At 45.1% G+C, this 288,358-nt stretch overlaps 1 protein-coding gene across 2 annotated transcripts; it reads right to left on the reverse strand.

Moving 5' to 3' along the window:
- Positions 1–59,811: 59,811 nt before the first annotated feature.
- Positions 59,812–216,815, reverse strand: STX11 (syntaxin 11). Of its 2 annotated transcripts, none has more exons than XM_086927285.1 (2): positions 216,344–216,815; positions 59,812–63,590 (listed from the first exon to the last, which is right to left on the reverse strand). In XM_086927285.1, exon 2 carries the CDS (start codon positions 63,583–63,585, stop codon positions 62,728–62,730), a length of 858 nt encoding a protein of 285 aa, XP_086783411.1. In that variant the 5' UTR covers positions 63,586–63,590; positions 216,344–216,815; the 3' UTR covers positions 59,812–62,727. The 2 variants fall into 2 exon arrangements, with proteins under 2 accessions (XP_086783411.1, XP_086783412.1); XM_086927286.1 differs by having other exon boundaries at positions 216,373–216,784.
- Between the last annotated feature and the right edge of the window lie 71,543 nt (positions 216,816–288,358).

Genomic DNA, 288,358 nt, shown 5'->3' on the forward strand with positions numbered 1-288,358 from the left:
TTCTCAAATCCTCTTCTATTTCATTAAAAAAATTCTGACATGCAGACTGAAACATGCACTTTGAATACCAGCAGCAGATGTCCCTGGTGAGCAGTAGCTTTACTACAGTGATCTAATGTGCAACTAGAGTGCTAACATTCAGAATTCATGGCAAATGTGTGACACATCTGAATGCCTTCTTGATGGAACCAAAGTAAACAAGCATTGAAAATGCAATAGATCTCGCCCTCGTTTAAGTTAAAGCCATTCTGTTTGTAATGAGCTGGCTTTTTAGCTTTGCTTTTATTAGTGTTTTTTCAACTTTCATGTAAATAACATGCATCTGTATGCATATAAGTATATGTATGCATGCATTTATGTTTGTATTTATATAGATATACAGATGATATATGTTTATATATGTATGTATATATATATATATTCACTGAAAAAACCATAGGCTATAGACCATATATAGTTAGGAATTAGCATTTACAAAACCTTGAAAATTCACTGAAAAAACCATAGGTTATAGACCATATATAGTTAGGAATTAGCATTTACAAAACCTTGAAAATTCGCTGAAAAAACCATAGGTTATAGACCATATATAGTTAGGAATTCGCATTTACAAAACCTTATTTTACTCACACAAAACCATTGAAATTCCATATATAGTTAGTTGCACTAACTATATATCGCGCACCCGCAATCCACTGCTGATGATGTCACATATTACATCATTCATGACATGGTCAGTGACATCACTGATGACATCACTGATGATATCTCAAATGACATCACTGATGACATCACTGATGAAAACATCCAGTGACTGTATGTTTCTGTAAAGTTAAAATATGTCTTACATATTGAAGAATGAGTGGATGTATAAGTGTCTGGATGAAGGATTTAGTAGGTGCATGACTGACTGTATGAGTGAGTGATTAAATGTGTCTCACTGAGTGCATGGGTTAGTGACTAAACTGTCTTAATTTGTGCATCATTATGTCTGTTGTTCTGTAAACTGTTGCATGTGTTGATAAGTAGCTATATGAGTAACTATATGGGTTATTGATTGGTTGCCCAAGTATTTGTATGGGAGACTGAGTGTGTGTGTGGGTGGCTGGGAGGTGTATGACTCTGTGCATAGATGTGTGAGCAGTTGATTCACTAGATGTATGGTTTCAAAAGTGCATGTGGAAACAGCTGTATGGGCGGTTGACTGTGTGCATGAGTGTATTGGTGAGTGAATGGATATCTCAGTGCTACATGTCAAAGTAAGTACATATGTAAAACACAGTACATGTGAGAGTTGACATATATAAATAACTGTGCATAAGAGCCAGTGAATGTGTGAGTGGCTGTATGGATCATTGTGAACTTGTATCAGGGATTGTATAAGAGAGTAAATATGTGTTAGTATATGTTTGAATAAGTAAAGTTTGTATAACTGTATAGTTGAGGAAATGGAGGTGTGATTGATTCTTTGCATGACTGACTAGGTGTGTGAGTAACTCCATGGATGAGTGACAGTCTGTGAGTGTCTGTTTACACTGATTGTATCTAAGGTTATATTAGAGTCTGAAGAGGTTCATCGTATTATCACATGAATGATATCATCAGTGATGTGATCAGTAATGTCAAATGAGATGTCATCGGTGATGTCATCAGTGATGTCATTTGAGATGTCATCAGCGATGTCATTTGAGATGTCATCAGTGATGTCATCAGTGATGTCACTGACCATGTCATGAATGATGTAATATGTGACATCATCAGCAGTGGATTGCGGGTGCGCGATATATAGTTAGTGCAACTAACTATATATGGAATTTCAATGGTTTTGTGTGAGTAAAATAAGGTTTTGTAAATGCGAATTCCTAACTATATATGGTCTATAACCTATGGTTTTTTCAGTGATATATATATATTTAGGAGATTGATAAAGGCTGCTGTGACAGCTGAAACACTTCTCTCTTGTCTGCTGGGTCGGAGGAGGTGAAATGAAATAAAAAAGCCTCAGACCAAGTTGCCCTTGTGTACGTGCTCTTTTCCAAATGGAGCAGAAGTTTAGTTGTATATATATATATATATATATATATTCCACCAAAGTGATCCTCTGTGCTTGAAAAGCGCTCCACAGCGGGTGCTCTGCCAAGGGGTCGGATCCTGGCCCAAACAGTGTATTTTACCACAAATGAGGCGGCACTCCCGGATGGTTTATAAGCTTTTTAATTCAGCGTTTCACCCCACCAACGAGTTTCAGCCACTCTAGGCTTTTGTCACGGTCGGTAAGTCCTTCTTTAATTTCTACATTTATACCTTCCCATATGTGCCTTTAAGTGGCATTATGGGATATGTCGTTTTTTACATTTTTTTAACATTTTATACACATAACAGAAAGACAATGGCACTTAATGTCATTATTATGCATTATTATGTAAATGTAAATGTAAAATGTAAATGTAGGTGTACTTATATAGCGCAACCTGTCACCCAAAGGGCATCCTGGCGCTTGCTTAGGGAACCCGTCCTGGTATTCCCCTGTGAGAGGCCCCGGCAGGGTGTCCACAGGGTGAGACCAAGGCATCCCGCCGCGAGGGGCCGTAGTGGAGATTAAGCAAGCTATTGCCCAGAGTTGCAGAGTGAGACCCCGTGAGTCGAGTAGGCACCGGAGCGAGAATTGTCGAGGCCGTGGAATTTTGAGCCCGAGACCCGCAGAGGCGGGGAATCGAACCCTGGTCCACGGTCGATCCCAGTTCCGGGTCTGCCGCCTCTGACCACTGAGCCACACTGAGCCACTTATCTCTTGGCTTGCTTTGTTATCCGCCATGGGGTATTACTTTGAGGGTTCAATTTAAGGCACATTTTTAGGGTGTAGTACCCCCAACAGTTCCTTACTAATTGTCTCTAGTCAGTGGATTGCTTTCAATGTCCTTGGGTTTTGTACCCATTACATACAGTCTCATATGTTTTTTCTTTTCCTTCTTGCAGCAGTTGTACTCACACAGTTCTTAATCTAGATGTACATAAAGTTCTTCGTCGTTATTTATGCCTCTTGGGCTCTTTGTCCGGAGTCTTATGATAAGACGCGATTTCATTTGGCGTAGTTTTCTTACACGATCTCCCCCTCAATTCATTGGAGGCAACATCTTAATCCCAAAGAAACTCATTGATCGCCAGTCACCTTTTTGGCACGTATGCAAATGCTTTGCAGTGGCATACGTTATGTTCGCATTTTTGACTGCACGTATGTGCTCCAAAATTCTTTTTTTTAACATACAGGTTGTGCTTCCTATATATTTCAAGCCGCATTTGCATTCTATCATATATATTACGAACTTTGAAGTGCATGTAATATATTGATGAATTTGCATGATTTTGCCATTTGGTTCCACAATCTTCCTTTTGCTTTGGCCGATTTTGCACGCTTTGCAAGAGTTACATGGCTAAAAGCCTTTACGTTGCTCAGTTAGTCAGTTTTTTTTTTGTTTTGTTTTAAAGTGACTTTTTACCAAAAGATCCTTGAGAGAGATGTTTTTTCTGTACGTGATCTTTGGTGTTTTTCCTACAATATCACCTATATCAGGGTCTCCTGATTTCAGGTGCCAGTACTTTCTCATGAGAAAATCAATTCAAATGCTTTTTAAAGGGAACGCTTCTTATTTAGTAAAATATACTCCTAATTATGTCCGACCATAACAAAATTAATCACATATATCATATATGAGCATTTTGTGATGTTGTCAGGGATTGTTACACACAAAAGTTCAACTCTAATTGTGGCCTACTACCACAATGTCAAAAAGTAGCAACATGTAAATTATTTGCAAAAATCATTAGAATAACATTTTTCCATCAATAAAAGATCTTTATAATATTAGGCACTTATACTGTAAGTTTCAGTCAGCTACCATATGGCATGCATGAATTGAACCACTGCCGAGTTTGTTGTGGCTTTTTTCTCAGTTTCAATGTTGTTTTTCTAGAGATGTGCAAAGTGCATATCTGTGATTTTGTTGTAAAGATTGGTTTATGTGTGGTGTAAAGCAAAGCATGTTTAGCTTTTACACTGCAGCAAGAGCTTGTTCGACTTTGCAACAGCTTTAGTTCTTTAAATCAACAAAGCCCATCAGAATGTTTTCATCCATAGATCTTTTTGCCAAAGTGCCAACTGCAATTCACTCCAAGTGAGATTGGGAATGTGACATAAAACACCAATCACAGATTTCCTGTTTTTCAACTTCAGAAGACCGGGATAGCTGAAATTGGGTTTGCAAGCACCCTATCTATGGAACTCTGGTTAGACAAAGAATAATATATAAATGAGGTATGCTAACACACAAATCTACATTGAAAATCTATTTAAAACACTAGTTACTAACAATATTATTGAAATTTAAGTATGGAAATGCTCTTACAACGATTCCACAATATCATCTACCAACATTTCCTCAAGATAAGTAGATATGGAGTTAAGGGTAGTAAATCTGGGCTTCCCTATATATATTTTCCTCAATGATACATTAGTAGTTCATATTGTTGAGTTGTTAAATATCCTGGTCGATATTCTTGACATTGCTATAGGGACATGCAACCAATGATACATTTAAGGTATTTAAAAACGTACTTCTTCTCCTCCGAATAAACAACTTTTCATCAGGCATGCAAGATCCCACTACCCTAAATATGAACTGCAATGTAAATGCGTTTATTAATTGCACATTTTGTTACTCTTGTTATTTTTTGTGTTGCACCATCTGTGTCTCACTACTTGAAGAACATTCCACTATGCCACATCTGTATTAAACTGAACCATCAAATGTTTTTTTCTAAATATTTTAGAAAGTCAATACATATCTAAACAATGCGCCAGTAGAGTGCAAAAAGCCACATCCATTTGAACCTATAATATCTTTCAGTGTGGATGCCTTGAAGCATAGTACTTCCATGTGATGTGATCCCAATCGCTTAACCGTATTTCTGTGTACCCGGACATCAAACATATTTCAACCTCGGATCTCATGACAACTGACCTCACTGTCACAACTGTCAACCGAACACAGTAGCACGATATTGATCAGCTCTCAACTGTTTTCCAGAAGATGAACTTTCAGTGAAGTTATTCCATTTCTGAGCTGTACACAAGCCAGAAAATCTACCCAAAAGTGGAGCGAAAGTGAACATAACATCAGATACATAATACCGTTTCCAATAACTAAATTGGGAGGTTCAGGGCCTGATACTGTATTTGACCATTGGAAAATCTGTTACAATGTCCAGAGTGTGTTCCACCTCTGGTACTGCAGAAGTGGAAAATTCAGACAATTTAGAGATTTAGGGGTAAACCTCAACAGTAAAACTGGCTGACCTTATGGGCAGCTTAGCAAAGACTTTGGAAATATACCTCCAATTGAAAGGTACATTGTGAGTACACCCAGTCCACATTTCACACTCCTGCGTACATTTCCAGAGGTAAATACTCCACAATTAGGAGAGATATTCCGCTTTAGATGTGGCATTATCTTACCCAATTTGCTTTATCTCTGCTGCATAGTGCAAAGCACGCACATGAGACAGAATTAGCACATTGGTAATCCAGGGTAACATGGCCTAAAATGAAGATGGAAAATCACATGAAACAAAAGGTGTTTACGGCACTACGCTCCTCAAGCACAGCATTTGCGCTGCCTATTTTCACCAAATAAATTTCACCTAGTTTTTGCTTGTGAAATCTATCAGTGGAAGACTGAGGGTTGTGATAACTATTGCACCACTTCAAATTCTTATCCCTGCAAATTCCTGTATGCCCAGGCATTGGATTTCACTTCTTACTTCAGAATTGCAGCCATATGGTGCACGAACAGCACAAGCTAAATATGCCAGCAACCAGCGCTTAATATAAGCTGGTGGTTGCACGTGGGGCCCACCTGCACTCATTTGGGGACTTGCACTTATTTTTCCTTATCGAACTTTGACCCATAGCAAGAGAGAGAACAAACCAAAAAAAGGGAAAGAAAGAAGCACAAACAGTGACAGAGGGCGAAAGCAGGGCTGGAAAAAACCTGCAAGGGTGAGATAAAGAGGCAGGAACTATCAGGTGGTGGAAGAAAGAGGCATGAGGTGGAATCAAGACAATGCAGCCTTGGTATTCGGCAACCTCAACTTTTGATAGCACCAACCAAAGGCTTCCAAGTAAACCCTTTGGACCAGGCAATTACTCTTTTACAAATTAAGCACTGCCAGCAAAACATTTAATTGACTGAGGAAAGCACTTAGATACAAACAACCCACAGATTGATTTATTTGAATTGAATAAACTCTGAACATTTTAGAGTATTACATTGTTGATTTTCCTTGTAAAACAGAAAAACAAATGAGAACACACATTTGCCAACTGGCTATTACCTAAAAATAACACATTGATAAAGTACTTGTGAAAATACAAACAAAGCAGATAACGCACAGGCTTGCATGCCCATTATACACACCGTTAACACCTTAGCTGCTGTGGGTTTTCCCGCTGGGTGCTAAAATATCAAGATCCCCATTATTCATGACAAAGCCAGCTCGTCATAAGCGCAGGGCAGGTAACACCCATGACGAGCTGGCTTTGTCATTAGCGTCGAAGGGGTTAAGGCAATTTATTGTTCTCAGGCCAGCTGTTCAAATCTCAAAACAATAAACAGAGAATATTTGCTCACTACACACTGCACCAGGGCTGGCAACTAGCCACAGCTTCATGTCATAGACATGCATCTCTTCAGTTCAAACATACTTAAGGCAGGACTAGCGCCCACAACATTATTGCATTACAATATCTATATAGTGCTAGCTGCCCTTTGTATGGCCTGATATTGGTGCAGACAAGGGAAGATTGCTGCACTGTGTAGTGTGTGTGGCTGGAATGGTATGGTCTTGGTTTTGATTCTATAGTGAAAATGTTTCAGTGTTGTGCATGCGAACCACCGATGTGCAGTTATCATGTTCTGGGTAGCAGAGCTTGGTAGTGTGACCGATATAGAAGTGTGAGAGACAAACACACAGTTTATTCAATAGGCTGGCAGCTGTCCCTTTATTTCTTATCTTAGTCCACTTAGCTGATAACTGCACTGGGTTGTCCATTCTGATATATTTAGTTTAAAGTTTATGATCTTGAGCAGGCACAGGTTGGAAGGAGAAACTATGGAGATATCTACTAGGAAGGACTTTGTTGCTAATGGTGACACTGTTTTAATGAAAGTGCATATTTGTATTAAGATGGAGTGATCAACATAAGGAAGTGTAGGCCTCGATTTCAAAATGGTTGTTGCAGTCAGCAGTGTTCTTTCATCTTCATGCAGTAATTGTTCTGTCCTTTTCATCACCCATGCACTCAGTATAGAAAAGTTATGGCCTGATGTACAAACATTAGGAAGACCAATTTCCTAAAGTATGATTCTCATTAAGTTTCCTTTAGGGATTCATTGTGGGTCGCAAATCGACCTACCTCATGAATAGTAATGAGATAGGTCACAGTGACCCATTAGGGATCACAGCCATCACAGGGATGGTGGCTGAGGTTAGCAGACCACCATGTATGTGATTGCTTTTTAATGAGCAAGTGTTTGTTTTTTAAATGCATGCTGTTTTCTTTAAAGGAAAACGGGATGCGTTTAAAAAGAAAAAAATTAATCCTTGAAGTTTAATTTTTTAAGGATAGGCAGTGGTCCATGGGACCACTGCCTGCTCTTAAAAATATTTTTGTTTATATTGTCAAAGGGGAAGGGGTCCCTCAGGGACCTCTTCCCCTTTGCGAATGGGTTGCCACCAGTTTCCACCAGTTTTAAACAGGTGGTAAAGTATTACTGTTTTGCAACTGGATTTCTGTCATGAAACACTAATACATACCATTCTGATTTCACCGCATTTCATTTCATGGAAAGGCTATGTTGTATCTGATAGATCTTGGGAACCTGCTTCTTTTGTAAATGCTCCCCAAATTGTGAAACCCTTTCATGATAGGATATCCAATAAACAGGCATCTGGTGGAAGGAGCACTGTCAGGAGCTTGGGGCGAAAGATTGTAAGGGGGCAAGTGAGGAAAAGGACATAGTTTGACCGAGTAAGCAAGAAGGAAAAATACCACAATGACAGTCATTTAGTGAATGGCAGTGGTGAAGACAAGGAATTTGGAGACTGGGTATCCAAAACAGGAGGAGTGGCTGCCAGGTCAGACAGGGCTAGAACACCAATAGGAGGATAGATAGAACTGGGTTTTCTCTTCTGAAATAGCTTAAGTATTGTCAGCTAAGCTGAAGAAGTTGCCTTACAATTTCTTTCTTCGTGGGACTTCCCGCTGCCATCAATTCATTCACCGTTTGTTGTGTCCCCGGTGTAATGATTATCTGCTACTGTTGGTGTCTACACATGGGTTGGTTCCTGGTCTGAGGAGAGTGTCTGGAACTCTGTTGAGTCGTGAGTTGAAATTCACCATTGCATCAGGTAAACAGGTAAATGCACTCGGGTTTTCAGTACCACTACAGACAGACATACATGATGTGAATAAATTCATTAACATCTATGTCCATTTATGTTCCTAAAGAGTTACATACTTGCTAAGCCTGTGACTCATGTAGGCCAGAAAACGGAACTCAAGGATCACTAAGGGCCTAATTGCGAGTTTGGCGAACGGGTTACTCCATCACAAACGTGACGGATATCCCGTCCGCCGTATTACAAATTCCATTATATTCAATGGAACATAATAGAACTCATAATACAGCGGACAGGATATCCATTACATTTGTGATGGAGTAACCTGTCCGCTAAACTCGTAATCAGGACCTTAGTGTTTCTATCTCTCTCTCCTCCTACCCCCATTTTCCCCTGGGGTGAGTAGCTGCAACAGTATACTTTCTTCTGCATCCTGTTTCCCTCCAGACTGGAGAGTGGTGTATTATTGCTGGTAACATGGGCCTTAACTGTGGCTTTCGAATCTGTTTAGTACAACCACATAAACCACCACAGTAAAGACCACACAACTAATATGCAGAAATATTCTAGCTAGACATTACTACCCCACAAGTCTGCTTTTCTAAAAGCTGTGTGTGTCAAGCTCTGCCATATTTACCACCAATAATTAGTAATCGCACCTGCAAAAAAAAAGTTTCAAGATCTGCCCACTGGATTTGAGAAACAAGCTTTAGGTGCAAAAGATTTTGGTGAATGAATAGATTGTGTAGTAATAAAATTCACTCTATTTAAACTTTCGGTTCTATCAAGAATAGTTTATGAAGTTAAGTAGAAGTGGTGGCGCAAAGGAATTAATAAAAATTCCCTCTGATACCACATCAGTTAATTCCTTATGATGGTTCAGTTATCAAATGGTCTCCAAAACATGTGATGGCTTTACTTTATGGGATTCTCCACTGACAGCAACTAGACAGAAGTCGGATGTACATGTCTTACGTCACTGACAAAGATCCTAATGCAGAAACTTTAAGAGGAACCACAAGAAAGAGCAAAGCATCCATTGTGATCCAGGGGCAGCTGCTGACTCAACTGGTAGAGACCCAGAAGAAGCGGAACCAAAGACTGCTGACGGGATGTAAGGAAATGCAGACAACACCACAAAGAACTTTCAAGTGGAGGTCCCAACACCTTCTGAAGTTCAGAAGAGGTTATCACAGCTACTTCAATGCAATATCTTGCACCAGGACCCAACTACTGGGAAGAGATGGGCACTGTGTTCCTTTGCGTTAGGATCCGGAGGTCAGGACGCGGTATCAAGCAAATATCTCAAGGCGGTGGGAGAGGAGCACTTGAAAGGCTGCTCTCTAAAGTCACACTACAAATAATGTATTGCTAATCATCTAATTATGATGAAGAGATGGCTCCCTGGGCATTAAGAATCCCTTCAAAGACACTTCTGAGTACTCCTACTTCTTACATTAGCACCAACCATAACATGTGTTTTCTTTAATGTTTCAATGTGACAGCAGTAAATCACCACTCCAGAGAATGAGATAGAGGGGGGTGAGCTTAAGATTGAATATGAGGTGTTCCATAAAGGAATAAGAGTCAGTGAGTGATGGTGCACTCAATATGAGAATGATACACAATAGCTATGCTGCCGCCTGCCCTCAAGAGGTGGTCACAGAGCAAAGTCTCTGTGAGAAACAAATAAGTCAATTAAAAAAAGGATAGGATCAGCAATTTGCAGAGAATGCCAAGGAAGTGATCTTATATTTCTTCAAAATATGGAACATATTTCACGGGTTCCTGAAAAATGTTTTTTATGTACTCATATATTCACTCAGAAACCTTTGTTATATGCGAGTTATACTTACTTTTGTTCACACTAGAGTTTGTTTATTAAAAAACATCCTAATAAAACATGTTTAAAGTTACAAAGCAAAATATAAAAATCTCTGAAATATAAATATACTAAACTGCAGAAATATTACCTTACTACTGTACCAGGAAACCATAAGTTGCCCTCCAATTGCACTGCTCATGACTGCAAAATATTTATGCAAATGAACAACAGAACTTAAAAATGCAACTTTTTAAGTAACAACACATATCCAAACAAATCATACAGTATCCACAGACTCTATCTGGAGTCATCAAGCTCCCAGATAAAACAGACTTTTTAAAATGTATCACCCTCAGCATCACTTTGGGTCCCACCACACACTGTTGGGGATATGAACCAATAAAAGACAGAGACCTTGATTGTGATTGCCTATGAAACCAGAAGAATTCCAAGGTTCTGGCCTTTATTTTTAGCTATCTGCCCTACTCAGATTCTTGTAATAAATCCCCTCCATTTATGTACTGAATAGAGGGCATTTGGGTCTCCCGAATACCTCCTACTATACCTACAGGGATTACAGAACACAGTACTCATTTGCTGTTCTACTTGAGCTCCACACTACACCAGCAAGGCAGGAACAAATGACTACTTGAGAAGTACAGCATTACGGCTCTGGTTTAGTAAACAACTTTCGCACAATGCAGTGCAGCAGGGGAACTTGCTGTGCTGCATTGCTTGAAAGGGAGAGAGAAAAAATGCCCTACATTTACTAAAATATGGCACACTTCTGCTCTCTCATTGCGTTGGCGCACTTGTGGCAGGGTAACTCCAATGTAGGCACTCTTGTGCTACAGTGCAAGGGTGCCTGTGTTGTGGTCAATATAGTTTTTGTACAGGAGAGGATACTGTTTGGCACAAAAATTATCCTTAGAGGTATATTCCTCTTTGTATACGTGCTGCAGAATGCAATTATTGGTATTTTTCCATGCCATGCTAAGGTCGGGTAGGCACACCATTTTGGCACAAGCCCACCTTTACTGAGTTTAGGAGTTTGGCATCAAAATACATGGGTGGATACACGGGGAGGCCAATGCTAAACATATAATGCTGCCTCAGCGCATGGTAACACAAGGCGCTGTATTGCGTTGCTTTGTGGGTGAAAAATGACCCAATGTCACACAATTATCGACTTACAAATGCAACGCAATTCAAAAGCTTTATTTGGTATGTAAGCGAACCATAAAAGCTACAAACAACAATAATACAATTTGCACCTAAATAAAATATAAAATGGCCATGCCAGGTATACATGATTAAAATTTCATGATAAAACCTGTTGCCGTAGTTCTGTAAAACATATAGTTTAAGGCAAGGAATTCATAATAGCTTCAGATAAAAACAGTGGTTTTGCGTATATTGATTGCTTTTATAATAAAAAAAAATACAACATGAAGACAAACCCTGATATCGTTTAGCTCAAGCAGAAATTTCAAAGCAACAATATTCAATCTAATATTTTGTGCAAGAAAAAATGGTCTTAAATAGGAATGCCTAAAATTTGAATAAAAATCACAAAAGTAGCATAAAGTGCAATGTACTTGCTTGCTCTGACCATGACATGGGCAGGGGATCATATCTAATGGGCATGATTTCAATGTGGGAAATGCAACTAAATGATGGACAATCCCGAATCTAAATCTTGTTACTACAAAGCAGTGCATTGGATTAGTAACCCAGGTTAAATAACTTTGATAGCCCTCCTCTAGCTCTAAAGAATGGTAAAATGAAACAGTAGACTCCCCCTCCCCCCCCCCTCAGTTCTCACATGGGCTTCCTTTCTATGAGTCATAACATTATCTTTAATACACTGTTTGGTGAGTGTTATGACCATTGGGGGGGTTAAGGTGTATTGGCATCTTAAACAGACGACTATAAATAGAATTAATATAACAACCAGGGGATACTCAATGCTTTGTTCATGGTCAGCAATCTAAAATGATTGACTTGGTGAAACTAGTCTCTTTTACCCAAAAAGAGCTCCTGAGCAGCAAAGGGCGAAGTAAAATTAAATCAGCTAGGTACTGTAACCCTGTCTCTCTGTGAGTTATCTCTGTGGAGGCAGAAGCCTGCGGAACGAGATCTCAACACCTCCTGAAACCTCCAAGATGTGATCCCACCTACCTCAATGGAATATTTTGCACCAGGACCCGGATACTGGAAAGAGTTGGTCTCTTTGTCCCTTTGTGCTAGGATCGGAGGTCAGATTGCATTATCAGGCAACAATGTATGTATGTATGTATGTATGTATGTGTGTTCTTATATAGCGCTCGACTTACCCTAGGACATCTCGGTGCTTGCATTGGGAACCCGTCCTGGCCTTTCCCTGTGAGATAACCCGTACTGGGCATCCCCAAGGTGTAAGCCAGGCATCCCGCCGCGGGGGGCCATTGTGGAGATTAAGCAAGCTTATTGCCCAGAGCTGCATAGTGTGAACTCGTGCTTAGAGTGGGCACCGAAGCGAGAATTATCGAGTCCGTGGACAATTGGGCTCAGGACCCTGCCGCGTCGGGAATCGAACCCTGGTCCCAGGTCTGACCTCTGCTTCAGGGTATGCCTCCTCTAACCAGTGAGCCACACTTCTCCACAATGGGATGGCCCTGTAGAGCACCTGTGTTAGGGAAAGGTCACCTAGGTATTATTGTGAGGAGTGTCTGTAGCACCCTGTGCTTGGCGTCCAGGGCTGGCACTACGCATGGGCAGCGTGCCAGATCGCAGCTGTGCGGCCTCGCACCTTTACAGACTCCAGACTATTGAGGCCCAGGGGGCCCCCTAAGTTTTCATAGTATTTCTTAGTTTGAACAATCTCCCCTGCAGGCCTGTTTCTGTGGGCCTAATGGCTGCATCCACACGTTGATGACTGCAATTAGACAGTTTATTGAAGTGCCCTTGCCTGTGAAGGTTGCCCTGCCCCTGTATCAATGAAAAGCAGAATATCCTGATGGGTGCAGAACAAAAGATAGAACGGGACATCACAATGGAAACTGCTCACCTAGGAGAAGTGGAAAGAGAGCAGTTAGGAGGATTAAAGGGTTAAGACACACTGAATAGAGTGCAGGGAGGGGGGAGCAGATAGGTGTGTGTAGGGCAGTGAGACAAGAGGTGCACGCAGGGGAGCAGAATCAGCATGTACAAGTGGATGCAGCAGGGTTTAAAGTCTGCTGGGTCACTCAAGTCTCAGACCCAGTAGTGAATTAAAATGGACATTCAAAAGGGGCCCTATATTCATGTCCTTATGTTCGCCTGAAAAAATATTGATCCAGTGTCTGCACAATGAATAAAAGTTCTGAAAAGCAGGTGATGAGAGGGGCCCGCTCTCTATTTTTACTCTCAACCCTCAGAGTAAAAAAACAAATCTCAACTCTGCAGCAGTGCCACCTTCCGCTACCTTCAATGAAACTTCAAAGAGACTCGTTATAGTTCTTTCTCACTCTCATCATGTCAGAACAGTGGCATTTTCAATATTATATACAAGGAAGCCGTAGAAGTTGCTTATTCATCTTATGCAACTAATAACCACTGACAAAGCCAATAAACCTGGCTTGTTGTAGGTGTAATTTTACTTGTTGCAATATTTATCTGGAGGCAATGACAGAGGCAGCAAAATACCTTTCAGGCGGGGCACTATGCTAAGCACAGATTTATATAGCTTATACGTTTTTAAGCCACACCCTTATTTACATCAGCAATGCCCCTTTGAAAGACACACCCAGTTTATTTTCATCCCACTTAAAGCCCTGCTGTCAGGTCAGTTTGTTGGCCATTTTTTTGGCTGGTTCTTGACCTGCTTTATGGTCAGGTGAGCCGGTTTTTACTATTGATTTTTATGATATTAAAGCAAACATTGCCTGCACCAAACTCAAATCAGTGCAGGCTTCCATACCTTACAAAAAAGGTACAAAGCATATCTTTACAAGTTTAAAAGTGTCCTAGTTTGCAAACATGGGACACTTTTCTAGCTAACTGACTCACTAATGGGGACACCTTTTATTTTGGTACTGGGCCTATTTTCTTTCCCAGTCTGATGCTGCATGTTTGGTCGAGCTACTGGAATTATGCGATTGTGAGGCAGCGGCGACTTCTGCAAAATTATGCATTTGACGCATCTGCCACATAATCAATCATCTGCTGCATATACTACAGATTTTAACAACAAGATTGCTTTCTATCACAACTTGTTCAAAAGTTACTAAAAATGTAGCACCATGTCTTGCTGCATATGGGAAGGCCCTTTGAAAAGCTGGAATAGTCAACTTTGTGTTTCACACTGCTAAATTTGGGTGTTAAATTGATACTAATGGGGTGCAACCAGTGCCCAAACAGTGTTACCAATTTTAACAAGCATTAGCATAGCCAATAGGTCTCGCCTTTGGGACCTTATAAGTGTTTTGTTAACCAGCACACTATCCTTGGTGCAACAACATCAACTGTTGCATGGCTAAACATTTACAAGGTCCCAAAGGTGAGACCTATTGGCTATGTCAATGTTTGTTTAAAGTAGGGGTTTGGGTTTTAGGCCTGAGGGCAGAGGAAGTGTTTGGGCTAGTTTTAGGGACACCGCAAGGGGTGGAGGGGGTCGGGGTATGTAGTGTTTGTTAAGGGTTAGGGACAGCATGGGGGTTGGGAGGCTCTGGTATTAGGACCTCATGGCAGGGCGGGCAGGTAGAGAGTTTGTAGCTTAGGGCGGGGGCGGGGGCCGCTAGCCTAGCCACACATACCCCTTTACCACAAAAGAATGTGATTAAGACGTGTCGGTTGCGTGGTAGAGGCACACGTGGTTTAGTCATGTGTGCCTCTATCATACAAACAGTAGATGGTCAGAGAGGGAGGGAGGAAAAGGAAACACAAGATGGTCCTTGAGACAGACAAAAAATGAGAGGTTTTGGAGAGGGCTGAAAGAGATGGTTGAAGATGAAGTAAAGTGCATGAGGTGGCCTCGAAGAGAGAAATATAAGGCAAGACGTAGGAAAGGGATGCAAGAGATGGGAGGAAAGGGAATAAGTTGGGAGGGAAACATAAGATGACCTAGGAGAAAGTGAGAGAGGAAAGGGATGAAAGAGATGGGAGGAGAGGAAAGTAGAAAAGGGATACATGAAAAGGCCTAAAGAGAGAAAGGGTGTGAAGTGCATGTGGGAAAAAACAGATGTAAGGAGGGAGAGCGATACAAGATAAGAAGACAGAGAGGCAAGTGAGGAGGATTAGGAGAGATGTGTAAGAGAGGCAGGCGGGAGGGTTAGGAGAAATGGGAAAGAGAGGCAGGCGGGAGGGTTAGGAGAAATGTCTAAGAGAGGCAGAAGGGGAGGATTGGGAGAGATGTGTATGAGAGGCAGGCGGGGGAGGGTTAGGAGAGATGGTGTAAGAGAGGCAGACGGGGAGGGTTAGGAGAGATGGACTAAGAGGTAAGCGGGGAGGGTTAGGAGAGAAGGTCTAAGATAGGCAGGCGGGGAGGGCTTGGAGTGATATGTAAGAGAGGCAGACGGTGAGGGTTAGGAGACATGTGTAAGAGAGGCAGGCGGAGGTGGCAAGGAGAGATGGGTAAGAGAGGCAGGCGGAGGAGGGTTAGGAGATATGTTTTAGAGTGGTAGGCAAGGGAGGGTTAGGAGAGATGTGTAAGAGGCAGGCGGGGAGGGTTAGGAGAGGTGTGTAAGAGAGATAGGCAGAGGTGGCTAGGAGAGCTGGTGTAGGAGAGGCAGGCGGAGGTGGCTAGGAGAGATGGTGTAAGAGAGGCAGGCGGGGGAGGGTTAGGACAGATGTTTTAGAGTGGTAGGCGGGGAGGGTTAGGAGAGATGTGTAAGAGAGGCAGGCGGGGATCGTTAGGAGAGGTGTGTAAGAGAGGCAGGCGGAGGTGGCTAGGAGAGATGGTGTAAGAGAGGCAGGTGGGGGAGGTTTAAGAGAGATGGTGAAAGAGAGGCAGGCGGGGAGGGTTAGGAGAGGTGTGTAAGAGAGGCAGGCGGAGGTGGCTAGGAGAGATGGTGTAAGAGAGGCAGGCGTGGGAGTGTTAGGAGAGATGGTATAAGAGAGGCAGATCGGGATTATTAGGAGAGGTGTGTCAGAGAGAGGCAGGCAGAGGTGGCTAGGAGAGATGGTGTAAGAGAGGCAGGCGGGGGAGAGTTGGGGGAGAGTTAGGAGAGATGTTTTGGAGAGGTAGGTGGGGGAAGGTTAGGAGAGATGTGTAAGAGAAGCAGGCAGGGAGGGTTAGGAGAGGTGTGTAAGAGAGGCAGGTGGGAGGGTTAGGAGGGGTGGCTTAAGAGAGGCAGGTGGCGTAGGCCATATTAGAGGATCTAAGAGAGAGAATAAAAAGAATGGCAGGCATACAAGGGATGGTCTGGGGAGGGGCAGGTGTGCGAGAGAGATTGGTTTGAAATAAGGATACACAGTGCTGTGAGAGAATACATTGCCTAGGAGATTAAGATTGAGAAAGACATATTGAGTGGCTGAAAGTTTAAGGGGGAGATTAAAGAGATGGTCTGAGGGATGGAGAGAGGGAAACGGTGATGGGGGACGGGATGAACTGAGAAATAAAGAGATGATGGTGGCAGAGAGAAACACGAGATGTCCAGAGACAGAAAAAAAAGAACAGGAAGAGATAAAGAGGTTCTGAATAACTGAAAGATTAAAGGGGAGATTAAAGAGAAGGTCTGAGGGAGGGAGAGAAGAAGTCAGGGCGGTGGGGGGGACTGACAGAGAGAAGGGCTGCACAGGGATACACAAGATGTCCAGAGATAGAGACGGTGGAGCAGGTGGTACAAGTGAAGAATACATTTCTTTGGGAATGGTCCTTCCTTTGGGGATGGTCCAGCCCTCGGGGCGAGTTGCTGCGCTATACCAAGTACCTATTAACATAGCCTGAATGGGTTTTTAAATCCGCTGACGCCATCTTTTAAGTGTCAATGAGAGGCCTGGGGTCCCCACAAGCACAGTATCTGGTGGGAAGAGGGAGAAAGGGAGAGTGTGGGTGCCTTTAAAGGGTGCAGTACCCCAGCCATGGTGATGTGAAGTTAACTGTTTCCCATACAGAATCTTAGTAGAAGGCTCCTGGCACTCAAAAGGTACCACCTTGTCTCACCTGAGTGGTGAAGCAGAGGGTGCAACTTGTAAATCCTAAGCAGACCATCAAGTCCTCTCATTCAGACTGTCCAATACTGGTAACATGTAATACTACAGCAAGGTGTAGATACAGATGGACAGAATAAGGGGTCAGACTCTCTCTCTGACCATCAGAGGGAGAGTTAAATCCACCGAGCTACATACGCTAGGAGCAGGAAATGGGTCCTTTGATTGTAAAGAGTTGATTGCAAGTCTTAATTCCGCAAAAAAAATACTAAATTCCCAAATCGTATGTAATGCGAAATTCACATCATTTGTTCAAAATATCGAATTATGCATTTCCGCACCTCACGTATTGTTCAGGAGTTATCAGCGGGAGACTGCTCTGTTCAGAAATTCCTGGACGAGAGACATTTTCTGTTCGATCCCAGTATCCTGCCAGGATATAGTGAGACTTCTTTAAGGGAGCTGCAGTCACTTAAAATAAGTAATACGAGATATCAGCAAACCACATTTCCTTCAGAAAGAATGGTTTTGCAAAACGGTCATAGAATTGTGCAAACAAATTGGGCTTGAGTTCTTATCTCTGCCTCCCAATTCGATCACGTTATGTTATCCTAGACAAATCAATTCATTTCTGTGTATCGCAGGTCACTTATTTGTCGCAATAGGGAGAACCTAAAACATCTTGAGGGCAGTAATTTCTCTTTATAAAAACTTTTAAAACACTTTCTGTATGGGGTGTATACCTCCTCTGGCAGTACCCTTCTTCTGAGCTGAGAAATGGGGTACCCTTCGCTGTCTAGGAACACACAGGGCTGCCCACAGAGCTGTAGAACCGATGCCGAAGCACGAAGAACGAAGGAAAAGAAAATGCCCCTTTGTTCCCTAGCCATCCAGAGTACAGCGTGGAATAGACTCTAAGCAGTTGCAGCAGGCTGCCTGATGAGGGCAGCAGAGATCTAGCAAGGCGCATTCATAAACCTCCTTAATGGATGTGTAGAGCTAAAGGCGGCCCCACACAAGTCCTTTAACAGGTAAGGAGGGAGGGGGGCAGGTGTTTACCTTGCGGGAGCGAGCAGCGGCAGGTGAAATAATTACAAACAGATGGCGCCGCTGCTCGCTCCTGCAAAGGAAACGCCAAACGTGCACGCGTTGCAATACAAAGCAATGCAAAACGTGCACACGTTTAGGCAACAGTGGTGATCGATTCCAAAAGGTCCCCTCCTATGTAGCGCTTGCGCGTTGCGTGGGTGAGACCTAAAAATGACAAAAAAATGAAGGAATACTATTTCAAAATGTGCCAGATTATGGCGCATAATTTGCCTTTTCTTGCCACATAATTTATTCACCCTGCCACATAATTTAGCCCTCTCCTGTCGCATAATTCCAGTGGTCCTGATGTTAGGGTAATCCATGGCAGTAGTTTTGTTCCTGTTCATATTTCACATGCTTTACTTAATCTTGCATTCCCCAAGTGTGCTAGCTATTTCCAGCATGTGTGTTTCTGTATTTCATTTCACAGCATACTACTCTTGGATGATATGCCCTTTGCACTGAGTGGCCTCCAGGTGATTATAACAGGCTACAGTTGAGCACTTTAGAGTTGAGGATGCAGGCAGTACACATTTCACACTGTGCCTGTCTGTAGGTCAAAAAGGTGTTCAGATTACATGATCATTCAAAATATGGCCTCTCTGCAGAGCACAAAGAGCAATGGTCCTATATTCCAGCTGTGATCCTATGCAAATGTGTGTGAAGGAGCTACTTATTGGTCATAACAACATGGTGAAAGGAAAAAAATGTATTGTTGTTACACATTTATCTTATACAGCTAACAACCATTGACGAAACCCAGTCGCGCCCAGCATGAGTCGCGGGTGTGGTGGTCGCGGGGTTTGTTTTAATTTTAATCATAAAAAAATTTAAAAAACTTTCCTAAGCCGCCTGATCCAATCCCACGTCGTCTCTGGTTAGGAGCCTCACAAGTTCGTATTCCGCCCGGGGCCCCACATATTCTAGGACCGGCCCTATTGGGGTCAACCTGCACAGACACACTACTGAGTGCACCTTCAATACCTAAATTAGCACCATCAAGTGTTTTCTTTAATGCCTCGAGGAGACAGTGTGAGGCTTCCTGGGTAGATTTCCTTTAAAAAAAACACTCACGATGGCTCAGATGTAAGTCCACCAACATGAGTATAGCATTCAAGAGGCCTGTGGTGTCGGACAAGTCAGTCAGTTAAAGAGGAGAGTTAACTTCCTCAAGAATGATGAAATTGCACACCTTAAGAATTCACAGAGCTCGGGGGGCTGGCGTGGCTTGGTGCCGTTCGAAGATGGATGCACCTGGATGAGTTCCGCTGCAGCTACAGGGTAGAATCAGCCTCACATCGCATAGAGATGGACAATGGCTCCCAGTTCAGTGGGAAGTAGTTCAGGAAGCTAGGCGCATCATGCAGGCTGCTTTACCTGACCGTTGCAGTAGCCTTTTTTCTTCAACCACGGCAGGCACGTTGACTGTCGTGTCCGCCACTTTGAATCCTTTTGACTTTCTTTAAACACCTCAGAAACAGTCTGCATTGGTTTTAACGCTCCATACATAGCCACACATTTATTGGATAACTCCTGCTTTATTTATTTATGTAGTACACATGAACAGTAATATTTTATTTTATTAATTTGAAGCCTTCTCAAACTAGTTTTTCTTCATAACTCTGCGAATATTAAACAAAGTGACAACCTCCATATTACAGCATTATAAACTGTTCCTCAATGTGTATATGTGAGACCTACTGAGTGAAGGTCAGAGTGCAGGTGGTGCTACCCAAAATTGAATGAGTTGGGGAATTCCTCCTTTCAGAACTAGGGTCCTCACACACCCAGCAAGCTAAGTGTCATGCTTCATCATTTGGGCCTGCTCCTCGTCAATACCCGACAGGCACCCAAAGAGGGGCTCTTTGCCGGAGATCTTTTGTTCCTGCCTTATGGGTGCCGTGGGTGTGAGGGGCCTAGTGTGTGTGTAGATGTGATGGATTGTGAAAATTAAAACAAGTCAGGGAATCCCTAAGGTAACTTTAATCTGGATGGATACCTGCTCTATTAAAAATCGTGAGAAGTGGCGACTACCAAGCTATGAAGAGTCAAGAGGCCTGAGTGGTCGACATGTTTCTCACCGATCAGTCACAAGGATCAAGCAGCATTTCTCCAGGACCGTGAAATATAACTATCTACATAAAGTGGTGTGTTATGTTTACCACTAGTGAGGACTATCTAGGGCACGGGTACTCATAGTACGGCCCGCAGGCCAGGGGCGGCCCAGCAAGCCTTCCCTTGCGGCCCGCGGACCTTGCAGACATGTACCCGTGTTTACATTTTTTTTTGTACAGTGTCAGCAAAAACCCCTGCGGCAGCGCGACTAAGACTGCTGCTCTGTGGGGGCCGGGCGATTCCCTTCGCAGTCAGAGTGGGGCTGCAGGGGGGCTAAGAGGTGACAAAGCCTCATTAACAAACGAAGTGTCTTTTGAAGACGTGTGAAGTGCTCCGGTGAGGCTGTGTTTGTGTGCGTGCCTGCCCAGAAGCTGTCTCAACCCGGGCACACATGGGCAAGGTGGAGGGAGGGAGACAGGGAGGGAAAGGGAGGGCGAGAGACAGGGAGGGAGAGGGAGGGAAGGAGAGTGAGGGAGAGTGATGGCAGGAGAGTGATGGCAGGAGAGTGAGGGAGGGAGAGGGAGAGTGAGGGAAGGAGAGCGCGAGGGAAGGAGAGCGAGGGAGAGTGATGGCAGGAGAGTGAGGGAGGGAGGGAGAGGGAGAGTGAGGGAAGGAGAGCGCGAGGGAAGGAGAGCGCGAGGGAAGGAGAGCGCGAGAAGGAGAGCGAGGGAGAGTGATGGCAGGAGAGTGATGGCAGGAGAGTGATGGCAGGAGAGTGATGGCAGGAGAGTGAGGGCGAGGGAGAGGTAGAGCGAGGGAAGGAGAGAGTGAGGACGAGGGAGAGGGAGGACGAGGGAGAGGGAGGGAGAGCGAGGGAAGGAGAGAGTGAGGGAAGGAGAGAGTGAGGGAAGGAGAGTGAGGGAGGGAGAGGGAAGGAGAATGAGGGAAGGAGAGAGCAAGGGAAGGAGAGAGTGAGGGAGAGGAAGGTTGAGGGAGAGGGAGGACGAGGGAGAGGGAGGGAGAGCGAGGGAAGGAGAGAGCGAGGAAGGGAGAGAGGGAGGGAGAGAGCGAGGGAAGGAGAGAGCGAGGGAAGGAGAGAGTGAGGGAGAGGGAGGTCGAGGGAGAGGGAGGACGAGGGAGAGGGAAGACGAGGGAGAGGGAAGGAGAGAGCAAGGGAAGGAGAGAGCGAGGGAAGGAGAGATCGAGGGAAGGAGAGAGCGAGGGAAGGAGAGAGCGAGGGAAGGAGAGAGCGAGGGAAGGAGAGAGCGAGGGAGGGAGAGAGCGAGGGAGGGAGAGAGCGAGGGAGGGAGAGCGAGAGAGTGAGGGGGGGAGGGAGAGGGAAGGAGAGAGGGAGACAGAGGGAAGGAAGGAGAGAGGGAGACAGGGAAGGAGGGAGAGGGAAACAGAGTGAGGGAGAGGGAAACTGAGGGAGAGAGAAACAGAGTGAGGGAGAGGGAAACTGAGGGAGAGGGAAACAGAGTGAGAGAGAGGGAAACTAAGGGAGAGGGAAACAGAGTGTGAGAGAGGGAAACTGAGGGAGAGGTAAACAGAGTGAGGGAGAGGAAAACTGAGGGAGAGGGAAACAGAGTGAGGGAGAGGAAGACAGAGATGGAGAGGTAGACAGAGATGGAGAGGGAGATATAGAGAGTGAGACATTCAGAGTGAGAGAGAGAGAGAGGGAGTGAGCAAGACAGAGGGAGAGAAAGAGTGAGACAGAGGGAGAGAGGGAGCGATACAGTCAGAGTGAGGGAGACAGATGGAGACAGAGAGACAGAGGGAGAGAGGGAGGGAGAGAGAGTGAGGGAGAGAAAGAACGAGAGAGAGAGAGAGAGATGTGTGTATGCCGGGTCTGGTGGCTCAGTGGACGAAGGCGTCCGCTGCGGGGACCTGTGATCAACCTCATGGTCACAGTTTTTTTCTTGTTGCTATAGCCCCGCCCCTTCCCCCACTGACCCCGCCCCCACCAGTGCGGCCCTCGGACATAAACCACACTGTACATTTGGCCCCCTAGAGAAAGTTTGTGAGTACCCATGATCTAGGGGGTCTGGTAAAGGTTTATCTGCTACCGTATGTGAGTGCTGGGTAGTACCCGTAGGCACTAGGGCAACCCTGCAAAAAACGAGTGAAATAACACATGATTATTAATGCCCAAAGGTGCCGACTGCATGTTAAAAACATGGGGTGTGTGGCCCCTTTCAAATTCGTTCACAGTAATGTATTAGCGTTCAAGAAGTAAAATAACAACTAACATATTGGCGACAATGAAGGTAGCAGAAATGAAATCTAGTATCAGCATCATATGCATGCACCAAGAATACACAACCCGCGCTGCAAGTTGGGGAGTGGTGGAGATCTGAAACCCAAAAGACTCACCTAAAATTGGTAAAGATTGCACCCCAACCTCTTCAGCACAATCTTGGACATCTTATCTTATTAAAAGTGGAAGAAAATCATGTGAGAAATGTTAAAACCTTGTAGAGGCAGGTTCTGTACAATCTGAAAGACGAGTCCCGCCTCTCAGGGACCGCGTTAGGTTTAGCGTGAGATCAGGTAGTGTGTCGGGATGGCAGCAGATCACTGCCTGGGGCTCCCTCATAATCCCGAGCCGTGGCGAGTGAGGGGCGCGGTTCCCCAGCCCCCACGAGGAAGTGGGAATTGCTTATGATACACATTCAGTCAGGGAGCGAAGAACCACGCCCGCCCGCCACCAGCGGCCAGGAACAAGACCGGTAGTTGAGGGCCACTGGGTAGTTACCCAAGGGGCAGACTTTGTCAGTCAATGACACAGATGCCACTGCCCTCAATACAACTGCTTACCTCCGTTAGTCGCTGTAGAACACTGGGTGTTGACTGGAGCTCAAAAATACTCACCCACTCCTATTAGAGGCCGCACAGCTCACCTACCCCTTCGTGCTGAAGCAGGGATGGTGCAAAGCAGCCCTCGAATGTTGCTTATATACCCCAAACCGCCAGCATTACGAAGGTGGCAGGAAGCCGATCGGTAACAGCTATGGCTTGAGAACAACATATGACCTGGCAAAGTTTAATAGTAGAAGTGGCGAAAACATGTCGGCCATCTTGGAGTGGATAATAGCCCAATATCTGGAAAGACCCCCCAAGGTAGTCAGGAGGGTTTAAGTAACCCGTGATATTGGCCCTTTGATCGATGTAGATAACTGTTCCGCGTTATCACAAAGCTGTTCCGAACAATGGTTCCCCAAAATATGTTTGTCCCAGGGCCCCCAAAATCCTTAAGATGTCCCTGGTTTTAGGACGCGCAGGAGTCACAGTCTTTGAAAAGCTTACTTTATTTAGCTGAGCTGATACCCTTGTTTTGTGGTATGGTTGTGTCTACCCTCTTTTAGGTGATGTGCTGTGCCTCTAATGATAGGTGGTGTATTGTAACAGTTATTTTCAGATCTGTTTATAGGATGCAAGATTTAGTGCTCATTGATTGTTCAGCCTTGGTTTATAGTGTAAATGCCTTTTGTTTAGCAATGCTGGTCTAGAATACATGCATTTATTATTTATACATTTTTTTAAATAGGGCGTAACACCTATTTGCAAAAACTTAATGGACCTGTTTACTTGTCTAAAATGTTCCTCGTTGTTACATGATTCTCTTCCTGTAGCACGAATAATGCAGTTTCAGTCTAGGGCCAAATTCAGACCCACTGGGACTCCGACTTGAGTTAATCATTTCCTCAGATTTTTAATAACTCACAAAATGCATTTCAGGGCTCTTGTTTGAAGGAAAATGGCCGCCTGCATCCTGCATTCCAGGCAATGGCAGGACAGATGCGATTCTTAGTAAAAAGTACTGTAGCAGCCAAATCTATTTAAACCTGTACAACCTATTGATACTAACAAGCAGCCTAGAATTTGCGAAAACAGTGCTCCTCCCTGAACCACCGCTTGTCTACTTTAGGGGCATCTAAACTTCTTGTTTATAGCTTACTGGTATTTGTTTTCTGTCAAGCCCAATTTCTTGAGCAACTGCGGTAAGTAATTGTATTGAGAGTAGTCAATGCAAACCAGACGCATTAATGAATTACAGTAAGTAATATATTTACTAATTCCCAGCACTTCTGCATTATGTCTTACCTCAGATCGATGGCTTTCTTCCGACCAGCCTTCCATGGCCAGGTCTGATGATAAAAAAATTCTTCCTGGACTGACGAGGTAGTATTTTGAGTTACTGAGCATGTTTGAAGAGATCAGTTGTTCATCTCTTGCAACTAATGCACACTAGTGTGTGATAAACAATACCAGGTGGTACTTCCTGATTTGAGATGCTCTCTTTCAGCATGTGCATTGACCATAGCACTGACCTTTAAAGGGGCACAGCGGCTATGACTATGCCCCCTCCTGGGGGATCCCCTGCTTTCTCCAGAAGATTTTTAACAGTTACTGGGTGGAAAAAGAGGCTCTCCGCCAATGTCTATGAACTTAGGGTCCTAGATAATCCACCCATGTGGAAAGTATATTTTTCCCCTGTCTTTCCTACCCCCTTACCCTTCCTAAAAGTATATCCTCTTTCCTTGGTACATCTGTCCTGGGGGGTTTACATTTTTTAAATTTCTCAAGAGCTCTTGTGTGCCAGTGGATAGTCTATAATGTGAACATCTTTTGGAGCAAAAGGGGTCCCTCGTCATTTGTCACTGAAGCAGCGAGTCAAAACCCCTCTGGCCATGCTCAGGCAACAGATTTTCTCAGGTGCATTCCATGTTCTGATGTGGGTAATCCACACCGTAGAATGAGAATCTCCAGAATCCCTCCACAAATGGGATCGCCGTGAAGTAAGGGGGTGGGGGGTCTGAAGCAAATGCCTCTTTAAGGTCATTTTCGTGAGTTTGAATTTATCAAACACTGCTTGATATCTTTCTCCAAGTCACACTCGTGACTGATGAACCCAATTACACACCCTGTTTTAAACAGAAACACTGTTCTCCTGTTCAGACAGAAATAAAAAAATTGGTCCGGCTGATGGAGGAGTCAGTGCTGCCTTAAACGCTCCCTTAAGACATATCGAGGAGAAAGAAGTCAAGAACACATTCCCATATTCCCAAAAAACTGAAAAGCCACCTCTTCAAACACTGCTTGAACTTTGAACCCACCATCTCATAGACACTCGTTTGTAAAAATGCCCTTACATCTCTCGTAACCTTTTTGTTCGTTTCTCAAACACCTCTCCTCCCGATATCTACCATTTATTTATTTATTTATTTATGGATATTTATAGAGCGCAGACATTCGCTCCAAGGGAGCATCTTGGCGCTTGGCTGACATGCAGAGGGTGGTTGCGTAGAAGATGAAACGTGATGAAGAAACTGAGACTAGATGGCTGCCAATACAGAGGTGTCTGGTTGTTGGTACACCCATGTCTTTAGGAGTTTTCTAAAAAGGCTCTCCTTGTCAGTTAGTCTAAGATTGATTGGAAGGTTGTTCCATGCCCTTGCTGCCAGTACGGTGAAGGTTTTCCCACCCCGGGTTTTGTACTTAAATCTTGGAATAATGATAAGATTTGTACCGGAGGATCTCAGGCATCGCGAGGGGTTGTAACGTGTAAAACGCTTTGCAAAATAATGGGGTCCTGTGTTTTTCAGGGTTTTAAAGACAGTGAGGAGAAGTTTAAAAAGAATCCTTTTGTGTTTAGGCAGCCAGTGGAGGGTATTCAGCGCCGCTGAAGCTGATGACCTTCTAGGAAGTCCCAGCACCAGTCTGGCAGCTGCATGTTGTATGCTTTGCAGTTTTTTTAGGGTGGACTTTTTCACTCCTGCCATTAATCCGTTGCAGTAGTCAAGGCGGGAGAGTATTACAGCTACCGTGACTGATTTTCGAGCTGCAAAGGGGAGGAGAGCAAAGAATTTTTTGGGGGATTTTATAAGTGCAAAACAACGTCCAGCAGTGATCCTGACGTGGTCATCGAAAGAAAGAGATGAATCGAATTGCACGCCCAGGTTCCGTGCTGAAGGTACCGCGCTGGGGGGGGCCTCAGATCCTACGGGCCACCACTCTTTCGGGCAGAAAGATAGATCTCTGCTCAGCGGAATGATTTTGGTCTTGGCACTGTTACATTTTAAGTGGTTTTTGTTAAGCCACTGGAAAACATCCGAGAGACAATTTTGGAAACGCAACTCTGCGCCCGCACACTTTTTGTCAATCGTGACAACAAGTTGTGTGTACCATCTACTAACTTCCACGCTGCCTGTAAAAAAATCTTTTCAGATGTGTTTATTTGACTATTGCTCACCCCATTCTCTCCTTTTCCATTGCTCCTCCTTCCCTTCTACCCTTCTAACATTGCTTCTTCTTCCCCTAAGTAGTTAGCCTAATGACTAGGGCGGTCAAATCTGGGGAACTGGGTTCGAGTCTCAGCAATGACGCTGAACATCCTGTGATTCTGGGCAAATCACTTAATCTCCCCGTGCCTAACAAAAATGAATGTGTCCTCATGTAATGCAACTGGCGCTGTGTAAAGTGCTCTGATACCTGTTTCGGGTCAAGTTTGTGCTATATAAAACTGTTAAATATCATAAATAAAATCACAATGGAGTTCTTACTTGAGGAAATCTGAGCTCTTAAACCCTGCAGGGAAGATACCGAAAAATAAACTGCAAATCTTGAAGGATAACTGGTCACTTATGGATGATAGAGTCACTCATGTGGAGCCAAGAGTTAATGACCTCGAAGACACCATGATTTAGAAAATCAGAGTAGAAGGAACAGTTTTTGTATTAATGAACTGTCTGAAGGGTGGAGTGCATTGACCCCATTTCATTCTTCTAAGCCTTTCTCTGTAAGATTTTAAACCTTCCAATTTCCCCAGTGTTCACTTTACAACATGTGCACATACTGGGCCACTCTCCTCAACATCCTTCTTTATCACAAAAGGCTAGTGTAGTCATCCTTTACTTCTTAGAATACATGGAACTTCTTCAAGTTATCAAGGCTGCTAAAGCCAAAGGACAAACTTTCTGGTCGAGACTGCAACTGTTTGTTCCTCAAGACTTTGCCAAAGCTACAGCAAATAGGTTGAAAAGATTTCTAGATATGAGGCCAGCTCTTTGATCATTGAAGGCAAGTTTTGGTCTTTTTTATCTATGTCTGTTTAAAGTAACTTATAAGAATAAAACCACAACATATGAAGATCACTCTGCATTGCAGCATTTTATCATTAATTGCAGAGGAGAAGAGATGGATACTTCAAAAGTTTCATCAACTCGACTTTTATTGCTCAATGCGGTTTCATTTGAGATAAATGTTCTGATAAACTAGTTACACTTTCCCACTTATGTGTTATATTTGTGTCTCTCGTATCCTATTTGTGTAGACTGTTTCTGCTACTTTTTATTTATTCCTTTCATTTCAGGTACTGTTTTGCATACACCTTGAAGATTACGTCATTATTGTTTTATGTGGTCTGATTCTCCTCTTGTCGGTTGCGTCGTGGTTCTGGTCGCGTCATCTCTCTGATGTGGCGTCGCCCTCCTCAACTATTTGTGCGTTTTAGAAGTATGTTTTTTTAATCATTTTGTCTTCTATGTTTTCTATTCTTATCCTATCTCTTTTTTTGTTTTTGATCTCTCTTTTCTTTGTCTCGCTATACTTCCTACATAATGGTTTAATCTTTGCCTTCTATGCTCATTTACCTTATATCAATGCTTACTAATTCCTTTCTTTTTCCATTCCATTAATGCCAAATGAATTACACTCCTTCATATCAAAGGATATATATATATATATATATATTCATTATTACTCAGTGAAAATATTTCATATTCTTTTTTATATTCTCTTATTCTCCACTACCAATTTAATTTTTCTCATTCTCATTTACATAAGTGCGGATTATGTTTATAATGCTCAGTTTGTAGAATTTGTTAAGATTGGTTTCAATTGTTATTTATGACTCTTTGTGTAATCTCTTAGAATGTTAAGGGGTTAGACTCGCCCATCAAGAGACAAAGGGTACCTACTTACTTAGCTAAATTAAATGTGGAAGTTGCTTTATGACAAGAAACTCATGCTGTGGATAAAGAGGTTCAAAATCGTGTTATTAATTGGGTGGGTTATACTTTTTCATCACCAGGGACAGGTAAATGTAATGGCATTATTGTCCTTTGTCAAATACACCTTAGATGTTAAGCTGTTGTCACAAGACCTAGACACAGAAGGTCATTGGCTTTAATTTAGACTAAACATCAATAAAATTCCAGTAACAATTTTTAATGTTTTTACTCCCATGCATTTTAACAAATCCTTGTGGCCCAGCATTACATATAAATTGATGTCTATTACAGATAAATATTTAATTTTCTGGGGGAATTGTAATCTTGTAATGGACTCTTTTTTTAGATCGTTCCTCTAAAACAACATTTGTTCCTTCTTCCATGCATAAACAATTCACCATCAACCAGCGAGCCCTTATAGACACATGGTGACTCAGTAATCAATGCCTACAAGAATATATCTTTTTCTTTCTTGTTCATTTTTCATAATCCAGAATGGACTCTCTTTTTGTCTCTAAATCTCACTCCCAGCACATATTACATGCAGATATTGGAACCATCGTTTTAATTTGTCGGAGTTTTATATAGCGCGACCTTGACCTGAAGGTATCAGAGCGCTTTACATGAGCACCAGGTGCAATATTGACGGACACATTCATTTTGTTAGGCATGGGGAGATTAAGTGATTTTTCAGAATCACAGGATGTTGAGCTTCCCAGTTCCCTAGCTTCAAGGTCTACTGTTCTAGTCGTCAGGCTACATCCTTTCTTAATTTCAGATCATACCCGATTACTTTAGACTTAGAATTCCTTCCTGTCTCTCCCAAAGTAAACTGTTGTTGATTTAATACCTCCTTTTTATTAGATACTAATTTCACTCTACATTTTCAAGCCTCTATCCATTACTTTTTCCTTCTGAATTAATCTCCGGAAATCTCTTTCCTATTTGTTTGGGATTCCTTTAAAGCTGCTTCAAGGGACTTCATTCCTTGTTATGTCTCTAACAAAAAGAAAGCAGTTGCACAAAAGCTTTAGACATCCTGAAATATATTAAATCATGTGAACACTTCTATTTTACATCCAAATCTAAGTCAAGTGTGGATAAATTAATTAAAGCTAAATTTCAATGTACCATATTTCCTTAGAAAATGCTGCTTCTTACCTCCTTAAACCGAGTGCTAAATACTGTGGGGCCAAAATAAAGCAGGCAAACAAAAAATTTCAAGCAATCTTACATGATCTTACATGATGGCACAATTCCAGTATTCAAGAATAATGACATTTTAGTAGCAATTTCTGAATATTACAGAACTCTTTATACTCCAGAAAATCATCCCACTCATATTGATATCGACCTTTGCCTGTCCTCTATTCATAAGGATTTTAACTTAAATATGGACTTCTCTCTTGAAGCTGATATTTCTCTTCAAGACATTCGTATGGCAATGAATTCTATTAAAAAAGTAAAGTCTCCTCCTGGGTCAGATGATTTCTCTAATGAATTATTCACTTTTCTAAAGTACTGATCCCCAATCTGCTTCTGGCACTTTTCAAGAGACTTTTATTGGTCTTAATCTCAAAGAGAATAAGGACCCTAAATTATGTAAAAAATTAGCTGCCAATTTCCCTTGTCAATTCAGACTATAAATCTTTTGCTAAATTCCTTGCCCAAAGTTAAAAATGTTTCCTTCCCAGTTAAATTGGTAAAGACCAATCTGGCTTTGTTAAACTGACATTGCTCACTCCTGAGGCGGAAGCCGGGAGTTTTTAAAACTGTTTAGAATTCTCTTTGTGTCACAAAATACTTTGTTTTAAATCTATCACGCGCTAGCAAAAGCGCCAGGGCACTCACCTTGTGCACTTCGCGGCGAGCAGCGGAACCAGCGCTGTGTCGTCACCGATCCCAGCTAGGACCAAAACGCCAAGCTCGGCGAGGACTAAGGCCACGCCCCCTGAAGGCCACGCCCCCCCCCCTGTCGCAGTACTTAACGCGCTGATCACTAGCGCCACAGTCTGACATTGCTCACTCCTGAGGCGGAAGCCGGGAGTTTTTAAAACTGTTTAGAATTCTCTTTGTGTCACAAAATACTTTGTTTTAAATCTATCACGCGCTAGCAAAAGCGCCAGGGCACTCACCTTGTGCACTTCGCGGCGAGCAGCGGAACCAGCGCTGTGTCGTCACCGATCCCAGCTAGGACCAAAACGCCAAGCTCGGCGAGGACTAAGGCCACGCCCCCTGAAGGCCACACCCCCCTACCCCCTACATCATGTGCTGCCACCGGAAGCGCAGCGGACGAGCGCAGCGGGAGCGCCGTTTGCGCGCCGAAGGCGCGCCTAAGGCAAGCCCGTCTGTGCCCGTCCGTGCCGAGGCCGGGCCCAGGGCCAGTCACGCTGCCCAATCCACGGTACGTACAATCCTTTCACCTACCTATACCAGAGCTGATCTACTTGCTCTAAACCACAACATAAATCATTGTCTGAACACTATCAATGCCGAGACATGGTTGGGACCTGCATGCTGTCACCATTGCAGAAATCTCCTCACCCCGGTAAAACAGTCACCTAACATGAACAATACAACCTCACTACGAGGAGCCTTGATCAACGCAAGGTCCATCTGCAAAAATGGGGAACACATTCTGGACCTCATTACGGAAAACGACATTGACATGCTCTTCATAACCGAAACCTGGCTGAAACCATGGTGCAACCCGATTATTGCCCAAACTGTCCCCCAAGGATACCTCTTTCAGAGGATCGATAGACAGGAACTCAGGGGAGGTGGCCTAGCCATCATCCACCGAGATTCCCTAAAATACACCACTTTCGATCTTACAGACGTAAAAGGGGCAGAAAGTATGGGTTTCTGCTTCCAACTTAACGAGGAAAATACCTTCGCGGGAGCCCTCATCTATCGCCCCCCAGGACCACAAAACGGCTTCTTCGAAAGTTTCGAGGATGCTCTCAGCACGTTAATCTTAAAATACTCCAACTTCACAGTTTTGGGTGACCTAAACTTCCACTTGGACAAACCCAACGACCCCAACACCGTATGGCTCAACGACTTAACCAAAATCCTAGGACTGGAAATACTGACCAAAGTGCCCACGCATAAAGCAGGTCATATACTGGACTGCATTTGTACTAATACCAAAACGCTATCAGTCGAAAACCCGGTGATCCAAACCTGGACCGACCACTGGCTAATCCCTTTCAATCTCACCACCAATAGGAAAATGTCCCATACTGCCAACCAAAAAATCGAAATCCCAAGACAAAAGATTGGAAAAAGTTGGCCAGCTCACCCAACCTCCTGTCCACCGCAGAGAAATCCAAACCACTGCTATCTGGAGACACAGAATCCGACTACAAAATTTTTTGCAATTGGATATCAGAGTGCAGTGGTCCGGCCACCTCAGAGAAAGAGAAAACAAGAAAAATACAGAATAGAAAATCCGCACCCTGGTTCTCCCCCGAGCTTAAAACCAAACGGACTGAGATCAGAACTCTCGAAAAGAAATGGCGTTTAAACTATGATCCGATGGAAGCCCTCACCTATAAAAACGCCAGGAAAATTTATCACTCTATGATAAAAAACGCCAAAAAAGACCATTTTCTTCTCAAAATCAATCGGTCCAATAATAACCAAAAACAGATCTTTAAAATTGTTGACGAGTTTATGAACCCCAGGATCCTCAGGCAAGAAATACCACCTTCACTGGCCCTCTGTAACGACATAGCCAACTATTTCGAACAAAAAATACTTAAACTTACCACAGACTTCCCTGACCCTCCTGAACCCCCTCGCTACGACGAAACGCAACCAACTGACAACAAACCCCAGTTGGAAAACTTTAACTACATTAGCCTCGAAGAATCTCGGAAAGCAATTCTCGCCAGTAAATCAGGCTCCCCGTTTGACCCATGCCCCCCATTACTGCTCCACACTCTAGTGGATACGGTAAATCCAGTCATAAACTCCATCATAAATTCCTCCCTGGCCACTGCATCCATCCCGGCCGAATGGAAGCTCGCGGCAGTTAAACCTCTGCAGAAAAAGACTCTTCCTGACCCCACCACGCTCTCCAACCTTCGTCCCATCTCGTTGCTTCCTCTACTGTTTAAATTGACTGAAGCTGCAGTAAATAAACAGTTGACCAAACACCTAGAGGAAAACAACCTTTTTCATCCTAACCAGGCTGGTTTCAGGGCCAAACACTCCACGGAGTCGGCCCTCCTACATACTATTGAAACCCTGAAGATGGCTCTGGACCGAGGGAAAAAGGCCGTCCTGATCCTGCTCGACCTGTCGGCGGCCTTCGACACGGTCTCACACGCCGTGTTGATAGGCCGCCTGACAGAGTCAGGACTGGCAGGAACCGCCCTCAAATGGCTGAAAAACTTCCTAAGCCATAGAAGGCAAGTCACCGTGCTAGGAAATTATTGCTCGGATGAAAAAACCTTAAAAACCGGGGTACCCCAGGGCTCCAGCCTGAGCCCGGTTTTGTTCAACCTCTATATGACCCCCCTGATTGAACTCATCACATCCTTCAATATCAGTACGATATCCTACGCTGACGACACCCAGCTTATCCTAGTACTGGATAACGACTCCTCTAGAGCGGAGGAAAATCTAAAAAACTGCCTGACGGCAACCTTTGAATGGATGCGAAGGCACCATTTAAAATGTAATTCAGGTAAAACTGAAATCCTCCCTTTTGGCCAAAACAACCTTTTTTCCCCTTCCAATTGGTGGCCCCAAGACGCCGAGATCCCACCAAACACCATCACATCGGCCCGTAACCTTGGGATAAGGTTTGATGAAGCCTTATCCTTTAAACAACAAGCAGGCACAGTGGCAGGGTCCTGCTTCAATATCATAAAAAGTCTTAGACGGTTTTTTGACTTCCTTCCCCTAACAGCCAGAAAGACTGTTGCAGTAGCCCTCATCACATCTCGCTTAGACTACTGCAACAGCATCTATGCAGGCTCAAACAGAGCGGTTCTGCACAAACTGCAGATGGTTCAAAACGCCGCCGCCCGTCTGGTGCTAAGACTACCCTGGAAATCTTCGGCCTCAAAAGCACTCAAAGACCTGCACTGGCTACCTATCCACAAAAGTGTATTATTTAAAATCCTACTCATCACGTTTAGAGCCTACCACCAGTCAGGACCGACCTACCTGTCCCAAAGGTTTGGAAGATACACTCCCTCAAGATCACTCAGATCATCCAACCTAAACCTACTTGCAGTCCCCAAGTTTAGACTAACCACGAAAGGCGGAAAATCCATCGGAGTACTTGGAGCCAAAGCCTGGAACAAACTCCCACATCAAATGCGCTTAATCCACTGCGAAAAACTATTTCGCAAAACGCTTAAAACATGGATCTTTAAAGCTGAAGACTCACTCTGCCTAGCACTAATCTAACCCTCTCTGTATTCATCGACCAGGACCTATTAACATGACCAGCCTTGAGCTGCACCCCCCCCTTCTTTTCAGGACAGTGATGTCTAGTGCCAAGATGCTCCTTGGAGTGTAAGTGCGCTCTATAAAAGCCTATTAACATTAACATTAACAAGGCAGACATTTATCAGATAGCATGAAAATCTTCTTGAACATTTTAAGCAATTCCAAAACCTTTTCATACTCATTTGTGGCTGTATCTCTGGATACCGAGAAGGCTTTTGACCAGGTTCATTAGATTTTTCTTTTTTCTACTCTTTCTTTGTTTGGACAAAAGTTAATTAACCTAATTTTGCTCTTATATTCCTCTCCTAAAGCATTAGTTTTCATCAATGGTATAATTTCTTCTTCCTTTCCACTACATAGAGGAGTCAGGCAGGGTTATACTCTCTACCCGCTTCTTTTCATTCTTGTACTTTAAGCCCTTTGTGTCTCAGATCTGTCAAAATGCAAACATACAAGGCTTTAAATATGACGATGAGTACATCAAGTGTTCAGTTCATGCTGATGATATTCTTTTATATATGTCCTCTCCTCATTCCTCCCTGTAACCTCTCTTAGCCATGGTTTCCGTTTTTACAGCACTTTTGTGCTACAAACTTAACACTGACAAGTGTGAAATCCTTCCACTTAATATGGTGTTTTACACATGATTTTTCATCTTCAGATTTTCTTTGGAGCTCAACAAAAATAAAATATTTAGGTCTCTGTTTTGCGGATTCCATTAAAGATACTGCTTCTAATAATGCCACAACTCTTATTTCAACCCTAAATACCCTTACATCGCGATGGAATCCATTGTTCCTCTCATGGTGGGCTAGACTGGACTCTATTAAAATGATTTTAGTTCCCATAATGCTTTTCTATCTTTCTGCAATTCCAACCAATATCCCATCTTCAATTTAAAAAAATATATATTCTATCTTAATGTTTTCTTATGGAATAATAAAAAACCTTGTATGTCTCTTGCCAAACTTCAAAGCAATAAATGGCAAGGAGGAGTTCATTTCCCAAATTTCCAAACTTGTCATGCAGCTTTCTTTTTTAAGTGCTCAGCCCATTACTACAATGAACACTCCAAACAAAATCACCCCTTATGGGCAGAGCTAGAGTTTTCTTTTATTCAACCTTTTCTTTTTCAGACATGTTGTCTTTTACCCACTGTCCCCCTCCATATTAGGGAGAGGATGTTGTCTGACTGCTAGAGCTGCTGACTTTGGTGCTGGAAACCAAGGTCCGAGCCTCGGGTCGCGTCCACATCCTCTGATTCTGGGCAAATCACTTAATCTCCCCGTGCCTACTAAAAAAACAAAAATGAGTGTGTCCCTGTGTAACGTAACCAGTGCTCATGTAAAGCGCTCCAATACCTTTGGGTCGAGTTCACGCTATATAAATCTGCAAACAAAAAGAAAAAAATATATATATATATATATATCACTTCCTAATCTCAAAAAAGCTTGCTGACTATTACACCCCATTGTTATATCTTATCTTTCTACCCTAGAGTAATTTCTTTAGCCTTATATTTGGTACATTACACTGATTAAAATTAATGATAGACCTATATTTTGGAAATCTTGGTTGGAAAAGGGTATGGACTCATCAATTAATGCATATTCATTCCCCACTTCCTCTTTCTCACGCTCAATCCTTCTTCAAATGTCGTAATTCATATAAACTCAACTATTTTCAAATCCTATAATTCCACTATAAATGCATCTCTCCATCATCCCTGAAAACATTGTTACCAACTTTTCCCTGTGCCTCCAAAATATATAATAAGCCTACTTCTCTACCTGAACCCAGACAGAAGACATCACTGGAGTTACTGTGGGAAACAGACTTGCACACTACTTTTTCTCCTTCCTTATGGAATAAAATATGGACAAAGATTCACAAAACCTCTCGTGCTGCTAATGCCACCCAAACATTATTCTTCATTCACAACTTGCTAATGATTACATCAAGTGCTTTGCATACACTTTATTCCCGTATATTGCCAACATGTTGGGCATGTCATCTCTCTAATTCAACATTAAAACATATGCTATTTGAGTGCCCTAACACATCAATTCTGGATCCAAGTCTGGACACAAACTAATCAAATTTTTCACACACGTCCGGTTCTCTTTTACAACCCTCTTTTTGGTTAGCCTTTAAGAAACTTGGAATGATTGTGATTTCAATGTACAAATTGTAGATTTATTAATTGCTGTTGCATTTCAACAAATAATAAAAAATTGAAAAAACCTTTCAAAATTTCCTTTCAAGCATGGTGGTACGGCATTTTTTTCAGTTATAAATCGGATAGAAACTATGTCACCCCAATATCCCTGGCTAGCAAGAGAGAGATTCTTTGGTCACCACTAACTACTTTTGTGGATTACTCCTCTCTAAGGTCTAATTTAAATCAACACTTAACTGAATATGTAACCCCCTTATCTTCCCTACTTACTTAACTGAGTTTAATTGTAAACATTTGTTTGACTCATTTTATTGTTATATTTATTCTACATTGTTGTGACTTACTCAGTTCATCTTCACTATGTTTTTATTCATCATAAGGAATGTTTTTCCATCTCTACTTCTTTCCCCTACCCTTCCTCTGATTTTCTTCCTTTTTTTCCCTTTTTTTAGACAAAAGTTTCATATTTTATGTTATGTTATGTTATGTTACTGGCATTTATTGTGCGCACAGCTGCTCCAGCAAAGGAGCGTCCCGGCGCCTGACAAGGAAGCCACATAACACAACTAAAAAAATAGACATAAAGAAGAGAAAAGACTACGGGAACAAAAAAGTCTTAACAACCCTGCGAAATGAGAACAGGTCAACGAGGGTCCGAATTTCAAATGGAAGAGCATTCCACAAGGCAGCAGCGCGCACGCGAAAAGAACATCCCCCAGCTCGACTACGTTTAAAACGTGGAACCGCTGCCAATTCGCGGTCTGAGGAACGTAGAGAGCGGCCAGGAATATAGGGACACAGAAGATTCTGAAGAATCTGAGCAGAGGAGCCTTTAAGAATCTTAAAGGACATGCAGAGCACTTTAAAATGGATCCTCTGCCTGATTGGCAGCCAATGAAGAGTACGCAGGGTGTTGGAAACAGAGCAGAACCTAGGGAGGCCTACAACTGCTCTGGCCGCTGCATTTTGCACTCGTTGGAGACGGGTGAGCTCGGCCTGATTTATCCCTATGAAAAGGGAGCTGGCATAATCAAGCCGAGACAACACCGTCGCCTGTACCACGAGTTGTCGGGTCGAGGCATCAAAAAAATTGAGTGCAGGCCTCAGATTGCGCAGGATACCAAAGCAGCAGGCCGCAGTCCGTTTAGTGTGGCATACAAAGCTAACAGTGGGATCCAGTCACACCCCAAGATTTTTTCTCTCCAGTACCGGAGTAGGGGTGGGCCCCAGCTCAGAGGGCCACCATGTATCGCCCCAGAGTTCCGTCTGTTTGCCAAAGACCATGATTTCTGTCTTTTTGGCATTAAGTTGGAGACAGTTGGACGTCATCCAACTGGCCACCGCCCGTAGTCCATCCCGGAATCTTGGGGCCTCCACCCCAGAATCCCCGCTGATCGTGACCGCTAGCTGAGTATCATCAGCGTATGACACCATGGTCATACCGCACTGCTTTACAACCTCAGCCAGCGGCCTCACGTAAAGATTGAACAACGTGTGACTCAGCGAGTATCCCTGCGGGACCCCAAGCGTCAGGGGATGGAATTTGGACTGATAGGGCGGGACAGCCACGCAGAAAGAACGGTCCGCCAGGAACGAGCGGAACCATTGTAATGCAATACCAATCACACCTGCTTCCTCGAGGCGCTGCAGGAGGATCCCATGCGAGACGGTATCGAAGGCGGCGCTCAGATCTAATAAAACAAGCGCCGCCGTTTGACCCGCATCGAGCACCGCCCGCAAGTGCTCTACCATAAATAAGAGGGCTGTCTCCGTGCTGTGGCCAGCTCGAAATCCATTCTGTGTATCATCCAGAACGTTAGTGCGCGTGAGATGGTCTGAGAGGGCGACGTTGACATGCGCCTCTGCGACTTTAGCCGGCCACGGGAGAAGCGATATCGGACGATAGTTCTCCGATTTGCTGGTATCAAGGGATGGCTTCTTCAATATAGGCATTACTACTGCCTGCTTCCACTTCAAAGGCACCTGGCCTGAAGTAAGCGAGATGTTAATCAGATCGCAGACTGGCAGAAGATTAGAGGGTGTCAAATCTCTAAACACTGCTGGCTTAAGCGGATCTGCCTGGGGACCCCGACTTGACTTGAAGGGCTAATGTCTTAAAGATTTCTGGTGAAAGGCAGGGAAAAGAATCTAGGACAACCTGCCTGGGAAGACAATGCAGACCATCACTGGAAGGTATGGCCGTGGGAAAGGCTCTATAGATAGTATGAACCTTCTCCAAAAAGAATTATTTATCGTACAATTTTGCAGAGAACTAAATGTATTTAGCCTACGATTACCTTATCATAGTGTAAAATGTTATCACTACTTTACTTGTTTCATTTATATTTTATTAATGTTTATTTTAACCTTAAAAATAAATAAATACGCAGAGGCAAAAAGCTAGCAAGAGTGAAGGCAAAAATGTGACATGCCCAAGGGGGCAGTAAATCAGCATTCCAGAGAGAGAGAGAGATAGAGGGGGTGAGGTTAAGATTGAATATGAGATGTTCCATAGAGAAATGGGAGTCAGATTCCATTTATGGTGCACCCAAAATGGAAGGGATACATATTGAATATGCTGCTGCCGGCAGGGCCACACTGACCTATAGGTATAGCGCATGGATACCCCGTTGCTGGGGTAGCCATGCGCTATACAAGATTCCATAACATAACATAACATAGGGCACTTAGGCAGTGCCTGATGGGTTGGTCTGACAGACCTTTGAGTGGGACAGCTTTTTAGCAGTTTGTGGGCCGTTTTTTTACTGTTTATTTCCCTGATACTACCACAAACATTGCCTGCACCAAGCACAAATGCATGCAGTGTCCCATACCATGCAAAATACCCATGCAGCGTGTCTTTACAAGTTCAAAACTGGCCTGTTTTACAAAAGTGTGAGACTTTTAGCTATCTGGTTCAATAATGGGGACTGTTCGTAACTGGAATTATTAAGTAACCCGACGCCTGTGGGGAAGATTTTAAAATTTGCGTTCTTTTTCTATTCAGATATGGCTGGTTAATTCGCTAACCTGGATGTTGAAGGTATGTTTGGCATGACTATATCACTGAGATAGGAATAGAATGGATGCATTATCTGTTGCCATTTTAAACGGGAAGCGCATAGTAGTTCAATTACTCTAACTCTGGTAGCTTTGAGATTAGGTTATTGTTAATGAGTAGAGAAAGCGTAGTGGGTTATGCCCCTATAAATTAGATCATGACCCCTATTTAACACTTATACGAGTACAGAGGAACTTCTAGATGTAAGCCGAGCACGCAACAGTGAATAGACAGAAAGGTATAAAAATGTTTTTTTTTCCGGCTCGTCAAAATGATGAAAGCCGACCGTGATAAAGTCGTTTTATTTAATAATGCATCTAGTTGAGATATAAATATGGCTATCATGTGGATGTTTTTTGTCTGCGTTCCTGTGTGGAAACGCCATTGTACAATCAACGGTGAAACCATGCACCTGATATACCTATTCTAATGGGAGTCTAATCGTTTAGTATGTCTTGAGATTGTGGCATTTGAAATGCTATTTTCCCCTGATGTTCCTGTATGGCTTTGTCTAATTAGGTTAAACGTACAGAACCATCGACGAACTAGGAGTGACCTGTAAGGAACTTCGTTGTATTAAACCAACAAGACACATACTGAAAGGTTCGTGTTTTAGACGGTTGATGATAAATAGGGTGTACATGTCTAGAGACCCTAATATTCAAAGATTGATGTAAGATGATTCTGCGCCAAAAACGATCTAGCAGCGCTACCTGCTAAGGGACATCAAAACTGGTGTTATTGTCAGCTGTTTGAAGCTTTTTAATTGAACAATCGTCATTTTTAAAAAATTGTTATTTTCATCCTGTAATGCAGACAGCACACCCCTAGGCCTCCTGCACGCATTTTCGCCAGCATTTCACGGCTCTAGCGGCCGTTTTTGTGCTTTATTGGGCTTTCTTTGGGGATAGTAAAATCTTTACACGGCGGCCATCTTGAGTGTGGCCCAGAGCGGTGAGAGCGCTCTAGTGGACCCCATAAAAGGAAACGGACGCTCTACCGCGCTAGCGGGCGCGTTTGCGTGAGCGCCGTCCCTAGCGCCGGAGTCTCGCCAGAGTCCTGCCCGTCTGCGCCCGTCAGCGTTCCGGCAGCAGACGAGGCAGGACGGCTGGCTGGCACCTTCCTCTGGCTGGTACCTTACTGCTGTCAGTGTTAGCTATGTGTATCTCATATTCGTCAGAGACCCTCTCCAATCTCCGTCAGGTCGCTGCCACTCTGTCTTTCCGGGCCGTCGCATCCTCAGAAAAGGATGCAATGTCTGTGGTTGGCGCGCTCCTATATATAACAAACCAAAACTGACTCATCCTCCGATCATCACCACTTGCCTACTCCTTAATACACGCTCTTTGGGCTGTCATGCGCTAGATATATGGAATTTGCTCGATAATTCCGATATATCCTGCCTTTTTCTCACTGAGACATGGCTTAGTGATACCTCAGCCCCGGATTTAGTCAACACCATTCCACCTAATTATTCCATCATTAGGAGAGATAGAACATCTGGGCGCGGGGGTGGTGTGGCTATTATAGTTAACAACCAGCTGCACTGCACTACCTTCCTGATAGACAATATTCAGGACACCGAGGCACTCGGCTTCACTCTTCACTTGTCTCCCCATCAAGCATGCACCGGTATTCTTGCATATCGTACTCCCGGTCCATTAGGCTCTTTTCTGGATGAACTACAGGTAGCACTTTCAGTCCCATGCCTTAAATCTGAACATTGTCTACTCTTAGGCGACTTAAACATACACATGGACGAGGCTACAAATCCTGATACAATGAAACTCATGGAGGTCACAGCAACATTAGGACTCACACCTTTCATCCATGATTCTACGCACAATAAGGGCCATATTCTAGACCAAGTTTTTTCCACCGTTGCGATCAACGTACTTGCTCCTCAACCGGTATTATGGTCGGATCATTACTTAATCACTTTTAGCCTATCAAGCGCCCCTCCTCTTAGATCTAATCCCACTATCCCTACTAAACGTCTTTCCAGGCCTTTTCATCTGTTATCTAATGAGACGCTACTACAGGCCATGGCACGTTCACCTTGCACTTTGTCAGGTAATGTGGAAATCGATCTAGCTCGCTACACGGAATGGCTCTCAACTATATTGGCGGATCTCGTGCCCGAGAATGCCGCCAAACTCGGAAACAAACGTCCTTCCGCTCCTTGGTTCACATCTCAGCTTAGAGAAGCCCGGCAAAACTGCAAGAGAGCAGAAAGAACCTGGAGGAAAGACTACAATCCTCTTGAGAAAGAAAAGTTTAAAAACCTAACTAAATCCTACCACAAGATGATTTGGAGTGGAAAAAAATCCTATCTTGAACGTCGGATAGACGAATCTGATAATTCCTGTAAGGAAATTTTTGAAATTGTTAAGGACTTCACTTCTCCATCCCTAGGCATCTCGGCTCAGTCTCACTCAGAACTTTGGCTGAATGAACTCGCACATTATTTTGTAGACAAAATAACATCCATCCAAGCCTCTCTTGCTACTTATTCCAAACAGCCTCAGGCGGCTGATCTTGATGCCCCCTCCTCCTTACAACCCACCCTCTGGGAATTTCCACAGCTAAGCCTTGTTGCCTCATTAGACCATCTGACAGGCTTGAAATCGGGCTCTCCTTTAGATCCCTGCCCGGTCTCTTGCCTCAACAAAATAGCCCCTTTGCTAAATGGCCCCATCAATTCCATTCTCAACTCCTCATTGTCTTCTGGCATAGTCCCTCAGGCCTGGAAGAGCGCTCTCATCCTTCCATTAATAAAAAAACCAACTCTGGATCCCATCATACATGCCAACTATAGGCCTATCTCTCTCCTCCCCGCTCTGGCGAAGGTGGCGGAAAGACACGTGCACAGATCTATCTCTGACTTTATCGAGAATAACAACTTGTTGCACACTACTCAATCTGGGTTTCGTGCGAATTACAGCACAGAGACCGCGTTACTTGAAGTCACCACCGCCATTAGAGAGGTTTTAGATACTGGAGGAAAGGCCATGTTGGTCATGTTAGACCTGTCGGCGGCGTTCAACACCGTTCCCCATGATACCCTCCTAACTCGACTCTGGAATTGTGGCCTCAGGGGGACGGTGTGGAACTGGCTTAAATCATTTCTAGCCAGCCGTCGACAAACGATCTGGGCGCCACCTCACTCCGCAGCTATGGCAACCCTGGAAGTGGGGGTCCCTCAGGGGTCTATTCTTAGCCCCCTGCTTTTTAACATCTTTATGGCCCCCCTTGCAGAGGTTGCAGAGTCGTTTGGCGCTCAGATCGTGTCTTACGCTGACGACACCCAGCTCTTGTTTACTTATAACAAGAATGAGGTGTTCGATGGGATCCGTATCAGAGGCTGCTTAGAGGCAGTCTTTGATTGGTTCAAAAGACACGGCTTGAAATGCAACTCCGATAAATCGGAGCTGCTTTTTTTCGGATGTGTCTCTGAACCAAACTGGAAAAGTTGGTGGCCACAAGATCTGTTTCCTCCTGCCAATGCTAGTACCAAGGCTAAAAACCTAGGTATCATTGTTGACAATGAGTTAACCTTTGGGCCTCAAATTGCGTGTCTTTCGGGGAAATGCTTTGGAATCCTGCGGATGCTCAGGAAATTTCTCCCCTTGATTTCGGTGAACCATCGAAGGGTCATAGTCCAAGCACTTGTCGGGTCGCGTTTGGACTATGCAAATGCCCTCTATCTGGGACTCCCAAAATATCTGATAAGGAGACTGCAGGTAGTCCAAAATTCAGCCGCTAGGGCTATTTATGGACTCCCCAGACGAGCTAGTGCCTCTAACTTGTTGAAGGAGCTGCACTGGCTCCCTATAGCCAAGAGGGTTCTCTTCAAAAGCCTGACGCTAACCTATAAGGCTCTTCATGACTCAGGCCCTAGGTATATTAGAAAGCGCCTTGCTTTTTACAAGCCGAGCAGAGCTCTGCGATCTGCCTCCTTGTCTAAAATGGTCGTTCCATCCATCAAGCGAACCAGACAAGGAGGGCGTTCCTTCCACTACCTGGCTCCGCGCGCTTGGAATGAACTTCCTATTGTTCTTAGACAGGCCCCCAGTCTGTTGTCTTTTAGAAAGGCATTAAAAACCTGGCTTTTTACTAGTTAATTTTGCTGTTCCTTTTTTTGCAGTTATGTTCGTTTCCATTAAAGGACTTCTTCGCCAAAGCGCCGGGACACTCCGACTGGAGTAGCCGTTGCGCTATAGAAGAGCCCAATTAACATAACATAACATAACATGTCTCTCTCTTGATATTTAGATAGCCATTATTGTGGTATCACGAGAAATATAACAACTCTGCAGAACCTGAGAATTCTATCTGTCTCTCAAATGAGATAAATTCGTGTTGGCTTATGTATGCCCATTAGGCCTTGGGGGTTAAAGAAACATAGATATATACTATTTAACATTGCCCATATGTGCCAAACATGAAAATGCATAATTCTATGCTAAAGACACTGTATAAAATGAAGGGTTTTTTAATCCGGCGTTACTGTTATTTTGAAAAACTGTTATGAAGTATGGATGTAGAGATAAAGGTTGAAGCATAATGTGTGGAGTATCTAGGATTTGAATTTTTTTATTAAAATAGAATGTGATAGACGGTTTATTTTTAATGTAAAAAATTGTGGTTATGTTTTTCTAAAACCTTCTTTCTTGCATTTTCAGACATTTTAATTGTTATTGTGGGATTGTACTAAAAATATCCTGAAGAAGGTGTTGGCTCCTAAAAACTGTGCCCACCGAAACGCGTCGATGCCTGTGCTGAGCTGGAGTACTTTAAGTATTGGTGACAACAACCCTGACTAAATTACTGGCTGGATATCAGAGTGTGATTACATATAGGCTATTGTACTTGGTTCATGCTAATAGGAATTATCAATTCCTCTAGCTTTATTTCCCACGTATATACAGTCATGAATTTTTAATTAATTATTATTGTGTATAATTTGTGATTGTATTTTTTTTAGTCAAGACTGTGGTCAAATGATGGTCTTTTAATATAATTGAAGAAAAAAAACTGTCTGAATTTTAATTTTGGTTAAATGTTTTCCTTCTTACTCCAGTATGAATGAAATGTTGTGATTGGATGATATAAGAGTTATACCCAAAAGGGAATTCTTTTTTGACATTTGTCTTCAGGCACCCTACCCTTTTGGACGTGGGGGTCCCTCTCTTTTGTTAGAGATACTGTGAACAGTCCTTGTTGACTGGAGAGCCTATAGGGTCCTATCCCTAGATAATTTTGTGAATGGATCACTTTAGGACCTTTGGGGTCAGAGATGATCAACTCAATCGAATAATTAATACAAAAAAATGGGAATGAAATAACTGTGGTTTCAAGAAAAGGAAAGAATTGGGGCAAACTCCTGAATCTAAAAAAGAAACTTATCCGGACAGAGGCCCATGCGGACTTCTTAGTGGAATATATTAAATCCGGGACTATACCCATTGGTCTACAGGTTCGTAATGAACCTGGACTTTTCTTTGAGAATAGAAAATTTGTGGAAATATGGGCAGCTATTTGCAATCGATGCAGCCGTGATTGGATGCTCCTCATCATCGAGACTGCACACAAGCTGATTATCATAGAAAAGGAAGCGATTGAGAAACTAGAGATAGAGTTAAAGAACTGCCTAGCCCTGGAAGAGGCAAAAAAGAAATTAGAAGACATCAATAAAGATGTCGAAGGATATAGCGAGTATCTATCTAACAAAAAAACTAACAAACTGAAGAAGGACATTGAGTGATTTTCTGAGGAAAGGGTATATCGATTTCTAAAAGAAAATTATTACCAACAACGCAATGATCCCAACTGGGAGAGACCACAGAATAGACAAAATTTTAATGGGGGAAGCAGAAAACAGATCACGTTTTCTGAGTCGTCAGGGTCCAGCAGCGAGGAAGAGGGGGTGCTGAGAGAAGAGAGTGATGGTAGGAACCATTTTAGAGACCAGGGGCCGTTTTTAGATTTACGCCCGAGAAGGGGAACACAGGGAGGGGTCAGTCCAACCGGTGCCCTCCGCCCCAGCAAAAATATATGAGAACGAGGAGCAAGCGGTATTGGCGTCCGACCGAATAGCAGTCATAAACTTCTCTGATAGATCTCTCAGCCTGATAGAAAGGAGCATCCTGAGTAGAGGGCTCAGTTTTGTCCCCACTACAGGCATTGACTCTTTTCAACTTGAAAAGGATATAGGCTCATTCTTCAGAAAGGTCAGATTAAAAAGATTTTTTGAGGATAGGGAAGTGAGCGAGCGAACAAATGTATCAGGATTGAAACCCAAATCTACTTTCACGCCTACGCTAGGGATGGTTAACAAGAAGGTTGAGGTGTCTGAAATGACGGTGGAAAGTGGTATCCATAAGATACTGGATGATAATAAAAAGCATAATGTATACAACATCAGTAAGGAAGAGAGAGTAGCCTTGAACTCCCTTAAGCATGATAGGTCTCTTACTATAAAACCTGCAGATAAAGGGGGTGGTGTTGTAGTATTTAACACCACTGATTATGATAAAAGAATGTTGAAACTGTTAAATGTAGAGGAACACTATATACGGACAAAAGAAAGTAGTATTGTTCAAATATCTAAGGAATGTACTGATCTTTTATTGGAGGTGAGAGAACAGGGCTGGATATGTGAGGATGAGTTTAAATACTTAAAACAATGCAGAGTCAAGAATACCGGCTATTTACGGCCTCTCGAAGGTGCATAAACGATATGATGACCCCCCTATGCGCCCCATTGTTAGCAGCATTGACTCACTTCTCGAGCCAATAAGTAAATATGTAGACCATTTTTTGAAACCCCTGGAGTGTAATATGAAGTCTTATGTTAGGGATTCAGCCCATATGATCTCGCTAATAAAGGGTATGGAATGTTGTGGAGAGACACAGTGTCTAGTCACCTTGGACATTGAGTCTCTCTACACCAACATTCCCCAGGAGGATACTGTTGGTGTAATTAGGGATATTTTGGAAACTGATATGACTTTGTCCTTCCTGAGAAATTATCCATGGTGCTGCCCAGGGGCGATCCTAGAGATCCGAGTGACATTCAGACTGTGTCCACCACCAGCTGGGCTTGGGAGAAGCTGAGACGAATCACCGGCATTGCCATGCTGTATTCCACCTCCCTTCCGCTCCCCAATGCCTGTTGGTTACCGATTACTGGGGAAAGGATTGTGCAGCGCACATTAATTAAATGTGATATTATAAAAATGGGAGACCTATACCTCGATAGCCAGGCCTTCTCTGTACAAGACGATGGCCACTTCCCTGACACCATGTTTATGGATAGCTTTGTGCTGAATCAAATACGTTCGGCTCTGCACGCTACGATGCCTGGGTTTCCAATCAAACCCAAATCATTTGCTCCTTTGTCCCTGGTCATAGAACGCTCAATAATAGGGGCCAGTTTTATATTGGTGCTCGGGCCTATTTTTTGTCCCACTTCGACCCTGGCTGCCGGATGTGGAAGAGTAGCCACAGAGGATGAAGCAATATCTGGGACAGGTACCACAGAGCCAAGTCTCCATAAGAAATAACGGCCAAGTTAAAAAGAGCTAACAGGATTAGCAATTTGCAGTCTGTGTCCTGGAAGTGATATCACATTAAGTAGAATGCAATTAAAATGTGAATAGCAGTAGTGGGGGAACGTTCTGGGGAAAAACAGGGATAGCTGGAAATTTGAAGGAGAGGTCAAGGATGCTGCAGGTGGCATTCCCCTCTATCAGAGAATTCGGAACCAAAGGGCAAGGGCTTATCCTGTGAATATTGTAGAGTGCTTTCAAATTGTTAGCTATGTAAGAGGAGCAAGAGGTAATGCAAGAGAGAGGGTTTTGCCCAATGCAGCTACGCCTACACTTGGTATCACCCTGATGCCAGGATCCTGTTCCTCCGTCCGGAATATGACTTTGTCCTTCCTGAGAAATTATCCATGGTGCTGCCCAGGTGCGATCCCAGAGATCCGAGTGACATTCAGACTGTGTCCACCACCAGCTGGGCTTGGGATAAGCGGAGACGAATCACCGGCATTGCCACGCTGTATTCCACCTCCCTTCCGCTCCCCAATGCCTGTTGGTTACCGATTACTGGAGAAAGGATTGTGCAGCTCACATTAACTAAATTTGATATTATAAAAATGGGACACCTATACCCCGATAGCCAGGCCTTCTCTGTACAAGACGATGGCCACTTCCCTGACGCCATGTTTATGGATAGCTTTGTGCTGAATCGAATACGTTCGGCTCTGCGCGCTACGCTGCCTGGGTTTCCAATCGAACCCGAATCATTTGCTCCTTTGTCCCTGGTCATAGAACGCTAACAAGGAGTTCACCTCGTCTCTAAACTATATAAAGCATGATCAGGGATCATCTCGGTGAATGATGACAGGCTCCGTAGGGGCTGGGCAGATGACCTTGGCCGCGCAATCACTGATGATCAATGGGCTAAATGCTGTGAGGTCACGAAGGACATTTCCCTAAACAGTAGACACAAACTACTACATTTCAAATTCTTGCGCAGAATGTACATTACTTCGGCCAATTCCCACAGACTAGATCAGTCCAGGCTCCACACCTGCCGCAAATGCGCAGCCCATCATGCCAATTTTGCACACCTCACATGGACCTGCCCACTGCTACAGCCATATTGGGAGGCAGTGCACAAGACCCTTGGCAAAATGATCAATCTGTCCCTGGTTCCCACCCCTGAGGTGGCACTGCTCCTCTATGTGGGCAATTCTCCCCAAAAGGTGCAAAAATTTGCAGCACTAAGTTTGTTATTAGCCAAAAGAGAGATTGCAATCCATAGGGACCGTAGGTCAGTACCCACATTACAGAGTTGGATGGGTAGTTTGGCATCATGCAACACGAATAGCGAGATATACTCCACCACTTTACCTTCCTCTTCTCGCCCCAGGGAGATTTGGGGTCCATTCAGGACATATATTGAGTCACATAGGCAGCCCTCTACTACACAACTAGAGCAAGGCATAGTCCCGACTGGGATGGGTTGATCGGACAGTTGCTTTTCAACATAATTGATTCATGATACAACAAATGTTTTAGTAACGACGATTTGTATGCAAAGTGTCTGCTTTTATGTTTATGTTACACCAGGTGAGATGGACAATAGTTGGGCAGATGGTGAGATCTCCTGCACTGTGGGGTTGACCATGATTCTGGGACTTTGCTCTTCGCTATCAGCCGTTACTCTTTGGATATCAATATACATGACATGCTTGTACATCCTTGAATACGTGTTGCTCAATGTGTGAACTGTGACATTGGACGATCATGTTTCTATTGTTCATGTATTAAAATCCATAAATAAAGTTTAAAAAAAGTAGAGGGTTTCGGGCACTAGGCTGGGTCCGGGTGCTGTCAGGGACAGACTAGCTTGCTATTCACACGCCCGCTCTACCAATGTACAGATATAGTATAAACATGACTTATTATGGAGGGATGGCCCGGCAAATCCAGGAAGCATGTGGCAGCTTGAGCACTGACTGACCTGTGTACTGGGAAAATAAATAACAGACTGGAGACCAGCGGCTCCTGAATGTGACTGGAAAACTCCCTTCACAGTGATTCTACAGGGAAAGGAAATTAAAATTATAAAAGCAAATAAAACATAATCCACAATCTTTTCCCATGTGAAATCAAAGTGGAAAATATCATTTAGAGGGGTGGACTCAGGTACCTAGCACTGAATAAAAGGACATTTGGCAAGTGACTGAGATTGCACTTGATGAAATTTGTTATGACTTGATATTTAATGAATTTTAGAAGGGGGCCCCGGTTTTTATATTTTGATATTTGATATTTGATATTTATGTGCATTTGTAAAGCGCGGACGTTCGCTCCCAAGGGAGCATCATGGCGCTGGGCAAGCTGCAGAGAAAGGCTGAAGAAGTGGAGTGTGATGAAGAAAAGAAATTAAATGGCAGTCAAAACAGCAGAGTCTGGTTGTTGATAGACCCATGTCTTGAGAAGTTTTCTGAAATTGTTCTAATTTTCTGTAAGTCTAAGGTTTACAGGTAGGTTGTTCCAGGCTTTAGCTGCCAGAACCGTGAAAGATTTCCCACCTTTGGTCTTGTATTTAAATCTGGGGATTGAGACAAGATTAGTCCCAGAGGATCTCAGGCAGCGCGGGGGATTATAGCGCGTGAAGCGATTAGCAAAATAGTGGGGCCCTGTGTTTTGCAATGTTTTGAAAACTGTAAGGAGCAGTTTAAAAAGAATTCTTTTGTGCAACGGGAGCCAGTGCAGCGACTTTAGTGCAGCAGACGCTGATGACCTTCTGGGGAGTTGTAAGACCAATCTGGCTGCAGCATGTTGTATGCTCTGCAGCTTTCGGAGGGTAGATTTATTCACTCCAGCCATGAGGCCATTGCAGTAGTCAAGCCGGGAAAGAATGAGAGCTACCGCGACTGACTTTCTGGCTGCAATTGGGAGGAAATCGAAGAATTTCTTCAAAGATCTTATTTGTCCAAAGCAGCGACCAGCAGTTATCCTGACGTGGTCATCGAAGGAGAGAGATGAATCGAATTGCACGCCTAGGTTCTGGGCTGATGGTACTGCACTAGGAGGGGCTTCCGATCCTAAGGGCCACCAGTCTTTCGGGCAAAAAGACAGATTTTTACCTAGTGGGATGATTTCTGTCTTGGCACTGTTGCACCTTAGATGGTTAGTATTTAGCCACTTGAAAACGTCGGAGAGACAGTTTTGGAACCGGAGATGTACGTCAGTCCACTGTTTGTCGATGGCGACGACCAATTTTTTGCTGAACTAATCAGTGATTCGTCTGTCTTTCAGATAAAGGGGTTCATTCTTTCTTTTTTTTCCAGGTTTTCGTAGCATTACATTTGAAAACACTCAAGCTGCACCCCACCAACTCTCCTAAAAGGAAATCACAACATCACTAGCATTTGCATACATAATATCCTGTTGACAGTTCCACAGAGGTTCACTCTTCTTGACTCCCCTGTAGCCAGAGCAGTTGCGTAGCTAGGCCTAGTGCCAACCAGGGCGACCCCCAAGTTTGCCATCTGGTGCAAATAAGAGCGGGGGGTGGGGGTGTCAGTCAACAGATGAATTGTTCCTGGGGGAAAGGGTGGCGGCCGACTTGTTCTCAAGGGGGTGGGTGATGGTCGTAGTCGACGGGACATCCCCTAGCAATGCCGGGAGCAATACTATGAGACACCCATTCAGTGCTACTCAGACCGCCGCCCCTTCCCGGGTGGAAGCCAGTTCCAGTATTGCAGGTAATGTCTCTCTATCCCATGTCGTCTGCCAGAACAGTGGACCCATATTTTTGTAAATTTGTTTGGGCACACCGTAGCCTTATACATTTGCTGTTCAGCTCTCTTGCAACAGTCCATGTTCGCTTCACACAATTGGCACGGTGGAGTCTTTCCATTATTGGATGTTATGCTGCCTGGCTACCATTAGGGCAAAGTTACAAAACAGGAGTGCATATCAGTCCAATGTTTGTGTCTCCGTAGATGCCCAGCAGAGCCAGTCTTGGATTGAGGCCTAGTGGCTGTTCAAGGGCCTGTGATAACAAGTTTTGGATTCCCTTCCAAATTGGTACAGCTTCGGGCAGTACCACAGTCTGTGCCTCAAAGTAGCCCTCTGGGCGCACCCCTTCCGGCACACATTGAAAGTGGCCTGACCCATTGGAAACAGTTGTGTCCTAGTGTAGTATGCTCTATGTAGGATTTTGAGTTGTACAAGTCTGAATCCTACTCTAATCACGATTTCATCTGGGTACCTACATACCACGTTCTATTTGTCATCTTCCATGACCTCCCCCCAGGCCCTCTCCCACTTATCATGTAGAGCCCTCAGGTAAGGCGAGCGATTTCCCAGCAGTGTGCTATACATTTAGATGTGCCAAAGTTTGTAGCTAGCGCAGGTATCAGTGCATCTGTGAGTTTGTACTGTGTTTGGAAGTATAAGAAGCAGCTGGTCCCACTTCCTACCGCCCTCTATTGCCTGCAGTGGGGCTCAGGCTGCTGCCTCCTACTGGGGTGTTTTTAGCATGAATTTGCTTCACGAGATGGATTTCCTGGTGGCCTCCCTCCACAGCATATCGACCGTCGCTGTGGGGGAGGGGAATAGGTTCAGTCCTCGTCCTGGGCAATTGCCGGACATATCTAAATGACACTGTGGCCTGTCTGTTCACCATAAGCGAGGTGTTGGAAATTTGCCCTTCCTGATGGGTCACCGCAAACGTTTTGCTTTCCTACTCCTCATTTTTTCTGACCTTGCTTTTGTTGATTTTAGGACTGAGCACTTAACGACTTATAACCAGTGCAAAAGTGCATGTGCTCTCTCTTCTAAATATGGTAACATTGGCTCATACCCAATAGGCATATTTAATGTACTCATTAGACTCTAGTAAAGTGCACTACAAGAAACCAGGGCCTGTAAATTAAATGGTACTAGTGGACCTGCAACACTGACTGTGCCACCCACTTAAGCAGCCCCTTAAATATGTCTCAGACTTGCCTATGCGTGCAGTTTACACTGCCATGTCGACTTCACAAAACCCGTTGCCAAGCCTTAAACTCCTCTTTCATTGGATATACTTCACCTCTATGGTAGGCCATGGGTAGCCCATTAGGCAGGGCGCTATGTAATCAAAAAGAAGGATGTATTTTTTTTTTTAATAACCACGTTTTATTAGTTTGAAGAGTTAGTCGCAGCATCCACCAACAATCAAGTACCAACATCACAGCTTGTGTCGGATTATGGAAAAAAGCACAACAGCTGTAAACAACAGCAGCATTACATCGGCAGTCCATGGAATGCCCGCCACCAACCCACTATCTTATTGAGGATTCGTGGTGGGAAGCCCCTCGCCTCATAGATCGGTTTCTACGGCGGCACACACCAGTCAACTCCCTTTCTCATGACTGCCAATGAAGAAGGTTCTGGCAGCCTCCAGTCATGAGCGATATCCTTCTTGGCTACCAAGGAGCCATGCCTATGAAGGCCCTTTCAATCTCAGCCCCGCAGCTTCCTCCAGTAGACCCAGTAAGGCCATCCAATGACCCAGCAGAATATGGCGGCCCAGCACCTCTGAGATCTCCCGCTCCACCCCTCCCCAGAAATTAATCAAAGCCAGGCAAAACTAGGCCATATGAAAAAGGTAAACGACAAGGATGGGCATCTAGCGACAGTGGCCAGGGCAAAAAAGGACCATCCATAGGAGCCGCCGCTGGGGGTTCAGATATGTCGCATGAAGATAGTTGATTTGAACCATCCGAAGTCGGGATGAAATCACCAATTCTCTTTGGGCTAAGCACACCTTCCTCCAGCCATCATCCTCCAATGACATACTTTTAAATTGTGTATGTGCTGGTAGTGAAAAACACCCGCAGCCTATCTCAGATCAGTCTGGGGTGGGTGAGAGCTGGACTTTGTGCATTCCCCCTAGACTGCCACACACAAAGGGCACAGCCTCCCACTTACACATGAATAGGCTGTGTCCTGTCCACAAACAAAGAGCTCCATACTCCAACCCACCCGCCCCCCACCTCACCCCCCTGTAATGATTCTGGAGCCAGGGCACCACTGTGCACTTCAACTGCCCTTCTATGAAGTCTACCCCACTTCAGACGCACCACTGGATGGAGAACTGGACTTCTGACCCTTTCACTTCAGTACACTAGTGGACCTGTGAAGAACTCTGCCAGGAGGAAGGATGGGTGTGCTGCTCCAAGGACTGCCTCTCTACTGGACTGCTGTCAAAGAACTGCTTGTCTGCTCTGCTGCCCAGCTGCCTGCTAACCTCTGTCCTGACTGAGGAAGAACTGGACCCATCTCACTTGAACCCAGAGTGACTCCAAGGGCATGCTGGCTTGCCCCCTGTTCTAAGCCTCAGGGACATTAAGACTTAAACACAAGTCTTGCTCTGCCAAGTGGTACCCATCCAGTCCTGGGCCCTTGGAAGTGGGTATAGAGTGCTGCTACAACCAGAACCCATGCACGGACGCCATTGCATCGGAGCAAAACCGGTGCATCTCCCTCGACCCTGCTGCGAGGACCGTGGCCACCGCACTGCCAACTGGGCGATGCATCAAATCTAGTTTGGCTCCATCGACAATGCATGCAAGGTATTTTTCAGCGGACCAAGGGCGATCTCTGTATCAGACCTGTGCTCCATCACGGATGGCCTGAACCTTTGGAGTTACCCCAGTCTAGTGCGACCAGATATCCCTGTTGGCGCTTTAAGCACTACAATTTAATTTCGCCTTTAAAAATTAATAACTCAGGCTAATCTTGTGTATATTACTCCGGTCATCCCTATTGGATTTTGTTGTTTTGGTTTGGTTTTGTTCATAAATATACAAGCTATTTTTCTAAACTGGTGTGTAGTCACTGTGTTACTGAAGTGTTGCACACATACTTTACAAATTGCCTCTTGAATTAAGCCAGACTGCTCTGTGCCAAGCTACCAGAATGTGAGCTTAGGTTGATTTATGTATCTGACTTACCCTGACTAGGATTGCGGTTCCTGCTTGGACAGGGTGAATACCTCTGCCAACCAGAAACCCAATTTCCAACACAAAGGTTGCCTTTGATCCATGAATAACTATTACTAATTGGGTTGCCCAGTAGTAAAGGCATAGATTCAATAGGGATAATCTTCGATTGAAGATTTCCTAGACAATATTGTCAATGATATTCACAGTGCCCCTACGTTTCACAACACAAGCTTGGTAAAGGAATCGACCATCTCAAAGAAGCGGTCAAGGACCATGGAGAGTTCAGCAGAGTATATAGGAACTTGGGGAGATATAACACTGAGCCCCTGAATACGCTGAGAGTATTAGTGCAATTGCCAATGATATAAACAACAGTGTCTGTCGTTCCTAGCCAGCACGTGTTTCTTCGCTTAAGAAGCAATGAACCTGCGACTTCTTCAGGGCTATTCAGTTATCGTGTGAATCCCTTCATTTCGGTGATGATTCCAATCTGAAAACCCAAAGCTGATCCTTTGCTTGTGTTATAAATAGTAATCACGTTTTGTCAACCAAATACAAGATTCCAAATTTTGTGAAGCTTCCAAGCTTCGTGAAGCTGCAGAGTGATGCCTGATCCGGCACAATTCTTGGTGAAGAGACTGCTCCCACACCTCGCAAGTGTAATATTTTGCATATGTTCATCTGACCACACATTAGGGAACAAGGTGGATTTCCCTACCCTTTTGCACCGAATTTCAAGTGAAACAAGATTTTTATGCGGACTTCCTTGGAACGCCTCTTACCTATATCTTAACACTAATCTTGTAGCAAACTTGGGGAGATATATCATTTTATACAGGGCAGCACAGCCAATTAGGGATATGGGAGCATGTGCCAATGACTGACTTCTCGTTTATATTCCTCTCGTATTCTCCCCCAAATTTTTATCAAAGAACAGTTGTTGGTTCCTAGTGATATAGATCTCAAGGCCCCTAATCTCTCCTCAAGCTCCCTAGATTCTTTGTCCCACTACCTCTTTTTCCTGCACCATGTGCTATTAGGTGGTCCCGTATCACAGCTTTGTATGCTTTCCACAAGCATGCCTTTGAGGTTACTGACTCCTCATTCTCTTGAAAGTAGTGTTGTTACCTCTTGTGCGAACCTCTTGGTTGACCAATTGGTTAGCACTCATGAATCTAGTCTCCAGCCTATGGTGTTGCAAGGGAGTCAGTTGCATCATGCGAATACTGTGAATTTTCAGTGGTGAATGTTCAGAAATCGCCAAGGAAGGTATTTCACCTCTCAGCATCTTCCCAGGAGGCATGCTGGGATCAAGAAATAATCTAGGCATGACAAACTGCATTTCCCTGGCACGTACGAATATTGTCGGACTCCCGGTGGATGGCCTGTCAAGGGATCCCCAGTAGCATGGCCGCTAGGAATGTCTGCAGTCTGGTGTCTTCTCTGGGGGGCATTCCCGTGGTTCACCCGGTCTAGCTCAGTATACAGGGTTAAATTCAGATCCCCTCCCACCACTAGGAGTGCCTCTGGGATTTTCCAGTCAGCCATTGATTCCAGTCCCATTACCTGTAGGCCCGGGAAGAGATACCAAGATGCCACATACAATTCTTCGCTTTGCCAGGTGCCTCCCACCGCTGCCCAGCAACCTTGTAGGTCTACCCAGGTAAGTGTTACTAAATATAGTAGCAATTTCCGTACTAAGATACAGGTACCCAGTGGAGATCCCTGCAGGTGCCAATAGTGGGCATTTGTGGTTCACTGTTGTCACCTAATAAATGGTTTTCTTGTAGCGGGGCAAAGTCTGGGGTACTTTGTGCAAAATATTTCAGCACAGTCCCTATTTTTTAGCTTGTTACCTATTTCATTCACACTCCATTAAAAGGTTCATAACGGATGTCAGAGTGTATCTGGTGCAACAGATATAGCGGGTGTCCCAGTGGGGTGCCTATGAACGTAGCCTCTGGTTCATCCTACGATTACCCTGGTGTTTTTCCCTTCTTCACCTAATCCCCAACTCCCACCCCAACTCTCCCACCCTCTCAGTCATCTTGCGCAGCAACTTTCTAACTACCTGCCTCCCTAATGCCAGAGGAACCTGTCGCCCTCCCTTGAACATTCTGTGCTTAGAACTCAATTGAAAGAATGAAACTATATAAAATGTACGTGGTATGGGCAAGTTCCAGAGGCCTACCAGTTCCCTTATGCCCCACTGCTTTGCCTCAATTGTCATCTACTGCATTTAACGCCCTTAATTCCTGCCTGTCAGATCATTATGTCTGTTGTCATGGGTGCAACCTTTGGAGGTGTGGTGCACTTGGTGAAGGTCCCTTGCTATCCCCAGAGTCTGTTGAGTCTTTGTATAGTGCTGATCATCTGTTAGCCGCTGTCCCTGGGTTGCCTGTTTTCACTTCCTGCACTACCCTTGATGGCTCAAGTGCGCTTGATTTTTGGAAGGGTTCATCTGCTCTTTCCTACTTGTGGCCCAACTTGAGGTGTTCTTTTGCCATTCTGTTGAGCGTTGGCTGTCCGTTGCTGCTGGCGTAAAGAATTCCTTACATTCCAGCTATTGCCAAACCTTCTGTGCAGTGCTGAAAAAGTGGGACTAATAGGGGATTGTGACCCTCAGCTTTGCTGAGAACAGTAGAGCATATTTGAACCTACGCAGTTGCCTCTAAATTTGAAATTTGTTTGCTATTTAGATCAGGGAACTGTGTTTCTCCTGAAGGTATGCAAGAGGTGATACTTAATATAGCCCACAACACACATCCTGGTATTTCATCTATGAAACGGTTAGTTAGAAGTTTTTTTTAGTGGCCAGGCATAGATAGGTTTATAGATCGAGTTGTTAGAGAGTGCAGTGAGTGTGTTTCAAGTGAAAAGATGTTAAAAGTGCATGTTCCACCATTGAAAGTAGTTAAGTGACCTGAAGAGCCATGGCAGAAGGTTGCTTTTGATATTTCAGGCCCATTTTACGATTTACCTGAAAATTCACATTACGCTCTGGTCATGATTGACTATCATTCAAAATGGCCGGAGGTTAAATTTGTTTCCAAGGCTGCAACGAGTTTTGTGATTGCTTTTTTTAAAGAGATTTTCGCACGGGAAGGTTGTCCCTCCATTTTAATTACCGATAATGGTGTTCAATTAACTTCTATGGAAATGGAGGATTTCCTTAAGGAGTGTGGTATCCAACACAAATTTACATCCCTGTACGAACCACTTGAAAATGGACAGGTGGAAAGCTTTAATAGAGTGCTTAGGGGTTTTGAACTGATTCCTTAAAGTCAGGTACCAATTGGATGAATGCTTTAAGAGAACGTTTGTGGGTTTATTGCATTACACCTCATTCCACGACAGAAGTTAGCCCTTTTAAACTTCTCAAAGGTCGAAACCTGGCATCGTCCGCATGCCCATGGTGGTTTAGGAACAAATGTCAAATCAAGTTTTCTGATAAGGAATGTGTGCATGATACGGCCAAAAGAGTTGATACGAAGCAGAACAAAACTACCAAATGGTATAATATCAAATGGAACACTAAAGTAGAAAGATTTCAGGTTGGTGATTGGGTCAGGATTCTTAAACAAGGTTTAATGAATAAAGGATCTAATAAATTTGGTAAGACCATCCAGGTTAAAAAAGTTTTTACCAATAGTGTAATTACCAAGAATGGAAGAGTTTGGAATATAAAAAAAAAATTGCCAAGTGCCCTTATTATGATGTTGCTCAAAATGACTGTCTGGAATACTAGTAACTCAACTACAAATATGGGTGATAAACAAAATAAGGAGACCGTTGCGTCCACAGTAATACTGTCTGATCACATAAGACAATATCTAAAAAGGTTTAATGATTTTATCTAGCCATGCTGATATTTCATGTTTTTCTTGTTTGTTGATAAGGGGTATGTGCTACAGCCTTATTCTTCCTTTCTTGTGTCTTTTATTCTGTATTTTTTCTATCTCTATTACATCTCCTTATTCACTAGCCACCTTGGCATGCGCTCTGGTTTTCTTTCTATCTGCAGTCTACGGGTTGTCATGAGTAATAGATTTCTACTGTTGTCTAGTTGCAGCTGGAGCTTATGACTGGAAGACCTATGTTGCTGTGCTGTTAATAAACCTGCTTCAAATGATATGGATTTGGACTCTTGTTAACAAAGGCCCACATCCAATTCCACTGTCTTGATTTTATACCACAGTGCTGCGTTAGTGTCTCTTATAGCCACTGGAATATTTCTAGTACGGGCCTCCAGTGCGTCCTTTGCCTCAGTCAGGGGTGGTGAATCCAATATGGGCCCCTGTGCTGCAACAGTTAGGTTCATCGTAGAGTGCTTGGGGCACACCATCACTCTCCCGTTTGCAGTAGCTGGGTGATGTGCACTCTGGATGACTCCTCTAGGGCCAGTTGCTTTAGCACAATGGGGACATGTAGTGCCCTGGCAAGTCCCAGGTGCATGTCCTGTGGCTTTCCTCTATCAGGGATGGGGTGTATGTCATGCAGTTTTGGGGTCTAGGGTGGTATAGTTTCTAATGCGTCAGACTGGCCACTGGGCCTTCAGTCGGGTATGGTTGGTCATCCACAGTCTGCCATGAGTGGGGGAGGGGGTATTTTGTTTCTCCCCCTACCTTGGCAAGTGGGCTGCTCTATCCAGAGTCCTGGCGTCCCCCCAGTATCTGGCATGGGGGCCCCAGTTCTTACTGGTCAGACAGTCTTTGGTACATTTCACTGGGGTGGGGTACTCCAGCCCCGACAGCGTTGGTTGCCATACTGTCGGGCCCACTGGGGCTCCAGTAAGTTTTGACCTCCTGTGTGGGGCGGGGGGAGGGGGGGTTGGGGGGGGAGAGGGGTTAGGCTGACAATGAGTAGGCCATGCTCCTTTCTGCGGCCCAATGTCTGGCAAGGTACAGTCCTGGCTGACCGTATTGTGTCTGCTGATCCGGTGCACTGCTGCTCCCATCCACAGCGGGGCTCTCACTGGGAGGTCACCCCCTCTCTTGGGCCGCTATACTCCATCCAAATCTCCCAGTTTGCAATCATGTGGCGGTAGCTGGAAGATTCCCCTCCCTCCCCCCCCCCCCCCCCCCCCCTCGCCCAGTCCGACTCCATCTCTGCTTGGGGCCCCGCCTTCAGCACTGTCCTCTGTGGGCAGAGGTCGCTCTTGTGTGGGTCAGAGGGCCCATTGTCTTTGGCAGGCTGCCAGCTCCCTGTCTCCAGCCTTGCATCGGTATCTGAATATGTGCGCACTGACTGTTGCTGTGGGCGTAGCAGGCCTCTGTCTTTCCTAGAGCTAGGTGCCTGACATGCTACAGTTTCTGCTGGGATCCACTTGCTCAAGTTTCCTCAGATCTGGCACACCCCAGCTCGACAGGGGTGGGGCTCTTTCCAGTAGGACATCCCCTCTCTTGGGCCACTGTATGTTGTACGAGGCCCTGTATGTTGTACGAGTCCAACATCCTCGCTTGTCGTGTGGTGGAAGCTGGCAAGCCTCTCTGCCTGGCAGTGCCATGCTGCCACCGGAGGCCCAGTCTTCAGCTGCTTTAACTGGGGGGGTTTGAAAGGTCCCAGTTGTCCCCTGCAGCACTCGAGGTCTGACAAGCTCGCTCCCCCCCAGACCAAGGAAGTATTTTGTTTCCTGGCTCATACGTTTAGATTTTATTATTTTTGTATTTCTTCTGGATTAAAAAAATTACTGAAGGGCTTTATTGTAGCAGAGTGGGACTTAGATGTGGACTTTTTTATTATGTATGTAGGTATGGAATTTATAAAAAAAACTACTATATATTATAATTGGGGAAGTTGTACTATAAGATGAAGGAATCAATGTGAAAAGCCATCCACTGTTTCAATTTTCGATTCTACAAATTAACGTTATAACCTGCATTTCAGCTGCTCCTGAAATACTCCTAGTACAAACTGAGTTTAGAAATCTGTAATTTGAAAGATAAATATCTGATTGTCTGCAACACAATGCGAATGCTCACATGGCATGGTGACATCTTGAGAACTGAGACTCCACTACAAACCAGAAATACATTTTGATGCCTGAAGACATATTTATTGGTGTACTTGTACAAATATACAAAAGTAGAGTCAAGTTAACAAAAGATCCAATGCTCTAAATCCCTATAAAATATATGCGCACAATAAATGTACATACGTCACATGTATATTTAAAACAGATTGTTCAGAGGCTTAAGTTCAGTGCAGCAGAACTGAGACCTTGGCGAGAAATGCTTTAAAACCAGAGTGCACAGGATATGACTGCTTAAAGATATGTGTGCAAGAAATAGCAGAATAAAATGCATTAGGACAGCGGCTACTCAGTGCGTGGTGTTAGGAGATTGGCACCTGCGTTATCGATAGCTGTGTCAGGTCATGCATTGAAGGCAAGCATCGATACATGCCGACAATTCCTTCCAATGCACAAACAGAAATGTTCTTTGTCCTGCCTGTCGCTGAAAGACCACCAATGTACTTGTACAAATAGGAAACACAAATGTGATGGAAAAAACTAATTTGGTTAATTGAAGGTCCCATATTTATAGAATGATACAAAGAAACGCATATAATTAGGGTCTGAATTCTGTGGTATATATAGCCTTTTCAACAATAAGGGATTCTTATGAAGAAGGCCTCTGTTCACCAGACTCTCTCTCCGGTTTTTCATTGTGAGTTATTTGCCAACAGTACACATTGTCACAGGGGTATGTCGAACACATTGAATGAAATCCATGGATTTAGAGGTGTAGCTAGATGCTACGAGTGGCCAATATGAATTCACATAGGTCTACCAAATGGTGCCTATGGGCAAATAAATCCCAGCCTGTAGCAGCAGGATATAAACAGTGCTTTCTTCGCTTGAAGTAACGTTTCTGAAAGTCAAAACTATTTCAGGACGATCACCCTCCTAAAACTGTAGGAACCTCTAGGGTATTGAGGAGCACTGAAACTAGTGGTTCTTCTCAGGATAATGTAGCAAATGTCTTTCAATCCAGTGTAGATAAGGCTGAGACAAGGGCCAGCATGTTCACAGAAGATGCCCTGGCATTCATGAGCTCACATGAGCTCAGGACTTGTGCTCGAGCGATACTGGAGCTGTGTGTGCATCAGGCTTGTCACCCTAACGAAACCTGAGCAAAGACCTTCTCCGCGATAACAAATGGAAGACTAGCTGACTCAGAATAACAACTTCATGGTTACATTCGTTTTGGCACAAAAAGATCTGCTAAATATTTTGTTCTATTATCAATGGCTAAATGGTTACTATCTCCATTCCTTCATATGACAAGCTATAAATTATAGAAGTATAACTGGAAAACAGAAATCAAAATGTTTGTAAATAAGGGGTTTTGGTAGAAGAATGCAAAGTTTACCACAGGAGCCACCATGGGAAGTTGTGTGGTCCTTTGGTTGACTTGATGGCTTAGATGTTGCCTCCAAACACCAACAATATCATGGCAAGTTTAATCACAAAAATGAGAGGATGGCAGTGACGTCTACAAGGGCTGTGCACGATATTGGCCATTGAGAGGAATAAAAAAATAGATTACTCAACCCCGTTGATTATACATGACCATTCCATGTCACTGCCAGGATCTGACCTCTAGCTGGCAGCAAGTAAGAAGTGGAGCCACCTCCACTGGCATTAAATGTAAACTGATTTCAGAATCGTCTCGCAGAGGGCATCACAAAGATTAGTGTTGACACCTTTGTAAGTTGTTATTTATAAATATACTTGATGTTAATTAAAAAGCATTGTAGCTATGGAGAGCCACCACTGCTTCCTTATCCAAGCGATTTAAACTTATGATGGTTTTAAATCATTTAAATTAGAGATATACAAAGTTGGTCAAAGACGGCCTGATCCATGATAGGTAATGAGGGTTCTGACGCAAGATAAACATATCTACAGTTATTCGGAATGTTAACCCTTTGCTCAGTGAAGCATATTTTAAACAACTGGAATTATTCTGGCCCTGGAAACCTATGGTGCAGACTCCTGATTCAGACTGGAATGTTCGATTTTCAGTACAAGTACTTTACATTGTCATTCACATCTAAAATACAGTGTGGATCTGCATTATACACCTGCAGGCATTATAACCTATATTTTTCCAAGCACACTTTATTCTAAACTCAATTCATGTAAATGTGTACCGGACTATATCTTTCCCAACCAAACCTCTTTTGGAAATATTTCCTTTAAACTTACCTTTGCAGACTGTGCCACCAGTAATGACAAAAAAGGATACTTTGGCACAGTCTTACACACCTCGATAAAGTAAATAAGGCCTGGCACATCCAAGAATACTTAAACCTCCCAAATTGTGGAAGGGCAACGAAACATTCAGATACATTTATTATTTGTTTTATCAATACGTACGATTCACACTTCCTTGTTTTACATGTAATCTGTTAGAGACATCCCTACGCCAAAACCTGGGTTACTACACAATTTTGAATAGAGGCCCACATTTTGGTAAAAATTCCAGTTTCAATTCAAATCCAGCCTATTTTGATTCTGCTGTGTCCCCTTTGGTTTATTATCTCAAGCTGGTGAAATGTAAGTCATGGACACAAGCAAATCTCTTGCAAATCATAACGTAATCCTTTAGTAACTGGAGCAAGGTGTGGCAATTTTGCTAGGTGTCTCCTAGTTAAACCTCCAAGAGAATGGATTTGACACTCTCAAATACTGTAGGCATTAGCGCATCTGAAAAATCCTTATTAGACCGCAATGAAACCAGTATGGAAGTATGGATTGAACCACAACTGTATGGTGTATAAAAAGCTTCTTAAATAAAAAATATTTTTAGTTACTTAAAAAATAAAATCAAACATTCTTGAGGCTAGGAGATTAAGCTCAACATGTTATATTAGAACAAGTTCTGATTACAGCTATTCTTTGAGGTTCTCTCTGTCCAAATCTTTCCAATCCAATGATTTATGCTAATTACAGCATGGAGAACAGCAGCAACACAGCCGTCGGCAGGGATGTTTCTTCTTGTACTCAACTGCTTTCCTCACTTGTATGTTGGCCTGTGCAACGTAGTCCTGGACCCGCTCCACATTCAGTTCAATGATGTTCAGGGTTTCTGCTTGCTCTTCGACCAGCAGTGCCATCTGCAGAAAGAGCTCATGAATTTCCCTAATACGCGACTCTAACTTCAGCAGCTCTTTATGCCGGGACTCTATTTCGTTCATTGCAGATCGAGCTCCCCTGACATCAGCCAGAAGGTTCTCAGAGAAAACGTCCCACTTGCCATTCTCAATCATGTCCTCAATCTGAGCCACAGAGACATCTTTCCCCATGATCTCAAGCTGGCGCTGTATGCGAATCTTACAGTTCTCCTGCAGAATCATCTCAGCCTCATTGTATTCCACCATTGCTTCCTGGAAGTCTAGCGTGAGAGCATTGTATTGGGAGTTAGCTACACGGACGACAGCGGAATTGACGCCATACTTACTTTCAGCTTCCTCGCAAGCGATTTTGAAATTCTGAAGTTTTTTGTGAATCCCATCGGCTCGAGCTTTGATATCTTTGGCAATAGAGTTGGAATCCCGTTTGATGCTGCTGAGGCGGCGCATGGAGGTAAGGAAGCGGGTAGTTTGCTTTCCAAGGCGTCTTACATCGACCTTCATGAGATGGTTCTCTGTCCGAATGACGTTTGCATCTTTGTACATAACCTCCAGAGCATGGTCGGACTCAAACACAAGTAACTCCTGCGCTGGGTCCTCTGTGGTATCCGAAAAACCTTCACTCTGAAGTCTGGCATACTCCAACAACTCATTCAGTCGATCTTTCATGGTTTCTGTGGATAAATAAAACAATACAATAAATTAGCACGTTTGAGTCATTATCTAGAAAACAAAGGTTTTTATTGACTTTAGAGCACTCCCAAAGTATGATTGCATCATGGGAATCTGTATTCCTAAGCTGCAACTAGTTTCCATGCTTGATATAGTAATCATCATGACCCTTCACACTGTGGGGGTTAAAGGTAAAAAATAAGAATGAGCTCACAAACCACTGTGGCTGCAATGGAACGAACTGTATACATGTTATTTAGTTTAATCACATATCCCCCTTGGCATTAACAGCTAAATAATGGATACCTATGGATTAAGGCAGTACTGAGAAAAAAACTAATGCTTAAAGAAGGGAACAGAATGATGGGGCTGCCCTATGCATACTACACTGCATAATGTATCCTGTAAACAAAACTTGGATAACTATCATCACTAGTCATTTTCCTGTCCCGATGAATGCATGCGACCCTTTGAGGGCAGTAGACGATGCAGAAACATGTCGACATTTAGATATCAAGGGTGGAGGTCAAAAGGTTAAAAAAACACCTTTACACAATTTTAGTACAGGGTTTCTTAAGGTGACATTCACTTAGTATAGCCTGGAGCTACTGTCTAAAGTAATAGGGCTATATCTGGGGTAAATTTGTGTCGAAGGGTAACAGTAAGGTTCGTTGGAACATACTATAAAAATACTTACTGTGAAACAACCTTGATAGCCCCATCCCACACTTCACACCCTTCAGGGGATGTCGTTTCCCATGCCAGTGCAAACCCAAAAACGAACCATGGAACATTGTGTGAGAGAGAATTTGATACCTTTTAATTGATGTACACATCAGACAGTCACACAACACACTACATTCAAGGTGGAACATTCTAAATGGCCATAGGTGCAAGTGCAGTCAGAGAAAGTAGCATTCTTTGGTTGGCTAATACATTATACTAAGGGACATGTTTTACATTCTCTTTAAATTATCCTCTCTGTTCTTCACCCAAGAATTGAATGAATGATGGTAAGTCTACCTACAAAGTACACATGTCTAACTTGATTGCCTGGTTCGAAAGATGATGAGGTGCTTCCATGATTCAGCCCTTAACAGTTTCCTCCGGTTCCATCAGGCTGCACTATATAGAGATGGTGGATAACACAGTAAGTTGCAGAAATCTAATTAAGCGGTTATGCCAATGCACAAAGAGCGCATCATGTTTACAGGACTTAAACATGGACAGGATATGCCAGACAAATCTGTAGAGCGAGCAGTTGGACACCCTATTCCTCTGGAGCAGAGCTACACTTTATTCTAGATCGTAAGAGGGGGGAATGCCTGGGGAGCTTTCAGATTAGCCACCGCTTGTTATCATTGAAGTCTAGATCAAGGGGTCCGCCAAATATTACAACCACTTTGTAGACCTACGGCATGTCCTTCACATAGGACAAATCCAATGGAAGCTGAACTCATGAATCCCTGAGTTGTATTTAAAGACAGCTGGTCTGGGCTATGGCTGGCATTTAAATGTAGTAATGCACTTCCTGAGATTTAGCCTATCATTTGTGTGCAGTTTAAATAAAAATATATTTCTACAAAAAACTTTGAAACTCATTACTTAATTAGATTTTTTTTAAAGGGTGTCTATAAGCACAATAGAAGATGCAAATGAAATATTAAAAGGAAGGGACAAGATATTACTAAAAGAGACCAACTTCCAGGATTACCAAGACTTTTGCACTCTTTCACAGACCTCATGCTTAGAGGGACGGACATCACTGATGCTTGTGCTGAAGTCTATAAAGAAAATGGCCATCAGAAAACTGAGATTATAGAAAACCAGACTCTTGCCAGGGTGGTTTGCACATGGATAAGTGTGAGTTGTCAGGATGGATGACTCTCTCTAAAATCCCACTAGAAGTCTTCCATGTGATTACAAAGTTGAAATCAACCTACAAATCCTGCCGTGTCCAAAGTAGAGGGCAACTTTAGGACACCACAAAATGACTGATTGACAAAAGAGTTGTGAATGAACTGCTCATCTGCTCTCATTTAAATATTCGATTTGTATTCCAGCCCTTTGTTACTTCCCTCCTTGCCATGACTGCAGAGCTGCAGAGCATATCTGAGGAGTTCTGATGAACTGGCAGAATGAACAGGAATGAGGTACAACAACACTGTACATGAAAACCGATCATCTACTTTTTTGGTGCCCTTAAAATTACCAAAACGCCCAAATTAATAGATGGACTTCCAGTTTTTCGATTTCCAAGGAATGCGATAGGAAAGGGATCTTTCGTAATATTACTTAGTGTGTGAGGTTTACTACAGAACAAAAGTGTCTCAAGAGCATTAAAGTGCTTTCAAAAAGACTCTAAATAAGTTAGATATATTAAACAGAAATAATACGGTGAACAATGGTTAAAAATATACCACAGAGATTGAACGGAAGCAGAAAGGTTGCCAACAGACAGAAATGACAATTGGAAATATAGGCAAGTATGGGAGCAAAACATTTCAACAAGAACCAAAAATAGTAAAAGGGAGGGCCAAGAATGATTTTTAGAGACAACGAAAGAAGGATGCAGACATTCCGAGGGCAGTGAGGAGGTTGGGATAGCAAAGCAGGGCAGAATCAGATGCGGCCCCTCTGCAAATTAGGCAAAAGGGCTTAGATAATATAATAGTAGAACATTTTCTCAGTCTCACTCAAAATCTCTTAGGAACTGAAGGAATTATTTGCATTACAGGAGTGGTACACTGATATGGTGGAAGCAAATTCTAATTTATTGTGTAATTGTCAGGGAAACTCTGCTTCCTTCGCCTCTCTTGTTTGAATTCAGGAGTCTTAAGGAGCATGAAGTCTGCCTTCCTCAACCCCTGTTGAATACCATATTTTCTTTTTTTCATAACATATTTGTATTGTTGACAGCCAATACAATACAAGGGCACCCAAGGTACATATGCATGGTAAATTATATGAAAGTCAACATTTTCAGCAATAATAAAGGGAAAAAATAGGAACTGAGGAGAAAAAGAGAAAGCAAACAGTGCCACATTACCTCCGTTCAACAAATACCACAATTCTGAAAATAGGGATAATGCTTGCCACCCATAATTACATTGAATAAAAGCACTACTTAATATCAGTTGACTGGTGTGATAGCAGTAGTTCCTCAGAGTCTGTCAGGGGAGGGGGGGAGGCTCCAGATATAGTCCCCGGCAGTCAGCCCACCCTTTCAAAATGTTGTAATGTTTACAGGGGCATCCCCTCGCTGCAAAGAAACGGAGTTCCAGGCCCATACAAAAGTCTAGACCTTTTTTCCATACCCCAAGTGATGGTGGAGCTTTATCTTTCCAGAGACTGGCGACATCTCGTTTTGTTAGTATAAGAGCAAGGAATAAGAGGTGGCGCTTATTTCTAGTCACACCAATATCCTCTGTAATATGCAACATGGCGAGCCTTGTTGAGGATGCAATGTCCCACCCCAAAACCACAGACAAACATGTGAACACCCTCTTCCAGAGCTTTGACAGTGTTGGGCAGGATCAAACAGTATGTAGGAAGGTACCCTCCATGGATTTACAGCGTAAACAATGTGGGGGCGCGATCAGCCCAGCACGCCACAGCCAGTGTCTGGTATAATAGGCTCTGTGTAGGTATTTGAACTGAATAACATGCAGGCGGGCTGCAATTGCTACGCTGCGCGGGGATTCCAAAGCCTCCACCCAGTCATCCTCCTCTAAAGACCCTAAGTCCTGCTGCCATGACTCTCTGGTTTTGTGCAAGGTAGTAGGGGTATTGTTAAGTGTGTAGCATATTTTGGTTATTTTATGATCCCCCAGGTCACCCACAAAAACTTTAGCCTTAATAGGGTTAAATTCAGGAATCCCTGTGAGAGATATACGGGGTAAAGGCGTGTTGGAATTCGAGATAGCGATAAAATGGAGTCAGGCATACCATATTTAGTTATTTATTTATTTATTTAAAACATTTATATAGCGCAGCTATCACATTACAGGTATCCTGGCGCTGAAGATAACTCCTAAAATAGATGCACTGGGAGAAGACAGTAGGATAGTGAGCAGTTAACATTTAGGAAACAGCCAAGTTTTGACCCGTTTCCTAAAAGGGAGAAGTTCACTTGTTTGACGGACATCCAAAGGCAAGCTGTTCCAAAGTTTAGCTGCTGCAACCTTGAAAGATCTTCCTCCTATCCTGACCTTTTTAAATCTTGGTACTTTGACAAGACAGGCCGTAGCAGATCGGAGGGCTCTGGTTGGAATGTACCAGTCAAACATAGATTGCAGGGGCCGGGCCCGACTCCATGCAAAGCTTTAAAAACAAGACAGAGAGATTTAAAAGCAATTCGCTGTTTCATAGGGAGCCAGTGAAGCTCGGCCATTGCCGCAGTGGCCGAAGATCTCCTAGGCCAGCACAGGGCCAGTTTGGCAGCGACTGTTTGAACTCTTTGGAGTCTATCTAGCAGCACGGACGGGGCCTCGACCAACAGCGCATTGCAATAGTCAAGGCGACTAAGAATGGTACACCTGACTATTAAGGCCCGGGCCTGTGAGGGAAGGAGTGGCAGGATCTTGCGAAGAGAACGAATGAGGGCCGAGCAGGTGGACACTGTTTTCGCAACCTGGGCTTCCATGCTGAGTTTGTTGTCCATCATGACACCCAGATTGCGAACCGTGGTGACCGGCTGTGGCTTTTCCGAGGTTTCAGGGGGCCAAAACTCCACCGGGAACGGGCGGGAAATCCGACTTCCGGCGCAGAACAAAACCTCGGTTTTGGAGGCGTTGAACTGTAAGGAATTATTGTGTAGCCAGCCAGCCATGTCTCGCAGACAGACATGAAACGATTCCAAATGAATCGATTCCTCACCCTCCCAAGAGAGGATGAGCTGAGTGTCATCGGCGTAATTAATTACTTTTAGCCTGTGGGATTTTATTAACGTGATCAGTGGTTTTAGGTAGACGTTAAATAAAATCGGGCTGATGGACGAGCCTTGAGGCACCCCATGGATCACCGGGGAGAAGGCCGATTGAATCGGGGGGAGGGACACAGCCTGCTTCCTATCCCGCAGGAAGGAGTGAAACCAATGCAGGGCAATGCCACCCACCCCGTCCTCTCTTAGTCTCTCCAATAGAATCACGTGATTGACCGTATCGAATGCGGCAGACAGTCAAGTCAAGTCAAGTCATAGAATTTATATAGCGCACTACATACCCAGAGGGTTTCAAGGCGCTTAGGAAGGGGAGGAGGATTACTTGTCAAATATCCACGTTTTAAGTTGCTTTCTGAATGCTAGGTGGTTCTGGGTAAGGCGAAGGTAAGCGGGGAGTGAGTTCCAAGTTTTAGCAGCCAGGTATGAGAAGGATCTGCCTCCCATGGTGGTCTTGTTGATGCGAGGTATAGTGGCGAGGGCTTGGCTGGAAGAACGTAGTTGGCGGGAGGGGGTGTAGAAGGACAGTCGTGAGTTGAGGCATTCTGGTCCGATGTCGTAGAGTGATTTGTGTGCGTGGGTAAGCAGTCGGAAAGTGATCCTCTTATTGACGGGTAGCCAGTGGAGGTCTTTAAGGTGACCAGAGATGTGTTCGTTGCGTGGGATGTCTAATATGAGCCTGGCTGAGGCGTTTTGGATTCGTTGGAGTTTCTTCTGGAGTTTTGCGGTAGTGCCTGCGTAGAGGGTGTTTCCGTAGTCCAGTCGGCTCGTGACCAGAGCGTGGGTGACTGTTTTCCTTGTTTCGGAGGGGATCCAGCGAAATGTTTTTCTGAGCATGCGAAGAATGTTGAAGCAGGAAGAGGATACGACGCTGACTTGTCTGTACATTGAGAGTGAGGAATCCAGGATGACGCCTAGGTTCCGTGCGTGGTCTGTCGGGATGGGTGCTTTTCCGAGGGCTTCCGGCCACCAGGAGTCGTCCCATGCAGAGGGGGATGTACCTAAGATGAGGACTTCTGTTTTGTCTGAGTTCAGTTTCAGACGGCTTTGTTTCATCCATTCGGCAACTTCTTTCATTCCTTCGTGTAGGTTAGTTTTGGCGGTGCTGGGGTCATTGGTGAGGGAAAGGATCAGTTGAGTGTCATCCGCGTAGGAGATGATGTTCAGGTTGTGTTGGCGTGCGATGGCTGCGAGGGGGCTCATGTATACGTTGAAGAGGGTGGGACTGAGTGAGGATCCTTGTGGTACGCCGCAGATGACTTCAGAGGCCTCGGACTTGAATGGTGGAAGGCGGACTCTCTGGGTTCTTCCGGAGAGGAACGAGGTGATCCATTCAAGTGCTTTTCCTTGGATTCCGATGTTATTGAGGCGTTGTAAAAGGGTGCTGTGGCAGACTGTGTCGAATGCTGCGGCGAGGTCAAGGAGGATGAGGGCGACTGTGTCTCCATTGTCCAGTAGAGTTCGAATGTCGTCTGTTGCTGCGATGAGGGCGGTCTCAGTGCTGTGTTTTGCTCGGAAGCCAGATTGTGAGGAGTCGAGGGATTTGTTGGCTTCGAGGAAGGCGGCGAGCTGGTTGTTGACAGCTTTCTCGATGACTTTGGCCGGGAAAGGAAGGAGCGAGATGGGGCGGTAGTTTTTGAGTTCGGTGGGGTCCGCTGTGGGTTTTTTCAGAAGGGCGGTGAGTTCAGCGTGTTTCCAGTCTTCCGGGAAGGTGGCGGAGTTGAAGGAGCAGTTGATGACGTCTCGGAGGTGCGGTGCTATGACGGAGTCTGCTTTGTTGAATATGTGGTGAGGACATGGGTCTGTGGGGGATCCTGAGTGGATGGAATTCATCAGGCGGATGGTGTCTTCAGTGGAGATTGGGTTCCAGTCGTTAAGGGTGTTCACGGGGGGAAGATGATCAGCAAATGGTAGGGTGGGTTGGTTTCCGGGTTGGTTGTCAAAGCTGTTGTGGATGTCTGCAATCTTGTTGTGGAAAAATGAGGCTAGGGAGTCGCAGAGGGTTTGAGAGGGGGTGATGTCGTTGGAGTTGGCCGAGGGATTGGAAAATTCCTTGATGATGTTGAAAAGTTCCTTGCTGTTGTGGGCGTTGTTGTCAAGTCGATCCTTAAATGCTGTTTTCTTGGCTTTTTGGATTAGTTGGTGGTGAGTGCGGGTGGCGTTTTTGAAGGCGTCCTTGGTGCTAGTGGTTGGGTCTTTTTTCCAGGCCTTTTCAAGGGAGCGGCAGAGTTTCTTGGACTTCTTGAGATCATCGTTGAACCATGAGGCTTTCTTGCTGCCAGGTTTGTTTTGACGTTTTTTCAGTGGTGCTAAGGTGTCAGCGGTGTTGGATAACCATAGGGTGAGGTTGGCGGCGGCTTCGTTAGCGTTAGAAGAGAGGGCTGGGGTGTTTCGAAGGAGCGATGCGGAGATTTGGTCCGTGGTGATTTTGTTCCAGTTTCTTTGCAGGGTAGGTTGGAGGTGGATGCTGGGTTTTGGTTTGTTGTAGGTGAAGTGAACGCAGCTGTGGTCAGTCCAGAGGAGGTCCGTGGTGTGGCTGAAGGAGACATGTTTTCTGGATGTGAAGATGGGGTCGAGTGTGTGACCTGCGATGTGGGTGGGGGAAGTGACTAGTTGTTTAAGTCCGAGGTTGGCGAGGTTGTCTAAGAGGGTGGCTGTGTTGCGGTCGTTGATCTTTTCAAGGTGAAAGTTGAGGTCTCCCAGAAGGATGTAGTCCTTGGAGGGGAGCGCGTGTGGGGTGATGAAGTCCGTGATGTCTTCACTGAATTTTGCGCGGGGTCCTGGTGGTCTGTAGAGGAGGGTGCCTCTGAGTGTGGTTTTGGGGTCGATGTGGATCTGGAAGTGAAGGTGTTCGGAGTTAGCGAGGTTGGCGTCAGAGCTGGTAGAGATGCGGATTGACAGGTCCAGCAGGATCAAGGCTACTGCCTGGCCCCTGTCTGCACGCATACGAAGGTCCTCCATGGCAGTAAGTAGAGCTGTTTCAGTGCCATGGGCTGGACGAAAGCCGAATTGTATTTCGTCCAGGAAATGATTCTGCTCCAGATGTTTGGAGAGACACGAGCTCACACAGCGCTCGGCAATTTTTGCCAGGAATGGTAGCAGGGAGATGGGTGGATAATTCTGTAGACACTCAGGGTTCAGAGAGGGTTTCTTCAACAGTGGCCTAATGAGAGCCTGCTTCCAGGGAGCAGGAACTAAGACACTGTGCAGGGATTGATTGCAGATCCTGCAGAGAGTGGGAAAGAGTTCCTTTCCGGATGTCTTCCATTTTTTAGGGGGAATGGGGTCGAGAGGAGAGCCCGAGGAAATCCCTTGAGCCAGTTTGTCGAATTCCGCCTCAGTAATGGAGAGAAACTCCCACAAGCAGTCCATAGGCTGGCACCCTTGGCTCGGCACTCCACAATCAAGGATGACGACCTCAGGGCCAGTTGGGCCGACCAGTGTGGGGGAAATGCTCAGGTTTCTAATGATAGTTTAAATTTTTTCTTTGAAAAATAGCGCAAGATTGTCGCAAAGGGGTTGTGTGGGAGGGATTGACTTTTTGGCGCAGTCAGGGTGAGTAAGGCTGTTCAAAATCTGGAAAATACATTTGGAACTGTTGGCGGCTGTACAAATTGTAGAACAAAAGTAAGCAGATTTGGATTTCATAATCTCAGTTTTGTATTCCAAAAGTTTGGTTTTCCAGAGTTGCTTATTAGCATCGAGGTAACCCGGTCTCCATTTTCTTTCAGCCTGCTTACAGGCCAATTTAAGGGCTTTTAACGAATCATCAAACCAAGGAGCTGATACTCTACCCTTGTGCTTGCATTTCTTTTATGGAACTAAGGAGTCAATAGTTGTCGATATCCTAAGACAAATATTCCGTCTGGATATCGAGAAAGGACTTGAGCACGTCCACGTACAACTGCCTCCACTGTATCTATCACAATGGTCTCCCAACCTCGAAAGCCGCACAGCTGCATGAGCTGTGGTTGCTGTCTTATTTCATAGTGGAGTTTCCCTAGTAATTCTCCCCCATCAACCTATCCAACGGAGCCCCGACTTCCAGATCGTAAAGACCGTGATTGTGGTGGGTGGTAATTCTCAGAGTATAGCCCCTGAATGGAGAACCGTATGGAGGGTGGAATACCATATTTTCAATTTCTCAGCGAAATAGGACGCAGTTATCATGCATAGGGCTTTACGAGTGATGCAGGTCATTTGAAATTGCACTTTTGCAGGGAATCCACAAGGATAGGAATAATGTGGTCAAATTTGTTTCATCCAGAAATAAACTGATCAGATGCTCATAGCACAGATCAAAGAGGGGGGAAGGTGCTAAATGAACTTTTGGTAAGCCACCAAAGCAAATTTCCATAATCCACTGTGGAAAGGATAATCACTAGAACAAAGCCTTTAAGTCTTGATCAAAAATGAACTCAGTAAGTTGGTAGCATGTGCTGTCAGCCATAGCAGGGTTTTGTCTTTGTAGGTTTAGTCTGTTGTCGAGGATGAAACAAAGGCGTACAGTGTTATCAAGAATAGTCAGAGTACAACAGACAGTCCACAACTGAACATATAGGTTTTTTTTTCAGGGAGATTAAAATAAACTTGGTTACAGAGGGGTTGAGTATTAGGTGAGGATTAGACATGCTTGAATCCTTTCTGTGGTTGTTTTTTGCCACCTGCTTTATGTTGCTACTAAAGTATGAATAATTTGCTCTTTGCATCGCATGTATTTAACAACTTTACTTTCATTGCCAAAGCCTGGAAACATGTAAGTGAATAAATGCATACAGAAAATTCACTGGAAAGTCAGTTGTGGTTGAACAACAGAAACCTGGTAAACAGAAGTCCTAACCGGACCATGATGCACATACCTTCCAATTAATGTTTTCAGGGAACCATTTCCACCAGCAATTGGCATACATTACCCACAACTTTACCGCACAAGGACAGCATAACAAGTCTAAGGTAACCCATAAAGGCTTTTCACTCATACTATTTTGAAGTAAACTTCACGTACAAGACAGTTGCCACTAATTTCCCATACCAATATTGTTGCGTACCCATACATATGGGAGTTGCCACTAGGCAGAGACAAACTACAAATGAATGACTGCAGTCTAAAACGGACCATGTAGCATAAGTGGTAAGTGTCTATAGACGACCTACCTTTTAGCATCAAAAGACAATAAGTAGTCTAGTGGGGACTATTCTCAGATATATAACTATCATGGTAATTAATAAATAACATCATCCTTCAGTATTTAAGAACACACCAGCAAGCCTCTATTCCTTGAGTTTAACTTAACCTGGGACAGTTGCAGGTTGCATTAACATTTGTATGTTGACTGGTCACAACTACCATTATTGGGCATGTTAATCAATAACCACGCTAATCAAACGATAAATAGGACATGTACAGTGATGCTACTTCTAAAGACGTGTATTAGGGGTAATCACAATCATCTGCACAGTATAATAATATGTTCTCAGAGTGCAATTGTAATTTTAATTTCTTAATTTGAAATTTGTATATACTTTCTTTTACATGATGTGAATGTATTATTTGATTGTAGCCTTGAAGAAGGTCATGGTGATAAAACACGTTGGCTAAAGGCTACAAGCAATCTAGACACTTTGCAACTGATAATATGTTATCAAGAAGAGATCTAGAAAGATTTGAACTGGAGATACAAAAGTTGCACATTTTTGCGTAAGGGATTAGAACACTTTTGCTGTGAGACATGTTCTCAGGGTGCTGAGCAACTGTTAAAATATGGTCTTTGACTGTTCCACTTGGGGTTTGAGGCCTCTTAATTTGCGGATTTACTGAGATACCATGTGACAGATGATATGTGCGATTGTGGATATTGCCCCAGTCATTATTTGTGAATCAAATAATTGTTGTTTAGAAATAGAGATATGTAGATTTGTAAATACGACCTTGCTATGCATGATTAGCCAATGGTAACTGGTGAATAAGTGTAATCTGGCCGGATCCCATCTATCAATGCCTAAGCATGATACAGACTCAATGCAGTCTCTAGCTCTACCCTCGCTTTTGCAGTTAAACATGCTTCACTAAGTCTATCTCACAATTTTTTACATTTTGCTTTGTTTTATTTCTAGATTTATAGTTTTTTATGCAGCCACCTCCCAGCCGGCCTTTAATCTACAGAGCAACGCCCCAAGGAGTACCAGACGCTGTATTGTAATTACTTCATTGTTATAATTATATTACCTAGTCCAATTGTTACTGTTTGTTCAAATGTTTACAGGTCTCAAAAGCTTCTCCTTATGGTTAAACTCAAACACCATTTTGGTCACAGGTCTGTGGACTACTTCTAGTATGATCTGACCCTTGGCATGAATGAATATAATGTAATGAATAGCGTACACTAGCAAGGAACCAGGGTAATTCTTTTTCTCAGGATAAGAGCTCACAATTAGAACTTTGGGACAGCAGCAGGCCAGTCCTCTCTTAATAAAGCGTTCAAGCTTAACAACTTAGAGCAGAGTACATATGTCTGAGTACATTATAATAAATATTCACTAGAAAAAGAAAACAAAATTCAAGCAATCAATTTGGAGAAGCAGGTCATAAGCAACTGTCAATAATCCATAGTAAATACAAATAAAGATTTATGATAGAAGATGAGCAGTGCTCCGCTGATGACACAAGTGAATTAAAGTGTTGCTTCAAACAATTGAAGTGCACATAGAATAGTATAAATGGGAAGGAAGTATGTGAAAGTACAACGTCAATTCCTAAATGACAAAACACAAAGAACTGTAAGCAACCATTTGAGTCTGTAGTTTACCTGGTTTCATCAACCTTTTGAGCCAATGAATGGCATCAGATTTATTTTTGCAGAAATACAAAAACAGCGAGTATGACCCAATGTGGTGGTAAAGACGGTCTGAATGTAAGTATTGCAAGAGTCGCTTCATGTAGATATTGCGTAGAGAGAAATCCATCTGTCCATGTAACAGAGGACATCAGAGGTGAATCAATGTCCCTTCATGGTCAGTGTACTCATACAAAAGTCTGGGTGAGATGAATTTGTGGTCTTTACATATAGTATTCATCTGAGATTAAAGAATCTAAATTCTCTCTTTGGGCTGTCGACTTTAAATGTGGAGAGGCCACGTGAAGCAGTCAACGTCCCGCTTAGTATGGTTCTGTGAAAAAGAGATGACTATTTAGAACAAGACAAAATAACAGCAGATGAGGTGCAACAACAAAGGTGTACTTTGATAACATTGGGCTTCATTTACAGGTGGGGGGGACCACTGTGTTTCAGATGGAGAAATCTCAGACTTCGGAAATACCTCTCTGAGAGCTTCATGGTGTCAGAAGGTGTATCTTACTTAGGGCAGTGAGTCCAATGAGAAAACACCACATATATTGGGCATGTTTCATGTTTTCCAAGCACAAAACCCCGATTTGAAAACTGGCCTTTGTAAAATTGTAAAAATTCCAGCTGGTCTGTCATGCTGGAAGGACTAGTGGGCTGGCCAATTTTGAACAATTTCATCACAAGTGCTCTTGCCACATCAGCAGAAATAGTTTGGGTAAGAAAATTAAGCCTCTACGGCAAAGACCTCTAAACAAAGCAGCTGGGTTACTGCAGGGCCGATGGAAGTGCTACCTCTGTTGCCCCAGGGGCTCTGTTTCTCCAAGTCTTAATGATTGGAATTGCCTACTCTAGTTTTTTTCCTTTACCGTCTCAAACATCTGTCATAGTTGCCCTTCTGACCTCCCCAGACGGCACAGATGCCGCTAGGAAGTACCGACGGAGAGAGCGGTGCTTCACCAGTCCTGAGCCGCAGCCAGGCGAGGTGAGGTGTATACTTCTTACTAATCAGCCCACCGCTGAGTGTATGAAGATATCTGGAACAGACACAACCTGGAGGTTCAGGTGACTTTTCTGTGTCGTTCCTACACTACATTTTATTTATCTGTCACGTTGGGTTTCTTTGTTTGCAGTAGCTGTATTTAATAGGTCCTGAAGAAAGCAAGGCTAGTGGCCAGTTTTGCTGAAACATGTCGACCACGTCACACCACTAGACAGGTTATAAATTCACCCTGTCTTGGCTATTTTTAATATTGGTGCTAGGAGTTATACCTCATTAAATTAGTTTTTGCTCCTTAAAACCAATTTTACTCACCCTCTTTTACTTTTCCTGTTTTTTTCTTGCACTGCACCTTACACCTTTTCCAACCCTATCAGTTACTTTACCAACACATATGGTTTCAACCATAACACTAACACTTACTGACTAACAGGAAGATTTACCCCTTTCTGCTAGAACACCAAGATCTGGTACAGTGTTGGTCCTCGGAGCCCCAAATGATGAAGGGCGGTTCCGAGTGGTGACTGATGGGAGCCAGAGACCAGATACTGATCTTGATCTGGCACATTTTAGAACCCTTGCCCCTTAGTCATATGGCCAGTGGGAGCGCCACACCTGTTCTGTCTTTGACAATTAGCCTGTCTCACTTTTGACCCTCTGATACTCTCTTGTGATTACTGTTAGGTGGGCATGTATTCAGAGCTGGTCATTAAACTGCCCATGGGTCCCCTTTACTGTATGTGTTTTGGATAGTTGCCCTTCTGCCTTGTTGCGGGGAGCCACTATTTGGTCATGTGAGAACGTAAACTCATAAAACCTCTCATGTTTCATTATCCCTCACATCCATTGATTAAACTCATGTTTTCATGCCCTGAATTCATGAATTTGAACATGGCTACATTTAGCTGCAGCTTCCCGACCACTGTGTTACTGCTTTTAAATTATCACACGTTTTCCACTCCCTCTGAGGTGTCATCCCTAGGTCTGAGGTGTGTTGTCTGCAAACATGCATATCATTTCTCTTTCAACCTCAGAAATGCCATTTAGGGCTCTCAGAAAGGCATGAGTCGGACTAGGATGTCTCCAGCTAGGGCATGATACATGGAAGAATTGATTGTCACAGAATGGCCCAGTTAAATTTGATTTTCTATTTAATTTGCACCCCTGCACCTGATGATGCATATAGGCATATATCTTACAAAGATGTATATTTTATAACTAGAGGCTTCCTAAATAATCTAGATTACATCCATCTCTATACTAGTTTATACTTCAAGATTGTAAATTTTGATGTCATCTACAGTGATCACAATTCTCCATTAATCACTTCATACTTATTAAATGCACCTAACTATACATAGCCTATTTTTCTTAAAAGGAAGTCAGTTGTGAGCATTTGGATGAGACTGAAATGGGGAGAAAATTGATTCTTTACCTATTTCTTATTAAGTGGTTAATTCTAGCTAGTGGAGTATTACATTAAGCCTCAATGATCCTGTGCAGGACTTGCAAATGCAAGACTAGTAACAGACGGAACTCTGTAACTAAGCTTGAAGGCCTCTTCCTGTTAATTTGCTGGCATTGTATACTGTCGGGCAATATACCAAAAGGTTATTGAGACAAGAAAAAGGAAAATAACAGAGGCCATGGCTGCTAATGGTGCAACTAAAAATTCAGCCCTGTTCTGAAACTGAGCGAATAAACATCTACTATCATCCGGTAATGATCTTTGCAAACAGACATTTTTAAAATGACAATTTGAAATCAAATACCCGACCACTGTCATGGGTTGAAATGAATACCTATTTTTAACAAGGACAACAAGTCCCCAGATATTGCATTGTCGTCAGGGTTAATTTGATGCTCTCACACCTGGGTAGCTGAGAAGTGTGAGAGGACCAACACAGATTGAGGGCCAGTTAGGGAACCATAGTGCAGTTTAGGAACCATAGTGCTGTCCCTTACAATCTATCTTCTAATCTCAATTTATGGCATTTTATTGCCTAAATAGGACCAAGTAGACAAAAATGCATCCTCACTCGCTTACTCTTGAAGCGATATTATATATATATATTTATATCTATATATTTTCCTGCTCCATGGTTACGCCACTCCCTCTTGCACTCCTTAACGGATGCTTGGTCACGCGAGGGCAGACTCGCGTCTATCTCACCACTCTAAAAAAAGAATCCGCACTCGCCGGGAGTATAATCCTCATACAAATTTATTCGCACTTTTGAACAAACTCATTTCTGCAGTTCGCCTTCTTCAGTGAACACATTACAGATATACAGCCTGAAGCATCCCCAAGAAACGGGGTAAAATGAGATTCCTAAGTTAAAGTTTTTCAACAAGGATGCATTATGAACAGGGATGCAACAGAATTACCAAAGCTTTTATTTAGGGCATATTTGCAACTGTACACAAGTGTGGGGTTTCAGCCATGCTTAGCATGAATGCCATGTTTCAATACTATGAAAACTTGGTCTCATCCATCGTAAGTTATATGCTGGGCATCATTAGAGGTGTACCTTCTCTGTTTTTGAGACAAAGTGCCAATGCAAACTAACATCCTTGCCCTATTTTTTGTTGTATTCTTATCTGTAGAATAGATCTATTGTTCCTTTGTTAAGAGATGTGCAATGTAAACCCGCTTTGTTGTGTCTTTTATTGTTCACAATTCCATTGACCATCTTTGGCATGGAAACCAATTTGTTCTCAACAGTTTAGTATAGGAACTTTCTTTTAGGAGTTGCAGGATCACGTGTCTTTGTCTAAGTGTCAAGCACTAGGAAGTTTATACAGAAGAAGAGGAGATCTCCAGTAAGTGTTCAATTCTATATCACATAGGTTTTGCTGAACCCATCACCTTTTGGATGTATTTTTTGTATGCACTTTATCAGTGTTTGACATATTTGGCTTGTTGTACTTATATGAGAATGAAATGATGTACCTTGTTCCATCTAAATTATATTTGTATGCTGCGGTTAAGGTTTACTGTATAAATCTATATACATTGAATATACATGATCTCATTATTGAGATTCTCCAGCAGCTAATTATGATTTTGCAGTCGAAACACAAAATGTATATTTTATTGTTTCCAAATGACCTCTAACGTTTGAGATTTGCCCATAAAAAAGCATACAACTAACCTTTTCATAAGGCTTTTGCTATTAGGGGAGACATAATTGTTCCTGGATACAAGTGTAGCAATTGCATAACTGATTATGTGGTGCAGTTGAATCTGGGAAAACTTGTTTTCAATCAAGAGAAAAAAATAATGAGGTCATCTGCACCACAATTGTGTAACAGTAATGATAGCCATGTTTGTTTATTTTAAGTAAGCATAATTAAAGTTCGCCTGAGCAGGAATATCTTTGTTGTCATGACACGATATTTAGTCATCTGTCTTTACACGATGGAGCATCTAATGAAATACCTCACCATATTAAGGTCTCAGACCTATAGTTTCATCATCTACTCTACTTGTATCTTTGCTTACCACGAACATCTGTCAGTAGACTATACAGGTCGTAGACTTGATATGCAGTGCAACTGATATGTGACACAACCCAAACAAAGATTCACACGAGTAAACCAGTTTCCCTGTTGGTATACCGGGGTAATTATTGATAACTAGCTTTAGTCACAATTCAAGCCTTCTGAGAAATGAGCAGTTTACATTATAACCAAATAACCATAAACAATACAATTAAAGAGAAAAACGCAAACTTCCCAAAGAATAGCACTAAAAAGATAATAATTAAAGAGGAAACAAAACACAAAAACAGAAAAGGGTTTAGGAATGATTAAGAAAATAAATGTTCCGAAATACACATTAAAAGTTGTTTTGATAAGAATCAACAAGAGACAATTAACATTAAAAAAATGACAAACTATCCGCAAACGTTTTTTCGTAGAAAACAGGCGTCAAATGAGGTAGACCTATGGATTTATATGGCTGGATAGATGGAAAGCTCAGAGCAGAACTGGCACTTTATAGCCTAGACAGGCTGAAGGGTTTATAGAAGTTAGTAAAAGGGTTTGTTTTCCTCAAAAGATGATTTTTTCTTGTAAAGGGTTGTAGTTCTAACTGCAAACTGAGAACGTCAGGTACAAACAGAAATGCCTATTTATTTTATTTCGATAAATTCGGAACTGGTGTGACCAACGACAGTTCATTTTAGAGATAGTTGTAGGGGCCATCTCCACAGGTGAAAATAAAGGGACCCAATTGCCATACCAGTACTACCCTGTCAGCTGAAACATTTCTCGTGGACAGCAGGCTTCCTTTTTCCTGTCATCTGTAAGCACTTTCACGCTACAAAGGTAGGATGCACAAACTATTTTTGGCTTCCACTAGAGACCAAAGGTTTGATGTATACAAGTCTTCGCATTTGCAGACAGTGAAACAACTTTGACAATACCAAGTCTCATTTTCATATTCTATAAAAGAGTGAGTATTCAAATTACCTTTATTGTTTGATTAGTTAAAATCATTACAAAAAGCAGAATTCATAAAATACTCCATTATGTACATTTTGGATAGGAATAAGTCCCTAAAATTATATACATCTTTAGTACAAAACGTGTGTAATAAAATTCATGTGTTTAAGACTTTAAAAGAAAAATAATCACTTAGTTTACAATTTCATACAGTTCCAATTTTTCCCATACTTTTGTTAAAAATGTTGTCAAAGCAGAATTGATGAGTATATCATCTGGACAGATACAACGAATCAATGCCTGTCTGCATGTCCTTATCCCGCTTTCGTTAAATAGTCTTTTTAATATAATTAGTCTTACTTTTTTTAGTTCAGGACAGAGACACAAGAGATGGATAATATTTTCATCACCAAGTTTACAAAGCCTGCACAGTGTGTTGCCTTCGAGTTTCTTCCACGGTGGTGCATGGGATTGGCCCGGCCATACTCCAAATCTTGCTTTAAAGTCTGTTTACTTTTCAAAGACCATGCCGTGTCAAGATATTGCAGAACCATCTCTTTTGAGTAGCCATTTATTATGGACCATGCATGTTTTCTTTTGACTGGGACGGCATTGTCGATAATTAATGATAGGTAATCAGTTGTTTTGTTAACAGCTTTCTTAAATAATTCCTGGGTTATGGTGGAGTCCCAAATCTCCCTAAGCTCAAATTCATCCAGAGCTGTGTCCAGATATTTCCAGGCAGATGATTTGTTATTTCCTTTAATTTCTTTCTACAGTAACTGGGACATTAAATTGTTTTTGTCATTTTTCACTATATTCCAAACTTTGATTGCATGGCTCTTTCGTACGTAGAGCTGATTGTTCAAACCAAATTCAAGCCTAATCTGAGCTTACGATGCATTATTAAGGAGATGAAAAAGAGATCTAAAAGTTTTTGAGATAGCATTGTTGATAACAGCGTCTTTTCCCTTTAGGGCCTCACTGCCATATGTTAGTGAGGGTAACGATTTGGCAGATATCACCTTAAAGAAAGGTCGGTATGTTAGGTCGCTAGTTGATTTTTGGATGGTCCTAAATGCAGCTGTTAAAGCATTTGCTTTACTATTGATATCAAGTTACTGAGGGATAAAATGTCCATTGTCGTTGAATATGACACCGAGATATCTGTAGGTTTCTACTTGTTCCAAGTGTTGCTTTCCCAAAAACCATTTGGAATTGTGTTTCCATCTAAAGTTTTTAGTAATGACCATAACTTTGGATTTTGTTTAATTATTACCATCCTATTTTCTATTGCGTACTCAAATGTGCGCATTAACCATTGTAAGCCCACCTTTGTATCACTTAGGAGAATAACATTGTCTGCATAGAGAAGATTTGATATGTGTTTGTTTGCAATCTTTGGTGGAGAGCATTTGTATCATTCAAGGCCTCCGTCATGTCAGCTAAGAACAGGTTAAATAATAAAGGAGCCAATACACACCCTTGCTTTAGTCCGCTTGTCGTTGGTATTTCATTGGTGAGTGACCGCTCATCCCCGATGCGCACTCTGACCCAGGTGTGTAAATGCAAAAGGCGAATCAGGTGCAATAGTAAGGGTGGAATCCCCTGGGTTCATAGCTTTTCCCATAATAGTTCTCTACCCACACAATCGAAGCCGATTTAAAGTCGACAAAACATAAATACAATGGTTGTTTTTTTTAAATTGCCTTGTCAATTAAGACGGAGAGGGCTAAGATGTTAGTAGCTGTTCCTAGGCCTTTAATAAAACCGGTTTGGTTAGGTGGGAGAATGTTGTTGTCCTTTGCCCAGTCAGATAAGCTCGTCAACAAAATCCCTGCAAACAATTTTGCATCAGTGTCCTGTAGGGTTATTAAACGGTAGTTCTCAGGGAGGGCCCAATCTCCCTTTTTAAAAATGGGGGATATTAGGGACCCTCTCCATAATTCAGGTATAACCCCTAACCGGACTACTTCTTTAAAAACCTTGGTGAGATGTTCTGCCCATATATCTGGATCCTCCTTGTACAGGGCAAAGGGGATACCATTTGGACCTGGAGCCCCGTCTTTTTGCTATTTTTTATTAGCTTAAGTACTTGATCTTGAGTTATTTCAAGTCCATTTTCTTGATCTGGATTAGAACTTTCCTTCCATATATGATTGATTTAATTTGTTATTAACCTGCAATCCGGGTTCAAGTGGTGCACCAGAAAGTTCACCCATTCAGTCTCCGTTAATACTGATGCTACTACAACTTTATCTGATCTTATTGAGTTGTTTATTATCTTCCAGAACTCCCTTGAATTTCCTTGATTACAGGCATAAAAGATTTTGGTCCATAAATCATTCTTAGCTTTGGTTTTTTCCATTCCAGATTAATGTCCTTATGTTTTGATTTAACTCCTTTATGTTGGCTTTTATTTCTTCTTTGTTAGGGAACTTTATCAGCTCTTTCCTCAGTTTATTTCGAGTCCGTTTCATTTTCCGCACAGTGTATGTAAGGTTGATTTTTGTTTCCTTTTTTTCTGTCCGCGATTTGTGTCTCTCCCTAACTTCAGTACGGTTATCCTGTTGTTTAACTAACTTACATATAAAGTTTACCCACTGATCAATTACCGATATAGAGGTTTTTTCCTGGAAGCATTCAATAACCAGTTTTTGTGCTGAAGCACTGATAGGACCTTTATTATTTGGCTTCCAGATTAATTCACGGTAGTTGATGGTTCCAACCTGACCTTGCATTGCTAAGTACAATTGATGTTTTGTGTTGGTAAGTGTTGTACTAATTATTTGTTGCCAATGATCGCTCTCAGGGACCTTCTTTAGGTAATAGGCGCTACAGTTGTTAAAGATGTTCAGCAATGCCACTGTATAATCAATTCGAGATTTCGTATTTTGAGAATAACAGGACCATGCCGGAGGCAAATCAGTTGGAAATCTACCATTGAGTATTCTCAAACCCAAAGCTTCCATATCCCTTACTAGGTTTAGGCCGGTTTTGTTTTGGCTGGGCTTGATTGTTATGTCCATTGCTTGTGCAGGGATAAGCCATTGTTGGTCTTGTGACGGTCTCGTCATCTCGTGTAAAGGATACTAACAGGCTTAGGTTAAAGTCTTCTGAGACTATAAAGTCCGTGAAGGGGTCCTCTACCATTTGATCTAGTAAGTAGCTGGAAAAAGCAGCGCACATAGTCTTCCTTGAGTTAAATGTCGGTGGGATGTATATGTTAACCAGCTTTAGGGATTTTTCTTGTTCATGCCTCTTGTATTGTAACATTACCGTTTGAATGTTACAGTTGTTTGTAACTAATTGCATATGTTCTGCTTTTAAATCAATTGATATAAATATTGCTAAGCCACCAGAGGGGCGTCCGTAGTTGTTTTGCCTAATCGCAGGATCAAAGTATCCTTTGTATCCATGCATGATAAATGGAATAGTTGCCCAAGTCTCTTGAAGTAATATTATCTGATAGGGCTTAAATAATGGAGTTGTATTATCCAGTTTTTTGCCTACTCCATTTATGTTCCATGAACAGATTGTTATTGTTTCCTTGTCGTTAATTACATTTTTAGTAGATATTTAGTTGTTTTTTTGCCATTTGGTGATCATTTCCATGTAAGGCCATCATAATCCATTTCTCGTCTATCCCGTTGTGCTTCTCTATATTTTTGTCGCCCGGTGGATTTGCAACATCTATATCTAGTTTCTGTAATGGATTTTTCAATACAGAGAAGGTTGGTGCCCCCTTTTTTTCTTTTTTATTAGTTAACAATTTTTCTGCTTTTATCAATGGCGTGGGATATTCCTTTGATGCAACTTTGCTAATCACTATTCCCCAACTACGAAAGGTTTCTTGTTCTTTCATAATTTGTTCCACAGCAGATGGGGATGGTATTGTTATTACTGTTAGTGGCAGTAAACCTTCTAGATTTTGTAAGAAGCCAATGCAGTCAATGTCTTTAGTTGAGATATTAGCTAAAGATGGAACAGAGTTGAATAGGCACAAGAGATTGCCTCTATTTAAGATGTCTTGTTGCCCCCTGAACTATACTGGTTTAAAAATTAGTTGTTCCATCCTTTGAATTAACAGGCCTCCTCCAGAGCACTTATTTGGTTCTTGGTGTACTATATTTATACAACGTTTGTTCGTACCACTTCTTACTATAACTAGATGATCCCGTTTTATCGGTCGGATTGTGTCTTTTTTTTGGTCTATTACCTCTGAATGTTTACCTAATTCGTAGTTAGAGGAATCATAATGGGTCGATAGTTGCGTTATGCTCAATTGTGTGTTTAGATCTTTATTAAGATTTTGGAGACTTGCTCGTCGTACCGTGATGCCACTGTTTGAAAGTCCTGCATCCCTTTTATCTACCGTAATTGCTGTTATTTGTGAGCCTAACGAACTCGTTGGTTGGTCGCCCTTTATTTGTGTTCCTCTTAGGGTTCCTTCTTTGCCCTGTTTTCCACAAGCAAGCCGGGCTGAAGACGGCTGGAATGCCAGAAACCGGTCCCCGGAAGCTTGTTTCCGGTCCAGGGAAGGCATGGCTTGGCAGTTCGTGTTGGACTGTTCCCATGATGCACAGGGTCAGAAAGATTTGCATATAGCCATGTCTGAACTGGGGTGGCAGAGTGGACTAAAGAACGGTGATGGATTAAACCCAGATCTTTTGACTGGGTGTGAGTGTTCGATTGGTTCAGATGCTCCGCCCATTATCACACCCTTTTGTACCGCTGTTTTCCACACAGCCAGTTCCAACTTATCATGAAGGGGCTCCTTTGCTATAAAGAATTTCCATACTTCAGAAGGTTCATCAGATATGAGATCTGCAGTATCGTTTAAGGTTACTTTATCTATTTGGATCTTACTTTTCAGACCTTTTTGAAAATTCAATCGATTTCCAGTTTTTGCAAAGATATCAAAATACTGAGTGTTTGTTTTGTTGTGATGGTTGATATTGGCTGGTCGCTACCTATATCTAGTTTTTCTGTTCCAAGTGTTTCTTCCACAAGTAGTTTTCCCTTTAAATTCTTATTTAGTTTTGATCCTTTGAGTGGGTCTGACTCTATTAGATGCTGCGCCTTAGCTTTATTTCTTGCCTTGCACTGTTTTTTCCTATTCCTTTTTGTCATTAAAAATGATGATGTCAAGGCCACTTCTTTATCTACTTGTTCATCCTTTCGTTCTTCTACAGATTGATCTGATGGTTTACGGTCAATTGGTTTTTTGATATCCTGTAGATTGTTTGGGATTGTTGGAGGGCATGATCGATCATTTGCATGTAAATCGCTTTGAGCGGTTAGATCATCCGTCTTAGTGAGCTTGCTTTCAAATGTTAAACATAGGCCTTCTTTATCATTTAGTTTTCTGTTTCCATTCAGTTGGAGACTTTCCTTGACATCTTCCAAAATAGTACTAATAACTTCAGGTATTGTTGTAAGTTTATTAATTATTGGCACACAAGAACATTCTAAATAGGTGGTTGATGGGTCTGTTTGAGCTCTAGTTATCAAACAATTAAGTTAAGCTAGTTTGTGATCTATTCCAGCGACCGCATTTGCCATTGTTCCCAGGATTTCAATTTGCATATCCATTTTATTCGACTGAAGTGTCATTGCTTCAAGAGTAAGGGATGAAGTTTGATAAAAATATCCCAAATAGAGCCCAGGTCCTGATTTTCTATTGTTTTAGTGTTTTTATCCCATTGAGGTTTCTGTTTATTTGTAAGGGAGTCTTTTTGATAGTAGCTGCTTTTACTATCAGATTGTGTTGATGCCGATTCCTTTCTTAAATTATTTCCTGGGAATTGTATTGATTCTTCACCCAGGCTTAATTTTTTGGGTTGCCTAACTTGGTTAATAGACAATCGTTTGGGGATATTCATTTCTCGGTGCGGTCAGATCCAAGCAATGAGTGTCCAAATTTATAACCTCGTCATTATCGGAGTACATAGTTATCTCTGACGAAGAGAGGGCATTTCCTTTTCCCCTAAACTGGCTTTCATGGAAAGAATCATCTAAGTTTGCACTTTTATCTCCTACTATATTCTGGTTATCAGATGCCAGAACCAAGCTTTGAACAGAATTTTTCCTTATTTCAACTTTTACCTCTATAGGTAACCTAGGTGGCGTTATTGCTATTCCGGGTTTCATGTTCATTTCTTCAAGTGGCATCTCACTTTTTGCAGGGTGAACAGTATTTTCTAAGTTTAGATATTTTTGACAGGGTGATGTTTACTTAGTAATTCATGGTCACTAATTTGAGTAGATGTTTGATCTATTGATTTAGCTGGCATATTTGGGTCTATGACCAAATTTTTTGTTTTCTTCTCAAGATATTCATCTTGATTTTGCCCAACTTTTCTGGTCATTTTACTCAGGTCAGTAAACGGTTTAATTGGTGCCTGTAAGTTTCTTACTTCAGTGTCGCTTTGTATTGACATCATGACCCTCGTTGGTCCTTTAGAAAATCAAATTTGTGAGGGACTTTTAAGGATGTTTTGAACATCCTCGCTATTGGAGATATAAGCGTCTAATTCGAATTTTTGGGTTGCGCTTTAGTTTTCTTTAATACACTTGGTACTTGAGATTTTCAGGACCTTTTGTGCCGGGGCGCTGGTTGCCCTTTCTTTTCCTGAGCGCATTTTGTGTGCGTTTACAAGATCAAAATATAGTATCCACTGAGGTTTTTCCGCGGGTCCTAGTAGGTAGCACCCTGCCAGCTCAGAACACTAAAAACTCAAATATGTTTGCCCTACGCAGCTTGTGCCCAGGGGTACTCCTTGAGCACCTTCACTTTGTGTCTTGAGGAATGTGCATGCATTTTTTAAGGGCTTCAAAGTTATCCAAGATTGAACGTGATCCCCAATAGTATCTCCAAATTAACAGGGAACCAAATTACCAAGATTAATCAGGTTTTATCAGAGGGTGTGGCTATATCCTCTCCCACACTTCCCTCACCTCACCTGTAATGGACTCCAAGACTCCTCCACTTGCACTACTCCCTTCCCCTCTCCTCTCTTGCCAAGCAGTCAAAAAGAATTCCTTAGCCCTCAGCCCACAGGGCCTGGCACATTCAGGGTAATATGAAACTACTTTTATTTATTTATCTTTCCCAGCTCCGCCTAGCACATTAGAGATAATATGCAGCTTCTTTTATTTGACTTTTCCAGTTCCGGCTACCGCATTTTAACAAGGGTTTTAGCAGATGTTTGTCAGCCGGATAGCCCAGTCAGCCTCGACTGGTAGACTCTTGCAGTTCCCGAGCGGCACCCTGCTCCGCTGCACAAGGGCAGTCAGCAGCGGCGTCCACCCCCACTCGACCCAGAACCAGCGATGCAGACTCTTCTCTCTCCACACGTTCTGCATCGCCTCCGTCTGGGTGTGCCACCGGAGCTCCGCAGCCTCTCTACCCCTCAGCCTCTCTGCTCGCTTCTTCGAAGCTCGTGACCCCGCCGTAGCCGGTATGGGCCTCCGGACTCCCGGCCGGCCGTGGATCAGCAACGGCAATGGTGGCAGGCGGCAATGACGGCAGGCAGCAGTGCAGGTAATGGCAGGTAACGGGCGCAGTAGAGACGGTAGCGGTGGCAATCATTTCTAATCATGGGAGCACCAAACAAGCACCAAATGATGGCGGCAACTGGAGGCAACAGCAAAGGTACGTGGCTCCTCAAGTGCAAAGTCGGCAACAAAACCACAATGAAAAGTTAGCAAATGTCTGCACTCTGATTCCCTTTGTGAAAAGTGCAACATTAATAGCAATTGCAAAATACTTTGCGAATGGTTACTGAAATGCACAAAAAGTGAATACTTATCTTAAGTGCTTACAATAGAAAACTTTGCACTAGGCCTAACAGAATGCAAACTATAAACGGAATTCCATTTTCAGTTGCATATAGTTTTTTGGGATTTCACGGCGACCAACATCCCCATTTCCATCGTGAAGATGTTATAATCCCTTGCAGCCTAAAGCGACTGTTGGCCAAAAGGCACACATTGCCTCCCTTATTAATAATTTTGAGGTCAGAAATGATTTGCTACACTTTGCAAAAATCTGCAAATGCTGGGCAGAGGGCTGCATGATACAGCACACCTCCATGTCATAATTTGTAATTGCAAGTTTACCGCTAATTAATGTTAAATAGGAGGGGACTTTGTTATTCCTGCAAACTGCTCCTTTGCACTGCAAGTGGTTTCAGTATCTCAAACCGCAACGCAAAATACTAATTACAAGAAATAGGTTTACTGTAGAGGCGTTTTAAGGCATGGGCAAAGCGTGCTCTGGCCCAGGGCCCCACACTTTCAGGGGGCCCCCTTATGGAGCTAGTTCTGTTTTGCAGAGTCTTAACTTGATGGCCCTTGGTAATTCTTAAATTGTCTTAAATGCCGTTATACTTTAATTTATTTTAATGTGGGTGATGTGAGAGAGTATATTAGGGACATTTTGAAGAGAAATGCTGTGTTTAACGTTTATGCAACATCCATCAAAATAGGTTATTTTAGCTCAAAACAGGACCTCACTTATTAGAAATGGGAGGGTGTCAAAGAGATTATTTGTAGTAATATTATTGAGCTGCTGCTGTGTTCATTATTGAAACCACAGTCACTATCCCCAAATATTAGATCTAAACACTTTAACATTTTGGACGAGTGTGTCTGTACACTGTCAGTAACCTGGCCAAAGCGGTCATGAAGAATCTGAAATTGGATCTCAAATTCAAAGTTATTCTGAACAGGGGCCTCAAAATTCGTTTGGCCTTGGGCCCCCAAAATCCTTAAAATGTCCCTGGTTTACTGGCACAAGGGGGTAAAAGCCTTCTCAAGCAGCAACCACAATTCTTCTAAGGGTGAAATTACAAGCAAACCATAAATTAACCTGTGCTCAACCCTCGGGTAGCTTGGCACAGAGCAGTCAGGCCGAACTGAGAGGCAATGTATAAAGTATCTGGGCAACACATCAAACAGTAATACAGTGAAAACACACCACAAAATGAGCCCACAACAGATTCAGTAAAACAAGGTGATCTTTATTAAATAAAATATCACAAAAACAACAAAAATCCAATTAGTTGAACCGGAGATATTTGATGTTAAAAATGTTGGTGAAAAAAGCGCCAAAAAGGTAAAGAGCTAACTGGTAATATCTGGTCGTGCCGACAGGGACAAATTCACAAGTTCAGGCCAACCATGATCCAGCACTGGCTGGGTATTGGGACTCAGGCTCGCTGAACACAGTACCTTAAATCCTGGTTTGCGGATAACTGCTTGGATCTCCGTCAAAGTTGCGCAGCCGAAGGGATGCAGCGGTTCTGAGGTGCAGCAATGCTGTGACATGAGGGCCTTCGCCATCAAGAATACTGTAGACAGAGCTTGAAATACAAAGTCCTGCATCGAGAATGCGTTACACAGACGGGGTGATGCGCTGATTCCCAAGAAGAGCTACAAGGCTGCGATGAGGAGTCCAGCATCGTCATTGAGGCTTCAGTCGATGAGGGATGCCAGGGTCTGCACTGAAGATGCATTGTGTAATCGGGCCATCACTGCGGTCCAGAAGATCTGCAATGTGTTTCGTTTGCGACGGGTCCAATCCACAGCAGCAGTAATGCGTTAGTTCTGCTTGAATTTGCACCACACTGCTGAGGACATCCATAGGTTCCGCTGTAACCACATAGGCTGGCAAGGCACCTTAAGCCCAATTCCAAGAGTCCAGGACTAGGGGGGGGGTCACTTGGCAGGGTAGACTCCTAGATGAAAGATTCTGTGAGGATGCAAGATAAAAGATCTTTGGAAGACTGTTATGTCCATCTTGCTTAAGATCAGGAGGCCAGCCAACTAGCCGTTGGAGTCAATCTAGGTTCTGGGCTCAAGAGATGCAGGTCCAGTCCTTCTCACCCAGGCACGATGGCAGCATGTCAAAATAGCAGGGAAGAAGATCCTTGAGAGCAGTAGTTCAGCAGAGTGGCAACAGTTGTAACAGTGCAGCAGTTTTTCATCCTGCCAGAGTATCTTGTTTGTGCTATATACAACTTTAAAAATAAATAAATCTACAGGTTGAAAAGTCTACTGAAGTGGTGGTGTCTGAGGTCCAGTACGTATACCCAATTGTGCTTTTAAAGTTGGGAAGAAGCTTCTACAGGTTTGCCTTTGAGGTTCCCAAGCATCCTGCCTTCCCTGCCTTGTTCCAGACTAACAGTAGGGGGTATGCAGCCCTTTGTGTGGAGGCAACCCTCTGTCTATTCAGGTGTAAGTGACAAAAGACAGGCTACAGGGAATAAATTGATAAAGCAGGAAAATTATGACTTTCTAAAAGTGGCATTTTCAGAATTGCAATTTGAGATCCAACTTCACAGTGAGTTAGGGTTTAAAATTATGATTTCAGAGACACCTAAGATGAACTGGTCATCTCTTCCTATTTGGAAATTACACTTAAAAATGTAATAAGGCAACTGCAATGTTATCCTATGGGAGAGATAGGCCTTGCAGTAGTGAAAAACGAAGTTTAGAGACTTTCACTAATAGGACATTTTTAAATTAACAGTACACGTCCTACTTTTAAAATACATTGCACCCTTCCCTCTCTGTTGTCCCGGCCTACCCTAGGGGTAGCTTACATGTATTGAAAAGGAAGATTTGGTCCTGGCAAAAGGTTTATTTTGCCTAGTTAAAATGGCAGTTTAAAACTGTACACACAGGCTGCAATGGCAAATTGGAGGCCTTTTTAAATAGCTGTTTAAGTGGGAGGCACAATCAGTGCTGCAGGCCCACTATTATCATTTAATTTACAGGCCCTGTGTTCAAGTAGTATCACTTTAATAGGAACTTATAAATGAATTAAATATGCCAATCTGGCAAAAGCCAAACGTACCACGTTTAGAGGCGAGCACAAGCACTTTAGCACTGGTTAGCCGTGTTAAAGTGTGCAGAGTACTAAGGTCAGCAAAAACGAGATCAGAATTTTTCTTATGAGGAAGGCAAAATGTTGAGGGGAAGACCAACCTGGCTGACAAATGTATCACTAGTTATAGAACAATAAAAAAAAATGCGAACTCCTTTACCCTACAAAGGATTTCAGTTTCTCTCACACTGCAAAGAGGATACTGGTTACAGCGTAATAAAAAAAAGTGCTGCTTCCAGACTTTTTAGAGCACCAGGTATATTTTAGCATGTTATATTTCAATTATAATTTATGCTATCCCTAATTTTCAGGTCCTTACTCCTGAATTCAACACAGGTGACCCTACACATGACTGCATTTTATGGCTAAGGGGGATGCCAATGTGAAGGCAAGAAATTTGAGTAGCTGTATGTTCAGTGTCCTATTATGGATGCCACAAGCTGTATTAAACTTTATTGGGGGACAAAAGTAAATCTTATCCCCTTTCTGCCAAATATCAGTGTGGAATCTCACATTATGGCCTCATATACTCAGGTAGAAAGCCTCTGAAGGTAGAAAATATGAGAGATCTTGGTGTAAATGTTGATGTACCTCATATTGAAAGTACAAGAACAATTTGTAGTGAAGACCTGTTGCAGGCACCGAAATGAATAATTTATTTATTTACCATATACTAAATAATTCATTTATAAATGCATTAATCTCTGCATTGCTAGACACCTGTATTTTTTTTAATCTAGACCTGGCACATTTTGCAATGGAATGCTTTTCAAATTAAGAGAGGAGCTGTTTCTGCTCAATTTTAGAAAACATGTTTTTCCCTGTCCTTTAGCTTTTTCCCATCTTTGTGACGTAGCATGAGACGGGCATGATATCTTTCAGGATTTTGGGTCATGCCTTGTGAGTAACAAAGTCGGCGTTTTCTTTTGTTTACCCTGTGGTGCCCTGAGCGAACTTCCTTTCTACTTCTGGTCCCTGTACCTGCGCTGTGTATCGAGAGCCCCCCCGCCGCCGCTTGCTGTCATCTGCGGCCGCTGAGCGGGGGACTCCATTACCCAGCATCCTTTGCTGGGGCGCCGTCTGACGACCACATCCCCGCGCCCGGAGGACACTTAAAATCCCTGCAGCGCCGGTGGAGCTGGCGGCGTTTTCTTCTGTTTACCCTGTGTTGCCCTGAGCAAACTTCCTTTCTACTCCTGGTCCCTGTGCCTGCGCTGTTTCGAGAGTCCCCCCGCTGCCGCCTGTTGTCATCTGCGGCCGCTGAGCAGGGGAATCCATTACCCAGGAACCTTTGCTGGGGCGCCGTCATCCCCGCGCCCGGAGGACACTTAAAATCCCTGCAGCCCCCGCGTCGCGGGATCGCGCGTGGGTCTGCGCAGGGCTAAGCCCGGGCAAAGGGTGGGCCCTTGGAGGCCAGAGAAGGCTGGGCTGGGCCACCCCCCTAAAACCTCGGACTCTGCCAACATCATTGACCAGGTGATACCGATCCATTTCTGTAATCAATTACTTAATTTTGTACTAACTGACGGACATTGCTGGACGTGGTCTTCATTGATTTTGCCGATTCATGATTTGCCCAAAATAGATCATGGTCCTCACCAACGATAATGGGGGATCTCTCCCACCAAAACCTAGTGGGGTCAGCTTCTCTGGTACACTAGATGGCTACTTTACCAGGGCGGTAGCCATCCTGGAACAAGAAATTGCCCTCACTGAGGAAAGATTATCATCAGAATTTTCCTGTGCTAAAAGATCATCCCTGGGCAGTATCCTGAACAGTGTAACCCCTGAGAGGCGAATTAGTCAACGCCTTACCGACCTTGGTCTACCAGAAACCAGTATCGTCTCGGAAGAGCATAGTATCATTACATTGGGAAATAGCACACAGGATAGCAGAACTGGCAAAGTTGACAAAATTCAGGGTAACACCTCCGCCACAAATATCAAAGTATGCCCCTTAGTAGATACAATGTCCACTCGCAGTAAACAACTAGGGAAAAGAAAACGGTGCGGGGGAGTACAAAGATGTAGACGGGCCAAAATCCCTAAGCTTGTGATCAAGAATACCAATTCCCTGGGAACTAATAGTAAAATTCTAGTTCCTACTAAACATCCTACTGTCTCAGCTCCGCTTAATACCAGGGACCATCTCCCGCCAAAAAGACCATCACCATTTATTCAGGGAGGGGACAGTTTGATCGCACAGATAGAACACCTGGTATGGACATTTACACTCCCACTCCTAGAGAGACTCAGATTGGTTAGTGCAGGACTAGATAAGCTGCAGCAAACCACTACAGATATCAACCATTTGCAGAGTTGGTGGGTAGCAAGAGGTCATTAGGAGAAGTACATCACCTAGGTTTGGGGAATGGTACCAACAAATTATCTAGACCATCTACCAGTCAATTGCCAACAGCACCACCATCCAGAAAACCGGAATCGAGGGACACTAGTTTAGCCGGAAACAAGGGAAGCCCTGTAACCCCCGGAGGCAGCGGCAAAACACCGGAGGGCCCCAGATTACCCCAAGCAGGGGTCCCAAACCTAGCCACACAGCCTCAAGGACCCACACAGCTGACCCGCTTGATTCAATTCGTGGGCAATCGATCAACCCTTGACTTACCACCGCAGAGTACCCCATTAGTTATAGTTCTGGGGAACGTTCCACCCTTGTCACGAGGGGGTGGAGGATTTCCCACAGCTCAAAAACAAAGTTATTCACTGGCTAGCAAACAACACCTATAGCGGCCAAAATATAGGGCACAATATAATTATGGCATGCTGAGTTTCATGGGTGGGTCGTACTAGGAAATGCAGAGATGGTGACTGCATAGTAGTACATTTTAAAAGCATACTACCTGTAGAAAAGATTTTCAAGGAGGCAGAGACATGGACCTCATCGAGGGGACATGGCATAGAAATCCTACCCCTGGGTTTCTTTTATAGACCAGGGGAAGCACGAGTTACCAACAACAGCACTAGGAGGTACCCTACTATCGGTAGTAACGGGACAGATGGATGGAACACAATCCCGGTCAGGTCGTCTAGGGGGAAACATGGGGCGGATCGGATACTCTATCACATCTGGAGGTCACAAACAGATTTAACATCCTCTCAGGTCTTAGTGACTGTGACTGACCAAGTAAGCCCAATGCCCCCCCCGATGGCCTTGACCCACAGTTCATCTGTCCAATAATATCCAGTGACAGTGGGGAGTCACGTGCCGGTATCGCCATGGATGGTGCGGGCCCATATGGTATTTTAGAAATAGATAGGGACTGTGAGGAAACCACCACTAGAACAATATGGCCTGGTACATTTGTTGAAAATACTGGGGTAAACACAGAGGGTAACTTAGAACATAATATCCTCTCTTGCAACATACCGGGGCTAGCAAGTAAGATCTCAGACCCTTCAAGGATCCAGTTTTTTGTAAAACACTTCTCCATTATTTGTCTTCAGGAGACATGGGTAATTGACTGTAACCTCGCTATTGAGGGTTATAAATCATTCTTTGTTCCAGCGACAAGCTCTAGAAGCGGGCGGGCCTCAGGGGGCCTAGTTATCCTTTTTTCCCTGGCATTAAGATGTAGTGTTAAGGTCCTTCCCTCAGACAACAAAAACTTCCAGGCAATCTTACTGTGTGCTCAACTTTTATAATGCTACCTGTCAGGGTGAGGGTTGAAGGACTACCGAACTGCACAATTTTATTACTCAATGCCGGGGACCTGCTAGAAAGAACTTGATGCTAGTCGGGGACTTTAATGTCCACCTATGTGGTGATCCCATGCTATACACTATTAGATATGGGATGTCCCCTGTTACCGGGACTCCATTTTGAACATACCCCAGAGGGTAACACTCGGAACCATTTACTAGATGAGCAAGACCTTCTGTTCTCTATGAACATTACATTACCAACGGTCACCCAAAAAGAACCTACATTTAAAGGAGGGAGCCAGGCACCTTCATCGATTTCATCTTAGTAGATAGAAATCTATTGACACTTTTATTTGGTTTCCGAATAGTCCCTAGCGTCTTTAGTGACCATAATCCAGTCTGTGTCCTGCTAGGTGGAAACCTTATGAAAAAAAATATATATAATAATACACTGAGTGATAACACGTTGCAACCTATTAATGGTGAGAGACGAATAAAATGGAATAAGGTGGTACCGTCCGAATTGCTCGAAAAACTAAAAAAGGCTTGTGAAAAGGAGTTCTATACATGTCTTAATTCCAATTCCGAGAGTAAAGGAGTTTTTATAGCCTTTGAGAATATTGCTCAAAACATAGGAAAGATGTTGGAGACACGGGGGGGGGGGAATCCACAATTGATAAACCCAAGTGGTTCTGTAAAAACTGCTCCAAAGCAGCAAGAGACCTGAAAATAGCCCTCAAAACACTTCCAAGATAAAGTTTTGATCAGCTCGCTTCGGATAACTTATAAAAAGGTGCTAAAAAAAAGAAAGTCCGCGTTGAAAAATTAATTATGGGAGGAACTGCTAAACCCCCTGACCCTTTCTAACAGCTCCAGGTTCTGGAATACAATCAATCAATCACCTCTAGACCCGGCTGGGGCCAGTGTAGTGGGGACAAACATAACGGAGGGCGAATGGGTGGATCACTTGTTGCTATCTTTCAGGACAACAACATACGACCAGTCCCCCCAAATGAGAGACAAGGGCAGGAGGTATTGGCATTTTCAGTTGATGAATTACTGGAGGGAATAAGTAACCTCTCCAATAAAAAGACGCCAGGCCCAGACGGCATTCCCCCAGACCTTTATAAATCAGACCCTACATTCTGGGCCCCAATTCTTACAGCTGTAGGAAATGCTGCCACAGAAAAGGCTTGTCCAGCCTCATGGGGTCTCTCCACAATAGTCCCTGTATTTAAAAAGGGAGACAGAAACTGCACACTAAACTATAGGCCTATCTCCCTGATAGACTCCATTGTCAAAGTTCTAGGGGGCATTATCCTGAAGAGGCTGTCCACTTGGGCTGAAGAGAACAAGATCATCTCCGACATACAATATGGGTTCCATAGAGGGCACTCCACCTTGGCTCAGTGCCTCAACCTCTACCTACTCCTGAGAAAATATACCATTGCATGACCAGGAACAATATACATGGCCTTCATGGACCTTTCCTCGGCTTTCGACTGTGTCAACCGGGGAAAGTTGTGGCAGTCCATGGAGGCCATGGGGGTAGAGCCACACCTCGTGAACTTTTTAATGGACTTACACAGTGACACAAAGGCTAACATCAGATATACCAGTGATCTCAAGGTGACACAAAGTTTTAGCACTAGCCGGGGTAAGGCAAGGGTGCATCCTTGCCCCCTTTCTTTTTAATTTATATATCAATGACCTAGAAGACCACCTGGTTAAGACGGGGGCGGATTACCCGTATGTGGGTCGTCTGGGCCTACCAGTCCTATTATACGCCGCCGACGCCGTCCTGCTAGCCCGTACCCCCAATGGGCTTCAAACACTACTGGACGCCTTTTACGGATTTATGTTAAAACGAGATCTGCACATAAACAATAAAAAATCCTACGTACTGCAGGTAGGGAAGGCAGCTAGAAAACAGCATCTATTTAAGGCCAACGGTACCAGGGTGCCCATATGCACTTCCTTTTCTTACCTAGGGGTACTTTTAGACCAACAATTAAACTGGGTTGCTTGTATGAACAGGAAAAGGGGAGAAGTAGTTAGGGCTAATGCTGCGCTCTTTGATTTCGCAGTTAGAATGGGTAACAGACCGGTGGCAGCTATGTTAAAAGTTTATTGTTCTAAGAGTATAGCTATAGCTACTTATGGGAGTGAACTCTGGGGTTACAGTAATCATGCGTGCCTACAGACTGCCGAAAATACATTTTTTTTTTAACTCTATTGTGTCCCACAGGGAACCCCTAACTTATCAGTACATGAAGAAACTGGCATGCCTTTTTTATGCGACACCTTGTCACTGCGCCCTCTTCTGTTCTGGCTGCAATGTTGGCTCAATAAACATCTAGTGCTAACACATAGCCTGTTAAAAGAAACCCTTAGCCTAGACAATATGTCCAAAATTCCTTGGCTGAGCCATCTTAAAGACGCCTTGCGTAAAGAAGGGCGATTAGATCTTTTTCTAAACCCGGCTGGTATAACCAATAAAGATCCTTTACTCATTAAACAGTCTTTTATTACCCGCAAAAAGCTGGACAGAGAGGGCAGGGAATTATCGAAGCCTAGTGTGTGCCTCCACCTTTTGATAAAAACGTTGCCTGTGGAGGAGCAATATTTACTCTGGCCCATACCAGCATATGATCGTTTTATTTTAATCAGGTTCAGGCCTAACATGTTTCATCTTTTACTGGCAGTCCCCAGGGGCTGCCAGAAGGCAGCGGTTCCCAAACTGTGCGTCGCGGCACCAGGGGCGGCTCTAGGTCATGGTGGCCCTGGGCAGGGATCGTAGGTAGGGGGCCCCGGAAGAGGGGGTCCGGGCGGAGCGCGGAGGCCAGTGAAGAGGGGGGGTCATGGTGTTTGGAAGTTGTATAGAGCCAGAGGCCACCAAATCCCTGCCAGGGGCCCCCACATAAATATGTATCCATCCGCAGAGGAATATTATATTAAGGATATATATTGATTTGGTGGCCCTGTGCAGGTGCACAGCTTGCACATGCCTAAGGCCAGCCCTGGCGGCACCCCAGTGCGCCGCTGGGAGTAGCCAGGGGCGCCGCGCACGATGTGTGAAAGATAGCCTGTGGCTGAACTAAGGAAGCTTCTAATGTAGTTGTGAGAATGCTCGCAAATGACTGGTCTGCTTGAAGGCAGCAAGTGAATCTTATTTAATACCCAGCCGCCTGCGGCGCAGGGGGTGTTACAAATGCCACCTGTGTAATCTGTAATCACTTTGGCCCAAGAGCGCAACAGCGAGTTAACGAGGTGCTTTCAAGTAGCCTCCATTTATGTACAGCAGGCTGTCCAGCATTATTGTTGCCCATGTTTTGCTGCGCCTCTGAGGACCCTGCACAATCTACACAGGTTGTTTGCACATTAGAGTACTACAAAAAAAATAAGGGGGCATGAAAAACTCGTGACCTGCCAACTCCTGTAATTATGCTGGCTGCTGTTCCCACTCTTAGTTCGTGTCCGCGCCAGAATTTAGAAGACAGAAATTCAAGTGGGCAAACTCGCTGCAGCTGTGGAAATCGGCCGCATTGCAGCCTGGATTAGTTTTCCAGCCCCAGTCTGACCCTCAACCAAGGCCAGGCACGAAGCAAGTCATTATTATTATAATCGTAACCCAGTTTCCTTCTCAGCCTCAGTGAAAGCAGTTCCCCCTTCTTCCCTCTGGATATTTCTCCCTGTTAGTGACAAGAGTAAGGTCTCCCAAATAAAATTAGCATTTCAAACGTTATCTACGATCTCACACCGAGGCACTATCAGGAAGAGTATAATTTTGTTGCAACAAATATCTAGATGGGCCGTTATTTAGAAGAAAAAAGAATATATGGGCTGTGCCTTATTTAGAATTCTTTCTTCGAATTATTTTCAGACTTAGAGACTGATGGTACTTTTAATAATGGCTGTCACTTCGGATTTTTAGCTATCAATTTAGCCCTGCATAGCACAAGGAAATGCTAAAGAATTTTGTAAAATTTAAATCATGAGGAACACACTGCTCCTAAAAAGCGCAGAGAAAAACATTTCCTTAATGAGGATCAGAGATTGAGTTTAGATGTTCAATTCAATCAAACTTTTCCTTGAGCAAGGGGATTCCATTGAGTCCCGATTGTGAGCAAAGATGGGGTTAACAGTAGGAGTATGTCTCACACAAAACAGAATATACTAATTTAAGAAAAGATGTAGTAAGTAGCTGTTTGAATTGGAAGGAGCCCTGGCAAGGAGTGATTTTCATTTCACCTGAATACTTTTATCCTTCTGTTACCCAGTATTTTGCAACACAAAAGAAATAAAAAAAAGTACTTTACATAGAACAAGGGAATGCCCTCCAACTTCAGGATAGACTCGAGTCAGAAGCTTTTTAGGAGGCTAATAGAGGGATATGCATCAAAGCCACCTATAAAGCCAGGAAAATATCAATGCGATAAGTTGCAGATTGAAGATGAAAGATGAAATGCAAAATGTTGGTAAAGTAGACAGCTTGAGGTAATTACAAGAGAGGACCTGTTTTTTACACTAGAGACAGAGCAAATGACCAAAGTGCAAGATGAAGGGGGATATACCTGGTAAAAGATACATATCTTCAAAAAATCTTGGTGTTTCCTAAACCTCTTTCCTTATCAAAGCACTCCTACTGTGTGTGTTTAGGTGGCGCTACACTAAACAAGATGGAGAACATTTCATGATCAACTTGTGATACACGTGACAGAGACCAGAGTCTGCAGTCACCTGACTGTTCTAGTTCAGTGACCAGTGTCTGCAGTCACCTGACTGCTCTAGTTCTCTGACCAGAGTCTGCAGTTTCTGACTGCTCTAGTTCTCGATGCACAGAGTCTGCAGTTCCTGACTGCCCTAGTTCTAGATGCACAGTCTGTAGTTCCTGACTGTTCTAGTTCAGTGACCAGTGTCTGCACTCACCTGACTGCTCTAGTTCTGTGACCAGAGTCTGCAGTTTCTGACTGCTCTAGTACTGGATGCACAGAGTGTGCAGTCCCTAACTGTTCTAGTTCAGTGACCAGTGTCTGCAGTCACCTGACTGCTCTAGTTTTGTGACCAGAGTCGGCAATTTCGGACTGCTCCAGTTCTAGAGGCACATAGTCTGCAGTCCCCGACTGCTCTAATTCAGTGAGAGTCTGCAGTCACCTGACTGCTCTAGTTCTATGACCAGAGTCTGCAGTCACCTGACTGCTCTAGTTCTGGATGCACATAGTCTGCAGTCTCTGACTGTTCTAGTTCAGTGACCAGTGTCTGCAGTCACCGGACTGCTCTAGTTCTGTGACCAGAGTCTACACTCACTTGACTGACCCAGCTCTTATGTCTGGACTCTTCATTGTGTGTAGTTAAAAAAAGTTGTCAAGTCATGGAAACATATTTGGCAAATTAATATGGTATCGTTTCTCACTTAACCAATTAAATTTTTATTAAACAACTTATCTTTTTTATTTTGTTACAAATATGATTGTAATATCTTCATCAGCTTCATCCCACTTGATTTCAGGGAGAAAATTGGAAGTATTACCAAGGTCGGGCATGCATCCTACCACCGGTAAAAAAAAAAGTGACATGATGGGGAGCCACGGCCACCTGCCAATTAGGTCAAGGGAGCCACAGGTCGAAAAAGTTTGGGAACGACTGCCATAAGGGGACGGTGTTAGCACTCTGGGGCTGCGGCTCTCAGTCTCCACAGGATCTGCTTCGCTTCATGTTTTTTTGTAAATAATATGAATTTCCAAGGATCTTTTATCTTAAACCCATTTTAAAAAGGATGAACTTTGTACAAACCCGGCATGCACTATTTTATTTACAAATGCTGAACTCAGAAATCATACCCCACGTGCCGGGTTTCTTAAAATGTATCATGAAGTATAGGAAATGCCCGGACATGTAAGAACCAATAAGAGTTAAACTACTTATACTCTGATTCTTTTTTAAAGTGCAACTGCAGAATTACCACTGTCATGAATTGTGGGTTCCCCATATGCTGTATTTCATATTGAATGTTTTTTTAACTGTAGCTTGGAATGCTATTTTTATTGTAATCTGAACTTTTATGGTTTTGTTTTTAAAAAAAAACGAATAAAGTACTTTTGATTTTGAATTTGAGTAACAAAGGTACATTTTGGTTAACCGTCTCCTCGAAAAATACTCAAATGAATTAAGTTAGGTGAAATACTCTACCAGTCCTCATACAGACAGATGAACGATTGTTTGTTCCCAAAAATTATTAGTTTTAACTTTTATCACTAAACTCTCAACCAATGCTGTCTTCCAATTGATTTGGATCTGTGTATTTTTCTTGTAAACACCATAATTCTTCTAATAATTTAGGTGCACTGGCTGAAAATTAGAAACAAAAATGTAATCTGTAGGCTGGATCCAAAATTCGAGAATTGTTTTTTCAATTTAGAAAAAAAAAAATACTTTCAAACTGCAAATCTTTAGTAGTACAAACCTGTAATTACAAAACAGCATATACATATTTATATACACTTATATAAACCTTAAAAGTGGTCTTCTTTCAAACACAACCATTGTGAGGACTTAAAATAGAGGACAGATCTGTGTCTTTCACAAGCATACACGGAACTTGGTGAAAAATAATTACAATATGCATGTTGAAATGTTATGTTATGTAAAGGAATTTATAGAGCGCGCTTACACCTAGCGGTTTCTTGGCGCTAGTCGGCATAGAAGGAACAGAAAGAATAAATGGATAAATGGGCAACGGGGAAAAGAAAGGAGAGCCACAAGGAACAACACTCAATTTTCAATTAACACCCTCGTAGGAAGTACAACAAAGTCAGAACAGTCGTTAACCAATAAATGCTCACTTATCCCATGAACTATCCTGACAGAGCAACAAGTCTTCTTTTCTGTCAATATCTCAGCCACATTTCCAGAAACTGACAGATTGTGCTTAGAAGTATTTGCAATTACACATTTAAGAGGGTCTGGCTTTAGCGTAGAATGACTTTTTAAGGCCTGGAGTTTTTGTGATAAGTACAAAACGTTTGTTCATCTGGATCGCCTTGCATGTAAAGCAAGTGGTCGTACACACTGAGCTGCCGAGGGGATCAGTTGCATCCCCTGCATGAGAGGTGATCTGCCACTGGGATCCGGTGGCCGGATAAGGCCCAGGGCCCCGTTCCCATGACTGTGCCTCCGGGGCCACAGACCACCGGTTCATGCCCTTAATCCTGCTGCCCTGAAGTGAGTGGGGCGCAATGGTGTGATGGCTGCCCGAACCGTTCTGTCGACCCTAGGAAAAGAGGAGCACCCTCAACGCCTGGGGATTGGCCCGTGCCCCAAAACACACAGCGGGGATTTTGTGGGCAAGGATGGGTCCCCCCTCCCTGGGCTGTCTGCCTCTACTTGAGGCATCCTCGCCCTCCTCCAACCGGTGCTGTGATCTCTGCGCTGGCACGGAGGTCAGATCAGGCCTAGGCGCGCACCACGGCTGGGACTGGGAGTGCTCCAAGTCTGCATCTGGACTTTTTTTAGGTTTCGCCTCGTCGAAAGCTGCGCTCTGCACAGCTTTTCGGCGCAGGCGAATCTAATGTTAGAAACAGTGTGGCCTTTGTTCTGCCTCTCTGTTCCATTGGCTAGCTCCATAAATGGAGGCTAGCCATTGGAACAGAGATCTGTCCGTCATTCACTGAGGCGATTGGTGGGCGTTCCGCCGATTCTTTCCCTCTCCGTAACGTCATGAAGACGTGGCCACTGTGGGCGTGTACTTTTTTTTTTCCCGATGTTTGTGTTCATTGTTGTCTTGTTCCCTGTCCCGCTGGCTGTTTCCTGACCCCCCTTCCGCTGTCCGTGTGTCGTTAACCCGGCCCCCTCCCGCTGTCCGTTCCCGTCCCTCCTCTCCCGCTGTCTGTTTAATGCTTGTTTGGAGAGGTTTTCGGCTACAGAAGCACAAAGGGAACTCTGAAAAGAACTGAATCTATTTTTTTTGTGCCAAGTGAATTTGGAAAGCGCTTCGTGATGGACTGTGTCCATTTTTGGAGAGCTAAATTAGCTGCTGCTGGGGCATTGTTTTTGTTGACGCAGTGTATAGGTTGTGAGGCCGTGCAGCTGCCACCGCAGTGGGCGAGCAGAGGAAGGAAGAGTTCAGGCCTCCATTTCCTGGAAGTGCCTCTTAGGTACTTCTGAGAAGGAGAAGAGGTGCGCTCCCATCACGGCTTTCAGACATGCAGCTGTTACTCTTGTTTAGATTAAAGAACACAAGTGCCTCTGTTAATGCCAGACTGAACCGCGCAGGCGTTCTGATTTTCTGCTTCGGATAAAATGGCGGCTTTTTCGGTGTCAGAAATAGTCATCCCTTGGTAAATGCCCAAAACAAACAGGGTCAGCTGACACTTCTACTTCTGGGTCATAATCGCATGCCCATAAGAAAGATGGCGCCCTTGGTCAGAGCGATGGGGGTGGGATTATTGAAAGTCACTTCAGGCTACGGCCGTGCCAGAGATAAAGATGGCGGCCGTGGCGGTGCTGGAAACGGTAGAGAAGCTGCTGGCAAGACTGACCGGTGACGGCGAGCCTAAGAAGGTAAACACCGGGGCGACACGAAGGAGAAACATAACCGGGGGAGGGAAGGAGAAGGATCGGCGCCGAGATCAAGGCGAGGACGGGGCAACCTGAGGAGCGGGTGGTTGACGAACATAAGAAGGAAGGTATTAGGAGTGAAGAGAAGAGCAGTTAAGGTAGTATTGGGAGCAGTAGGAGAAAGATTCGATGGAAGGTTGCAGCAGAGAGACTGTAGAAGAGTGCATAATAGTGAAGAGGGCAGCGAAAGGAGGTCAGTGGGATCATGAGAGGGAGATCTCTGGGTTTTTTGTGGGAAGGGGTTTCCTGGGAAACCAATGAAAGAAGGTTAGGGACATGAATGGACTTAGTAAGGGCTAAGTATGCAGCATAGTTAAGTAGAGATCGGTGGAGGCAGAGAGTAAGGGCAATGACACTGGAAAGTGAAACGGAAATTAGGTTGTGCAGTGAGTTGATGTGGGGGCACTGCAGGGAGGGTTGCCTCTAGGATAAATGCTGGTGGCAGTGATGTGGATCTGTAGGGATGGGTACTGGGTCGGACGAGTAGTTGGGTGATCATGGCGGATCCCTGGGTTAGGCAGAATGGTGATCCTCTGCACTCCGATTATCCCTGAGGTGATCAGGGCACTACTTTTGAAACATTCGTGTTTTTGCTACTAGAAATCGCTTCTGTGTTTTGCTTCTCTGCACAGTCCGTTAAATGAATCATATATCTACGTTTCTTGGAGCGCGTGGAGTGTTAAAAATGCGGAGCTTGGAAAGTTTTCATCCGATGACCTGCAACCATCTTATCACGCTGCTCGTGCCTTCCCACTCATTGATCATTCCATACATGTTCTTGGAGTATTTACCAGTATTTTTATGCTTCAACCGGGTGAGGGGGATCGATTTTACCGTATAGGCTACATTTCTCGCCAAATTAATAGGTGTTGGATGTTATAAGGAAATGTTGATGCAAAGTACTATATCACTTCAATAAATGTGTTGACCAGTTGGCTTGCTTGTCTTCATGGTGTTTTCAGAGCAGGTATTCGGGTGGCTGTCTTTGGATCTCGCTATCTCACTTGTTTTATGTTCAGTTGCCCACTGATGGATTGGTAGTGCCAGATCAATAATTGCCACAAGTTCTCTCAGTAAGATCACAAGCTGGATCCCCCTTCTGTGTTAACTTAGCCCTTTTGTGCAAGTGTGTACTGAAGGCTGTTCTTCTTAATCGTACTCCTCTGAAACTTTAAAATAGTAAATGAGATGAAACTCTTCATAATTGTAGCAGATCACTCTATCTATGAGGATAGTAGTGTGAAGCAACCATTGGAAGGTAACTCAAAAGCTTTTTGCATTCACAGGGGGTTATTTAGCCAGCAAACTGTATTTTTCTGTTATAGTATCTTGCAGCAAGGGACACATTTCCTGATCGGTTGTGCCTTAGGTTGTGTCCCCCGGAGCCTGGTACGCCTCGCGCTTCACTGGGCACCTGTTTGTAGCGTACGCTGGCTCTCCTGAGGCTGGTACGCCTCGTACTGCTGAGTTCAGTGTTCGCGTCGTACGCCGTCTCACACAAGATGCGTGAGTTTTAGCAGGGCACCTACCGCAAAGCAGCACAAAGCGTACTAGAGCGCTACGAAGCGCATAGAGGGACTAAGGAGCACCAAACCGTCAGGGAAGTGGGCAGAAGGCCGTAAATATTGCCATAAAGAACTGTGGCACCCCTTTATAAAGAACTGTGACATTCTAAGCTGTGGTTGCTTCCCTGCCCCTTGGCTGTGCTTGCTTCCCTGCCCCCTGACTGTGCTTGCTTCCCTGTCCCCTGGCTGTGCTTGCTTCCCTGCCCCCTGGCTGTGCTTGCTTCCCTGGCTGTGCTTGCTTGCCCGCCCCCTGGCTGTGCTTGCTCCCCCGCCCCCTGGTTCCCCTCCCCCTGGCGGTGCTTGCTCCCTGCAACCTGGCTGTGCTTGCTTCCCTGCCACCTGGCTGTGCTTGCTTCCCTGCCACCTGGCTGTGCTTGCTTCCCTGACCCCTGGCTGTGCTTCCTTCCCTGCCCCCTCTCTGTGCTTGCTTCCCTGCCCCCTGGCTGTGCTTGCTTCCCTGCCCCCTGGCTGTGCTTGCTTCCCTGCCCCCTGGCTGTGCTTGCTTCCCTGGCTGTGCTTGCTTGCCCGCCCCCTGGCTGTGCTTGCTCCCCCGCCCCCTGGTTCCCCTCCCCCTGGCGGTGCTTGCTCCCTGCAACCTGGCTGTGCTTGCTTCCCTGCCACCTGGCTGTGCTTGCTTCCCTGCCACCTGGCTGTGCTTGCTTCCCTGACCCCTGGCTGTGCTTCCTTCCCTGCCCCCTCTCTGTGCTTGCTTCCCTGCCCCCTGGCTGTGCTTGCTTCCCTGCCCCCTGGCTGTGCTTGCTTCCCTGCCCCCTGGCTGTGCTTGCTTCCCTGCGCCCTGGCTGTGCTTGCTTCCCTGCCCCCTGGCTGTGCTTGCTTCCCTGCCCCCTGGCTGTGCTTGCTTCCCTGCCCCCTGGCTGTGCTTGCTTCCCTGCCCCCTGGCTGTGCTTGCTTCCCTGCCCCCTGGCTGTGCTTGCTTCCCGCCCCCTGGCTGTGCTTGCTCCCCCACCCCCTGGTTCCCCTTCCCCTGGCTGTGCTTGCTCCCTTGCCCCCTGGTTCCCCTGCAACCTGGCTGTGCTTACTTCCCTGCCACCTGGCTGTGCTTGCTTCCCTGCCCCCTTTCTGTGCTAGCTTTCCTGCCCCCTCGCTGTGCTTGCTTCCCTGCCCCCTCGCTGTGCTTGCTTCCCTGCCCCCTTGCTGTGCTTGCTTCCCTGCCCCCTCGCTGTGCTTGCTCTCCTGAGTGTGTGTGTGTGGCTCTGGGTGGGTGTGTGTGGCTCTGGGGGTGGGTGTGTGTGGCTCTGGGTGTGTGTGTGTGTGGCTCTGGGTGTGTGTGTGTGTGGCTCTGGGTGTGTGTGTGTGTGTGTGTGTGTGGCTGGCTGTGTGTGTGTGTGTGTGTGTGGCTCTGGGTGTGTGTGTGTGTGTGGGTGTGTGTGGCTCTGGGTATGTGTGTGGCTCTGGGTGTGTGTGTGGCTCTGGGTGTGTGTGTGTGTGTGGCTCTGGGTGTGTGTGTGGCTCTGGGTGTGTGTGTGGCTCTGGGTGTGTGTGTGGCTCTGGGTGTGTGCGTGTGGCTCTGGGTGTGTGTGTATGTGTGTGTGTGTGTGTGTGTGTGGCTCTGGGTGTGTGTGTCTGGCTCTGGGTGTGTGGGAGTGTGTGTGTGGCTCTGGGTGTGTTTGTGGCTCTGGGTGTGTGTGTGTGGCTCTGGGTGTGTATGTGTGGCTCTGGGTGTGTATGTGTGGCTCTGGGTGTGTGTGTGTGTGTGGATCTGGGTGCGTGTGTGTGTGTGGATCTGGGTGCGTGTGTGTGTGGCTCTGGGTGTGTGTGTGTGTGTGTGTGTGGCTCTGGGTGTGTGTGTGGCTGGCTCTGGGTGTGTGGCTCTGGGTGTGTGTGTGGCGCTCTGGGTGTGTGTGGCTCTGGGTGTGTGTGGCTGGCTCTGGGTGTGTGTGGCTGGCTCTGGGTGTGTGTGGCTGGCTCTGGGTGTGTGTGGCTGGCTCTGGGTGTGTGTGTTAGTAATTGCCGTCTGCCCAGCTAGTCCGTAGGGTACAATAGGTCTCACATTTGCGAGAGATTAAGCTAATGGCAATGTAAATGGCAATGCCATTTATTTATCTGTTTTCAAAACCAACACAAATACAAATTTTGTCATTTACAATGCCAATGGCCCTTACTTTTTCAAAGGCGAAACCATTGCATTGTAAATGCTTGTTTTACTATCCTGGGGACATCTGCCAGATAGTGTGGCATTTATACACAGCCTACAGACGGCACACATTTCTGAGACCTGCTGAAACTTGCTTACCTAGTTTTGACTTGACGCACTGGGGCTGTGTTGCGCCCATTGTGAGCTTGGCTGGGCCTTGAAGCCCAGGAAGACTTTCAATGGCCTCTCTCTCCATTCCAGGAAGTGGTGCTGTTATCCAGGGGCCCAGGAGAAGATCGGACCCAGGTCAACACTTACTAGCAGTTGCTGGCACTTCACCTGGGGAGGAGGGGGGAGGGGGGGAGGGAAGAGAGCACAAACACTAGGACAGACAACATATATGATGGCACTGGTCCTGGGACAACAATTACACAGCCTTTCATGGCAGTGCGGAGCCTGGGGTGTAGAGGGGCCCACTGTGTTCATTGGGTGGCGAAGCTCTCCACACTCGGGGGTTTCTTTCCCCTCTCTTCTCCCTTGTGACGCTTCGTTCTCTGCTCAGGTCTGGGGGTTGGAACGGACCTAGATATGGGCTTTTCCCACCCGAGTACATATTGGCGCTGCCCTGTCTGCTTCCACTGGCTGCAACCTATCACACACTTCGGAGCAGTGTCTGCTACATCTTTATCCGAGAGACAAGCCCTGGAAAGTCACCTCTCCCTTTCTTGACCAAGGCATGATAGTAACCAAGCACCTGATCATGAAAAGGTGGAAGTCATCCGATCCCCCTACTTCCACAGCCTGGAGATGCTCACTGCTAGTATGGGCCAGGACAGAGTGTGGCATTGCACAATGAGGATATCTTAGGCTGCCACAAGAACCCGATAGCTGCAAATTGGAATGCAATCCTACAGGATTTTCAGGGTGAATCACCATTGGATGCGCGTACACCCACTAGCACTTTCCCACCGTGACAAGGTGCAGCAGGCCCCATTCCACCCCTGCATAGATGAAGTGGCCGTGTTACAGCTACAGTGGAGTGCAAGTTCTAACCCACTGTGTCCCATACCAGATACTTGTGGCTGTGAATTGTGTAACCACATCCATGAATACCTCAAACAGTTTACAGTCAACTTCCCAACTGTGCTAAGTTTCACTAATTTATTTTCTGTTTGTCTAACCATCACTTAACCTTTTCCCACAATCAGCAGGTACAGACTTAGCATGTGCATCACGTCTATGACACAAGGATGCTCTCCGTCCGGCCACTGACATCTGCGGACAGTCCCTTCCTTTTCGAACAAGGCAAACTAAGTGTAAATGTGATTTCATATCCCTGCCCACATGGATTACGTAGATATTGAAATGCCGATTTCACTACAATGGACATGTTATGCATGGAAGGATAATTGGGAGATATACGATATTGCTAATAGCATTGGAATATCTGTTGAATGTGATTGTACCGGTTTTCCTCCGACTGTATCACAACAAATGTTAATAAAAATAGATTTGGAAAAAAAAATGATGTACTTTTTCAGTCTGCATGAAACTGATTTGGGGTATTTGATTGCTGTCGATATCTACTCTTCTATTATGTGATTTTCAAAATCTGTTTTATGGAAGGTGTTTTGATGTACCTTGGCAGGTCTGTAAATATTAAACAGATGATTAGTTCATAATCAAAATAACTGACGCTCTGAATGCTTAGATGTGAATTTTAATCAGGCTTTCCCCCTTCTGATTGTATTAGCAAGCTATCCTCGCACAATCGCACACAATAGTTTACTGAATTTAGTTTTGTTGTGTTATATGTAAGCCCGGACGAAATTTATATTACATCACTGTAATTTGTGTAATTTTGGAAATTTCACATTATGCTTTTTACAAGAAATTCCTGAAATTAAGACATGTTGCATAATTGTGTTGTTCCTTTGATTATGTTAATGTAATGTAATCTTAAAGATCCATTTTGCCTGCTCAGCTTACCAGCTTGAACAGCTTGAGCTCAGAAGTAAGGGTTCCACAAGTTTTCATACAGTTCACTTTATTGGATTCACTGTATTGAACAACGATTATGTACATAGGAAATCCTAGTGCTTCATCTATACATTAAATTATTTATTGCCGTATTACATTTACAGCCCACGCATTTTCTTCTGCAAACAAAGTTGAAATCAATCACGTTTGGGTAATAGGCTCGCTGAAAGATTTATTAGTGGAATTTGGCCAATTTTCTTTGGAGTTTTTTTCTTATGTGAAATATAGAGAAGTGTTGCAATACCTTTTAGAAGAGTAACATTTATGGCTACATGGAAGGGCAGGTCTTCATCTGCTAAACTGGTTCTCAGTATAACATTGTGGTTTGCAGTGGTTTCTGGACCTGTGCCAGCAGACGCGATAATTAATGGGTGCAAATCCACAATGGTATTCGTACAGCGTGCCGCATTGTCTACAGTAAATAAAAAGCAAAAGAATTCAGCCCGCTTTATAATGTTCATAAATGTTGAAGATCCATGTTTTTCCCTAGATTAGCACAACCTATATTAAGTATACTTCAATATGTAGGAATGATCCTTCGTGCTGTGCCAGATACTAGAGTACTGGTTTACCCAAGGACTGCCTCTCCTGAGCTGCCTGTGAAAGATATGGCTAGTTACCCAAAATATTTGGAAAGTTGTATGGTACCATCATTTTTTTTGCCAGTTTTTATAAAAAAGATGTCCAGAAGTGAAGGGAGAGAGAAATCTTCTAAAACACATAGAAAATGGAACAGCTCATTCTCTCCCTTCACTCGGTTCAATAAGTGGGCATGCAGGCACTTGGCATAGCTGCCATTAGCTCTCAGTCCTGCCCTGGGCGTAGCCAGCCTCTCAAACTGGAAACCACCTAGATCCAGTGAGATCCTGTGACCAGGCTTTGGGACACCGCCCATGCAAGGGAAATGCCTCTGGCTGGTACGGACTCATTACTGAAGGCAACAGTTACCAGTTACTTGCTTCGAGTCTGAACTTGACGTGGAATTTTTTTATTCAACAGTTTTTCCTAGATTGTGCGAGGACAGAGGTAGGGTATGGTTACGTTGGTATCTTGTAGAACGAATACTCATCAGCGCAGGCGACCAAGCCCGAACTGGACGTTGCGGGCACCCGGCAATCCCCCGGTGCGCCGCAAGGGTGGGGGCCGGTTTTGGGCCCCTGGGGGCCGTTTTTGTTACAAAACGGCCCTGTAACAAATTCGTCCGAAAACCGGCCTGGCAAAGAGTGCGGTCGCACCCCCAACCCCCCCTGGGGGGGGTGGCGGGGCGCCAGGGCCGGTTTTGGTTTCCAGTCCGGCCCTGCAGGCGACACCCTTACTTGAACATCGACCCTGAATCTACTAGACAGCTCTTTCAGACATGTAGACTACATCAATCCTGGACCAAAAATGTAAGCAGGGCCAAGCTGGCCAACTAATGCTGTTAACACATTATCAGAATCATGTTAAAACAATCAGCAGTGTGGATAAATTGCTACAGGAAAAATGGCAAATGAACGCATCAAAAAGTTTCATAATAGAGCCAATGAATAAAGTAAGGGCAAGAGAAATGATGAGAGAGTTTATCAATATTTACTTTGTTATGAGCATGCGGTGCATGGCTGGAAAATGACTGTATGCAAACATTGGATGCCTCCAGTGCCCCCTTCCTACAAAATGCCTTATCTACACTCTCATCATGATCGAAACAACGGTATATGTCTTATTTTCTAACCTACCTGTGAGCTCGTCTTGGATCAAACACTCCCCGTGCTTGTATGCGTGCATTAGCACAAAACAAGACCTTGTTGTGCGAAAACACAGCTATTGTGCCTTCACTTAAGGAGAAGCAAATATTGGCTTTTGAATGACCCAGCCATGGTATGACTGTCAGCGTATGCAAAGCATATAATACACTTTGACTAGGGCGCTCCAACCTTTTTTTTTTATAATAAAAGCTACTTACGATCAATGAAAATCATCCCAAGCTACTAATATTATTAGTGTTGGTACAGTGACCACATGAGACAAGATCACAATAGTAGCCACCCCATTCAAGATTACGACCCATGATCATCTCAGTGCGTCAGGCAAGGTAGCCAGCAGTAATGTAAAACGCACTGGCAAAGCCAATGGGTTTCACATCTATGAAATCTATTGATTTTGTCAATGTTTTTCGGACATGTTACACAGCAGCATGAACTGCTGTGAAGCATGGCTAAAGGGCAAAAAAAGTGCTATGATGCACCCAGGGTTGATCACGTCATAGCGCTTTTTTTAAATTACTTGAAGTCATGCTACACAGCAGCTCTCAATGCAGTGTAAAATGTCTAAAACTAAATACCAAAATCAATAGATTTTGCAAAGATGAAACCTATTGGCATTGCCAATGCTTGTTGTACTAAGGAATTGCTTTTCCTGTCCCTTTCCTGCCTTGCCTTTACCCGGGGCTAGCATGTAGCAATAAAACCGGCAGTAATGGGAGCAGTGCCAGCCCTTTTGTTCGCTCTGTTCAAGGTTTGACAGACGTGTGCTGACAGGTTGGTCGAAGACAGCGTCTAATGCACTTTGTTTTGTTCCAAGATACTGTTCAATAGCTACAGGTGCAGAGCTTAAGAGGAGGGGGCACAAATAGCAGTGGAGTTTCACATTAGTGGCAGGACTTTTTTTGTAAAACAATTTTTATTGAACATTTCGCATATTGTTCCAATGACAGTAAAGTTCACATTGTGTACAGACAGAAATCCAGCATTTTGCAGATATTCATTCTTACGTTTTCCAAAGCACAGACCTACCCGTTCAATCCTATGCACCCTTGGTTTCCAGAAGTACGTGTACCAGAGAACATTCAACAGATTGTGTTCATACACTAGTATCGGACTCAGACTCTTCAGGGGGGGGGTGTTTTACATATATTGCCCCGATAGGCGTTCCAACCTCCCCAGACCTTCCCCAATTTTTTAGGACACCCTTGGTGGATATACACTGACTTTTCCGCCATCATCGCCATGTCCATATCTTTGCACCATTGATTGAGAGTAGGGCTAAGCCTGGATCCCCAGCGTTGAGCAATGTTTCGTTTTGCTACCGTCATTCCTAAAGTTACCCAGTCCTGAGCAACCGTGTTCAAATCTGTACGTTCCCAGATGTTGAGTAGACAGCACCTCGGGTCTGGCAGTATTGTAACATGTGTGACCTGGGAGAGTGTCCGCATCACCGCCATCCAGTAGTGTGCTATCCTTGGGCATAGCCAAATAGTATGGTAGAATGTGCCTGTTTCTCCGCATTGCCTGAGACAGAACAGCGTATCTGAGCGATGTATCCTAGGTAAGAGTGTCCTGGTGTAGTACGTGCGGTGCAAGATTTTTGCACTAACCTAAGTCTTGATGGAATTGCAGCCTCTCTGCGGTCGCAAGTGTCTCCCGCCAGTCAGCTTCATCAATGTCACCCAGCTCTCGCTCCCACGCGGCCTTCAGTGTTACTGTGGGATCAGAGCGATTAATAACTATTTTACGGTAGGTCAGTGAAATTGCCTTTTTGTGAAGGTGGTCTGATAAAAGCCTATCCTCCAGCGGGGAGGATTCTTCGGGTCACGTACCCGATAGTAGGAGGGACTGAAGTGCATGCCTTATCTGCATGTACCGAAATAGTTCTGTCTGAGCTAAGCCGTAGGTGGTCTATAGATGGGCAAAGGTGACCACTCCTCCCTTCTGCCACAAGTCCCCAACTTTTGGTACATCTATTAAATCCCAGCTGTGAAAGCCCTTGGTACTGCCCAGCATCCCAAGTCGCTTTGTATCCCATAAAGGCATTTCTTGCGTGACCACGCCTTCCCAGCCTAATGTTTGTTGCGCCTCAAACCATATGCGTAGCTTGAGTGACGTTGGAACTGGAAGATTGTACAGTTTCTTTTTGTTGTATAGTGCCCCCATGATCCCAGACAGGGCTAGAAGGTGTCTATCCAACCGAAATGCTGGATCCATAGGTTAATAGCCACCAGCTGGGAAGCCCAGTAGTATACCCTGATGTCAGGAAGAGCGATCCCTCCAGCATACCAACTTCTGGTGAGTTTGTGCATTGCTATACAGGGAGTTTTCCTGTCCCAGAGCAGAGTTGTCACTTCCGCGTTGATCGCTGCGAAATATGTAGCGGGGAAAGGTGTGTTCTGTAACGCGTATAGGAACCTGGGAAGCGCCATCATTTTAAAGAGGGCAGCTCTTCCCAGCAGCCTCAAAGGTAGCGTGCGCCAATGCTTGACGTCGGTTTTGAATCTTGTCAGGGGTTGTGTCAAGTAATTTTCGGTAAACTGTGCATGGTCATGCGTTACGAATATCCGTTCGTGGCTATCTGAAGTGCGCACCCACGCGGAAGCGATGGTGGGGATCCATGTAGGACATATAGAAGCGACTTTTCCCAGTTGATGGTGTACCCCGATACACGTCCATAGGCTGCGCAAATATCCAAGAGAAAGTTGATGGATCGAGCTGGGGATGTAAAATATAATAGTATATCATCTGCGTAGAGCAAACTACGGTCCTCCCAGTCACCGGCCCACCGCAGCCCCCGTATCGTCAGGTCCTGCCTGATCCATGCCTCCAGAGGTTCAAGTACTATTGCAATAGAAGTGGCGACAACAGACAGCCTTGTCTTGTCCCTCTACCTAGTGAGAATTCAGCCAATAGATGGCCGTTTACCACTGCCTGTGCCATTGGTCGTGTGTACAATAGTTGAACCCTTGCGCAGAATTTTGGCTCGAATCCCATATGTTAAAGAACTGCGAAAAGGAAGGGCCACTCCACTAAGTAGAACGCCATTCGCGCATCCAGCGAGAATATGACTGCATCCTCCGCTATAGTTGATCTACGCTCCATGACGCTATGCAGTCTTCTGAGATTAAGCGCTGTGTTGGGGTGGGGCATAAATCCGGATTGATCCGGATGGATCACCGTGGATAAGTGTGGTTGTAGTCTAGTTGCTAGTGTCTTGGCAAGTATTTTTGCCTCCGCATTAAGGAGGGAAATCTGTCTGTAGGATGTACACTTTTGTGTCGGCTTGCCAGGTATATGTATTGTAACTATGGTGGCAAGACGCTGGTCCCTTGGCAGGATCCCTTTGTCTAATCTCTCTTCGTACATGACCAAGAGGTGTGGTACGAGTTGAGGAGCTGCTCGTTTATAGAATTCGACCGTTATTCCATTGGGACCTAACGCCTTCCCCCTGTGTAGTGCCCTGATTGCTTGTGTAAGTTCCTCCGGTGTGATGTCCTCATCTAGGGCTGTTATGGCATCTGCACCTAAGGTGGGCATGTGTATGTCATGTAGAAATGTCCTATTACTTACCGGTAATCTTCATTACTCCGGGTCCCGTAGTCCTCGACACCTTCATACTAACAAGTGGAGATAACCATCTCCAGACAGAAAAAACAAACAAGAGGAATGCTGGGACACTAATACTGCCCCTCCCCCCGGGAGTACATAAGCAGCACTTACCCAGCAGACCTCCTGTACTAACAAGCCCAGACAGGAAGGCCGGCCGCCCGGGAGGGGCGCATGAAGGTGTCGAGGACTACGGGACCCGGAGTAATGAAGATTACCGGTAAGTAATAGGACATTACCCCCAGGTCCCTCCGTCCTCGACACCTTCATACTAACAAGTGGAGAATACCAAAGCAGAAAAACCCGGCCTTCCGCACGCACAAGCACACCCAGGAAACCACAACAAAAGCAGCCACCCAAGGGAGCACCGAGAAGGAGGAAAGGAAGACCGCAGGAACAGGCCGGCCCGCAACCCAGAACAGGACAGCAAGGACAAGGACCGGAGCTCCAAAGAAGGAGGCCACCAACCCGAGAAACAGGCAACCGGGACCTGGACCAGGACCAGGACACCAAGACCAGCCAAAACAACCCACCGGAGAAGACCGCCCAGGCCAGAACCAGCAGGAAGGCACACAGGGCCAGGCAGACCCACCAGGAAAACGAGACAACCCGGAAGAAAGCCAAAGAGGGAACGGCCAACAAAGCGCAGGCACAAGCGCCCAGCCCCAAAAGGAAGGAGAAGCACAGGCCAGAAACACGGCCAAACTCCCAAAAGAAAGAAAGAAGGACACAAGCCCAAGAGAACCGAGGAGGAAATCCCACCGCGGAGGGCCAGTAGGCAACAAGCACTCAGGAGCCGAACAGGACCCAGAACCCCACCCAAAAGACAGGGATGGGAAGGAACCCCAGAACCCAGCCGAAAGCCCACCGAACAAGGAGAGGCCACAAGACCGGACACAAGAAAACTCAACCAGGACGGGAACAGAGAAACCAACCACAAGCCCCGAAAAACCCCAACCCCAAAGGGATGGAACACAAGGCAGGAGGGGAGCACAGAGCAACCGGGAAACCCCAGCAGCAGGCCAACGAGGCACAGAGGGCAGCACAAAGAAGGCGCCCAAAAGACACAGGAACCCCACACCCAGGCCAGGCAAGCAGCAAGGGCAGGAGCAGCTGGAAAAAGAAAGCCCAGGGATCACAGCACCCAGACCACAACCACAAGGCCCCAACCCAGCAACGCCGGAGAGGAGCCAAGCAAACCGCAAAAAGAGGCCAACAAACCTCAACAGAAACGGGAAGCCAGGACCAGAGCCAAGCAACCCGACCACGCAGGAGAAACAGCAGGCCCAAGCAAACCCCGAAGGAAAGCAGAGGACCAAGCAGCAGGAAACCACAGACAACCCGCAGCCCGGAGGGAGGGACCCGCAGAGGCACGAGCACCACAGAACAGCACCCCAACCAGAGAGGGAGGGGCAGCGAAACAGACCCACACAGGGAACAAAGCCCGGGAAAGCAAGGGAGGAAGGAGCAAGCCAGGACCACAGAACCAGGAAAGAACCCGGAAAAGGCCGGCAACAAACCCCCAGAGCAGGCCAAAAAGGGTCAGCACAGCCCGAAACCCAGAAGGCACAGCCCGAAGCCAAACACAACCAGCACAAAGCCGGCAGAACCGTAGCCACAGAACCCCACACAGGCCCCCAACACCGGGAAAAAACAAGCCCGGGAAGAGGATCAACAGCATGAGAAGGCCCAGAAGGAACCACCCCGAAGTGGCCCCAATGCAGAACACCCCGCCAGGACCCAAAGGGACACCAGCCAGGAAGCAAAGCCCAAAAAGGAGCCCAACAGGAAGGAGCGACACGCCCCAGCCAAAACCGCAGCCAGGCACCCTCCAAGGGAACCAGGCGAGACCAGAACCACACCGCGAGCAGACAGCAGCCAGCAGACCCAGGAGGCCAGTCAGGCACCAACCCGGCCCAACCAGACACAAACCCCGCGCAGACAGCAGAGCACGGGGACAGCAAACCAACCCGGAGAACAGGAGCCACGACAGGACCCGGCAGCCGCCCGGAGGCCCCAACCAGGAACAAACCAAGGCAGGCACCCTGGCAGAAACAGGAGGGGCGGCCAGGAAACAGCAGAACCAAGCCAAAGGCAAGCAGAGAGCCAGAGCAGAAGCAGCCAGGCCAAGCCCACAGAAAAGGCCCCCGCAAAACACCAGAAGCCCCCGGCCGGAGCAAAGGTGAGACCCAGGCAGGCCCCCCACCAGGCACCACGCCCGAGAACAGGCGCAGGCAGGAAGGAACCCGAACAGAAGAGCCGCCCCCAAGGCAAAACAGCCACCCAAGCGTAGGCAGAGGACAGAACACCCCAGAGAACCACCGGCAGAACACAGGCAAGCACCCACGAGAGGAACCATGCGCAGCCGAAGGCAAGGGAGGAACAGTGCCAGGAACCAGGAGCCCCAAACGTCGACCAACCACAAAGAGGCCAAGAAGGAAAGAACCAGGACCCCAAGGGGAGCAGAGGCCACAACAGCCAGCCCGCAGCGGAGGCAAGGCCACCGAGGAAGAGAGCCCGGCAGGGCAACCGGAAACAGAGGAGGCCACAGGACCCCCCCAATCCCAGCAGCGACACAAGGAGCAGAAGGCAACCCAGCAGGCCGCCGCAGAAGAAAAGAGAAGCGCGGCTGACAAAAGGACAGCAGAGGGCAAGGCGCACGCAAGCAGGCAGGAAAACCCAACAACCCAGGGAAACCCACGAGCAAGCGAAGGCAGAGCCAGCGAAAAAAGAACCAGCCACCACAGAGGCCACCGGAACCCTTGCCAACCAGAGGCAAGCCACAAACAGAAAGGGCGAACACCCACAGAGGCTCCAAGAGCAGGGGCCCCCCCGAAGAAGAGAACCAAAGGGAACAGACCCATGGAACGCCCCACACCGGAGAACAGTAAGAACCGGGGCCTGCCGGAGGCCAGAAATAGGCACACACTAGGCAAGCAGGGCGGAACCAGGAGACAGCAGCAGCAGGAACCCCAAAAAGGGGAGGCAACACAGAGCCCGAGCGCAAGCCCCCTGGCACCACACAATGGAGAAAACAGCCGAAGCGGGGACCAACAACCCAGCAAGGCCGCCACCGCAATAGAGAAAAAAACACATCACAGATGCAGCAAAGGAACAAGGCACATCAGAGCTCCATGCAACACAAGCATGCAAGAAAGGGAAGGCAACCCAGGGACGCAAACCCCCGAATAACCCCCCCCCCCCCCCCCCCCGGCCCAGTGCAGAAAAACCAGGGCACACAGAAAACGCCGCACAGGCCCCCGGAGAACTGACAGAGGGCAAAACGCCAGTCAGCACCGAAAAAAGGCGGAGGCCACCAAGGCGAGGGGCACACCAAGCAGGACGAAAGGCACCCACAACCAGCCGCAGCAGAACAGGGGCAGGTAGAGAAACGGACATACAACATACACAAAGTCCCAAAGAAGGGACAAAGGTAGAGTCCGAAAAACGCACAAAGCAATATTACTGCATCGTATCCCAGAGGGCCATAAGACACAGAAACACAGCAGTAGCAAAAACACACACCACACCACTACACAAACAGCAAGGAGCAGAACAAGCACAACGCGTGCGCCTCCCATGAACGTCACACCGCAAGCACAGTGGTAGGAGAATCCTCACACCCAGCCACATACACAAGCCAAACGTACTGCACACCACCAGCGCCCTCCAGCAACACAACCAGGATCCGGGAGGACTGCGGTACCCGAGGGAACAGTGGCCAGACCTACAGATTCGCACAGTGGGAACCCGTGAATCGAGCAGGCTCAGAATTGTCGAGTCCATGGACATCCTAGGACTCAAGACCCTCTAGCAGCATAGAGACACAGCCCCCGCCGAGCAGGATTCTCAGACACAGGCCCAGGACAGCATGGGACAGAGGAGAGGCACAGCCCAGGCAAGAAACACGCCCCCGCCGAGACAGCAAGCGTCCCCGGAACGGACATTGAAACATCCGACCTGCGAGGCTCGACTGCATCAACGCGGCATGGGCAACATACAGAAGCGGCGCATTCCAGGATCGAACCACAGGGCACCCAGCTCCAAAGTCGGCAGTCCAGCCAGGAGACCACATGCGCACCTGAAATGCGGCACCTGGAGGAGTCAGACACGCAGCTCCTGAAAGGAAGCAAAAGACTCGAGAGCAAGAGCCGACAGCACAAAATTGAAAAAAAGGCATACAAACTCCAAGGCCTGTTCTTCAGCAGCCGCTCCTGGTGATACATGAACACACCACCCCGGCATGGCTCAGAGCAAGCACCGCAGCATAAACACCCCGCGCTAACCCATAGCGCCCAGGAGTGCACTGTACATGATAAAAAACAAGCAAAGCGGGACTCACCCGGAGCGGGGGCCGTAGCAGCCAGAACAAGGCCCCCACTCAGACAGCCGGCTCCGGGAAGAAACATCCAGCGCAGCGCGTCTCCCACCCGGCCCAGCTCGGGGAGACGCGCACAGCGACCCGGAAGCAACCGGGAGGCGGCGCACCAGCCGCAAAGGGCCGGAAAGACTCCGGAACATCGGCCAGAAAGAAGCCATGCCACCCAGCAAGCCCGGCAGGCCGGGAGGCAGGCACACCAGGAACAGCCCCACTGCCCGCGAAGCCAGGCAGCCGGGCAGAGGGAGCAGAGAAGAACCTGCACGTCACCCCAGCCCAGCAGGAGCAGGTGCAGGTGTAGCAACGTCAACAGCATCCATCAGACCATTCTGTCGAAGACAGAAAAAAAGAACAGGAGGTCTGCTGGGTAAGTGCTGCTTATGTACTCCCGGGGGGAGGGGCAGTATTAGTGTCCCAGCATTCCTCTTGTTTGTTTTTTCTGTCTGGAGATGGTTATCTCCACTTGTTAGTATGAAGGTGTCGAGGACGGAGGGACCTGGGGGTAATGCAAGGTTCTCTTCCACCGTTGCAGTGGCAATTGGTGTGTATACGGTCTTGTAATGTTGCACAGGCGCTTCAGTGATGTGCTACGGTGCAGTTATTAAATCTCCCCCCTGTGATCTAATCTGAGTTATCCAGTAATTCGCTCTTTCTTTCTTTCCCAACCAGGTCAATAAATGACCTGCTTTATCTCCCTGCTCGTACATCATATGTTGCGTTTGGTCAGTCTACTACAACTCTCTTCACGCGTGAATGCCCTATACTCCTGCTGTGTCAGGTGTAGTCTGTGTGTCCTCTCTTCAGTAGTGTTGGATGCTTGGGCCTCCTCCACTAATGAGACCTCTAATTCGATCTTGTCAATGTGTTTTTAGCGTTCCCTCTTCTGTCCCACTATTAGGGAGATGGCGTGCCCAGGGAGTACTGTCTTATATGCCTCCAACAGGGTTGTTGGAGAGGGAACGGAGGGCTGATTTTCTTCGAAATAGCATTTTATCGCCTTAATGAGGTCTTTGCTTATTTTACGATTCTTGAGATACCCCGGGCGGATTGGGAACAATCTTTGGTTTTGTGGGGCAAATGGTGCATATGTGACGAGGACTGGGGAGTGGTCCGATATACCTCTGGGCAAATGCCTGATCTCTGTCATGCCTAGCATCCCTGTGGCCAAGGGAAAAATGTAGTCGAGCCTGGAAAGGCTATTATGTACCCCAGACTGAAATGTGTATCGTCTTTCCTGAGGATACCTGGTCCTCCACACATCTAGCACACAAAGTGCGTCCACAAGTTCCTGTAGCCTACGGGTGAGTCCACCTGAGTCTCTAGGGGGCTGTCGGTCTACAGATGCATTCATGGTGGCATTAAAGTCACCACCAATAATTAGTTCTCCACAAGGAAGTGGAGTAGGAATTTCCCAAGGTCTGAAAAGGCGGTCTGATGTAGTGTCGGAGGTATGTATACTGACGCGATACTGTATAGTCTGCCATCCCATTGGCATGCGATTGCCGCAAATCTACCCTGATTGTCTTTGTGTGACCCGGTTACTATCAAAGGGAAGCGCTTCTTTATGAGGATCCCAACCCCTCTGGATCCGGAGGTAAAATCGGACTGGACTACCATCCGAAAGCCCAATCGGTCCAGGGCCTTAACAGTCGTCCCCTGCAGGTGAGACTCCTGAAGAATTGCCACCGCCGGATTTTTCAGTCTAAGGTGAGTGCAGCACTAACCCATGTTTAATTTTGTCCCCCAACCCATTCACGTTCCACGAAATCACTCTCCATGAGGGGCCTTGCTTCTGGGTGGTCTGTGTCTGTTGGACACTGTCTTTATCATCTCGGTTTGTGTCTGTCATGGTTATCTGTAATGGTCAAGCTGTCCTGGACTGCTCCAAATCGGTCTGCCATGTAGTATCCTATATTAATCCATGCTGCAACAACACGAACAAAAAAGGCTCCAGCCTTAACTAAGAAACCTACCATTAACTGATCCCAACCCTCCGCCCCCCTCCCTGCCTCCCTGTCTAGCGGATTTAAAACTACCCACCACCCCAACTGAGCAGAGTGCTTTGGTCCCATGACTGTGTACTTGCGTAAGGGGGGGAGAGACGCTCTGTGACCCCTGCGCACCTCCAAGAGCGTCATTCTAGTCTACGATGTGCGATCTGCACCATGCTTCTTTCCCCTCTGGGGTGTAGCGTTCATACATCGCCTCACAAAGTCTATTGCAGTCTTGCCGAATAGCCTGCAGGTTCAATGACCCCTCTGCCACCTGGCAGCCTGTCTGTAGGTCGTTAGTGGAACCCTGGCATAATGCAATGGTGTACACAAGCGTGGCAACATTGCTCAGGTCACGTCTCGCGGCATTAAGGTACTTCACGCCATAGTGTCATTCAATGTCACTCCCGTTCCCTGCACTAGCATTCATTCCTGTCGAGCCCTCCGTCTCCACAGGCTGGGCAGTTTGCGAGGGTTGTTGTCTTCGTCTAGTCCCCTGTCTGTTGCTTCCTTTGGCTGGGCGCCAGCCCTCCAGCCAGTCCTGCGTCTCTTCCAGTGACGCGAAGAACCAGCTTCTGCCTTCTGCTTCGACTCTCAGCTTTGCCGGAAAGAGCATTGCATATTTGAGTTCTCTACTGCGGAGCTCTCGTTTAACATCTGTGAAATTCTGCCGTTGTTTAGCAACTGCAGCTGTGTAGTACGGGTAGAGGGTTACCTCGCTGTTATCAATCCATATGGGGGTCCGACTCAGGTTGCCTGTAGGATCGCATCTCTATCTCTGAAGTTGAATATTCGTGCCAGAATAGGTCGCAGGGGGGCTGCCGGTTTGGGTCTTCTGCCCGGTACACGGTGGGCTCTTTCCACTGAAAAGATTTTTGAGGGTCCACGAGGTTGCAGTTGTGTTTGGATCAGCTCTTCCACAAAGAGATCAAGTGCTGGCCCCTTGATGCTTTCCGGCACACCTACCAAGCGGACGTTGTTGCGCCCCGAGCGCCCTTCTTGATCGTCCAGTTTCTCCGCCATCTGCTTGGTTATAAGATCTAGGTGGCGTACCTGACGCTGCAGGGTGGCTGTGTCCGTTGAGAGGGCTACCGTGTTGGTTTCGACCTCCGCCATTCTCGTGTTCATTTTGGAAATGTCCGCTCTGAGCAGCGTTATGTCGCAAGATATAGTGCCAATGGAGGTTTGCATTTGCTGAAGAGTGGTCATCACATCATGTAGGGTGACCACTTTTGGTTGTCCTGGCTATTGACTTTTTGTAGCACTCGGTATGTCACCTGGCGCGTCTTGTTGTTCTTTCGCAATAGCATACTTGTCTACCCGGTTGCTTTGCACTCGGTCCTCTGCTACTCATGGCGCTCTGAGTTTGAGGAGGGTGGATCCCGTTCAGGCCGTATAAAGGAGGCAGCGTAGGTCACTTACTGTCTGTGCTGGACCAATATGGGGGGTGAGTGTCCGTTACTTCATGTCGCTGGCATCTGGCTGTACTCCCGAACCAATGGGATATGGCTCTGCATTCATATAGCATAGTGTCCCTCGGCCCAGAGTTTTCTTTTTCCCTGCTGGGGAGCAGCCTGCAAGGGTTAGAGGGGGGTTATTGGTTCTAAGTGGGCTGATGCTGAAGATTTATTTTGCTTGGTATCAAAGTGTCACTGCGGCTTTATCTCTAATTTCTGTCCAGCCAAGCCATTGACCCTCACCAACGGTGATTGCCTTGTGTGGTACTGAGGCGATTTTCGTGTTACCGGGGCGCCCACACCGCACCTCTGCCCTGCTACACTTCCAGGGCTGTTCCGCTTCACCACCTATGTGGAGCCACAGCTGCACGTAACATTAAGTATTTTGCTGTCAATATGGTCCCCACAGGCCGTCTTCCCTGTATATATTGTGGGCCTTTTTTAACTGCCTCCCTCTGCCATGCGTCGCAGTGCGCCACTTAGCGCCAGTATGGTAGGCCCCCCCCGGCACTCACGCGGCTCTTCTGCACCTTTGCTCCCGCCATTGACCTGTGGAGACTTGGGCCCTGGTTTCTGCCTCACCTCTGTTGGTGGTCCGGTCGGCCACGATAGTCTCTGGACCACACGTCCGCACGCCGCCCCAGGCTGACACGCGATCCTCCGTGGGCGGCTGTAGCAGGCACTTTAGGCCCCAGCTGCGCCACAGGGTCCAGGCCTCAGCTCCGTCCAGCAGTCTACAGCAGCTCCGGTAGCGCACTTTTCTCCCAAACTTTGGCAGCTGCCACCGGAGGTGTTGCGGTGTCCCCGACGTCTATTTTTGACGGTGCAGCTATCAGGATCGATGTCAGGATTATCGGGGCACGCTTGGCGGTTTCTGGAGTGCTCTTAGGCTGCGGCCATCTTTGTCGGTTGCAAGCAACGCCCCCGGCAGGACGTTTTTAGAAGGATGGAGGTAGGGTGCACGCTGTGACATAGCGTTTCTTGGGTAGGGGGAAGAACATTTGGATCAAAGAATGGGGGGAGGGGACTATACAATACAACTGGAATTCTGTACTATGTTAATTCTGTTCGAGCTAGAACATATGAAAATCTTAGCTTTTTATAAGGGACTGTGACTGAGGTAGTTTACTTTATGCTGCGCCATTTGTGCCATAAGGCTGTACAAGAAGACACACAGTAAATAAATGAAGCTGCATTTTACTTTTCTTATGCAGCACACTGGGTCTAATCATCTCTAGTTACTTGGATTTGGCCCAACAAGGTCAGCATCACAGATTCTGTAAGTACAGTTGTGTGTAAAAAATGTTTACAGCGCCTTTACCAACTAGCCCCATAAATTCAGCAAACCAAAATCCCCACTTATGCAAATAACACACTACAGAATCATGGCACCAGTATCATATTACAACGCTACCCATTATAAAGCAAAGCAAACATTTAAGAATTTCCAAAAGCTGGGAGGAAAGATAATTGCCTGGGGATGTACTTGCATGGAGTGCTTGTTTGGAAATGAAAAAAGAAGTACCTTCGGAGTGAGTAACCAAGGGAAGGGCCTCGCCAGTATTCCGTGACTGAAAGCTGTACTTGGGCCAAGCTCCACTACATGGCATGGACAGCAAAGCAGAGCAGGTAGTGAAAGCAGATGACGTGCAGACGATGTGCAGGCCAGTCTGAGGCATGTAAATTAGAGAGACGTTGGAATAACAAATGGTAAGTTCAGGTAAGTATTGGGCGGGTTCTACGCCCCTTTTAAGATTTTTTTTCATACAAGGGATTTCGGGAGCACAGCTCAAGCGCTTTGCAGGTAAAACCTAAAATCGGCTTTGTCAGTTTAAAATCCCTTTACATAGGTTACACATCATAGCTACAGCTTGAATGCCCCTAGCATCGAAAGAATACTATTAGTAAGCTTGAAATATGTTTTGGGAATTCAAATATTCTTATCCAAACATCAGCTATGAGTTCTGAAAATGCACACATTTTCGTCTTGAGTACACAATTTCTAATTTTGCTATACATATAATATTTCGGCTAAGCAAAAGCTTTCAATTTGGTAGGCTGGGCTGCGCAGAGGAGAGATACTTACAGGTAGCTGGAGAGCTACAAGTAGCTCACGAGCTACTTATCGGAGAAGCCTGCCTTAGACAAACCTCTGTCACGTTGTGTGGCAACTACTGTCTTCTAACAAGTACAATACATCGCTACTGTAGTCACCTGAGAGCAGGAAAAGCATCTAAACTGAACTTCAACTGCCATTTAATGGAAGAAATACCCATCTTTTTAGCTTCCGTCACCTAAACGCCCTTCTTTGCTAAATTCACAGCCATTTAATGATAAGGGCACATTCATGGTGGTAAATGTATTTTATGCAGTCTTGGGGTGCTATACTTGGCAGCGGGAAGCTACCTGCTTGTTACCACACATTCTAAACCACAATGCATGAAACCTTTTAAAATGTGTTTGTCAAAATTGCAAACCAATGAACTTATTCTCAAAGTACAGATGTCCCATATTTGCAAGACGAGGATGTCTCATAAGTGGGAGCAAGAGAAGGAGAGCTTAAAAGGTTGGTATGTGATAAATGTATAATAAAAAATAAAGTATGCCCTACTGTGTCTAAAAAGTGTATTGCAAACAGTGCTTAATGTGTAAAATAACTTGTTAGCTCTGTAACATTTGAAACAACTTCCATTCAGCCTTAATCCCTTGTAAGGATATGGCACTCATTGGTCACTTGCAATATCCTTATGAAAAATGATAGGAGTATTTTAGAACACATTTAATAATATTACGACATAGAACAATTGATAATAATACTAACATGCAGTGTTCAAAGACGTACAATGGAGTGGGGTTACAATGGGCAATACCATCAACCCATTTTAAGAATTTATAGGATTTCTTGTTGAAAGCCAATCATGGCTCCGCCAAGCTCCAGGGTGCTAGATTTGTGATTACAATATAAGTACACTGTTGTTTAAAATGTCTGACCCCATACCGACCCTTCCTGGCTGATGTTATCATTTTTGTAATTGTCTGCAGATCTAGAGGATAGTACAGCCACTGACATGTTTTGAAGAGAAGTCTATCCCACAATCCCTTGACTTACAATTGTTGTTTGACTTCTCCTGCCTTGCTATTGCATCCCCAAACAGTTGATTAGTTGGCATAATCAACTAATTAAATACCTTAATTTCCACCTTCACCATCTATATTACTTAAAACAAGGAACTAAAAACCCGATTGCTTACACTTTAAACTAACAAATTGTAACACTGTTGGAATATGACATACTGGGGATTTATGGAGATATACCATAAAACAAACTTTCTGAACTTCCACAACTTGCTTGCCAATTCTAAAGTTCCATCTTACAATACCATATCCCGCTGAAAGTCCAGATAACTTGGTGCTTTGTAGGACGTCATGTCCTGATGTGATCCAACTATGAATTTCCCAGTGATATCCAGCTATCAAATTCTGAGTCCCATGAAACCATGGATAATGTGTCATCCAGCCATGAAGAACTAGGAGCACCATCTAGTCACAAAGTTTTCTACTATCTTCCAGGCAAAAAATACCACACTTCCCGACTCTTCAATTCTCCCTTGAAAGTTGATATGACATTCATAAAGGAGTTTTTAGTTGTTAGATTACAGAATCCCAAATCCTGCAAATCTAAGTGGTGGCACATGAATGTGTGCATGCCATTACTCTTCTATTTTTAGGGTGTACCCTAGCAGAGGCAGGGTAGTGGTGGGAGACTGTCTTACCAATCGGATAACCAGAGGCAGATGCATCAAAGTCTCTGCAGGGGGTGGAACGGTGAGAGAATGGGATGCCTTTTCTGTTCCTACAGTTCACTCGTCATATGGCAAGAGAGCTGGAATGGCGTAAGAACATGATTCTAAATTGATTTTTAACTAATCACAAGAATAGCTATTGGAGGGGCATGTGCTGTTGCTACTGACGTGGCTAAATTACAAGATGAAAGGTGAGAGCACAGCTGAGTAAGATGTACCCAAAAATAATTATGAAATGCAGCGGAGTGGCGTCCTAAATCACAAAGTCCTAAAAAATAAGTAATCCAATTCAATATAGTTCCAAGACTGTTCCTCCACGCTTACCTTAGAGGGTTTTGGTGGGTCATTCAGCAGTCTTAAAAATGTAGGTCCATAGGTATAGTGGGGACTTGTTTATCGCTCTTTGTCCCTGAATGGAAGTGCCGACTTATCCGCAAAAGCTGTGACAGTAAGCAACAAATTATTCTCTTCTTAGATGAATAAAGAGAATTGCTTTCTTTCAACATTTTTGAAACGTATTGGGGTCGGAGATGGTATCCAGCCTTCTACACCACTCATAGGGCTTTATGCTGGGTGAAACCCTACAATACGGCCAGTTGAATTATTTGAAATTAGGTGCACATAAGAATTCATATAGGTGAAGTTGTTCCCTCATGTATTTTACCTTTGATTGGCTGTAACGTCTGCTGGAATAAAACATTCCTCATGCTCCTATAACAGTATTTCGCTCATTGTTCAAATGAAACCTCTTAACAGTTTGGCAAGTGGGAGTAGGGATTTGCCAAAAACCTTAATTACTGGCACAGTACAAGCTAACTGTATTATCTAGTTGCGCTTGGGGTAAAAGACCATACAGTAGGATTATTTTGCTCAGCCAAACATATCTCATGTGACGTTTGTGTTCTACAAAAGCCTTTTGCCTGCAGCTGACCCCGCCCTACAATTTAATGTACATCACATCATAAATTCTGGACTGGTAGTAACTGCAAAGGTCCGTTATTCTAAAATCTTTTCAAATTTGGGGTCCAAACTCTGAATTCAGATGTTAATGATTTCATTCGAATAAAATGGTTATGAGATGTACATTGTACATTGTTTAATATTGTATTTAAAATGTGGTGATTGAGAACCTTATGACACCTCTACGCTCACAGAGAGCAATTTAGGGAACATAATTGGGTCAGCCAGTGACCCGTACTCTTCCCCAGCATCAAAAGGTTCCTGTACAATAGAGGAATTAAATGGGAGGGAGGAATTAAATGGGAGGTGATTTCATCAGCAGAAACTAACTCTTCCCTCATTGCTCACATAGCACTAGTTGAGTATTGTATTTCATAAAACCCAGGAGCCATCTTGACTGTTCAGCAGAGATGTGTCTAATTTATATGAGGTGCAGAAAGGTGGGATCATTGTCTAATAGGGGCCTTGATCTGAGAAGGAGGTCACTGCCACCTTGTTTTGACTGAACATAATGATTAAAGCTTTAACAGCCAGAAGACTTGGAGGGCAATTTTGGAAAGGGGGGTGTCACTCAAAAGGACCATCTAGGGATTATTTTAGGAGTTTCTACAATTAACGTCATCACCCATCTGCTTTAAAAATCTTTGTTGGAAACAATGGCACTCCAGTGAAGCCATAAAGCAGTAAAAGATAATAGATTCACTAATTCGCTAGTTGGTGAAAATAAAAATAAATCCGTACTAGTCCCTACTGAATCTCTGCCTAAACGACATGGCCCAAAACAGCTCAATTAATTTTTTTTACAGACCTCTTAAAAGGAGAATAGAACGATAAAAGGCCTGAATCACATCTAGTGATGTAGAACTGAGTCATGCCAATTGAAAGATACCAAATGTGAAAATTGTGTATCTTGAGTCTATGAATCATGTGCAACAGTCTTCAAAGCAGCCTCAGCTGATGCATTCTCTTGATTGCAAATTTGAACAGAATTTTTTCCAGATAAACCTTTCAAGCCCACAGGAAAAACACTTTACTACCATAAGCCACGAATGCAAGCTCAAATTGTGCCCTCCAAAAAAAAAAAAAAAAAAAAAAAAAGAAGTGTGCCCTCCAAGGTTGGCATAACACGATCTCTATCTCTAGTTACCATTAACACTTTCATGGGTCACATTAACATTTTTCAAGAATTCATATTTTACGAAAGCCTTGACAAATTTGTTAATTATTAGTCTATTTTGCTTATTTAAGCCTCGTCTTATTTATTTTATTTTGAAAGTTTTATATAGCGCGGACAAGATCTTCGCAGATATCAGAGCGCTTTACAAAGAGTAGTACATGAGGGAGTATAGTCAGACAGATAAATCAATAGGTCAAACAGTACAACCAGGTGGCTACAAAGCCAATCATGTGAGTATTAAGACAGCTAATACAAATAATCAAAGGGGTCAAACATGTAGTACAAATCGATGCAGAGTATTAACAGTGTTTGAGATAAAAGCTCAAGTGTATTTAGCCATGAGGATAGCTTTTACTTCATTTTTAAAGAGTGTAGTGGAAGAGATAAGCCTGGTTTCGGGCGGGAGTGAGTTCCAGATCCTAGGCGCCATTCCTGAGAAGGAGCGCTTATATGTTTTTTCCTTCCGGAATCTTCGAGGTTTCAGCAGAAGATTGTTTGTGCCTCTAGTGTTTCTAACTCCGCCAGAGATTGTCAGTTTCTGAGCGAGGTATCCGGGTGAGTTTAGGTGTACAGCCTTGTGTGTCATGCAGGCGATTTTCAGATGTATTCTGGCTTCAAAAGGCAGCCAGTTCAGGGATTTCAAGTCAGGGGTAATATGGGAGTGCTTTTTTGACCCAGTGATGAGTCTCACTGCAGCGTTTAGAGAAGCTCTCAGGGGAGCGGTTGTAGTTAGTGGGAGTCCGCAGAGGGCGATGCTGCCGTATTCAATTCGAGGGATGACTAGTGCTTGTACTGCGGTTTGGAAGTCTTTGGCTGGGAGGAAGGGTTTAAGTTTCCTCAGAGTATTGATCTGGAAGTTCGCTCCCTTTGTTGCCTTACTTATATGTTGCTGCATGTTGAGATTGGTGTCGAGTGTTATGCCTAAAGATTTTGCTGAGTCCACGATGGTCGGTTGGACATTGAGTGCGGTTAGGTGTTTAAGCCAAATTTGAGTGGTGGAGATCTTCGCTGGAGGTGAGATCAGAAGGAACTCTGTTTTCAGGGCATTGAGTTTGAGATGATTATCAGCAAGCCAGGATTGGGTGCATCTGATCGTTGAGTTCAGGAGCAAGATGTCTTTGGGGGACTGTAATTTGAGATAAAGTTGGGTGTCATCGGCGTACATGTGAAAGTGTACATTGGATGCTTGTAGCAAGGTGGTGAGCGGTTCCATGACTAGGTTGAACAGAGTTGGGGATAGAGAGGATCCTTGGGGGACGCCTAGCGTTACGGGTATTGGCGAGGACATCAGGTTGTTGCTCTTGAATTTCTGCGACCTGTTGTGAAGAAAGGAAGTGAACCACTTGAGAACAGTTCCAGATAAACCCATTCTGGCGTTTAGTAGTTCTAGTAAGTTCTCATGTTTAACGGTGTTGAATTCTGAAGAGAGATCAAGGAGAATAAGGAGGCAGGTGTCGTTTTGGTCTAGCATTTGAAGTGCGTCGTCAATTATGTGGGTCATAGCAGTTTCTGTACTGTGTCCTGCTCGGAAGCCTGACTGGTGAGGGTTGAGGAGATCAAATTGTTCAATGTGTTTAGTCAATTGTAGTTGTGCACATTTTTCCAGCAGTTTGGCGAGAGTGGGAATATTGGTAATGGGACGGTAATTGTTGAGATCAGAGGGGTCGGCTGTAGGTTTCTTTAAAAGAGGTGTTTTTATTCATTTGGACGTTGTGTTCTTTATTTCTGGACCTTCATTGTTGTTTGATTGGTTTATCTCACATATTTCCAATAAAGGTTCCCTTGCTGCTCATGGCAAGCTTCTAAATGTAAGCTAAAGGTGACCTTAAAGAAACGTGTTTATTCTTGTGAATCTCTTTCTTCATTATTGATAGAAGTTCAGTGACAACTCACACCAAGACTATGAGCTCCCGCCCTTATAGACTCCCAGTTAACTAGGTTTCGGTTGAACCTTTTTCACCTTTTGCTCGCCAGACCCAAAGGTTTTAATAGACGTCAAGAGCTAGCACCCTGCGGCTGCGATGGACAGTCTCCGCAGGATAGGCTGCACTTCCTGTTTTTATGTAAATTATATGAATTTCCTCGCAACAGCTATCTGGTTCCTATTTTAAAAAGAATTAATTTTAGACAGGCTCGTCCAGCACTTGTGTACCTTCAATTATTGAAAGAGGACTGTATATTTTTTAGAGTAGGGTTTTTAAAAGCCACTGTTAAATCCAGGAGTTGTATGGACGTGTAAAGAGTGTTTCCTCAGGCTTTTTTATCTATTTATGTAACTGTAATTGCTGTATTGGTTATCATCTTAACGTATGCACGGTCACTCTAACTGTTTTTATGTTAATGCAACTTTTATGGTTTGAAAGCAAAAACAGGAAAAAGTTTTTCTGACTGACTGACTCACAGTGTAATTCTTTACTATATGTGTATGTCTTATCACAGAGACCTAGTAAGGTTATGGCCAGGAGGGCTCGCTGGAGTCTTCCATGTCATTTTGTTGTGGTGGAATCAACAACCCCAGATTATCAGTGTAACCTATTTCTGGCATAGCCATCATACATGATGTCTATAAAATCTTTCCATCCTCATGAGTTCTTTGTGGTGCAGCAAACCTATGGCCTAAGGACAGGAACAGTGATTACCTTGCTTAGTGAGTTAATGTGCATGAATCAGTGTCCTGGAAACTACATGGTGAGATATACTATTAAAAAAACAGAGAGAGCTGGCAATTGCAGCAGAACTACGTTGCTGTCCGAACTAGGGATTGCAAGCAAATTCAGTATCTATATATATAGTGACATACCATTTTCAATTTCCAAGTCCTTCGATGTTATAGATACCACTTTTAGTCGTCATAGGGTAATGACCAATTGATGTCTTATGCAAGATATACCAATCAAAATCACAATATAAAGTATCCATATAAACAGTACATCAAGATAGCATGTGACCCATTCTATACTCGGCCACTAGGTGGCTCTGTGTGAGTGTCACCAAGACCGAAATTCAAAGTGAAGTGTTGGTTAGGCAATAAACCACACATTTTCACCACTAATGATGGATGTGGTCATCTGCCATTAGGCAATCTGTGAAGGAGCACATCATTCAATTACAACTATGAGCAAAACAGGCAATCTTCCCATCTAGTGCAACTGGCTAGTTTTAACCCCTTTCTTCCTTTGAGATACCTGAAAGTTACATTTCATCATCAGGGAGCAGGCGATTGGGAGATAAGGTAATATTTCCCCTTCCCTGGAGTCTTTAATCTACCCATGTCATTTATTTGTACTGGGAACAAGATGCCCTTTAGATACAATGTTTTAGTATATTTTGTAAAACTCTCACACCTTACAGCCATGATGTGTGGGGTGAAACAATTTCCCATCAAGGGAAACAAGTTACTTACAATCTAGGAAAGCTTCTCATAACCCACAACCTTATTGCATCTCTCACAGAGAAACAACACACAATCCTTTATAATCATGAGGGATACCACAAAACTAACAACCATCAAATTTCAGCACTGTATGCAGGAAACCAACCCTCTTCTTGGACATTTATCCTCTACAAGAGCTCCACTCCCAATTTAATGCTGTTGACTAGTGCACAAGTAGGGGCCAGTATTACCCTCTCTTATGTGATCTGTGTAATGAGCTTTAATTGACATTGCTAAGTGGTACTTAGCAAATGCACTTGTATGTAGGGAGAGAAGTGTGCCATTCTCGAAAACAAGGAACTAAGCTCATTCCAATCCCCGGACCTATCTAATAATTCATATTTCCATAATCGTGCTTCCATGTAACTAACTCTAAGTGGCTATTGAAGCATTAAGATTAGCAACTCAGCAGGACACTTAGCCATGCCTCATCTTCATTACTGGACGCCTGACCAGTTACACTCACATGAACAGTGATTATGGGCTCAGTGAAACACTGTGATCCACCTGAACGTTTTGATGGGTATCGATCGGCCAGCGGTCAGCCTGGATGTTGTGCATCCATGTAATACCCCCAACTATTGGAAGTTAGTCTACAGTCCACCTAACTCTGTCGCAAGCCCTTTTTCACACAAAGATAACTATCGTTTTTGCAGGCTATGTCCTACTTTACACTATACAGTTGATATTGTGTGCAATGGACAACAGGGTGATGGTGAGTGGGCCTGTCCCATATCACAGTGTGCCATAGATGGTTTCTGATGTGTACCATCTTGTTGCAGGCCTTTCATGTTCGCAACTTCTATCGATAAGCCGCCATCTCATTCACTGCTCAATTCCCCAAAACCTGCCCATATTCAAAGTCGCACATTAGCTGGGCTTTATAGTCAATATTCCTAACAATAAACAACAGGACAACCTTTTTTGGACCTAAGCCTCCTTAGAATCTGATCTATTAAGAAATCGGAGGATAATTAAAAACAAATGGTTTTTACATATTTGAATTATTATTTAGGCATCTTCATTTAATGTGTTAGACACTCATTACTGTCTTATTGTACACTCTAGTCCTACCAGGACGTACCATCTGGGGGTCACGTTTCGTTTCGATAACGGTGCCAGCAGCCATATCTTATGCCAATGATAATTTACCACTTATTTTACACTCTCCGGAGTTTTCCTGATAAATACCTATTTCCAGTCACTAAAGGACGAACAGTTCAGTTCATCAACAGCAAAGAGAACAAAGGGAGAGCAGTTACTTTTGGACGCGTTTACATTTTGTGTACATATTTCTATAGGGTCATTAATGCTACTGTATCATTGTTGTTACATACAGTAGTTTTAATGGAGCTGTGTCTTGGCATAAATTCTAAAGGACTTCCACTCTAATAATTACAAGCAGTTTTTTTGATGATTCAGATTGGCATGCCTGCTCGAGCATTCATTCCTAGTGTCGTAATTGGCATGGCCGCGTTAGCGATTAACTGAACCAGACGTTGTCCTCCTTAAATTGGCTATATACGAAAAACGCCATTTTGAATGTTGCGGCGGCCATCTTAGACCATAAGCAGCCTCGTGGCTGACGTGCCCTTTAGTCCGTTGTCCGTTCCATTGACCACTTCAGTCTGCCCAGCAACAGGCTATTTTTAGTACTGGTCAAGCCACACATGCGCAGCTCACACTGACCAGTCGCCCCTCAGGAATGCGCCGCAAACTGACCAGTGGGTTTGAAACCCTCCAATGAGCTGGCAGTATTCCAAAACATGCCCTTATATGTACATAATGTTCTGTAACTTCGTGCCGCGTGTACGTTTTATTACCTGTAAAATCATATAAAAGAAGGGTCACACCGCTGTTCGGGGTGATACCTCTTGCATTACCGAAGGGTGTTGTTTGAGTGTACCACCACCCCATGGGGCCTTAATAAATTTGTTCTTTGACTTTTACAGTTTCCGTGCCAACAGTTCTTGAATGTAAGTGGGTTATCTTCGGAGCATGTAGGCCTTGGGAACCCTGATTACTTCAAATTGGCGACCACGAAGGGACTCATCGGCGACTCGGATGCCCGAAGGAGAGGTCGTGACGAAGGCTTGGAAACTCGCCATGGACGCGCGCTGCCACGAGTGACCCGAGTCTTGGCTGCCACGGTGTTTTTTCCTTTCCTTCCGATATGACCTTCCAGGTGGCGCCGGTCTCCGACTGAGTTTTCGAAGTGTCCGCATCGCTGAGAAAGTGCCGTTTGGCTGATTTGGCTTACAAGACCTTGGCAGTTGGAACCTGGACATTTGAGAATTTGGGTAAGATTTGTGTTCGGTAAGGTAGTCTTCGGACGCTTACTGAAGTCCTATGATTCGTGTTCGGTAAGGTAGTCTTCGGACGCTTACTGAAATTCTGTGATTTGTGATCGGTAAGGTAGTTCTCGGACGCTTGCCGAAGTCCTATGTTTTGATTTGAGTTAGCTAACATTGTGAATTTGTGATCTTTGAACTTATATGTGTAGTGCACTTCACATAGGCAGGCATGTAGAGATGTTTCTCTAACTTTCTTTTTTTCCTCTGAGCGGCACATTTGTGTGAAGTACTGTAAGTGCCATTTTATACGGTATCACGCTTTCGTGATACTTTTTGAACATGCCTGTTTTCAGCACACTCCGAGGGATGTGCTGTCTTGGGGAAGGTACCTCAATTAGGTTAGCGGAAGCACAGCCGGCTCCCCCAGAGGGAACACCAAGTCGAGAGATGTACATCAAACATGGCCTTCCCCCTATTATGTACAGCAAATTGTGGCATAAGTATACAAAGGCCGATTCCGAATTGCAATGGCCTCTACATGGGTCGTTCGATTTACGTAAAGTACAGTTTGTAGAGCAATGTTTGTTTCAGCGCAGGTCTAGACAAAATATGTTTGATTGTGTGCGAATGTGGGAGAAAGCGGTGCGCGAGCGAATGAAGCGTGAGGTTGCCTTGGCGGACAAAGAGCAGCGTAAGGCTGCCCGGGATAAGGCTTTACAGCTTGAGGAAAAAGAGGCTCAAGAGAAGAAAGAAAGGGAGGAACGGGAACGTAAATTGCAGACGACTGGTCAATTTCCTATCCGCCGACCTCTTTATCCTGTCCTTAATAATGAAATTGATGATTTCTCTTTGTAAGATCGGTCACCGCCTCCGTATGTTTCACCGACGGCTCCAGCTGCGGATTCAGAGGACGATGGACAGGATAAGTCGGATCAGAAGGGTATATCCGCTCTCAGGTTTACTGCGGCGAGGTCCGCTCATTTGCGTAGTTGGGCTCGTAAAGTGAATAAGAATTGTATTACTCAGGAGCAGTTGCTAACAGAAAAGAACGCGTGGTCGGATCTTGAATTAATGTATTTTTTGTCCAGTTTGGCGGATGAAGTTGTAGGCGCGTATCGTGACCTTTCAGACACGTTAGAGCCTAAATCGTTGTCAGTATATCGTGAGAATTTGACTAAAGGTGATTTTGATCTTTCAGATGTTGACGACCTATACAAGCAACTGATCAAGCTGCGGGATGAGACAGCCGGATTGCGGGAGGAGCGAAAAAGGAGGCAAAAGGAGTCTGAATCGGGAAATAATGGGCAGATTAAGGAGTGTTCTCTCCGTGGATCAGATAAGAGTTCTGCATTGCATGTTATGCCTATGCGTGAAGCCGCGCCCTTGTACGTTCCACCAAAAGGGGAAGGTACAGATGATGATAAATTGTCGAAGGATGCGAAAGGGTACTTTGTGTATAATTGGGTATATACGCCTTGGAATAGAGCAGATGTTATGGCATTGAAAAATTCTTTACCCGATCTTCGGAAAAACCCGGCGGCATTTTATGAAGGGGTGGAAGGGGCCATTTCGTCTTGTGTGATGACTCTTGTGGATATAGATTTGTTTTTTGGGTTAATTCTGCCACCTGATATGTGGCGGCAAATTCGTAAAAATAATGATGAAACGGTATTGGGGGGTACATGGAAAGAAATTAATGCGGCAGATTTAGACAGGGCACCAGCATGTAAGCCTTGTCAGTTAATTCTAGATCTCCCGGCAGCTATTCTGACTAAATTAAAGACGCGTGTTCCCTCTAAAAAGATTGATTGGACTATGTTGACGTCGTGCAAACAGAAAGTCGATGAAACGGTCTCAGATTTCTTTACACGCTTCGAGGAGGCATTCCATGATTACAGTGGTCAATCTTTGACAGACGATACGGGTCGGCATTTGTTTGTAGATAAGTATGTGGCTAATCTCCTACCGGAGATTGCGAAACGATTGAAGTCGAGTGAAAGTTCCTGGGCCACGGCGACCCCTGCGTCCTTGTTAACTATGGCTCAGTACTATGAGCGGCAGGAGTTGGAGGCTAAAGAAAGTGTAGAGAAAAAGGCGAAGGAATTGAAAACGAAGGTGATGTTGGCGCAGGTTCGGGGAACACAGGGTAGAGGGAACGAGAGAGGTAGACGGGGTGGAGGAAATACGTCGTATGGTCGTACGGACATAGCGGAGGATCAGTGTGCTTATTGTAAGGAGTTTGGGCATTGGGCCGATGATTGTCCGGTACTTCGTGAGCAGCGTAGTCAGCGTGGTCGAGGAGGTGGAAGGTCGAGAGGAGGTTATACGGGAGCGAGAGGAGGCGGAGGTGATCGTGGAAAGGTTGAGGAGAGGGGCCGTGGCCAGGATGAACGAAATACGTTCGATAGGCGGAATCAATATCAGATTTCGGAGGGAGAGAATGTGGAACACCAGGATTATGTGCATGCATAGGATTGCGTAGGATGGGGTAAGGAATCAGTTGAAGTGCCGGTAGATCAGCAGGGTCCATATGTAACAGCGGGTATTCTGGGTTCTACTGATCAATTTCTAGTCGACACAGGAGCTACACGTAGTGCTTTGTCGAAAAACTTGGTTCCGAGGGCTCCCCTGTCTGGCGAAATGATTACATGTGTAGGGTTTGATGGCACACCCTCCCCCAGCCCATTGTCCAAGCCCCTTGCACTATGTCTTGATAAATACTTCAGTTTCGGTCAATTTTTGTTATCACCCCATACCCCAGACAATATCCTGGGTATTGACTTGCTTAAATATTTTCGAGCGACAATACGTTGCGCTCCGGAGGGAGTGCGGGTTATCCTGAATGACAATTATCCTGACCCCGATAGGTTTTATGCCATCTCCGATATTTCAGCTTTGGCCTCTCTCCCGCACACGTTATGGGCGACCTCAGATACGGATGTGGGAGAAATGCGTATTCCACCGATACACATTACTGTTAAGGAGGGGGCCCCTCTACCACGGGTGCCACAATATAAGATTTCGAGAGAAGGTGAAATTGCATTGACACATATTGTTCAGGATTTGATTTCTGCAGGGGTTGTGGAGAAGGTCCCTTATAATGTTTGCAACAGTCCTATTCTCCCGATCCTTAAGAGAGATACTGACGGCAAAATCTATCGATTTATTATTGATTTGCGAGAAATCAATAAAATTGTTGTTCCCCAATATCCGGTGGTGTCCGATATTACGACCTTGCTTACCTTGGTTCCGCCGACGGCCACCACGTTTAGTGTCATTGATTTAAAAAATGCGTTCTTTTCCATCCCTGTTCATCCTGATAGCAGATATCTGTTTGGCTTTACGCTCAATAATAAATCGTGTAGATTTTGTCGTGTTCCCCAGGGATATACTGAAAGCCCTAGTATCTACAGCCAGGCTTTGAAAAGGCAGCTGGATTCCTTTCAATTGCAGTCTGGCGTTGCTCTTATCCAGTACGTGGATGACCTTTTACTTGCTGCGGACTCTTATGCTCAATGTGAACAAAGCACACTTGCGTTGCTTTCCTTTCTGGCACAGAACAATCATAAGGTTTCGAAGAAAAAGCTTCAATACTGTAGACCTCAGGTGACCTACCTCGGTCATCTGTTGTCTAAGGAGGGGCGTGCATTGACATCTGATCGAATTCAAGCAATTTTAGACACACCAGTCCCCCGCACGCAGAGAGATGTGCGTGCCTTCATAGGGTTGACGTCTTTCTGTAGACAGTGGATCATGGGGTTTTCACATATCATAAAACCTTTGCTAGCGTTACTGTCCAAAGCTACACCAATGCCCCTTGAGTGGACAGATGAATGTCAGAAGGCTTTTGAACAGTTGAGACAGGCCCTTTGTTCCGCACCTGTGTTAGGCACACCAGACTATACGAAACTTTTCACATTGTACGTGCACGAGAATGATGGGTGTGCGTTGTCAGTATTAGTGCAATTACACGGGGATAAGCAGAGACCATGTGCATACTTCTCTGCCGTTCTGGATCCTGTAGCACGAGGGTTGCCTGGGTGTTTTCGAGCGGTAGCAGCAACAGCAGTGGCCATACGGCAGAGTGAGGGAATAGTGTTATCACACAAACTGCTGGTGTTAGTTCCTCACGCAGTAGATGCCCTGCTAAACCAAACTAAGACCCAATACCTTACGAGTGCACGGCTAACAGGATATGAGCTGACACTTTTGGCGCCACATATTACACTGAAAAGATGCGCTACTTTGAACCCCGCCACTTTATTGCCCTATCCGGCTGAGGAGGGTCAGGAAGAAAAACATCATGATTGTGTTTTCCTGACCGAGGAACAGACAAAGGGTCGTGTCGACTTACAGGATGTCCCACTTCCAGATGTGGATGGGGAACTGTGGGTTGACGGATCATGTTTAAGGCTGCCAGATGGCACGACTTCCGCAGCCTATGCGATCACGACACTTAAGACAGTGGTAGAAACAGCTAGGATACCACAAAAATCGGCTCAGGCAGCAGAGCTGATAGCCTTAACAAGAGCCTGCGAATTGAGTGCTGGTCTATGTGTGAACATATACACGGACAGCCGGTATGCCTTTGGAGTGGCGCATGACTTTGGGTTACTCTGGAGAGAACGTGGGTTTTTGACATCACATGGAGAGCACATTATGCACGGAGAGCTAGTGCGTGACCTCCTAAATGCGCTGCTTGGCCCAAAGAAAGTAGCGATAGTGAAGTGCAGTGCCCATAAAAAGATTACGGATAAAGTGGGCCAAGGAAATGCCTTTGCAGATAGCATAGCAAGACAAACAGCTATGTCCCGAACTAGCTCCCCCATGTATGTGGTACAATCGCAGGCTGAGCGATGAAGTGATGCTAGAGCAGAAATATTGGACATTCAAAAGTCAGCCACTGAATCTGAACTCGCGGCATGGGCAGTAGATGGGGTACTAGATGACGAGGGTTGTTGGAGAAGCAAAGACATGGAGAAGTGGAAATTGCCGGCAGCTTACTTGCAGGCGATGGTCCAGATGACACATGGACTGGTGCATGTCGGAGCTCTCGCAATCACCCGGCTCTTAACACGAGTTTGGGAACATCCCGAGATTGCCAATACTGCAAAGAGAGTAGTGCAGACCTGCTTGGTATGTTTGCAACACAATCCTGGAAAGGGGACCCATACTCCAAAAGGAGGGTTCGTTCCACCTTCTGCACCATTTGAGGTACTCCAAATGGATTACATCCAACTTGAGCGCTGCAATAACCTGAAGTACGTCCTAGTGGTGGTATGTGCTTTTAGCAAATGGGTTGAGGCCTACCCCACGAAAGACAATACGGCTTTGACAACAGCTAAGGTGTTGCTTAAGGAATTCTTTCCTCGCTTTGGAGTTTGCAAATTTCTGTGGAGTGATAATGGGCCTCATTTTGTTGGGAAGATTGTGGAATATGTACTGAAGGGGTTAGGGATTCAGCAGAAGTTCCACGCTGTATTCCACCCTCAGTCAGCAGGTCTGGTCGAGCGGTACAATGCAACATTGAAGCTTAAGCTGGCCAAAATTGTGGCGTCTACATCGTTGAAGTGGCCAGATGCTTTGCCGCTAGCACTACTCTCTCTTAGATCAGTACCCCACTCACGAACTGGCCTTACGCCTTTATGAGGTGGTGTTTGGGCGCCCCATGAATATCTGGGGGGTGCCCAAGCCGCGACTAATACATGATGTGCCTTGTGTGATGATGAACGACTATCTGGCACGATTAACAAATGATTTACTTTCTATTCATCAACAGGTTCGAGAAGCGCTCCCTGACAACTCTACTGGAGAGGGCCAAGATCTCCGCCCTGGTGACCATGTAATGATTCGCTCGTTTGAAAGAGCAAGTAGTTTGGAGCCCAGGTGGAAGGGTCCCGAACAGGTCCTCCTTGCGACCCGCACCGCTGTACGAGTGACCAACAGGAAGCGGTGGGTGCATTCGACACATTGTCGCCGTGTCTCTCCGGATCTGGTGACTCCTGCTGTGTTGACCGACTACAAAGAGATCTTGGAGAAAGAAAAGAGCCCAGCTGTGACGTCGGCCGAAGTTGAGGGAGCCTTCCCGGACCACGCTGTTGCCGGACGAGAGCGCTACAACTTGCGCCCTCGATAAGAAGATTTTTTTTGTTTTTTTTTATAAACTGGTTGGTTACCGCTCCAGGTTTGTGAAACGGAAACCGGGAATTCCAAGGGGGGGGGGATCAGTTCTGCCAGTGTAGCGACACCCGTCTTGGCCCGGAGAAGAAAACAACGGCTACCTCGGAGTTCAGCACCGCATTTTTCTTTTATAGGTATACACGTACGTGTATCTAAGACTTTGTGAACAATTCGTGTTACTTGAGACTCTGCATGAACATTTTCGACTATGGCATCAACGGTATCACGAGATAAAAGAGTATTGGGTGCCTTTCTTTTTGTCCTGACTATTGTGGTGATAGCTGTTATAGCATGGGTAGTCGAACTTGTGGTGCCTGTACGTGAACATTTGCTGCCGACTACCCCGGCCCCGTCTGAACACTTCCACTTTACATTACCTTTTCATGAAGAACGACATAGGCAAACGTATTTAAATAACAGTTTCATTCAGATTCTTCACCACACACATAACATGACCAATACTACAAATTGCTGGGTGTGTGGGATGCTGCCAGGGCACCAAAAGAGAGGGGGCACCCCACTTATTCCACTCCCTTTTTCACATAATGGATCATGTAACGCCTGGTACACCCTCCTTTTTACTTTGAGATGGCCAACCAAAGGGGGGGTGCTTTTCCGTTTGAATAAAGTATGCATTCATGACAAGGATGGGTTTCCGCGGGCTGAGGGTACTCGATTTGAATGGGAGGAGTACAAGCCCGATAATATGTCTGCCCCACGTGTGTACAGCAATCAGAGGAATGTTAATGTATCAAACGCACATGTCATCAACGTCATTGCTACAAAAGCCGATTTATGTATCAGGAATAAGGGTTCGATTGCAGTGGGGAAAAGCGAATGTAATACTACTCTCACTTTTGATAACCCGAATGGTATTTCATTTGTTGCATCACGGAATACGTATTTTATTTGTGGAACGAAGGGTTACCATCAGCTTCCATTGGGGTGGTTGGGCACGTGCTACGTATCGTTTGTGTTACCTCCTGTATTCATTGCCCCACCAATGTATCACAATGATTATACGTTGTACCATGATTTTGTCTTGAATAGGGTTAAGAGAACTGTTGTTTTGGATGACATTGAGCAAACTGACACTGCTTTGCAACAGTATGTGGACTTTAATTTGAGACTATTCTCCTTTGTGGGGGCTGCACTGAACAGCCGGAAAATAAGACGACTGACACGCATTGTTGAGGCTGTAGCAAACGACACTGCCATTGCCCTGGGAAACATCACTGAGGAATTACAGATCTCTAGGATTGTTACGCTCCAAAACAGGATGGTGTTGGATGTCGTTTTGGCTGATCGTGGGGGGGCATGTAGAATTATCGGAAGCAGCTGTTGTGTATACATTCCGGACAATTCTCCATCTGTTTATGATGCTATATCCAAGCTTCATAAAATTGCAGCTGAGATACACCCTGACAATGGAACGTGGACAGTTTCGGGATGGTTTTGGTCCATTCTTGCTACCTGGGGCTGGAAACTGTTGACAATTCTATGTACGATTGTGGGAGCAATGTTTTTTATATGCCTATGTATTCAATGTGGTCCAGCCTTATGTTCTATGTGCCTATCAGCTTGCATACCATCAAGACGGGCCTTTGCTCATGATAAAATGATGCTTCATAAAGAGGTGACACAAATAATGTTAATAGACATCGAGGACGAGCATCCTGATTATGTTCACTATGAGGTAGATTCAGCTAAACGCTAAAAGGGTCGTCTGTCGTAATTGGCATGGCCGCGTTAGCGATTAACTGAACCTACACGTTGTCCTCCTTAAATTGGCTATATACGAAAAACGCCATTTTGAATGTTGCGGCGGCCATCTTAGACCATAAGCAGCCTCGTGGCTGACGTGCCCTTTAGTCCGTTGTCCGTTCCATTGACCACTTCAGTCTGCCCAGCAACAGGCTATTTTTAGTACTGGTCAAGCCACACATGCGCAGCTCACACTGACCAGTCGCCCCTCAGGAATGCGCCGCAAACTGACCAGTGGGTTTGAAACCCTCCAATGAGCTGGCAGTATTCCAAAACATGCCCTTATATGTACATAATGTTCTGTAACTTCGTGCCGCGTGTACGTTTTATTACCTGTAAAATCATATAAAAGAAGGGTCACACCGCTGTTCGGGGTGATACCTCTTGCATTACCGAAGGGTGTTGTTTGAGTGTACCACCACCCCATGGGGCCTTAATAAATTTGTTCTTTGACTTTTACAGTTTCCGTGCCAACAGTTCTTGAATGTAAGTGGGTTATCTTCGGAGCATGTAGGCCTTGGGAACCCTGATTACTTCACTAGGAAGGCACAAAATTATATTTTAAAATGGTATGTGTCCAATTTAGGGTGGTTATTATACAACACACTGTGACACAAGTGTTGTATTTTATAGTCCCCCAAAGGGCAGTGCAGCTCAGTATATTTTTTGCTGGGAGTCGCCAACAACCTGGGTGAGGCCAGAGGAACTAAAAGAGACCTTTAGCAACCTCAGCTTCCTGCGGCTGTCTAGCGGGACATTGTTCGGCTGCTCGAGCTGGACTCGTCTTACTGGAACATGAACAAGTTTGCTTTGAATATGGCTGCCCTCTGCTCGGAGAGTCACAGTGGGCAAAATACAATGGACTGCAATACCGCCATGAGAAATTATAATAATAATTATAATAATTCCACATTTGTAAAGCCCAAACCTATCACCCCTAAGGGTATCCAAGCGCTGGGGTCTACCAGGGAGATTAAATTAGCTATTGACCAGAGTCACATGATAATAAGCTGCCGCCATGGACCGAACCGTGAGCCCCCGTGCTCCAGAGTCAGCCGCTCTGGCTGCTGCACCACACCTTTTACAAGTAGCTGAGATTAAGTCAAACAACCCACCCCTCGCTTTTTGGTTTGGATAATTGAGAGACTCCAAGTGTGACAGCTATGCCTAGACATAGGTCCCTTGCTCACTTCGCTTCAGGTCTCGAGCTGCACCTCATTCAAACGGCCCAACATGGCCAAAACTGGTCCGTGATTATTTGTGTTTCTGGTGTAGAGGGAAACTGCGTGGCAGCTGAGGTAGGATTGTTACAAATGGAGGATTAGGTCTGATTTTCATAGGCCTGGAGCAGTATAGTGAGCAAAACAAAAAGGGAATGGATTGTGGCCATGGGAAATAACCAGTGGATGAGATTAAATCAGGCATGCCACCCATCCCATTTTTGTTTTTCCATCTTTCGTCCCCAAAACATTTTTCAAACTTTTTGGGACAGCATGTCCCGCATGGTGATCTAAAGTCTAATTAAAGATGATGAGCATGGATATCACGTTACTGTATATAAAAATGGTTTGGGTGACATATTGTCTGACAATGAACAGTTGAGACAAAATAGATGCTCATATATATCCAGTGTTCTAAACAAAATAACATGTACTACATCATAATCCATAATCTGTAAACTGCCTTCCGTTCATCTCCTAGATTATCAGACTCTAGACCAACTTGAAAAATATTTTGTATAACATTGTTAATATGTGATTCATACATGTGTGCATATTACTTGTGCACAGTCCCAATGTTCTGAGTACCCAGACAACACTCCCACCCCCCACCCCCACGGACTATGAGCAGAAATCTACACAAATTGCAGATTTTCATGCAAAATGCTCCTTCTCTGCAGCAATGACTGCAGAAGATGTGAGAATTTGCACAGTAAGCCTCTTTTTTCTCCATTGTGAAAATGTTTTCCCATGTGTAGATGCCCCTTCTTTTCTGCATACATAGAATCTGAGTCTGTTCTTTTTAGGTCAAGCCTAGGGCAGCGCGCATGCACTGCACTAGGAGATAACCTTTTGGAATCGGTCTGCACTTTTCTGACACTCGAGAGTGTGGCGGCATCAACCTTGCGGGTGCGACAGCAGTGCGCAGGGCGCCATGTAGCGTTGCGGCTTTCATTTTAGCCGGTGCGCGTTCATGTTTTTTTAGCAATGGCTTAGCAGGTAGGCAGCATGCGACAAATTCAACACAGCTCCACAGTTGGCATTTTTTTTTCTATTTCGCACCCACAGCTCGATACTGGCTCAAAGCACACATGCCAGCCCAAGTAATTGTTTGCGGTGGGACAGCAAACAGCAGCAGGTCAAATTACCGTCCCTGGGCCTCCACCATTCCTTCTTAAATACATTTCTGTTATTAACAACATTAGTGTGTGGATGACTTGCCTCGCCACTAAGACGCCGATTTCAGAAGTCACTTCTTCGTCAAAGTAAGCAGTAAGGCCACTCATACATTGAAGGGCAGATTTATGAGTCACTGCGTTAACATTTTCGGCTCTTTGCCATGATCCCTTCCCAGGTCTTAATTGGTGGCAATTATTTGAGCATGGTTTACTCGTGGTTCCTGATCCATTTTCAAATGCACGATTGCTTCTTTGCGGATAAAGGCTTGACAAAGTGCGGGTAACTAGCCCCATGTTTTCTCTGCTGTGGAATCCCCTTGGATCGGCTTATTAGTTTAATTTCTATCTTGCGTGCATTTTGTAAATGTGAGACTATCATCATCACCAGCTGTAGCTCACTGCAGGTGCTTTTTAAAATAAACCACTTGCCGGATTCATGGCATCGCCCACAGATGCACCAAGCATCATAAGAATGAGTGTTTCAAACCTGTTTTCTGTGTGTGCGAAGTTACAAAGTGGTCACGATTTTCCCAAATTTCACTTTAGGGATCTCCATACGTCAAAGAGACGCTGACATCTTAAAGTGGCTGTGTTGTGTTCTAAAGACTTCTGCTTTCTGTGTACGATTGGTAACCGTGGGATGAGGGTTTGCTCGTCTTTGACACGGTCCCAACTTCTTGTCCGAGAGCTCATGTACAGTAACTACAAGAGGAAGCCTTCAAATTCTTAACAGTAATGCAGATAAAGTATTAGCTCATCTTCTCCGTTCGCAGTACACTATTCCAACTTCAGTAACAGAAATAGCCACTACAAATGGCACTCTCTTCCATTATACTACTCGTTGAAGCAGTTAAGAACATTTACTGCGGGGAAGGAGATGTTTGAAAGTTAAAAATACCCTGTAGTATTTTTGTGTCCAATAAGCTACCTTTTATTTATGTCTTAAAAAAAATATAAAGCAGTGTATCCTTGTTCTGCTCTCAGATTTATATGTGCCTAGTATAAGTTGAGTTGTCCATATGATCAAGTAGAATGTTCCCATTGTGAACAGGACCTGGATAGTTAGTAATTTAGGTGTTATGTGTATGTACATTCACACATACTCTAGTGTCCACACGTGTCTGGGTGTTTCTCTGGCAGGACAGATTTTTTATTTCATCGATTTTGTAGTCGCTGAAATTGTATTTGTAATGAACTTGAATGGCCAATTTATTTGATTTCTTCAGATTTTCCCTTTTAGGTGTGCCAAGTATAGAGGGCAGTGTTTCTCATGAAGTATATTGCATGGTAGTAAAGGTAGCTACTGCACAAGCTTACCCCTACATTGTATGGTATGAATATAGTTTGTATTCTTAATTCCAATTATAGGCACATCCCAAGGTAAGTGTGGGTGGAGTTAGGATTGGTAAATATGTACTTAATTTACAATGTAGTAGTAGGTCGATGTAGTGTATGCAATATTATTATAGGTTGATAATAACAATTTTCAGATAGTTTCCTCTGAGTAAATGGCTGAATGACACTAACAGCCACTGTTTTGAAGCAATCTCTTCATTCTCTCCTTTTGTGTAATCCTGGGTGTGCACAATACTTCTTATTTCATTTCGAAATCGACTTCAGCCATCCGATCCAGAGACCCATCTCAGCTGGTCTTTAATTTCTCAACTACCGGTGCCATGTGACTAGGGCACGAGCCACACTGCTTTTTAGTCACCATTCGGTGCTCTTTACTTGGCTTGCTTGTCTGGAAAGGCCACTAGAAAGAGGCTTTCCATCAGAAAGGTGCCATCATGTCACAGTAATCAAGGATTACAAGTCCACATAAACAGTCTTCTGATATTATTTAAAGAAAATAAATATACACTTGATTAAGCGTTGCTTAGTTGACACATAAAAAAGTGCTATTACCTTTGTGGCAGTGTGAAAGCTTCTGAAAGTGTTTTGTGGATTTGAATACTTTACTTTGGCTATCCTTTCTGTCAGTGATGTCACTTAGTTATTTCACCAAATACAGCCTTAAGAGATGGGTTTATGGGCATAGGAGCTGATGAGTATCACCTCAGCTCTATACTAAAGAGTTTTATATTCAATAACACTATTGGAATTAATTTGAACACTGTATTTTTGTTCAATTTAAGTGTGCACATCATGCCCCCCTTAACCCCGCTCCTTTCTATACACCAAAAAACAGGCTACTTCGCCAGCTCATCAAACTCTGCACAAACCATACCGTCCTCTCAATCCGAGCATCAGCATGTCTCCACATTCCAGGCATCTTCACATGTGAAGAGCACTCCGCACATTCAACTAGGTTCCCCAAGTCCAAGGCTGACTTCGAGAGTAGAGATATCTAAATATGTTTTTTTATTTTATTTTATTTTTTTTAGAATATTTGCATTTTTTCAGTGTCCTTCCTCCTGTGTTTTCACTTGCTGCATGGCTAAACACTTAAAAGGTCCCAAAGGCGAGACCTATTCACTATGCCAATGCTTGTTTATTTCCTCTCCAAGAGCTACATTACTCCTGTTTTAGCAGAACTCGTTTAACAGGGGCGGCCTTAGGCATGTGCAAGCTGTGCACCTGCACAGGGCCACCAAAACCCAGGGGCCACCACGCCAATATATCCTTAATATAATAATCTGTTCTGAGGATGGATACATATTTGCGTGGCGGACCCTGGCAGGGATTTGGCGGCTTCCGGCTCTGTTCCACTTCCAAACACCCACACCCCCCCCCTTCACTGGCCTCCACGCTCCGCCCCCGCCCGGACCCTCTCTTCCGGGGCCACCTACCTATGCTCCCTGCCCAGGGCCGCCATGAGCCTAGAGCCGCCCCTGCGTTTACACATGTTTCATGGTGATAAATGTTAAGCAATATGTTTCTGAATAACCACAAACATGATTATGTGAGTGTTGCATGCATTATTCATGCTTTTTCTCCCCAACATTAACCACTTTCCTGCTCTACTTCGGAAACTCAGCATGAATATGGATTTTCTACAAGATTCTGGATACTTGGAAACTCTATGAGGGCGAATTTATGTTCTATAAATGCAGAACACGAGTTTACGCTCGTAAGAATCAGACTCAGGGACAGGTAGACTCTGTTGTATTTACGACATTTGTAACAGGAGGACACAGGACAAATAGGGCAGAAAGCCAAAACGCCTCGTCGAAGGTTAAAGAAGCCTTCCGATAGGACGGTAGCTTTTCTGATATTGACAACCCAATCATTCCTAAAATGGCGACAGATGCCATTAAATATCACTGGCACCAGCTTATAGTACACATATATTAAGGGAAGGTTCTCACTGAAGCTACTAGCCCAGGTTTATATAATGTGATTAGGACTGAATTCAAACAAATTAAACTTGAATAGAAAGTGTGGTTAGAGATTAGTTTACAAAAGTGGAACAGAAACCCAGGATCAAAATGATCAGTATTTTTTCCCAAACCACAATTAACCACGGGACATTTAATGTCTTCGGCTTAAATTCCTAATATATCTGGGGTAAAATTACTGCATTCAGGGTTAAGCATTTTTTTGCTAGGGTGTCATCTGTCCCTTTCACCGTTGAAGGGGGGTAGCCTAGGTTTGTTTTTCAGATTTTGTTCTCTAAACTAACTGGAATAAACTATGGGTGCGATAAGGTTACCTTTACATAAAATGTCTTTATTGTGCGCTATAAAAAGCCTCCTGGAAACTTCAGAGGTATGCCTAGCTAGACGGACCCGCCCAAAAAGATGAATGGAAACACAGGTGGTATAAGTATGACAATGCTTTAAAATATATAGCACTAAATACGATTTTCCATCCAGTGCATTCATTAGTGGTCAGGGGCGTAGCTTGGTCAGTAAAACTGTTTTTTTTTTTATCGGTCCGATTATCTGACAATCAGGCTGGCTTATAATGTTTAAATTCTTTATAAGGCAAGCAGGGAAAGGCAATGGAAAGGGGGGGGTGCGGATTGGTGGGAGTACAAAGAGAAAAAACGATATTTTGTTAAATAGCTAATATTTTGAGGACTTTCAAAACGGAGAGGTGTGCTTGCGTTTGTGTCAGTGTGTATGTAAACATCACTGGGGACATCGTATTGGCATCTCACAATACCCGACCGAAAACACCTGCACCCAACAATTTATCGTAAAATATATTTATTGGGAGGTCTAAAGTGGTAAAAATAGAAAAAACTAAAAGAAAGTGGAGTATCCACAGGAAATGAATACTCAGGTGGTGCAGTCAAAGAATAGCTGCCAAAAACGCAAGGTCTCAAATTGCCACACACAACGTGGGTCAGGTACCCCCCCTTAAACAAATATACAGCAAAGTGCACTGGTGCCAATAATGTGGGGGCCAATTATATTCATTGGTGTTATGTAAACATTTTAAAATAGATTGGGTCGCTGGTTATTGAACCTGAAATAATGTTTCTATTGGCACAAAGGTGGCCCGGCTGTCCCTCATTAAAAACGTATGAAGCGGGGTCACTGAAGAAGATAATGGGAACACATGGGTCATATACATAATATTCTTCAAATTCAAGTTCAGTCAGGTGCGCAAAAAAGTATCCTTTGTGGGCATATATGAAAAAAATCATCGTTATCTGAATAACGATTTGCAAAAATGTACACCCCGCAGATGAAAATCTATGGTTGAGGAATATCCACTTGTATGGCGGATTTTTGCATTTAGAAGTTTATATTTTGGAATTGGACCATGGATGTTTCCAGGGTAAGGGCAGATCGGAGCCATTGAGAATATTGGGAAAACCACACAGTCATTGCATAGAGGGTATTTGTTAACATTCCCTGTAATTTTCACCACTTTTTTTTTTTTTTACTAAGCACAGATTTAGTGCCTAAAACGGAGTAGTTAGTGTGCAAACTAGGTGTGAAAAATACCTAAAAATAACCATATTTACTGGGGGAGCTGGGAAAGGATTTCTGGGAAGGGAAAATATTAAGGCGTTTATTTACTTATTTGCAAAGTTTTATATAGCGTTGGCTAGACCCGGAGGTATCAGAGAGCTTTACATGAGGATCAGCGAGTTACCGGTTACATCGCCAAGTATAGACATAAAAGAAAAAAACATGAGATAACACAATAATGTAAGTTATTAGTTTTTGGTTTGATGAAAAGATTTTGCCATTCCTGGGCATCAGGAAATTATGAATCTAAAGACTGAGCATTTGTTTCATTTATGCTGGTAATTCGAGCTATACAGTTCATACAAACAGATTTGGAAAAGAAATTGAAATCCTCCCACTTCTGTTACATAAAAAAGAACTGAAACTCACTAGATTTTATCAGTTTCAGGAATGTTATACTGCACTCTAAACTGGCACATTTAGCATTGGTTAAAAATTCAGTTTTAAGATTAAGAGTATGAACTGAAATCTCAGATTTTTAAAGGTTTATGTGCACAGAATTAGGGAATACTGTCAATTTCATGAAGTAGCAATTTAACGAAAATCATATGCATTTGGCCTATTGTTTGTATATTTGCTACATTTTTTTATCATAAAAAGTCCCAATTGTGAAAGATACTCAACATTAATGGTTTGTGGAAGCTTCCCAAATCACGGGGAAGAACTAGGGATATCCCTGGAGAAAGCTTCAATTAAGACCACCAAGAGAGCTTAGAAATAGCTAGTTATCCTCCCCGTGGCATTTTGAAGAAGCTATTGAAAAGACACCTACAATCAGTGCTTTAAATGGGCCGGTACTCACCTCTACGGAGTACTGGCACTTCTTAGAATTATCACTCTGAGTACCAGCACTTCTCTACTGCCCTGGAGAGTATCGGTACTCATGAAAAGGTAGGCTCCTTGGCTGTGCTTATGAGCAGGAGTGGAACATGTCTCTGGCAGCCAAGGTGCCGCTTCTGTAGCCCCGATCAGAGCCCCAGCTGAGCTATTCGGCAGGGCTCCTTTGAATATTGTCCGTGTGCTCGCCATCACACTGTGATGTGTTCGATGGACCAGGGTCCGTTCAGGCCCTGTGTTGTCAATCACATTGCAAAGAAAAGGGTTGTGATCACACTCCTTTAAGTATAAACAAGCTTAATGCATGAAGTTGCTCCTGTCCTTAGGTTTAGGGTGCCAGTGGGTATTCCTTGCCTGAATTCGTCACACAGTACACGTCTTACTGACATGGTTTCCATTCACAGTTATTGTACATTGGAGACAGTGTCTCACATTTACATTTTCTATTTTTTGTTTCCTTTCAATTCTTCGTTACGTTACACCTTCTTATTTTCCGTGTAATTGACACCACGTCCCGGCATTGCGACGTCTTCTCTTTTAGGTGTAGAGGAGTTCACTTTATTAACTTCCGGGTTGCAACGGGTTCTCATTCACTTGGATTCTGATCTATGTCACGAGCACTTATTTAAGTTCGGTATCACAACTAAGCAGGCACGCTTTCTTTCTTACGGGGCACATTCTTGTGCCAGACACCAGTTATTTTTCTACAGTCACCCTTTTGGCTGCTGAGCCACTCGGATTATGAATGTCATTTCACGTGGTCAGGAACTTGAAAGCATGATTGTGACATTACGGCACAATTGTTTAACAGTAACTAGGTGTTACTGGAGCGGTACATCGTTGTTATTTGTTTTTTTGAATGAGTTTATACACACATTGGTATCAATCGCTTGGATTTTTACAAAGAGTGATCTTCTTGATTTTGGAATCGGGTTTTATGCTAAAGCAATGTGAAGATGTATGTGAAGTACAATGTGAAGTCAACATTAGGGCTGCGTAACCACAAGTTGATTTAAATGAAATTTGGAATAGAATTAAATAAAAATTGGCCAAAACTGTGATTTAAAGAATTATTATTAAAAAAGCAACAGCGGAGTGCCAGGTAGAACGTCGTCTTTACACTGTCAATCACATTCACACTATCCTGTGCATTTGTGCAAACAAAGGAATAATGGCAGTGGCAATCAGGCTATGGCTAGTCCAGCCCTGGTGGCAATGCAAAAAGCCATTGTAGGTGAAGAGTATAACATGGCTTTTATCATACCGAGACTTTAGTGTGTCTGCTTTTGTGTGTTTTCCTGCATTTGTATGCCTGTTTTTGTAAGAGAAAAGTGAAAGAAACAGAGAGAGAATCAAGACACTCTCATGAGGTATTTTAAAGAAAACGTGTGGCACTTTGTACATGTCTGACCGGTGACAAAGATTCATAAATAACGTAAAAGGGGGGGTTGATGGGTGAATGAGTGGATGGATCAGTGGGCAAGGGTGGATGTATATAAGGATGGATAGATAAATAGATGGATATATGATTGAAAGCATGCATGGGTGAAAGAGGGTGGATGATGAGATAAAAGGGTGGATAAGTGAAAAATTAGATGGATGAATGAAAGGTAGGGAGGATGGATGAAAGGATGGAGGGTGGATGAGTGAAAGGAGGGATTGAGTGAAAGGGTGGATGGAATAAAAGAGTGAAAGGAGTAAAAGTTGATTGATGGATGAGGAAAAGGGTGGATAAAAAGATGGATGAGTGAAAGGATAATGGATAGGTTTGGAGATGGAGGGATGGATAGGTTTAGATATGAAGGGTGGATAGACGGAATGGTGAAAAACTGAATAATTGATGAAAGACAATAGACCATAGAATGTAAAGGTTAAATGGTGGACATCAGCAGGTAAATGGTAGGGTGAAAGGATGAAAGGATAAATGGAGAGTTTGATGAAAGAGACAAGAGATATCTTCTGGGGAGGGTCATGATGAGTTGCTTCACTTGCTTGGTGCCATAAGAGCTTTGGTGCGACGTGGGGTATTTTGAGTCTCTTCCTACTTGCGTGCTCAAAAATATTTAGTATTGTGCGAAACAGCAATTAACATATTACATTAAGAAGGTGCAACTATTGCAAAAAAAGGAAATGTTAAAATAGTGTTGCATTTCTTTTTCATTTTGTGTAATGAGTTCAACTGCTTTATTTATATAAACACATTTCTCATGTGTTTTGTATGTGCTGCAACTAATACAGAAGTTAAGTTTCATCATGTCTTGCCCTTAGCCCGCACCCTCATTACACCTCTTACTCATTTTAATGAGTACCTGCACTTATTTTTTTCCATTTAAAGCACTGCCTACAATATCATTATGTACAGTGACAATTGCAGAAGATAATGGATTCTTTACAACATCGGAATGAGACATATTCTGATGAGTGGATATTGGCTAGCTAAATGTTCCAGTTGCTCACATAGATCCATGGATAAGAATTCCCTTTCTACTGTTTCTTCAGTAATTTGTTTATGGCATTGCATGAGTGGCTATACCTAGAATCGTGTGGGAAAACACTCAGGGCACGGCAGCCATATCATCTCTAGATGCTTAATCTACCAGCCTTTATAACCACACATATCTGACACAAAAACGGTGCTTTATCATAAAAGGTTAAATGAGAAATAAACACAGAGGTCACCCTAACCCGTTGCCACGGAGAAAAACTGGTACAAAAGGCACACATATGAGTCTGCTTTCATTTGTAATCGGCCCGTTTTGCTTGTTGGGTGGAGAAGAAGCATTCGCGATTAGCTCTTCGTTCGGCTTCTTCATGCTAGAATTTACTTCATGAGTTACGCCTGCAACCTTGGAAAGACACCCCACTATTTTTGAAACAACCTACTTTTCCAATAAAAAATGTAAAAAGTTATTTTGCTTTATATTCCACTATAAAAGTGGCCCTGCACACAATCTCCGCCTGTTTTCGTCCGAGTCCTACAGCAACATGTTGCGCTGTTGGTCCTGTCAGTGTACAGGAGGAACAAGAAAGAGGTCCCACAGCAAATCAACTCAAAATGGAAAGAACCCAAGTGTAGTTCACGTATTACTCCGAGTACCAGATCTAGCTTAGATTATATAGCATGTACATATAAACAAATACTTAGAACGGATATAAACCATAAAGAGTGTGTGTCTTGTAAAAATATACAATTTATTACAATTCTGATTAAAAACAGGTGGTTTATACGATAAATATGCCCAAAAATACAATTGCTGATTCTTTAAAAACAGTTAGAAATCACAATTTATTAAAAAACATTTGATCACGAATATCACAGTTGTTCTTGTAGTCGACGCAGCGTTTCGGTGAATCGGTGATAACACCTTCTTCAGGACAAACAATTCTGTGTGTTATCTTGATACTATCCTCACAGTTTCAATTCGGAGGAGTTCTTGGTCAGCTTCAATCAGACATCTGGAATTTTAAATTTCCAATTTGGATTTCCTTCTCATGTCAGGAAAGTCTGCTTTGATGAGGTTACCGGAGGGGGTCACCGAATTGTGAATATGAGCACCAAAATTAAGTCAATTCGTTATGTATATGCCAGCCACTGGATACTTTCAATTTTGTCCGCGGCGACACCCTGTTTTTGGTCGTGGTTGATAATAAATCCAACCTTTAGCTTGTGGATCGGCCTCCCTGCTCCCCTCGCGGTATTCTCGGCGTCTGCTTCCAGGACGATCTGCCAAGTATGTGGCCCTGCACACAATCTCCGCCTGTTTTCGTCCGAGTCCTACAGCAACATGTTGCGCTGTTGGTCCTGTCAGTGTACAGGCATATTCTGGGAGGTGCCAACTGGATCTTGGATTATCCACGAGACAAAAAGGAAACCCTGTCTAGGATTTTTAGATTCTGGATTTTGATATGCTAACCAGGCTCTAAAGATTAGCTGGTCTCCCAATGACTATAGGGCTGAAAGTACCAGCCAAGCGTGGCCTTGTTGTGGCCATCCAGAGACCTTTCTGGTTTGGAGCCAGGGCAGAGATGGACATTCATTTCTAAAACTCACTGAAAGGCACTGCTATGATCTTACAAAAGGTGGTGTTTGTGGGTACCACCCCACTCCCTTATTTGCGTGCATTGGTGCTGTGGCTCGGCAGAAGGCAACATGCCAGTGCGACTGCGGGGGACGTTATTTTGTTCCTCCTGTGAGTCTTAACACAAACATGCTCAAACAGAAATGCATCGCAGAGGCCAATTTTATCACAAAGCTGTAAGGACAGTTTCAAGGACTTTCAGACATTGCTACCAATGGGTGCAGGCTACAGGGCTGGGGGCCATTGTGAGACCAGGTAGAAATCACAGGTCAGCTGCTCTGCGCATTCAAGATGGCCCATATACATGACAGTAAAGAATCAGCATGTAGGTTCACCTCTTCCTGCACAATACATGTGCACGCAGGGGTGGGGGGTCTAGAGGAGAGGTTATGTTACATTCTTTTCTAGGGCAGTACCAGGGAACGCAACAGGAGCAGGCTGTGGCATGTGGGAGAGCGACTTTGAATTAGTATTGGGAGAAGGACTGTTAGGAGTATGGGGAAGAGCACCCAGGTGACCTGACTAGGGCAATCCCACGGGGAAAGGCCTAAGTCATCATCAAGGCTCTCTTCCTCTTTCTGCCCTCCAGGGAAGTTTAGAAAGCTGTGTTGCGCTTCATGCCATGCCCCCAGAGACATAGAAATAGTGGTACAGATTGTGAGTAGGGTTGACTCAGGGGTTTATGGACATGGCGGGGGAGATTGAATGGATGCCCAGTTGCCCCAGAAGGGTTGTAGAGAGGCTGGCAGTGGGTCATGGGGGTTACGTATTCTGTATCAGTGTGTTATTTATTCCAGCGAAACAAATAATTAATTATTTCAGCAAGAAGCCCTCTGCTCAAGCTTTAGCGGCCCTTTTTGTTTGGTTTAGTAGGTGTATTTTGGATTTTTTTAAATTAAAGAATCAGAAATGCCTCATTACATTGAAGAGGGTGACAAACGAGACCTTGGAATTCGATGTTCCCCCTCAGTGGCAAAATGCAAAATGATGCCCCCACCCTGCAGCATGTGATGAGGGGCCCTTGACTCACCCAAATCTCAAAGATATTCAGTGACCTTGAGCTGAATAGGGTAATCTAGAAAGGCTCCCCCTTTCTTTATATTCATTCTCTTCTCTTTTTTTAGCCAAGATTCATGCCTCCATTTAAAGTGTCTCATGGTCTGTCATTTGAAGTATTTCCCACTTCAGCACTCCACACAGTCTGAATAGTATTTTTAGTTTGCTGAATACCCTCATATTTTCAAGGTATTCATTGTTTTCTGACAGCAATATTCTTCTTTCACCACAGTAGTATAGCCTGTTAAATCGAGGTACCACAGTGAAAGGAAACTGCCATCGATAACGAAATAACTAAGATGCAACACAGGGTTTCATTAGAACTCGAAGCTGCTAGAAGACTGTCAGTCGAGTTAACTGCCGCCAAAAAATCCTCTCTTGGTCCTATTGCTTGGGCGAAAACACCAGAGCGCCCACCAGGCTCCACACCCACCTTGATTGTTACAAACGCTGTCATCCATGATACACAAGCAGTTAGTATGTCTTCCCCACAGGGGAAATTTCCACAAAACCCCATTTCCTCTCCAAATTCTCACCTGGGTGCGATTGTAGAACTAAAGAAGGGAACTGAGGAGGGCTTACCCTCCAAAGTCGAACCCATCCCCGTTTCACAAGAAAAAGGTGGTAGTTTACCCAAATCACAAAAGCAACCACACAATAAAAGGAAGCGTAACCCTACCTCGGCATACTCAAGAAAAAAGGCCAAAGTAGCGAAGGCGCAGCTACCAACAAAGGCACCTCCCCTTGCTATACTGCCACTACCAAAATCTTCTCCCCTGGTAACATGCCCAGAAAACACTCCCCTTCACACAGTAGTCATCGAAGACAATAACGACCTTATCATAGAAAGTGACACTGCAGGAACCCCGCTATGTACCATTAAAGGGAAGGATGTTGAATTTCTCACTATTGTCTGGGAAACACTAAAAAAACTACTTTCCCCACTAGAAAAGAGATTCACACACATAGAAACACAGCTATTGGAAATAGAAAAAAGCATACTAAATCTGGCAACCATCACCATGCAGAACCCCAAACTTACATGCTCAAATGGACCCTTGCCGCCAGCAGCACCTTCCGATCCTACTATTCAAGTTGCTGTGAACCCGCGGCCCCCTCCCAAGGTCAGGTCATCAGGAACCATTAACACACTTCCGCCTGCTGCAACCTCTTCTTCTACTATTCCCACTGCTACACCCAAGGTCAAACCAACACCCAAACCCAGAACCAAGGTAGAAACCCATAATCCTCCTAGTAGGGTAATGTCAAATACCATGCAATCGGGGGCTGCATCCCTCCCGCCACCCCCCCAGCTATACCCGGCCAAAAAGCACCTGTCCCGACTGACCTTTTCAATCCGAGGCAAAATGGCCAGAATACAAATCCTCCAACATCGCAGAGAGCCAGCACCAGTTTTATAAGATCAAGGGGATTTGTGGATCTTCCCCCTGAGGTTAGCCCCTATGTTGTGGTGCTGACTGGGGTAACCGAATTGACGTACAACCAGCAGGAAAACTTTGCCTCTCTAAAGAATAAGGTGATCCACTGGTTGGACGCCAATAAACCAATACCCAACCACCTAAGGAGCAAAATCCTTATGGTACGGAGGGTACCTTGGGTAGGGACCACACAAAAGTACATCTGCGGAGACTGTGTGATCATCTCCTTTGAGGATTCTAACACTGCTCACGCCATCTACTCATGGATCAACCATAGCTCAACTGCATCACTAATAGCAAGACCACTCACTTTTTTCTATCCACCATGTGCCCCTCCAGCTCAGGGGGGGAATTGGAGTAGGATGCAGGCGAGGAACCACACATGGGGAGTACAAAGTAACTGGTGGGTAGATACACTCGGAGGATGGAACGGGGTCCCGACTTCCAATAGATACGGATGTCTCGAGGAAGTGGACTGACTTCTACACTCAACAACCATTGTACCCCCCTCACCCACCTCAATCTGCGCCCGTATTCAGTCGACGGGCATCGCACCAACAACTAGTGTTCTAAATACACACATGGTCGGTCAATCTCTTCCATCAACACCAGCCCACATAGTGACAAATGATCCTAGAGTAGGGGCAGGTAGGGAAGTCACATGCTCACCCAAGGGCGTAACTATTGATTCCAACCTGAGGCTGGAACATAATTCCCCCATTTCACACAGCCTCAAATTAAATAGTGCCCTATTGGACGCCCCCCCACCCAACCAGTGTGGAAAACCTGTAGCACAAGAGCGCCTCGTAATACTAGATACTAGAAGTACACCAGAGGCTCAAGGCATAATTTCCATTTTGTCCTGGAATGTGGCAGGGCTAGCCAACAAAGTAGACACCCCTGACTGGACAGACCTAGTAGAGGGCTATGATATATGTCTCTTACAAGAGACATGGGCTAGAGAACAATTCAGCCGCCAGGGATTCGCTATCTTTAACACTGAAGCGAAATGGGGAGGAAAGGGCCGACCCTCAGGAGGACTTTCGACCTGGGTTGGGTCCCATTTGGCTTGTAGGGCCACACATCTGGAAACTAATTCCTGTGACTTCCAGTGTGTCTCCCTTGATTGGCCATGTGGAGGGAAGCTTGTATTGATTAACTTCTATTCAAGGCCAGTGGGGGTTGCTGCAACATCGGGCCCAGTGGAAGATTTAGCACAGTTCCTCGATACACATAATTTCTCTTCCCCTTTAATCATAGGTGGAGATTTTAACCAGCAATATGAACCACTTCCTGACTACATGGAAGGCATATCCAGCGAGGAGGATGACCTATGGGATATTCCTACCCTGACAGATCCAGTGACCAAGGCATGTTCCCCTCTTGCCATTCAGATAATGTCCCTCACTCTCAGTCACTCTCTGAGGGCGTGTAACGGCCGGACTGAGGGTGATATCCCGCCTAAAAACACCTTTAATAGGTCGGGCCACGAGTCACGGATCGACTATATAATGGTTTCAACCAGGGATTGGAGGAGGGTGAAAGACTTTAAAGTTATCACCAGATACGATAGCGATCACAATCTGCTCTCATTAAAATTCGAGATCCCTGACCGGCAATCAGATAAGGTAGACACTAATGCACCATCACAGCCCGACCTAGTGCTATCCAGCAATAGGCGTAGAATAAAATGGACCAAATTGCTGGAAAATCACAATAATATTGAGAGACTCTATGCACTAGCCGCCCCCGCCCTGGAAAAAGTAGAGTGCTGCATGAACCATTCAGCCAGCGAATCCGAGACAAAAACCACGGGTAGCTTGGGTACTCAGGCACAATTGGCTGTTCTTGGTAACATCCATTCGGAGCTATGCACTAATCTTGCAGAGGTACTGAACCCAGTTGCCAGGCCTCGCAAGCCCAAACAGAGAAGAGCGACCTGGTTCAATGCCTCTTGCAGGGAAGCAAAAACCCTATTGTTGGAATCACTTAAAGCACGAGACACTCCGAACACAATCAGGGAGAGACGAGTAGCCTATAAATCTGCCCTCCACACTGCAAAAATAGACTGGGACGAGGAGAATTGGACAAAAATAACAGCTGCCCTCGCTTGCCAAGACTCACGGACCTTTTGGCAAATTGTAAGGCACGGCTCGGCCGAACCACTTGCAGCAGTCGAGGCCTGTATAGCACCATCTGTTTGGGAGGAACATTTCAAAAACCTATACCATCCACACAGCAGTGATAGTGGAAGAAGTGAACTTGCTGGAGAGTCCCCCAAAATCAAAAATAGTCTAATTGACATGGATGGTTTCAGCATAGAAGAAGTCACCCTGGCAATTTCCTCCCTGCCTGCAGGTAAGGCGCCGGGCCTAGACAGGCTTCCAGGCGATCTTTACAAGCACGAACCTAAAGTCAGGGCTCCTTATCTTGGGGTATTATTCAATTCCATCCGGAAAGGTCTGCCAATCCCTTCCACCTGGCCAGGGGCAGAAATAGTGCCAATTTTCAAAAGGGGTCCCCCCTCCTTCCTGCAAACTATAGGCCTATAAGCCTAATTGATGTTTCCCAGAAACTCTTTTCTAAGCTCTTGTTAAATCGCTTACATGAGTTGATCAGGGACTTCAACATCCTTAGCCCTTTTCAAGCAGGCTTCAGGGAGAAGGTCTCCACAGTGGACCAGGTCTTTCGTCTCCCCCTCATACACTGGAAAACAGTACAGCTGGAGGGTGGCAGCCTCTATACTGTTTTTGTGGACCTGAGGGCAGCGTTCGACCTGGTCCCGAGGAACAAGCTGTGGGAGGTCCTTGATAAACTGGGGGTCCCCGAAGGTCTCTTGAATATGATAATCCGCCTTCACACTAGTAATTTTGCCCAGGTTAGATGCGGTAGGATGGGGGAATTGTCTGAGAAGTTCCCCGTTGGCAGGGGGGTAAGGCAGGGTTGTGTGCTTGCACCAACCCTGTTCTGCCTCTATGTCAACGGGGTAATCTCCCACTTAGCGGGCGTATCCAACTCTGACGCCCCTAAATTGGCTGCTGAGAGGGTCTCAGCCATCATGTTTGCCGACGACACACTGCTTTTATCCAAGTCGGCAAAAGGCATCCAGCGCATCCTTGATGGCTTTGTGGACTTCTGTGAGGCCCATGGATTAGAAATCAACGCCACCAAGACGAAATTCATGGTCCTCAACCCCCCACAGAAATTTCACTTCAGTCCAAGCATCGCACATATCAAGCTGGAAAGGGTAAAAACATTTGAATACCTGGGAATCGTATTAAATGATAAATTTACCTGGAGCTCTCACCTGGAGAAAGCTGCACTGAAATTGACCCAGCATTCGGGAGGCATAATGAAGCTCTTGGCAAACAATAAATCCTCAATCAGGCCGATCGGCCCCCCATTACAGATTTACCAATCCCAGGCCAAGGGGGCTGTCATCTATGGATCTGAACTCTGGGGCCATGAAAATACATCAAAGCTGCTGAAGGTGGAAAACAAATTCATTTGTAACCTTGTTGGGCTACCACCGAGCACCCCCCTTGTCCCCCTCAGGATGGACCTAGGCCTATGCCCGCTTGATGAGGAACTGGCTCTACGCCCACTGGCCTTCTGGCGTAGAATATGGACAACTCCAGAATTGGCCAGTTACAGGGAAGGTCTCCGGGAGGTTCTCGCCACTCCAGGTGCCGGAAAAATTAAATGGCTCAATTCTGTTAAATTAGAACTGGAGGCCTTAGGTCTCTCAACTATGTGGTCTGACCCCCAGAACATGTGCCATATCCTCTCTAAAAAGGATCTAGCCAGGTCATACCGAGAAAGCAAACTTTCCCTGATACTTAACCACCAACACCTCGGGTCCTTGACAGCTTCCTTTTTGTCCCACAAGGTGAATTACAATATGGAACCTACTCTAGAGAAAATGTATCCCTCCCTACTGAGAAAATTATATCTCCAGTGGAGACATGGATCTCTCCCCATCAGAACTCTCACAACCAAATGGAGTCATGATCCAAGTAGCACCTGTCCAGCATGTAGAAATTCGGAAGAAAGTGAGCTCCACATCCTTTTTTTCTGTCCAGTTTATCATGGGATCCGTAGGCACTGGATTCTCCCCCTATGCAAGAATCTGGGATTCAAGAAGTGTCTGTCCGCATTTAGAGTCTTAAAAACTGATTTGTCAGACCATATTGTGTTCGCTATGGCCAAGTACTTGGGTGCCCTCTGGTCCATCAGAAGGAAATGCCTCAAAACATAGACTTGAGTACGGATCTGTTTTTAGTATATAAGGATTTTTTTCTAGCAATGTTTTTATGAATTTTACAATTCACTGTATAAATCATTTAAATGAATTGTTTTATATAATTGTCTTTTATGGTAAACTTTTACCGAAATAAAGATTTTCTGAACTGAACTGAAAGGAAACGGGAAGTTGTGATGAAAGGAGAAGATTAGGGAAAAAGGGATGAGGATGCGGCAAACCAAAGAGCAAGAAATTACTGAGCTTCTCCAGACCCAGTTTCATTCATTAGCAGCGGAATAACAGATGAGCAGTAGGAGGAGGTGATCTGAAAGGGAGGAAGAAGGTGGCAAGAGGATGAGAAGGAAGAGCTGGAAGGAGAAGGAAGAAGTTAGGAGTAGCAAGCTGGGTTGGAGGCCAGGGCAAGGGGATTGGGAACACATAGGAGGGCTAGCATACAGGAATGTAGGTACATATGAGGAAGATAGGGGTAAATGGTACAAGCTGTTCTGGAGGAGGCTGAGGATTGCCCAATAGGGGGAACACTTACATGGGCAAAGGTAGGTTTGGAAGGAGCCGAGAAATATCTTTGGAGGAAGTAGATATTGGAGGAACAATAAGGGAAGGAGCAAGGGAAGGGGAGTGATAGAAAGTCCTACCAGAGTAGGGACAACTGTTGAAACGGTACAGGTGGAGGCAAAATGGGGCAGAGCAGGACAAGTAAAGGTAAAGGGAGTGGACGGGCAGTGGAAGGGAAGGGAGGAAAGCTTGCTTGGTGGACAAAACATGTAGAAGGTACACAGGTGGAAGAGGGAGCAGAAGCAGTGCAGGTGGCCTTTAAGATTTTGCTTGATTTTAGCACATAAAAAGGAAAGGTAGAATACAAGGGAAGGAAGCCCCCAAAGTAGGTAAGTGTGATACTCAAAAAAATTCTGAAGGAAAGAGCAGTTTGGAAAGGAGGGGCATGGGGATTTTATCATACCTTATGGGGAGAGGTGTCGCCCAGCATGGTAGGATCAGTATGAAGATATTGAGGAATATATCAAAGCACCTCTGGGAAAAAGAAGAGGGGATGAAGTATTTGAATATGTTTGCTTTGCTAAATGGAGAAAATAAGTCCAGCTGTGTGGGCCAATTGGACTGATTTGGAAAGATTGAGCCAACAAAAAAAGGTCAATCCGCTCTTTCTCAGTAGGATGTTGGATGTTTCAACTTTATCTTCTAACAGAAAACAAAAACATACTTATTTGGCCTTCAGAAGTACAGGGAGAATGTGAAAGAATTGTATGCAGAAAACAAAATTCGTGCTGGTTGATCCGTATACGATGAGAAGAACATCCTAATGAGCTTGAGACCATGTTAGATTGAAGCTTTTCTTGGTAGGGCTTTAAGGAAGAAAAATCAAGGTTAAAAATAACCACCAGAAAAAGGAGAATAGACATTTCTGGCTAAAGGCAGTGGCAACAAACAGAAGGTTGTTGGTGAGGTCCAAGTGGGGAAGACGTAGAAAGTTTTGGAAGAATAAGATGGACAGGGCATCAATCCCAGGAATAGACAGGATGTTAAAAGCATTATCAAATGTCTATTATTCAGTTTGGAAACCAAAGCTTTTTGCCTGTGTAGACACTGTGGTATTTCATGGGTTAGAAGAGGTAGTGAGATGGTGCCAGCAAGAACGAATGCGGATGCCAGCATATTGCTACAAGTCAAGGATTGGTGGGTGCAGGAGGAAAGGATGGGTTTGAAAATGGCTTGATCCAAAATGGATCAGTAATGTAGAGGCATTGGTGTGGTGGTATGAGCTTATCATATGGTGGGAAGAGGCTGACAGTGCTTGTGTCATCACCTGCAAGGCAAGTACACTTAAGCTCCAAGGAAGGAGAGGTGACTGACGCCACATGCTGATAGCGGATAAATGGGTGGGTTATGATAACGTCAGATAGTAATCATTGCCAATAAATGTGAACATCCTCGCTCTTGGTGGGTGGTGGATCAGACACCCTTGGGTGGTAGTCCCCAAAGTTATGTGCCTTCGCCCCTCCTATTTTGCTGACATCGTTTTTCGTTGGCTTCAGGGCTCTAACACTTTACCACTGCTAACAAGTGCTAATGTGCTTGTGATCTCTCCTTTACACATGGTAGACATGTCTTTTACCAAACTGGCACATTTCATTTACTTATAAGTCCCTAGTAAAGTAGTACTATAGGTACCCAGGGCCTGGAAATGAAACAATTCTAGTGGAGCTGCAGCACTCATAGTGTCAGCCCCTTAGGTAGCCCTTTAAAACTTGTCTCAAGCCTGCCATTGCAGCATGTGTGTGCAGTTTTAATCTGCCATTTTGACTCGGCAGAATAAACCCTTTGACAGGCCTAAATCTCCCTTTTTATTAGACATAAGGCACCTCTAAAGTAGGCTCTCAACAGCCTATCAGGCAGGGTGAAGTATTTACAAAGTTGGACATGTACTTTTATGTTTTACATCTAATAAGCAATAACCTTTGTTTGGGAGCAAGTAGGAATGTCATGCTGAGGAATTGTACTTTTAAACTCTCCTTAATAGTAAAGTCGGATTTTAAGCCACAGTTCTAGGAAAATTCATTTTTATACAAATTGTACATGTTCTTGTCCAAGCCATTTGGTGCCTGAAGCCTGTATCATGGGTCACATGACTATGTGTATTTTGCCTTAGTGTGTTCCTTTCAGACAGTATCACAATAGAGGGTCTGGGCATTGGCAGAATGGGCCATCCTGACTTGATGGGGGGCAAAGCAGTCACCTACAACATTTGCACTTCATAGGTACTGGCCCAGCACACTATCAAAGAACTTCACACTAGGCCATTGTGCCCCCAGACGGACAAGGACGGAGGTAAGAAAGCAGGAAATTGCAGACATGTTTATAAGGGGAATAATCCAGAAGCTTCCCCCACTTCAAAGTTGACAACAAGTATAAAAATAGGACCCTCAGACCAACTCTTTAGTACACTCCTGACCATATGGATACTACAGAAAAAGGACCGCCCGAGGCCAGAGGACTATCTTGCTGCTTGACACCTGCCCTGCTGTCTGAGAAAAAAAGAGTGGACCTGCACCCTTAATCCCAGGCTACCTGAGTGACTCCAGGATCTAGTTAGCTGGCCATCTGTTCTGAGCTACAGGGACCAAACAAGCTCTCTGCTAGAGCAAGTTTCTAATACCGAAGAGGTGCCTACCAGATACTGAACCTTTGGTGTGGCATACGTTGAACTCCTCCTAGAAGAAAATGAGAAATCCTGAAGTTTTGGGCTCTTTGCAACTAGAAAAGGGCCCGTTTGTGCCAAGCTCTTGACGCCCATGCAGACCACCAATGCGATTCTCCACTGAACCAACTCTTTGAGCTTCAGCAACCACTGGCTATGACCGGGAATGCTAGATCTGCACTTTGCGCTACAGCATTGATAGCCCACAGTGACCACCTATGAGAAGCTCCAGCAACAACAGTCTGTGTTGCCCCATAGGATCTTCGCGCTACAACGCCGACCATTCCCAATGCCAGGCCTGTTCTTTCTGCTACAGCGACGACCATCCATGATGCTCTCCTTGCTCCTCCACTTCAAACTGTATTCTTCAAGCTGGACTTTAGGAAGTGACTTTTTCAACTGGACTAACCTGGTTTCTGTAACCAGCCTGCACTTCTTTCCATCGGTCTGAACTTGGTGACTTTTACCCAGTCTCAAACAACCAGATAACTGCGAGTGGCGCTTTGTGCTTTTAGGCACTATACTTACCTTTAATATTTAAAACTGCATATCTCTGTTTCCACCGATTGGATGTTTGCTGTTTTGGTGTCAAATATTCGATTACCTTTTACTCCTTTTTTCTACATTGGTGTAGGATTTTTCTTGACCTATGTTTGCGCTTTATTACTGTTGTGTGCTGCATAAATACTTTACACACTGCTTCTAAGTTGAGCTTACCTACTTATGTGCCAAGCTACAAGAGGGTTAAACTCAGATTAATTTAGTGACTTTTTGTAGTTTTCCCTGACAAGGATTGTGGCTGTTGCTTGAGAGGGTCTCACAACACCCTCACCCAACAACACAATTTCTCACGGGTGGGGCAGGTTTTTGGATGGTTGTACCCTTAATGATAATATCATGCCACATGGTTGAGCTGTAGTCACATTCCTTCAGATATTTATAATTCAGAGGATTAATCAATGGTCTCTTTTCTCCGATTCATACATTTTGTTAATATGATAACAGTTGCAGAATCAAGGCACAGACATGCATGGTGCCTTTCTTATAAGTGTGTGTGTAAATATGAATGAATAAATTAATGAACAAATAAGATTTGTGTGATTACTTATAATCATTTCAAATTCGCACAAATCAAAATAGGTTATAAAATACAAGGTTAATTTAAAATCAACGCAGAAATGTATGCAGTTGTAGTAGACGTGAGATAAAATGCAAGCGACTGTAAACATCATTAATTTGTAAGCAGAGGTTTAGTATTAAATCATTGTTATTGAAGGATTGTCACACAAATGATCATACAGTAACTTTCTTATGTATTACATTCATTGATGTAACGAGAGCTTAGGACTCTAGGGTTTAATGAATCCAACCATGCTAATGTCATTGTAGACTGGCGAAGTGCGAAATGCATGCAATCAGAAAGAAGAACAGAGAAAAAAAAGGAAACACATACCGAATCCCCCCCACTAACCCCCTACCCTACCCATCCCTCCCCACCCTCCACCCATGTTAAATGTCCACCACTTATTGCACCCTGGTCCGCTCGCGCTAACCGGGTCCTCCATCCTCCGTCTCCGAGAGACGCAATAACCTAAGGTATCGTGGACAGGTAACCTCACGGGACTCTAAGGATAGCAGGGACAAAAAGGGCGGCCACAGCTCTGCATATTTGGCTCCCTCCCCAGCCGCTGTCAGCGAGAGTTTTTCCATGCCAAGAACTAGCCAGAGGCGATGTAGCCACCCATGCAGTGCAGCGCGGTCCGCCAATGAGTGAGTATTTTTTGCAACGCTGAGCCCAACACGATCACAATCAAGCGACCTCTGCAGGAGCGCAGCAGATGTGTCAGGGAATTCGGGAGCCCCAGGAGGACTTATGATGGGAGACAGGGAATCTCTGTATCAAAGTGTGCATCTACCTCGTCTAAAATCTGTTTCTAGTACCCCTGGAGGTGTGTACAATCCCAAAGCAAATGTACCAATGTCCCCACCTACCCGCAGCCCCGCCAACACAATGCTTCCTTGTTACGATCCATTTCGTGGAGACGTCCAGGGGTGTAATACCATTAAGTTGAATTTTTGTAAGGGTGTCTGTAATTCCCATATGGTAAGTGGAGTGTCGCGCTCTATAATAAATATCCTCCCACTCCTTACGGCTAAATGTCTTGCCCAATTCCCTCTCCCAGCGAGCCCTGCCAGCACTATAAACGTGTGTGTATTTAACTTGTAGCATCTTGTATAGATCGGATATTAATTTCTTATCCGTCTTGCGTGTAATCAGCCAGTACTCGTAGGGTGTGAGGCGTCTATCAGCCCCTGAGCGCACCTGCTCATTAAGAGCCCAGTGCCGAGTCTGCAAGTATCTGAGCTTTTCCACTTCCGGCAACCCATATTCCTGGCTGAAATGAGAGAAGGGAATTACCCCCTCAGTCGTGTACATATGATAGAGAAGCCGGCATCCCGCTGGCCTCCATTTTGCGTAGGCCGCAGTGTCTAAGCCCGGAGTCTAAGTCTGGACTGTCCATGATAGGGGTAAGGGGGGGATGGGAAGGTGGTAAATTCATGGCTGACATTTGTCCGGTCCCAGACCTCCAAAGGAACCATGGTAATATATGAGGCGTATAGCTTGGGTGGTCTGTGCTGCTTACGGAGGAAAGGAATTTCTTCTAGGGGCCTGCCTGCCACCGCCTGGTCCTGAAACAACCAGTGCTTTTCTGATTCCCATCTACTCCACTCCACCAAAAGGCGTAACTGAGCCCCTTGAAAGTAAAGCGTCAGGTCTGGAAGCCCAATCCCTCCTCCTTCCGGCGGGAGCATTGCCAGCCGTAGTTTGCGACGAGTTTTTCTCCCGTTCCATATTAACTGGGCCAGTTCCGACTGTCTGCTATATCCAACCTATAGGGGGTCATAAAGGAATGGTGCGGAATAAATATAAGACCTGAGGGAGGACAGTCATCTTGATTGCAGTGAGTTTACCCAACCAGGACAGAGGGTAACGCTTCCACCGCCCCAGTTCCCTTCAAATCTTAGAAGGCAGCAGAGCATAATTAATGTTAACCATATCTCTCAGGGATGGGGCCAACCAAATCCCCAGATAGGGAACTGCCTCTGTGGCCCACTGAATAAGGGAACGAGCCTTGTAACAGATCTCGGGTGTGTTTCTCTAAAGACAGGTCAAGGGCCACTGGTTTACTCATGTTTATCTTAAACCCGGAGACCCGCCCGAACTGTCTTCAATACACGCAGGCAACACTTCCTTTGGGTGGGACAATGAGATCAGGACATCGTCCACGTATAAGCTGATCGTGTGGACACAGCCCCCAAATTTGATCCCGTTACTCCTGGATTAAGCCTCAATTTCTGTGCTAGCGGCTCCATATAAAGGGTGAAAAGGAGGGGCAAAAATGGGCCCCCTGCCTCGTTCCCCTCCCGATGGCAAACCGAGGGGATGTATAGCCGTTGACTCGCACAGTGGCCGCCGGGAATTTATAACAGTTCAGGATATAAGTGCGGAACTTCGGGCCTAGTCCCGCCTTCTCAAGTACCCTCACTAAGAAGGCCAGAGGACCCTATCAAACGCCTTCTTGGCGTCGATAGCTAGCATCATGTACTCTCCAGTTGTGCGTGTTGCTTTCTCAATAAGATGTAGGGCCCGCTTAGTTTTGTCCATAGTTTGGTGTTCCGGGATGAAGCCTACCTGATCCGGGTAAATTAAGCCTCCCATGTGTGGGCCAAGCCGGGCAGCCGAAATCCCCATATATAGTTTGAGGTCAACATTTAGAAGTGAAATAGGGGGGGTACGCCCCACATTGTGACCGGTCCTTTCCTGGCTTCGGTATGACCGCAATGGAGGCCTCCAAGATGTCACTTGGAATTGATCCTGGAGCCGAGATGGAGTGAAAAAGGCGCACCAAAAGAGGGGCGATCTGCGCGTAGAATGTTTTATAAAAACTCGCGGGGAACCCGTCAGGCCCCGGGGTCTTTGCCACTTTCAGGCGTGAGATGGCAGCGATGACCTCCTCCGGTCTGATGTCACGCTCCAAGAGGTTTGCCTGGTCTCCCAAAAGTGTTGGAAGGGGAATGGAGTCTTGAAAAGCATCTTCCTCCAGGTCGCCAATGGTATCACTGGAGAAGAGGTCGGCATAAAAATCCCTGAAGCTTCAGCTATATCATGATCCGTGATGCGCCTCCCATCTCCCCTAACGATCTCCTGTACTGACTGCTGTTGTCTGGTCTCTCGCAATTTGTGTGCCAGTAACCTCCCACATCTATCCCCTCCTGTGTAATATGTGTGGCGTAGTCACAGGGCCGCAAACTCCGCCCTATCCTGGTCAATTGCTACTAACTGCTGCCTAACCGCTTTCAGCTGCCTCCGGACCCTAGGCGCCCCCGTTCTCTGGTGCATTTGTTGAAGCTCTCTGACTTGCCGGGTGAGATCGTCTCGCTTGCGTTGCCTTTCTACATTATCCGCGGCAGAGATCGCAATTAACTATCCCCGTAAAACCGCCTTCAAAGCTGCCCACTGTGTCGCAAGTGTGCTATCTGTGTTGCTATTATGGGAAAGGTAATCTGTGATGGCGCGCTGTAATCGTGTGATAACATCCTTACGGTGCAGTAATGTCTCTCTAAGGCACCATGTCCGCTGCGCGCGCTGGACCGGGGGGAGGGCAAGGAGGACAGTCACTGGGGCATGGTCAGACAAGGAGGCGACTCCAATCGCCACCTTAATAGCTAGGGCATGTGTAGGCAGGGTCGCGAGCAGATAATCTAGACGAGCATATGTTTTATGCGCATTCAAAAAATAAGAATATTCCAGCTCTTGTGGGTGGAAGCTGCGCCATAGGTCCCTGAAACCTAACTCGCTCAAACGAGTCAGTCCCTCTTCGGTTAGGGCTTCAGCTTGTGTGGTGGGCAGACATGACCTATCCAACATATTGTTGAAAACTAAATTGAGGTCACTCCCCAGAACTATGTGGCGGTCTGGTGTAGTCATAGCTTCTGTAAGTGCAGTGTGAAAAAACCTCTCCTGACCCTCATTAGGTGCATAGACAGAGCCAATGGTGAACACAGTGGAGCCTAAGGAAAACCTATAGATTAACTATTTACCCTTAATCTCCGTCAATTTATTTAGTACTTTACCCTTGAATATCTGGGACACGAGAATAGCGACCCCCCGTGTCTTAGTGGAGTTGGAAGAAAAAAAACTGTAGGGGAAATTTCCGGGACCGTAGACGATGGCAATCTCGTTGGAAGAGATGAGTCTCCAGTAGAAGGGTAATGTCGGCGTGGGCTTGTTCTAAGCATAACAGTACAGCCCTGTGCTTAACTGGGATACTTAGCCCCCTCACATTAAGTGTGAGTATTTTCAGTTCCGTGACGGGCATCTAACCTACAGTGTATGGGAGCATCCATTGAAGCCTATTAACCAGAAAAGATCAATGCGCTCCAAGAGTGCCATGTCCCACAGGATGCCAACCTCTGATACCCGATACAAACTTAAGCTCTTGGCGACAATGAACCTTAAACTCCCTCCCAATCCCCCCTTCCCTCCCAAAAGCCCCAGAAAGATAAACAAAATACATTCAAACAAATTGTCCATCATCTGTAGAGGTTTGGTGGTACAGCAATACAGGTAAATCGTTGACTTCTGATATACTCCCTCCCGCCAACGGCCCAGCGCCGAAAAAATGCAAACTGTTGGCCATAAAATGGAAAGAGTCAGCCAGGTTGGGTCGAAGCTAATTCTGATGCCACCATCTCCACAGCAAAACAACAGTTGATGGACAGAATGCAGAACAATGTCATACATTCACCCCAGTACAGAGATCTGGGCCTAAATCCATCGTTTTTTTGCACTCCACACCACCCCTGGCCCTCTTCAATCTCCGCCATAGGAGGCTTTCTCACTCGACACCGTCGCCTCTGTTGGCGCCACTGCGGTCTGGAATCGTCACCGTCCGTGGCTTGGTTGGTCGAGTCCTCCTCGTCCGCTGGTGGGTCAATGCCCAGTAACCGGCACGCTTCTGACAGGGAGCGCCACTGATAGACTCGATTGTCCCATTTGAACACAAGGCAAAACGGGTGGCCCCAGCTGTAAGAGATATTGCGTTGTTGCAATAGTGTCGTAACTGGTTTGAAGGTCCTACGTTTCTGCAGCATGAGGGTAGACAAATCTTGGAACAGGACAGTCGAGTGATCTCCGAAAGTGAGAGGGTGCACTGGCTGGCCTTTTGAAGGATCTCTTCTTTGGTGCGATTGTCCTGCACACAGACTAAAATGTCCGGAGGTGGGGCAGAGGCAGAGCGCGGGGGACCCACCCGGTGCACTCTATTCAGGCGGAGCTCCACGTCCAGAGGGAGCCCCAGTATGTGATTGAAGAGCTCTCGAGCACAACGGAACAGATCCTTTGTGTCCTCAGTTAACTTCACTCCCCGGATCCTTACATTATGGCGCTGGAGCGGTTTTCTAGATCCGCCAGGTGGGTCTGAAGATCCACTTGTTGGTCATGGATCCGTATTAGTTCCTGCTGTAGCGCCTCCAATTCGGTATCCCTCCCTTCACTCTTGTCCTCGATGTCTGCCACACGTTCACCAATACCATCCATATCTCTGCGAACCTCTTTGATTTCCTCCATGAGTTCCCGTTTCAGGGTGTGGATATCATCTTGCAGGGTATTAAACAAAGATTCCAAGAAGGACTTCGAGATAGGCTCCGATCCGTCCTCTTGGCCAGAGGTGGGAGGTGTAACATTCGCCGCCATGGGGTCGGATTGCTGGCACACCGGTGCTTTAGTAAACAGTTCCTTCAAGGTCTTGTCCTTTCGTCCCCTGGAGGAGAACATTGCGCACACCAGACACCACTGGGTGCTCAGATGGAACACTTTCTTCCCACTAAGGCCAATTGAGTGGTTAGGCCCAGAAGTGTTGAATCGGCTTTCCGCAACCCGTGGAATCCAAGGAGTCCACCCCTGTACTTCTGGGATGCCAGGGGGTCCCCCCCCACCCCTAGCGCTCAAACCACTGTCCGGCACGGACCATCCAACTCTCAGGCTCCTCAAAGCTATGTCAGTCACTATATCATCAGTTCACTTGTGCACATACCCTCTTTGGGTCTGTCCTCGAAGGGGGCACAGATGGGCCCAATAGTCCGACCCCCAGGAGGGACACTTTTAGGCACAGTCACAGTGCAGCCTCTCACTCCCACGGTGTACCCACACAGGCATCAGCTACTATTGCCGCATCGCCGTGCCTCTAGGCGCTCTGCCACACCCTAACCCTCACTCCACCCTCCAGGCCGCATCTCCACCAGCGTTCATCAGTAGAGGGGGTGCCACTGCTGCTGCAGGCCTGTAGGCCCAAAAGCTGCCGGATCCCAGACTTAAGATGGCGGCTGGACCCCTCCACTCCCTGGAAGACCTCCAGGCCCAGCTGGCATGATGGTTCCCCACAGCGCAGCTCGTTCTATGTCTCCCCTGCGGCTCCAGACAAGACCGCCAAGGTCACAATGCCGGTCACAATGCCGGCCTACCTGACCAGCGGGCTAACATCTCCAGCAGGCTTCGCTTCAGAGAACCGCCGACAACGACCTGGCAGGTTCTCTCCCTGGGGAGCCCCTCATCCTGAGGCTTTCTGGCGCAGTGTTAGGGTCAAACCATTCCGAGCCCCCAGAGGCCCACGCCACCAAACCAGGTCCAGTCGAAGGGTGGAGGGGGGCGTGCACCCCTTTCAATGCCCACTCTTGTCTCAGATCTCGCCTCTCGATCGGTGGTCGGGGGGAAAAGGCAGATGCCACTGGCGGCCTATACTTGCCTCTGTGAAAGGCCAGGCCCGTAGCTGACCGTGGCCTGTGCCGCACACTATGCCTCACTCCGACGGCACTCCGCTGCTGCTTCACCACTTTTCGGGGCCTCGTGGGCGGGCCCCCCGTCCACGCTCACTATCTCTGGGGTCCACAGGGCCTCCGCTCTCCTCCCTTCTCCACCCAGCGGGGGGAGGCGTCACCCGCCGGCAGGTCCACAGCAGCCCTCGCTTGGGCCCAACACCCAGGGCCTCGTGTAGGCCTCACGCAGGCTGGACCTCACTGGCTCTGCTCCGTCGCGGTCTTTCCTCCAAGCCTCTCCTTTGCCCGGTGATGCTCGTCGAATCCGCCTCGTGAGGCCCCCCCCTGCCCTCCGGGCGAATCAAGCCATCAGTTATGGAGCCGCCCCACGTCCTCCGCGGCTCTCAGGCGGCGCAGCCCGGTCTCCTCGATCCCGCCGACCTCTCGATCTTGGCCCAGGGAGTCCGATCTCCACCAGGATTGAGGCACACCCGGTCCGAAATGCTGTTGAGACCTCTCTGGACACCCAACACCAGCCGACAGAAAGCTAAAAGAGGCTCTTGGCCAGCGCTATATTAGGCCGTCGGTGGGCGCTCGGGAGCAGCACGTCCGCTCATGCCGCCATCTTAGCCACGCCCCTGTAAGCAGAGGTTTAAACTACAACGTGCTCACACAATGTGAGGCGGGAAAGTTCCCACGTCAGGATTAGGGAATGGGTTCAGGTTTGTGACCATCAATTGATGATTAATTAAAATCTAAACAAAGGTTGGTAGGCATGCGGTAGGCATTAATAAAGTGCAGCCAGTAATTGTGGTCTTTAGTACAAACATTTTTACATTTAAATGCACAACACTTGTCTATAATTTGTGCAAAAGTGTGCTTTCCTAAGTGACGCCTCAATAAAGTGCAATCGGCAATTAGTCTTTTTTTTTTTCTTTTAGCAAAATGACACACATAAAAGTTCAAGACAACTATTAGGGTCTGCTAGTTCTTACAACTTGTTCGGTAGAGGGCCACTCTTAATATGACATTTTTTCCTTTAGCAAGGAACGTGTCAAATATATAAATATCCAGAACTTGGACTTGTCTTCCATAATTTCCAGAGAGAATAGAAGGCGAACAGCCGCTTTGGCTGAGCGGAAGCATTGTTGTAGAAAAATTCGCCTCAGTAGAGTTCGGCGAGCTGCTTAGAGTGCCGGCCAGCAGATTAATATGTGTACCAATGATTCCCTTCTATATTTACACAGGGTGCAGTGTATAATGGATTCAAGGGATATCCAGGACGAGTACAATACTCTGACAGGGAGTGGTACTAACCTTGCCGCTAAGATTTGGTATAAGGCCCATTTTCCCACTGCCTAGTGGAGATGGAACTTGGCTGTCTGAATTGTTTGAAATTTTACAGATTTGTGTAGGGCCTTTGCCTTAAGAACTTCCAAGTCCAGTTCACATGACTGATGATGTAGTTGCTTTTTATTGCTGATTTAGTGCTTGTATAGTATTTTTGTCCCAATTCTCAGCTGCGATTTGCAAGCTTTCCTTCACAGCAGTGAGATTTGTGGACCAGGGATCATTGGTTCTGTTGAAAATTGTTTTTATGAGTGCCTTCATAGTGTTATCGGGAGTGGCTGTTGTCTGGAAGAAGTACTTTGCAAAGGCAGCCATGCCTTCTAGCTTTTGATGAACAAGGCCGAATTTGACCCTAATCAAAGTATCCCTTGTGTAGGGAGGAAGATGAAACAATTTCTTATAGACTGTGCATTGTATCTTTTCAAGGTCAATTGCTAGCATGCAGGGGAATGCCTGCTGTGCATTCTTAACCAAGGCAGCAATTTAGCCCTTATCACCCTCCGTATGGCTGTGGTTATTGGGCCATTGAGAGTGGTGTTTAATTTGCGAAGTGGATACGAAACCATCTTCTCTTTGGGCCTCATTTTTTGTAGATGCAACTTTTTTCATCCAGTTTCACGCAGCCATGCTCCCAAGTATTGATACTGTTGTACACATTCTAGCCTCTGTGACATGGGGCACCATTTTGTGGACCTTTTTTTGGGTATTGGATGAAGATCACGATCTTCGTTTTGCTTGCATTGGCCACCAACTGGTTCTGTGAGTTGTATGCGGTAAGGGCATTAAGGAATTTTTATAGGCTGACTTTCGTGTGGTCCAGGATCTCCAAGTCATCTGTGTATTGCAAGAGATGGATTTTTTTTATCGCCAATTTTGCGGATAACTAAGGTCGCTCTGGTTAGGGCCGGGCCCACGTCACCCATGTAAAGAATAAATAAAAGTGGAGCCAGCACACAGCCCAGTTTTAGCCCACTGTCTGTGGCAATTTTGGCTGTGATAATTTCACCCTTACCAAGGTCCTGGAGTAGAGGGACATTATAGGGCATAGCAATATAGGGCAAATATTCCACCTTTCTAACTTCTACAAGAGGATGTTCCGGACAACACAGTCAATGATAAAGGCAAAAACGGGAGGGGCAGTGGGAGTTGCTGCTTGGTGGGCTAAGTACGAGAGGGCAAAGCTGTTATCCAGCCTCGCCCCTCCTGCTCGGGACCGTGTTTGATAAAAGGGTAGTAGCGCCTCAGTGGAAGCCCAATTTGTTAGCGCCTGGAGCAATGTGCTGGTATAGGCTTTGCCCTCAATATCCAGTAATGCTGTTAAACAATATTATTTGGTCATTGTTGGTGCCCTTCTTAATTACGGGCTGAGGAAGGAAGCTCCTCCACAACTCCAGGACATCTTCAAGAAGCCAACATTAGTCATACAACGGGCAATAGCCGAGGCCCAAAACTGCATGTTCCCTCTGACCAATGATCATGGGAGGCCATTACGGCTCGGGGGCCTTCCTTTCTAATCCTTTTTGGGATGTTACGGACTACAAGGTTGCTGGGAATTGCATGTTTCATTGATGGTCCAATCATCTCTGCGTCAGTTACTTCTATGTCCCTCCTGGGATCAGATTTTTTTGGGCAAGGATTGTCATGGGGCTCGGTGTAAAGGAATTTTATGTGAGCAACCCATTTCCCAGCAGGAACTGAATTCCCTCTGTTACAGTCCCCATGGCACAAGGTGTTGAGGAATTGCAAAAAATTGTTGAACTTTATTGGTGGCTAACAAAATCAAAGATTTGAATCCACTTGGCCTCTTGCGCTTTCCTCCGGTGCTCCCATACAAGGTGTTGGTGTTGCTTTGCTGCTCACATTTTAGAAGGTAGTTTTCCTTTTTGTGCGTGCTATTTGTTTTGCCTTTAGGTTCCGTGAGCTGTTTTTAATTTCTAGGACTTTGCCTCGTGTATAGGTTACATTGTTTTTTGGTACAATAAAGGTTTCCCTTGTAGCAGTGCACAGAGTTCCAGTGTCAGCCTGGACCAACCCTTAATGAGAGCTGATTTTAGCTGCTCGGATGGGAGGGGTCAACCTTCCCAATTAGCTTTCCATCTTTCAAACTTCTCTAAGGACATGGTTGACCCTTTTATCCTCTGCAGGAGTGTATAGTGTTCTTCTTCATTCGTGCTTCCTAGTGTTTAAATATGTAAACTGATGATTTCATTTTGCAGAGATGTCGGATGGGTGAGTGACCTGGGTGTGGCAGATTCTCCCCTCATATCAGAATGCTCCACCCAGTCACAGGCTACAGTTCTTTAGGACAATTTTAGGGGAAATTGATAATGTTGGCAAAAAACCCTGGCTATGCTACCACTTTAAGGAGGTAGCCTAGTCATGGACTCATTTTATCCATGCATGGTACTATTGGGCACCACATCAGTGTCTTCCATGGCCCCGTTTCCTGATCTGTTACATATAAATGTAAGATTGGGGTCGGGTTCCATTCTTTTCTAGGATGGCACTGACGAAGGACACCAACCCACCACCCAAGGAACAGCTAGAGGTACAGTTTCTTATTGCACTCAGGCAGGAGGAAGCAGCTTACCACTTGGTCGTCAAATGGGAAAAGAGGGCAGCAGTACTAGTATCACCTGCTGGAAGTTATGTACACCGCTTGATTGAGAGAGGACGGGTGGCTGACAGTTGCTATCAGTAGAGGCAGCTGCTATTACAATTGAGGGATATTAAAAACAGCTCATAGATTACTTTTTTTAATGAATGTGAGTGTAAATATGTTCATTGACAATACAGAGGGGGCTGCCAGATAGGTGGCTGGGGGGGGGGTTGGGGGGGGGGGGGGCAGACGGGACGGGGGGCGGCGGCGGGGTTCACTCCGTCCCCTCAGTATGTATTCAGCCTCCGTGAGGGTAGCATGACTACTTCTCAGGCTGCCAAGCTTCCGTCCATCCTCCAGGAGTAAGCATCAGCACGAGCAAGAGAAAAAAGGAGATAGTGGCCCGGTTATTTACTTCTACTCTTTATATCTATCTCATTGCCTGGGTACTGTATGTCCCAGTACTCAATTTTATGCCTCAATACCGTCCATTTGGGAGTCCTGCGTTTGTATTGTAATTGTAATTGCATTTAAATAGCACTTCTCCATACAAGGCTTTGAAGTGCTTTTACGGCGAGTAGCTTGCTACTGCAGAACCCAAAAAGGATTAGTGGTGAATTAGTATAGGGATATCTGAAAGTAATGTGAGCCGTGGACATGTTAGTCTTATTTGGATAGAAAAAGGATAGTGGAGGGATAGAAGAGGGAAGGGTTTACGCTTGCCGCCCCTGATGGGGTGTTGAAGCACTTTTCGATTGCAAGAGCACCAAATAATATTTTCAGGTAGGGGCTCATCTGTTGAGCAAACAACACTGGGGAAGTTCACCATGCCGCACCTGCAGCACTGTCTCATTATGACACATAAGTGCTCCAGGTGAAGCACTGGAAAGCGAGTCAAAGCTCTGGAACAGTGACGCCAGTAGAGGTTTTTCTTTTCTCGTGGTACACTGCATGTGATAGGCAGTTTTTTTCGCAGGTCTTCATTGAGGCAACTCTCTACCGTGCAGGTGGAAGGTGTCTGTCAGTCCATTCTTATATATAATACACTGTGCTTACTGGTCAGTTTAGTGGTGCAGTCTGTGCAGCATATGTTTCTTTTTTTTGGAAATCTGTTTATTAGCATAGTGAGTTGAGCAACATTACAGAGTTAGCATTAAATGTCAGCACTAGGATAAGACGTGCTCTCGTAAGCATAATATCAGCAATTACATCGTACATTTTGTATTTTATGGCATACTTAATAAGGCAACATTCCTTTAACATGCAATCAGTGGATACCAATCATGATATTAAATTAAAACCTCCTTTTAGTAAAGCTGCTATCGAACAATTGAATCTGGCTCAAGCACCTTTATGGTGTTAAATAGTTGTTATTTTGTCTATAGATTTGTAGATCATTTTGTGAATCAGCTGAGATGACTGAATACTCAAGCTAGGAACCCCTGCCAGACTCATCGAAAAGGTTTCGAATGTGGGTACCATGTGGGCTGTGCACAGACCCTCTCAGCAGCAAGCAGTGGAGGCAAGGAGCAAAGTGGGGGGAAATGTGAGCAGACGAAGATGGCAGCAGAGGGGCCAGAGAGTGTAGAGGGCTGACTGTAGAAGACAGCTCAGTGTGAGAGCAGAAGAGACAGAGAACAGAAAGGGCAATGTATGAGCATTGGTGGTAGTGTGTGGGCCAAGCAGGCAATAGCAGAAATTTGTTCCTCGTTTATTTATTTTTGTTCTTGGAAATATTGGCCTGAATACAAATGAAATGTTTTTCATATGTGTGCCTTTTTCAGTATTTCTTTTATTCTGTTGTTAAGTTTACATCAATTGTTAAGTCGAATGTGTGGTTAAAGCCTGCTCACTTATTGCAATTATTCAGCTCATATTTTCTAAATTATACCCTTGGTTGCACTTACTTTGTTACAGAAGCAGAGATTTGGCAAAATAATTCGTAGCATGGTCCAATTTAAAAACGAATCAAATTGCTTACATACTGCATGTGGGCAAATCCGCTTCACTCCCTCCCGCCTGCACTTCGTACTAATTTATATTCAAAATTGGCCTCGTGTCTCCTGGTTCCCACCAATATTTTTGTGACCCTGTCTGACTTTGTATTCAGAAGATCATATGCAGACAGAGCTTTTTTTTTGTTTTTGTGTGTTTTAAATAAAATTAAAAAAGATATCCTTAGTAAGTTACAGTTGTGCCTGTGGAATCTTTAGCTTGATGAATTTATGGTAGGGCTGTGATGATATTGGATGTCAACGATTGCCAAATATTTTTTTTTGCGTACGTGGGGATGGCTACTGACAAGAATAGTTAGTTGTTTATCTTCAAATAAACAGTGGAAACCCTCAAGTTACCCTCAAGTTTCATAGCAAAATGTTAGAACTGGCATGTTCTGGTTGGCTGAGGTGAGGCTAGAACCTACCACTCTCGCCGTGGGTGGGTGATTACACTCACTATATAACCTTCACTCACCCATGGATAGCTTGCCACTGAGCAGTCAGGCTTATCACAGAACAAGGCGTAAAGCATTGACACAGCACTCTCATGCAAGAAATACACTGACCATCACAAAAGAGACTTCACATGTGGTGTATGGAAATAAAGTTTATATTTAACATACATTGAATAACACAACATGAGCATCATGTATTTCTGGTCATAAATCACATTTAGAAATATCAGTAGCAGTACTACAAGCCCAACTGTGTTAAAATGACATTAGTAATATGCACACTTTGGAAAGATCCTATTTTAACCCTCATCACCCTTATATTGTGCAAAACGTTATCAGAACGACGCCCACCCTGGCAATTATTATTATTCAGCACATAGTTATAGAATGCACCCCGAATCACAACAATATCAAAATGTGTACACACATATAATTACAACACTTTTAAACAGCACCGCGTGCCAAGGCTGCACAGGTGAAAACCAATGCAAAATGTAGTATTCTACTGGCAAGGAATTAACAGGCAGTCACTCCCACACACTCACTCAGCACCAATACGCTGTGCCACAGATATCAGGCAGGCCCGTATGGGGCGCACTTGCACACACCATAATGCGGTGCAACTGATATCCGGCAGGTCAGCTGATAATGCACATGCATCCATGGCCCAAGCCCTCCTCCACCATTCAGCTCACTCTGACTACCCTACACCTATTGGCTGGAGATAAAGAAAGCATTCCTCCCTGATTCTAGGCTAATCAAGTCTGGGGGGGCACACTTAGTCAGGGTTTCAGGGAAGAAGGTGGGGGGGTAGGGAACAGGGCTAATTAGACTGCAGTTGACAAATGGAGGATTGGCCACTGTAGGATTAGCAGAAGCAGGCTGAGGGCGATATTCATTCAATCAAAGAATTCCACATTGTCCCTTCTGGCACCAGCCCACTTCTGCAAAGCACGGGGTAACACAGTCTTTTGGCCCGCTTTAAATCACTCTCTGAAGTGTTCCTTAGCCCAGTCAATTACTCTCACCACTTTGGCCTCGTCCTGGTAATACTACCTGGCTACACAAAGTTGTTATGGCAGGGTAAGGAGAGGGCAGTTTGTCTGCCACTCTGAGGGCACAAAAGGAACAACCGATAAATGGGGGGTGAAGCAAGGCAGCCTCTCAGAAGAAGGATGCACCCAGCTAGGCACACGTCGATCAAAGTAGCACCCAGGCAATCTGGGCACCACAGAAGACCAATCAGCTCCTGCTCACCTCCCTGGAAATGAGTCACAACGTCTGGTGCACATTTATATGAGTTGCACCAGACTGTTACGATCAAACATAATGAAGAGTCACAAATTTAGTACCTCCCTGGAAATGAGGCGTAATGCCTGGTACATGTTGATATGTGGAGAAGTGTGGCTCACTGGTTAGAGCAGGCAGACCCTGAAGCAGAGGTCAGACCCGGGACCAGGGTTCAATTCCCGACGCGGCAGGGTCTTGAGCTTAAATGTCCATGGACTCGATAATTCTCGCTTCGGTGCCTGACCTAATCATGGGTTCACACTCTGCAACTCTGGGCATTAAGCTTGCTTAATCTACACAACGGCCCCCCGCGGCGGGATGCCTAGCTTTCACCTTGGGGATGCCCTGTAGGGGCTATCTCACAGGGAAAAGCCAGGACGGGTTCCCAAGGCAAGCGCGGAGATACCCCTTCGGGGGTCGATTCAGGCGCTATATAAGAAACATAATAATAATAATAATAATATGGGTTGCACCAGACAATTCCGGTCATACACAATAGAAGAGTTGCAAATACCGTACTTCCCTGGAAATGAGGTACAATGTCTGGAGCACGTCAATACAGGACGCGCCAGACAATTTGGTCAAACACACGGGTGCTGGTGCAGCAGTGCAGCACAAGGCAGAATTAGGCACTACTACGGAAACGCCATCACCTCTGATGGTTGCTACCTGTGAAACAGACACCACACATAATGAGCATGCAGTCAGCATCTTGCATGAGAGAGATGCGACCTGATTGACAAAGTGGGCCACACGGAGTCCCGTAACCGGTGAATCCACTCACCACCAACAAGATGCTTTATGCGTGTTGAGAACCCATGATGCAGGGGCCACACTTCTTGGATGCTGGCAGTACTTTTGGGGATCTGCACAAGGCAATCCGGTCTCCAGGCACAATATTTAGTTCTACGCTGATGCTGCGCTACCAATTGGGATCCAGCAGATGATGAGGGCACATCTCTCCAGGTGTCACAAGTAGACAGTGTGGGTCCCTCGCGACAGGTCTTTAATGTCCCTGAGACCTCCACAAGAGGGCAAGACAAAAAGCCCTTGAAGAGCACACTTCAGGGTGCCACACAGCAACAGGTAGTCAGCACAGGCCAGCCACTATTCATAAAGGGTGCACAGTCCCTTCCAATAGCAGCAATTCTCCTTGTGTCCAACAGATCTCCTGTCCCATGTCGCCTGAAGTGTATCTCTATCCTGCTTAAGTATGGCACGGGTAGTTATACTGTAGAGTGCCTTTGGTGTTGGGGCGTTCAGAGGGATTCCCTTTGAACCACAGATGTCTCTCCTAAATTTAGTCCTGTCAGCCATTGGGCCCTGGAATGCAGATCTTAATCTTTAGTGGGCCAGGATCTGGCTCCCAGAGGCCAGTGTCAAAACCTCTTCCTACAATCTATCCAGCCAGGCTCTTCAATGGCAGAGGTCCGTCATTCCAGTTGCATGCCAAATGTTTATATCGGTCTCTGGGTAATGCACAGATGTGCTCCCCAACCCTTTAGTTTGGACTGCAATCAAACTAAAAGGCACACAAAGAGTTTTAGAGCCAAGAAATGCCCTTTTTCTAGAAGTAGCATCTCTAAGATTTTAATGACAAATCCCTCTTTAACACCGGAAAGGGTTTTCCACTGTTAATCCAATGATAGGAAACATTATGAGGCTGCTCCACTGTAAGCCATTATTCCAGCTTGAAGTAATTTCAACCATTCCCCCATGAGCAAACCTCATAGGTAGTGAAAACACACATGGGCTTTTTTCACTACCCACATTTGTACCTGCCCTGCCTTTCACTTACTACTGGCTTAACCCCTTCAGACTTACCCCAGGGGTGCTTTAGTGAAAGGTCCCCCAGGATTGCCCAGGGGTTTAGAAAGCCCAAACTGAGCATAAGTGCAATTGTGCATGCACAGATCTGCAATGGCAGGCTTGAGCCAGGTTTAAAAACATCAAGCAAGCACTACTTCCAAAAGTGTCTAACAATAGGGCGCCCACTTTACCACACCGCAGTTACAGTGGGAAAGTGCCCAGAGCCCTAAGGCCCCTAGAAGAGAATCAGCAAAACCCATGAGAATGAAGCAAAATATTTAGGGAAGCACTACCAAAAGCATGTCAGGTCTAACACAAAGTATATAAGATAATACCCTATGATGAAGGCTCTGCTTACTGGAAAATGAAATAGCATACAGTTATTCCCTCAGGGTCAAATATGTGAAGCTGCAAAAGAATGGACATATTCTAGATTTCGGCGTACCAGGTGGTCAGAAGGGCCTGATATAATTGTAGCGGTCGGTAATTGCCCAGTAGTATTACTGCAATAAAGGACATTTCAGAAAACTAGAATCTAAACTGTCCTTGCCTTTCTTACATGACAGGGACAGGGACTGTACCAGGTCACGTTAATTTAAATGGTAGGTCAGATTTGTGTTATGATGTACACATGTATAGAGGAGGCAAAAAGAGAACGGTATAATGTGTCCCAATGATATCATTAGGTTGGTCTGGTGACCTAAACCAGGAGACTGAAAGTAAAGTGATTTATAAATGACAGCATGAAACAAACCCTCAAGGATGTTTAGGGGAGGAACCAGAAGGATCAGGGTATCAAGATTGCACCTTCCTATCAAGAATGCTCATTGGTCTGGGTGAAGCTAGTGTTTCAGCAGGTGAGGAAACCGGTTAGCCAGGACCGTGGCGTAGATACGTTCTGTGTTAATAAGGGAGGTGGTTCGGTAAGACTGGCATGGGTAGGTGGGATGGCCAGGTTTATGTAATAACACAATGATGGCTAGATCCAGTTCTTTAAGAAATTGTCCCTTGGAGATTGCCTCTGGGTACATGTCAAGGAGCAGTGGTACCAGGAGTGTTGCAAACTGTCAGTAGAACTCCCCTGGGTATCCGTCTGAGCCTGTGGTTTTGTGGAATTATTACCCTGGAGAGCTATCTGGATTTCATCTGGTTGGAGGGGCTACTCAAGAGATTGCCTGTTGAGTGCAAAACAAGGCAGTAGGAGATCTGTAAGAGGTGTGGTGATTATCCCACTGGGGAACAGCCACACACCCCATATAAAAAGCATAGTATGCAACAAGGTTTTTAGCTATCTTCGAGGCCTCGACTATCTTTTCACCACCTTAGGTATCCGTTAAGAAGGGAACCATATGCAAGGCTATGTTTTTCAACGCCAATCAATACAGTAGTTTCCTGGACTTATCGTACCACTCATACACCCTTTGCGTCGCTGCCATCCAGGAGTGACGGGCCTCATAAAAAGACAGCTGTCTAAGAGACGTTCGAGCAGCATCAGGTGGTGTTGCAATTGCTCAGGGGGGACAGCCGCACCTAGAGTGCTTGAAATTTAAATAGTCGATCTCTAAATTAATTATTTGTTGATGATTGTCTTGTTCCTTACCTCGCAAAGAGGGATCTAGCTATTCCTTAGAGGGTGGCCCTCCCAGCATCCCATGTGGTGCCGGCGGAGGCGACTGACTCCAGTGTGACTATGTGGAGTAGAGAAGGGACATATATGCTAAGGAGTAGAAAGGGGCAACCGTTCTGGGAGACCTCCACCACAATGTATCTCCCTATTGAGTTGTGCACCTACAGACCACCAGAGGAGAGGTCTTCTGGAGAAGGATTGCCAACCCGCTGGAGCCTCTTGTTTGACCAGAATAATGTACTCCATCATACTCATATCGAGCTAGCAATGTGCAGCTATTCCACAGTACTTGGCCTATCTGAAACATTAGGTCTACTGGAGCGTTCTGCTTTGTAAAATGTAGGATAGCGGTGCGTTTAATTTGGTAATTTAGACCATTGATGTTCCATTTGATAATTGGGAATTCAAGCATGATTATGTAAGCTGGTTGTAAGTGAGGGCCCAGGAGATCCTTGCCATCAAGCAGTGTGGATCAGTTGAAATGCTAAAGCACCCCCACAGGCGGTTGTCAACATGATTTAAATTGTATAAACTGTTGCGGGAAAAGTATGGAGGTCACCCCCTGACTTTGCCTATTGAAGATATGGGAAGCGACTGACCTGACGGCTAAAGAAAGGATCTGGGTCACTCTTGGGAATGTTGTTGCAAAACGAAAAATAGCCGGAACCTGGAAGCGCGACACTATACCCAAACTCCGTGATTGGGAAACCGATATGGACCTGGTGTATGCAGACTGAGAGGGTGGTCTATGAAGGGAGAAATTGCCCCCAGAAGTGGACCAAGATCTGGGGTGACTGGAACATAGCGAGGGCAATGCTATGTGAACCGTTTCTCGATCCCTTTGTACAAGATGGCATGACTCCGTAATATTGGTCAAGATGTTGTAATTGATGTACTGTACTGTGGTGGAGATGTTTGACTGCTAGGACAATGCAATGCTGCTATGATACTTATGCACTATGTCACTTTAGTTTAGGCTGTCAAATGTTGGTTTCTTTTGTCAATAAAAAGATTTATAAAAAACGATATAAACTGTAACTAACAACTGAAAGAAACTTGAGTCAAGGTGGACTAACATGAGTAACTCCCATTCCCCAACTACCCCTACCCTATGCCCCCCCCAAACAAGCCTTTGTCGCCTGCCATCAAACTAGATGTAGATCTAAGTAGAGTCTCCCGATTAGGTCTGTCTGATAGCAGCATGGTGAAGTATACACAGTGCTGATCTGGAATTGTAAGTAGTATTGGTTCGCTGCTACTGGTCCATTGTGCTAATAATTCAAATGGCCGGAAGGGGCAGTGATTTCTCTCTGGTTGTGTTGCCAGCTGACCAGCATGCTTGATCAAGTGGGACTTCTTTGGAGTCTGAGGACACATGGGTTTTGGACTGCATCCGTTGGCGTCACCTGCTCATTTTCCATTCGTCCGAGGCCTGCTTGATTGTCTGTGGAGCCCCATGGGAGATTGCTCCACAGTTGGCGTTGCTCTGTTACCCAATCCCATGCAGCCTCTGGGGTATCATAACTGAGTGAGTTGGACCTGTAAACGACTGAATTTTGCTGGGTATAGGAGCATATAGTGAAGTTTAAGCACACAGAGCTTCTGTTTGACCCTATCAAATGATTTTCGCTGCTGCTGCACTTGCTGGGTTCAGTCAAGAAAAATAATTAAGGTCTGGGAGCCCGTGACAAGCTCCCCTAGCTGCGTACCTCTTGCAGGATCATGTCCCTGTCTTTTCAATTAAGGATTTTGGCTATAAGGGGGAGTGGTGGGCCCTGTGTGTGGGGGGGGGGGGGGGGGGGAATGGGTACTGCACCGGGCACCTGCGGGCCCACTTAATGATAAAGCAGTTGGATAGGTATCTAAGATCTGATCCAGGGTTTGGGGAAGGTCTCCAGGGATGCACCCTCCTCCCCCTCGGGCAACACCACAACGTAGATTTTACAGCATCTTGCCCTCTTTTCAGCATCCTCCACCCAGTCCTCCAGAGTGTTCGACTGAGCAGAGGCAGGATTCTGCAGATGTAAGCTCCTTCACTGCGTCCTCCAGCTCTGCGATATGGTCCTCCACCTCGGTGACCCAATCCGTCACACCCTGGAGACTTCAAGTCCCCACTTCTCCGATCTTGGTTTCTAGGGCAGAGTGAGAAGCCTGGATGGCCTGCAGGATGGTATTATCTTCAACATCACTAGGGGGCTCGGTGGGCCTCTCCCCCCTTGTGCCCCATAGGGCCCCTACAGTTGGGCTGTGAATTTACCTATTCTGATATTGTGTGGGTTGAGGCGTTAATTTTTTGCAGCCCATTTTATTCAACCCAGAGGGAGGCTGTTGGCCTATGAGCAGGGCAATAGGTAGTTGCATAGAGAGGACCAAGGAGCCACCACATTCTGCTTCTCTGGGCTGCTTCGTGGAGGCCTGGCTGGTGGGAACATTTATTCCCAGTTCGTCTGCATACCGATTCCTTCCGGCGGGCAGCATGAGCAGCTGGGGAGGCGCACGTCTCAAGAAAGGATGGCAGAGGGTCAGTGGCGGCTGTGATCACCTGCGGCCTGGGCCCCTTGACCTTTGGCCACACGCTGACCAGTTTGTGTATGGGAGCCCTCATCCTCTAGGTCTCTTTAGCCAACCGGCTTCTGCTCTGTGTCCCAGGAGGGCACCCATGCTCCAGGGAATTGCGACCCTAAAAGCAGGAAGGGGCCGGAATTTCACTGGCTCTGCAGCACCAAGTCTAGGTGCCAAAGGCACCACAGCCAAATCCGTCCGATCAGGACCCTCAGGTCTCCAAACCCTGGAGACTGCTCCTCACCTTGTGGGAGCCCTGTTGTGGTGGTCTCAGTGCTCAAGGGTAAGTTGGCGGTACGGCGTCTACCTACTGCAGCCGCAGAGCTATCCCCGGTCACAATAGCGCCCTGTGTGTTCTGTGTCCACCATCTGGTCCTTGCATCTTCAGCCACAATTGTCATTCTCAGCCTCCAGGTACCACAAACAAGCTCCCTTTCAGTGCGATGGGAATCTCCCAGGTATGGTACTCGTACTAGAGTTGGCTGGCACAGCAACAGGGACCCCGTCAGCACTAAGGATCATCAGCAGGGTCGCTCAGATATGGGACCTCAAGAGAAAGCGTTCACCGTCTTGGCCCTTGGGCCGTACCACAACACCCTCACACATTTAACAAAGGGTTGTGCTTCATCCTTGGGCGTCCTCATTCACCAGAAATGTTTCTACGGGCAAATGGGCATTACAGTTAATAGGAAGCACTTAAATGATTTTAACTCCGCTACGAAGGAGTAAGAGCATCTAAAAGTTTGATTAACAATCTTTAAGATATCTTGCCTAAATCTTAATTCTGGAGTATTATTAAAAGTAAAGAAATGTGGGTGTTGTGAAAGACTAATACTCCAGCACCCTTTGGTCAACAAGTTTCTGTACATTTACCCCATCCAGGGTCCCTATAACGTATGGACACTGTTCATACATGTATCCATTCAGCACATTCAAACTACTGTACAAATGTGTCTTTACTTTTATTTGTATGTAATCTACAGGTTCCACATCAACGCATATAACATTTTCTTTCCAGACTGCTGGAAGGTAGAGGGTGGGACAAAAGATGGGAAATCTCCAATCCTTTAGTTTTGACCTTAAGGAGATGGGCAAATCCTCGCTCCCTCTCAAGACCTGGGTCCGCAATTGGGGACGTGTTTAGAAGCCCCTTATTTGTTTTTCTCTTCAGTCCTCTGGTCCTGACCTTGCTGGGTCTTCTCTCCATGACCAGGCTACGGCAGTTAACCATTGGCTTTCTCCTGCCTGTGACCAGCTGGCGCCCCTTAAGCTATTGAAAGCTCGACGCCTCCATGATTCTAACAGATGGTTTTTACCTGGGTTAAAATTTTAAAAACTGTCTCTAAGGCAAGCGGAACGCCAATGGCGGCATGGCTACTGCCCCATCTTAAAATCAATTTATCGTACCTTACTCAATGATTATAAAAAAATCTATTCTTTCGCTAAATCTGACTACTTCACATCTAAAATTCTCCTCTCCTCTAATAAATCCAAGGACATTTTTTCTATTGTTCATGACCTTGCTACATCTGCAAGGGCTACGCCCAAACCCTTCCCCTCACAAGCTCTTTGTAATTCCCTCAATGAGTATTTCATTGAGAAAATCATTATTATCAAAGCTAATAAAATGCATTTTAACCAAGGCTAGTTCGTATAGTGTTTTGTACTCAATCTTGTAAAGGTTTTAATTAACCATATGCAATAAATATTTACTTACTTACTTACTCATTATTATCAAAGCTAATACAACCCCCCCCAACTTTGTCTTCCCTGTTCCGCAGCCCAACCTCCAATCTTTGGACCAGTTTCCTCTCATCTCCAGGGAACATTTTTCTATTTAGCTTTCCAAAGTTAAATCGGGTTCCCCCACTGATAGCTGTCCAGCTTATTTACTGAAGGAGGTCCTCTCCGCCTGTCCTGATCCCCCCCACCCTTTCTTTGCTAAACAACTCTCTCACATTAGGGGTGGTCCCTGACCTTTTCAAATCTGCTAAAGTTATACCTATTATGAAGAAGACAGGGGCCGACCCCTCCCACCCTACTAGCTTTCGTCCTATCTCTTTACTCCCCTTTTTGGGGAAGCTTCGAGAGAGCCACGTTACATCTTGTCTAAGCCAGTTTATTGATACCTCTAACTTTTTGGACTCTCATCAAGCGGGCTTTCGTCCTGCGCATTCTACTGAGTCCGTCATTCTTATGGTTCTCTATGAACTCAGACGTGGCTCCGATGTGAATTCCTTCTAGGCCTTGATCCTCCTGTATCTCTCGGCCGCATTTGGCGCAGTCGACCATGCTATTTTGGTCGACCGTGTCAAGAGTGCTGGCCTACGGGGGATCTGCCCTGGCTTGGATCTCCACATTTTTGGAGAACCGTTATCAGGTGGTTCAGTTAGCTGGCTTTTCAGCCACAGCCTGTCCCGTCACTTGTGGTGTCCCTCAGGGTTCTTCTCTTTCTCCCCTTCTTTTCAATCTTTATATTCTTAATCTCATCTTGGCCCTTCACAAAAACTGGACGTCACCGTATTTAATTACGCTGACTATCTCCAGCTTATTTTTAATATCTCTTCCTCCCCCTCTTCCATACTCAATTTTCAATCTATCATGACCTTTATCAGCGACTGGATGAGCATGAACCATCTTAGGCTCAATCCAGATAAGACCGAGCTGGTTCTTACTAGTGGTGTCCCAAGTCCCTGGTCTCCCACCTTCTGGCCCTCTTCCCTTGGTTCTCCCCCTTCCCCTTCTCACACTGTTAAAAGTTTAGGCATTAAAGTCAGCTGTGACCTCTTTGCATCACCAAGTCAGTGCTGTGGTATGCTCATGTTTTCTTAATTTGTGCATTATACACACGATTTCTCGCTTCTTTTCTATTGAGGCACTCAAATCAATTTTGTTAGCTATGGTTATTTCGCGGCTTGATTACGAGAATGCTCTGTATGTCGGTATACCCGCCTATGAGCTTCGCCCTCTTCAACTTATTCAAAATCAAGCTGCAAGACAAGTTTTTAAACTTCCTAAATCTCATCACCATCACTCCCCTTCTTAAATCCCTTCACTGGTTACCCCTCACTGAACGCTCTTGTTTAAGCTGGGTTGCCTGATTTTTAAGGCATTAGCTGAATCCGCTCCTTTATTTGTGTCTACCAAACGCAAGCCATACATTCCCACCCGCGATCTTCATTCCTCCACTATAAATCTACTGCATGTCCCCCGCTTTAAAAGGAGGAAACATGGTGGCCGGTGTTTTTCCTATCTAGCCCCTGCTTTTTGGAACTCCTTACTGTTCACTATTAGATCTACAGCTTATTACATGGAGTTCCGTAAACTGTTGAAAACCTGGTTGTTTTCACAAGCCTTCGCTAAGTGAGCAGTTCTCCTTTTACCTCCATCCTTCAGCGCCAGGAAACCGCTTGATCACCGTGCGCTCAATAAATTTCTTTCAATTTTAATTTCAAATACTGTCCTGCCCCGAATGCCTCAGCAAACTCGTTTAGGCTGGTGATGAGGTAGTGGAAGGACAAGAAATGAATAATTTCCATGCTTCTCTTATCTCAGCAGGACGTTGCAGAAGGAAGAAAAGAAGACAGCTAAAAGAAGCCTCTCTCTAGCAAGGAGTTCAAATGACACCATGCAGCCCTCTGGACTGGCCTGGACCTGGATCTTCTCTGCCATCATGGGGTGTTGTCCACTGAAGATCTCGATTAGTTGTGTGAGTGCAAAACACAAGAAAGTAACCTGTCCAACAGGTCTATTTTCTTTAATTCTCCACATCTTAGCACCACTTCTCAACACTTTCCTCTGAAGCTGATCTTCCCTCCTACCTTTCCCTCCTCTTGGCCTCCGTTCAGACCACCTTGCAAATTGCTGGCTCAGTTTCTTCTATTTCTTGTGATGCTCTCAGAGTGCTGTGTTTTAATATCAACAGATGCATATATGCACATGTATACGCTACAGTAACACCCAAGGACAGTGTTCCAGGACCCTGCTCAATGCCAACATGTCCGTGCTTGCATTTGTGAAGATGAGTGCACACAATCCTTTAGGAAATAAATGCTCGACTAAAGGTGAAGAGAAATATTTGAATGCTTCAAAAAACTCTTCTTCAGTGGTACTTCCTGGTGGCATACTTGCATTTACAAGACAAAGTGGCTTATTTCTAATATATAAAAGGGAGTTATAGCATTCATAGTGGCAAGATATGGTTGCAGTACATAGCAATACCAACAAGAACTTACTAAGCTCAAAAGGTTAAGTGGAGGATAAAGTGATTAAAACGTGTTATATCACAAAATATAACCTTATATACTAATATGTTGAAGATAGTGATCGAAATTGGGTTACGGGTTTGGAGGGGGTGGGCGCTCTACTCAAGGAGCAACCACAATTGCAAAACCTGTGCTCAACTTTTCGGTAGCTTGGAACAAAAGCAAGTCAAGGTTGATTGCAATGGAGCCGGATGCATTGAACAAGTTGGGCCAGCTGAACAAGAATACCTTAAATCCTGGTTACAAAGTGGTGCAGAGTCCTGCGTCTAGGATGCTTCGCAAATCAGAGACAATACTAGGTGCTGGTGAGGAGATGTGTCGCAGAGAGGCATTTTCGGGGACCTGTGCGGCTGCGATGTGAGATACTGCGCAGCCATTGAGTGTGCCATTGGCGAGGGCCCCCTCAATGCAAAGTCTGCGAAGACAAGCCGCACACCAGCTGGTTACGAAAAAGTTGCGGGTTACGAAGAAGTTGCAGGGCTTGTAATGCAGAGGCTGGCCTCATCATTGAGGATGTCGGCGGATAGTATCTTGTGATGCAAAGGCCTGCATCGATGATACGTCGCACTGCAGTTGCAATGTGGAGCTTTGTGAGGCGATGGGTCTCGCTGCATCAGTTCTACTGGTCCAACAGCTGGGCTGGCAGAGCACCTTCATGCCCACTAGCAAGGTTCCAGGACTTGGGTGGCACCACTTAGGAGGGTAGGACTCACAGCTGACAGAATCCAGCTGCTTGGTTCCAGGTTTTTGGAGACTTCTGCCCCTGAGGCTATGGTCAGGAGGCCAGACACCTAGCCCTTGGAGTCAAACTGGTGGTCCTGGGTTCATGAAGCAGGCCCGGTCTGTTCACTCAGGCAGCAGAGCACAAAGTAGCAGCCCTCCTTACAGAGCATCACAACAGTCTCCCCCAAGCCCAGAGGTGTACTGAAGAGTTGGGTCTAAGGGTTCAATATTTTTACCGGATGCCCACTTTGAAGCAGGAGAAGGTTCTGGAGGGTTCCACCCAAGAGGTGCTTGGAACTTTGTGCATCCCTGGCCTGACCTCAAATTGTCTGGGAGTCACAATAGACTAGTCTAAAACCCTTTGTGACTGTGCTCAGGCAGATCCTTTGTGATGTACAAGTGTGGTAGGTGACGGTTCCTCCCCCTCATCAAGTCTGAGATGGCCCATCTTGCCAACCCATCCTGCCAACACCTTTGGCCCTTTGCCTCACTATTTGGGAGCATTAATTAAAGACCAGCTGCCAGTGACACCTAGTCACAGGATACAGGCAACAGACACTTCATGGTTGGGACAAGAATACGCCGACTTTCTAAAAGTGACATTTTCAGAATTGTGACTTAAAATCTGACGTTACCATTAAAGAGGGCTTTAAATGACACCTCTTTAGACACCAAACTCAACATTCCTGCCTGCTCCAAACTGAAAGTCATCACTTATTAAATGCAATACGTTAACCCAATGAATATCTTTGGAGGTTTACCTTACCAGGTTGAATTGGCAGTTTATAACTGCACACACAGGCTACAGAGGCAGGCTTGAGACATATTAAAAGGGCTACTTAAGTGGGTGGCACAATATGTGCAGCAGGCCCAATAATAGCATTTAATGTACATGCCCTGGATACATGTAGTACCACTTTACTAGGGACTTACAAGTAAATAATTGTATCAATTGGGTGTAAGGCTATGGTGCCATATTTAAAGGAGAGGTACAAAAGGGGGTGGTGATGGACGGAGCATCTGAATCAAACACTCACATCCATTCAAAAGATCTGGGTTTAATCCATCACCGTTCTTTAGCCCACTCTCCCACCCCAGTTCAGACAGTGCTATATGCAAATCAGTCTGACCCTGTGCCTCATGGGAACCGTCCAGCCCGAACTGCCAAGCCATGTCTTCCCTGGACCGGAAACAAGCTTCCGAGGACCGGTTTCTGGCATTCCAGCAGTCTTCAGCCCTGCTTGCTTGAATCCATTGGCAAAGTGTGCAAGGGACTCAGGTCTGAGCATACCCTGCCACACTTATGGTGGCCAAAAGTGGGTGGTGATGGACGGAGCATCTCAATCAAACACTCACACCCAGTCAAAAGATCTGGGTTTAAACCATCACCGTTCTTTAGCCCACTCTGCCACCCCAGTTCAGACATGGCTATATGCAAATCAGTTTGACCCTGTGCCTCATGGGAACAGTCCAGCCCGAACTGCCAAGCCATGTCTTCCCTGGACCGGAAACAAGCTTCCGAGGACCGGTTTCTGGCATTCCAGCCGTCTTCAGCCCGGCTTGCTTGAATCCAGTGGCAAAGTGAGCAAGGGACTCACATCTGAGCATACCCTGCCACACTCTACTATTTCAAGTTTGAACCTTTAATGTTTGCTAATACTCAGAGAGATCTGGTGTCTTATGCTAGAGCTTGCCATCTGCAACTGGATGGTTCCCTCTACTGTGTGATGGAGGAGCCTCTGATACCCTTGGCAATACATCTATGTTCTAAGTCCTGATATTATACAATTTGTGTAATTTGAGGACTAAGTATGTAGCCCAAACCTCAGTCTGTAACATCTTCTTAATCTAAAGGACAGCTCTCTTGTCCGAAACCAGAGCTTGTAAGATCTGCTTGAGCTTAGGTTTAGCTCTTCTCGATGAAAACTATGCGGTCTGTGTGACTTGATAAATAGCCCCTATTTGTCAAATCTGTGAAGTCTTAGCGATAAGCTTGGTTCTCTGAAGATTGGGGATAATTATGTTTTTATTGATGCATAATTGTGTTGGCCATTTTAGGCTATTTCGGCACATATGGCTCCGCCTAGATATTTGTGGCTTTCCCCGACCATATAAAGTTCTGGCTGCATGATAGTAGTGTCTGGGCACAAGAGATTGTGTTTGGGCAGCTGGTCTCTGCCATGATTTTCAAAGCAATGCCTCGTGACATGGATATTAGGCCCGGGCTTTAGATGCCATGTCTGTTATTTTAAGCTATGCAAGAGCTATGTAGCAATGCCGTTTACACCTAGACATTTAAGGCTTTCACTTAGCATTCATGGCTGCAATTGTAAATATGAGTCTTAAGTTAGGCATATGATGACTACGTATCCTTGCTATCTCGCTGGTATATCATGGATTCTTCCTCTATATCAACTCTTCAGTACACTCCTGGACCTTAAACAAACACCCAAAAGGCCTGCCAGCACTACAAAGGACTGTCCTGCGGTTTGAGGCCTGACCTGCTGCTTGAACAGAGGACGACCACAGTGACACAAAGGGCTAGTTGGCTGCCCTCCTTCTCTGGGCTACAGAGACATACCAAGCTCCAACTACCTTGAACATGCACCTGGACCTTGCCAAAGGGGAGTACCACCCTCCACGCAGTCCTCGATTCTTGGACATAGTACTATAGGGGCCCCAACAGATACAAACTAAAGCTTGTTGAAAATTTCCATTAAAAAGTGGTCTTAAAATCAACAGGAGACTGGGACCTACCTGCTTGCCCAGAGGCCCAGGGTACATCGCTGGTCACCCTAACTTTGCGGTAGATCCCGCTACATTCTTCTCTGGAGTTCTCTAGAGAAGCAGATCCTGTTTCAGCAGGTCCTCTTCAGAAGCCGGGGCCTTGTGGAGCCCTTGTCTGCTACAACTTGAAGTCTTGTTCTACTGGAGATCTTTAACTTTCGAAAAAGTGACAAGTCCAAAAATAGAAACCTTTACTGCAACTTTGTCAAGCCACTCCCCAATGATGACACCTCCTCCTCGGACACCACCAGCTTCCTTGACCCGCTGAACTTTTGAAGTCTCAGACATTTTTCTTCAAAATTTCTTTGAAGTCTGACTGTAAGCCAAGACCAGGCCCAATCCACTTCTTGCATCCGAACCGCACACCGTCACTGTGGAGTAAAGCGTTCTACTTTGCTACTGGGTGCTGACCTTATGAGGGGGGCGCTAACCTCAGGGGGGGGGGCTGTGTTTAGTAATAACTTATGACTGGAGAGATGAGGGGCACTTTTTCCAGATCAGATAACATCCAAAGCTGTGTGTGGCATCACATATTGTGATGTTATGAGGTCTAAAGGTATATGAGATCATTTCTTTTGAGGTAATCAGTCATGTCACTTTTACCTTCCCTGGCCCTTCGATGAATCAGCGTCCATGGTCCTGTAATTGCAATATGAACCCTGGGAGATGGCATTCCCGTAGGACACTAATCCACGTGATATGTCACGCTCATATCATGCATGTTCTACAGGCACAGCGCAGTGAGCTGGCCTGATGTTTCAGGGAGATAAATGCTTGCTGTTGAGTCCTGGAGGTTAGGTTTCGAATCGTAGCAAGGCAAACTCAGTCATCCATTCTTAACAGGCATGTACATGGAGTACCATACAAAAGGTAATAGTTACATCAATTATTTTCACTGCTTAGGGCCGTCAGAAGTGCAGTAATAAGTGCTAATGGAAATAAAGTTATTTTATTTAGTTCCTAGTGATTACCACTAGGAAGTGTATTACCATGGTCCTGTTAGTCCATTCCTCATTCCTGTAGGAACAGGCTATCCTTTGGGGTGGTCCCCCCAAACATTTTGCCTACTCAACCCTGTTGCTAACATTTGTTTTAGTTGGCTTTAGGACTCTGTGCACTTTACCACTGCTAACCAATGTGAACGTGCTGGTGCTCACTCCTTAAAATACGGTAAAATTGGCCTACGCGTGATTTCCACATTTCATCTACTTATAAGTCCCTTGTAAAGTGGTACAACATGTACCCAGAGCCTGTAAATTAAATGCTACGAGTGGGCCTTTAGCACTTGTTTTGCCACAAACTTAAGTAAGCCTTTAAAACATGACTCAAGCCTTCCATTGCAACCTGTCTGCAGGTTTAAACAGCCAATTCGACCTGGCAAAATAAACCCTTAGCCAGGCCAAACCCTCCCTTTTTAATACATATAGGTCACCCTTAAGGTAAGCCCTAAGCAGTCCATAGTGCAGAGTGCAGTGTATTTAAAAAGATGGACATGTACCTTTACGTTTTACATGTCCTGGTAGTGAAAAACACCAACATTCATTTTCGCTATTTTGAGGCATACCTCCCCCACAGGATAACATTGACTTGCCTTACTACATTTAAATAGTGATATGTTTTGTTTGGGAACAGGTAGAAATGTCATGTTTCGTCTCAAAACAATTGTAATTCAAAATCTTCTTTAATGATAAAGTTGGATTTTAAGTCATAATTCTTAAACTGCGCTTTTAGAGAGTTGGTATTCTCTTGTCCTAAACATTTGGTGCCTGCACCCTCTGTCCTTGTCACATGACTGTGATTAGAGTGGCAGTTTGCCGTGATGTATTCGTCCCAGACAGTGAGAGAAAGTGGGACTAGGTTTTGACAGGATGGGCCATCCTGCCTGATGAGGGGCAGAGCTGTTCCCAGCCCCACTTACATTTCGAAGGAGTTGCCTCCAGCACACTCACAAAGAACTTGACACTAGTCTTTAGTCACCCTTGATCTCATGCAGCATGGGCAGGGGAGGAACAAAATTCCAGGAACAGATGTGGCGGGGTGCGGGAGGGAGAGCCTAGATGTTTCTCCCACTTCAAAGATAGGCACAAGCTTTAAATATTGGACCTCATATCAACTCTTCAGTACACTCCTGGACCTTAAACAAACACCCAAAAGGCCTGCCGGGCACTACAAAGGACTGTCCTGCGGTTTGAGGCCTGGCCTGCGGTTTGAGGCCTGACCTGCTGCTTGAACCGAGGACGACCACAGTGACACAAAGGGCTAGTTGGCTGCCCTCCTTCTCTGAGCTACAGAGACATACCAAGCTCCAACAACCTTGAACATGCACCTGGACCTTGCCAGAGGGGAGTGCCACCCTCCACGCAGTCCTAGACTCTTGGACATAGTAGTATAGGGGCCCCAACAGATACAAACTAAAGCTTGTTGAAAATTTCCATTAAAAAGTGGTCTTAAAATCAACAGGAGACTGGGACCTACCTGCTTGCCCAGGGTACATCGCTGGTCACTCTAACTTTGCAGTAGATCCCGCATTCCCGCTACATTCTTCTCTGGAGTTCTCTGGAGAAGCAGATCCTGTTTCAGCAGGTCCTCTTCAGAAGCCGGGGCCTTGTGGAGCCCTTGTCTGCTACAACTTGAAGTCTTGTTCTACTGGAGATCTTTAACTTTCGAAAAAGTGACAAGTCCAAAAATAGAAACCTTTACTGCAATTTTGTCCAGCCACTCCCCAATGATGACACCTCCTCCTCGGACACCACCAGCTTCCTTGACCCGCTGAACTTTTGAAGTCTCAGACATTTTTCTTCAAAATTTCTTTGAAGTCTGAATGTAAGCCAAGACCGGGCCCAATCCACTTCTTGCATCCGAACCGCACACCGTCACTGTGGAGTAAAACGTTCTACTTTGCTACTGGGTGCTGACCTTATGAGGGGGGCGCTAACCTCAGGGGGTGCGCTGTGTTTAGTAATAACTTATGACTGGAAAGATGAGGGGCACTTTTTCCAGGTGGCAGTGATAGAATCTAAAAAGGCAGTCATGGTGTATGAGGGCTGCCAAAAATTATGCCAAAAATGATGGTCGCACCGGGCGCCACCAGCACTTCAACCGGCCCGGAGTGCTTGTGTTCTTTTACTGCTCCAATTTTTGGAGCCACATATTTTGTTGTGTTCACTACTCCATATGAGTGCTTGTGTTTTGTGCTGCTGTGGGCTTCTGTGAAACCCCCACCAATATTGCTCTCTCTAGCGGTTTGCTTCCGGTTATCGCTGCTCATTCTCCCCATTTTGCTTGTTGTACCATCGCTCATGCATTGTCGCTGCCATCCTGTTGCTCCCTTGCTCCTGTGTTGTTACTTTTTCCTGCCATCCTTCCTGCACACTCAGTTGCTGGTTGACCCCGTCGGTGGCTGCCCTCATCCCTCACCCTACCCACCCCGTTGCATTTTGATGTTCTATTCCTTCTGCTCCCCCTCCAGTACTGTTGCTTGTTTTTTATCTCCCGACAATTCTGTTACGGATTAAAGCCCCCGACTCACCCACTTTCCAATCACCATTTGTCAGCAGTTTAAAGTGTACAAAAGTGAAAGGAAATGTACTAATTATGTGCAGCTTTACCTGTCAGGAGGGACACACACATACGAACACCAGTGCGTGAGAATTATTTGAGGTAAATTAGGTGAAAGATCTGGTGCTGGAGCCTGTGTCAAAAATGATTGACGCTTTTTTTTTTTTTTTTTTTGCAAAGCTGACCAAGCCATCTAAATATTTATGAATCCCCTCAAGAAACATGAAACCTGAATGCTGCTCTGCCTTGGGTGACTTTTCTTCCAGGCAGTTTCTGGGCTGACTCCCCACCTACCAGCCCTGTTTCTTTTATTAGGGGCACACTCTGCTGCCCTCCATAGGGTCTGCTCTCTGCTAGGAGCAAAACCTCACGGTTAACGCCTAAGAATGAAACCTAACCTCAGCGGTGATGGATCTTTTACAAGTTGAAAACAACTCTAATTTGTATAAGTGTTACAATCTTATTCGTTTGTAGTCCTTTCTTTGTAAAGCATTTCATATGAAAAGTTCTCTCTCAAATGATTGCTGTTAATTTGGAATCACTCCGGGCAGAACTGGCTGCGTCCTAGCGCTTTTTCTATTTTTCCCCAATTTGTTACTTGCCACCAGATTCACCAGTCACCTCCCCCTTTCACCCGTTGTTGCTTTACCCGGCCGCAGTCCCAACAGAATAACAAGCATTTGCAATTCAATAGGTCTCACAGTTACAAGAGTTTCAGCTATTGACATTGTAAATAACAATGCCTTTCATTTAGGTTTTAAAACAAAAAAAAAATAAAACGCATTATTATTTGCAATGTCAACACACATACTTAGCTTAAGCCAGGTGGTTTTTATGGCCAGAAATCACACCATTAATTCGGCTGTGTGCATTGTTATGGTCTATGGGTCGTTATGAGCAGGATTTAGATCAGTGACAAAGGTCACTAGTAAAGGTGCTAGTATTTTAGGTAGATGGATACCAGTGCAGCACTAGGGTTATGGCTGTGGTCAGTCATCGCACTCCACTGCTTCTGCCCATGCCTGGTGTTCGGTGCAAGGTCAATGTTGATCCAGACAATATGTTATGTTGCTGCCCGGGTCCCTGCTCTTGTAGTACCCTGCAAGTCCTCCACTCACCGCTTTCTCGCTGGTTGCTCTCCGGCTCTCGTAGGTGGGGACATAAGAAGTCCCGCACCTGGCGAATGTCCAGAAAGTGACTAAATTCCAACAGGGAGCAGGACATGACACTGTCTCACCAAGCCAAGGCAGCGGAGCCCTTGACTCCCTGCAGCTTGGCCATACCGAGATCTCGTTGTATCATAGGTTGCTGCCTCCCTGGTAGCCTGCCGTTGCCTTAGTTCCAGCAAAACGAAACAGGAAGCTGTCACATCCTCCAGCATCAGCGCCTCCGCGGCGCGTGCGACCGAGCCGCTGAGTCATCTTTCAGACTTGGTCGACTGCTTCACAGAGGTTCCGAGTCGCTCTCGATCGTGCACTTCGTGCCAATCACAATATTTTGCTTTCCGGTGTGTATGTTGACAACCACGCAAACAAAAAGCGATTGGCAAAATAATTAAACAAGCCATAATTATGCCAAGAATGCTTCATGAATAGCGCGAGCAAGGTGGGCGGGGCTTAATGGAGACAGGACGGACACCAACAAACGCCGAGAATGCTTCTTGAAAAGCCCGAGCAAGTCTAGCAACATATGCAGTCAGGGTGGGTGGGGCCTAATGCCCACAGGGGATACACCAACCCCGCTTCCAGAGAAGCCGGACACAAAAGCAACAACAATAGTTCTCGCCAAGGCGAATCAGCGCATGCGCTGCAACGCAGGCGAGACCTAAAAAGCACTAGCCCCGCCCCTGTCCAGGGGCTAAGCTTACGGGGGTGGGGGGGGTGCTTGATGTATTACTAATAAAGGTATTTTAGGTAACAAGTTGGGTACAGATGCTTTCAGTCTGGTATTGTGATGAGTCTGTCAGATTTCACTGGGAATTTTGACATACACAGACAAAAACGCAAACACACACACTCTCTCCCTCTCTCTGCATTGAAAGTCTAAACAAATATTGAATAGCTTACAAAATATTGTATTTTCTCTCACTTAGTACCCCTACCAATCTATATTCCTCTCCCTTTCCACTGCCCCTTAATCCCCTCTCATGTACCCTGCTTTTATAATGCATTTTAATATGCCGTGCCTGTGTGATTGTTGGAAAATCTGTAGCTCAACCCCCCCCCCCAAAAAAAAATCTTACAGACCATTGTATGCCTCTACCCCTGACCCAGCAGAAAAAAAACACTATGACACGGACAGCAGGGGCCAAGTCACATTACTTTTTTTTCTACCTTTCTGGCCATCCTGCACAGCAGCTATGCTACTTTAATGGGTTTCATTTAATAGTAGTTGGCTGAGCATTTCTATGCTGGTCTTTTCCTTTCTGCCTCTCCTAAAAATTCATTTTAGTATAAACCTCGCCTGTATATGCTGTGTGAATATAATCTGAGATTAGGACCGCGAGTGCGTTTACAGTGATGGCTCTATTCTACTGTGTCCTGAGGCAGCCTCAGGGCCACAATAAACTGTTAGAGTTGCAACTTTCATCTGCTGCTGCGCTTTGTACCATTTGGCACACTGCCTTATATTTGTTAATGCTCCACCCTGCATCTGTTGCGCGTTACAACTGTTACCACAGCGACTTCTATCTATTAGTGCATTACCTTTCATCACTTAGTGGTCTTGCTTGTCCTGTCCCACCCTACCCCCTGTCCTATGTTGATGCCTCCACCTCCGCTCTCCCAACAGAAAAAACCCTGGTGCGGGCAGCAGTAGCCACGTCACAGTGTTTATTTTATATTTTTTTACTCATTTGTTGCTAGCTCATTCTCACCAGTCACCTCACGCTTACTGCCATTGTCGCTTTCCCATTCCCTGTCCGACCAGATTGAAAATTGCTGTCCCCCCCTTCACCCACCAGAAAGATAAATACATATATATGATGCAGCCAGCACTAGCCACATCGTAGCACTTTTTCCTACTTTTCTGCCATCCTGCACAGCAGTCATTCTGTAGTAAAACGTAGCTGAAAGACATCAACTAAGCCATTAGGTCTTGCATAGGCAAGACCTATTGGCTTTACCAATACCCATTCTAAATTGACGTGGGATTTTTTGTGTTGTATTTTCACCCTATTACTGTTTGTGTGCTGCATGAATACCTTACACATTGCCTCTAATTTAAGCCTGAGCGCTTTTGTGCCAAGCTATCAGAGGGATAAGCACGGGTTAATTTAGTGACTGTTTTGTGGTTGTTGCTTAAGAAGAGTTCACACACCCCTCAACCAAAAACTCAATACCCTTACAAGAATCCTATACATTTGTTTTGACATGAAAGGATATGAGCAAGTCTCAAATGAAAACACTAAAACATTAAGCCTTTCCCTTAGTCAAACAGTGTGTGTTTCCTAGTTTTATGAAATCCAATAGGGTTAGCAATGCGTTCCAGAAATATGTACTCAGGGGTTAACTACTAAAAGGGTTTCCACCGAGTGATTTTCTAATCTACGTCTAAAAATAAACGAGGAACTTCAAAATTATCTAGGAGTAAAATTCAGGTGAGAACACAGTTACTTCCTCAATATTAGTGCAACTGCATCAATGCAATAATCCCATCAATACAAACACACAGACACAAACGAACACAGACGCACCACCACCTCAAGTCCCTGCATATTAATAAAATATCAGGAGGCCAGATGCAGGTAAAGTTTGCATTTACTCATGCACTGGTTTAGTTGCGGACAGAAACTTTATTTAGACAGAATTCTTATAATCTGTCACCCGCTCACCCAGGAGAACAGTCTTAAGTTCTATGGACCCTAAAAGGGAGAAACCTCTCTGGAACACAGAGCTGCCCGAGTAGAACAAGTCTAATCTTTTGTTTTCTCCCCTGAAACTCTATTATGTGACTATTAATCTAACAAACAAGGCAGCACCTGTCCAAACGGGCTCTGTATCCCCACTGAACAATATGCTATTAATTTACTCTGCCCTGAAGAGACTGCAGAATGGATCTAGATTTCACTCCTGCTGTGAAATCCTATCCTTCGGTAGCACACCTAGTGGCTGGTAGCATTGGGGAATGCTGGGAAGCATAAAGATTGAGCATGTGTTTTGAGCTGATGGCAATTTACTTTTGAGTCTAGAATACATCAAAATTAATTGTATTGTTCCTCCAATAGTGGACTCTTGTGGGTGCCTCATACTTGCTGTTTAACCAAACTGTACAACAGAAATGTCAAGAAAGGTACTTGTTTTTACAACTTCAAACTAATTTTACTTTTACAATTACTCAAACTATTTCAAAATCAATCTATAACAATTATCTAACCTCACACAACCAAATAAGAACAAAGCAAGAGAAACTATGAAACGATGATTCTTCCAGACAATTAATGGCCTTCCCAGATCCACATAAAGTGCTACCAGATAGAAAATGTGTTGTGAATGCCATTTAACAGTGGTGGTAGGTACTATACAAATGCTAATAACAGAACGTTTGGATCCCGAGTTTCTTCTCGGAGGCAATTAGAAAAGGTACAGAGAGAATACTTGTACAAAGTCTTTCAACTTGGGTGGGGATTACAGAATGAAATTACAGCTAGCTTCTATTCAAATGCAGCCACTAAAATCGTTCTGAAAGGCACCTACCACTAGCAATATGTCATATCAAGGGGATACGAGTTGGAGAGTGGCTTGAATCATTATGAGCTGGTACGACTAATTCTCAGGTCCTACTTTATAGATTGGGTGTATGTGAATGTTGGTTTACATGGCTATTTAGGATGGAGTAGGTGGTTGCTGGAGATCACGCAAGCATAGAGGTTATTCTCCCCAAGTTCAATATGTGAAAAATGTACTTACCACGGATGAAAGCCTCCACGCATGCATCTTTGAGGTGCTGCACTGTCTAAATCGGTTTATGCGGTCTCCTTCTAGCCACAGTGAACACTTATTAAATAGTCTAGAGATTAAGGCCCCTTAAATAAAAAGTAAACTACAGTCAACATGGACATTTTGTGGTACAAGTTCCTTAGTCTCCTATTCGACACACGTACCTTACACCATGTAGTACTCTGGGAGGAGCACTGGTAAGGTGTACCATGTACTAGTAAACCAGGATGTCAATAACATATAAAGAGTAGGCCACTGTTTGGCCAGAGTGTTGTCTCTCTTGGGAATGTAGAACCAAGAAAAGCCCACCTCAAGGAGAAGTGGGGGCTTGGCGGTGCGGGAATCACCCGAGTCTACTCTTACCCTCCTTATATAATTAAGTGGACCCGGAAACCTTTGTCTGCTGAAAGAGCCACCTTTATTACAATAGCCCGGGCTATGGAACAGAGTCCCAAGCTAGTCAGAGACAAAACCCAGGAGGCTGCTGCTTTACTCCAAAGCGAACAAGCCGTATATACATTTTTATTACACTCTTTTGGCATTCAGTCCATTGTTCAATCAGGGCGGTGTTTGTAGTTGATGACCTGATCAAGGCGGTGTTTGTAGTTGATGACCTGATCAAGGCTCGGCATTCAGACCATTGTTCACTCAGCTTGGTCAAGGCTCGGTCAGTCAGACCATTGTCCAGATGACCTGATCACGGTGTCAACGATGTTTACCAAGCAGTGTGGTTCTGTGAAAACGAACCTTGTCTCGTAAGGTTATGGTTCCGTCACGACTTTGGTGATGTCGAACCGTATTTAGTGAGTTTGGCTAATATGGAGTGAATTCGTCACGTTAACTAGCAAGTTCATTACGTGTTTGGAGATTTCGTCTCGAACATGGGTTACATTTTGTTTAAGTCTCCATTTTGTATTGCCATCACGCAGGCCGACGAATATGGTCGAACGAACGCAGCGGCCTGGCCTTCACGTATCGGTATACATTAACATGGTTTTTCCTGACTTCGAGGTGAATTGCAAGGATCTGATTCTTTCACCTGAAACTGACCCTGCAGAGTCAATTTCCCTGGTTTGATCGTTGTCTGAGATTGCCAATGACTGTTCAGGACATCGTTAACTTTTAGTCTCCTTACACATGCCTTATCTTGCTTACTACCAGTCATTGTTTCCTTTTCTATGCTCTTTATTACATGCATTGTGCCTTTCAATTATGGGTTTGTCCGGCTTGTGGAGATTGGATTTGGGCCATTCGAAATGATTAACTTTGGGTTGGGATGTTGCAAAGAGTTTTTTGTCATGTGATACTTTGTTTGAGAATGTACCCCATTGGTTAGATTTTTGCGCAGTGGGTGTATGTTCTAAATGTGAATATTGTGTATAAAAGGAGATGTCTTGCTCTACGAATTTGAGCTGTCTCCTGAAATACTCCATGCTGTGTTTCTAGGATCACTGTTACTGGCTGCAGCTAATAAACTTGGTCTTTGACGCCACCCAGAAACGTTCCATGTCTCTGTATACCAAGACAGGTGAATCCAAAGACTTTGGGTGTGCCGCTGGCGTTGCTGGGTTCTAAAGGCCTGGTTCTTCAGCAGGGAGCAGAAGATGAAAAACAAGCTTGTTTACACACGGCGTAGGTGTCTCGTGACTTTCTGTTGATGAATTGGCTAACTGCAAAGAACAGGGGGGCTTGGGTATGTGATAGTTTTTTTTTAGCGTCAGTAGAAATGGAGGCTGTAAGCAGGGTTTTGTCACGAGATGGCAAGGAATGGAGGAATGTAAGGAAATTAATAGGACCTACTGAAAACTTATTTTCTTCAGGAATGTGGACGTAAGAACAGCATGCCTGATGTTAATGGGGATCACATTCTGTTTAGATGTGAAACCATGTGAATGCTGCTTGATTCTTGGATGAATGGTGTACATTTGCCGGGTGTTATGAAACTGAATGTAGGTCATAGGCTGGCGAGTGCTGACCAGGAGCTTCATGCATGAAGACAAAGATATAGGTCATTGCTTCACATGCTGTAACTACCGGGACCATTAGATGGAATTTGAGTGCAACTCAGCTGTAGACAAGAGTTGGATTTTGATGAGTGATGGGTAGAGGGTGGATGAAATGTCATGATTTTTTTTTTTTTTTACATTTAACACAATTCTTGTGGGAATTATGAATCATATGCATGTAACAAGTGTTGGTGGGGAGTGTTGGTGTGATAATCGCACAGCGATGGCATCATGGTGAGTTTATTTGTGTTTTTATTCTTCATCAAGATTAATCATCAACACAAGAGTGGAGGCACTACTTTAAGAAATGTTCTAAACTACGGTTTAACTTAAAAGCCTACCTTTGGTAAATGAGGAGGGTAATCATGCCACCTCTTCTGAAGAAACATAGTGCTACCCAATACCTATATGCAAACAAGCACCAGCAAAATCAACTGTACGACCTTTGCAATTCTGCAGTAATTTATTATTATTATGTTTTTTTTTTTTGCGCACAGACAATATAAAAAGGAAGCCCTTGCAAAAATATAAAAATATTGGAGTGGTCCACCAGCTCAATTGCACGAGCCCTTGACACTTTAGTGCATATTTAAGGCAGATGTTCATTGTTGATATGTAAAAGATGCCACCATTCACAATGCAAGACCCCCGCCAACCAATTTTAGCATGCTGGATGCTGTAGTGTGTGGAAGAAAATGTGAATTACACTTTAAATAGATTATTTGATGAAGAGGGCTGACCGAACACTCCTGTATGTTTACATGCATGTATTCACATTATGACATTTTTTTATAACACATTGGTGGTACAATCGCTAAAACTGCCTACATGCCAGACTTACAAAGATAAACCTGGTCTTGGGAGATTGAAGCTAAAGTCCACAGTATGTATGTGCCAAAAAAGGAATGCCTAAATTTGCTATTCCTTATAAATCACACCCTCCCTTGTAATGCCGCCTTATAAAAACATCTTTGGATAACGGTACTACAGTAATTTCTATGCAAAATCAAGGCCAAGGCTCCTAGGTTCATATTACTAACAAATTACAGTGCATGCAGAAGGACCTTGTATTCACCACAGGGTTCATGGACGCAGTCTCACTTTTCATTGCTGTAAAACTAGACATCTACAATAAATCTGTGCAAGGCATTTCCTTTTACTAGTAGAACTCTACCGTAGCTGGCATTTTACCAAGGTGAGTCTATAATGCTGGCAGCCATAAAGTGTATTTGAACTGAGTAGGAGGGTCAAAGTCCACGATTGCCACATAGTCTTGTACATGAAAGCTATCCATTCAGTAGGTACCGTGAAGCTGGATTGATTTTCTGTATCACATCAGGACTAATCTATCCAGATGTAAAAGTTGTACAATTAAAGGATGCACGGAAGTAGGTGGGCAACCAGTGTTTCACTACCCAGGCGAACAATTGGGTCTTCACAAGAATGCACCTCAAGTCCAACCAGCTGAGTAAGAAAACCCGAACACATAATGTAGAAATGAAGGCCGTATGGAGCCTTCTAACTACAGGGAGATTGTGATAAAGTAGAGTCTAAATCTATATTTAATATTTCTTGACAATATTCTCTGTTCAGAAGGGGAAAGATACAATGGCGGTAAGGGCAGGAAGTAGCTTCACATGAGGAATCTTGCTTAGCACACAAATGTGGCTATTTGTGCAAGGAAGGCCAACCAGGCATCCTCCATTCTACCATCTGTGCTTCTTTGTAACATTAAGGCCTTCGTTAAGCAATGACAAGATCACTACCACAGGCAGCCAGGGCCAGTTCAAGCAGTTAGCCATACAAAGCAAAGCGACGTTTGGAATCCATCATCCACTTCCTATGACCAGAGAACTTGATTGATGTAGCACTACTGTATTTATTTATACATTTATATAGCGTTAGCTAGACCAGGAGGATCAGAAAGCTTGACATACAATACAAAGTCATATGAATGAAGTACATGCATAAATACAGACAAAGAAAGTCGCTGGACCGCAAAGGTAGTTACAGTATGCAGACATAGGAAGAGCATGACCTAAGAGAGTACAAGACATAGTAGACAGCTGAAAAAATATATTTACCGCTGCACCTGGTCATGGCCGAATGTGCTTGAGGTTTGGGAAAGAAGCTCAGTTAGGGTGCGAGTTAAAGTATTTGTTGTGTAATAGGTGTTTAAGGTCCAGATTGATTAGTTATTGTGGGTTTGTTGGCCCATCTAATCACGCACTGTTCACTTAATGCTTCCGCACCTCTTCTTGATATGTTAATTTATTCAATGTACTCCTTGTTTTGCTTTCAGCATATTCTTTTTATTCACTGTTCATTTTGTTATCAACAATTCTACGAAATGAAATTCTTAATCTTCATGAAATGAAACATGTAAGGTCCAAATAAAATTCACATATATTCCCTCATTTTCCGATGTAACAAGTTTACATTCTTTCTGATCACAAGGTTATTCTAAGGCCCAATGCATTTCGGCACTTACAAAGTGCCTTCATCAGGGGCTAATCTGATTCTGTTGCCCTATAACCGAGCTATGGCCTCTTGTATACCACGAATGTCGAGAATTATCTTACTCGAGAATCAAATGTATAGACACTTTTCCATGTAAGTCGACTCACTATCCTTTCTCATATGAGTCGTCTCGTTAACCTTGTTGTTCTTGTGCGTTCTTTCAACAACTAGACGCCATCCTATTTTCGACCGAGCCGACAGCTTGAGTACAACGGAGTGCTCCACACAAACCAACATAATCAGTAAGGTCCAGATTGAAGCAGGAAAAGTGGTGGTTGCAGCGCAGGTCTCTCAGGAGAGAGTTCCAGATCCTGGGAGCATTTCCAGAAAATTAGCGTGTCTGGGTTTATTTCTTTTTCAGTTTGGGAGGTATGAGAAAAAGTGAGTAAAATAAACATTTTGGAACTGTATGCACCCTTCACTTGTATGTTTAGAGACCTAATATTGTTGGGCAGCAGTACAACTATTTATTCCAGAGAGGAAAACGGGATGTCATGTCCTCCCTCCAGCCAGCTCATTATGGACAATTGCAATTAGTGCTTTCTTTTATCTTTTTTGAATAAATGTATTCACCTACAGAATACATAGCAGTGGTGCATAAAATATACGAATTCTAGCAATTACTATGTTATTACTTATAATCTCGAACGACATTGCAATAATAGGGTTTCGTGCCTCCCATGTGGGCTCTGTTTATGAGTGGACTAGTTCACACCAATGCTGTTATTTGTGGTTGCCCCTCTGTGGTGGTAAGTTGGGTGCAGGAAGTGATGGAGCAAGACATGGGGCATCAGTTTACTGGTATGGCACTCATGTGGTCTAAATGAGTGGCAAGCCTGCTCCATATGCTTCAACTTCCCCAATTGCATATATGAACAGCATAGACAATCCATGTTTTGTCTATGTGTTGTGGAAGTACTGAACTTATGGTTTAAACATCTCTGCAAGTTCCAATGGAAAGAAAAAAACTTTGGAACTGGGTACACTACTCACACATGTATGGGTAACATAACTGCTCTGCTTCTCTAACAATAATATCAGCTCAGCATATCAGCTGGATGAGCTCTACTTAAACCTACTACCCTTCTGGGGTATAGACCATCAACCAGGAAGCTCAAGTCATCTCTGTCCTGGGATTTTCTCTCAATCTGACTTCAGGTGTAACCCATCTCCTTGCTGTCAACCTCAAGGCCTCTGCTCCAGGCATTTCTTGGCCTTCCTCTTTTCCTTCTTTCCTTGAAGGTTCCAGGTCGGGGCTTGCCTGGTGGGGTTTGATACAGGCTTGCATAGGGTGGGAATTTTCCAGCACCAGTGTCTTTTCATGGTTTCTTCATGAGCAGGAAGTTGGTAAGCCTGCTGCCTAAGGACAGGTGTTGATGAAGGTCTGGACTTTGTTGGTGGTGGTCACTTTGTTGGTGGTGGACATTGTTGTCCTTAGAGCTCTACATCTTCTTTAGCTGAATGATAGCAGCCCATGCTTTGCCAATTCTTACCTTGACATTGGAATCTGTGCCGCCCTGCTTGTCTATGACAATGGCAAGGTAGGTGAAGGCCTCAACCTCTTCCAGTGCATTTTTAGGCCATGTTGGGCTGATGCGGCTGCCACATAGTCTGACCTCACTAGCATCTGCAGATGAGTAAGGGAAGAAGGGTCAGGCTGTCTGCAAATTCCAGGTCATCGAGCTGGGTCCAAGGTGTCCAATGCATAAGCTCCCAAAAGTTAAATCATCACCCCCAGAATCATAACTTTCTAGGCGAGTGCCTAGCATGCCAATTCAATAGACTGTGTTGCAAGAGGTAATTGGTTATATTATGCAGTAAGAATGAATGATTTATATTTGGGTGGGTTTGCCATTTTTATCACATGCTTCAATGGAGGACGAGGCAAAAAAAGGTGAACTATTACAAAATTTAAATTGGTATGATTGTTTTCACACATCCAAATGATGTAAAAACCATTCCAGGAATAGCAGAATTGAATGGTATTTTAGAGCATTGTGCAGTCATGAGGCATCGTACTACCAGAGGTGACAATATGAGATGGCTGAAAAGAAGTTCAGCCAGAATGAACAATTACAATTGTGATGGACTCGCACCTAGAGTTAATAAATGAATCAATAGTATATGCACCTATAGGGTTCCTGCATTAGTATGCAGGTGTATTTGTAACACAGTAAACATGGTTCTTAGTGCTCTGTCCAACTTCTGTTCTTGTTACTGCTTTCATGACCAATGAGAATAGGGGTAGCAAGTGGAGTACTAGCTGTACCAAGCCAGGGCTAGTAACTGCTATCCCTAGTTACACCTAACTGATGCATCTTGGGATCTCACTCAAGGATCACAACAGACACCAACAACCTAGTATTCAGTACCTTTTAACCTATAAACACACTTTGCTGGAATACAGTACATTACAACGTAATTTATTACATTGTGTGCTGTTACAACAACTGCGTTTTTAGTATGTGATGCATTTACATCGCAAGTCATTATAACGACTTGCTGTAGGGGGCACACTGGACTTAGGAATAGTATTAGTTACTATTCCTACTCCAGTTTGCGCAACAGTCGGTAAGGTGTTGGAATTCATTTCCAAAACATCAGCTCCCCCTGCAGAAAATTGTAATGATTGGGAGTGTAAATGCATCACGTACTAACAATGCAGTTGTTGTAACAACCGCGTTGTAATAGTCTTGCGATGTAATGACAGCGTTGTAAACGCCGTTTACCCTTTGCTGGCTTGCAATCATGCTGAAATCACTAAACATTGGCTCAGTCATTTCCAAAGTCACCCTAGGAATACACAACATATACATCTATGTCATTCTGGCTTATTATTCACTCACTGATGGATGCACGTTGTGTAAAGAGGGTGTGGGGATTTTTTTCTCCTTTACAGATATTACACAGGGATTGACTAATTGTATACTCCCTCATCGGAGTCGGGACCTGCCTCAACCTTCAGAGGTGTGATGTTGCATCTAATCAGTGCAATTTTATTTGGAAAGGATTGCTATATCATTATGCACAATTAAACAGGAAAATGTGGGATGTTCAACAAGGATTTCGAATGTACTAAATCTTTTGAGAACAGGAATACTGCTTTTAGAAGCATGTGAAGCCCTGTTCATCTCTGTGGATAGATTGTCTCTCTTAGATTTTAAGATAGTTTTTTTAAGCTAAGTCTCTTTCTGCCTAGCCAATCCTAATTTCAGATCATCAAACCATGAATGGGAAGCTAATAACATTGCTCACAGAAAACCTGTAAATTGTCACATTTAGTGACAAAGGCAGCCATGGTTGAATTATACCAATCTGCCATTTTCTGGGAATTTCAATCCTGTGGCCACTCATCTTTACAGCAAGCCACAAGCTGTAACAAATTATCCCACAAAAACGTCATCCATTTTCAAGCAGGTAAGTAGATACGCATTGCACAGCTTCAAAATGCAAGGACTCGATTTAACCTCAAACCATAGCAGATACTGCTGGTATAGGTATAGCCAGTGTTCCTTATAAGATGTGTGAATAATATCTCAGCAGTCTAGCCATGGGTGTTCTAAGATGGATATGGAATGCAAATCCCTGTATGCAAAGTGCTGTAGATCAATAGACAACAGGGCAGGCTGCGTCAAATGACATAGCACCACCTGGCAGCTAAGTAGCACTTTAAGACCAAGTGGTGGTACAGGCTAAATATGGAATTTATGCAAACAGGAAAGTAGCCCGAAAATTCGATCAACAGGGTGTCTCAAATTATTTGATTAATGATAACAATGTGTTGTTCTGCAAATATTTTATTTGTAAACTAGCAGCCCGTCCCGACCTAGTCCGTGAGCAATCAGGCTTCCCGGACCCCCGCCCGCCCCAACATTGTTCAGCAGCAGCCCGGCCCCCCGCCCGCCCCGACATTGTCAAGCAGCCCGGGCCCCCGGCCGCCCCATCCCATCCCCCGCCCCAACATTGTCAAGCAGCCTGGGCCCCCGCCTGTCCAGTCCCGTCCGCCCCGACCCCCGCCAACCCGCAGCCTTACCTCAGCCACCGCTCCTTCCCCGCGCTCCTCATTTCACCGCTCCGCCACTCCTCGCCGCTTACCGCTCCTCCAGCCTGTCCGCTGGTCCTCACCGCCATTCCGCAGTTCGTCACCGCTCCTCCCCCGCGCCATGTCCGCCGCTCCTCCTTGCGTTCCTGGACGCCGCTCCTCCCCGCGCTCCTGACGTTAGCACGCAGGTCGCGGCCGGCGCTACTTTAAAGGGACAACTTTTTTTTTATGTTAATTTTTTAAATAACCCATATTTTTATACTTTATATAGCCTATGTCCATCTGCACACCCTGACAATTACAATGATGTATCGGGTGTGTGGATTGGCACTGCGGTTCCCGAGTTTACCCGCCTCAAAGGTGCAAAGTTCTTCCTTTATAATAGTAGTATAGATTCCGAACAGTTGCCATCTTCTCCGTAACCAAACATTGTGTGCTATATTTTTATTTTTAAATAGTAGCATTTAATTCCCGGGGTCTTGTGCGCATTTGTAACGAATATCTATTTACTTTTTACTATGACAAAAATGAAGGTGTATTGTCCATGGTTTCGTGGCACATATTTAACGTGCACCACTCTATTAGTTAGATTACTTACCTACGATGTCATAACTGCCATTTCACAAGGTCAACTTTCAGACTAGCCTGTTTTTCAGTTAACAGAGCCCAGAACACTGGGAGTTGTAGGTTCAGACGTATAATGGAAAAAAAGAAAATGCAAATCATGAATGCTTCGCGCCGTTGGCTGAAAATTTTGTGGAACTGAAAGTTTCTCGCTTTACATAGGGTCAGCTGATGGAAATCAGCATTAGTGTTCAGGTTGTGAAGGAGTTAACTTTTTTTAATAGGATGTCAGTGGCAGTGTTTGTCTTTCCATCGTGCCATCATAGCTACCGTTTGCTCATGAGCAAGTAATGGTGGGTTATCAACTGAAAAAAAGATCTCTATCTTATCAGTGTCTCTCCGCCCAGTGTCATTTCTACACCAGGAAACAGCAATTTGCCTCTTTAAGATATACCAGTCAACATCACTATCCCTTTCACACACCCCTCCACTGCTCACCACCCAGATCACTTCAACCGACTACTGCTATGTTGCCCGCATATAGTTTCGACAACCATTAGCCCCAGGCTCTGCATCCCACAATGCAATGTCTTTGAAATGAGACCCCCAAAGCAGAAGAGGCGTTTTCTGTTTCAAAATAGAGCATTCTACAAGGAAAAGACCCTGAGAAAATCTTCTTTAAATGGCTGCATTTCAAGCAAAAAATGTGGGATTTTTTAGGGACGTCAACATGTTGTTCATGTCCCAAGCCAATGCTTCAGTTAAGGGGCAAATAAGCAGCTATAAATTCATCCCCTCTTTACTGGGCTTTTTTTAATTTATTTATCTTGTATAGCGCAAACAGCTACCCAACAAAGGGTTTTCCGGCGCTGTGATTCAGTGTTGAGTAATCGGACAGCTGACTTAGATGTTGAATAGCCAGGTTTTTAAGGCTTTTCTGAATTTGATGTAATTAGCCTCTGAGCGCAGAGCTTGTGGCATGGAATTCCACAAGGAGGGACCAAGGTATGCGAAGGATTTGCCTCCCAAGCGTGATAGTTTTATTTTGGGAACAACAAATTTAATAGCTGTTGCAGATCTCAGCGTCCTAGATGGAAGGTAGCATTGTACGAGATTTCGTAGGTATTTAGGGGCTTTGTTTGTTGAGATTTTGTGCATGAAGCATAAAGATTTGAATCTAATTCTGTTCTCAATTTTTAACCAGTGCAACTCACGTATGAGCTTGAAGTGGATCTGGGGAGATCTCAGGTGATTACATTGTTGTTGCTTTGTGCTTCTCAAAACACTCACTGGTGTTGCAGAACAATACAGCTAAACTGGAGATGAATCGATCTAATTGTGATCTTGTGAACCCAGCCTGGATATCACTTTACTGGCTTCAGGATGAATTTAGAACTATGTATAATAATATCAGCACTTTCCACAAAGCATGGTGGGGTAATGGTAAATGCAGAACCTTACACCTCATAAAGCAGAGTCAGGAACCTTCCATTGACCGTTCTTCTCTAAATCTCTCAGCACAGCTGGTGAGCCAAATCATAGAATTGATACAATTACTTTACCTGTCTGACTTCATGCTGCACTTTTCCGATGAGTAAGCAGTGTAAATAACAGACATCACCTAGGAGAGACGAGTTGGTCTTCCCTACATTCAAACTTTCGATCTACAGATCACAGCTGATATCAGCAACAAGCTTTAATTTGCTGAACCTTCTTGTCTCTATAATGGAGGATTCCTGCAACTCTTTAGAAAAGCCTAAATCCAAACATGGCGACTTAGCAGTACCTTAAGTCCACTTTAAGGTAAAGCCTACATATGAAACATAAAACCCAGACCTCTAAATTAAGCTGCTCAGAATTGGCTGTAAATATAAAAGAATATTGAACGAAGATGGTAGCCAGGCCGACGACTCCTACTACACAGACTGTCCTGCAGAGCATTCCTACTGGAGAATTTATTGTGTTTTATTTTCTTGGTGTCTCCTAGAAAGCCATATGTATGTTCAACTGATACCTTTATGTTATTGTAGTTTCCCTCCGTATCTAATGCTGAAACACACCATCATTTACTGATGATGGAATTAGGTGTACTCATTTTGCGAATTAAGCATTCTGCGATGAAGAACTTTTTCCCAACTGTTTCACTTTTTGGGAGAAATAGTGTGCCTTTGTGCATGTTCTAATGAAGTGCCCAAAATCTGTGTCGCAAACAAAGCATTTTATTATTTCAATTTTTGAGGGATTTTGGTTCAGTAATAATATCAAAAGGCTTTAATTTTCTTTTTTAAATTACCATATTTGGATTTTATGACTGCCAATGGATTGTTTCCACTAACTGAGTTAATTTTGTTACCTAGTAAACTATTAAATCATTTCAACAGCAGCTGCCCTCGGTACAGGGTTTACCCTTGTTATGATTTTCCATGAACTGCCCCTGCTGTTTTGCTAAATGTTACTATTATTTCTGTCTGTCTTCCCTTGTATTTTCATCTCATATAATCTGATTAAACTTCAAGGGTGTCCTGCAAAGGTACGATTACCATGCTATTCCATGCTATCCCATGACACCGAGGACACCACTCTCCAATCCTGGCCTGCCTTTTCACAAACAAATGTAATCTGGTGGTTTAGAACAATTGGTTTCATTGGTGGGTATCGGGACTACAAGTACAAGAATGCACTTGGTTTTTAAATACATGCTCGGGATTGTACAATTGCACCCTCCTTGATAGGGTGTGTTCAAGTTACCTCATTCAAAGGTTTCACGTGATTCAAAACATTGCATAACTTGAACTGTAGCAACCCTGTAGGAACGCCCTCTTTGTGAAACAATATGGATTTCTTTCCAACTTTTGAAAGGTGGAAGACATGAGAAAACCTGTCTGGGCTGGTTCATCTCTTAACCCTGTTAGTGCAGAGCTCTAAATGTTTCCATTCCTGTGGTGAGTAGATGTTACCGCCCTTGATTCAACTCTGCAATTTGGTTGATTGTAGCTTCACTTTTCTACTCTAAATGCAGGACTACAGGAAAAGGTAAACACAGGCCTAGGGGAGCTGTACATTTCTGCTGCTGCCTCTACCAATACGGTAGTAGATTATACCGCTTGGTGGCTGCTGGGAACTGCATATAAAGAGTCAACAGCAGCTCTTCCTCTAAGGCTAAGGGTCCCACGAGGGGGCATTGAGGAAGCCAGTACATGTAATAGAGGGTTGTCACAGAATCTGGGAAAGAACTGTACTTAAAGCATTCAATCTAGCAATGGACTCAAGTTTACCAAGTGCCTGCGTGAGTAGCTTATCCAGTCCAGGTTTTAGCTTTGCACTGTGAGTCTTGTAGTCCTGGTCGTGTAATGAGATATATAGGTCTACATGACCTTGAATGCACAGCAAACTCCTTGCTTAGATGAGATAATCATGCACGGGTCTAAGAAACGTGAGTGCTCTGATCCAGTGATTGTCGACAAGAGATTTTACATTTCCACACAAGAGTAGCTCAGCCAGTTCAAGTTTTGTTCATTTATTTGTTAAATAGGATATGTAGTAATTTTGGAGGATTACAAAATCAGGACCACAAGCCCCAGAGTGCAAAGAAAAAAACTGGCCTGTATGAGCTACACACACATGTCCTGTGAAATTTGAAAGCTCTGAGTGAATGTTTTTCACAAGAGACAAAACTCAAATAGCACATCAGCAAGCAAAGGAGCATCTTGAAATCCTGTCAACAGGGGCGGGAACAGTCAGCCCTAAGGAGAAAATGTAATTGTTTCATTGCATGCTCTATTTTCCACATGCTAACGATCACATTGCTTCTTTCATCTACATTTTACTTTTTAAACATGTGCACAACTACCTCCATGCCTTAAAACTGATTCACATAATTCTGGTTTTCCTATACAAGAGTTTACGGGTGCTAGGCACCAGTGCTCTAGTTTTGCATCCTCAGACTGACCCAGAGTTGGAGGGAGAGAGAAAGAAAGAAAGAAAGAAAGAAAGAAAGAAAGAAGAACCGAAATTCAGGAAAACAGTGACAAAATAAGGCATGCAAAGAAAAAACACACCATGATATTTATGATGCAGCAGAGAGCGTAGGGTGATTGAAGACAGAGGCACTTTATTTTTTTCAGTAATTAAGTACTTTATTCATAATGAAAAATGTGAAGTTACGAGTCCAGGAATGTCTAGTGTTTGTGGGTAAAAAAACAGAAATATGGAACCACCCTAGCGTTGTGGGACAAGTTGCCAGCTGTGGTCAGAGGACAATTTCAAGTGAATTGACTAATGCTGTCCCCGCTGATATTTAAAAAAACGTTTTATGTGGTTCTATCAGTTTAACTAATGTTATATGTATACATGTATACAACTTTATTTTTATGCAATACTTCATTATACACATTGTTAAACTTATAAATTGCGCCTTAGTGGAGTGCTATTAAAATCAGAATTTCGCTAAATCAGTACAACTAATAATATAAACAAACAGCATGCCAATAAAGTATCTGGGAGGATAACAGACTGAAAAAGATTATTAACACACCCATACCCGCACAGAAGGCTAATACATGTAAAAGGGGTTTTAAAGAAGACGTAGCCCTGTGAGGCTAGTGAAAAACCAGCACTGAGAGAAGTTAAGGCCGACCTGCAGCGGGGCGTTCACGTGTGCTCACACAGACAGTGCACGGAAATGCAAGCGAGCCACGCGCGTACAAAATACTGCACAAAAACAACGAATTAAAGAACACGTACCAAATGTTTGAAGCGGAAACACCTCGTACCTCCGCTTCAGCTGGAGCAGCTCAGGTCGTCGTGAAGGAGAGGAGTCCAGGCAGGCTCCCTCCGCCCAGCCTACTTCCTTCTTAAAAATAAACGGCTTCGTATTCTTTCACCGCTATTCATCCCTCTTCAACAAGAAAAATGCATGTGTTTTTTTAAGTGTTCCACCACCCACGCCTCTTCTCCTTTACTGGCCAGGATATTGCAGGGTGTGAAACGAACCGACGGTGTGAAACTGCACTTTTCCTTCCCCTTTCCGAGCGCGAGCTCACTCCGCGCAGTGAGAGGGACACAGGAACTGGAGTTTGACAGCCTGCGCGAGGCAGCTAGGGGCCTGTTCTCCAGCAGAGGGCCAGGCAGCACCGGAGAGGCGCGTGCTATGGGTGGAGTTAGCTGTTTCTGCAGCCTTTTCCACGCTGATGCTGTGAAATGATGTGCGAGCGGTGTATTTTCGGTTTGAACCTCCCCTCTTGTGGGCGACAAATACTGTTAAATGGAACGCGAGATCAGCTGGACCGTTTAAAGCAGCAGCATTGGCTGCGACCGTGGGATGGGAGCTGAGCGAGCACCCGGACTCTCGTCACAAGGAGGGAAAGTCCCGCAGCCAAGCCGTCCACGCACTTTTGGAACTGGATGACTGTTCTGGGGGAAAAAAAGGGGGTTTCGCGTGGCTTCCCCCACACGGCCATATCATAGTGATATCAGCGACAACTGAGTGTATGGAAGTGCATTTATAGCACGGGGGAGCCATTACTCCGTCCTGCTTCTCAGATGCTGCTGTGCCGCATGGTTAAAGAATACAAAAGGGGGGGAAAAAACTTTTATTATTTTATTTATGCGTTTTTATATAGCGCGGACTTTACCCGAAGGCGTCAGAGCGCTTCACAATAGGAACAGAAAATTACAAATGAACAAAATTACAACAGCAGACGATAAGTTACATGAGGTAAAAGTGACAATTGTGAGCAAACAAAATACATGAGGTAGCAAACAGTGCAATACAGTCGCCTGCACCACGCAGGTGCAGGCCTACAAAATGATGCAACCACTTTATTTTTTTTAGTTACTCTAATTCAAATAGGATTGTTAATGAAAAAGAAAAAAAAACATGCAAAAGCCTTCTTTTTTTAAGGGAAAAGCAACAAGGGGGCATGGTTGGGGCGGCAGCACCATTGAGAGTGGGTGGAGAGGGTTAAGTCCTAGGCCCACATGCCAATGAATGTTGGACACAGTGGGTATACTTACTAAACTGGCCACGAGCACGTGGACTCGGGCTCCTTCGTTGGCAGGGTCACCTGACTGGTGACTCCTGTGCTGGATGGGTGTGAGGTGGGTGCAGGGCACAAGTCCTAAAAAAAAAAGTGGGGGGACGCTGAAGTCACAACAGGAAGTGATGCCACGAAACGTGGCTTGCACCATCAGACTTATTGCCTCCCCTCGCTCACCCCTTAGATGCGAAGGCATCAGAGAAGCCAGCACGTGAGCAGCGTTCTGAATGGGCTCTGATCTCGCCCCAGAGAGGCCAAAGATTGAATGTGTGGCTCCATTTGCTCCAGTTATCGAGCTCCTGGTAAAATAAGTGGGGGGACGCCGTCCACCCGTGTGGTACCCCGACTCGAGCCCTGGGTGGGTGTCAAGGCCAGCCCTCAAGGGAGTGGCTGGTAAACTAGTGCATGCTGGGACACTAGAACGTGCTCAGCAGGACACTACAGGGAGAGGGTGTTTATTTGCAGGTGGGGAAAGCAACATTCTAGGGTCGAAGCAACACTGGGTACGAGGGGCAGAAGCACATGGGGTATGGGTTTGGAAGCAACATGGGGTGCACGAGTGGGGGAATCATTTGGGCAAAAGCAAGTAACCTGGAGCAGGCAAGGAGAAAGCACACAGCAAAAAGGCAAAGCAGAGGAGTGGGAGAGAAACACAGGGGAGACTGCAGGAAAACACATGCACTTTCATAGAGTGCTTAAGCGAAAATTAAAAAGTAACACCTGAAAAAGCATGCAATTGAAGGACATACTACACTTTTATGATCCTGTGGTGGGACAAATACAAGAAGAGGAAAGAAAGCCCACACGGCTATCGAAAAAGAAGCTAACAAAGCAGACAGGCAATAAAGCCAATCTAGTGGTAAGCAATAGGCAGGCTTCAAGTCCACTGTAAGATAACCATATGTCTTACAACAGATAGTGCATACTGTCTTAGGTGAGACCTAAAAGTTGCTTTCCCAGCTTACTTCTTCAACTTTGAGGCTTCCGTGCACTAAATATCGTAACTGCTAATTGCTCTCTCTTGGTAGCCTTTGCTTCTCACCCTCACCCACAGAATAATTATCTTATTGCTCCTACCTCCCCTCCCTATTCTCCCTGCTGCTTAATATACAGTCTCTAATATATATTTATATATATATTATTAGATAATGTGCTGCCTTGTTATATATCTTACTTATCAACAGTACCTTCAACATTGCAGTTTTATGTAATGCCCCAGTCAATTAAGTTCTTATGTATTGTTGGTTTACTATGTATAGCATTCCTTGTAGGAGTAGTATGTCTTCCTATTTATTTAGTTTGACATAGCATACAGTACATTTTCATGGTTTATATTGGTACAATGCTTGGGTATATATCATGATACAAAGAAGGGTAGAGATCCAATATCACATACTGAAGGTGGGATAGTTCACCACATATGGCCATGTCTGAACTGGGGTGGCGGAGTGAGCTAAAGAATGATGATGGATTAAACCCAGATCAGTTGACTGAGGGTGAGTGTTTGCAATATTTAACACTCCGTCCATCATCCCCTTTGGTTTTGCTTTGTTCGCCCTAAGTTGGCAGGTTATGCCCAGACGTGGATCCCTTGCTCACTTTGTCACTGGATTCAAGCTAGCCTGGCAGACGACGGCTGATTAGCCAGAAACCGGTCCCAGGATGCTTGTTTCCGGTCCAGGGAAGACATAACTTGGCAGTTTGGGCGTGACTGTTCCCATGAGGCACAGGGTCAGACTGATTTGCATATAGCCGTGTCTGAACTGTCGTGGCGGAGTGAGCTAAAGAATGATGATGGACTAAACCTAGATCAGTTGACTGGGGTGAGTGTTTGCAATGTTCAACACTCCGTCCATCATCCTCTTTGGTTTTACATAGTTCACCACATAACATTTGTACATAATTGACTTGCCATCTTTACAATCCAGTAAATTAATACTGCAAGTTCTAAACCGTTCGTTCTCTTTCTATTCCGGCATAGTAGAAACGTATCCCAATGTACCACAATCTCCCATTAGACTAAACCCCTTTTTAGGTTTCGCCTGGCGTCCGCTGCGCAGCAGCGTTTGCGCAGGCGAAATCTAATGTTAGAACAGTACTGGCTTTGGTCCCGCCTTCTCTTCCATTCGCTAGCTCCATAAATGGAGGCTCATTTTTTTGTCTTTTTTGAAGTGTCTTCTGTTGGAGTGGGCTGCGAGATTTAAGTTGCCAGGAAGTACTGTGTATTTGCGATCTGGTAAGCAGCATTTTGTTTCTAATATCTATTTCCTTTGTACGTCTATCTCGCCTCATGTTGTCTCCCTGTCTGTGTCTCCGTGGTGTTGTCTCTGTTGCCCCCGTTTCATGTCCTTTCCAATGGAATGCTTTCGTCTGCATGTTTACGTTGTTTCTGTGCTACGTCTATCTCGCCTCATGTTGTCTCTGTGGTGTTGTCTCTGTTGCCCCCGTTTCATGTCTTTTCCAATGGAATGCTTTCGTTGGCATGTTTATGTTGTTTCTGTGCTACGTCTATCTCGCCTCATGTTGTCTCCCTGTCTGTGTCTCCGTGGTGTTGTCTTTGTTGCCCCCGGAAGAAGTCCAGGTGAGTGCTCCCCTCCCCTCCCGCTGTCCGTGTGCCCGTTCCCGCCCCCTCCCGCTGTCCGTGTGCCCGTTCCTGCCCCCCTCCCGCTGTCCGTGTGCCCGTTCCCGCCCCCCCCTCCCGCTGTCCGTGTGCCCGTTCCCGCTCCCCTCCCTCTGTCCGTGTGCGGTATGTTCGTGTTTGGTGCATACAACCCCGATGGCTCTCCTGTTGGTAAGAAGCTCCATGCAGCTAGTAAACAGAGTCTACATGTGGCTGAGTTTGTTTGAGAGGGAATTCTGTGTTTTTCTGTGGTCGAGATAGTAATGGTCTGAATTTGGTGATTGCGATCAAGGGAAGGTTTGTGGTACAGCTAGCGCTATTGTGTAGCTGTCATGTGAAATGATTAGTGAAGCTACTGTATTTCGTGCAGTTTTTGACAATATACATACAAAAGTGCTTTTGATATCCACTGATACGACTACCTTTTTAAGAAACAGCTAAAAACATGCCTTTTTAAGAGCTAAGTCGTCCTTGGCTGCCGTCATTTGTGAACCTCTAGCGCCAGAACACTCCGGTTGGAGTAGCTGTTTAAAAGTTTCGATCTAGAGATTAAACTATTGGCATTGTAAATGACAATGCCATTTATTTATCTGTTTTCAAAACCAACACATAAATACAAATTTTGTCGTTTACAATGCCAATACCTCAAACTTTTCAAAAGGCGAAACCATTGCATTGTAAATGCTTGTTAAACCTTCCCCTCACCTTGCAGTCCTTTTTAAGATTTAACCACAAGTATGCACGTAATGTCTTATTCATGGCCCAGATCAGCAAAACACAGTTCCGTATTTACAGTTAGAGAGAGAACCTCAACTGTACTTGGTAAATCTGTCCCTACCTGCCTATGCATACGTTTCGTTCGGGCTAGGATTTCCCGTTAGTACAATTATGGTTGAACATGGGTGTCGCTAGGTTCTAAGTCTAGTGTTTTAAGGCCTTCTAACGTAATGTCCCATTCCATAGCTATTGGGATTTTACATAAACCTGTAGCTTCTTCCCATCTTATCGCCACACTTTCAGCGCTGCCCCAGCGGATTAGCTCACTATGCCAAGCGTGGTCCATGGGCAGTTTCTTTTATTTCCATTGCATAGTGATGGCTCGTTTCACATAATAAGTGCACAGTTAATGTAGCACAGCAGTTACTAATATAAATGCATGTCTATTTTATATACAACCTTATTCTAATTAACATGCTGACAAGCCACGCAGCTTCGACCCCATGGGAACCCCTAAATGATGTCTATCATAAGATACACAATTACAGGAAACCATATTTACAGGATACCTGGAATACAAGAAATAACATGGAAATTCAATCGAAAAGAAAACAAAAAAGCAAATTAGTAGTTAAAAAACAGAGTCAAGGGACAGTGGGTCAGTTAAAGCAGGACCAAAAATAAGCAAAGTTTATAATAATTAAATAAATAACTTGCTTATTCACAAATATGTAGTCTTCCTCGTTAGTAAAATGCAAAACGAACAAAGTTGATAACGTGCATATATGCATGGCAATTCACCTCATCAGAGATGGGGTAGGACAATGGGGAGGCCCTGATGTGATGGCAGACATATTGCACAGTGTGTTGGTGTGGTTAAAGTGAACCCAGTCAAATGGTTTCATCTAATAGATATATTTTTTTCAGAAGCACGTAGCATGAATATCACCCACCACCACTGGCCTAAATCAGTATAGTTAACCTCCAGCTACTAAAGTTGTGTGCTGTAAATAAAGTAGGCACTATGTATTGTACATTGTGTATGCCCTGTGCCGTTTTGCCGTAGTGGTGTTTGCTACACCGCTGTGTGTAGTCTGCATTGTGGTTTCTGTACACAGGGCCACTGAAATAATGTAGCAATGACATTTTTAACAGCCCTTTTGACCTCGCAGAATAAAGTAGTTTGTGAAAAATGTATACATTGTTGCACTTAGCAGAAAACAAGCTCATGCTTCTTGTAATGAGAGGTGTGCTTTTTCATTCATTACCTCCCAAATATGTTTTAAAACTTGTTTTTAGTTTTGGATTTGTGCTGCAGTCATCATTTCAGATCCCCAGAAACAACTCTTTCTAATAAGAAACAGCTAAGCAGACCAGTACCCTACACACAGACTTGTTATGCAGGTGTCTTAGTTGGAGATTGATAATGATTTAAGAAATTGGACCTAAAAAGAAACGCAAAACATGTGATATTCTTTTAAAATCTGAATGCGTTTTTGTAATCACTACTGCTTTTTTGAGCTTTGTGATGTAACCAGCATTAACAGACCTCAACTGATATATCGTTAGATATGGGTTTTTGTTTCCTGTTGCATACATGCCAATAAAACCGATTCAGCCGGAGGACTCACGATTTTTTAAGCAGAAAATTGCTTAATTTGGGCTGCCTCCCACCTGAAATTGCCTCAGCTTCAATAGAAGTAAATGGGGGAAATTAATTCTCCTGATTTTTTTTCCAAAACTTCCCACTTTCCTCTTCTAAAATGTTGCCATGTATGCTGTTGCAGACTAACTCCATTCCTCCTGTGTCAATTGAAGATATTAACACAGTCTGGAATCACCAACTTACTAGGGACTGAGTACATCAACAGACAGGGCTAGGCTGGGGAACAAAAGCAATCCCGGCAACAGTGCTCAAACAAGCCGTGCTTCCTTTGTCTCTACCCTCACTCTCTCTCTTTCCATCCTTCTGTCTCTCTCACTTCACTCCTCTCTCGTCTTCCTCTTTGATTGCTTTCTTTCTACGTCCGTTCTTCCCTTCCCAGTTATCTCTCTCTAGAAGCCTCTCTGTGCTTGCTGAAATTAAGCTTGAGGACAAGAGGAAAGTGACAGAGGCACCAGCAACAATCCTGGTCTCTAGCCCACCCAATGTTTAATTTGTAAAACATTAAGTGCCAGGGCCCTCGTCAGGACACCACTCCAACGTATGCCACCCATAGACCCTACCAGCGCTGTCAGTGACAGTATCAGCACAACTACAAACCATCATACACCTATGAGTGTGACAGTTTAGACTCTTTGTCACGCTCTTGCTCAGGGATGAAGCATTGTGCAAAGGAGGTGAGGTGTCACTGTAGCAAAGTGATGCATCGGTTCCTGGAGGCGGTGCATGGTCGTTGAGCCGCTAACGCCCGTGGACAATGTGGGACACAGGGGAGGTGATGCATCAGTTACAGGTGCAAGACCTGGGGTCCTGAAGGCACCACGGTGCCAGTGATGCGTCAATGTCACAGCATGGTGCACAGTTTCCACGGTGTGGATATCAAACCACCATGATGCATGCACTGCGTCAGAGCAGTGCGTCATGGACTTCAGTGAAGCGGTGCTTGAGACTCGCACATCTGCAGTATTTCCGAGGCCCTTCAGTAAAGTCTGGACTTCCATTGTAAGTCACTGTGTTTTCTTTGCCCACTCAGCGAGCGGGGACAATGGCTTTGGTGCTGACAGGGGAGATGCAGCGATTTTGGAGGATGCACCGGTTCCAAAGTGACATATGGAGTCAATGGGTCAATCTCTTGGTTACAGCACCAAAATATTCTCCATGTGTCAAGGGCTGGGTTTGGCACCACTTGGCAGGTCAGGACTTGATGCAGGTGAAGTCTTTGATGGCTCTGAAACTTCCAACAGTAAGGCATGCTCAACTCAAGCTCTTGGAGAAACTTTAAAAAGCAGGATGCAGAGAGCAAAGCCCAGTCCTCTTATTCCGAGGTAAGAAGCAGCAGACAGTGGGCAAACACAGTAAAGCAGGGAGCAGTCCATTCTAGCAGTCCAACAGCTCTTCTTCCTGGCAGAATGTCCTCAGTCCTCGCCGTTCTCGTCGATGGAAACGCCTACATTGTACGTCTTGCGTGTGCAAGACGTATTACGTAGGGGGGTTCCATCGACGAGGAAGGAGAGTTAGGCCATGGCGAGGAGGAGGCAGCCACAGCAGGTAAGTGTCTTTTCTTAATTATAATTACATTAGGGAGGATGGAGGGGACGGCTAAGAGTTTTGTCTGAACTTCGCGTTCTCAATGGAGCGCGGAGTAGGCAAAATTCCGCTGGCGGAGCGGAGTTACCCAGCTGGGCTTAGTTTATATTGGCCCGTGGTGTCTCTCCTTTAGGAAAAGGTGTACGTTGCTTTTGCAGACCTGTGCACAACTTTGAACTTGTCCCTTGGTAGAAAATGTGGAAAGTATTGGAAAACCTGGGTATTCTCCCCTTCCTTTTGAATAATTTGGTAAGAATCCACATGGAAAATAAGGCACAGATCCGACGAGGAACAGACCTGCTATAAAGAGACCCATTTGGGGAAGAACAAGGTGTTAGACAAGGCTGTGTTTTAGCCCCTACCCTGTTCTCACTGTATATCAATGGGGTGAATGACCATCTTTGCAAAGAAGCGTGTGATGTGCCAAGTCTAGTGGGAGAGGAGGGTCCCGACCCTCCTCTTTGCTGATGACACTTTATTTATTTCTAGGACAGTAGTGGGACTGAAATTGCACCTGAGCCATTTCTCCCTATTTCAAAATGTATATTTTTCTCCAAGACAAGAGATTTCCATTGTAGCAGACAGATATAGGGTGGGAAACAAGTGTATTGATCAGGTGTCTACCTTTGATTACTTAGGTATACGAATGACACCCAATATGATTTGGACCCCCAGAGCGGAAAGTAAACTCAATTGCAAATGCTTGTTTTGGCTGTTAATGGGCCTGCTTGGTCGTTTTTAGGTCGAGCATTCGAGACCTCTTGTATATACTTTAATATATACTTATGTGTATATACTTTGTGGGCTCTGGAGATCAGCCCTATGACCTGTCGGCTTCCGCGTAGGGACTTTATTTTCTGTTCAACTGCCTCTATTTAACTGTCTTGATAGAAAACAACAAGTAGAGGTCAGTAAAATACCAGAAGTGTTTTCAGCTGAGGGACTTTATTTTTTTTAATTTTTCTGGCAACTGCCTCTATTTAACTTTCTTGATAGAAAACAATCAGCAGATGTTAGTAAAATACCAGAATCACTTTAGCATTCTCTAGATTCCAGTCCATAGAAATTGCTTCTACAAGCACCTGTAGACAATAATATTTTTTTCAAATATTGTATTTTCAGTGATATCACCGCCGAAGGCCCTGATTATATATTAAGAACAGAACTTTGGACTATACCATTTTCCACTGAAAGGCAATATTTCTCTCCATGTGTTCCCATACCTAGCGTGTCACACAGTTTGGTGCTTACTTTCCCACCATGTTAAAGAATAGTAGATGTTTCAGCTCCCAGGCTAATGTGCTGCACAGCTAAATACATATAAGGTTCCAAAGGTAGGACCGATTGCATTGCAAATGCTTGTTTACTGTTGATATCCTTAATGCTAGAACAAAGTATCATGCAGCAAGCTCAAATCCAAGCAAACTTCCATACCTCGCAAAAGACTTATATAACATGTTCATCCAAGTTCGAAACTTGTAAACATGAGCTTTTTTTTAGCTATCTAGTTCACCACTGGGGACATTTTTTATTTTGCTGCCTGGGCTTAATTTCTGTCCCAGTCCGACCCTGCAAATATATGACTGATGTATGGTGTGGTAATGCACTGTCATTCACAGAGAGCACGTTTTGCATTGAAATGGCCACTTGAAATGGTGAAGAAACTTTCATCAGACAAGAAGTTTTACAGATAAAGCTATATGTCGCACAAACTATAATGAGTAAAAATTGGGTTTAAGCGAATAGTTTCTTTTTCATTTTACACAAGTAAAGTGTCTTGATTTATTTTGATGATTTATTTTGCTCCTATTCAAATGGTTATCTCCATTGTACTTTGGAATTACAAAAAAAATGGGCCTCATTTGTGCTTTCCTTGCTGCTGATATATTTTGCATTATTTGTGCAGTTTATTTACAGGTACTTAAAATGTGTTTGTGTGTTAGAAAGTCTGTATAATCCTACAGTTTTTCTTTTTCATTCCCCCAGTGACCAGCATTATGGCCACTTGGTTCACATTACCAAATTCTCTCAATTTGCAGTCAAGGAAACAAAAGTAACCACCAACCTCCATTAAATGAATAAGCAGCAATTGTCGAAAGACATTCCCTGACATTTGACCTCTTTCTTTGAACAGAGAAACTGTGGCAAGCTAAAAACTCCATTTAAAGGCCTCTTTTTGCCCATTCACCTTCATAACTCCAGCATACTTGTTTTGGGGGTGCTGCAGCACGTCCCGACCCCTACCTTCAATGCCTATGCTGGGACGGTGCTAACCCTGGTTATGAAGTGGGCGGCTGAAGTCTGGTGGTCAGGGCAAGTCATTCTGACATGTCATCTGCACTGCTTTATATTGATGCATGCAGCAAAGTTATGAGTGAGGCCTAGGAGATTAACGTATCAGCCACGATCTCTACATTTCATCAATTTATTTTTTGCTCCAAATGTTCCTGGATACGTATGAGAGTTAACAAAGCTTATACGGTTACATGTGATCGTATAAACCAACATGAAAGCATGTTTCAATACTGTCAAAGAACACTTCAGTACTCTGCGTTTGCAGACCTGCCAACTCACACAGTGCCACCCCGTGACACACGATATCAGGCCGCTTCACACGGCTATCTACTGGGAGCCAATATCACAGGGTGGTAGGGAAAACGAGCTGAAAACCACAGTAAATATTGCACAATAACCACTCCATGCTGTAGTTTAGCGTAAAAGGCCATTTATTAGGACAGGGTTGACAACCAATTCAGAACATAACATCAATAAACAGTTACAAACCCCCACCTCATACTTTCCAACCACCATCCACTCTCGCACTCCAATTACTCACTCCCAATTCACACCACAACCTCTTCACTTAAATCATTCACTTCCCCACTTCTCTTTCAACCTCCCCCAGCATCTCCCGTCAATGCACTCCTGCCTGCCACACCCCCATCCTGTACCTGTATCCCCCTCCCCCGAAGGGAGATTATGCCCGTCATGGACTCCCCACCCCTCCCAAATACTGCCAACCTGGAAACCCCTGAGAGCAGTTACCTGCCCCACCCCAAACCAGTGCACCTTTCGTTCTCACTCCTGCCGACACCAGATAGACTCGTTCCACAAAAGACTGATAGCATCCTGCATTTCCATCAAATAGTACGTATTTCCCATTTACGAAAGGTGCACTCCGTCATCCCGAAAAAGAAGGGGCTCCTCCAGCCGCAGGCCCACATGTGCAATCACTTTGATCCCATGCTCTCCACAAAAAAGTCTCACAGCCCTATTTAACTTGCGCCGTGCCCTCTCAATGGCTGCCGGCTTCACTGCCCCCTCCAGATACGTTGTGGCACAAACTCAGTCCAAACAATGCAGGCACCAGCCAGATTGCTTCTTATTGCCTCCAAGTCCCGTTTCATCAAATGTAGCAAAGACACTCCCGACTGCTTAACCAAGTCATTTTCCCCCAAATGGATAACAATCATGTCCGGGCAGCCCAGCTGAGCCTCCTTCTTCATCAACCAAGGCAACAAGTCGCCACAGCGCATCCCGCTCTTACCCCACCAATGGACCTCATGGTGGCTGCTCCGCAGTCCCAGGCTACGGCCGTACACCTGTCTGTCCGCGTACTTCGAGGCTCAATGAAAAAATGAGTGCCCCACAATCCAGGTAACCGTCTTGGCTCCCGTCCCCCAAACGCAACCTACGAAGAAAAGGAGATTAGCACACAGCCAAAGCAGTAACATTGCGCCCACAGCAACCCCTCAAACTACCCCAGCGAACCCGCTCCCATCATTTGCGCACATAGCGTTCGCAGCAGCGAGCCCTCCAAAGACCAATCCTTCTAATTGCATTCCAAGACCACCCCAAACCTGCCGCTGCCGTGGCCGCCCCTATCCATAACGAGTGCATCACATACCTGGCAGGATCCTCACCCACGCGCTGCAGCGCCATCCTCAACACTGCCAACAACTGAAACAACGTCAAACGCTTCCGTCACGAAAACCCCTCCATTCACGCACCAGGCACACTTCCAAAAAAACACTCTCATGCAGCCATACCCATTTGCCCCGACCAACCTGGTCTGTCCTAGGGCGTCCAAGCCAAATGCATAAACGAGACACAACCAAACGCACGTCGTCGAACCGTCTACCAGGTGTACCCCATGTACCCACCAATTACGACAACCGGAAAGCCCCAAAAAACATCCAGATCATGCACAAACAGAACAACGCCACCTCACGACCATCATAACAACACAATGGCAACTCAGCCAACAAACTCCTCAACAATTCAAAGGAAATGGCCGCCCTTGGCGCCTCCCCCCCCAACCTCCTCCCTCACCCGAACCCAACTCTTCAACATTCTACTCAGCAAATCGTTCCTAGCCGGATCAAAACCCAAATACATCATGCTGTAAAACGAAATGTCAGCCAGTGTTCCAGCAATCGTCGTCTGCGACAATCGCCTGTCCATGCAGTCCAACACAAAGCGAAAAACACCCTGCTCACAATCACCCTTGGGCATACGCCATGCATCCCTGCTCCAACCCAAAAAGGCACCAAACTCAGACAATGCTAACCTGTAGGAGCGCTTCGTGGATTCCGCTATAGATTTTTCCACCAAACCCACTACTCTCGCTCCCCCCAGGCCCAGATACCGTCTGGCACCTTGGTCTTGCAAACTTCCGCTCCCGGCGCCAGCCTCCTGAAACACTGCCACTGCAAATGAGATAATGCATCTGCAATATCATTGCTCGCTCCTGGGACATGTTGCGCACGAAATAGCATATTAAATCGCAGACAAAGTAGCATAAAACTGCACAGCAGGCGCAACACGCGCAGGTCCCTCGCCTTCTGGTTGTTTACCAAGTCCGCCACAGTCCTGTTGTCGACATGAAACAAAACGACCTGTTCCGAAATTCAGGACCCCACACCTTCAATGCCACCAGGAAATGGAAGAATTGAAGAAAAGCAATGCTCTTGCCCTGCTTCATCCAATGAGCCGGCCAATGTTCCGTGAACCATCGCCCGTCCCAGAAAATTACAAAACCGGCCGCGCCAGCAGCGTCTGAATAGAGTTGCACCCTGTCATGCACAAACTAGTCCAGATACACAACATTAAACCCCTCCAGAAAACAGAGCCACACCCCCAGATCCGACCAGACCCCTAGTGTAACTCTGACTCTGTGATGAGGGAGTACCGCCCCCGACATGGTCATGCCGAGGCGCCTACACAACGTCCTACCGGCTCTCGCCACCCGGCATGCAAAATTCAACAGTCCCAGGAGACGCTGTACAGACCTCAGATCAATCTTCCGAACTTCAATCACCTGAGCCAGAAACACCCGCATCTCCTCCACCTTCTGTTCTGGCAGACGCGCCAAACAGGCCACAGAATCTAACTATATGCCCAAAAAAGTCAAACAACAACTGGGACCGGCCGTTTTTTCGGGCGCCAACGGAACTCCAAACTCCCGCGCCAAGATCTGAAACTGCTCCAAGGCCGCCCCACACTCCCCCGTCTGTCACCACCCCACAAACAGAAAGTCATCAAGATAGTGTGACACGGGGAGGAGCCAAGATGGCGATCGGGACGGACGCGTAAGCCTTGAGCTCCGCGAGCCGTCCGATCCTGTACCGTGATCCTGACACGAATCCTGAATATCTCTCGCACAAACGGGGATGTGTGAGCACGGAGGTTGCTGGCGCTCTTTTGGGACCTCCGCCGCTCACTTCCGTGGTGTATTGGTGCCGTTCTTCGGCCCCCGACTCTGACCCGGGACCTGGAGCTGAATGCCTGCCACTGGACACGGCTGGATGCTGTGAGACGGGCACGTCGCGGCGGAGCTGGCTGGGGCAGGGGCGCTTCTGATCATTGCTACGGACTCCACCGCCTACCTTTTCAGCGGTAAGGCTCTTGCTGGGTTGCCCTTCCTCCGAGAGACACTGGACCTGAGCCGCGACGGCCACGTCCCGACTTGCTGCATATAGGCTGCCCGGAGTCCATCTTGGGGTGCTTGTATTACCGCAGCCTATTTACATTGCCGGCTGGAGATTAATCTCTCTCCCTGCCTTGCCCCAGACCTGCGTGCCGCTGGATTGTTGGTGGCTCCCGCTCCTTCTTTTTTGTCCGCAACGCCATTCCCCCCCCCCTCTGCATAGCGAGCTTCTTGCTGGTCTGCCATGACGCCCCCTTCCCTGTAGAAGGAAGATGGCGGCTTCTTTGTTCTCACCGGGCAGTACTTCTGCTATGGCAGACCTGGCGGTTGACCCGGGGGAATGTTCGAGCGGTATACGCCAGCCAGCATCACAACGGGAGCCCACCTATGGCGACATCCTGACTGCCCTACTCGAATTGCGAGCTACATGCCGGCAACAAGCCCATATCCTGGAACAGAAGATAGTTAGGGCTGCCTCGTATATCACGGAACTGGGTTCGATTGCCCCCCCGCTGCCATTGCCTATCCCTGTTCAAGAGACTGCTCTCCACCATGCGCACGGAGACGTGCGACCGGCCCCTGGATGTACCGATGTCAGCTCCATTATTGACGGGAACACTGCTACACAGTTACATTCTGTTATTTTGCTGGAAACTGTAGCTATCCCTCCGACACTGTGGCACTCCTCAGAGGCTCCCCGGGCACTGGTCCCCCTCCCCGCCTCTACTATCTCGACTTTTTCCCCGAGGCTGTGGAGTATGCATCAACTTGTGGCGGGGGGGGGCGACTTGCCACCCAGATATGGATAGTGTCGAAAATTGGGAGTATTCGCCTCCTCTTTCTTTTTGCCCTCAGTTTCGGAGGTGGCCATTTTGTTTCATTGTCCGGCAGGAGGGGAGTGTACGGCAGTGGAAATGCCTGGATGTCTTTCGGCGCTCTGGTCAGGGCTGAGGATCCTCTGCACAATGACTTGCCAACTAACCGGAGATGACATGGCCTGGACTGTTTCTTGCTCTGTTCAATGCGCTGGGGGGAACGCTTCTTTTGTTTGAAGGTGATGGTAACGACACCCTATCGGTGCTTTACCGAAGTCAATATGGCGGCTCTGGGCGGTGTGGGAGGCCTGGAGGTTGATTGCTTGGTTATACGGGGGGTTGCCTTTGTGGGTGATATCCTGGTACTGTGCGGCGGGGGGGCCTGGGGGAGGGCGACCTGTTTATACTTGTTGTGAGGTCACTTAATTCTGAAGCTCCGTTTGGGATATTAATTGCTATTTCGCTCGCTAGCGTGGAGATCTGATATTTGTTGGCTCCTCCCCACCCCTTTTCATTTTTGGGGGGTTATAGGCTAGTTTGCATACTTGTCTTCCTCCCTATGTGTCGAATGTGACGCTTTTTCTTTTCTGACTCTTTCTGAACTAGGACCTTATTTTTTCTTCTTCTCTTTCCTTTTTCACTTTCTTGCTGCATTTCGGGTTTATGGGGCGACAGACACTCTGCTGGGGGGGGGCAGGCCATAGCCTCTGCATGTGTGTAGGGTGGGGGGGTATGTTTTAGTTTCGTAAGTTCTATGGTACCTCTTTATGATCTTTTTATTATTTTTTCTTTCCTTGTTCTGGGTCTGTAATGAAGGTTTGTATGGAGTGGGTAGCGTTGTGGGTGGTACGCTAATGCGGGCTGATGCTCTTGTTATTTAAGATTGTGCCGCCAAACTGTTGGGTGTTATCATTATTGCCTTGTTTATTGCTGCCTGCACGTGCTGTAAGCGGACTGTATGGACTCAGTTCTCCTTGTCTTAACTCTTACTGATTTATGTTTCGATATAATTTTTAAAATTAACCTTCACTGATCCTTCCCCTTGACGGCATGTTTCACTTTTGGGTAACTGCTTATTTGATGCTATATTGCCTGATACCGTAGGGGGGTTTAACTTGTTTGCTTTTGTGCTAAATTGTTTTGTGGCCGGCCTGACGGTTGTAGGCCCGTATTTGTCCTTCCTTTTTATGCACAATAAAGGTTTCCAAAAATTTAAAAAAAAAAAAAGATAGTGTGACACCAGCCGGTGTCCACTCCTGTCCACAAAGGCCAACTGCAGAAAAGAACTGAAGGTCTAAAAAAGCGCACAAGAAATCGCACAACCCATCAGCAAGATCCGATCCACGAAGATAGCCCCCTCAAACTGCATCCCCAGCAAGGAGAAGTCAGCCGGGCGAATGGGAAGGAGGCGAAATGCCGACTTGATGTCACACTTAACCAACTCCGCTCCCCCCACAGACCCGCACAAGACCTATGGCGTCGTCGACCGAGGCATAAAGCACCTTGGAATCCTCCTCCGCAATGAAGTCATTCACTGAATTCCCCTCCGGCCAAGACAGATGGTGAATCAACCTGAACTCCCCTTGCTCCTTCTTATGCATCATACCCAAAGGTGATATAATGAGATCTGGCACCAGCCACGTATCAAACGGGCCCACAATCCTGCCTTCCAAAACTTTCTTGTGCAATTTCGCTGCCACCACCCATGGTAATTCTTTCGCAGACCGCAAGTTCTCCACCCACCTGTACACCCTAGAACCCTGATAACCTACCCGAAACCCTTCCAAAACCCCCCACTGAAGCCTCAGTGCTGCTTCCCTGTCAGGATAACGAGCAAACCACGGCCCCATGGCCACCACATCAACCGGAGTAGGGGCCCTTTGGCACAGTTTGTCCTCGACCTTTAGTGATCCTCTACTGCTCGGAGGGGGTGACAAGTGTAAAACATTGCGTGACGGGGTAACGACCTCCGCACTTAGAACACTTGTGCTTGAATTTGCAGGGGTGGCGCTGAGGTTCCGTGAATTCTGAACCTGGGTCATAAAGGTCGTGGTTCTGTTACGATTTTGGTAACAGCGAACCGTAAACAGTGAGCTCAGCAAGTATGAGTGTTTTCATCATGTTACACCGATGGATTCACTGTGTATTTGAAGATTTCGTTCTGAATCCTTGGGTTCCATTTTGTGCATGGGAGCCATTTTGTAGTTGCCCTCACATAGGCCGATGCCTTTAGCTGACTTTTGAATGACCTGAGTGAACGGACCCTGTTGCCTGAAGCTGACCTTGTTAGACCAGTTCCTTGCTCAATAGCTGATCAAGATTAAGGATCAGAGCACAGGAGATTGTAAAGTTTGGTATGCACATACACACCCCTTATCCTACCTCTCATCTGTTTCTGTTTCTTCTTTTTATGACCTGTTTACGATATGGGTTGTGGTCTTTTATTATGGGTTTGTCCAGCTTGTGTAATAAGGAATGTCGGGTTTTTTGCATTCTTGCAAAAGCTAGGACTGCACTTTACTTTTGTGCTGAGTCATGTAACCCTAAAACATATAAAAGGCCTCTGTTCTCTGTATTCCTCAGACTACCTCATTCATTTGCTACGGCTTCTGTGTGACGTGGCCTCACTTAATAAAGTTTAATAAAGATGTCTTTTCATATTTCAGCTTCTGTGCCAAGTTCTTTATTGATATTAGTAGGACCCCTGAAATGAAGATTTTCAATTTCCACAAATGGCGCAGCCAACGCGGGGCTCATCAGAGAAGTGACTTTCTGTGGGAGTGATCTTGTCAGGAGACTGAAATCTACTGAGGAGGACAGCACAGGATTCTACTAAGAAGGTACTCTGTGCACAGGGATTCTGGAGATTCTTTGTTTCTGCAGCCCAGTATATTTCTGATCTTCCCGATTTTGATCCTCCACATGATGTCACTCCTGACCGAGAACCTTTTTGGCGTGAGTATTTAAAAAGACCGTTAGGTCATGTAGAACTTGACAGTTAGAATTTGGATAACGTTTTGATTAGTAAAAGTAAGAGTTAAGTATAAGTGGGTCGCTCCCAGTCCTTTGTTCTTTGATTCTGTGGTTCTTTGCTTAGTTAGTTTGGTCCTTAATTCTATTTGAAGAGTGCAATTTTCAAAAACCAAGGGTCTTGTATATTTACAAGTGTATCGCTAGAGATAGCCCCTGGAAGTTTGAAGCTAGATTAGTGAGCTATAAGATGCCTGATCTTAGCAAATTTGAAGCTTTATGTTGGCTAACTTTGTATACGTTTGGATTAGCCGGTTTCCCCTAAAGGGAGTATTTAAATAGGTTAGATTTAAAAACATATTTCTTCCTTGGTGATTTTGTATCCCCAGGGAATTAAAATATGACATAATACAAAACAAGGATCCTTTTTTTTCTTCGCAGTTTTATGAACGAAGATATGCAGAACGATTTTGTTTGGTGTTCTGTTAGCCAAAGCTAGTGAATTGAGTGCATTTTCACTTCTTGGACATACATCAGGCTGTTGGGCTGTTTTTGCAGTCTTTTGGAACACTATTGAGAAACGTTTCTTGTAAATATGACTTACAACTAGTATTTGCAAATGGTTATTGATTTGTGGGTCAAATATGTGTTTAAATGTCTATGTGGTTTTCCCATTAGTGCAACTTCTGTAAGTGAATAGCGATGGCTCTATTCACGAAATGCATGGCGCGCCGTATTTTGTGTCCTGAGTGTTTGACCCCTTTCTGTTTATGTCTGAAATGAGCTCAAATGTGTGTTTGTGTTTCTTTTTGATGTTTTCAGTCTATTAAGCAAAATGCCTAAATGCTTAAAAACTAAAATGTAAATCCACATTCACTAGGAATAAAAAAAGCCCCCAAAAACGAAATTGGGTGTTTTGCGAAAAATAAATAAACTTACAGCATTTTTCTTAGATACATTGTATTAGATATTAACAGGCAAATACATCATCTGAATACATTGGACCTTGCTGTATTTCACACGCATTTTAAAACTTGAAATGTCTTAGTTTTAGTTTTAAATAGACAGCCACCGTGCTTACGTTACAAACATTGAGAGACAAGCTAGACAGCCATGACCCTCAGTTGCACAGGAAATTTTTACATTTCAGAATGTCATTTTAAAAAGGTTCCAAAACTAAGGTTCATTATTTTGTATTACAGGAAGGCATTTCAATTAAGGGTTTTCTCTCTTTAAGGATTTTTTTAAGCATATTCGTGGGTCTGTTGCTAAATAAAATTGTCCTTTTTAGAAAGACAGATAAAAAGTAGCGCAAACATTTTGTCATGTTATAAGTTAGGCTTCTGTGCTTAGGCTTATAAATGAATGCGTCTAAAATGATAGGCAAGGGATGCAGCTCGCTTTTATATGTGGAATTATCAAAAATGATTGGGTTTATTAAAAATAATTAATACATTTTGAAAAATAATTATTAAAAATAAGTGCTACAAAATTTGTTTTTTACTATTCATGAAGCTTAATGCTCATACTGTGACCTCCTAGCATTATAATTTAATTTAAGTTGTGTTACACTGCATAATGAGAATATTAGTATATGGAATTTCACTTAGCGCAGGCGTACAAAACTCATTTTTATAAGGATTTACATGGGATATGTCTAATGTCCAATATCTGCAATTTGTAGAGAACATTCTGAGGATGATTAATATGTAAAACAATTATAGGATATTTATTTTTAAGTGCCCCTAATGTCAAAGTCGAATTTGGGTAAAATAGACCATTTAAAACAGCATTCTTGCCATTTATAATAGCTTTAAAGTGCTTTAGGCTTCAGTAAATGCATACATGTAGGTGTAATACAAATTTGCAGGTTGTCCCCATTTTGGGGTTTTCATTTTAAATGACCCAGTGAGATTCATTTAAGGTAGATGAAATGAGAACCACTGCAACAAGCATTTGTTCTAAAAACTGGTATGTGTGTTATTAAGGTTCTGTGAAGTCACGCTGAGATGCTATCTTTAGTTTCCCTGTAAACAATGGAAGAGGCTGTCATGTTGACATTTGTGACATTTTAAATTAGGACCTTGTCTCTGTGGAATGCAGAATGACCTTGCTAAACAGGCCTCTGAAAGGTGGGATTTCTAGTTTCTCCACAAGAACATCAATACAATTAAAGAACTTAATTCCAAAGGGAAAATATAAAACAAGGTTTCTTTGAAAGTCCCAACATCATGTTAAATGCTCTGCAGAACTGATACATTTGTATCTCTGCTCTAAAAAATAATGTCTGCTAGTTGCTTTTATTTGACAGAAAATGAAGGACTGCATTAAGTCTTAGACAGAAAATAAGACGAAGTCTTTTATTGAAATTTTGAAGGCTACATGCCTAAGTGAGAACGAATTGTGGCGCAAAGATAACATGGAGTTCCAGTGAAAGAATTTTACTTTTGGAAAGTTAAAATGGCTTAATGTTGCAAGCTGACTGACAAGATGGTAACAGTTAAGTAATGGAAATTTATTTTTGTATTTGTTAATATGTATCATGTTTTGTCTTCTGATTAAAAGTTATAATTGATATTCGTTTGTTATGAGAAATGTTCCTCTTTTGTGTGTTGTGTAATTTTTTTGCTTCTGCCTACAGATCATTCATGGATTGTTCTGGGTGATTTAAAGCTGACAAGACACGTGAGTTTGGTTGGTTGAAAGGAGATGTGTTTTTGCATAACTCCTTTGGAAAGAAATGTTCATGTGACTTTTATGTTTGTGTATTTGGTCCTATCATGAATTGTTCTTGCTGGTCCTGTATGTTAGAAAGTTGTATTGATAGCAGATATCCACTAACTGGTGATCTACTGTCAAAAGGAGGGTAAGGATTTTAAACCTGACAAATTAAGCAGGCCCGAATTTCACATATCTGATGGCTTGATGTTTTTTGCGTTTTTAATTTTCTGCATGTTTGTTTTATGTTGCTGCTTTTGATACTATTACAAGTTTACCTATGTTGTGAGGGGATATACATGACGATGTGTATCGCTGTACAACAGTTGGGTTGATTTGCTCAATTTCACAGATATGATTTTTCATAACTGTGCGCGACACATACAACACTTTACCAGTGTATGTCAATTTGGCTATGAATAGTATTCAAGAAAAATAAAAAAGATATACAGGATCAAAGTGTGTCACCTGCTGTCACTTACTGCCTCTTCCCTTAAAGGAACAGGCAGCCCTAAATTTATGTATCCTGATTGGACGTAAGGATAACATTATAGATCTTGTACATGGTGACCTAATTTCTATATTACATTAATCAGTTTTGTTCTGCTTCCTAAGTAGTGTTTGGCTTTGTACCATAAAGCAAACCAGGTTTCATTTTTTCCCTGAAGAAGGAACTGGAACATTAGCTGAGGTTACCGTATATGGTGTAGAGGCCAGCGGTAGAGTTAAATTTGTAACCTATTGTGATTTATTTTTGTGTATCACTCACACTCTTGGTATTGTGTCACATGCTTGACTATCACCCAAATAATTTCTTGTTCTTCCTATACATTTTTCTTTTGTCACTTCTCCCCTGACCAATGTCGCATCATGCCTAGTTATTTGGGATTTTAACTGTGACCTAGTTCCATTTCTCTTTTCCATATTTCTTTCACTAGTCAGTTTTTATTATTATTAGTGTATTGTTCAGGTTCACACTTCCAGATTGCAGTAATGTACCAGAGACCCCCATATTATGTATAATTCCCTTTTGTATGGCCAGACTGTTTTTTAAGAATTTTCTTTACACTTAATCATGTCGCTATCTACCCTTAGATGATGAAGGATATTGTCAAGATGCCAGTAGTCCACAGGAGCCGATGCTGGTCCCAACACCCCTCCACCTCAGTTGCCGCCCAACAATAAATGTTGCAGCAACCCCTAAAGTGGGAGGGAAAGGGGAAGTGGATAAAACAATAAATTGAGAGAGAGAGACAACCTATGGTGATGGATGCGACACCTCTTCTGGTTCTGTCAGGCCCTTGAGTTGTGCCCTGCAAGGAAAGAAATACATGTACTACACTGTATACTAACTTGCAATACTCTACTATCACTTGTAAATAAGTCTTACCCCAGAACCATAGGCTATTGCTGTTCTCTCTGGATGGGATTTTGATTCTCTGAATCTGTAGTACTGTAATTACACAATATCATACATTAGTACATTCCTATACGTTTTAAACCTGGGTTTTTAACATGAATCTTTGGAATTCAATTACCTGTCACAGATTCAGACGCCTTTTATAGTATCTTCAACTGTTAGGCTTCTGTGTACTGCCCTAGTTAAATATAGTCACTAAGGAGTTATTTAGAAGTTCCATTTAAAGTAACCAGAAAATAAGAAATTACAAGTTCTGAATCACTCTTTAGGTTGGGGAGGTTAAATTTGCCGTTCTCAAGAAGGTTGTAATGAAAACTACTAATTACTCTGAAGACAGTCTCTGGCGTTTCTAATTATGTTGACAAGAAACAGGTGCCAATCTGTTTCCGCTCCGTGTTGAAATAATCCAAGATGAAAGTTCACAGTCTTTATTTAACAAAGGTTTCCTTACTTGAATCCCTCGTTGCGCATGCGATAGCTTACAATTCTTTTCTTGCTGAAATGCTCGATAAACGCTGAACTCTGGAAAAACGCTGCTGCTCCCGGTCAGAATACAGTTGAAGTGCGCAGATTGAAATCAAAGCGCGCGCTTCATGCAGCTGCGAGTCGCGTGACTTTAAACACTAGAGCGGCAACCCTTGTGCTTACCACGGCGCCACGCACTCACCATTTTCAGTCCCTGAGCTCTAATACTGAGCAAGCACCGTCGTAGAAAATAACCAGACACCACATGACGTTTTTTCCAATGCCGATGTTTTAAAGGTTTTTGTCTAAGAAGGCTTTTCTTGTTGCAATATCTGTCCATGTTAACTGCAGCCAGAGCGGTCTTGACAGATATGCTCTCACACGGAAACCCAATTGAAAAGCCTAGAGGCACTGTTTTGCCTGCTGCCTTTATATTTGTATTGCTTTTTTAAAAATGACAGTGTACTCTAGACCAGAATTGTCCCATGGCGTGTGGCTACTCCTTTGAAGATCGCAGGCCACCTGTTTGCAGTCCCCTTGTTATACAATGAACTGTTTAAAGCATCACACTTGCTTCATCAGAAGGCGTTCAACATCAGAAAAGAAGGAGGAGCTGGTTTTGCCACAGAACCAGAATTTCAGTGCAAAAGAGCGCCTGTCATGTGCTGGTAACCTCTGACAGTGTGCAGTCCCTTGAGCCCCTTGGCCTGAGTTTTGGCCACACGCACCCCCCTTTTCCTTTGCTCCAACGGAAGCGCAGTGCACCGGCAGATCCAAGATTGGCAAAAGACACTACATTCTGGTGCCCATGAAAGAGCAGCCTGAGCGCCCTCTGACACTGAATGATGAGTGTGGGAGCCTGAGAATGTTCCCGGGTCTGCACGAGATGATCTGTGCCCATGACCAATGAAGAGCACAATATCTGTAGTGTCTGCCGCAGTGGAGAGATACTGGTGCACTGCATTGAGACATTGAGTCTTTTAAATGAGCTATGAGTGTTTGCCATGAGGGCACTCCAACGGATACTGAGAAGCACCATTTACATGAAAGGCCTGAATGAAGAGGCCCATGCGAAAGAAAACAACAAAAGAAGATTTGATGGACAATAGAAGCCTGCCAGAGAGGCTTTTTGAACGGACTCTCTCCAAAGTGTGTTCCCCCAAATTGGGTTTCTGTGGATATGCCTTGTGATAATTTTTTACCAGTCTTTGGGCATGTACATTTGTGGATGGCTCCCAAGATCTTTCCTCTGGTCCGAAGCCCTTCCATTCCACCAAGTAATACAGTCTCTTTTTTACTATTTTGGAGTCCAAAATCCTACTAACTTCATATTCTTCACCTGACTCCAACCTTATGGGTGAAGGAGTTTCTTTGAGTCTGGCATTTTCTGGGTTCTTTTTCAGAAGAGAAACATGGAAGGTTGAATGGACCTTTAAGGTTTTTGGAAGCATAAGTTTCACTACCACTGGATTTATGATTTTTGACACCTTAAAAGGACCTATAAACCTTGGCTGGAACTTCCTATTCCCTTTTAGCCTTAAATGTTTAGTGGATACCCACACCTGATCACCCACCTCAAAACTTGGTCCAACCCTCCTTTTCTTGTCAGCTTGTTTTTTATATGACGCCTTTGCTTTACTCAGATTCTTTTGAGCCATATTGTAAGATGCTTTTAAGTCTGCCATAACTTTAGTAATTTCGGGTACAGTCTCATCAAATTTACCCACAATCAGATTTGGATGTCTGCCTGAATTAAGATAGAAGGGTGAATAACCAGTGGAATCATGTACCGCATTATTGTAAGCAAATTCTGCGGTCCACAACAATTCTGACCAGTTGCCCTCCTGTTCCAACAGATAAAGTCTAAGATATTGTTCTAATTCCTGATTTACTCTCTCTGTTTGGCCATCTGTTTCAGGATGGAAACTGGTTGAATATCGTGTGTCCACCCCCAGATTGTGCATACATTTTTTCCAAAATTTTGATATAAATTGTGACCCTCTGTCAGAAATAATAATCTTTGGAATTCCATGAACTCTAACTACGTGTTGGTTAAAGATCTGCACTAACTGCGGGGCTGTGGGCACAGACTTTAAAGGAATGAAATGTCCCATTTTGGAAAATGAATCGACCAGCACTAAGATGACAGTATAACCCAAGCTAGCTGGAAGATCTACAATTAGGTCTAATGTCACTGTGTGCCAGGGATATGGTGCATTGGGCAAGGGTTGTAATAATCCCTGTGGGGTTCTTCTACTTGGTTTACCCTTAATACACAATTCACAAGTCGATACATACTGTCCTATCTGAGCTGCCATGCCTGGCCACCAAAAATGCCTCTTGACCAACTCCAACGTTTTCTTTACTCCACGATGCCCAGCTAGACGATCATCATGACAACTTCTTATGGCCTTTTCTTGCATTTCCTCAGTAGGCAAGTATAACTTGTTTTCATAAAATGGTAGACCACCATCCACCGATTTCTTGACATCTGAATCAGCCCAGTTTTTTAGTTCATCAGAGTGGTTTTTTAAGATATCCTCAGTGAATTCTTGTAAATGGATCGCCCCAATGATTTTGTTCATAGGAATGATGGGTTCTGGAAGTGAAGGCTTAGTTTCCGCCGTAACATTCATTCAAGATAGAGCATCGGCTTTACCATTTTGAGCTCCAGGTTTATAAGTGATCACGAAATCAAACTCTGAAAAGTATAAGGACCACCTTAGTTGTCGAGGGGTGAGTGTTTTTGCAGACTTGAGGAATTGTAAGTTTCTATGGTCAGTGAACACTGTCACACAATGTTTGGCTCCTAGTAAATAGTGATGCCAATCCTGAAACGCCTCTTTGACTGCCAGCAACTCTTTGTCTGCAATTGAGTAATTGCATTCTGGCTCAGATAATTTCCTTGAGCGATATGCCACAGGGTGAAGTTGTCCAGTGCATTTATCTCTTTGTGACAAAATTCCGCCCGTAGCAAAATCTGAAGCATCCGTTTCCACATAAAATTCTTGATCAGGATCTGGGTGCATTAAGACCCGGGCGGTCACAAAAGCCTTTTTTAAAGTTTGGAAAGCCACTTCCGCTTCATTGGACCATTCAAATTTCTTCCCTTTTTTCAGCAATTGAGTTATAGGTGAAACCTTGTCTGAGAAGTTGGGAATAAATCTTCGATAGAAATTAGCGAACCCAATGAAGCTTTGTATCTCCTTCACACTTTTTGGCGAAGCCCAATCTTGAATGGCTTGAACCTTGGAATCGTCCATCTCCACGCCATCCGCCGACAGGACAAAACCCAGAAATTCCACTCGTTCCGCATGAAACAAGCACTTTTCCAGCTTTATGTACAATTGATTTTCTAACAACCTTTGCAGTACTGCTCGTACATGTACCACATGTTCCTCTATACAATTGGAGAAAATCAAGATGTCATCAATATATACAACTGCCACTCGATCCAAGAACTCTCGTAGGACATCGTTGACCAAGTGCTGAAAGGCTGCGGGAGCATTACTCAAACCATAAGGCATCACCTGGTATTCGTATAGCCCATACTTAGTCCTGAACGCCGTCTTCCATTCATCTCCCTCTGCAACTCTTACCAGATGATACGCTCCTCGAAGGTCTAACTTGGTATAGATCTTAGCCCCTTTTACTTGGTCTAAAAGTTGAGAAATTAGTGGCAGGGGATATCTGTTCTTCACTGTGACCTGATTCAAGGCTCTGTAATCGATACACGTTCGAAGAGTCCCATCTTTCTTAGGCCGGAAAAACAGAGGCGAAGACACCGGTGACTGAGATGGTCTGATGAATCCGATTTTTAAATATTCATCCAAGTATTCTTTGAGGTAAAGATTCTCGTTTTCAGTTAACGCAAAGATGCGACTGCAAGGTAATATAGCCCCCGGTTCCAGTTCAATTTTGCAGTCGCACTCCCTATGAGGAGGTAATTTCTCCGCATTTCTTTTGTCGAACACATCAATCAAATCATGATACTCTTTAGGTATTGACTGTGTTCCGATGACACAAGCGCTTGCACTGAGCACTGCAAGTGTTGAAACTGGGGATTCCACTATTTTTGGTCTGATTCCAGAGGAACAGTTCAACCGACAATGTTCAGAATTCATTTTCACCGTGCGACGCTCCCAATCAATGGTGGGGTTGTGCTCAGACAACCATGGTAATCCCAAAATTAATTGAAATTGGGGAGCATCAATAAGATTAAATCTTATAAATTCCCGATGGCCTTGCAATCCCACCAGCTCCAATGTCTCTGTTTCTTCCACAATGGGCCCCGACGTGAGGTTGGTACCATCAACTGCTTTCACGACTTCTGGGTTTTTCTTCTTAATTGAGTTAATGCCCATTTCCTTGGCATAGTTCAAATCGCAAAAATTTCCCATGGCTCCCGAATCAATCATCACAGATACTCCTCTAATCTCATGCGAACCAAATTTCACTGTAAAAGAGACGGTAAGATGAGGGGCCGACGACTGCAAGGTGTTGATCAATTGTTGAGGTTATTGAGTTGACTCACTGCTACATCCCACCAGGGCAACTCCCTCTACTGGTGGGATCTGTCTTTTAAACCTTGGTTGAATTTTGGTTTTTTAGGACATTCCTTCACAAAATGCCCTGAAGCCCCACAATAAAGACATAGTTGATTATTCCTCCGCTTTTCTTTCTCCTCTTTGGACAGTGGCCCTCTTATCGACCCAATTTGCATTGGTTCTTCACTAGTATTCGCATCAGTCTTGTTACCTTCAGTTTTTATACGATCTAGTCGGGTATGAATGGTTTAAAATCTTTTCTTTTCTCGGAACGTCTTTCATACAGTCGATGATCAATTTGGAGAACCAAGTCAATTAACTCTGAAATCTCTTGTGGTCTCTTAGGAATTTGTGCGAGAGCGTCTTTTAAATCATCCTTAAGGCCACTATAAAATATAGCGGAGCGCTTCTCATTTGGCCAGTCTGTTTCTACAATTAATCTGTTGAACTGAGCTATGTAAGCAATTAAGTTGCGATTCCCTTGCTTGATATCCAAAAGTTCATTATCTGTAGCTTGGTTAGCAGTCCTTCTGTCGAATATCCTCAGAAACTCTTTCTTAAATCGCTCAAAATCGTACAAGGCAGGATCGTTGCGAGTGATCAAGGGCATGGACCAGGCTGCGGCATCACCACTCATATATGACAGCATGAAAGCGACCCTAACATGATCCTCCTTAAACACCACTGACCTGCACAAGAAATGCAGTGAGCATTGAGTAAGGAATATTTGGGCCTTATTAGGATCCCCACTGAACCTTTCCGGATTAGCTAATGGAACTACCGGGGCCACTGAATGTATAACCTGTGTAGTTGCTTCAGCCGCAGAACTGTTTATAGGACTTAATCTAGGCAGGGGGGTAGTCTCCACCATGAATCTTTCCTTTTGTAATTTTACCTGATGAGTTTCTTGTTGGGAACGTTTTATTTCATCCCTAAGGGCTCTATTCTCTTCAGCTGATTGAGATAACTGATTTTGTAATCCCTCTAATATTTCTGCTAAGGATTTTAAATCCAACCCCTCAGCCATATCGACCCAGGTGGACGTTGCGGCACTTCAATCTGTCAAGATGCCAGTAGTCCACAGGAGCCGATGCTGGTCCCAACACCCCTCCACCTCAGTTGCCGCCCAACAATAAATGTTGCAGCAACCCCTAAAGTGGGAGGGAAAGGGGAAGTGGATAAAACAATAAATTGAGAGAGAGAGACAACCTATGGTGATGGATGCGACACCTCTTCTGGTTCTGTCAGGCCCTTGAGTTGTGCCCTGCAGGGAAAGAAATACATGTACTACACTGTATACTAACTTGCAATACTCTACTATCACTTGTAAATAAGTCTTACCCCAGAACCATAGGCTATTGCTGTTCTCTCTGGGTGGGATTTTGATTCTCTGAATCTGTAGTACTGTAATTACACAATATCATACATTAGTACATTCCTATACGTTTTAAACTGGGTTTTTAACATGAATCTTTGGAATTCAATTACCTGTCACAGATTCAGACGCCTTTTATAATATCTTCAACTGTTAGGCTTCTGTGTACTGCCCTAGTTAAATATAGTCACTAAGGAGTTATTTAGAAGTTCCATTTAAAGTAACCAGAAAATAAGAAATTACGAGTTCTGAATCACTCTTTAGGTTGGGGAGGTTAAATTTGCCCTTCTCAAGAAGGTTGTAATGAAAACTACTAATTACTCTGAAGACAGTCTCTGGCGTTTCTAATTATGTTGACAAGAAACAGGTGCCAATCTGTTTCCGCTCCGTGTTGAAATAATCCAAGATGAAAGTTCACAGTCTTTATTTAACAAAGGTTTCCTTACTTGAATCCCTCGTTGCGCATGCGATAGCTTACAATTCTTTTCTTGCTGAAATGCTCGATAAACGCTGAAGTCTGGAAAAACGCTGCTGCTCCCGGTCAGAATACAGTTGAAGTGCGCAGATTGAAATCAAAGCGCGCGCTTCATGCAGCTGCGAGTCACGTGACTTTAAACACTAGAGCGGCAACCCTTGTGCTTACCACGGCGCCACGCACTCACCATTTTCAGTCCCTGAGCTCTAATACTGAGCAAGCACCGTCGTAGAAAATAACCAGACACCACATGACATTTTTTCCAATGCCGATGTTTTAAAGGTTTTTGTCTAAGAAGGCTTTTCTTGTTGCAATATCTGTCCATGTTAACTGCAGCCAGAGCGGTCTTGACAGATATGCTCTCACACGGAAACCCAATTGAAAAGCCTAGAGGCACTGTTTTGCCTGCTGCCTTTATATTTGTATTGCTTTTTTAAAAATGACAGTGTACTCTAGACCAGAATTGTCCCATGGCGTGTGGCTACTCCTTTGAAGATCGCAGGCCACCTGTTTGCAGTCCCCTTGTTATACAATGAACTGTTTAAAGCATCACACTTGCTTCATCAGAAGGCGTTCAACATCAGAAAAGAAGGAGGAGCTGGTTTTACCACAGAACCAGAATTTCAGTGCAAAAGAGCGCCTGTCATGTGCTGGTAACCTCTGACAGTGTGCAGTCCCTTGAGCCCCTTGGCCTGAGTTTTGGCCACACGCACCCCCCTTTTCCTTTGCTCCAACGGAAGCGCAGTGCACCGGCAGATCCAAGATTGGCAAAAGACACTACATTCTGGTGCCCATGAAAGAGCAGCCTGAGCGCCCTCTGACACTGAATGATGAGTGTGGGAGCCTGAGAATGTTCCCGGGTCTGCACGAGATGATCTGTGCCCATGACCAATGAAGAGCACAATATCTGTAGTGTCTGCCACAGTGGAGAGATACTGGTGCACCGCATTGAGACATTGAGTCTTTTAAATGAGCTATGAGTGTTTGCCATGAGGGCACTCCAACGGATACTGAGAAGCGCCATTTACATGAAAGGCCTGAATGAAGAGGCCCATGCGAAAGAAAACAACAAAAGAAGATTTGATGGACAATAGAAGCCTGCCAGAGAGGCTTTTTGAACGGACTCTGGGCATAGTTGGTTTCACAAGAGGTTTCCGTGTGATTATATAGACTAGGTGTTAGGAGACTGATACTTATTGTTTGGCTGGCATTGTTTTAAAGTAGTATTCTGTTTAGTAAAAGCAGAATAAAGTCCATTCTCTGTGGAAGAGTATCCCCTTTTCACCTCAGAGCATTAATGAGGGTCACCACTGTTTCACCTGAACATACAAAAATTACTGAAATACATAGGAGCCCTAGAAATGTTGCTAGATAGTTTTGGGATTTGCTTTCTGCTTGGGGTTGTGAAAGATTGTAATTTTGTTTGTAATGGAGGTCATTGCTTTCTCCTGTTGTCTATGTGTTCTCAATAACGTGTTTTCTAGTGCTTTTTTGGACATGACGTTGTCTTTTATGGGTGGGATTGTTTTTTTTTCTACTCAATTGACATCTGTACCCACCTCCTAACCTGTGTCTCTTCCTACTATTACTCCTTTGCATTCTTTCCATATTTTACCTGAACATGAACTGGTTAGGAGATCAGAGTTTACTAATAATTCCTTTGTACAGCTACTACATCAACACCAGTTAGTAGTGAACATCACTAATTGTTGGGTGTGTAGTCTTATGCCACATACTACAGATAGAGGTATTCCCTATTTGGTCCTGCCATATGTGGCCTTTGCTCTACTACGTGTGTAAGGAGACCTGTCCCGAGAGAGTTACTAAGTAATAGGAATATGCTCCAGCAACATCTTGATGATCTGATGAATATAGACCTGGATTCAGATTGACACGATTTTAGGTAATTGCCTATGTAAGGGCAAAAGGAGGGGCTGAAGTTCCGTGAATTCTGAACCTGGGTCATAAAGGTCGTGGTTCTGTTACGATTTTGGTAACAGCGAACCGTAAACAGTGAGCTCAGCAAGTATGAGTGTTTTCATCATGTTACACCAATGGATTCACTGTGTATTTGAAGATTTCGCTCTGAATCCTTGGGTTCCATTTTGTGCATGGGAGCCATTTTGTAGTTGCCCTCACATAGGCCGATGACTTTAGCTGACTTTTGAATGACCTGAGTGAACTGACCCTGTTGCCTGAAGCTGACCTTGTTAGACCAGTTCCTTGCCCAATAGCTGATCAAGATTAATGATCAGAGCACAGGAGATTGTAAAGTTTGATATGCACATACACACCCCTTATCCTACCTCTCATCTGTTTCTGTTCCTTCTTTTTATGACCTGTTTACGATATGGGTTGTGGTCTTTTATTATGGGTTTGTCCAGCTGTGTAAGAAGGAATGTCGGGTTTTTTGAATGCTTGCAAAAGCTAGGACTGCCCTTTACTTTTGTGCTGAGTCATGTAACCCTAAAACATATAAAAGGCCTCTGTTCTCTGTATTCCTCAGACTACCTCATTCATTTGCTACGACTTCGGTGTGACGTGGCCTCACTTAATTAAGTTTAATAAAGATGTCTTTTCATATTTCAGCTTCTGTGCCAAGTTCTTTATTGATATTAGTAGGACCCTGAGAATGAAGATTTTCAATTTCCACAGCGCGTGCAGAAACCTTTTTTTAAAGTTCCAGCAGGCCCCAGGGGAGACTCCCCCGGGCTTGGTCTGCTGTCCAGCGGTTCCCGTGTACGAACTCTGGCTCCCTGTTCCAGTGGCAGACATCTGCCCACCCGCCCCTGAGTGGGCAGGACGTGACTGAAAAGACCGATAGGCTACTGGGAGGCCGCTGGCAGTGTGTGTAGACGCCACCGCCTGCGTAGAGGACATCCACTGCACCCAAAGCTCTTGATCAACATCCCCCCATGCCTTATCCGGATTGGCCCCAATCCGGGCCCTAAACTCCTCATCGTAACTGAGCCATGCAAACCCTCCTAAATGCATCTGGGCCTTTCTGATGACATCCATATACTTAAACAGTGCTACCGCCCTATCCAAATGCTTCTCACAATAGATGCTGGCATAGATCATAAACGCTGATGTCCAATTTTCCATAGTAATCGGCCTCTTCATAAGGATATATAGGCTGCGAGGAGGCAGTGGATCCATGGGGTAAGGGACAACGGTGGCAGCTTCTCCCGACCCCGCTTGGCGCCTACCTTGTTATTGAGCGGAAGCGCTGCTACAAAGCGCTCTAACTTACTGCTGAAATTGAATAAGAATTTTAGTCCCAGCAATAACCCCTCACCTTTTGTCTTAAAATTGATGTAATAATTTTAAAAGCCTGCACTTACTTGGATCGATTGTTTTAAAATTGATGTACTAATTTTAAAATCACTCGTTTGTGAATCACTAGCGCCTGACAGGGCTCAGAGGGGCTCCCACGGCATTTTGGTTGTCTTTGCTCGTCACTCAAGCCTGCCCGCCCCGGTCCGACTCAGTAGCCTATACCGTTGAGCGGAGGGCGGGGCAGGCAAGAGCAAGACACACCCAGGAAGGCAAGCGGTTAGCGCTGCAGCTCTCCTCTTCATAAGGCTATATAGCCCTCGTCGGCCATAGCGCGCAGCGGTTGCGCGCAGTGGGGCGCCATAGACAGTGCCGAAGACAAGCCAAAGACCAGCCCGTCTGCGCCTGTCCGCGACAGGACGGGTCAGGGGCCGGAGGCTATGGCGGGACACACAGGTGTACAACTAACATACACCTCACAGGTATTACTACAGATCCTAAAGCTTTTACCGATGAACTGTCAAACCAGGGTGGAACACAACCTAGAGGGCCCTTTTTCATGCCGCCATTGTAAAACTCAATTTGAGGCGGGCTCTGTGGCTAGTAATACTTTGCACGCCATCCCTAAGCGTTGTATCCCCACCAATGACACAACGGCTCATTACCCCAAATGTACGGAAAATTAGGTGAATAACATCCCTCTGAAAATCAAAAAGCTGCTATGTAATATCAGATCACTACCGAAACATACTGTAGAAGTATGGGACTTGATCACTTCAGAAAATCCAGACCTATGCTTCCTGACAGAAACATGGCTTAAACCACACTCTGTCCCTGCCATAACATTGGGAATTCCCATAGGATATAAAATTGTTAGACTGGACCGTCCCATTAAAGTTGGTGGTGGGTTAGCGATTGTCCACAAACAAGAAATCAATGTCATGGTGTCGGACGAAATATGCACCCCCAATCTAGAACTATTGATTTTCAAAATCCAGACCTCAAGCAAATATAGTAGAAAGGGAGCACTAGTATACCGCCCCCCTGGGCCATGCTCAAATGTATCTATTACTTTGATGGAAGCATTGGCACCCCATGTACATGACAACTCTGACTTCCTTCTTCTAGGTGATTTTAACATTCACAGTGAGTTAGATCTCAATAATGAAGCGCAGACACTATTGTCAGACCTTGGCACACTGGGTCTAAGGCTAATTAATAGCGAACCCACCTATCAGGCAGGACATACGCTAGACCTAGTTCTAACAAATTCCCTGCAGATTGAATGTAGATCCCCTTATCAAGTCGAATGGACTGACCATTTTATAATCGAATTTTACACCCCCACGCCCACCTCACATGATATCGGAAACACTGCCCTAGCACATAAAAGAAGACCTTGGCACAAACTGTCCCAACAAGACTTTAACAAAAAGTTTGTAACACCGACATCGAACGCTAATGAGAGCATTGACAATGCCCTACATAAATATGAAGAAACACTACTCAAAACTATAGACGACATCATTCTGCTAAAAATCTTTAAAGCTAGACCTGCACACAAACAAGAAATCTGGTTTTCAGAGGATCTTAGATTGCTCAAGCAGGCCGCAAGAAAACTGGAGAAGAAATGGAGGGCCTCTCGCCAAGATAAAGACAAACAACTATTTAAAAGCTTTCTGAAAATATATCACAAAGCTCTCCGGGCGGCGAGGAAAAATCACATTGCATCCCAACTACTGGCAGCTGGTAATAACCCTAAAATACTTTACCAGATTTTAGAGACCTTTATTAAACCCACAGCTTGTGAAAGCTCAGAAGTGGCTTCTCAGCAACTTTGTGATAACATTTCCCAGTTTTTTAACCATAAAATCGATGCAATTTACAGCAAAATCACGCTATTGAATCAATATAATACTAATGACAATGACCTCATTACAAACCTGGACATAGAAAATCCCATTATGCACTCCTTCTCTGTCTTTCCCCCTATCTCTATTGAGGAAGTAGTAGGAAGCATCTCTCAGATAAAGAGTGGTTCTCCGATGGAAATTATCCCTGCAAGGGTTATGCCCATTTTAGCCACGGTCCTGGGACCTATTATCCAGAGACTAATCAACCTCTCACTAAGCACAGGACAGGTCCCAAAAGGATGGAAAAAGGCTCTGGTAAAACCGCTCAGAAAAAACACTGCTACTCCATGGGAGGAGCTAGCCAACCTTAGACCAATATCCCTGCTCCCGTTTTTAGGCAAAATTATTGAAAAACACGTAAATAGTAATCTGTCTAAATACATTGAATCTGCTGGAGTGCTGGACCAATCTCAATCTGGTTTCAGGCCCAGACACAGTACGGAGACCGCTCTGATGTCAGTCGCAGACGATCTACACATGTACCAGGATAGGGGTTACTCTGTTGTCCTGGTACTGTTGGATCTGTCTGCGGCATTTGACATTGTCTCTCACTCCACCTTGACTACCAGGCTAGCTAACATCGGCCTGAAGCAGGAAGCCTTGGCATGGTTGAAGAGCTTTCTGATTGACCGCACCCAGCAAGTAGCTATGGGTGCATTCAGGTCAGAGTAGGTTGGAATCTCCAAGGGGGTGCCACAGGGCTCTTGTTTGAGCCCAACCCTCTTCAACGTATATGTGGCATACCTGGCTAACATCATGAGAAGATACGGATTCATCCCAATATCTTACGCGGATGATACGCAACTCCTCTTTCCTTTTAAGATCTTTACACCTGAGGTCAGAAAATCCTTCTCCCAGGGCATGAAAGCAGTGGCACGATGGATGTCTTCCAACTACTTGTAGTGCAACGTTGGGAAGACAGAAGTCATGTTGTTTGGTGAGGCAAAATTGCTCTGGACCCCAGACTGGTGGCCACAAGATCTCGGCCCAGTGCCCAAGCCTAAACAAACTGTTAAGAACCTGGGTGTCCGATTAGATCAGGAGCTCACTCTCAAACAACATGGCAACCAGGTGGTGGGAGCCTGCTTTCATGTAATCGGTATGCTGCGGAAAATCTTCCCATTACTACCTGATACTACTAGGAAGACGCTGGTCCAGGCGCTTGTCCTGAGTCGCCTGGACTATTGCAATGGCTTGCTCCTGTCTGCCAACGAGGGAGTTATGAACAGACTTCAGGTGGCCCAGAACACGGCTGCTCGCCTGGTTCTGAATGCCCCTCCCCGCACGCCTTCTAAACCTCTGCTGACAAAACTACATTGGTTATCTGTCAGACAGAGGGCCAAGTTCAAGGTATGCTGTACCATTCACAAAAGCCTGAATGGAATGGGTCCTGCATATCTGACCACCAAATTTATACCTTATATACCATCTCGGACACTTAGATCAAGTGACCAAGGCCTTCTGTGTGTACCCAGAGCAAAGAAGACCAGACATGGAGCAAAAACTCTATCAATAGCCGGACCCTCTCTCTGGAATAGTCTCCCAATATCCCTCAGGCTATGTGTGGATCACCTTCCTTTTAGGAAAATGCTGAAGACCTTCTTGTTTAAACAGTAGACCATAACAGCTTTTAACATCCCTTCTTCTCAATTCTTTGTAGAAGCCAAAGGCGTGGAGATACTCCTTCGGGAGTGAAGCCAGCACGATACAAACCTGCAAAATAAATAAATAAATAAATAAATAAATTGAATCTCATGATGCAACAGTTTAGAAACATCTACGTGCTCATGCTTCCAAATTCTAGCCCTCGTCTTCTCCGACAAATGCGCCTCGAGTGGCATCGCCAGACCCATGTAAGGCAGTTTTTTCTTATGTTTGTCTCCCCCGTCCTCCTTGCCACCCTGGTACTCAGTCTTGTCAGTCTGCACCCCCGCCGTCACAGCCAGAGACTTCCCCACAGGTACATCCCCCAGACCCTCCCTTTGTGCCCCTGCATCCCGGACAGACCCATCCCCCACACTCACCGACGGCAGGCCTTCTTGTGCCCCTCTTTTGGCCCATCCTCCCAAACATCCCACCAGGCACCCTCACCTGAAAGTTTCGTGGGCACCTCCCGTGCCGTTCCTCCGGCATCCGCCTTCGGACCCTCCTGGGTGCTCCTGCTGGCCTTTACTGCCTGTAAAACACCAAGCTTCCTCGTTGCCACCTCAGTCTTCCCCCAACATACTTCATCACGCACTTCACCCTCTTCCAGATCTTCACCATCCTGATCATAGTCCAACTGTTCATCCTCCACATCCTCCACCATAGCTCTCCGCACCTCGCTCACCACTCTCTTTGCACCTTTCCCTTTCACACCAGGGTCGAATTCGCGCTCCAGAACAGCTGTTGCCCGCTCCCTCGATGGAGGGCAGTCCGCTGCGGACCCCCTGCTTCTTTGCCCCGGCGTTTGGAGGCAGTATTCGCCCCGCCGGCCCACCCATGCCTCTGCCAGTATCCCCTACTGGCGTGTGACCCCCCCTCCCCAGGCCGTTTGCACCTGAGGAGGCCCCAGCACCCTCAGGTCTCTGAGCCGCCATAGCCATCCCTGCCCCTTCAACCCAGACCAATCGGCCACAAGACCCTGAGGTCCAGTCACCCTGTCCTCTGCCTGCTCCCAAGCCCGGAACAGGCGCTGGGGGGCTGCGCCCCCGGGCACCTGCCCCCAACTGGCATCTCTGGCTGCACATAAAACTTGCCATCTCCTCTGTTTCATCCATGGCGTGACGTTGGTCGCGGATCCTCTCCTCCAAAGTCATCTTGTCCCACCTATCCACCCAGGCCTCAGGGCCTGGCAAATCCAACACCTGCCCCCCCATGGGGAGGGGTCGGGGGGCCCCCATCCAGAAGCACCCTCATCTGCTGCTCAGTGTGAGTCCTCAATGGGCCCTTCCCTTTGGTCTTGTTGGCCCTGCACACCCCTTTCTTACCCAGGGACAAATCTACTGGCTTCTCCCCCAGGGCCCCCCTCCCTCCTCCTCCGAGTCCCCAGCTGAAAGGAAGAGCTCAAAATCTTCCCCCGCCGGTTCCTCCATGGCACTCTCCCCCTCCCCCCCCCACTGGCCTCACTGTAATCACTATCTGGGCCTCCTGGTCCCCCCTGTGCACTCCGCCCGGTAGGCTGCTGAGCGCTGTGCCGCCCTCTCTGCCCACAGGCACCTCAACCCTGCCCACACCTTCCGGCCCCTGTAGCAGAGCCGGCAACCCCGGAGGACGCGCAGGGAGGCTCAGACGCCTACCCCCGCGCCTGGCAGTCTCCGCCGTCATCTTTCCCCTCCCCCTCCCCCTCGTACCTGATCTCGGTGGTGGTGTCTCCTCCCTACATGCTGCCACTGCCGCAGCGACACCAGCAGAGGCAGACCTCGGCGTGCGGGTCATTCCGACCCACGCCTGGTCCAGGACGCCATGCCGGGCGGCGCATACGTCCGCCGCATCAGGCTCCGTCATGGCCCCTTGATCACCCAGTGTGACTCTTGACGGCTCGCGACGGCCGCAGCACTGGCCTCACAGCTCCTACTGGCGCCTGGAAACTGTAGGAGATGGGTGTTCCCAGCGACAAACCGGGCACCTAAACCCAACCAACCACCTAACCTAACCACTCCTGAAATATCACTCCTCAAGAACTTCCCTAACCTTCACCCTGGGGCGCTGGGTACAGGAAGAGGAAGAACTTCCTTCCCCGCCCCCCTTTATACTAAACCCCCTAACCCCACCCTTTATCCCACCGTCTACACTACCTAAACCCCCTGTCCTGGTCTTGCACGAACACCCCAGGGGAAGACTGGTCTGCAGACCTCACTTCCCCCTGGGGGCCGCAGTGGATTTTCAGCTTGTTTTCAGAGGATTTGAAGTGCGGATGTCCATAACGAGGTGTGTAAAAAACCTCAGGACATCGGCACCAACCTCAGAAAGCTTTTCTTCTTCATTTTCGGAGGAGAGGGTTTGAGGTTGGGTGAAGGCAAAAGTGCCTCCACCCCTCCATGGCACCGCCTCCTCCTCACACAGTGAAATCTTTGTTTCAGTTGGTAGGTATGTATTTGGGATGAATCTGAATAATGTATTTTTTAAGAAGTGGTGTTAAAAAAAGAATATGGCCAAGATCCACCCCCTGCCTCCTTCCTGCAATCTCCGAGGGCAGGAGATTCAGGAGAAAAGGCAGCAGAAGCATTTAAAGGCATTTTCGGAGGCTTCCGGAATCGAGTCATGTGGTTAATCTTTATTTAGGTTAATAGGCAGGTGCAGCAATGTGATCATGAGATGCAGCGAAAGTGCTTAACATGGAGCTCAGTGCTTTGATATTTCTAAACACACACACGTTTTTGAAAATGTATGATTTAGCCAGAAACACAAAACCACTCTTGCTGAGTGAAGCGGTCCTCTAGTTAATACATCAATATGGCCGCATAAGACGGCTACCACAAGTTACATGAAGCATTAGTAGGGCTATATATTTTAACAACACTAACCACGGAAGGCTGTTTTGGGGTAAACCACCCAGCAAAACCTGATTTTTTCATTTAACTACCTGTTTAGTTGTGAGGTTAGTATTCTCCAGACTAAAGACTCGGTGGGAAGCATTAGAGTTGAGTTCCTGCAACGGGTCTCATGTCGTGAGTGCCACATTCAGACCACCCTTGTTCCTTGCTTTTTAGCCACCAGCACTTTGCATACCTGCACTTCTAGTTTCAATTTTGTGGTTATAAATTTATAATCCACAGGTCTCGGAATACAGAGTGCTGTTTAAAAGAAATCCTGTACTAAACTCCACCGTAAGCCTTATTTGAGGTCTAAGAAACTCATCTCGGAAGCCAGTGACTGTGCAGGCCAGAAATAACTTTCACATTTTGCCTCAGTTGGAAATCCTTGGAAGTTCTGCTCCACCAATAGTTAAATTGTAAAAAACATATGTGCCAGGGCCCTCGTTACGAGGCCACCCATGATTGCACACCCATTGCTACTGCCGTCCCTGCCAGTGAAAGAACTTACACAACTTCTAGCCATTACACTGCTACAAGTGTGACAAATCAGACTGTTCGAGGCCCCCCAAGCTATAAGAATAGCTTGGGAGGCATTCCCACCCTTGAAAGCCCTCTAGCAGGTGAGGCCATTAACACAATATCCACAATCTTCCTCCTAGACCCACTGTTCTTATTGAGCCCCCTCCGCCCCAGGAACCTCTGCAAGGTTGAACCACAGTAACCTCAAATGGCCTCCTGGGGTTGCAGCACAGCTGCATGATCCCTGAATATTGCTTTAAAAAATTAAAAACAATACTAGAAGGTGGGGCCATTGAAACCATAAACCTACATCTTGCACCATGATGTGGTCTGCGGAAGGGTAACAGTGCCAAGGAGCATTTAAGTTATGCAATGTGTAAACTACACATAAGCAAAAAACAAACATAGACACATTAAATGGAAGCTTTGAAATTCTAATACCTGCTCTTAACCCCTTCCATGCTGATGACGGCCCCCAGCCGTCATGCATCACAGTGCTCGTGTGCTGATGACGGCTGGGGGCTGTCATGAACCCGCCCACTCTTAAAAACGGCCGCGCAGAATCGCGGCCACGTCCAAGGGGTTAATTAACATTTCTATGTAATTTCAGAGTCAAAGTTACACTGTCAACAATTAATATTTTCCCCTGTCGTAGTGGTGTAACGCAAAAGAATGCCACCCTCCTCCCTGCAGAGTGTGACGAGGGGCCAATAAATCTCCCATATCTCACAAATATTCATTGGTCGTATGTTGAATAGGGACCCCTATACAGTTGGGGGTCCCCTGAACCACAGGGCCTGCAGGATTCTTCGTTACGCCCCTGAAGCTGCATTTATGTAGCTGGATTACACCTTTGTATTTGTTGGGAGGATGATTATCTTGCACCATATTTCGAGTGCATCATCATCGCAGTAAAGCCAGTGGCGTAATGAAACTTGGGTGCCTCCCCCTGCAAAGTACATGGTGTCCCCTGGACCTGACGCCCGCGCACAGTGCTGGGGGTGGCCGCTTGAGCATGGGCCCCCTCACACCTTGGGGACTATTGTTACACCACTGAGTAAGGCATAGTCATGAGAAAGATGCACACATTTAGTGTGCATGTCCTCCAAAAGAGTACAGTGTCTCTAGATCAGAGGTCTTCAAACTGGGAGGCTGGCCCAAAGGGAAGCCTGAATTAGATTCTTGCTGAGATGGAGGGGGCACCATTGCATTTATTATTCCCCAGGGGAACCGAGACAGATCTGATGCCTAAAACAGTGGCTTTTTTGTGTGAAAGAAAACGGAGTGGCAGTGAGCCAATCTATAATTGACTGTAAGTAGTGTCTTTTTTCACTTCCTGGCTGAACGTAAGTGCAAAGTGAATTGGAGTGCTCCAAATAACCCTCAATGTCCGTCCCCGTATTTTTGATAAAGGATCACACTTTGAGTGCTTGTACACTTTTAGGGAGTTTAGACCAGCACCACCAGATTGGCAATCATGTATGTGATTGCTTTTTTAAAATGGATAACTCGAGATATGTGCAATGTTACGTTACTAAGTATGCTCAGAGCTCCAAATTTTATAGAATAATTATGACAATGTATGTTTGTCATTCTGGAGGCCCCTGATGATTTTTTAAAATAAGATAAGGGCAGAGTATAAGATACTTTGAAGACCGCTGCTTTAGATTTATTCCTTATATGGCAAAAAAAGGCAGTAAAAAGTAGTTGAGATACATAGCTAGTGGGCTATCGTTGACAAGGGATGTACAATCAGTAAATCAGTCAGTCAGTCAAAAACTTTATTCGATTATTCAAACAGAAACAACCATAAAAGCACATTTGATAAAACACACAATAAAACATGAAAAAACTAAAAACACATGTTTAAAAATAACAGTCACAGTTAGGCAAATAAAGTAATACCAGCAGTACTAAGTAACTAACCCTCCATGCTATTTCTAAATTTTAGGGCTGATTTTAAAAAGCCAATTACAAATAAAGTGCTTTCGTGATTTAGCAGTTGCAGATAACAGAGTGCAGGTCTAACCTGGGTAAAGTTCAGTTTTTTAAGGATGGGCTAAAGATAAAACCTCCGAGGTAAATCATAAAAAGAACAAATAAATAAAAAGTGCATCAAATCCTGCGGAGACTCATTGTCGCAGCTGCAGGGCGGTAGCACTTTGCCTCGGTGGCAGCCCTTTGGGATGGCTAACAATAGTTGGAAGATGTCCAGTCGGAACATAATTAACAAATAACGATCAAAGCCCGACTTCGGCCAGGATAAATAAGGTTCCATATGTGGTGTAGTTTTCAAAATGACATATTTCCGGACACTACATTTATTTAATTCCACCTTTTCACGAGGCAAGTATTGTGAGAGGGAAAAAGTTTTCTTCACAAACTCTACGTCAACAGCCCTAATAGAATCTGACCTTAAAAAGAGCTCTGGACGCCCCATACCAAAAAAACAATCTTTCAAATACTTTAGCCACGGAATTTTAAGCTTATTTTCCCAGGATAAGGCTTCTCTCAGGAGTAGGTGATTTAAGGGCAGGTCTTTATTTAGCCAGCATTTTAACCAGCAAATTAGTGGTCGTAGTGCTATGGTATCACTTAGAAAGGGGGAACCAGATTCTTCGTGCACTATTAAGTTGGAAGTTCCCCTCGGGACCCCCAACAGCTGTTTCAAAAGGTTATTTTCTGCCACCACCAGGTCATTAACTGCCACATATCCCCAGAGTTCCCTTCCATAACAGCCTATCGCCACCCTCTTAGCCTGGTAGATCTTTAACAGTGCAGCAATTGAACGTTTGCCCATTTTCCTGGCAAAGTTAAAGATGGCCGCATTTGCCTGGGTTATCTCCCCCCTTTTCCTCTGAACTGCCGGGCCCCATTTCCGCTGGTTATCAAAAAGGACGCCCAAATATGAGAAGGTTTTTGTAGTAGGGATCTTCTCCTCATTAACCCGAAATGAAAACGGCTTAATATTACGTTGGCCTACCTGCATTACAAAGGATTTGTATTATTAATAGATAGATCACGGGATTTCATAAAGCTGTAAAAAGCTTCAAGTAAAGTTTGGAGCCCTCTTGCGGTCCTAGCCAGCAAGACGACAATCAGTAAATCAATAACGACATGCTTCAATTGTTTTTTTTGTTTAAAAGGTGTTAGGCCTGTCATCCTTAGGGTGGTCTTACACAAAACCTTTTGTCTGCTTACCTCCTCTTTTTGCGGTATCTTTTTATTGTCCTTAGGACTCTGAGCACTTTATGACTGCTCACCAGTGTAAAAGTGCATGTAAATGTAAATGTAATATACTTGTAAAGTGCACAGCTGCCCCTGCAACGGGGCGTCCCGGCACTGTATAACGCTGTGGAACCCTTCCTGGCTCTCCCTGTGAGATGCCCCTCCTGGGCACCCCCAAGGTGAAGCCAGGCATCCCAGTGTTGTTGGGGTCATTGTGGAGATTAAGCAAGCTATTGCCCAGAGTTGCAGCGAGGGACCCATGATTAGAGTAGGCGCTGAGGCGAGAATTATCGAGTCCGCGGACATTGAGCCCAAGACCCTGCCGCGTCGGGACTTGAACCCTGGTCCCGGGCCTGATCTCTGCTTCAGAGTCTGCCGCTCTAACCAGTGAGCCACACTTCTCATGTGCTGCTCCCCTAAACATGATAACATTGGAGAATCCACAATTGGAATATTTAGTTTATGCATAAGTCCCTTGTAAAGTGGTATACCATATACCAAGGTCCTTTAATCTAAATGCTACTAGTGGGACTGCAGCACTGGATGTGCCACCCACACAAGTAGCCTTTTAAATCTGTTGCAGGATTGCCATTGCAAGACCTGCATGCACAGTTTACTACCACTTCGACATTGGTATTGAAAACCACTTGCCAAGCTGTAAACTCCCCTTTCACACATAAGCCACCCCCTAAGGTAGTCCCTAGGTAACCTCAAGGGCAGGATGCTGTGTAAATAAAAGGTAGGACTTGTACTTTTAAGTTTCCCATGACCTGCTAGTGACAGCCACACAAATTCGTTTTTCACCACTGTTAGGCCTACTTCTCTTATAAGCTAGCATTGGGAATTTCAATACACTTTTAAGCTGTAATTCCTGATTAGAAAGGAGTAGCTGCTTCATGTTTCATATCGTTGAATTGGAGATGAGAAATCCTCTTTCCCAATAAAGTTAGATTTAACATTAATATTTTAGAAATGCTACTTTTAGAAAGTGGGCATTTCTCTGCTCTGCTCTGTGTGACTAGCGGCCTACCTCCAAAACACATCTGGGGTGGGTGGCAGCTACGCCTTGTGCATTCCCTCTTGACAGCCACAAACACAGGAAGGGTGGGTCTGACGGAGAACTCATTTGCAATCCTCGTCAGGAAGAGAGGAGTGGAACTAAACTTACACATGTATAGGCAGTGTCCTATTTCCCACACAAAGGGCTGATTATCCCCTAGTGATAGCCTGGAGCCAGGGGAGAGAAGAAAGGGGGACCTGTGCACTTCAGAGTCCTGCTTAGAAGTCACCCCCACTTTAAAGGCACAACTGGGTATGAGTACTGGGACTGTGATCATACCAAGACAGTACACTGCTGGACCAGTGAAGAACTCTGCCTGGAGTAAAGACTGCGTGCTACAAGGATTGCCTCTCTGCTTGACTGCTTCTCTGGTAGAACTGATTTTCTGCTTTGCTGTGCTGCCCTGCTGCCTGCTGATCTGTTCTCAGCTGAGAACAAGGACTGGACCTTTTTCACTTGAACCCAGAGTGACTCCAAGGGCTTGCTGACTTGCCATCAGTTCTGAAGTCTCAGGGCCATCAAAGACTTCCTTCAACTATACAACCCCACCTGGACTCTGCCTTCTTTGAGTCCTGTCCCACCAAGTGGTGCCAATCCAGCACTGGGCCCTTGAAAGATGACTTCTGCTGTCCAGAACCAATCAAAATTGATGCAGTACCGTTCGACGCCAACGCAGGAGCTGATCAACCTTATTGCTTTGATGGACTGTGTTGCTTGATGACGACAGACAGCATGGCTCGACGACGACGCATCGCCTGTGTCGTAAATGTGTTCTTCAACAAAACCTTTAATGCATGCGCGGATCGGAACAGACAGAGCAAGTCTTTAATATTGCTCCATTCAAGGTGCTTTTTCAGCAGGACCTGCGTGAGACTTTTAGCTGACCTGCTCTCCATTGCTGTCACTCTGAACTTTGGATTTACTCTGGTCCATCGCAACCTCAAGTAACCCCTAAGCGCTGTTTGCTTCTTAGCACTACTTTTTGAATAATTGTTTAAAAATTCATAACTCCGGTTCTACTTATTAGATTTTTGTAATTTTGGTCTTTTCTTACTCATTTAAATATAACCTATTTTCCAGCCCTGTGTGGAGTATTTTTGTGGCATGTTCATTGTGTTACTGTGTGTGTGTGCTGCACAAATGCTTTGCACATTGCCTCTTTAGATAAGCGTGCCTGCTCTGTGTCAAACTACCTCAGGGTGAGCGTTATCTTTTAGTGTGTATCTAGCTTTCCCCGACTAGAGAGGTGGTTCCTGCTTGGACAGGGTGCATACCTCTGCCAAGCAGAAACCCCATGTCCAACAAGAGGTGGCTGGCTTGGCACCCTGACAGAGTGTATCTTCTTGCTGCTGCTAATGCAAAATGTGCTCAGAGCAAAGTATAACAGTGGCTGCTGAGCTCTTATATCTTGCATAAAAATGTTCCAAGAGCACTGGTCTCCAGTGGACTGCAAATAATGATTAAAAAATCATACACTCTGATGGTTGCTCCTCAACAGCTGGCAAGCGAAGTACAGGCAGGTTTATAAATATTTGGGACTCTGGTTTGAGGAGAAGGGGCTTCACCACACTGGCACTTGCTTTCCCTGAATATAAAATGGAAAGGTGCACAATTTCACTTTATATTGTTTCTGTAACAAACTTTCAGTGACATCGCGGTATCCAATTCTATGAGTGATGAAATCTAAATTGTTGCCCATTCTAACGTAGGGTATTAGATACTATAGCCAAGGGAAGGGGCAGCTTACAGGTATGACTCCTTCCTATTCATTGTAAGGCTAAGATTATCCTTGATCCCCATGAGAGAGTTTAGATCCGAGTTTAAACAGCCCCAGCCAGCCAGTGATGCTGACCTTTCAAATACATTTTTATTGCATGTTGTATGTATATATATCTGGTACTAAACAAGGGGTGAAGGCACTACCTAAAAATAATGTTAAATAAACTAGGGATACGCACATGCCTTAACTCAATTTTTCACTCTTTAAATGGTGCTAGCCCACTGAGGGTAGCCCAAATGGTAACTTTTGTGGGTGTAGTTATAATATCTTTTTCCATACAATCCACTTACCTTCATAAAGTGGAGCTACAACAAAATGAGAATCTAGTGGCACATGTGATGAGGGATTTGTTTTTTATTGATTTTGAATGAAAACAACAAACCATACAGTGCATCATGACAGTAGTAGACAGGATCCATCATAAGACTTACACTGAGAGCATATATGATCAAATAAGAAAATTAAAGACACATATGGAAGTGTACTTTGGCCCGAGACGAAGAAAATATCATATAAACAAAGATTGTTGCCCACTTGGTCGCCTAAGAAACAACAAGTACAAGTACCCAGTTTTTGTTCATTCCTCTATCCCAGACCCATCCTCAATGGAATGATCATCATCATCACCGTTAAACATACGCAACAGATGGGTCCAATGCATTATAGCCTCAGAAGCCCCCTGATCATTATGTGAAAGCCTCATGTGCTGTTCATCTGCAACCCCCCATTCAACAGATCCCTCAACCAATGTGTGAGCATCGGGATCTTAACCCCATCCAGACAATGGTAACCCGTCCCTTTGCCAGCAACAAGGACAGCTGGGCTAGCCAATAGGAGATCTTGCATCCTCTAGGTTGCCTCACCACGCCCAGGAGGCAGGCCAGTGGTGCAAACGGAACACTAATTCCTGTAGCAGTTTCTATGCATGGCAACACATGTGCCCAGTTCGTTTGGACGGGGCACATTCCTACAACTCCTACTCCTGAGGCGGATAGCCGGGAGCTGTATTTCCTGTTCGTTTTTTAAAATTTTAACCTTTGAGTGTGCTGAATAACTGTTTGTTTCATAAGAAGCATCCGACCTTCAGACCTTCTTCACATTGCCCTGGGAGCCTGCTGATCACGAGCAGCGCCTCCCTCACTGTGACAAAACGCCCTCGGGCCGCCGCCATTGACCGCGTGCAACGAGGCCACGCCCCCTCTCTGGCCACGCCCCCCGCCTCCCCACACTATAAAATGTGCCACTGGAGGAAGCGCAGCGGACGAGCGCAGCGGGAGCGCCTAAGGCAAGCCCGTCTGCGCCCGTCCGCGACCGGCTTGCGACCAGCGCCAGCCATGCTGCCCACGCACACAAACAAAGGATAGTCTGGACCAGTGCGGAGCTCCAGTCACTGAATGCTGCCACTACCTGTCAGTCGCCTGAGCTCAATCTGACGACTCTGGATCTCCCTCCCCATTGCCCACGTTGCCAAAAGTCTCTAGGCACCGTCTCTTCTCAAACAACCTCACTTCTCAAAATAGCTAGTAAACCATCTCGTAACACCTCCTCCACCCAACTTAGGATCGGACTACTTAACTGCAGATCTCTTCCCAAGCATGCTGATGATTTATGCTTGCTTATAACGGACTCACAATGGGAAGCCTTGTGCCTCACAGAGACATGGCTCAATGAAGACAACATGGCATCCATTTCGCTAGCAATCCCGCCAGGCTTTAAAATGAGTTTTTCTAATAGAAAGGAGGGCCGAAGAGGAGGTGGAGTGGCTTTCATCTACAACGAGAAATACACATTGTTGTCCTCCACTCCCACCACATTCCCAAGCATTGAGGGGTTACGCTTCTGCCTCCAAATTACCCCCCAACTGTCTCTTACAGGCCTAGTTATTTACAGACCCCCTGACTGTCCGACATCAGCCCTGTGTGAGCTTATGGACTTTATAGTCCTAAACTCTCTAGACCACTCTTACTATATCGTAGCCGGCGATTTTAATCTTCACGCCGACAGTCCTGACTGTCCACAGGCCTCTCATCTTATCTCTACCCTGCAATCGGCCAATCTAACTCAAGCTATTGCAGGCCCCACGCATCGGGCGGGGCATACGCTGGATCTTTTCTTTTCCAACATACTGAACACAACAGCCATCTCTCCGCTACAACTGCTCTGGACGGACCACTACTTAATCACCATGGCCATCTCAATCCCCCCTCAATCTCAGATCACAGGAAAACGATCCTATGTGCGGAGAAAATGGGACAATCTAACAGCGGACATACTGTGTCCAGCACTTCGTGCAAACCCCCTACCCCTTACCTCGGATGTAAACTCCGATGCTGCATCTCTGAACTTGTGGATAAGCAAAGTAGTGGACTCTATAGCGCCGGCCAGTACTGCTACGTCACGCAGAGAATCTCCCTCTGCACCGTGGTTCACCCCTGAACTCATGGCCGAAAAAAGTAAATGTAAAAAACTGGAGCGCCTCTGGCGAGCAAATTATTGCGATTCAGCCAAAACCAGCTATAAAAAAGCTCTTCATGCTCTACATTTATCCATCAAAAAAGCCAAAAAAATCTTCTTTGAGGCCTCCATTCTACAGGCGGAACAATCGAGCCAAGAAGTTTTAAAGATTGTTCAATCTTTCTTCAAGCCCAGAGCTATCGAGACGGATATCATCCCATCGGTAAGACTCTGCGAATCCCTATCAGACTTTTTCGACACCAACATTTTAAAGTCTATGACACTTTTACGGACCCCGAGCCGACATTAATTGGTGAGTTGAGAATTTCTGAGTCTCCCACTACCCCCTTAAATCAATTTCAGCCTATTACCCTCTCTGAGGCAGTAAAAGAAATACAAAAATGTAAATCGGGAGCCCCGGATGATCCTTGTCCACCTAAACTGTGGAAATTAATGTCTGAAGCAATTGCAGTTCCCCTCTTACACATATGGAACACGTCCATTGCTACGGGCACGTTTCCGGACTGTTGGAAACAGGCCACACTTCTCCCGCTGAAAAAAAAAACCCAAGGCGCACCGGATGATCTGAGCAATCTCCGACCCATCTCTCTCCTTGCAGCCCCCGGCAAAATGCTTGAAAAAATGATCCAACAGCAGCTAAACAACTTTATTGAAGAAAGCGGTGCCCTACATGAAACTCAGTCTGGCTTTAGGGCCGGCTTCAGCACCGAGACGGCCCTCATTGAGGTTGCCGAGTCTATCAGGTGGTCCTTAGATTCAGGGGCATCAGCTATGCTGGTGCTCCTGGATCTATCAGCTGCTTTCGATACTGTAGATCACAGCAGACTGCTGACCCGACTTAAGGACATTGGCCTTGGAGACAAAGCACTCAACTGGCTACTCTCCTACCTCACTAATCGCTCCCATAAAGTGGCCCTGGGCCCCTTCTCTTCTGGACCAAAAAATCTTTGGTGTGGGGTCCCACAGGGGTCGGCACTCAGCCCCCTGTTGTTCAATGTCTATTTGGCCCCGCTTTTCACTTTGATTGCCAAATGGGGGGTCAAGGCAATATCCTATGCGGACGACACTCAATTAGTCTTCCCATATACAGACACGTCCGAGGCAGCCTTCAGCAAAATCAGGGGCTGTCTTCAAGACGTGGCCAAATGGATGAACACTAATAAGCTCAAAATGAATGCGAGCAAAACGGAGGTGCTATTCTTCGGAAATCTCAAACATCCCCCTCCGGATCTGTGGTGGCCAACGGAAATGGGCCCTGCCCCATCTCCCGGAACCCATGCAAAAAATCTAGGAGTAAAATGGGATGAGAACTAGTCTTTCTTGCTGCATATACAACAGCTCACCGCTGGCTGCCTGCATAAACTCAAAAATTTGCGGAAATTTCTGCCTCTGCTACCAGTCGAATGTCGAAAAACGGTTGTTCACGCAACAATCACATCTCGACTCGATTATTCTAATGGCCTCTATCTTGGTCTACCTAAATATGCGGTGCAACGCTTACAGATCGTACAGAATGCGGCTGCGAGATTGATAAAACGTGTCCCTTTTAGGCAGCACATCTCTCCGCATCTGCACGAGCTGCATTGGCTGCCAGTGGCAAGCAGAATTAAGTTCAAAGTGCTTACCCTGGCTTTCAGAGCGCTAAAAGGCATGTGTCCCAATTATTTAAAACTCCGACTCCCCCGCTACCACCAAAAACGAGAGCTGCGCTCAAACTCCCTGCTCAAGCTAACTGTACCGCGCGTGAGGAAAGCGAGACTTGGAGGCAGGTCCTTCTCGGCCGGCACGGCGAAACTTTGGAATACCCTGCCCCTTGCCATCCAATCCGCCACGTCAGAAGCCAGCTTTAGGAAACTCCTAAAAACTTGGCTTTTTATGCAATAATCCTGTTCTCCCTCCTGACTACCCACTCTTGCTGTAGGACTCGCTAGCGCTGGGACACCTCCCCAGAGGTAGCTGTTCGCGCTCAACAAGCTTCTGTATTATTATTATTCCCAGGCCAAATGTAAAAAGTGGCCCCAACCACCCCACTTCATGCACAGACCTTCGCTGGATCTATTTTATTAAAGCCACATTGATTAATGTATGTACGATGCAGATAAAAGAAATGCAGAAGTTTAAACCTGTTATTACAGGACACAGTGCAAACAAGATGCAACACAATTTCCCATTCCGGATCAGAGATGGGTGCGCCCAGCTCCTTCTCCCAGACTCTCTGTGCCGGGTACTGTCGCGGCTGCATAACACTCCTAAGGGCTCTGTAGAAATGTGTAATGAGATAGCGCCCCACCCTCAACTCTATGAGGCCATTAAGGACTCCTGAGGGGTGAGGAGCTGCAGGAAAATCCGTCCATAACTCCCTCGTCACACTCTCCAATTTGGAATAATGAATGAAATGTGCTGGCCCCACTCCAAAAGAATCTTGTGCATATTGAAAGGATATGAAGGTGTCCCCTGGATACAGATCACCCACCTCTAGACAGTCCCCCTCTTTAACGTGGGATTTGTTTTTAGATTCAGATTAAGGGTTTTCAATTAGATAGACCTTTTACAATGACTAAAATATATTTAACTTCTGTAGAAAGGAGGGAATAAGCACAACAGGATAGGAGTTAACTTTGTTCTATCATTCATTATAATTGTAATGGTTTTAAATTAACTAACAAATAAATGTGAATTTAAATTCAGAGTGCACGAAAGTGCCAGTGGTGTCACCCAAGGTAAAGGAACATATTGCTATTTGCACTTGTTCGTACACGTTTTCCGAAATCAGTATGAGTCATACTGAACAAGATTAAGAGAAAGCAGGCGAGGGCACATAGATTTGTTGCCATGGTCACACACGTGGAAACACTGCAACCTACATGTCGTAGTGCAAGAAGTTAAAGATGTATTCACCATACAATCATCTTCCTCTTAGGCCTAAAGGATTGTCTATATAGAAGTAACACAGCCTGCTACACACCGATACATGAATTTATGTAAGTCCATAGCAAAGTGTTTAAATTTGTGTGGTTATGCTTTGCCCCTTTGTCACAGTTGACACAGGACATGGCAGCTACTTTGAACAAACCGTGCAAACCGCAGGTCCTAACCAGAAATAAGATTGAAAAGAGACCTCTGACCTACTTAAAGTCAGATTCATTTGTTTATGTTTCATTGTGGGGCCAAGTGAGCACCAGCAGGAGAAGATCTGCTATATTGTAGCTTTGGGTGCAATGTTGTGCAACACTGTTGTTAAATGCTGTAGATTCATACTAGATGTCAATGATGTCCACCATGACACAGATAAGAGTGAATCACTGCACCACACGAACAGCAGGGACACCTTATTAGCAAGAGAGTAGATGCCAAGGAGCTTAGTTTATACTTCTAAAACATGAAATGAGTGTGACATCATCTTCTTCTAGTTACGACTATCTCATCAACACAATCATCCAAAGCCCTTCCCAAACAGGCAAGAATACCCCCAATACAGTCTGAATCCCCCTGCCCCTTCTTTTATCAAGAGCATAACGTTAACTCACTAACTAACCTCCTATCTTACACCAAGATTACACCAATACAGTCCCATGCTTCCTACTCCTTGCCGAATTGCAATAATCACATAAACACAGTGCATCTCATTTTACAACCTCTCTAATTCCAACAACTCCATCAACATAGTCCTAATCATCCTACGTCCATCCTCACCCAAATGATCCTGTGTGTATATTTGCTGCAGCTGGCATGTTCAATTCTCTTTCTACCCATCACCAGCTCTTTTCTCTTTATTGTGAGGTCAGGCAGCTAAGAGTTATACCCGAGTAATGTGGATGGAATGGTTGATGATGTGCTATTGTTCATTTCTCAGAGGTCTATTTGAAAATATCTATGCTCCTGCCTCATCTGAATGGTTGCCAACATGGCCACGTTTTCTTTCACTTTAGGTGTTGACCATCTGTGGATTGGGTTTGAGGTAAGTGCCTGACATGCCTCTTCCTTGCTAAGCACATCATCTGTGCCAGATTTACGAGTTCTGATATGGTGGTAATAACCTCCAGATAACCACGGAGCATTGTACCCACCTACGCCTCATCACCGTTCATGATTGCCTGGTGTTTAGTTTCAGTGGTCTCCAGATGGTGTATTATCAATCCACATGGGTCAATGAAACGTGTAGTTACTGCTTCTATTTGTGGTGTAGGGGCTGTCAGGTACCTCGGACATGCTCTCTGCTGGGACCCCCCCCCCAAATCAGCAAACATCAGCATAATCCATGCGATCATCAAGCTCATCCTTAAGGTCAAGGTCATGCTGCCTCCATGTTGAGATAGTATATCACTGAGCAGCAAGGCTTTTTTACTTGGGGCATTGCCCCACTTATATTTCACCCTCTCCCTGGCCCCCTAATAACATGAGAGGTTGTTGACTTAAGTTAACAGAAAACTTTCATCAATGTAATTAAATCAGCCCGTGACGGCGAGTCAGCCTTCTGCGGACGATGGCTCTGAATAGGGTGGGTGGGGCTTAAATTTGATTGACGCAGCTGGCCCGTGGCAACGAGCGCATGACACCTAGGCCACAAAGTGTGCATGTCGAGTTGGCCGACTGCCTTTCTCTGGCCAGCCCGACATGCCTTCTTCAGGCTTTTCAATGCTGCACATCAGTGAGTGGGGGTTGATCAAAACCTCAGACCCCTAGTCGCTTAATGAGTGGTGAGCTTGCCTGCTCAAACCAATCCTGAAAGCTGCTCTATTGCTGTGTAACAGCAAGGGAGCAGCGTCTGGATTGGCTGAGGGAAGTGGTTTCCAGGCCTAGTGTAGGCCTCTGGTGCAGGTAGCTCATGTACAAGGCACCCGGGCGGGGGGTATGGCTCTGCCCATGGAGGATGTGATGGAGCAAGGATTCGCACATAACACGACTTATTTGAATTCAGTCCTCTTGACATAACGTAAATGCCCTAACCAACATGTTTGTCTTATTAATATTGCATTTCACGACATGTTAGGTATCTAGAAGAAGCTTGCTTATGTGTCTCTATTAATCATAATCCGCTTGCACTAAAATGGCCGCTGCTACGCGGGATTGTGGTTCCGTAGTTCGAGAGTCCGTGGTTCGTAGATTCTGAACCCGTGCAATGAAAGTCGTCGGATATAGACGATTTTGGTATCAGCGGATCGCAAATCACGAGTGCGGTGTGTACGAGTGTTTTCGTCATAATCGATCAATGAGAACACTACGTATTCAGGGATTTCGTTTGAACCCTCGGGTTCCATTTTGTGTGTGGCAGCCGTTTTGTGTGGTTGCCCTCACATAGGCCGATGACTATGGCCGAACGAGTCCTTGGGACACGTACTCCTTAGCTGACTTTTGCGTGACCTGGCCGAACTGACTCCCTTGCCCGAGGCTGACCTCGCTGAGCCAGTTCCTTGTTAAGCAGCTGGTTAGATAAAGATCAAAGAGCAGGACATTGCTGAGTTTATGGTACACGCACCCACCCTTCTATCTTGCTTCTCATCTGTTTCTGCTCCTTCCTTTATGGCTTAATCGCTGATTTGGGTTGAGGTCTTTATGATGGGTTTGTCCGGCTTTATCGAACAGGAATACTGGAATGTGCTTGGTCATTTCTGGTGGGCTGGACAACGGAAAGTGGGATTGTCGTCTTGCGCTACTTTTGAAATGTCATGTTTCTATTGGTTAGTTTGTATGTAATCAATGCTAGCCTGGAATTTGTTTTTTTGGCATAAAAGACCATGCTCCGCTCGTTGAATTTGTGCAGTCTCTAGCGAACCACCCATGTTGTGCTTCGTAGACCTCTGTTCCTGGTTGCAGCCAATAAACTTGGTCTTTGACGTCATCAAGAAGTGACCCGTGTCTCTGTTTGCCGAGGCAGGGGAATCCGAAGACATTGGGCGTTATCCCTGCCGCCGCTGGGTTCTAAAATCCGGTTCTTTAGTTGGCGCCCAAGTGGGGCGACTTCAGCGGTACCGGTCCAAGCCCGAAGATCGTGAGGAGCTTCGTGTGGAAATTCTGGAGGAAGGCCTGCCACTTCATCGACCCCTGTATGTCGTCGTGGTCCGAAAGTATTTGCTGTGAGGTTCCCCGCTTTCCGACGGCTACGAGGGACTGCTGCCCTGACTGTCGCCCTGTCTTGGAGCCATTAGACGATTTGTAGAGCGAGACAATAGACCGGTCTTCTGGTGACGCCATCGACATTTCAGTTAAGTATGAGTGGAGCATCTCCCAGTCCTTAGTTTTGTTTGGGTATCCTTCGGGATCGCTTTGATTTGGTACCTGCAGGCCCCAAAGCCGAGGGACTCGTGTATTTACGAGACTATCGTTTTGAGATTTCCCTTGAAGTTTGAAGCTAGACTAGAGAACGAAGATGCCTGGTCTTAGCTGACTTGGAAAGATATTTGGTTTTGGTTGTACTAGGGATTCCCGGTTGGAGGATTCGTGTCCTGTTCCTCCGATGGAACTCCGACTTATGAGCTTTACGTAAAACACGGAGTGGGCCCCATCGGGTATAATGAAATATGGGTTAAATACACTAGAAAAGACGGTGTCCTACAGTGGCCCCGTTATGGTAGCTTTTAAACAGAGATTTTAGACAATCTCGAAGTTAAACTGTTCAAAAAGAAAGCCCGCTGGCGAAAAGAAGCCAAACAGAAAGAAATTAAATTAGCAAAGAAGAATAAACGAGAACGAGGTATGTCAATGGTGCAAGCTGCTATACAGTATAGGGATAATGAAAAAGAGCAAGAGAGCGAACAGATGCTTAGGATCCGTAAGTTAGCGGTAGATAAGTGCTACCCAGCCTTGCCATGTCAACAGCAAGACGAGAAGAAAGATCTTGCGAAAGATCCTTTAATGTCGCATTTATTGAGTTCGCCACCCCCTTATGCACAGAATGCTACGGCACCGCCACAAGTTGTAGTTGCGCAATCTCCGGTTGCTTTGCCACCTGCGATTCCTCTACAGCCAGCTCCTCTTTCGTTGCCTCCTATTCCTTTGGTGCAGCCATCTCAAGGGCCACCACCTTTGCTACCTCCTTCGTCTGCTACTCCTACGCCTGTCTTGTATACTCCTCCTGTTCTGAATTTGGCTTCCTCTCATTCTGCTCCATCTCCTCTTCTTTTGTCACCTTCTCCTTCTGCTCAACAGAAAATGACTGATGCGGTTTGAGTATCTTTTCTCCTTTGTTGGGTTCATTGGGTATGTCTCCTGTTGTCGAGCGTAGACAATCGCGTAGTCAATTGCCTAATATTGATGAACGTACAGTGTTGGATCACATGGCGCGTAAATGGGTTACGTACCCTACGCAGTATGATCTTGAAGGTGCCACTCACAATCAATTTTGGGATTTCACGAGAGGATTGCACTTTCCACTTGCTTGCCGTTTCTCGAACTGCACGCCTCCCCACTCAGCCTGCTTCCGCTGGTGTGAGCGCGTTCTGCAATCGGCAGAACTTGACACCGCTCCCAGCTGGAAGCTCTGTGGGTCAAGGGCTCTGTGCCACTGAGGACAAGGCTTACGACTGGGGGACTGCGAGGACCAGCATTCCTCAGGTAACGCAGCTGGTGCCTCTTCCCCCGGCGGCCACGCCCACCGCCCACGGACTATAAACCTTTCGCGACACCAGCTTCGCGGGTGCCGCTCACAACCAATTTTGGGATTTCACGAGAGGATTGCACTTTCCACTTGCTTGCCACGCCCACCGCCTACACGTACATAGGAGACGTGATCCCGACCGCGACGCGGGACGGAGCTCGGGGCGAAGACCGGGCAAAGAGCGGGCTGTTTGAGGCCGTTCGAGTACGGGAGAGTCCGGTCCGGGCATTCCCACTTGGCCCCCTCCCATCCCGGGGATAGAAACAACCGTGTTATTGGCGTTTGGTGAATACACGGCACTATGTCTACACAAGAGTATAAAAGCAGGGCAGCAAAGGGGAAACTGAAAAATGGAACACTTGACGATTTCCTCCCCAGAACAAACACTGCTATAGATTTGGAGATTACTAAGATGCAGCATAGGGTCTCCATCGAACTCGATGCGGCCAGAAGACTATCCCAGGAGCAGGCTAATGCCAAGAAATCTTCGTTGGGGCTTTATGCCCATGCTAAAACACCGGATCCTACGACAGGTCTAGCATCGATTCTAACGCAGGCAATGATCCATTGCCCATCAGCTTCACCTCCTACAACACCAGTAGCGAATGCTGGGTCTCCATGAACAGGATCTTCCGTTTCCAACATATCTCTGGGCAGGGTGGGAGGTACAGATGGACCATCGCCAATGACAATACCAACTGCCAATCATAAAGTTACGGTTGTGAGGTTTTCTCCAACCATGACCAAGGGCTCCAATCAGAAACGGAAGCACAAGACCACCACTGCTTACTCTAGGAAAAAGGCTAAGGTAGCGAAGACACAGTTCCCCTCTCAAGTAATAGTTCAGTCACCTCACCCACTTCCCCCCGTAGGAAATAGTTCCCCTCTAGTACTAGAATCTATGCCACTTAAGCCGATGGGGGAGCATGAGAATCTGATCATCGAAAGTGAGAATGATGGGGTGCCACTCTGTATGATTCATGGTAAGGATGTGGAATTTCTAACAATTGTGTGGGAAACTTTAAAAAAACTCCTTACCCCGCTGGAAGTGAGATTGTCTCGAATAGAAACCCAGCTTCTCGAGACTGAAAAAAGTATTTTGAACCTGGCCACCCTGACCCTATCTGGTAACAAACCAACTAGCCCACCAGCTGCGAGTCACACTGCAACAGTAGCTGCTGTTACCTTACCATCTTCTCCGACGATCAAACCCGTCCCTAAACCTCGACAAAAGGTCCCTGTCAGCACCTCTATTAATAAAGTAGCGGGAAGTACTATCCAGCCCCTGGCCCCTCCCGTACCAGCTCCTAAAGTGCAGGCACTCCGAGGCCTAAAAACCGTGACAAATACCAGGCAATCCCACTTAGAGATAAATCTATAAAAAATCATTACAGGGGTTATGTTGATCTTCCCCCAGAGGTAAGACCCTATGTAGTAGTCCTCACGGGGGCACCAGAAATCCCATATCAACAGCAGGAGGACTTTGGGTAACTAAAAAATAAGGTTACCCACTGGCTTAATGTGAACAGGCCACTACCCAATCACCTTAGATGTAAAATTCTCATGGTGCGACGGGTCCCTTGGATAGGAACCTCGCACAAATCTATCTCAGGTGATTGCGCAATTGTCTCATTTGAAGATCCTAACACTGCACACTTTATTCATTCATGGAGCGGTCAAGGTCCTAACTCGCCCATAGCAACTAGACCTTTAACCCTTTTTTTCCCCCCGCGTTCTCATTCCCACAGGGGGGTAAACTGGAATTGGAATACGATTCCGGAACAAAACTTTGTGCAGGGCCGGCCACCCAATCACTGGCAAGACAAATATGGAGGGTGGAATGGGGCTCCCACCCACAATAGATTTGGATGCCTTGAGGACGTGGATTGACTTCATCATTGGGCTTCCGATACCCTCTCCTTGAGAGATTCACATTGTTCTCCTTCTTACCCCCCACCTTGCTTTTCTTTAAAAACACCTCACAGGGCAAAGAAAACACTCGAACCACCTTCATATCTCCCGGGAGACTCCATCCAAACCACGGGTGAAACCAAACACTTAGAGAAGCAGGTTGCTGACTTTCTTATTGAGGGTTCATCAACTGGTTACACAAAAGAAGAAGATGAGCCTACCAACTCATGCCCAGCTGATAGGCCACATGCAACTTGCTCAATGGTTCAAGAGGGGCTCTTCTCCTCTAATTACTGCCAAGACAGGAAAAGAAGGCATCCGGTGGGCTCTAATTCTATAGAGGGGGACGGGGCACTAAGTACACTTTCGATACTGTCTTGGAACGTGGCCGGGTTGGCTAACAAATTTGATTCCCCGGAGTGGGTAGAGTTTGTTGAGGAATATGACATATGTCTGTTCCAAGAAACGTGGGCTAGAGAACAACATTCCCACACAGGGTTCGCTATTTTTGAGACCCAGGCAAAATGGGGTGGGAGAGGACGACCGTCCGGTGGTCTGTCAATCTGGGTAGGGTCCCACCTCGGATGTAGGGCAAGAAATATTGCAACCAACTCACCGGACTTCCAGTGTGTTGTCCTAGAGTGGCCATCCGGTGTTAGAGTAGCATTAATAAATGTATACTCTAGACCGGCTGGCATCACGGCCATTTCAGGAACAATAGAGGAGCTGGCTGTGTTCCTCGACTGTGCCACTCTCTGCCCAACACTTATAATTGGGGGGGGGACTTTAACATCCAGTATGAGCCCCTCCCGGATCATCTGGATGGTGTAACTAATGAAGAAGATGATTTCTGGGAGATACCCACCTTATCGGATCCACCGGTGAAGTCATGGTCACCCCTAGCCACCCAAATAATGTCCCTCACTCTATCCCACTCATTAAGGGCTTGCAACTGGCGGACTAAAGGAGACATCCCACCCCAGCATACCTTTAACAGACAAGGGCATGAATCACAGATAGATTACCTCCTGGTCCGGATAAAGGATTGGAATAGAGTGAGGGATTTTACTATACTTAGACGGTCTGACAGTGACCGCAATGCACTGTCTTTGAGCTTCGCTGTTCAGGGTGTACCAACGGCAAATACAGATAAAAACTCTGCATTCCCGGAAGGCCTTGTTGCATCTAGCAACAGGCGCAGGATTAGATGGGCTACACTAGTGCAGAACCCAAAACACATCCAGAGGTTATATGAGGCAGTGGTCCCTGCCCTTGAAAAGGTTAGGGATCTTTCCCCTCAGTCAACTCATCCCGATAATCTTAGAGTGCTTGGGGATATCCACTCTGAGCTCTGCACTAATTTGGCTGAGGTAATGAACCCGGTGACAAGGACGAAAAAGGGAAAGGAAAAGAGAGCCACATGGTTCAATGCTTCTTGTAGAAGTGCAAAGACTGCCCTCTTAGAGTCCCTCAAAAACCGGGATACTCCCAGTAAGATCAGGCACAAGAGGATGGCTTACAAGCTCACCACCCGTAATGCCAAAATAGAATGGGATCAGCATAATTGGACGGAAATGACGGCTGCCCTAGCATTTCATGACGCCCGTAAATTCTGGCAGATTGTCAAGCATGGCTCAGCCGAACCTACAGCTGCAGTAGATGCAAACATCGCTGCCACTGTATGGGAAGACCATTTTAAATCTTTGTATAGTGTCCCTGACTCGGGCCAGCCAGGGAATCTACTTGTTCCACCACTGGTTCAATCTTCAGAAAGTGTAGTTAAGATGGATGGGTTTACCCTGGGAGAACTTAACAGGGTAATCCTGGACCTTGCGGCCGAAAAGGCGCCTGGTCTGGACAAACTCCCAGGTGACCTTTATAGACAGGAGGTCAAGATTTGGGCTCCCTACCTGAGGGAGCTGTTCAACGCAATTCTGAATGGCATGACGATCCCATCGACTTGGCTGGGGGCAGAGATAATCCCTATATTTAAGCGGGGCTCGCCTCTGCTCCCAGCCAACTATAGGCCAATAAGCCTGATAGACGTTTCTCAGAAACTCTTCACCAGGCTACTATTGGATCGTCTATCGGAGTGGATGTCAGATCATGACATCCTGAGTCCTCTCCAGGCGGGATTCAGAAAGAAGATCTCCACCATAGACCAGGTCTTCCGGCTCGCCCTCACCTTTTGGAAAACGGTACAGCTGGAGGGTGGCAGCCTCTACACTGTATTCATGGACCTGAGGGCGGCCTTCGACCTGGTCCCCCGCAGAAAACTTTGGGAGGTGCTGACCAAACTGGGGGTCCCCGGGGGCTTGTTGGAGATGATTATCCGTCTCCATACTGCCAACTTTGCCCAGGTGAGGTGTGGCAAGGAAGGGACGCTGTCAAACCGATTCCCCGTTGACAGGGGGGTCAGGCAGGGTTGTGTGCTCGCACCAACCCTGTTCTGCCTCTACGTCAACAGGGTAATCGCCCACCTCAATGGGGTTGCCAACTCTGATGCCCCTAAGCTGGCAGGCAGCAGGGTACCGGCGATAATGTTCGCCGACGATACCCTGCTGCTCCCAAAGTCCCCAATGGGAATACAGCGTGTCCTAAATGGCTTTGTGGAGTTTTGTGGGGAACATGGCCTAGAAGTCAACACCCTAAAGACCAAATTTATGGTCTTTAATGCCCCACAAAGGTTACGAACCGCCCCTACCATCGGCCATACTAGACTTGAAAGGGTTCGTACCTTTGAGTACCTTGGGCTTTTGTTAAATGAGAACATGACCTGGTGCACACACCAACAGAAAGCACTACTTAAATTGGCCCAGTACTCGGGCGGGGTTATGACACTCATGGGAAACAATAGGTCATCTATTAAACCCGTCGGCCCACCACTCCAGATTTACAAGGCACAGGCAAGAGGGGCCGCCATGTATGGTTCTGAGCTATGGGGCCACGTACCTTCTCCAGAATTGACGATAGAGGAGAATAAGTTCATTAGGCAAGTGGTACGACTCCCGCCTAGCACGCCCCTTGTTCCACTGAGGCTAGATCTAGGGCTGCGACCCCTTAGCGAAGAATTGGCGCTGCGTCCCCTGGTCTACTGGCGCAGGATGTGGACAGTTCCAGAACTCAGCAGTTATAGGCATGGTCTGCAGGAAGTTCTAGCCATGCCTAACGCTGGGAAAATTAAGTGGCTTAAATTTATTAGAACTGAGCTGGAGGGTCTAGGCCTAGCGACACTCTGGTCTGATCCCCTATCTGCTTGTCCACTAATTTCGAAAAAGAGTCTGGCAAAGGCATACTATGACAGTAAACTAGCGGGACTTGGTCGTCAACAAACTATGGGCACACACACGGAATCATTTTTATCCATTAAGGACAACTACAGATTTGAACCAGCCTTGGACAAAATATATCCTCCTCTTCTTAGGAAACTCTACTTACAATGGAGGCATGGGACCCTTCCCATCAGAGCTCTAACTAGCAAATGGAGTAAATCATCAACTAGTTTATGCCCGGCTTGCATAGTGGACATTGAATCAGAGCTCCACATTGTCTTTTTTGTCCGGCTTACCAGGCCTCCCGCAAGAAATGGATTATCCCCATATGTAGGTGCTTGGGATTTGCGGAGTGCCTGGCTGCATTCAGAGTACTGAAATCAGATCTGTCTGATCACATTGTCTTTGCTGTGGCCAAATACTTAGGTGCAATGTGGTACGTGAGAAGCAAATACCGTAAGCCTGGACACTGATTATGACTGACTGTAGAACAAATCCAGAAATTATGTATATAGGAAAACTTTTATGTAGGGATTGTGATGTTTTAATGTTTATTTTTTAACACTTATGAAATGAATATTGCATATCTTTTATGGTGATATCATTGCCGAAATAAAGATTTATGAATGAATGAATGAAGGTGTTATGGATGTTTTCCATCAATGGGAAGCACCGAAACAAAGGTACGTCTTTGACATGATGTGCTCTTTCCTTCGTGAACAATGGGAAGATAGTGAGGTAGGACAGACTCCTCCTGAGTTGTACCGTATACGTTCTGAGTTTGCGAAAGGGACTGTTGTGGGTCTCGAGATTGAGAAAGCAGTTACGACGTTGTTATTGTTAGGAATGCATCTCCTTCTGAGCGACTGTTTGAGCCTGATTCGTCAGTTAGGAGAAAAGCGCATCAATATCCGATGCGTGAGGTTCCTCCAGTTTGGAGACCTTCACTTACAAGCTGAGTGGTCGCTCCCCTGCTGTTGCGGTATCGTTGTGCAGCGCATTCTGGATTCTGATTAATAATTACTGCCTGCTGTGTGCCCTGATTGCCGCTGCGTGCTTTATTCACCGCGCTGCCCATTTGCATAGTTTAAATTGCCGATTTGTACATTTGCTCCGTGAAATTGCCAGCGTGACTTTGTAGCAGGCTTTGTGATCATTTCGCCGCTTTGCTCATTCACATTTTAACTTGCTTGCATTACTCTGTTGCAGAAATAGCGTTTTTCCCCCAAGCCCTCTTGCCGGTCTGACCCCTCCGCCTCCATTTTGTTGATATTGTCCTCCTCCTTAGCCCGCCCCGCCTCCCAGCTGAAGCGCCCTCCCACAGACAACAAACAGCGCTCCCTTACCTGGAAGCGCCGTGACTCGCTCTTCACTTACAAGCTGAGTGGTCGCTCCCCTGCTGTTGCGGTATCGTTGTGCAGCGCATTCTGGATTCTGATTAATAATTACTGCCTGCTGTGTGCCCTGATTGCCGCTGCGTGCTTTATTCACCGCGCTGCCCATTTGCATAGTTTAAATTGCCGATTTGTACATTTGCTCCGTGAAATTGCCAGCGTGACTTTGTTGCAGGCTTTGTGATCATTTCGCCGCTTTGCTCATTCACATTTTAACTTGCTTGCATTACTCTGTTGCAGAAATAGCGTTTTTCCCCCAAGCCCTCTTGCCGGTCTGACCCCTCCGCCTCCATTTTGTTGATATTGTCCTCCTCCTTAGCCCGCCCCGCCTCCCAGCTGAAGCGCCCTCGCCCCTCTCCCTCCACTATCCATATATGACAGTTGCTCCCGCGCGCAGCGACCGCGCCCAACCCGCGCCGAAGGTGCGCCAAAGGTAAGCCCGTCTACGCCCGTCCACGCCTGGACCGCGCCCAGCGCCAGACCCCCTGCCCCTCGCGCTGTCCTGCCCTCCCGCATTACCTACAATGCCACAACCCTCCTAGCCCTTAACCCCGGTCGCGCCCCCAACTGCGTCCAAGCTGCTCCTGGACACACCCATGGACCTTTCTCCTGCTACTCCTGCAAATTCAGCGGCACCAACAACTACTCCGCTACGACCACTCCACAGACTCTCGACCCCAACCACCTACAATGCATCCTTCTCAACACCCGCTCGATCCACAGACACGCCATTGACCTATGGAATCTACTAGACACCATCTCTCCAGACGTCGCCTTCCTAACGGAAACATGGATGAACGCCTCCTCTGCCCCAGACATCACCATTGCCATCCCTGAAGACTATAAGATCACACGCAAGGACCGTACCGGCCACACAGGAGGAGGAATCGCTATCGTCCATAAGAAATCTATCCGCATCTCAACCAGCTCTGACGCCAACCTCGCCAACTCCGAACACCTTCACTTCCAAATCCACATCGACCCCAAGACCACACTCAGAGGCACCCTCCTCTACAGACCACCAGGACCCCGCGCAACATTCAGTGAAGACATCACGGACTTCATCACTCCACACGCGCTCCCCTCCAAAGACTACATCCTTCTGGGAGACCTCAACTTTCACCTTGAAAAGATCAACGACCACAACACCACCACCCTCCTGGACAACCTCGCCAACCTCGGACTTAAACAACTAGTCACTTCCCCCACCCACATCGCAGGTCACACACTCGACCCCATCTTCTCCTCCAGCAATCATGTCTCCTTCAGCCACACTACGGATCTCCTCTGGACTGACCACAGCTGCGTTCACTTCACCTACAACAAGCCAAAACCCACCAACCACCTCCAACCAACTCTGCAAAGAAACTGGAACAAAATAACCACCGACCAGATCTCCGCATCGCTCCTTCTAAACACCCCAGCCCACTCTTCTAACCCAAACCAAGCCGCCGCCAACCTCACACTATGGTTATCCAACACCGCCGACACCTTAGCACCACTGAAAAAACGTCAAAGCAAACCAGGCAGCAAGAAGGCCTCATGGTTCAACGAGGATCTTAAGAAGTCCAAGAAACTCTGCCGCTCCCTTGAAAAGGCCTGGAAAAAAGACCCAACCACTAGCACCAAGGACGCCTTCAAAAACGCCACCCGCACTCACCACCAACTAATCCGAAAGGCCAAGAAAACAGCCTTCAAGGATCGACTTGACAACAACGCCCACAACAGCAAGGAACTTTTCAACATAGTCAAGGAATTTTCCAATCCCTCGGCCAACTCCAACGACATCACCCCCTCTCAAGCCCTCTGCGACTCCCTAGCCTCATTCTTCCACAACAAGATTGCAGACATCCACAACAGCTTCGACAACCAACCCGGAGACCAACCCATCCAACCATTTGCTGAACATCCTCCCCCCGTCAACACCCTGAACGACTGGAACCCAATCTCCACTGAGGACACAATTCGCCTGATGAATTCCATCCACTCAGGAACCCCCACAGACCCATGTCCTCACCACATCTTCAACAAAGCAGACTCCGTCATAGCACCGCACCTCCGAGACGTCATCAACTGCTCCTTCAACTCCGCCTCCTTCCCGGAAGAGTGGAAACACGCTGAACTCACCGCCCTTCTGAAAAAACCCACAGGCGGACCCCACCGAACTCAAAAATTACCGCCCCATTTCGCTCCTTCCATTCCCGGCCAAAGTCATCGAGAAAGCTGTCAACAACCAGCTCGCCGCTTTCCTCGAATCCAACAAATCACTCGACTCCTCACAATCTGGCTTCCGAGCAAAACACAGCACTGAGACCGCCCTCATCACTGCAACAGTCGACATTCGAACTCTACTGGACAATGGAGACACAGTCGCCCTCATCCTCCTCGACCTCTCTGCAGCATTCGACACAGTCTGCCACAGCACCCTCTTACAACGCCTCAATAACATCGGAATTCAAGGAAAAGCACTTGAATGGATCACCTCGTTCCTCACCGGAAGAACCCAGAGAGTCCGCCTTCCACCATTCAAATCCGAGGCCACTGAAGTAATCTGCGGCGTACCCCAAGGGTCCTCACTCAGCCCCACCCTCTTCAACGTATACATGAGCCCCCTCGCGACCATCGCACGCCAACACAACCTCAACATCATCTCCTACGCAGACGACACTCAACTAATCCTTTCTCTCACCAATGACCCCAGCACAGCCAAAACTAACCTACACGAAGGAATGAAAGAAGTTGCCGAATGGATGAACCTGAACTCAGACAAAACAGAAGTCCTCATCTTAGGCACATCCCCCTCTGCATGGGACGACTCTTGGTGGCCGGAAGCCCTTGGAAAAGCACCCATCCCGACAGACCACGCACGGAACCTAGGCGTCATCCTGGATTCTTCACTCTCAATGAACAGACAAGTCAGCGCCGTATCCTCATCCTGCTTCAACATTCTCCGCATGCTCAAAAAAACTTTCCGCTGGATCCCCACCGAAACAAGGAAAACAGTCACCCATGCTCTGGTCACGAGCCGACTGGACTACGGAAACACCCTCTACGCAGGTACTACCGCTAAACTCCAGAAGAAACTCCAACGAATCCAAAACGCCTCAGCCAGGATCATATTAGACATACCGCGCAACGAACACATCTCCGGTCACCTGAAAGACCTCCACTGGCTACCCGTCAATAAGAGAATCACTTTCCGACTGCTAACTCACGCACACAAATCAATCTACGACTTCGGACCAGAATGCCTTAACTCACGACTGTCCTTCTACACCCCCTCCCGCCAACTGCGTTCTTCCAACCAAGCCCTCGCCACTGTACCCCGCATCAACAAGAACACCATCGGAGGCAGATCCTACTCATACCTAGCTGCTAAAACATGGAACTCACTCCCCGCTTACCTTCGCCTTACCCAGAACCACCTAGCATTCAGAAAGCAACTTAAAACGTGGTTATTTGACAAGTAATCCTCCTCCCTTTCTAAGCGCCTTGAGACCCTCTGGGTATGTAGTGCGCTATATAAATTATCTGACTTGACTTGACTTGACATGCAAATGCTACTGCACACTTTCAGCGTGTCTGGGTACATGTTCCGTGGAAACGTGCTGAAGTTTTGGCCCTTAAGCAGACTTTGCCTGATCCCCGTAAAAATCCGACAGGGTTTTATAACGAGTTAACTCAAACTGTGGGCTCATGTATTATGAATCTGGCCGATATTGACATGTTGTTTGGGCAAGTTGTTCCACAGCCTCTCTGGGGTAAGATTCGTCATACGGATCATGCGCAGGAATTAGGTGAGACATGGAATATTCTTAGAGATGCCGATAATAGACAAGTAGGTGGTGCTAAGCCTGAAGATTTGATTATTGATCTCCCTGGTAGGATTATTACTTATATGAAGACTCTGATGCTCGAAGTGCGTGTTAATTGTGACAAGTTGTCTGCGTGCAAGCAGAAGAAAGACGAGACTGTGTCCGACTTTTTCACGCGTTTGAAGAGATCTTTGTAGACCACAGTGGTCAGGATATGAGTTCTGAAGGTGGTCAGAGATTGTTCGTCGACAAATTTGTTCATAATTTACTTCCTGAATTGTGTAATAGGTTGAAGGATTCTGAGAGTGCTTGAGCTGTTTCTACGTCAACGCAGATTTTAGCTACTGCCCAGTACTATGAAAATAGGTACAAGGATGAGATAGAGAAAGCAGATAAGAAGACTAAGGAATTGAAGACTAAATTTCTTCTACAGCAAGCTTATCTGCCTCGTAATAATCAGCGCGATTATCAGAAGAATCAGCAATATCAGAGGAACTCGCAAAGGTTCGAGTCTTCTCAACAGCGTTTTCCCGTAGGTCCTAATCAGTGTGCGTATTGTAAAGAAGAGGGCCATTTTAAGAGTAGTTGTCCGGTTCTGTTACAGCGCACGAATGGTGCTTCTGGTGTGAGAGGTCGAGGTACTCAACTAGCTCCTAGAGGTAGAGGTCGTGGTCAGAATACGCGTTCTTTGCCTTTGCCATAGAATTCTATGAATAGCTTTGACCAGCAGAATGGTGCGTCTGGTAGGACGGCACAGTACTATGCGGACGATTACTATGTCAAAGGTGAGGAAGTGGATGGTAATGATTGCTAGGACAGCCATAGACAAAGAGAGGGAGTTGTTTCAGTTCCAGTAGATCAGAGTGGACCCTATGTTAAAGTGGTTGCATCAGGTGTGTCAGAGCCTTTTCTGTTGGATACTGGTGCTGCGAAGAGTTCTATTATGCACTCTAAACTCCCTGGCGCACCTTTGTCTGGCTTAAAGAATGTTTCTGTAGGTTTTTCTGGCGCCCCGGTTACGAATCCGATTTCTAGTCCGTTGTCAATTTCTGTTGGACCTTGTGAATTTGAAGCACCCCTTATTCTGACGACTGGTTGTGGTGAGAACCTGTTGGGATTGGACTTGTTAAAGAGATTGTATGCAACGCTATATTGTTCTCCTTCGGGAGTACATCTTACATTGGGTGAGAAAGTGATTTCTCCGATGTATTTGTCGAAAGATCGACCTCTACCTGAATTATCTTCTCTCCCTGATTCTCTTTGGGCTACTGGTCCGAACGATGTAGGCCTTTTAGAGATTCCGCCATATGTTGTGACACTGAAGGCGAATGCTAGGTTACCGCGCATTCCACAGTATTGTATCTCGAGTGATGGTGAGCGAGCACTTCTGGCGATCATCTATGAATATGATCTCATTGAGAAAGGTGTGATTGAGGAAACGAGAGGTAATGTGTGCAATAGTCCGGTTTTGCCTGTTCTGAAGAGAACTGATTCTTCACAGCCTCCTGTATATAGGTTTGTGATTGATCTTCGCGAGGTGAATAAGATTGTTGTTCCGCAATTTCCTGTTGTACCTGATATCACCGCTTTGCTGACTTTGATCCCGGCTACAGCCACGTGGTTTTCGGTGATTGACTTGAAGAATGCTTTCTTCAGCATCCCGATTGCCGTGGAGAGTAGAGACATTTTTGGATTCTCTTTAGGAGGGCGAAGCTTCTGCTTTAAGCGCGTTCCTCAAGGCTATTGCGAGAGTCCATCGATCTATAGCCAAGCTTTGAAGACGCAACTTGATTTGCTGGTTTTACCTGATGGTGCTGCTCTTATTCAATATGTTGATGACTTGTTAGTTGCTGCTGACAATGAAGAGATATGTAGAGAGGCTACTTTGTCGTTGTTACGTCACTTGTCCGATTTCCATCATAAGGTTTCTCTTTCGAAGTTGCAATATTGTCGACAAGATGTTACCTATTTAGGTCACCTCTTATCGAAGGAGGCAAGGAAACTGACCCCAGAAAGAATTCAAGCTATTGCGAAAATGAGTGTGCCTACGACACAGAGAGAAGTACATGCGTTTTTGGGAATTACGTCGTACTGTAGACAGTGGATCCCTAATTTCTCGTTGTTAGCGAAGCCTTTGATAGCTCTTACTGTTAAGGATACTCCAAATCCTATTCCTTGGACTGATGAATGTCGAAAGAGCTTTTCGGATTTACGCAATGCGTTGTGTTCGGCTCCTGTGTTGGGTACTCCTGACTACAGTAAGCCTTTCACATTGTATGTCCACGAGAGAGAGGGATGTGCATTGTCAGTTTTGACTCAACAGTTTGGCGATAAGCAGCGTCCATGTGCTTATTTTTCGTCGACTTTGGATCCAGTAGCTAGAACATTGCCGAGTTGTTTGAGAGCTACAGCAGCAACCGCTGTTTCGATTCGACAGTGTGCTGGTTTGGTAATGGACAATACACTGATTGTGATGGTTCCACATGCAGTGGATACCTTGTTGAATTGTACCAAGACACAGCACTTAACTAGTGCTTGGTTGTCGGGTTACAAATTGACTTTGTTAGTGAGTCATGTGCATATTAAGAGATGCAACATGTTGAATCCAGCCACGTTGTTGCCGATTTCAGCTGAGTCAGATAACACTGAACAACATGATTGTTTTCCTAGAACTGAGGAAGAAACGAAAGGGAGGATAGACCTTAGGTATGCTCCTCTCCCAGAGTGTGATGGTACTTTGTGGGTTGATGGTTCGTGCTTCAAGCTTCCGAATGGTGATACGACTGCGGCATATGCTGTTACGACTTTGCATACGATTGTTGAAGCTGCACGTATCCCACACAATTCAGCGCAAGCAGCAGAGTTGATTGCATTAACGAGAGCGTGTGTGCTGGCAAAAGGAAAACGAGTGACTGTGTACACTGACAGCCAGTATGCGTTTGGTGTGGCTCATAGTTTTGGACGTTTGTGGAGAGAGCGTGGGTTCCTGACTTCGCATGGGATGAAAATCCAGCATGGGCAGTTGGTGAATGAACTTCTTGAATCACTTACTTTGCCATTGCAAGTAGCGATTGTGAAATGCAGTGCGCATAAGAAAGTTACGGATGATGTTGGTCGCGGTAATGCGTTTGCGGATGAGGTCGCGAAAGAAACTGCGAGAAACGTGATGAGCCGAATGTATGTTGCAGGTCCGGCGAGATGGGTTCCAGATAGAAGTATGTGTGAAGATACGATTGAGAGTGTGAAATCCATCCAAGCTGAAGCTAAAGAGAAAGAGCTGAATGAATGGAGAGAGACTAAGGGTAGATTGGATTCGAATGGTTGTTGGATTGATTTGTCAGAGCATCAAAGATGGTTGTTACCTGATGCGTATGTGCTTCCAATGGTGACAATGGCTCATGGTATGGCACATATCAGCGTGAAAGGGATTTGCAAGTTGTTGGCTCCGGTTTGGCAGAATGCAGGAATTCCCAAGTGTGTAGAGAATCTGGTTAAGAACTGTATGGTGTGTTTGATGTACCATCCTGGTAAGGGAACTCCAACCCCATCTGGTCATTTTGCTCCTCCAACGTATCCGTTTGAGGCTTTGCAGCTAGATTTCATCTACATGGAGAGGTGCAACAACCTGAAATATGTGTTGGTGGTTGTTTGCTCTTTTTCTAGATGGGTGGAAGCTTACCCTTTGAAGGACAATACTGCCTTGTCCACAGCGAAAGCCCTTATCAAAGAGTTTTTCCCTAGGTTTGGTTTGCCGAGAATGATCTGGAGTGACAATGGGAGTGAATTTGTGGGTCAAGTGATAAAAAGAGTATGTGAGGGATTAGGAATTAGGCAGAAGTTCCACGCTGCAAATCACCCCCAATCAGCTGGTTTAGTTGAGTGCTATAATGGCACTCTCAAATTAAAATTGGCCAAAATCCAAGCAAGCTCTGGTTTAAAATGGCCAGATGCCTTGCCTCTAGCCCTTCTGTCCACTAGAATGACTGTGCATTCACGAATAGGTTTGAGTCCCTACGAGATAGTGTTCGGCCATCCGGCGAACATTTGGGGTGTGCCAAGACCGATGAAATTTAGTGAGATTGAACATCCTGTGTTGCTTGACTACCTGTATGAATTGACGGCTAAATTCCGTGTTTTGCATCAACAGGTTCATGATTCACTGCCACAGCTTTCTGAAGATCCAGGACACGCCATTGAACCTGGTTCCTGGGTCCTTGTCAAAAACTTCCAGCGGAGCAAGAACGAGCAGCCCCGCTGGACCGGACCCTACCTCGTTTCGTTGTCGACCCGTTCCGCAGTACGAGTGCACGGTAAAAAGAATTGGATCCACAGCGTACATTGTAAGAGGGCTCCTTTGCCTCTGCCGTACGACCGGTGGGCCCAGAAGGGACTTCCTGATTCTGAGACTGAGACCGTGCCTCGTTTTCTGCCATTCAGCGATGCCTGTCTGATTGGAACGAACACTGAGCAAGAAAGTGACGATCCTCTTCAAGAAGCTGTGCCTCCATTAAACCTTTTGAACACGACTCAGCCTGAACTTTTATTTCGTGAACAGACATTGCCTGGCAAAGACCGTTATAATTTGCGACCAAGAGTCGTGGGACAAATAAAGAAATAAAGTTACTTTTTTGATTTTTGCAGGTTAACTCTTCTCCGAGGAACTACTTTGATTTTTGTTTTTTGAACCGCCATCAGGGTTCAGCTGTAGGGTCGCGGTTGCCGAAGTCTTTGGAGTGCAGGCCTGAGACACTAGGTCGACGGTTCTGGTTGGCCTAAGGGAGTTGCCCTGGGCTGACAGAGGCATTCCTTAGCATAGAACACCCTACCACCGCGAGCAGCAATTTAGTGAAGGATGGAGTTTTTCGAGATGGAGAGACCTGTTGAGACAATAAGCTTTAAGAGCAAAACTTGCAAACTGATGACCCGAAAAAGATTTTTATTATTGTGTTTATTCATGTTGTTTAGCTTGATGATATTTTTAATTGGTTATGTGACATTCTCTTTTAAAGTGACGTTTATGCCCACTATGCAACCTATACCTCCTCCTACTATTTCTTCTCATTCTTTTCATCCCCTGCCTGAACATGAAATTGTTAGACGATTGGAATTTTGCCAATAATTCCTTTATTCAACTTCTGCACCAACACCAGTTAGTTATGAACACGACAAATTGTTGGATTTGTGCCTAATGCCCCATACAACCGATAAAGGTATTCCTTACTTGGTTTTGCCTTTCAGCCTTAATGGTTCTATTTGGGCATATAGAACGATGTTCATTTATGCTCATAGTGTCTATCCCCAACGTTCAGCGAAAGATAATCCGAAGAATAGTGCTCTGGCCAAGGGTATAGTCGACATGGTTAAAGGAACTAGTTCGTATGAGACTATTCCGAGAGATGAGAGACAACCATACATTGGTTGGAACGTTACTGGATATGGAGTTAGTCTAAGTGTTAACCAGCGAGCGAAAAGTTCTCCACCGATTTGGATAGTGCCCCATCAGGGTCGCTATTGTCTGCAAGGTAATGGCAAGAATCTGAGAGCTCAGTTAGGGAAGAGTGTCTGCACTGAGACTTATGTATTTGCGTCTCAGACTTCCCCAGTGTTCCTAGCAGCTAAGGGTACCTATTTCATCTGTTATGACAAAGCGTATACATGGTTGCCCCCTGACTTTTCGGGCACATGTTTTGTGTCCTTCCTGTTGCCTCCCAATTTTACAGCTGCGGCAGATTACCATAAGACGAGAGTTGCTAGAGGTGCCTTCAGTAAGGAAGATACCGCAGGGCAAGAGTTGGGAGATTTCTTTAAGGGTTTTCTGCCGTTCTGGGGGCCGATGGCTAACAGTAGGAACATTTGCCAGTTGACGAGAGTGGTTGAGTCCACCATAGTCGAAACTGCTGGTGCCCTTAGTAACTTGACTGCTGAGCTCCAGTCGGATCGACTTATGACGCTTCAGAATAGAGTTGCTCTTGATGTCATACTTGCAGATAGAGGTGGAGTGTGTAAATTGATTCAATCGAGCTGCAACGTTTTCATTCCAGACAACGCTCCGTCAGTCTTCCAGGCCATTTCCAAGCTACATAAGATCTCTGAGTCCGTACATATAGACAAGGGAGATTGGTCGTTGATGGGATGGTTTTGGGGATTGATATCCAAGTGGGGATGAAAGATTCTGATGGTCATTGGGATGATCTTAGCTATCCTTTTCCTGTTCTGTCTCTATGTACAGTGTGCTCCTGCTATTTGTGGCCTCTGTGCTACTTCGTGTGCGAGGAGACCTGTCCAGAGAGAGGTGCTAAGTACTAGGATGATGTTACAGCAACACCTTGATGATCTGATGAAAATAGACCTGGATTCAGACTGACATGGGTTTGGGTTTGTTGCCTATGTAAGGGCAAAAGGAGGGTCTGTGGTTCCGTAGTTCGAGAGTCCGTGGTTCGTAGATTCTGAACCCGTGCAATGAAAGTCGTCGGATATAGACGATTTTGGTATCAGCGGACCGCAAATCACGAGTGCGGTGTTACAAGAAAATTGAGAGGTGCACTCGGTAAAGTCAATAATACAAAGAGTTCATAGATTTTGTAAATCTTCTGTTCTTTCTTTAATGTGTTCTTTATTTTCTTTCAAAATACACAGGGACAGCCAACGCGTTTCATTCCCTTTCG

Source organism: Lissotriton vulgaris, chromosome 6 (assembly GCF_964263255.1).
Source record: "Lissotriton vulgaris chromosome 6, aLisVul1.2, whole genome shotgun sequence".
NCBI classification, from domain to species: domain Eukaryota; kingdom Metazoa; phylum Chordata; class Amphibia; order Caudata; family Salamandridae; genus Lissotriton; species Lissotriton vulgaris.

Bases quoted from the DNA above. Each gene is read 5' to 3' on its own strand.
- STX11 (XM_086927285.1), bottom strand. From the start codon at position 63,585: ATGAAAGATCGACTGAATGAGTTGTTGGAGTATGCCAGACTTCAGAGT.